The sequence below is a fragment of the Neopsephotus bourkii genome, unplaced genomic scaffold (assembly GCF_033783945.1).
Source record: "Neopsephotus bourkii isolate Nb327-2 ecotype Australia unplaced genomic scaffold, CSIRO-AGI_Nbou_v1 NB_54, whole genome shotgun sequence".
In the NCBI taxonomy this organism is placed as follows: Eukaryota; Metazoa; Chordata; class Aves; order Psittaciformes; family Psittacidae; genus Neopsephotus; species Neopsephotus bourkii.
Genome location: NW_026900571.1, coordinates 1192297 through 1405375, shown reverse-complemented (window position 1 = coordinate 1405375; position 213079 = coordinate 1192297). Strand labels below are relative to the sequence as shown.

The 213079-nt window shown below is 39.1% G+C and overlaps 3 protein-coding genes across 5 annotated transcripts; all 3 read right to left on the bottom strand.

Moving 5' to 3' along the window:
• Positions 1-5858: 5858 nt before the first annotated feature.
• On the bottom strand, positions 5859-144503 carry CORIN (corin, serine peptidase). 2 transcript variants are annotated; one of them, XM_061352867.1, is made up of 22 exons: positions 144079-144503; positions 126184-126328; positions 113791-114243; positions 94719-94929; positions 77474-77655; positions 69149-69262; positions 60010-60117; positions 58275-58385; positions 57316-57432; positions 55102-55200; positions 49558-49789; positions 41574-41719; positions 38008-38115; positions 33589-33702; positions 31308-31418; positions 29394-29442; positions 18018-18140; positions 14536-14585; positions 11462-11636; positions 8455-8726; positions 7151-7284; positions 5859-6577 (listed from the first exon to the last, which is right to left on the bottom strand). In XM_061352867.1, the coding sequence occupies exons 1-22, from the start codon at positions 144151-144153 to the stop codon at positions 6395-6397; spliced, it is 3312 nt and encodes a 1103-aa protein (XP_061208851.1). In that variant the 5' UTR covers positions 144154-144503; the 3' UTR covers positions 5859-6394. The 2 variants fall into 2 exon arrangements, with proteins under 2 accessions (XP_061208851.1, XP_061208840.1); XM_061352856.1 differs by having other exon boundaries at positions 29313-29442; positions 144079-144502.
• Positions 144504-147170: 2667 nt separating this feature from the next.
• Positions 147171-195363, bottom strand: NFXL1 (nuclear transcription factor, X-box binding like 1). 2 transcript variants are annotated; one of them, XM_061352881.1, is made up of 22 exons: positions 195130-195363; positions 193599-193769; positions 193133-193242; positions 190681-190811; positions 188919-189097; positions 188589-188750; positions 188382-188482; positions 187079-187193; positions 186522-186646; positions 185418-185540; positions 183387-183477; positions 180528-180648; positions 179752-179908; positions 178959-179050; positions 177823-177844; positions 171638-171778; positions 169063-169229; positions 168284-168353; positions 159775-159879; positions 158459-158545; positions 155616-155669; positions 147171-150156 (listed from the first exon to the last, which is right to left on the bottom strand). In XM_061352881.1, the coding sequence occupies exons 1-22, from the start codon at positions 195287-195289 to the stop codon at positions 149983-149985; spliced, it is 2658 nt and encodes an 885-aa protein (XP_061208865.1). In that variant the 5' UTR covers positions 195290-195363; the 3' UTR covers positions 147171-149982. The 2 variants fall into 2 exon arrangements, with proteins under 2 accessions (XP_061208865.1, XP_061208872.1); XM_061352888.1 differs by lacking the exons at positions 147171-150156; positions 155616-155669; positions 158459-158545; positions 159775-159879 and adding an exon at positions 161563-162862.
• A 3006-nt stretch (positions 195364-198369) lies between these two features.
• CNGA1 (cyclic nucleotide gated channel subunit alpha 1) lies at positions 198370-203141 on the bottom strand. Its single transcript, XM_061353135.1, has 6 exons — positions 203035-203141; positions 202671-202733; positions 202065-202166; positions 201056-201163; positions 200802-200908; positions 198370-200006 (listed from the first exon to the last, which is right to left on the bottom strand). Exons 1-6 carry the CDS (start codon positions 203139-203141, stop codon positions 198583-198585), a joined length of 1911 nt encoding a protein of 636 aa, XP_061209119.1. The 3' UTR covers positions 198370-198582.
• Positions 203142-213079: the final 9938 nt, after the last annotated feature.

Here is a 213079-nt window from a genome sequence, read left to right as displayed (position 1 = left end):
CACCTCATCCAGCTCAGATGCTGGTTGCCTGACTTTTCTCTAAACTCTACCTCATGCCTACACTGTAAAATCGTCTGCCAGCAGAAGTGGGTAGCTCCAGTCTGCCTTCATGTCTTTAGAAATAGCAGCTTCTACCTGATGACATTACCCTCTTCACTCTCAGGTGTTTTTACATTCCTCGAGGCTTTTATAATGCACAGCAGAAGTATCTTTAGAGGCTGTTAGGAGGAAGGTATAACCCATTACACGTCCCAAATTCGAGCTCTGTTGCTCATCTCTCTTGCAGATGTCCTGCCCCTACGGGTTCCCACTGCTCTGCACACTGCACAAGAGCTGGCTGAAGTGCATGTGGGGTCTGGGTTCCAGACCAGCATATTGCCCCCTTATTACTCCTTCCCCAAAAAGTTACATGGCCAATTTATGGAGGAACTTAGGAAATTGTTTAGATCTGCTAGCACCTGTTGAAATAAACAGTTTCTTCTAACTATAGCTGCTAATGAATTCTTACTATTGAGCCCATATTTTGGTTCTGTTTCATTCTAAAGCTTTCTGCTTTCAAACTGCCGAGATCTGTGTGTTTAGGCACCGTGCTTGGGGCAAGGGCACTGCTTTTTAATTGAACCATGAGCTTTCCATGTCAATGATCAATGTTACATATTCCACATCTTTTAAGATCTTGGAAAGAATTTAAACAAATGCTGTGAGGTCTGAGACAGCTGCTGCTATGCAGGGCAGATACTGGAGGCATGCTAAGTTCATTCAAATGAAGGTCACCACATGTTGCCAAAAGTTGAAAATGTTTCTGTTTTCAAAAGGTAGAGTGTAATTAGGGCTGACTCCATCCCTAGTATTAGTGAACAGAAAAATACCCTTTTGTTTAGCCTATAGAAGGAAAACAGTGAAAGGAGCCAGTGATGACAGCCCTTTCTGCAAATACATAGATATATATTTATTCTTTTTTTTTTGGTTCAACATATGACAAAATATTTTTCGTAACACGTAGCAGATGGTTAGTGGGGACCTTTGAAGTGATGGCAGGCATTCAAATTCTAAGATCATGTGGAGCTTGTTGGTTTGCAGTTATGATTTTCAGATGTTTGTCTGTAGCCTCCTTCTTGCTGTGGGGGCAGTGTGCCCAGAGTGGGCTCCAGGTGTCCCAAGTGAAACATCTTGGCTTGCTCTGCAAGCCATGGGGACTTGTGAGGTGTCCAAGAGGAAGATGCAAAATGGTCAGCAGGTTGTGCAGGGAGATGGTACAAGGGCAGAATCGCACAAGAACAGACTTTGTGAAGTCATCTGCTCTGCTCCACAGTCCCACACAGGCTCAGCTTTGCCCTTACTGTTCCCAGCAGATGTTCTTCTGTTGTAAAGAGCTCCAGAGAAGCAGGCCAGGCCAGTGCTCTCCTGCCCTCAAAATCAAATACTGGTTTTGTTTCTGTTGCCTCACCTGCATGTTTTTATTGTGCCTTAAATCTATGGGCTTTCTTCACCTGTGGCCACAGAGAACAGGTTATTCTGTTCTGTGGTTTTACAGGTCTATGACTGAGGCGTGCTGAGCTCTCAAGGAGTAGCTCAGGGACTTGCAGTGAGCTGAGGGAGCATAGGGCTCCACTCCTCCTCCACCTGCCACTGTAAAAAGGAGTGTGGGAGACAACACTGGCTTGTGACTGCCTCTGCTGCAGGAACAGAACCTGCCAGTGGATTTGGCAGGTATCTGATCGTGTAGCCTCAGGAGGTTGCATGTGTGTCACACAAAAGCTGTAAGCATTGCAAGTATCGTCTTCCAGAGTCTTCTGTGAGTGTAAGCCATGGCATTAAAATACCTGCCTAAGAAACATGACAGTCACCTGTTGGACATGAGGCTGGCTGCATGATGTCTCTGGGACACTTGGATTGCTATTCTGTGGCTTCTACAAGCCTAATCGCTCCCTGCTCACTGCTTGGTGTTGTGGAGCATTTGCTATGGGTTCTGGAATTGGATGAAGGATCATTCTATCTGGATGTTGAACATGCCAGACCCTGAAAGTGGCCTTGAAACTTCAAGTCCAACCTGTGCTGAGGTTTTAAGTGAGTACTGTGGTACCACTTGAAGTGGTCCAAAATAACATGCACACATTCCATTTTTTCTGGTGGTTGTTTCACTGATGGTGTGTGTTGCTTAAACTTGTCTGCTATAGGCTGTGTTCCTTTAGAGGACTTTGACAAGCAGCCTAAGTGCTAACATTATCTGTTGTGTAAAACCCAGTCTTTCTTTTTTTCCTTTTTTGTTTCTGTGTGGACAAACAGCAGAAATCTCTAACGCAGAATCTCTGCCGTGGTCTCTTGCTGTTTTTCACTGAAAGGGAGATGAGGGTTGTGAGTCTTCAGTGAAAGCTTCACAATGTTAACTGACCATATCCAAAGGGCCAAATGAAGGGTGCAGGCAGATCACTCTCCCTTTGCTTCTCAGCAGCTGAATGTTGTTTCCTTTATTTCTTTTTAGCACTGGAGACATCAGGCTCCCCTGCTGGCTTCTGCACTTTGGCACAGCATGACCTGACTTTTGAAAACAGGCTTTTTAAGATCCTCTCACAGGTGCCTTCCAGATGTGAAAGAAAGTACAGCATTTACACTTTTGTCAGCTTAAAATAAACCAAAGAATCATGTTCAGCTCTGCCAAACCTTGTAGCTACACCTAGAGCAGCTTTAACTAATTTTTTGATGTGCAATACTTGATTTACAGAATGATTTTTTTTTTTTACTATTTTTTTTTTCACAGCAGCCACGCCATTTGCAGGTGGCAGGAAGCCACCACCTTTATAGAGCAAGTGTCTGCAGCACAGTGAGCTTTGGTCTTACCTGGGGCGTAGAGGGAGCTGAATGTTTAACCCAAACTGTGTCTTTCCCCTCAGCCCCAAGGGCCAAGCACAGGGCTGAGGACCAGCCAGTGTGGAGCAGCCACTCTTCCTGCTGGACCTGGCTCTGACACTGGCCAGCCCGCCCTCCTCTCTGTAGAGGCCAGCAGCCAAGTTCTGAATGTGATGGTGTTAAGAATGTTCTCATAGCTGAATTTCAGTATGGGTTTTGTATTGTCTGTTCCTGGCTGATTCTGGTTATGTTACTCTTACCCTCTTCGTCCTGGATGCCTTACTGTTGACAGCAGTAAAAGGGCAAATTTTAATTACTTTAAGTTTCTGCATGCTTAGTATTTTGATTTCAGCATGTGCCCTTAAAATGCTGGATCCCAGTTAAAACGAGATGGTTATTTCAAACTAATTGTATTCCTGAGGAAAGCCATAGAACAAAATGTGTTCAGAGAAATTGGACTGCATTTTCAGTTTTATTTTAGATTTTTCAATCCAGAGTAGTTGTTGGCAGTGGTATTACTGATAATGCGCTGTATTAGAACCACACATGCAGAAGAAACTAGAAATTGTATAGTGGTGGTAGTGCCAGAATCTCCACAAGTCTTGTAGTGCCAATAGGGCTGTAAGGGCTGCTTAAAAAAAGCTAGATAAGGGCATGCAAGTAACTTTTAAAGACTATTTTTAGGCACTATTGCTAAAGTTGTAACTTCACACCTCCATATGGGTGTTGAGTCTCCCTCTTGAGACTGAAACACACTTTCAACAGGGAAGGTTTTTGGAAAATTGCTGTAAATTTTTATTAGTACAGCTAGGAAAAAAAAACCAACACATTTGCTTGGCTGTGACATTGCATGTTAGAAGTAAAGCCAACAATTGTTACCTTACGGTGAGGCTACACTTACTTAAAAGAGAAACAGCATAGTTGTGATGATAGCCGTCAAGTCAGCACACAGGGAAGGACTTGGTACAGCGGAAGGAGGGCTATGTTTGCCTATTTCGTGTGCACACATAAAAAAAGCAGTATAAAAATACATTTATAAAATTACAAATTTCTTCTTTACATGGAATGTTGTGTCAGAGACAGTTGTGGGGAAGGACAAGACCCAACTGCTCCCTCCTAAAGCCATATGCGATGAGTCTTCAGAATGATCCCTTACCAGGAGGGGGCTGGACATAGGTGGAAGCAGTCTCATTTCCTGGGAGGGACTGCTTGGAAAGTGGTGGCAGGCCAAACCCAGTCAATAAAAATGTGTAATTACATACTATCAATTGGTAGCACTTATGTCTACATGAAATGATGAGATGGATTCAGTGCTTTGCTTCACAGAATTCGAAGCTGCTAATAACTATGTCAGCTGGTGGAGAGCTGTCGGGCTGGGCTGTCCATTCCGCAGAAGCACGTCTTTTTTTTTCTGGAAATCATCTTGCTGAAACCTGTCACCAGACACATCAGACGGACAGATGGACAGGCGGGCTCTGACAGCCTCTGGGCAACCTCTCCTGGTACGTCTCCGTAACTGTCTGTGGGACTTTGATCTGTGCTGCCCTACAGCTGTAGAGGTCCTGCCCCAGAGAAAAGCTAAAGTGGGGAGTGAGAGCTCCAGCTTCCATGGCCTTGAGGAAAGGGGTCAATAACCTGTTTCATCTGTAATCTACTTGCATTGGAAAAACATGGTCATAGCTTCCCTCTCATTTACAGCTAGGGAAAAAGATCATTTATATATTATAGTAAAAACAAAGTCTTTAATATATAATAAAAAAGACCCTAACCTAGCAATGCCTGGAAGGGTTTTCTTTCTGAGCATGAAACAGTGATACAATAGTAACTTAAAAAGAGGTTCAGAATCCATAGCATAGTTATTGAATATTAATGTTGTCTAGTCTGTCTAACGTTAAGCATGTTAAAGGAGAAGATAGATCTATCTGTTAGTTGTAACGTTATTAATAGTACCTGAAAGGTCTGTTACTGAGCTCTTTTAATGCATGTTTCCACATACAACAGTCATGGTATTGGTGTTCCCATCATGTTTTCATGGGGGTGTGCCAGAGGTGGCAGAGCGAGCGGTTACATGCCTTAATTGGGATTCAGAGCAGGCTGGGCACAGCACTGAAAACACAGATTTTAAACATGTTAGTCCTGGTGGAATTTACCCTGTAATTCTGGGTCCTGACTCCTCCTGCTCTGGTTTCTCAAAAGCTGAGTGCTGTGCAGGCCAGCATCTACAGCAGATGGTAAGACACCCTTCCCCACTAGCACCATGAAGAGGTGCCAAGCTCCGTTTAAACATTTTTGAACCAGACTCTCTTGGAGTCAAGGCACAGCCTCTTACCTGCCACAGAGTGCTCCACTATCTGGCTGCCAAGCATGTGAGCTGACGTACTTTGCTTAGTGTCTAATACTCATTTGACTAGAAGCTGCAGTCCAGGTCTTCTGTCATTCAGATTTTTCTGCCCTTTTCTTCCAATTGTTTAGTCTTGCTAAGCAAAATGAAACTTTCAATGCAAGATACTATAAGAGACCTATCAAAAAATACCCAGTTTCCCAGTACTGGTCACACTGCATCTTTTGCTGTACTGAAAGCTGCATTTCCTGTATTGCACCAGGTGTTCAAACTAGGTTACTGTTGGAGGGGAAACCATTGCAGTGTCATTGACAACTCTGTTATGTTTTTAGAGGGCTGGAGATGGTCAATGCATGCTTTATACACTGAACCCATGATACAAAATAAAGGAAAAAAAAAGTGAGGCACAGGTCTGACAAAGGTGTTGTGCTGTCAAGACATGAATGGTTCTTGGACATACCAAGACATTGGAAGCATCAGAAAATGAAATGGTAGAAACTCTCCAAAGAGTCTCAAGAGCTGAGCTGTGGTCTGGGGTGCCTCAAATGATAGTTACAGGTCTGTTGTACTGGTCCCTCTGTCTCCCTGAAGATGCCCAGGCTGGCTCTGGGAACAGAAGATGGTGCAGGGACAGAATGCTTTAACTCAGACACACCAGGAACACATGGCTGCACATCTGTGGAGATTGGCAAGTGCACCTTGATGTGTCTGTGCCACATGGATGCACAAACTTGTCGACCTCTTCCACACCCTACCGCAGGTGGCATGGCTATGCCCAGTGTGGCCCTTGTGAATAAGTGTCCCATCTGAATGCACAGAGTTCATTCATCATGACGAGTGAAAATGCATACGCTACTTGAATAGTATTAAAATAGGTTATTTAAAACGGTTTTTCTAGTCTGTGCTACTGCTTAGTTTGAATAGCTGAAAGGCAGAAAGTGGCTGATTCTTTTAAGCCTTTTGCTGTGTTTGGAATAGCACCACAACACAGTTAAAAGAGAAGTCAAAAGAATTATAAATTCTACCCCAGAGTATATTCACCAGCAGAGGGTTTACCATTAACATACATTGTGTATTCCATACCTCCACAACAAGAATAGATAGAGCTTGAAACTTTCATGAGTTTCTGGGCTGCAAAATCTTCAGTGTTGAAGTGCTGATTCCTGTTTTTCTTTTGTCTGTCAGCACAATTCTTACCATCTGGAGTTAGTTTAACAGAAAGGTGTGGATGTATATTTGTCTTTCAATCCACTCAATAAAATGTGACACATTACTGTAAACTCCAGGTCCCAAAACTTTGGAAAAGCAGACAGAGCCCCATGATGTTAAACCAAACAAAGTCCAGCGCCCTGCAGGTTGCTCACACACAAGTGGTCCTCCACTGTCACCCTGCAACGTGAAAGAAAAATAAAGTCTACAGAGGCTACACGTGGCCAGCAGTCATGGTTAAAGCTCTCTTGGTTCCCACAGGAATTTGCCTTTCGTAAGTACCTCAGCTGAAAAAACTGGCTGCTCTGCTGGACAAAGTCTTGGGCAATACTGTCTAGTGAAGCATCCCTGCCTGTGGCAGGGGAGTTGGAACTAGATGATCTTAAGGTCCTTTCCAACTGTAACTGTTCTATGATTCTATGATTTTATGTGATACCAGCAGCACACAGTGATACCAGTATTTATTCCCTGTTCTGTTTATACAAAAAAATGACCTGCAGAAGGCTCATTAACATAAAATAAATTTAAAATAAAAAATTAATATAATAGTTAAGGAATACAGATAAACCTTGTCAAGCAGCATTTCATTATCATAAACTGGAGCTGACTACTGCATCAGTGATAATGAAAGTTGGGTAAAAATCTGTAAATAGGTAGCTGTGATTCCTGTAGTAGCTAAAGCATGCTATACCTAGTAAACATCACAGTACTTTGATTTCTAAAAGCAATTTTTTGGCTGTTAGTTTCTCCTACCATGCAAGAGTCCACAGTGCCAGACTCGTAGCCAGCACACAGCATCCTGCTGGTGATGGTTTTCATGTCGAAGTATGACTGGCACTGTTCTAAGGAAATGATCCGAACCTCTCCTTCTTGAAGCTTGAAAGGCACTGGAAAACAGAATTAAGCATTAAACTATTCCCACATAAACACATAAATACTTAGTTACGATGGCTCTTTGAGATATCTGAGTTATGTTTGTGTAAATTTGACTTAGTACATCAGGGAATCAGAATTCAAAGGTTATTGATATGATTTTAGTGCATTCAGGAGACAGTAAATTGACTTCTTCGTGGTGTAAACAGCTGACAGAGCACAAATTCTAAGGAAAGTTGTTCTACTTACTGCATGAAATACTAAATGCTGTGTAGCCATCCACTTTTAGATGGGTGGAACTGCTAGTAAATGGCCTATCCCTCACACATGCAATTTAATTTTTGCCATATGTCTGGCCTGGGCACTTGAGGTGAAGTCCCACCTGAAGCAATTCTGAAAGGAAAATTTCCTTCTCCAGTGTACAGAACAACAACCTTCCCTCGTAGTTACTATAATGGTGAAGGAAGAAACAATGGCTAAAGCATTAATAAGGCTGCAGCCAGGATGATTTACACGATTCATTCAGAAACATTTTGTCTAAATGAGCAACTGGTCTAATGGAAGGTCCCCCTACCCATGGCAAGGGGGTTGGAACTGGATGAGCTTTAAAGTCCCTTCCAACCCAAACCAGTCAGTAATCTGTGATAGCAACATCTATTCTTGTCACGGGACCCAAGGATTGCAGTGGGCACAGAACAAGAAAACATGCTAATGTTCTTTTTGGATAGACAAAACCAGCACTTGTGATTATGCCTTCTGATTCAAGAAGACGTTCATTCAGCCTGCTTGCCAGTGTTTCCAGTGCATTCCACTTTCACTGAACTAAGAATGTCCTCCCCCCTCCAGAATATCTGATACCTTCTCAGTACAGTTCTGAATACAACCTAAACCAGTAAAACAGCCAATTCAGGTGACTTTCTTGATAAGAGTTTCCAGAGCCTCAGTGTTTTTTTAAATCAATCCAGTTGTCTAAGTAAGGATTAAAGAGCATAAATTCAAGCTGCTGATTTGAAAAAGCTAGGCTCTAGTCACAGCTAGATCCCTTCATGAGTACAGTTCCCTAGTATTTAATAAGGCCCAGTAATAATATACATGGATAAAGCTTTGTAATAGGATCGCTTATTTGATTAACTCAGTAGAAGGTTAACATATTTTTCCAAGGGTCCCAGAAATACTCAACTTACTTTTGTTACCCATGTGTCCCCAGCCTGTGATGTAGCAGTAGGTATCTGGCCGAACCAGCTGGTCTTTGCTGGGCAAACAGACAGGTCTTACATAGCTTGTCTCGTTGACATCCTCATCTAGTTCCACAACGCTGATATCATAGTCTACCACTGCTCGGTTGTAGCGTGGATGAAGGATAATGGTTTTCACTAGTCGGGTCTGCATGAAGACTGATGGGTGATCAAGATTGCTAATCCCAAACACTACTTTCCAAACAGCTGCATTTTCTCTCCTTTGAAAAAAAAAAGAAATCTTGGGGAATTGCAATCAAACAAGAACATTCTTTTAAACTAAAATAACCAAGAATTTTTTCTTCCTGACATTTTGCAGATTACACTTTGTAAACAATTATACATAAAATGCTACAAGAAAAACAAATCCTTAGGCATCATTACTTACAGCTAAAATCTGAGCAACAAAATGCAATGCTTTCCATTTCCTTCCTGCCTGTTACCAAACAAATCAAAGCTCATACCTTCAGAAGACATGTGACCACTAATTAGTTGGTGTATTACATGCCAAAGGCTCTCAAAATCATTTCCTGGGAGCCTGCCCAGGTCTTTGGTGCTCCCATGCTCACTGGTGGGCATGTACAAGTTTCACTGGGGTGACAGCACTGTTCAGTAGTGAGCTGCTGACAGCCACGAGGCTCGCTGGAATCCTGAAGAGTCTCAAGGAAGCAATGCTATTACAAAAATTACCTCTTTTACAATAGCCATGGGAAAAGTCCCTTATTTATTAGCCATTCAGTCTGTGCCAAGCATACTTCCTATGCCTTACATCAAAGGTTGCTTTGACTCCTACAACTCTTAAGACTTTTTCGCTAAACATACAAGATCACAAAAAAATGATGCACATGATACAAGTGGGAACTCTGAGCGAGTGTCTGTTGAGATATACAAGAAAAACATAGACTATGAAAGGCTTTGGGGTGTAATCTCTTGATCATAACTGGTCACAGGATAAGTTACGGGTTCCTAATTAATCTGTGATTCTAAAACCCCTCCAAAGTCAGCATTTTTCACACCTGATGAAATACAGTTCCATGTAACTAAGCTCCTTTGACAAGGTCGATGCTTCCTCAAAGCAGTGTAAATCTAAGCATGCAAAATTTCAGCTTTTCACAGTGCTCAGCAGGACTGCAATTTCTATAATTTGTGAAGAGATTTGGCTGCTAAAAAGGGTATTTTTGCATTATCTTAAGAGTTGCATGAAAATTCTGATATTTCAGACTAAAACGATCATTTCACCATCATGATCAGTTTGTGGGTTTTTCTCTGAACTTCCAAGATTAAGTGCTAAGAATATTCACTTACTGCTGTGGTTATGAACACTGTAAAAAAATCGTTGCTCAGAGCAATGAGCAGTCACAGCTACAAGGTACTGTCCTACTGGATGCTTTGGTGTAATGCATTTCAAGCCAATCTTGACAAAACTCTGGGGACTGTACTAATAAACTAGCAAAGGACATGATGTTTCATGTAGCTCTTTCCATTCATGCCCTCTACAAGTATTCATAGGTATTTGCATTGACACTTTCTGCTGCATTATAGTTATATGCTTCTCATACTTTGTATCCCAAACCTCACATGAACTTCATAAAATATTTCACAAAGTGAAACATTTTGTCTGAAGTACTGGAGCACTTTAAAATCTGCTTTAATTGTTGGCTTACCTGGTTGATTTGGTAACTATTTAAATACTTTATATCAAGAAAGCTTCATGACATCAAGAATGATCTTGCTGTTGCTGTATCAAGCTATTCAAATGCGGGACTTACTTAAAGATTTCAGGCCACTGGGACTGTAGCCTCAAATTTATTTGGAGAGGCAGAAGAGAAAAAAGTTCATAGAACTCCTAATGAATTATTAAAGTAAAACATTGTCCTGGGCTCCTGGTACTTTAAGGCATTTGGAACACAAATGTGAAAGACCTTTAACATGCCACAGTCTGAGCTCACATAGATATTGTATAGCCCTAAATGAGGGGTAACAAATAGCAAAGAGCTCAGTGCTACAGAAATAAAAAGATGAAACTGAAATTATTTCTGAAAAGGGGGATGATTAATGTTTTAAAGAAATACCAGTCATGAGACACTTGCTTACCACAGAATTTCTTCTGGCTTGAACAGGAAGAAAGGTGTTTAGTGTAGTCTAACATAATTTCCAATGAGCAAGTACCAGTTTAAAGCAGGATTAAGCACTAATGACAACCACCTAGCAGAGAACTACTTGATAACTACATCAGAAAACACACATTTCGGCTATCTTTAGAAACCCAACTGAGTATAAGACAAAAGAAAGTAGGTAATAAACTCAACTCCATAATCTGTAGTTCATTAAAATTAAATGTTTGTTAGCACTGAAAAGGTCTCAATGACCAAGACAATTCCTAAGACATGGAAACTTCCTCTGCATTCCAAACTGTCCATCCACCAGAGGACCTCAGATACCAGGAGGTACTGAATAGTTAATACTGACTTTTTAATGACAGCACCCCTGATAAAGGAGTGGAGTCTTTATAATTAGAAAAGGCAGTGACTTCAATGTCTGTTGCCCTGTAAGTAAATACCCAGTTTCTAACTACTGGCCATAGCATTTTTCCAGGGTTATTTCTATGCTGGTGTCCAGAATTACTTCCTTAATCTATAGCAGTTGTATGAGAGATATAGGATTAATGTTTTGTTCTTCGTTTTCCTGTTTCCTGATGAAAGTCAGGGCATCTTCATTTAGCTTTCATTAGTAGAGATGCCAGCAATGAATAATAAAGAACGTGAAAACTTAAGCTGATGCTGGTTTATAGCATTCACTTTGTGTTAGTCTCCTAAAACCAGGCCTCTGTGATTTGCCTGACTGCCATTCTACAAAGGTCAATACCTACCCCAGTGTGTTTGGTAGAGGGGGGAGGACTTGGTTAATTCATATGTGCAAATGTATATGAACAGTAAAACTCTCTGAGCCCTCTCACCCTTCAAAGCAGTGTGCTACTGTCAAGACCCATCTCTTCGCAATCAAAACACAGCCACATATGTGTCCGCTTGGCTCACTCTGCAGGGAGCATTGCCATGGCCATCGGCCTGGGCGACTGGTCCTACCACCAAGGATCCTCTTGTTCATCCGAGCAGCTGGACGACGGCCACAGTCTAGTGAGGAACAGACGCAGAAGCGAATTACCATAATGTTACTATTGCTACCATGAAGGCAGCATGTACAAGACCTTCTACAAGGAAAATGTGGACACAATTATATTAACAGTCATGAAATTACACTGAATAACAGAGAACATTAAATACTGAACAACCACACAATAATATCACAGAATTATAATATGGTTTGTGTTGCATCTACAGAATTTTCCCACAGCATCCTTGCGGCTAAATTGAGGAAGTGTGGTCTGGATGATCGGGTAGTGAGGTGGACTGTGAACTGGCTGAAGGAGAGAAGCCAGAGAGTTGTAGTCTATGGGGCGGAGTCTAGTTGGAGGCCTGTATCTAGTGGAGTGCCTCAAGGGTCGGTACTGGGACCAGTATTATTTAATATATTCATCAACGATTTAGATGAGGGAATTGAGTGTACTATCAGCAAGTTTGCTGATGACACTAAGCTGGGAGGGGTGGCCGACACGCCAGAAGGCTGTGCTGCCATCCAGCGAGACCTGGACAGGCTGGAGGGTTGGGCGGGGAATAACTTGATGAAATATAACAAGGGAAAGTGTAGAGTCCTGCATCTGGGCAGGAACAACCCCAGGTTCCAGTATAGGTTGGGGAACGACCTGTTAGAGAGCAGTGTAGGGGAGAGGGACCTGGGGGTCCTAGTGGACGACAGGGTGACCATGAGCCGACACTGTGCCCTTGTGGCCAAGAAGGCCAATGGCATCCTGGGGTGTATTAGAAGGGGGGTGGTTAGTAGGTCGAGAGAGGTTCTCCTTCCCCTCTACTCAGCCCTGGTGAGACCTCATCTGGAATATTGTGTCCAGTTCTGGGCCCCTCAGTTTAAGAAGGACAGGGACCTGCTGGAGAGAGTCCAGCGCAGGGCAACTAAGATGATTAAGGGAGTGGAGCATCTCCCTTATGAGGAGAGGCTGAGGGAGCTGGGTCTCTATAGTTTGGAGAAGAGGAGATTGAGGGGTGACCTTATTAGTGTATATAAATATATAAAGGGGGAGTGTCACGAGGATGGAGCCAGGCTCTTCTCAGTGGCAAACAATGAAAGGACAAGGGGAAATGGGTACAAATTGGAACACAAGAGGTTCCACTTAAACCTGAGAAGAAACTTCTTCTCAGTGAGGGTGACGGAACACTGGAACAGGCTGCCCAGGGAGGTTGTGGAATCTCCTTCTTTGGAGACATTCAAAGCCCACCTGGACACGTTCCTGTGTAACCTTATCTAGGTGTTCCTGCTCTGGCAGGGGGATTGGACTAGATGATCTTTTGAGGTCCCTTCCAATCTCTAACATACTGTGTTGGAAGAGACCTTCAAGATCATCCAGTTCCAACCACCTGCCATGAGCAGGGACACCTTCCACTAGACCAGGTTGCTCAAAGCCCCATCCATCCAACCTGGCCTTGGGGCAGCCACAGCTTCTTTGGGCAACCCGTGCCAGTGCCTCACCACCCTCACAGGGAAGAATTTCTTTGTAATATCTAACTTAAACCTACCTTCTTTCAGTTTAAATCCATTCCCCCTTGTCCTAACCCTACATACCCTTGCGTGAAGTCCTTCTCTCGCTTTCTAACAAACACACTGAACCATTTTTATCCTTCCTTTATATCAAAAGATTTTCTCTCCTGATACTAATTTAACCAGTTCAGCCTGAAATATTAACCAAGCTAAGCTTGGGATCCTGACTTCCTTTCTGTCAGGGATTACCAGGCTGCCCTTAGAAAGGTGTCCTGGGTTTATGTCCTTGTCATTCTGTCAGCTAGCAACATGTCTGGGCTACTTTGTACTATCCAGAAGAAATGATTCTGGAAAATCTGCTCAGCAATAATAAGGCTTTTCTTAAGCCAGGTGTCAGGTGAATGTCACACTGTTTACTCAGCTACATGGCAGCAATCTTGCTTGGCCTATGGAAATTACTAAGGGAAGAGATCTGAAAATTTGAAGACATTCCAGTATGGTGTTCATTCTACGCCATAAGCCACTTCCAGTGGAAATTACACCAGATTACCATCTGCCAGACAGTTACTTTTCTGAAATAGTTAGCCCTCCACTTTTGTTTCACTTTACATTCTGGATTTGTAAGATAGCAGACATTATTTATCCTGTTTATACTAGGTCTGATTTACAGATCAAAAGAACACCACCCGTTTCTGCAATCAGCCTCCCAAGGGAGGAGCAACGGTTATTTGTAACCTGTAATTCTTACTGTGTTCACTTAACTTCAGAGGGCAGTGGGTTTTAAATGTACTTAAAGCAACATATGTCAGAAGCAAACACCTTTGACAGGCTCATATAAGGGTTGGGACTTTTTCTGATCAAAGTAGTAAATATTTTGATTAGTTTTCCATATTTAGGTCATGCTTTGTGATTAATTTTCCCTGTGTCAAGCTAATTCATAATTTAAGTGTTCTTCAACAAAGCTCTCCCTGTCTGTAGGACAGGATTTCACTGACGATGAAGAATTTCTGCACTTACAAACCACTTAAACTTGCACAGTCTGCTGCATTACAGACTTGGTCTGCAGGTTTCTGCTTCAGATTCTCCTGTCCCCTTGAGCTTCACACTAAATGGCTTCAGCTCCCAGGCAGATAGCCCGCTAACCACTCAGCATGAAGTTTTATCAAAGTAATTTTTGGAGCCTGACTGCTGACAAAGTCCGTTCTGTGGGAGCAGGACTGCAGCACATAGCCTTCTAGCCAAAGAAGAAGGAAAGCTGATGAAACAGAATAGCACAGAGGGGGGAAAAAGAACTGCAAAACTGGATCTTGCAGAAGTCTAGTCAAATTTCAGAATGAATCCACACTAAACATTTGCATTTGTTGATGTAATTTAGTACATCTCGGAAAAAACATCTTTGTATTATACATGCTTCTCTCTTACCTGCTTTAGTGCAGAAGAGAGCCACTTTGCTTCTGCTCCGACACATCTGTCTAAATATTAAAACAAAAACATGGTGGAAATTTCAATTAATAGGTGTAATTTTTGTCAATTTGAACATCAGCACAGGTACTTGGTACTCATTGTTGTGAGCCAGCTGTGAAAAAACACACAAACTGGAAAAAGAAACACAAAGAGCTTCTTACAGCAGATCATCTGTGATTCCCAGTGTCTTCCTGGAGGTAATGCAAAGTATTAGTTCAGCTTTACGATGCATTCTGTGGGTGGGTGCTACACGTTCTTCAGACTGCCTCACTCTCTGGGCACTGACCCAGCTCTGAGCTTAGCTGGGTTGTATAGTCTGCCAAGTCTTAACTTATGGCACCTGAAAGCACAGGAATTGCCCTTGTCCTCTTCTTTACAGCTGAAGGATAGAATTGTCTTTGAAATACCTTTGATAAAAGATGAACTTTCATACCCTAAACATTTGGGCAGTTTGAAAAAACAGGAAGTTTGCGAAAGTATTACAACAACAAATAAGGTCATTGCTGTTAGACTTTTTTTCATATGAGAGAGGAAAGAAGGGATTCTTTGTCAAAATGGAGATCCTTGTAAAACAGTGAGCATTGCTGCCCAAACAGCTGACTGCCTTTTAATTTCCACCACTTTCACTCCTACTTGTATATGTGCTTTTCTGAGGCAGACGCACAGCTAATTAGACAGGATACCCACGTTACCTGCTCCCCAGGTAATTCACTGAAATCTGTAATCTCAGTAGGTAGGCAGCATCTTTAAAATTTCAACCACCTATAAAGGGCTTCATTTAAGTCATAGATACTAATGTGGGCACAAGAAGAGTGCCAGAAGCTCACCAGATGAGCTTGAATCTGTGATTTGACCAGACTTCTGTCCCTTACATTGAACACGCCCCATTCATACACTGTGCAAATCAGTCTACTTCCTGTTCCTGAAAACATAGAATATAAAATTCTGCTTCTAGAGGTAGAAAACCAATTTCAGGGAAGAAAATTCTGTGCGGTTTTGAGAAGCATTTGCACCCCATAAAAAAATTTACAGAATATAACATAGACTCATGTTTCATACTCATTTTTTTGACTTACCAAGTAGCCAGCTCTAAAAGAGAAACCTTCAATACTTCAATCTCATATGTATGCATAACCTTCACTGTGCCATTCCCTCTTACCAAAATGTTATGAAACTAGCCCAAGTTCCCAGTAGTCCAGAAGCCTGACAGCTCCTGTAAACATACAACATACTCCGCAGCACAAATATTTTACATGCTGAAGTTGACCCAAATGAATACACCTGAACTGCAGGTCCTGGTCCTGTCTTGGATTCATGTTGGGAAGACACTTAACACATATTGTCCCCTGTGCAACTTGCTTTATACCAGAAAGGAAACCAGGGACATAAGTGAAGCAGGCCTGCAGGTCCTCCAGTGGAATGATGGGGAGATCAGTATGGGGTGCACCTGACCTGCAGCACATGCACAGCCAGTGAGAGACATCTAGGCAGGATGCCTGATGCAGTCAAACCAAAACCAGCTTCACTCTTCTCTTAGCTTCTCACTTTGTGTTACCCATTTTTTGGATTCAAGGAGACCGGAACATACTACATTCCTACATACTACTTTAATCTGTCTTAATAGCTTTATCAATAATCCTCATTACTGATGGTTTTCATTCCTTTAACTTCTACTTTGGGTGAAACTACATCTTCTGCTACTAGATATCGTAACTTGGAGGCTCCAAATCCATCCCTTCACACACACTTCTTAGCAGACCACTCTCAAATACAGCAAAGCACCTTGAAATTTCAGCTTTGTACTTTGGTGACTGAACAGACTATGACTGTGGATCTGCCTTTGCATTTGCAAATATTTATTCTTGTATTATCCTGGAGAAAAGCATTTAGATACCATTAGGCTAGTGGAAAGAGTGAGAAAGGAAGGGAGTTAAAAAGATTTTCAGGTATCAGGCACCACCCTGTAATTACCTTCTTCTAGATGAAGAAATAAAAATGAATTTAAATGAATCATAGAATCACAGAATCATAGAATAGTTAGGGTTGGAAAGGACCTTAAGATCATCAAGTTCCAACCCCCCTGCCATGGGCGAGGACACCTCACACTAAACCATGTCAGCCAAGGCTCTGTCCATCCTGGCCTTGAACACTGCCAGGGATGGAGAATTCACAACTTCCTTGGGCAACGCATTCCAGTGCCTCACCACCCTTACAGTAAATAACTTATTTCTTATATCCAATCTAAACTTCCCCTATTTAAGTTTTAACCTGTTACCCCTTGTCCTATCACTACAGTCCGCAATCAATAGTCCCTCCCCAGCATCCCTATAGACCCCCTTCACATGCTGGAAGGCTGCTATGAGGTCTCCACACAGCCTTCTCTTCTCCAGGATGAACAGTCCCAACTTTCTCAGCCTATCTTTATACAGGAGGTGCTCCAGTCCCCTGATCATCCCCATGGCCCTCCTCTGGACTTGTTCCAACAGTTCCATGTCCTTTTTATGTTGAGGACACCAGAACTGTATACAATATTCCAGGTGAGGTCTCACGAGAGCAGAGTAGAGGGGCAGGATCACCTCCTTCGACCTGCTGGTCACGCTCCTTTTGATGCAGCCCAGGATGCAGTTGGCTTTCTGGGCTGTAAGTGCACACTGCTGGCTCATGTTCATTTTCTCATTGACCAACACCCCCAAGTCCTTCTCCACAGGGCTGCTCTGAATCTCTTCTCTGCCCAGTCTGTAGCTGTGCCTGGGATTGCTCCAACCCAGGTGTAGAACCTTGCACTTGGCACGGTTAAACTCCATAAGGTTGGCATCAGCCCACCTCACAAGCATGTCAAGGTCCCTCTGGATGGCATTCCTTCCCTCCAGCATATCAACCGAACCACACATCTTGGTGTCATCGGCAAACTTGCTGAGGGCGCACTCAATCCCACTGTCCATGTCACCAACAAAGATGTTGAACAAGACCAGTCCCAACACCGATCCCTGAGGGACACCACTCGTTACTGGTCTCCAGCCAGACATTGAGCCACTGACCACAATTCTTTGTGTGCAGCCATCCAGCCAGTTCTTTATCCACCGAGTGGTCCATTCATCAAATTGATGTCTCTCCAATTTAGAGACAAGGGGACAGTGGGGGACAGTGTCGAACGCTTTACACAAGTCCAGGTAGATGACATCAACTGCTTTACCGCTGTCCATCAGTTCTGTAGCCCCATCATAGAAGGCCACCAAATTGTTCAGGCAGGACTTCCCCTTAGTGAAGCCATGCTGGCTGTCACCAAGCACCTTGTTTCTATGATTCTATGATTCTATGTGCTGGGATTTATACATGGATACCTTGGGGAAAAAAAGAGCTTGTCAAAGGGAGTTTATCTTCCTCCACTGATAACTGATTACCCACAGCAGTGAAACCAATCTCATTTACCTATTACTTACCCATTCACTAGAAGAGCATGTAAAGTTGATGCATTTTTATTCTTCCAGTCTGAGTGTAGATTCAGCCATTTTTGATGCTGCATTTCCTCATGCTCTATTACAATTTCTGTTTTGGATGGTCCCCTGAAACAAATGAAAGACACTCATAAATCTTCCAGTAGGTTTCTATGTTACACTAATGAAGGTGAAGAGGCCTTAATACCTCCTGTTTTCTCTAAAGATATACAGCTGAATGTTATGTCAAAGCCACTTGTGGCAGAGTCATAATTAGGAGAAGGAAATCACCCCAAGAAGCCAGGCCAGCTAACATATCACTGTCAGTTATGCTGTATTTTTTGACGAGAACCAGAACTGGAATCAGAAACACTAAGAGCCTTTACTGTAACGCACACATTGTCATACTGTTTCTACAGCTTCTTGCCTCCAAACAGACAAAAAAAACCCCAAACATTTTTATATGCATATTCATATTTTCTTACATTCCTATCTTTGCAAATCCATTAAAATTTAACAGTATAGAGCAGTCTGGGTCTTGTTAATAATACTTGACAGTATCTCTACGTCCAAGCTGTCTGCTTTGCGAAATAGAACAAATCATGGATGACAATGTCAAACCTATCCTTCTGCAACAAATTAACAGGAATATGAAAGTAAGTTAGAATGCTTCACCAGGAAATGTTTTCATATATCCACTTCCCCAGTTTAGTTATTGCCTGATAAACTCAAGCCACTGAAGAAGAAATTCTTGTTTTAGTAAATCTCAAATGCTAAATGGGAAAAGGAGTATTTTTTTAAATGGCTTTACAAGTCATGCAGTTTTCCAGCACAGAACCATCCATGATTAGCCATCAATCTCTGTTGATGATAAGGACTTTCAAGGACTTCTTTTCTAAACCCTGGTCAAAGGCCAAATTCTAAATCCTAGTTCATCAAAAAGAGAACAAGAAAGTTTTGGAAAAACTGAGATGTGTCCCAACACTTGCCTCTGAACCCTATCTCTCACAGCAGTAGCTACAAATGCCAGCCAGGTTATGAGCTTGCTTTCAACTCCAATTTCAGTCTTAACTGTATTTCTTTTTAAATATTTACAGAAGTGCAGCAACCTTTACTCGATTACATAAATTAACAAAGATCAAAGAATTCTCTTTTATGCTGAAGTTGTCAGTGCAACCACATGGAAACATGTTCAGCAGGGCTGGCAGAACTGACTCGGCTCTGAGATCACAGCCCAGGATCCTGCCTGCAACACGACTTATTTTTCAGAACCTTCTCTGGGCATATTAAACAAAACTTGTTCCATGATCTACTACTGAGAATGTGCAGGCAGATACAACAAGCACTTTTAAAGACTGCAATTTTTCCTCATTCAGAGAAAGCTGTTTGCTGCAAAAAAAAGAGCAGCACTTTCTTCCTCAGTGCCTGCTTATAGCAGACACATAAAATGATCCTTTTTTCTTTTCTATCATTTGCTTATTTCCCACTCTCTCCCCACCAAACATACACAAACCTTTTCTTCTCAAGATGACATTCTGCCGTATGATCATCTGGGAGCAATTATGTTCACCATTTCATAATTGTGTGCAGTCATATTTCATGTAGCTGTAAACAGTGCCTGATCTACAAAACGTGTAACTCAAAAATGTGCTAAAAGTTGCAAATGTTATGCCATCTGATGGATCCAAATTCTACATTATCCCACATACCCAATTATTTTGCTGAAACCTGCAGTTCTGGATTACAGTGTGTGATGCTATAATCATCGTTAAGCAGACATCTACTTCCAAACCAGGGCAACAATCTACAAGACACTTAACCCTGTATGAGATTTTATAATTATTAATACAAGCTATTGTACTCAGTAAAATTATAGCTATGCCTTTTTGCCTTGGTGGTCACCGCTTGATGTAATACACTTAAAATCTGTAGCTAATTTATGTTTTAAGAAAGCTCTCTGTAAACATTTGTACAGCATTCCCCCCTTGATGATTTTTGTTTATGGTTTTCTTTCAAATAGGCAAGGACCACCACTTTTAATTAGCAACAGGCAGATTAAAAGGGACCTAAGAATCTCATTTCTAGCTGAAGAAAGCTGAAGTAGATAGCTAACATCTGTAGAGACACCAGAGCATTTTGTCAGTTGCCAGAGAGTGAGAGAACACAAGTTAAGTATGTTAGAGGAGAAGGACTTGGGTTGGTATGAGCTTCTGAGTCTAAGACTTACAGCGATCCAGCAAGAGGCTGCTATGCCAAGTGCATATGTTACACCAGGGACTGTAAAGCACTCACAGAAAAGGAGGTATATAGAGTACTAGGGACTCATTTTAGATAGACCCTGTGCTCCAGAAATGCAGCAGGTTCTACTCGGCCCCTCCTGGAGCTGTAGCACACAATTTCTTCTGTGGACACACTCTAAAGAAAGGGAAGAAGGATCTTTCAATGGGCAGAGCCACATCAATTTCTTCATGAGAGTATCTTGCTTTACTGAGTTTCTTACAGACTGCAATAGGCTATAGCTGCCAATCGAGGTATCAATCTACTGTTTGAGTTCAAATTTAGCTCTCACCAATTTTTTTTCTTTTGTAGTGGCCTGACAAGGTTGACCTGAATGAAGCCATTCTGCATAAAAGTCTTGTGTTTGGCCATATGTAATATCTTTCACAATTTCAGGCAAGCAAAATAAAGAACCTTTTTTATTAAACACTTTCAGAAAGCTCTGCAGCTACTTGAAGAGGAGTTAAAAGGTGGTGGAATCAAGCTTCTCTCAGTAGTGCTGCATGGTAAAACAAGGGGAAATGGTCTAGAGCTGCAGCTCTGGAGATTCTTAGCAGATGAAAAATAAACACTTTTTCACTAGGAAGGTGGAGTAGCCCTGGACAGAGAGACTGTGGAATCTCAATCCACCAAGGTTTTCAAGACTTGGCTAAACACAGAAGTGGTTGAGCCTATCTCGTTTTGCCAATAATCCTGCTTCAAGTGGGAGATGGCCCGGGTGTTCTCCAGATGTCTGTTACAATGGGGACTTTATGATTCTATTCCTCAATACAAATACACTATACTGACCATTACCTATGCTGAAGAGCTTAATCTTAAAAAAACCTAACAGTTACTTCAAGAGGTTTCTTGTACATAAGAGCATCTTTTAACACTACAATACAGTCACTGAAATATCTACCACTTCAGTACGTTTGATAGTTATACCTGCAAATATAAGACATCCATGCCATGGTAACAACAATGCATGCCTTATGAGTGATCATCTTTAGATGAGGTCTTCCACCATGCTTTTAAGATAAATTACAAATCCTACCTGAATCCACATGACTTTGTAACATTTCGTGGTGCTATTTGGATGGAACCATTTGAGTACTGAAATACTATTTTAAAACCAATGGGATTATAAGAATCAATTATTGAATAGACCACATAAATTTAACTGTCTCATATGTGTTACATTATATATGCGCAGTAAATCTTTATATCCACAAGAATGATAGAGCTCCCGAGTTCAAACCAATCAAACATAATACTCAACGAGTATTTAGGGTGCCTGTAATCTCAGTGTATGGACCTCTCCAAGATCTTATCAAAAGCGCCAAAGTTCAGGAAGTTTACAATAGGCATGCAACCAACAGCAATGTTTTATCATTCCACACAGACGCACAGTTGATGTGACAGAAATATCAGCTTTAGAAGTAAAAGACAAGTTTGTCTTTCACCTAGGTTTTCACTAGATCCTCTGCACTGTTTTCAGGAATAAAAGGGGACTAGGACCTATGAAAGAAAATCCTTCCACAAGGCTTTCTTTCACTCAGCAGTTAACCAAAACAGTTAACTATCAGAAAACTCAGATGAAAGAGCTCTTATGAGGCCATCTGATCCATTCCCCTAATCCAAAATGAGATCAACTGTACCTAAATTCTTCCTGACAAATATCTGTTTGCCCTATTTGTAAAAATCTCTATTGATGGAGAGAATTCTTAGCATTTCCAGCCAAGATATATTCCAGGATTTAAAGTTAGCAAATTTTTTTCCTGGTGTTTATTCTGAATCTTCCTAACTATCATTTTAAGCTCATTATTTTGTTTTCATTTCCTTCAGAAATGGAGAACAGTTTATTCCTTACATCTCTGCATCAATATTTTACACGTTTGAAGGTTCCTATACCTCCTGACCCCTGACCACACAGACTTTTCAACTTTTCTTCATGGACCGTGCTTTCTAGGCCTCTGGTCATTCCTGCTGACTCATTCTGAACTCTCCCCATCTAATCAAAATCTAACACAAGCTGAATATGCCAGAGGGATAACACATAAACACTCCTGGTTAACTCAGGCCATTTCTCCCGTCTGTCAAAAAACCTGTTAATTTCTAATCCTGTCCTCCAAAATGCTTTCAGATCCTCCCAGCTTGATGCTGAATGGGGAATTATTGAACGTGCTCTCCACTCTACCATCTGAATGACTCATGACAACACTGAATATCATCCTAAATCCACTGGGATGTGTCGAGCCCTCTACCAATACGTCTTTATGGTTTGAAAATGAATCAGCAGTCTTGTATCATTTAATCTCTGTTCATGCCTCCTTACTTATGTTAAAAGTCATTTCACATAGTGAGAAAGTGAAAAATATATCACATTTACTGTTTCTTCCCTACCCACAATGTCTCTGTCTTTTCAAGGAATGAATTAAGGGAATCTGACATGACTTGTTATTGATAAATATATTCTGCCTGTCATTAAGATCCTATACTTCTGTAATTATTAGTTAATAGTTGAAATTAGGTAACTAGCTTGTAAATCTCTGCATCTTGTTTTCCCCTTTTTAGTGAAACATGGCATACCTAACAGTTCTCAGTTCTCAGCCTTAGGTAGCCAGTCACCACAACTTCTCAAAACTATTGGCTATCATTATTGGCAGCCATAATGGAGATCTGCCATAGCCACAGATCTTAAAAGCTCTTGGACAGATTTCAGAAAAAAAAACTACTTTGAAGAGCAGTGTTCAACCTATTATTTTCTTACTTTAGCCCTAATTCTTAAATCTTTGCCATCTTAGAAACTGTAACTTTGAACTACATCTCCACTCTCTCTGGAGCACTGCTTCCAGTTTCAGGTCGCCGTATAGCTTCTGCCTTAGCCAGGTTTTGCTGCTAAATCTAGCATGTCTACTAGACCTGATGAAAATCAAAGGGCACGTATAACTTTAACATTTCTAATTTCTTTAAGTTCCCTTTAGTCTAAGGCAATTTCAAAAGAAGTACTCAATGATTCTACAAAATCAGTCACATAAAATCAGAAAGGCAGGACATTTTCATTTGCTGCAGCACTTATGTCTACCCAAATGGGAAATTCTAACTTATATTTTTGCTAACTGCAAATTTCAACTTTAAAATTAGAATATTCCTTTAATACATTGAATTTCAAGCTATGGATTTGCTTCTGTGTGTTTAAGAAGGGTTCTTTTAGAATTAAAAAACAAAACCAAACCCAGTTTGTCTTCTACATTACAAATGTGCTCACAATAGGGCAAAGTAACATTTAGGGCGATTTCATTACACAAGTTGTGCAGTGGAAATATAAAAGAAATAGTTTTCAAAGCATTCTAGCCTGCTATCTGCTGATCGCTGTGCGCAATATTTGAAGTTTATGGTATAGTTTTATAGTGGAACACAAGCAGCATTATGACTTCCATACTCAACCATAATGAAAAAAAACCACCCACCAAAACCAAAAAGACCAAAATAGAAGGAAGGGACTAATTTTAGGTTATGAAGTTAATATTCTGTTTATCACTAAAACTAACATAATTTGAGATACTTATGTACAGCAATGCTTTTTTTAATACCTCATTCTCCCTGTTCCATTGTGGAAAATGTTTACATGTATTAAATTGCAAGTTCAGAATAAAATATAATTCATAAACTGGATACCTTCTCCCTTCATGGTAACAGTAATATTCCTTTGTGCAGCTTCTGTAATTTGATTGTTTTAAGCCTCATCTGACAGGAGGCTTGGAAAAGGAAGCCTTGTGTTCTGCCAGAAAGTAATGAATAATGTGTGTATGGGCACCAATATAAAACAAATCAGGCCTATTTCAGAGTTGGAACAGCATCTGTTTCCTGCCTGTACTTACTGTTTGAGATGTTTCTTGGTCTTGAGTAGAATTCTATGAAGCAATGGCTGTGCCATAGAGTATGGAGCAAAACATCAAACTGATTGAAATCAGAGAAGTCTGAAATCTTAATATGAAGACATATGAAAATGGAGATTAAAAAAATTCAGAGCATCGACACAAAATTAAAATGTGTATGATTCAATAGTTCTTTAAATATTTGGTGGAAAGCAGGTAATCTGTGTGATATTTCCATGTTTCAAAATGTCTACTGTCTTATGTCCTAACTGATAGACTACTTGATGCTATCAAGAATGAGTTAATATGTTATTATGCTGAAAAAAAATATTTGCTTGCTTTTTCACTGTGTGCTGGTTTTGGCTGGGTTAATTTCCTTTGTAGTAGCTGGTATGGGGTTATGTTTGGAATTTGTGCTGGAAACTTGATAACGCAGGGATGTTTTAGTTACTGCTGAGCAGTACTTACACAGCCTGAAGGCTATTTCAGCTCCTCACCCCACTCCACAGCGCACAGGCTAGGGGTGCACAAGTTGCTGGGACAGTTGGTCCCAACTGACCAAAGAGATACTTAATACTATATGGCATCATGCTCATTGCATAAAGCTGGGAGAAGAAGGAGGAGGTGGGAGGATGTTTAGAGTAATGGTGTTTGTCTTCCCAAGTGACCATTACACATGATGGAGCCCTGCTGTCCTGGAGATGGCTGAACACCTGTGTGCAATGGGAAGTAGAGAATTTCTTGTTTTGCTCTGCTTGCACATAGAGATTTTGCTTTCCTTATTAAACTGTCTTATCTCAACCCAGGAGTTTTCTCACTTTTACTCTTCTGATTCTGTCCCCCATCCCACTGTGGGGGTAGTGAGTGAGTGGCTGCTCACTTACTTGGGATTAGCTGCTGACTGGGGTTAAACCACAACACTGTCATTTGAGTCTCTGTAAGTTATAAGATCCAAGTGGCTAAACTTATAAAAAGAGTATTTTGGGCCACCTAAATTGAAAACTTCAAATAAAATGCAGATTTTATTAGTGGGAAGTCTTAATTCAACTTCAAATGAAATGCAAAGTGTAAAAAGTTAATTAGCTGCTTATTTTAAAAACATGGGCACATTTGGGTTTTAACTAAAAAGTGAAGTGTTTCTTTTTAAAATGTTCAGAACAAAATAAGTTGATTTCTCAGACTTCTTCCCCTGCTGAAACTGTTCACTGAATTTGCATAAAATCTGCTTCCACTTTTGTTCAACATTTTCCTTTAGAGAATTATTATTCACTAAGAAATGTTCCCATAGTTGTTCTGGTCATAACACATTAGTCTGAAAAAAAAACAATTCAGCTTGCAAATTCCAGAATGAACTTTCAGGACTGACAGATGTAATATCTGTTTAGAGTGGCACTGAGTAAATTTGACTTGCAAGCCCCTTTTGGAAAAATAAAAAAAAAAGGGGGGTTCATAATGCCATTTGTACAAGCTGTGATGTAAAACAGTTTGAAAAAGGACTTGTGATCAATCACTACAATAAGAACATTTCTTTGGCTGGCAGTATTCATGTATCTTTCTATTTCTTTTAGTCAATAACAGAACGATTGAGGTTGAAAGGGACCTCTGGAGGTCATCTGGTCTAACCCCTCTTGGTCAAGCAGGGCAACCTACACCCTGTTGCCTAGGAGCACATTCAGACAGGTCCAAGGTTGCTGGAGATGTTAAATCACTAATAATAATTATCTTTTTACTTAAAGAAATAAAAACTATCCAGTCATGGAGCTAGAAAGTGTTACATGAGCTGAGTGACCATACACTTAATGACTATTTGAAGAAATTGCTACAATTTGTAAGGAATTACTAGGATGAAAATTCTTTGAAAAAAAGCCTTATCCAAATAATTAGATTTGAAATTACATATGTACATGAAAGATGAGACATACTCTATCAGATTTAAGCTAATACAACTCTCATACACTGATTAAAGTATATGTAATTTAATACAGGTATACGGTTGCTCAGAATTACTAACAGTCTTCCACAGCTTGTAATGTCGTTTTCATTATATTTCATTTGATAATTTGCTGTTGTTCTCAAAAACCCCCCAACATTTTACCTAAAGAATTTGCTATTTTACTGAATCCTCTAAAGATTTAATAGAACACACTGTAGCCATGGACAATGTGATGTGTATGTATTCAAGGTAAGTCAAACACATTTTACATTTGGTTGAATGGGTCTCAACCGAATGTAAAATCCAGATTGCATTGATGAGTTCAAATACTTCATCTTGGCATGGAATTTGATTTACTAAATGTCATTTTTATTCGTGGAGGAAATAAAGTAGGTTAAATTCAGAAGTTCAAATTTCTATTGTGGATCGGACAGAAGTATTCCATTTTTCGTTTCTGTGATGTTTTTAAACAAATAAGACATTAAACAATTTCCATTATTTCTATTGTAGAATTAGAAAGTAATTAGCATAATAATTCATGTGAGAACAAAAGGTTATTGGCCTAGCAGCTTGACTGCTTAGTTGGTAAATATTATTAAAGAACTCTGCCAAAGAAAAAGTGCAGAATATATTAGGAAAGACGAAAGGCCAGGCAGCAAAAAGAGATAAGCCTTTCCCATCCACAAATGCACACACAATAGGTGCTCTGGCACAGGATACAAGGAAAAGGAGCTATCTGTTTCAGCGGATCACCAGTGGCGCAGCCTACAAGAAAGGGAGCAGCAACTGCAGAACATAGCAGAGCTACCAAGTTACAGTAAGTAACTTGGTGAACAGCTGTGATTTTGTGCTAGACCAGAACAAGATCACTTCAAGTTCCTCTGTACTGTGCTGAGTACAAGCTGATAAAGCTTATCACTATTACATTTGTTACCTCATTGTATGCAGGAAAGAAAGAAACTATTATACTAACAGAACAACTCTGCTGGTTTTGTCAAATTTCAGATCTTAGTAGACCCTGGTTTTATTATGACCATTCCATTAATAAAAAATAGGGACTTCAGAGTATATGAAAGTGGTTTTCCTCAACTAAACATCAAGACAAATCTACAGTCTTCTAACATAGTGTTTTGAACCTGCATAGTATGCCCATCCTCAACAGCATAACCTCTGCAGCACACAGCAGGATATATCTATTCCTCATCTGAGACACTGATGGTGATTGCTGTTCAGTTCTCTACCTGTGTTAGCAGGAAGCCTAATTGCCAGATACTTTATTGTATTTAGATTTGGGACTCAATTAGAGGTCTTTGAACTAAATTTTCTGTCCTGAGATGAACAGGCACTCATATCAAGTGATCCGATTGCCTCCTCTGGCAGTAAACTAAGAAAGCTAAGAATTGAACAAAGAGCTTCCATTAGGCTCTCAGCATTATAAACAAAAGTTTACTTCATTTCTAACATTCTTTTTGCACTAGAGGAAAACATAAGAACTGCTAAGAACACACACTGCATAACTTGACCAACAGCTCCCATTAGGCCAAAGCCTTTCAGACAATACTTGGAACTCGCATATTTTTGTGTGAGGCTGCATCACACAAAACATTGCGTATGTTATGCTGTGAAACACTGGAGAAATACATCATCTGTGGAATTAGAGTTGAACAACAGCCAGGAAAATAGTTTGAATTTCATGAAATAGGCAGAGCAGAATTACCTTCGATGTTGCTTCAGGCACAATGCTTATATCTCCCAAATAAACAGACTGATACTCTGTAAAATGTTTTACTACTGTCAGCTGAACTAACCCAGCTTTAACCACTGTTAATTAATTATCTTCATTTTTTTCTAGATTAATTTAGGCTGAAGAATTAAAAAAATATCTACAAGCTGTTAGAAACACACTGCTTTCATATTCTAAACATTTCCACATTATTGGGTGTTATCATTTGAGAAAATACCAGACACGGTTATGAAAAATGGTCTTTTACAGAAAATAAACATATCATATGCTACCATTCCCTGTAATCTGAAAAAAGGAAGCAATCAGAGGTCTTGTTATAATTTAATACTTTTTTCACTTTCCTAGCAGCAAGCACTATAGGAAAGTTAAGCAAATTTTATGCTAGGACTATGAGACTGAAATATTAAGAAGAAACTATTTTTAATGTTAAGACTATCCGTTTGTTCTTAGGCAACAAAGTAGCTGTTAAGGCAATAGATATTTTTGAAGGTATCAAAGGAGTTTAAGCTTATTAGGATGTTACAGAAGTTAAAGCATAAAGATAATGTCAACATTACTTAGATATACTAAACCAGCTAAAGGAGTGCAGAATTGTTGGGTGTTAGAATGGCAGGCAGTGCACTCAGTACAGCTGGTCTTGGATTCAGGGGATGTGTTAGAACTGATGTCAAGCATCCATGCAGTGCAAGGCAATACAGGGGAGGTTAATGCAGACGCTGTAACCCAGGGTCATTATCCTTCTGTGGTTTTGACATAGGTACAAACAACAAGACCGCATGTCAGTATATGTAGTGGTAAAAGGCAGACAGTTTGGGGATCATACATAGACAAAAGATACCTTCTATGCCATCTGGCTGTCTTCCCTAGTAAAAGAGAGCTTTGGATATCAGAGCACTTGGGGTTTATCCTACAGTTACATTTTGCATCAACTATTCCATAAAACAGCTATTAGGTTAGTGTGCATGCAACAAGAAAGATGCATAGAAGCTTTTTCTTTTTTTTTTTTTAACCGGTTCCACACAGAGAGCTTTAACAATTTGTTTTGCAAAGATGCCCAAATTAAACGTATCTGCTGGCCTAGCTCACAGTACTTGTTGCAGATTTAAAAAGGACGCAGAGGAATTCTCCTGTGCTTCCTAAGACAAGTCCACTTTCATTCTTTAGGAAGACACAGACTATCACATTGCCAAACAATTCTGAGCTTCAGCAATAGCAGCAAGTTCAGATATCAAGGTCTGGCAAGATCTCAGTATCTTTTCAACATACACTTTTAATATCAATCATGTAATGATTATAAACTGGTGAAAGACCCTAGATTTTAGTGAGCTTTTGTTCCTGACATAGTTCACAAAATTTAATTACTTCTTTTCTCTATGAAGATTTCCACACTAGGTATAGCACTGCAGCAATCAACAATCATTCACATTCAAATCCAGCACTCTGATTGTCCTAAGAAATTCATCAATGCTACAAACTACTGACCTTACCCTAAACCCATCTGATTGCAGGCCAGTTGGCTTAAATTTTCTTGCCACTCATCAGCACAAACATGGTTAGCAGCAGCTGACCTGTGAATGGTCAGGAACATCAAGGAATTCATGTTTTTAGACAGGGTAACTGCAAAGAAAAAGAAGAACTTCACTATTATTTCACATAGTTTTATAAATGGCATACTGAAAACATACATTTTAAAGAGTTTTCCAAGATGCTGGCGCTTTTGCTGATTTTTTATGTTCAACAGCTATGTAATTTAAAACCAAGACAACCATGGCTATTAGAACCTTGCTAACACTGAACAGCATGAGGCACTAGGCAACAAAAGCATCTTGAGGATAAGAATAAACCAGAATACTCTTGACTCACCAGCACAGGTTTACATGGGTTTCTGATAGCCTTAATCTCATTAAATGATGTTTTACCCCACAAATAGTCCAACTAAAATCACTAAAGTAATTTGTGAGGTGAATGCTGTTTGATATATGGGTGATGCCTTCATTTGACTCTCAGTAATGTGTACTATTCCCGCTGTAACAATAAGTGGGTGTAATGAGAGAAAGAAAAAAACAACTATTGTTTACAAGAAAGATCATGACCATTGCTTCTCTGTTAATTTGTTTATAAAAGTGTGTGAACTCATTTATTACATACATAAAGCTTCTTAACATGGTCCAAAACTGAAGTTTACATCCCTCCCTTTCTAGGATCCCTTAAAAGAGGCTGGGTTGTGCATTTCTTCCCCTCATATATACTGGTTTTAGTTAAACTGTTCCTGACTTTTGCTTTGGTAGTAACAATATTAACACTGTTGTTACACATTTTTCTGATATGCTGAAGGTGCTCTGCTGCTCTCCACATGAAAAGGGTACATATTAATCTTAGATTACTCATTTTCAAATATACATCTCTAGAATAGTTCTTCCTTGTTGCATAGGTTTTATTAATTCTGTTGTTGTTTAACATTCATAGAATCATAGACTAGTTAGGGTTGGAAAGGACCTGAAGATCATCTTGTTCCAACCCCCCTGCCATGGGCAGGGACACCTCACACCCAAGACCCCATCCAACCTGGCCTTGAACACTGCCAGGGACGGAGCATTCACAGCTTCCTTGAGAAACCCATTCTGGTGCCTTTCCACCCTAATAGTAAAGAACTTCTTCCTTATATCCAATCTAAACTCCCCCTGTTCATACAATGTTAAGTGTTTTAAAATATTTATAAAATCTACTTCAATATGAATACAAAATATTTGCTTCTGTAAGCCACAGTACACCTTTTCCCTGTATTTAAAATTACACACAAAGCATCTCAAAACTCAGTAATATAAACCACTGTCATGTACACATTAGCTCAGTGAAATCTCAAGAGGACATACCACCACTTTCTAAACTGCTTCTTTTCAGTGCAATTTTTTTGAAGTCCACCTTTATTATTTAAAGATTTAATTAATACTTCAAGAGTATTATTTTAACAACAAATAAACTCATGAGGCCTGATCTGACTCTATATAGCAATACCAGATTACATCATTCTGCAGGTCTTTAGCCAGTGCAATGGGGACCTAGTGGGACTATCTTCTTCTCATAAGCTCTGAACCTGCACCATTTGAGTCAGTGGGAATTTCACAGTTTTCACAAGTACAGAATCAGAGCTTAGAAGTTTTGCCTGAATGAATTCTACACCTGAACATCCTCCTACCCTCCCTTCTATCCACAACACTTCAGATTTTACACACCATCTACAGATTCTACAACTTCCCTGCCAAGCCATTTTTCTCGTATCTTTGCACTGTGACACTTTACACTGAGGCTTTTCTTTCTCTTTTGCCCGCTTTGTTGCATGCTTTCCCAACCTCAACCCAGACTCCCTTTGATAATGGAGGCTCTCTCCACTACTGCAACTGTATTCTAAACGAAATCACCAGTAAGCACTACCATCACCCAAACACCGCTTCCAGGCAGAGAGCACCATAGTGGAAACTCACCGCAGTCCCATTCATCTGAGCTGTCACTGCAGTCTGCTTGCCCATCACACCAGAGCTCACGTGGCACACATTCATGGTTGGCACATTCAAGTTCGCTGTCTTCACAAAATGCTGCAAGGACATGTTTCATACTGAGACAGAAATCGTCCATGTGAAGTTTACACTCAGACTGAAAGAACGAGGAGGAGGGCAAAGGTACGCACGGATCAGATTTATGGAGCAAGACAGTGAGACAGATTTGCAACAAAATTCAGGACAGACATCACTGAGACAGAAGGTGGTTGCTGCCACACAGTGGCAGTGGACACCACAACGCAAAGGGAAGGAAGGGTGCCTGGAAATTGCAAGATCTGAGATTACTTTGTATCACTTGCGGTTTTGTCATATGAAACCTGTCCAAGCCTCTCAGAAGCTTTAAGTGAAAACGCTGTGTTAAATGCTTTTGAGCAGAATTCGTGTTCCTGTAAAAGTGTTTTACTGCAATGCATACGTACTTCCTTTCGTCCACAGCAAATCTATATTCACTTTTGGATCCCCCTTCGCTATATAAAATAATAATTTTTATCTCCACCTTAGAGATGGGAAACTGCTGTACAGATAGACATGTTCCAGTTCACAGCTGGTTGCCAGTTGGCAGCATTAGACAGGGATTTCCTGAGTCTCGTTCCAATGCAGGAACCACAAGAGCGTCTACAGCATCTATACTGCCATACTGACCAAGGATTTATTTGCAGCACTAGCGCAAAAAAGGTACTCCACAGTGAAAACCATAGAGAGAGAGCAGGCAGCGCTGCCTACTCTGACATCGGTGACCCGCCTGGCTTTGGAACAAAGTGCGTAAAACTAGAGAAAGCTCTCTAACTGTGCCTCCCAGAGAAAGCGTACTTCAAAACCTGGAAGCCTTTAGCTGGGAAAACTTCTGCCATTCTGGAATATTCAAAGCCTGGCACAAAATCAGAGAGGAAATCCAGGCTGATAATTATAGACTAGCTTAACATAAGCTCTCATCGAATCGTTTCTCTGACGTGATCTTAGTGTGTGATCATGAGCAGATCACTTTAATACCACCTGCACTTGTTTAGATTACAGTACACAGACTGCTAGGAAATCAAATGGCATAACCTTCACAATAAAGCAGATTAAGAAATGTTCTGTTTTGACAAATATATTCGTATGCTCCACATAGCACATAAAATGTGCCTACCGTCTTGTCCCTGCCAACAGAACTCCAGAGGCTTGGAATATTTTATTAATTTTTTTTTAATTGTAAAATTATATCCTACTGTCCCAGCAAAACCGCAGAAGTATGGGGATTGCCCAGAGAACTGAAATTTTAGCTTTCAAGCACATTTACCAAGCATCTCTTCTCTCTTGTGCCTGCTGAGTGTTACCCCATACGTCTCTGTTAGTTCCTTGTCCTGGGAACATGCCCATGTGCCAGGTTTCCTCAAAAGAGAAGAATTCAGTGTATCGCTAATATATTAATGAAAGTGAAGATAACATCTCATAGCATCAGCTCCCAGCTTCAGAGGCAGGGTAGGAGCCTGCAAAGCAGCTGCTGTTTGCAGCTCCTTCCACATCCTCTCAACCCACTGGTCAGCTGCAGAAACACTGGTCAGAAACAGAACACAGAGCAGCTCCCACAGTGGACCAGCGGGCCCACCGCACACTGTCAGCACTTTGAGCCAACTCACACAGTGCACATGGACAGCATGTTCACACCACTGGTGTACCATAATAAATTTTATATCTCTGATATTTATCGTGGTTTGGGTTGCGGAAACCAAGATTCTGTCCTGTGGAGCCAAGTGGGGAGACAGAATCTAAGAAACATCAAGCAGAAGAGAAACCAAATAAAGCAGGGAGACATAAAATTTACTGAAGAACAGATTAGAGCAAAAATCAACTGTAAATAAAGGAAAAAAGCAGTGAGCAGTCATACCTACATGAAACAAAGCTGAAAAAAATGGGAAAAGGAGTCAAGTTACAAGGAATAAAGAAAAGAATCACAAAGACACAAGAAAGAGAAAGGAGAGGGAGAAAAAGGAGAAAGGACCAAAGTGATTAAGGAGACAGAAAGGATCCAAGGATGTGAAAAACAGATGATGCAAAATGAGGAAAGAGATACATTGGTTCTGTAGAAAAACTGAAAAGGAAACTGAGGGAATGACTAAGCCTTTCTGTTGGTAGAAAACCTTTTTACTTTCATTTATTTTGCACCCAAATATCCCCAGAATGTGATCAGTGCTTTATGGGACTAACAAACTGTATAAGCCCTTACAGCAGTTCTTTTCATCCATCATGTCAGGGCAGTCTGGGAAACCATCACAGATCATGGAGTGCTTGATGCACAGCTTCTTCAAAGGACACTCCCAAAGACCCCTTTCTATACAACCTAGAGGCAGAGAAGCACAGCTTTGAAACACTTGCATGGAATATCAAATACACTGCTTTCTTCTTTCTTAATAATCCTGAAACACCAAAAATATTTTCACTTCCCGTATAAACTTTAAAAGGTACCAAGAATAGCTATTAATAAAGAAACTGAAATAATATTGTCACAATGTGAGCTTGATAAATGGGTATAAATTGTATAACTCTTCATTATCCTTCAGTGCTTTTAAACTATTATGCTACACATGTCTATAAGTAACGGTTTAGGCATTAGCTCAATTAGCTCAAAACCTGTACACCACTACTCTTGAAATAGATTTACTAGTAATATATAAACTTTTGTAATCCTTGTCTGTAGAGTTTTCTTTAAGCTATTGACCATAAAAGATTTTCTGGTTCCATTATCTGAGACCAAACCAGTTTGAAAAGATTAGAGACTTAATGGCTGTATGAATCTTCAGAAGGGTTCATTATTACACAGGGAACACACTACGTTATTGTCTCTACAAAATCCTGCTAACCAGCCTGATTTCAAGTGGCTTCTCATGTTTTATTTCGCTATTTATTGCCATCAACTAAGAAAGCACTTCATTGTGATGTCAGTTTCAATACTTTGATGTCCTAATACTAATATACTAATGTCCTGCACATCTGACATTCTGGTTTTATAGGAAGCCATAAAAACAATGTGCCCTCCTGACTAACACAGATGGCTTGACTTCCTTCTTTGGCTTGTTCTACAGATGATTATACCAGTTTTCTTTTTAATCCAAGCTCTAATTCAGGTGACAACCCTGATGTCTCCACATGCAAATAGTTAAGGTATAAACTCACAAGACTGCATTTGAAGCAGCACTTCTGTTTGCGTGGACTTAGAATTACAGCAGCACATAAGCAGTTCAATTACTAAGCAGAGTATGTTATTTCCAAGAAGTGTTATTTTACAAGTGAGTACTTTAAAAACATGAACCAGAGAATAACTACTACCTCATATGATTACTGGGAAAATCTACTCACGTTTTAGCTGGACCTGGATGTGTGGAGTTGTTGATTTTGCTTAGATTCAAAAAGCCATGTAAATAAATGTTACAGCCCAGAGAAATAAATAGCCTTGATATCTAACAAGTTTAATTTTTTTAATAAATTAAACCCACTTGATCAAGAACTTTCTTGGGTATCACTGTTTCCAGGTCTCCTTACTGACAAAATTTGTGATAACTATTAATGGAAAATTAATTGAAACCAAACAAAACCTTTACCCCAATAAAGAATAAAGCATGTCAGTCGTGTTAAGAACTTCATATGAAAATATAATAAAAAACCTCAAAAATATAAAATTTATGAACTTAGCAAATTTTTAGCAGTGTTTACAATTAATTAAATACCTGTTTACTTTTCATCACACATTACAGTGGTACACTGTGGAGTGTACCATGGCTCTCCAAAATTTATCTTTGAGACCAATATAAGCAAATACAGAGACAATTCCTTAGGAAAAGATCCCTTTTACTGAGTCAGTGTTCAAATACACTGGGGTTTTGGTAGAAGCTATCTACTCTTTTGTGTATTTGTATTTCTTCTCTTAATATTTGTGTGACATATATTTTTAATTTAATGACAATTAAATTGAAGTGAAAATTGAGGTAGGAAAACTTATGTCCATATTTACATTACCCCAATCTGAAACATATGTTCTGGAAAGAGACAGAGATTCACATATGATCTTACCTTCATTCTTCTTCAAAATATGAAGCAAGTTACCACTTGTTATTCATATACATATTCCCCATGCAATTATTATTGTTATTAAGACCACCAGATTTTTCTCTTAACTAAAATACCATAGTCAGTACTCAGACTGCAGAAAATAGTAAAGGACAATATTGGTTTTGAATGTTACGTCCTTAATTTCTTCAGTACTCCTCCAGACCCCTATTCTGCTCTCCACCAGAGGCATTGTTCAGCAGCCAGTAAATTAATAAGGTCAACTACAATCAAGCATATTTAATATCACAAACTCGTTTGACATCTATCAGTTTTCAGAAATTATCTTCCTCAGACTTTACCGAAATGTACTTAGAAGTCTCACATTCAGAAACATGGGTCAAATTTTCTCCCCAGATCCTAGTTTAAAAGACACTGAAGTCTTAGGAGTTTGCTGCAATTGCATGGGTGAGATTTCCCTCACAAAGTGAAAGTATGACAGGGATTCTTAACAGGAAGAGACAGTGGGTGCTGAATACAGCCTTATGCTGCATGGGGAGAATGCACCTTAGATTTTTTGGGCTGTTTTACCTCACATTTTTGGCCAGAGTACCTTGAGCCTCCAAGAGCTGTAGTTAAGTCTTTTCCAGCCTGTTCAGACCAGCACTGTGAAGTTTTTTCCATGCCTGTGATTTAAAGCACTTCAAATACATGGGTTTCAGTTTAAATACGGGCTGACATTTAACGGTATGAAATCGATTTCAAAGGATAAATATAATAAAATGTAAGCTAGCCATGTACACATGGAAAGATCATCAGGTTTTGATTTTGTCCTGCACACATGGAATATGAATGAGTCTGAGACAGTTACATCTGGATCTCTACAAGGACGTTCTGTTCTTCAGTAAGTGTTACCCCTGGTCAATGTAATGTCATTCTGACAGCGGTAATTGCCTACCAGATACAGTCCTCTATATTTATAGAACTGATAAGAATTCTGCTGATTGCTAGTGACATTCTGTCTAGACTGTAGAGACAGGGAGAGATCCACTCAAGAAATTAATGTTATATATTTGAAGAATATTTCATATGTTAACATCTAGGAGAATAAAATTATCCTAAAAGACACACAGCAATTACTGTTCTAAGGAGTTAAGAACAGGTAGCAATGAAGAATATTTGGCAGGGAGGACAACTGAGACAATTGATTCAAAGCTAAAGAGATGACAGAATGATCGCTGTGATCATCAGCTCTGTCTTTCCTTTACAACCTAAGCAAGGGAACGACCTAATATCAGATCTTCCTTCAGTGAGCATACTTTTTGGTTTTTCCTTTTGCTTTCTTTTTGCAGGGGGATGGGAATGGGGCAGAAAGAGCACACAGAATACAAGTGTGATTTGAAAACTCCCAAATATTGAGAATACATTGTACCTTAGTGATAAGGAACCCCTTGGTTACTCCAATCATAGAAACAAGACGCTTTTTTAAAAACTAAGCATTTCATAGAGCTGCCAAGCTTGAATTTTAGCCTTGCTTCAGCTTTCAGGTGTTGCATCTCATTTTATTTTTGTGCAGCTGACTCAAAAGTCTTCTATTGCCATGGTTTTGCTGCTCACAAGCTGCTTTCATCATAGCCTGCTCTCTGTTTAAAAATAAACAACAAGTTGTGCACTCTGCTGGAATGTTTTCCAGTTGTTTACTCACATTCACACCTCTTGTCTAAATCCTTAGTGATTTATAAGTATTCTCTTGGTCCCTAGGAATACCAGGCCATCATGCAGAACTGTAAAGAGGCTACACCTTAGTCACCTAAAAGACAGTATAAACTTCCTTCTCAAAACAATCCTGCCAGCATATACAAGGATAAATAGTGACCAGAAGATTCGTTTGTTATTCTCAAGTGCAATACATCTCCTTGAGTTAAAAGTCAAAAGCATCTCCACCATAAGTAAATTCAGAAATATCCTGGAAAATAAACCTTGTGGTTGGCACTTTATCCTTGTACCTACAGCTTGAGCTTGACCAATCTGAAAAAAAACCACGTAATTCTTGACTTTTTCAGTACAGAATCCACTTCAGCAACATAGGCATTTTGTTAACACATAATAATGAGAACATTAGTGTGTAGAAATTTAAAATCATATTAAAATTATAATTAAAACTATATTTATGATTTAAAAATGTAAACTGCCAGGAAGCAACCCCTTAGTTCAGTAGAACCTCCAACAATATCAAAAGAATTAAATCTGCGGCACTTTTTATCTTGCTTACTAAAGGAATACTCAAACATTCTGGAATACAGTTGGCAGAATCTATATGTGAGGATCAAATATCATAAATTGTGTTGGCATTAAGCAAGAAGGATGCATGCTGAAGTATTTGTACTGCCACCAATCTTAAAAAAAACAAGCAAACAAAAAAAAAACACAAAAAGAAACAAAACCAAAACCCCAACCACCCTGCACTTTCAAAACCAATTTTTCTTACAGAGAAAAGGGCTTATCCTCTGAACTGTCAAATAACTGAAGGGAAAATAAAACTCATCTTCCAATGCTGCAAGTACTCTTCATTTTAAAGATCCAACTCATCAAATTTATTTACCACAGCTATCCTCATCACTATCATCCTCACAGTCAGCTTGACCATCACACCTTCTGGATGCCAGGACACACCTCCCGGAACGGCACTTAAAGTGACTGGGTGAGCATTCTGTCAATGACAAAGAACAGGGAGAAACAAGAGTTCATAAACTCCAAGCTAAATCATCACATGGGTACTTACTTATCACCCTGTTTCAGAAGGGTAAAAGACAGGAATAGAAAGTTTGTGCAACACTAAACTAGAACCATACACCAGGCAAGACTCAACACTTGTGCTCTCTACTGGGTGAAGCAATATTTTGCAGAGCTCTCCCTCACACGTTACCCTCTGTTGAATTTCAAAGCTTTGCCAAATAACTGGCATACGATGTTTCAGTTGTGGGCATGGACCTTGTAACTACTTTTCTCACAATCCTGGTCTTGTCTGAAGCAGAAATAGAAACAGATAATGTGGTGTGTTGAAATGTGTATAAGAGATCTCCAGGACAAATATATATATATGTATATGTATATGTATATATGTATATATATACTGGCTATTTGAATTAATAAAACCGCCTGTAAATGTCCACTAAATTAATTAACCATTGCTTCTGCCTCACCTTACGAGGTACCATTTTGAGAAAGCTTTATTTAGATGGTTTTGAAAAACCCATTCTTTTTTTTCACAATATGTATGTGTCCTGGGTTCAGCAGTAGCAGTCATTTTTTCTCCTTCTTAGTAGCTGGTGCAGTGCTGTGGTTTTGACTTTCAGCCTGGGAACAGTGCTGATAACACCAATATTTTTAGTTGCTGCTCAGTAATGTTTACTCCGACCAAGGACTTTCTGAGTCTCATGCTCTGCCAGGGAGGAGGGGAAGCTGGGAGGAAGCAGAGACAGAACACCTGACCCAAACTGACCAAAGAGTTATTCCATACCACAGCACATCATGCCCAGGATGTAGAACTGGGGGCAGTTACCCAGAAGGGCTAGAGCACTTCTCGGGTGGGGCTGGGTATCGGTTGGTGGGTGGTGAGCGGTTTTATTCTCTTCCCTTGTTGTTTCCCTTATCATTATTATTATTGGTGGCAGCAGCAGTGGTTTGTGTTATACGTTAGTTACTGGACTGCTCTTATCTCAACCCGTGTGAGCTACATTCTTTCGATTCTACTCCCCATCCCTCTGGGAGCAGGGAGGGGGAAGGGGGGGGGGGGCAGTGAGCGAGCGGCTGCATGGCTGAGTTGCCGGCTGGGCTTAAACCACGACAACATGTCACTGACTTTGATGTACAACCTCACAGTATCACAGTATCACAGTATCACAGTATGTTAGAGATTGGAAGGGACCTCAAAAGCTGTCTGGCATTGGTTAAACCACAACAATCATCTAGTCCAATCCCCCTGCCGGAGCAGGAACCCCTAGATAAGGTTACACAGGAACGTGTCCAGGCGGGTTTTGAATGTCTCCAGAGAAGGAGACTCCACAACCTCCCTGGGCAGCCTGTTCCAGTGTTCTGTCACCCTCACTGAGAAGAAGTTTCTTCTCCATCTTTTTTTTTTTTTTCCTTACTGCAGAATCTCTCAGATATTTCATACCATGTGGTTCCTTGGGTAAATTTTACCATTCAATAAAGAATTGTACCAAAAATATCAATGAACTGAGAAGCCTTGGAAGAAAAACAATCTAATAATAAAAGGCACGTGAACTATTCTGCTAACATTTAAATTCATTATGAAAACATAAATTCATTATGAAAATAACTAAGTTGGCAATTCATACAGTCTTGGCCAGCAGTGTTCTTAGATTCAGCATGGATTGGAAGTGATTCAGCATGGATTGGAAGTAATTCAGCACATTGTAAAAACTCTGGTGATTAAAGTTTAAGTTGCAAAATCACTTATAGTTTGTAATCATAAACATTTTTTGCTCTTATGAGTTGATTTCTTTTATTACCTCTGTTTTGGTTTGGTTTGGGGTTTTTTGTTTGTTTTTTTTCCCAGCAATGTTTAGTTAAGATTCTAAACTTTCCGGGTAAGGATTTCTAGGCAACACTGGTAGTCAGTGGGAATCTGAATGAATCAAACTTAAGTTCTAGCAGTAAGTAAAATCAAAAAACCTCTCGTAAGACCCCTTAATGAGTTACACTGTTTCTAAAAGAATATCACCCACCTTCTTTTATTTCTATTTATTTATTTTCCAGAAATATCTATTTCAGTACTAAAATAACGACTGAGCAGTGGATCAGCCAACCAGGCAGAGTCCCTCTAATTAAAGTGAGATTTTTGTAAGTGGCCAGTAATTGTCTCAAGAAATGGAACACACTTGTCCCATATGCAGTAGTATATTTAAAATATAACCATTCTGTGCTGTATTTCAAAGCCAAATGATCTAATAACACAGACAGGAAGGTTAAAAGACATTCAATGCCTGAGAAAGTTAAATCACATCATTTTTCTTTAATTCATCTTGTTGTGCCACAATCTTACTTTTCCTTGCCTACACAGTACTGTGTAATAATGGATGACTCCTTTCAGTCAGCTCTCTGCTGTGGAGGGAAGTTATCTCCTTGTCTCTCAAAAGTGCCACAACAGAGGATTTCATTACTATGGTGTTACACCTCTTTATAAAATCCTCACAGTGATATCTGCGCAAATGGACTTTGCTTGAAGAAAGAGTAGTGACTGCTATATATGCTTCCCTGTTTTTTCACAATTCCTTCACTATATCCACAGCACTACACCTTAACTAAAAGAAGTGTAGACTAAGAAGCTTTTACCCATTGCTTTCTCTGAGGAAGATCAAGGCTGTTGAAAGACCATCATCACCATGTGGGTGAGGAGAAGAGTGAGAACCGAATAATATCAGCATATTGCAGGCACTGTAGCACACCCCATCTCACTACTTACCCAGCTATTTTACTGTCATTTTGGAAATAAATAGAAAAGGCATGTAAGTACCATCACAGATCCCACATCTGATGAAAAATGCAGAAGGAAAAGCTGCACAAATTCTCTCTTCATACATACAAACAATATCTAGAAGCACTTAAGGCAATTTCATTCTTTTGTTCCATGTTTGCATCCACCCACAATGATATTACGGTTGAACACAAACCCCATAATTTGTCAGTTGCTACTGAAGCTGCGTTAGAACGATTTAAAAGAATTTCCCCTAAAGAAGAAACAAGGGCGAAGAGTAGCTGGCACAGATACTAACATTACAATAACTTTCTCAAAGCTGTCATGGGGCTCAGCTTTTTAAGATTGCCAAGAGTCTGCCTCCTGTTAAAAAAAGCATTATTATAACATCTAAATAGGTAAAAAAGTGAAGTATAAACACAAGCAAGCACTAGGTGTGGTGCTAGTAACAAATCTCAAGCACTGACTTTCACAGATTGAGGGTAATTGAGCCCTGCTTCAAACTTCTTATGAGAACTTCCTCTTGTCTGCAAACTGCAAGTACCCAAATTCCCTGAAACCCAGTTTGGAATAATTCCCACAGTTTAACTACTATAATAAAAAAATCAGTTGCTTGGGGAACCTAATTAAATGTTTAATTTTCTGCTCTATGTATTTATAGAAGTTACCTTCTACACCTTCATCTGGTGTTAGACACGTTTCGTTGCCTGAGTTCTCATCCGGAAACTGAGTGCAGTCAGTATCTTCTGGCCACTGCAGACCTACAATCCCAAGCACAGACTCACAGCGTTCCTTAGACTGTACACATAAAGTCCTGAGGAGACAAAGCAGAACAGCACTAAGTAACTGAGTGAAAGTCTTATAAATTTCCAGCTATTGGAAGTTAATAATCCTAGCCAAAGTTAAAGATGAAGAACAAGGAAAAAACAGTATATTGCATTTCTTAAGAAAAAAAATCAAAAGATATGTTAGAATCATAGAATAGTTAGGATTGGAAAGGACCTTAAGATCATCAAGTTCCAACCCCCCTGCCACGGGCAAGGACACCTCACACTAAACCATGTCACCTAAGGCTCTGTCCAGCCTGGCCTTGGACACCGCCAGGGATGGAGCATTCACAGCTTCCTTGGGCAATCCATTCCACTGCCTCACCACCCTCACAGTAAAGAATTTTTTCCTTATATCCAATCTAAACTTCCCCTGTTTAAGTTTTAACCTGTTACCCCTTGTCCTATTACTACAGTCCCTAATGAAGAGTCCCTCCCCAGCATCCCTATAGGCCCCCTTCACATACTGGAAGGCTGCTATGAGGTCTCCATGCAGCCTTCTCTTCTCCAGGCTGAACAGCCCCAACTTTCTCAGTCTATTTTCATACAGGATGTGCTCCTGTCCCCTGATCATCTTCATGGCCCTCCTCTGGACTTGTTCCAACAGTTCCATGTCCTTTTTATGTTGAGGACACCAGAACTGCACACAATACTCCAAGTGAGGTCTCACAAGAGCAGAATAAAGGGGCAGGATCACCTCCTTCGACCTGCTGGTCACACTCCTTTTGGTGCAGCCCAGGATACGTTTGGCTTTCTGGGCTGCAAAATGTTGCTACTGTTGAAACATTATTAAAGTTACTGTACGCAGACTATTACCTGAGTTATAATAGCCAAATACAAATACTTACAAACATCCTGTCCTCTGTAAGGGAAGGCAGATAACCTGTTTTTAAGAAGCATTAACTGTTCTCCTTTGAGAAAAAAGCCAAATACATTTCGTACCAATGAAATGGTACCTCTTCTGATGATGCTACCTCAGGAAACAAGTGGCTTCAGAAGGACAAAATATTTAAACCTGCAAACTATAGAGCAAGGAACTCCCCAAGGAATTCAATAAAATTAAAAGCCTAGGGAAAATCAAAGCACAGGTCAACTAGTCTTAGGTTGCTGTCAGAGCAACAGAAGGTTGTACCATACCTGGAGAAAGGTGGAGAAAGGCATGAATATAGAACTCCTGCTGCTGGCCATACAAAATTAGTTCAGTTTATCTAAATAAATATCCTGTCTCTCAAAAGAGCCAATGTCAAATATTTCAAAAGTACAAAGAGTATTTTGCATAATAATCCCCTATTATTTTAAACATTATTTAAAATATTTAGCAAGTACTTTTCCCTGGAATCATAGCTGATGTGCTGTTTAATACAGTAGTCTTTTATCTGTGGTATTTTTAATCCACGTTTGTTTCAACTTCCTTTTTTTTTATTTTTGTTGTATATTAAGTAGGCAGTATGGGATTAGGAACCTCAACATCTTTTTCATCTTTTCATATCTACCTCATCATTCATTCTCATACACAGGTATCTTAATTTCCTCCTCTCTGACCTATGGCTCTCCTAATGTATTTTAAGTCCACTGCTTCCTGGTTAACCTCAGTGAATATGGTGAACAGTTTCTTTCCTCAAGGAAACTCACCTTCACCTATCTGAAGGCTAAGATGCCTCCCCAAGCTGTCTCCTGTATCTAGACTCAGCAACTCATTTAGTTGCACATTTTAGATCATATTTTCTAAATCAATAATAAGTTGGACTTTCTCCTACCATTTCAAAGAATATTCTCTTTTCTTCTTATGCACTAAAAACAATTCAAGAATAGGATCCCAACCATTTCTATCTATATGTAGGGTTTTTTTTCAGTTTCCCTCATGTCGTTTTAAATTTGCCTTTTCTTTAGTTTGATTAATTTTTTCAGATCTTTCTTTTGGAAACAGAAACTCCTTTCGTGGAAGGCATTTTATTCCACCCATTTTCCTTTGATCTTTTGACCAATGGACCATTTTCTTTTCCCTGCAATAAGGTTGGAGAAATACAGTGACCAAAACCAGGCAAAAAGATCCATTTAGTATCAGTTATTTTATGCTCTTTTGAGAAAACAATACATTATTAATCTTCTCAAATTTAATTTTGCTTTAGGGGACTTCATGAAAAACAGTCAGTGGTTTTCTTTGCACCAAACAATTTGTCATTGAGTTGAGTGCTGGAAGGAATGGATGACTAGACTGCTATTGGTTAACCATGCTATAGTTACAGATTCTTTCCTTTTAGACCTTTCTGAATATCAAAAAGTTTTACTCACACCAGTTTGCAACCTCAGCATTCTGAATGATAGAAATTTTTATTTACCTATGGCAAAAACTCAACAATATTATTCTATGATTCTATTGTAAGACAGCTAGGAAATTGGAAGAGCAATTGGCACTTCCCCTCCCCTCCCCCCCCCAGTCTTTTCCCCATTAACATAGTGGGTCTCAGCTGGGCTTTCAGAATACCTTGGTAACAGCCTTCCTTATTTACTTGTCAGTCAAATCTCATGTATGGTACTGTCTATAAATTAACCTAACAAGTTAACAGTTAACAAGAGTACACATCATATTTTATGATTCTATGACATCACAAAGCAGAGAAATCTCTCCCTTCCTGGTATGGGAAAGAAATTAAGGTTAGCAAAAAAATCTAGCATAGAAATGTGTAATTTTCTGCAACAGAATTCAATCTAGCACTTTTCTAGAGAACATTAAGCATACTTAGCAGATACTTTTGACTCTCCCAGTTCAATAATGGGATGCCTAAATTGATGCCAACATATAAGGGACATGAGATTTGACCAAGATTATTCTTCATACGCATCTGTCACAGTTTTGAAACAACATCAAAGTCAGCTGGAGACTCCTTAAATATGCAGATATCATCATCTCCATGACATTGTAGGTGAACATGACTAAGAAGGCATTTACTGCTCCCAAAATAAGGGACACTGGTAAGCTTTCATTTATATTGATACATTAAATGTATTTAAATTTTTTCTACAGATCTGTTTTATATTTATCGATTAACTCAAGTTTACTGGCATAAGGCTATACACGTTTTCATTTCTAGAACATTTTTACGTTTTTACATTATATCTGTGTCTGAAATCCTTCCCAAAATACTATTTTAAAGCAAACACTATAGATCTCAGTGGAACCCTCCAAGGTTTCCCTTATTGATAAAAACACTCTCTACTTGGAATCTAACATAAAAGCAAAACCTGAAAACAATTACAGAAGTAGAGCTTTGAATCCTGGGATGCAAAATTTTATATTGCATATTCAATCTGATCTAAATATGATGTTATCTTGTTTTGACAAGGAAGTTGATCAGATGACTTTCAGAGGTTCACTTCAAACTAAATAATTCTAAGGTTACTACAAGTTTCTCTTTGTTTAATACCTTAAATTTGAAAACTATGCAACTATATTCTGATACTTCTTAAAATCTGTTAGCTAGGTATGCAGTTGATGAAGCAAAGAACCTTTATCGTTTATCCCTGTACATTAGAATAAGTTAGCCAAATTTTCATAGAATCATAGAATGATTTGGATTGGAAGAGATCTTACAGCTCATCTACTTGTTCTTATAAAAAAGTCCCTCACCAGCTTTCTTGTAAGTACACTTTAGGTACTACAAGGCTGCTATAAAGGCTCCCTGGAGCCTTCTCTTCTCCAGGTTGAAGAAGCCCAACCCTCTCAGCCTGTCTTCATAGCACAGGTGCCCCAGTCTCTGATCATTTTGTGGCCCTTCTCTGGATTCACTCTAACAGATCCATGTTCTTCTCATGTTGAGGGGCCCAGAGCTAAGCGCAGTACTCCAAGTGGGGTCCCATAAGAGTAAAGTAGAGGGGCAGGATCACCTCCTTCAACCTGCTGGTCATGCTCCTTTTGATGCAGCCCAGGATACGGTTGGCTTTTTGGGCTGTGAGCACACACTGAAGCTGGCTCATGTCCAGTTTCTCATCAACCAACAGCCTCAAGTCTTTCTCCTCAGGACTGCTCTGAATCCATTCTCCGCTCAACCTGCAGTCGTGCTTGGGATTGCCCTGACCCAGGCAAGTCGACCAGGTCCTCGCAGTTGGCCTTGTTGAACTTCAAGAGGTTTGCACCTGTAAAAGTTCCTCTGGATGGCATCCCTTCCTTCCAGTTTGTTGACCACACCACACAGCTTGATGTCATTGGCAAACGTGCTGAGGGTGCACTCAATCCCACCATCCATGTTGCGTACAAAGATGCAGAATAGTGCCAGTCCTAATACCTATCCCTGAGGATCACCATTCATCACTGGTCTCCATGTGGACATTGAGACAATGACCATAAGTCTTTAAGTATGACCATCCAGACAATTCCTTATCCACTGGGTAGTCCACCTGTCAAATCTATGCCTCTCGAGTCTAGAGACAAAGATGATGTGCAGGACAGTGCCTTGAAGAAGTTCAGGTAGATGATATCAACAGCTCTTCCCTTATCCACCAACGCCACACCCCATTGTAGGAGTCCACCAAATTTGTCAGGCACAATTTGCACTTCGTGGAGCCATACTGGCTGTCACCGATAATCACTAATGTATCTTAGAATAATTTCCAGAAGGAAACTGCTCTGTCATCTTGCTGGGCTCTGAGGTGAGACTCACTGGCCTGTAGTTCCCCACATCTTCACTTTTCCCCTATTTAAAAATGGGGGTTATTTCTCCCCTTTTCCAGTCAGTGGGAACTTCACCAGACAGCTTCTCAAATATGGTGGATGATGTCTTGGCAAATTTATCTGCCAGTTCCTACAGGACCTGTGGATGCATCTCATCAGGTCCCATGGACTTGTGTACCTTCAAGTTCCTGAGATGATCTCAAACCTGATCTCCTACAGTGGGTGGTTGTTTATTCTTCAAGTGCCTGTCTTTGCCTTCTGTGACTTGGGCTGTGTAGCTGGAGCACTTGTCAGTGAAAACCAAACACAGAAAAGCCACTGACTACCTTGGTCCTTTCCACGTCCCAGGTCTCTTGTTTCCTTACAGAGGGGGTCCACATTTTTCCTTGTCTTCCTTTTATCCCCAGTGTACCTACAGAAGTTTTTCTTGTTGCCCTTAATATCCCTAGCCAGATTTAGTTCTATTGATTATACTGCTTTCTTAAAGAAAAAGAAAGAAAAGAAATTAAACAAGCAAGCCTGAAAGAACTTACATAAACCTCTCTGTAACTTCGCATATATAAAATATTCTAACCTTCCTGTTAGGTCCCTATGCAAGAATTAAACAATATCTGGGTAAATTTCCCTGTGACTTACTCTTAACTTACATTAAGAACCACATAGCTAGATAAAGTAATTGTCCTGGGTTCAGCAGTGGCAGTCATTTTTCTCCTTCTTAGTAGCTGGTGCAGTGCTGTGGTTTTGACTTTCAGCCTGGGAACAGTGCTGATAACACCGATATTTTTAGTTGTTGATCAGTAATGTTTACTCCGACCAAGGACTTTCTGAGTCTCATGCTCTGCCAGGGAGGAGGGGAAGTCGGGAGGAAGCAGAGACAGGATACCTGACCCAAACTGACCAAAGAGGTATTCCATACCACAGCACATCATGCCCAGGATGTAAAACTGGGGGCAGTTACCCGGAAGGGCTAGATCACTGCTCAGGTCGGGCTGGGTATCGGTCGGTGGGTAGTGAGTGGTTGTATTCTCTTCCCTTGTTATTTCCCTTATCATTATTATTATTGGTGGCAGCAGCAGTGGTTTGTGTTATACCTTAGTTACTGGAGTGTTCTTATCTCAACCTGTGGGAGTTACATTCTTTTAATTTTCCTCCCCATCCATCCGGGAATGGGAGAAGGAAGAAGCTGGGGAGTGAGTGAGTGGCTGCGTGGTTCTGAGTTACCACCTGGGCTTAAACCACAACAGTAATGTTATCTATTTGTCAACAATGTCACAGGGTAGGAAACCTTAGGACATGTATTGCAAATTGCAATGCACTTTTCTTTCAAGGTAGTAGATGTTAAGTAATCCATATTATCAAGGTAGGCCCATTAAAAGATACAGAAATACAGTACAAGAAGGCTTTAGCAGCCAGTTTCTCAAAGAGCTCCACCTGCTGATCAGGTTTATTAGCTCTCCTAATCTGCAACAACTGCTGCTACCAAAATGACAAGATTTACAGAACATAGTTTCTTTTGAACATAACCCTGAAAAGTACAATCATGTTAATTGATGAGGATGGTAGAAAAGTTACTCTGACAAACAGAAAGACTAAATTAGTCTGTAATTCAGAATGATGCAGTACTCCTCTAATTTAGAAAGGTAAGTATGCATTAAAATTTCAAGTTTTGTTAATGGTATTTGAATAGGGCTTTGCATAGTTGAAGTGATATATAAATGCAAGAAACTATTACAAATGCTGATGTTGCAAATTAAATTAGTTGATTCTATGTTTAAATACCCTTTATAGCAGCACAACTCCAATCAAACTCAGAAATGGACAGTACTTTGTACAAACCTCACAGCAACCTTCTGGACATGTTGTCCAAATGTGAGGTGGGTGGGCTGAACAACTGGTTGAAGGGCAGAACTTAAACAGTCGTAGTGAATGGGGCTACATCTAGCTGCTGGCTGGTCACCAGCAGTGTTCCTCATGGCTCAGTTTCAGGGCCAGTTCATTGTATTTATCAATCATCTGGATGCAGGAGTTGAATGCAGCAAGTCTGCTGGGAGGTGCTGTTGACACTCTTGAGGGACAAGAGGTCTTGCAGACGGCTCTGGATAGATTGCAGTATCAGGCAATGATTAACGAGATGAAATTTAACAAGCTCAAACGCCATATTCTGCACTTAGGACAGAGTAACGTCAGGCACAAGTATAAATTGTACAAGTAGTGGGTGGAGAGCAGCCCTGGGGAAAAGATCTGGTGGTGCTGGTCAACAGCAGGCTTGATACAATTCAGCAGCGTTCCCTGTCAGCTAAGACAGCAAACTGCACCCTGGGGTGCATCAAACACAGTATAACCAGCTGGTCAAAAGAGGTCATTATCCCACTGTATTCAGCATTGTAGGGCCTCAACTTGAGTGATGTCTGAAGTTCTGGAACCCACAATTTAAGAAGGATGTGAAGGTCTTTGAATGAGTCCAAAGGAGGGCAGCAAAGATGGTGAAAGGGCTGGAAGGAATGTCCTATGAGGAGCAGCTAAGGACTCTGGGCTTGTCTAGTTTGGAGAAAAGAAGGCTGAAGAGCAACCTCATTGCTCTCTATAGTTTCCTGAGGAGAGGAAGCAGAGAGGGAGGTGCTTACCTCTTCTCCCTAGTATCCAGTGACAGAACACGTGGCAATGGTTCAAAGCTGAACCAGGGGAGGTTTACACTGGAGATTAGGAAGCATTTCTTGACAGAGAGGGCTGAAAACACTGGAACAGGCTTCCTAGAGAGGCAGTTGATGCCCAAGGCCTGTCAGTATTTAAGAGGCTTTTGGAAAATGCCCTTAATAACATGCTTTAACTTGGTGAGCCCTGAATTGGTCAGGGAATTGGACTAGATGATTACTGTAGGTCCCTTCAAAATGAAAGTCTGTTTTATTCAATATATATATATTGAAAATTATTGAACTGCTCTTCCTCTCCTTGTTTTGAGTACTTCAGAAACTAGTCAAATCACTAATACACATGTATAATGAACTGAATTTAATGACCTTTTAAAATATCATTTTCTACTTTTTGCTATGGAATTGCAAACCAAAATTTCTGCATTCTGAATGGTAACAGAAAATTGGGAAAGACTAACATGACGGACAATGTCAGTCAAAAATTAAATGAAGTATAGTATAGTACCTGCAGGGTGGGATCCGCTGATTTGTATGGGGGTCACATTTTGGTACTAAGATTGTACAGGCAAAAAACATAAGGTACTTGTAGCAGTTGGTCTGAACCAAGGCTGGGAAAAGAGAAGACTCCCAGCTGATAGAAGCTTCCTTCTGCGTCCTGTGTCCCAGGTAGTTTGGGTAATAAGTATAGTTGTAAGGCAAGTTCATACAGAGCTCCAGAGTAATTGATTCACACTGACCTTTCACAGAAAGAAAACAAAACAAAACAAACAAAACAAAAAAAAAAAAGAAACACAAATGGTGTGAGATGAAATGAAATACAGAAGAAATAATTTAACAAATTTATCAGTCAGGGGATTTCCTCAAAGGCTTGAGAAACTACAAAGTTTCAAAGCTCAAGACCCCATATAAGAAAGGTGGGTTTGACCTCTGACTACCTAACAACCTATTCAGAGACTTACGTCCCCTTACCGATATGCATTAACTTCCTGAGTAACATCTTAACTTTAACATGGTACAATAAACCATTCTTTAAAAACAGGTTTATTCTTTTCAAAATAAGTTTCTGATAATTTTCAGGAGTTCCTATACCGTAAAGCAATGCTCCCATAACACAACTCACACTGGCAGGGCAACTGTCAAAATTAAGAAGACTGGGATTATATGATACTTTGGGTTGCAAAAGATCTCAGATCATCTCTAGTCCAATGTCCCGCTCAAAGCTTTGTCAGCTCTGAGGGCTGATCAGGTTTCTCAAAGCTTTGTTTAGTTGGGTCTTGAAAAATCTCTAATGACAGAAATTCCACAATTTCTCTGTACAGAAAGCAGAAGGCAAGTTTTTTTATTTTATTTTTTGCATCCCAAGATCTGGAGGAAGAATGAGGACACTTGTGTTTTGTATTGCACAAACACTGAGTATGAGACAGCCTACATGCTAATAATTAAATTCAGATAAGGCATAATTGATAATAAAGTGAATGATAAGCAAGAACAAACTAAATGCAACAGCTACAAGTCCATATGATCACACTGACTATAGCTATATAGGAAAGTCATTCAGCTTTTAGGGAGTTCATCACAACACATATTAAACTGACCAAGTATTTTAGATTTAAAATATTGTATAGCTCTTGTATTTCTTCTCAAGCTGGTAATCAGAAATAGTTACTTTTTAATTTTCCACCACAACAGAAAAGTTTCGATGAAAAAGTGTACTGAAAAAGTATACTAAAAAATTACGACAATAAAGTAATTTGTTACCAAAAGACTGCAAATATATTTGCCTGTTCTGAAAGCAAACGTATCTTAACATGATTAATATTGTCTACCAGCCAGTTGTGGCAACTGTGTGATTCTATAGCTACACCTTTGACAGGAAGAAGGCCCAAGAGTCAGTCAATCAGCTGATCGGCTGAACTGTCATTCTTGGACTGGTGTTCCCTGTTATAACCTCTTTTAGTATTTACCTGTAATCTGAAGAATATGAAGTTCATTTTATATACAACTTTACCTCTCTGCTAAATCCTTGCATACTGCACATATTTCTGTCATCTCAAACCACTTAGTTACAGCTTTGGGGTATACGAGGTTCAAAGACTACAAAAATCCTCATCACACTACTGTGATTTCCTGTTCCTTTTGAACTCTTTCTTGTCCTCCCACACTTCAGTTGCCCAGATCAGTTTGGTTTTGTCTTTTGATTTTTCCCCTGTAAGCATCTTTTCTTGATGTGTACAGAATATTACATGCTCATCAGTATTTCATGATGTAACCTGAGTAAATGGACCCAAAAGCACATGCAGTGTTTTAAGTGTTGTATGACATTACTTTGAAACTAAACAGCAGAAATGCTCACATTTCAGTCTCTCATTTGTTATGACTCATATTTATAGGCATTTAGGTGAATTCCAGGAGAAAATCTAGCCCACTGAAATGCCTTTGCAAGATACAATTTTTCACTTTACATGTTTTCAATATTATTACAATTCCTTTTTTCACTGCGTTTAGAATGCTTCTACTGCATTATATGCAAAGATGTCACTGTAGGTTTGAAAATAGTAACTTTTTACTCTTACACCCAATTCCGTACAATCCACAGGCAGAGTAACAAACAGAATATACATTCCAGGGGAACACCTGACTGAATTCAAGTAACCCAAATGTTAATCTTTCCTTCTGATATCTGTCCTACAGTTTTTCTTGCTGCTCCCTTATTTATAGCACATATAAGAACAAGCTAGTGAGTAGGAAACAAGGAATAAAATTCATTGCATCTTATCCTAAAGAAAAAAAAAAGCAAAAAAACAGAAAACAAACATCACACTAAAAACAACAAAGGAAGAAAGAAAAAGAAACCAACCGAAACCCCAAACCCAAGAAACCAAACAAACCCACATGAAAAAACTCAAAACAAAACCCCACAACCAAGAAACCAAACTCATAAACCATCAGATTATGCCTGTGTTTAATATCTTCATGTATTAACTTGCTCTATCTACCATGCAGAAGTTAGTTCCAAACATAGTAACATATGTCAATGGGGTATTTCACAGAACTGTAGAAGGGTTGAAGTTCTAAGAGACCTCTGGAGATCATCTGGTCCAATCCCGCTGCTTAGGCACGACCACCTAGAGCAGGTTTTGCAGAACCATGCCCAGACAGCTTCTAACTGTCTAGGGAGTCTCTACAACCTCTTCCAGACAACTTGTGTTCAAAGACCCTGCCAGTAAAACAAGTGTTTCATTATATTCAGTTATTCTTATGTTCCCATGTTTCAGTTTGTGCCCATTGCCTTCAGTTCTGTCACAGAGCACCAAAAAACCAAAATAGCCTCCCTCTGTTGTCTTTACACTCTCCATTCAGATATTTGTTCTGTTATACTAAATATATTATTACTGCTAAACTGATCAGACGTTATCACTCATGCAGAATATCCACTTTAACCAACACTGAGAAATGTGGCCTATGCTTTGGAATTTTCCAACTAAAGTGTTATTTGAGTGAGAAAATACTTCTTTGTCAACACTGACTTTTTTCATGGGAATTCTCATGTCTCACCAAAGATGAAATATCTCTGGTCAAAATATGAACAGCAAAAATAACACGAAAAAAGACAACATTACTTCCAGATGTTATGCAAGAAAAACCTCTCCCAAATTCTCTTGCTGTTCCATTGTGTATAAACAATTAAATATTCACTGGACCAGAATGGGAGAGAGATGATCTGCAAATCTAATTCAGATTATGTATTACTCCTGTTGAGAACTTAGGACTGTTGCCCATAATACGCTAAGGAAGTATCTTCACTAAAACGCTCTTGGGCTTCTTATGACATGGAATAGGAACATTGTTTTAGAACTCAAATATCACACATCAAGAAAAGTTTTTCACTGTCTTGTAACATAGTGCCAGGCACTCAAACATTTTCCAAAATTACTTTCCAATACATACAATGGGATACAAAAATTTGCATTTTTCAGAGAAGATTTTGGGCAAACTGTTCTGTACCACAGTCATTCTCATACTGATTTATCCACAAGAAAGATGAGTCCAAGAAAGAAAATACACTTTCAGCTCTCTCTTTTTGTGAAAGCAACTGAATTGTGTCACACTGCTGGAAAGACTGTTGCCTTTTAGAGGGCTGTAGCTGCTTGTTATGAAAGGTAATTTGCTTAAGAGGGAACTGCTCTCTGAGTAGGTAAGAGGAAGAGGCTGATGTGGGTATTTATACATTTTTGTACTTGTTGGGTAAGGCTGCTGCTGGTGCCTTTTGCCACCCAGAAGACCTGTCCTATGGACAGCTGGTGATTACACAGCCATCAGCTGTGACTCCAATGCTGTTTCTGTCACAATATGTCAGATACATTTTACATGGTCTTTACTAATCAGTTTAAGCTCTATGTATTTAAAAATAAATACAATTACAAAATACTGTCTTTTCTTGACCTGAGTAAATGTAAAGTTACTACAATTTTAAACATATAAACCAGGGTTTAGTGTAATGCCTGTTAACTTTTGGAAGCATTATGAGTAAAACTTTGAAACAATAAATAGAAGTATGGAAGCCCATTCCTGGGCAAACCACAGCTTTGTGGCAATGTCAGTAACGCTCAAATAAAAAAAGCTGATCTTCACATGGAGAAACTGAGAAGCAACACCTGTTCTTAAAGGCTCAGGATGATAAAGCTGATGCTTCTCCTCAGACAGAGAGATCTGAGACTAAATATCCTTCACTCCCATGAGCATTCAGCCCAAAGAGGATCAATCTTATTATACCCATTTAAATTTGTGACTAGCTAAAGTGGAGTTATTCAAGTCAGCAATTATATCTTAATCAATACTTGTGTATTCTGACCTTAAAAGATCAGGAAAATATGACATTCAAGTCTCAGCAAAGACAAGGAAAGATTACTTGAAGAACTGTTTTCTGTGGAGATGCCAGACACCTACAGTTTCGAGGGGTTTCAGCAGGAACTGCAGATGTGGTCAACAACCAAAGTAATTTGATCTGTTGTGATACCTTATGGTTTACTTCTCATTTTTTTAGTGTACCTAGCCCAGGTATATTGCTTCCTTTTCACCAGGAGAGGGATAACCTCTCACAGGACATAATATTGCAAGACACAGATGAGAAAATGACTGAGATAATTCAATGAAGATACCTGAGATTTCAACAATGAAAAAGAAATATTATTTTAAAAATTAAGATTTTAATACAAGTTTTTAAAAAATAAAGTGTATTTTTGTTAGCTTTGTGTTATTTGGATGTTTTCCTTCCCATTTTTTAACCCTTTCTAAATATTTCTTGGGGTTTGGTATTTCTGTTTGGTTCACAACAGGCAAGTAAAAAACCCCAACACCTACCACTCCAATCACCTTAGAAGGCTCCTTCTCACCTGAATAGTATGATTATGCATTAAAGGCCAGATTTACACAGGTGATGTACATGATAGGCATCTGCTGCAGACCACCTTTAACAAAACGAGGATGTAGATGAACCCTTCTTGAGAGCAGAGGATGCCTCCTGATTGCAGGCCTGGTACTTATGAGAATTTTATTCATGTTGATATCTGCTTGAAGGACAGCAAGATGGTCTTAATACAGAGCCTCCTTGGAGCACAGGAGTCCATTCCAACGCAAAGCAAGTCAAGATGATTCTATGATTCTGTGATAAACTGCGCCATAAGACCACCTAGTCTGAATGTGATTCTCCTGACCAAGCTCCAACACAAAAATATACACAGAAGACATAAGAGGGGATACAGCACTGAAGTGGAACATAGAGAAATTACCCAAGCAAGAATGGAGTTAGAAAAGCCAAAGGAAAGGGAAAATATCTCAATGTCAAATGTTATGAGCATCTGTAAGTACATCAATAATAAAAAGTTATGATGGAACTTCTGTTTCAACTTTGCCCTTTTCAATACTTAATCATTACACGTGTGCATTAGATAGTAAATTAAAGTATTATTTACCGTGTCCTAGCCTGCATCCTCATTATACTCTAAACCATTCTAAAACAGTGACAGTGCGAAGCATGTCACCTACTTACTGCAGTTTGTCTGGCTGTTTCTCATCTCACAGAGAGAAGTTCCACAGGGATCAGGACAGGAAGTACATCTCTGGTCTCCTTCCTGACAGAGGGTTTGACCTGAGGAAAATAGAAATTTACTATTCTAGTTATTTACCAGACTAATAAAAATTACTGGAGTGTAGCAATGAGAAAATGCAGAGTTTACATTACAATTAAGTATTTACTTTACATAATTAAGCACCCTACAGCATTTCAAGTGCAGCAAGAAAATGTTGTAAGAAAGGAAAGCGTGCGGGAGTGTCCAGATGTCACTTTCCTTTACCTGTATACTTAAAATAAGAATTTATATCCCATTTCCCAATTGAGAGGTATGGATCTCTGAAAACCATTTACCACCATTCTGCGGCAAAGTATGAAAAGTCATATAAATCAGATTTCGGAGGGAACAATAGGTTCTAGTTGAAAGAGAATATTTTCTGGGAATCATTCCTCAGTGCCATTCAGTTGATCTGCTTCTCATTTTATGATTATTTTAGTGGACAATAAAAATCTTCCTGAAGAAAGGTCATCAAAGCTGAAGTGCCATTGTCCTTTTCTGGCCGGTTAAAGCACAAACAACAACAAGAAACCCCAAAAGGCTATGGTCCTAAAAATGGAATTCAGAGCAACTAAAACCAGCATTTCATCAAAACATTTCTGAACGTACCACCTGGGTAGTTAGTTTCGCTGACAAATCGCTGGACTTCTCTCTGTGTCACAGTGGTGATAGCTCCTTTCCAAACCATTAAATTCTCTCTTCAATGTGACTTTTGCAAAAGCATTCATTTAATTTAATACTCTGTACACAGAGACTGAACAGTTTGGATTTCATCATCTCATCCTCTTTAAAATGGGTTATTGCAACTACTACTTAGTGTTTGTATCGCACTATGCAATTGATTATTATTGAACATTAATCAGTCATGGTGTCCTTATAGTGGAGTACAGAAGATGCTTAAGAAACATCTTGTTTCAATGATCTTGACAACAGCCACATCCCGAAGAACTGACAGTGTAGTAATATGGATTTACTTTCTTTCATACATGTTATATATTGAAGCAATAGAGGTACTTTCTTTAGCTGTAGCAACTGACTCTTATTTTACAGGTGCAGCTGATTGCAAAATTGAACTTTAAAAGTAGGGAAAACTTCTTAAATTCTAAACCTATTAGAAATAATTACATTAAAATTAATTTTTTAAGTTTGCTCCAACCCATTCTTATCCCACAGGGAAGAATTTTTCAACTCTTTAAAATTCATTTTGGTGCAACGTAGAGTCTTTTGATGCAAGCACAGTCAATGCTGAATTTCTATAAACACACTCTACTCTCTCTTTTGAAGGGATCACAGAACCAGCTGTGTATTTATCTTATGATAACAGGTGTGTTCTACTCTAGTAACTTTTGAATAGGTTTTCTTATTACCACTACATCTGACAACAGTAGGGTTTTCTACAGAAAGTTAACTAATTTCTTTAAAAATTAAATTCAAAAGAGTATGTCATTAATAATTCTCACATTGAAGGAAAGGCTGTTATCTGAACCTACCTTACCATAAACAAGAGAATTACATGTGAGAAATATCCTCAAATATTGTGAAACCTTCACAACATTACAACATTTCTTTCTGAGTGTCAGAATGTACCACAGGACACAAGTCTTTGGGGAAACATATTCTGGGGCTGAAGAAACTGCCTGGTTTCTTTTTCTTTCATATAAACCATAATGAGCCAACTACTAAGTAGCTGTGAAAGCTTACATTTTCATACATTTTTCCTTAGTCACACTAAATCATTAATTTATTTAGGAAAACATCCTTTCTCTGATTCCCAAGTACTGAAGAAAAAATAATTTTCATGGGAAAATTCCTTCTCAAATGGCACCAATTCCTGTGATAGTAGCTTCTAATTGCTGCAGACAATGTGAATATATATCAATTTAAGTAATAGCTCATCATGTCAGATAACCAAAACCTATACTAAATGTCACCTCCATTTCCTTAACTTTTTATATTTTTAAGGGCTACTAAAGCTCTGCTTACAAATTCCTGTGTGAAAGCAGACACCAGAGAACATTAGCAAGTGTTATCTGAAAGGGAATGAAAGTAAATGTCAGACAGCTTTAGCTAAAGACACTTCAGAACAAAGCAGTCAGTGGCAGGTTCAGTAACAGTAAAATGGGGGATACCCTTACTTTCATGGCAGTTTTCTTCATCACTTCCATCTTTACAGTCATTATCTCCATCACACTGGAATGCACTAGGAATGCACTGCCCATTTCTGCACTCTACCAGACCCTGACTGTGACACGCTAGAGAGAAAAAAATGATGATACACTGGTTAACTTAGATTAATGAAGGTCTTAATTATTTTTGAACGTTATCCTGAAGTTATTTCAGGATAAGCTAGTAACACTGCTTAGCACTGAAAGTCACTAGAAGGCATTTTCATTGTATGTAGGCTATGCTTTCAACACCTTACAGCTACAACAAACCAACAAAAGCATCATTTTTACTCAACTGAATATTGTCATGTTTTCTTTGCCCACTTACATTCTTTAATTCAGAATAGATTCTTAGGTTTCAGGGAAAATTCTGGGATAGTGGTTGTGAGGTCAAGCACTGAATGGCAGCAAGAATCAAAGCCATGTATGTATATCTCTTATGACAACTTTAATCACATTAAAACATATGCTAGTTCCCTAAGGCTTGATTTTGCAACCTTGGCAATATACTAGGGTAGCTGTTTTGCAGATATACATCATTATCATTGGAGAATAGAGAAGTCCAAACTCTGACAAGCTTTGACAGGTTGCATACAGACACATGAGAAAGCTGTCACAAACTCAGAATGCCTAAAGTTTAAAGAGATTATATACATTTGTTCATTATTCTTTAAGGGGGACATCACAATTAACAAAAAAGTAATTCTGTAATTAAGCTGAAACACAAGGCAATGCTGGGAGTTCTCAACAATGGCAACAAATATTTAATCTGCTGCATCGTCTTTGAGTAGGGACGATTATAAAGTGCAAACTTTGCAAAACAAACTTGCAGTTTTGCCTTACAAGTAGTAAGTAAATATACTACTTATCTTACATTATTTTCATTTTTAAAGAAATAAAAAACTGATTTAGAAATTAAAGGAACTTACAGCAATTGATTTCATCTGATTTGTCTATACAATCATGGTCACCATCACATACCCAATCAGCAGTTATACACCTCCCATCTCCACATTGATGATGTGTCACCGGATTACAATCTAATTAAAATTCAAACGGGGGGGGGGGGGGAAGAAATAAAAAAAGGATAAGGTACAATTTGTGTATTTTGTGATTTTGATCAATTGTCCTATGCCTATATGATAATCATTCTTAAAATTGAGCCATTTTGAAGTTGTAAAATACAGTAAGAGATTTTTCTGTTCCTGGAGATATTTTTGGCAGATTAGTTACATATGTTCTGAATTCTATTGCCTATATAGATAGTGATGCACTTACTCCTTCTCTCAGGTGCACAGTTGTTTCAATTTGCAAATAATCACATTTCTAACATTTGTTGAGCAGATTAAAAGATCTTCTTTATTCCCATAATGAAGTGCCTTTCAGTTAGCCAACATTTCCAGTAGCCATCAGGGAAAATCATTCCCTACATTTATCTTTTTGCTATGAAGTAAAAAAAAAATATTTCATTTGCCATTTTTGGCACTTAATCAGAACCTTTTTTTGCATACACTCAGAATTTTTCATAAGAATGATCTACAAGGAAACTATTCCAATCTTCATCTTACTTTTCCTACCCAAGTGCTTCCACAAATAAATAAAAGCATTCTTTTGAGCAGTCTGATTTTACACCAAAATAAATAGGGAGTGTAGACAGTCTGATATGAGACCCACTTATAAACTGTACAAAAAGTTAGATCTTAAATTTTCTATATAAAAAGAAAACTATCTCAAGATAACGATGGTAGGAGTTAGATAAACATTCAGAAAAGTCTTGAATCAAAGGTGGTTTATGAAAAACAAGCAAACAAAAACCAACCAACCAACCAACCAACCAACCAACCAACCAACCAAAAAGGACCAACCAGAATTGACAAAAAGTAGTGAAAGATCTTGGAGTCTTACAAGTATGTTTAATTTGGAGAAGACACATAAAAACACCTATCAGAAAAAATGTGCATTGATTTTTAGTTTTGAAATTTCCTGTGATTTTCCTTAGAAAAACAAAAAAGTGAGATATAATATTTTAAATTTTAAACAGCCATTTTAGAGCACTTAATTTGTTTTAGGTGTAACACCAGGAGCAAAAGTTAAAAAAAATAAGGCTTTCAAAGTTTTGTAATATTTACATGTGCTAATTATTCTTTTTTATAGCAAAACTTCATCTTTTCCCTATGCAATTCAAGTGGAGGTAGAAAGACAAATATAAGAAGGCAGGGCATACAAAGCTGACTGAAAGCAGAATTTGAAAGAAACATAATTTGACCATCAAAATATGCCAGTTCACTCTGAAGCTTATGTAAAAACAGTTCAGCTACAAAACAGTTGCCATAATCAGAGTGTAAGCTCTTATGGTTTCCTTTAATCTCAGTTAAATTCAGCCATGTTAGCAAGGAAGCAAACATAACATCTTGAATTAGTTTAAAACAAATTATAAATCACAGTGTTCCTTCAAAATACCACTACCTTCAAAATTTTGATGGACCCAGAGCGCTCCTTTAAATCTTTACAAATGGCACATAAAATTTGTGAGCTGTTTTTACTTTGCCCAAAGAGAATAACAGCAGGGTATATTACTCTTTCAATAGTTTAAGGAAAAAGATTGCTGATTTAGGTGATACTGGTATCTTAAAGACTTTAGAAAAGCATAAAACTTTCACTTACCACAGTTCTGTTCATCGCTAAGGTCTCCACAGTCATCATACCCATCACAAACAAACGTATAATTTAGGCATTTTCCTGTGTCACAGCGAAATACATCATCACTGCAGTCTACAAAACAAATTTTTGTAAAATGTTAACATGACTTTGGAACATTCATATAAGCTATGAATGTATTAACTAAATGTAAATTAGCTAAAGATACACCCCAATTTACAGGTATGCATTAATACCCAATGTGTTTCAGTTTATTAGAATCTAATATGGAAGAACAAGAAAGATGAAAAGCAATTTTTTGATCAATGCCATGAGGAGAAAGCTCTCTGTTTACACATACGGACCAAAATGTTTAATGATATTTATACATGTACAGCTCTTGAGTAAGGTTGTGGGTTTCATCAGTTAGATTACTAGGACAGACTTGAGAACCTGATGTAGGTATTAGGTAAAGCTGAAGCTCCTATCAGCAAAATCAAGATTCCCAGACCATGCTTTTTAGCCTATCTTTGATCTTGCAATGGTTTTGAATGAGTTTTATGCCTTATGCAGAATTTGGCCTAATGCTGTCTGATCAAATAATTATTCAGACTGTCAGCCCTAGGTGGGTTTAGCCTTTCTTTCCATGGCTGAGTCCTTCAGTAAAACCCGGAAAGATATTCCCTGAGAATATCCAGAATGTTTGATAGAAACATGGAATCTAACTTGTAGCAGTTAAGAAAGGGGCAAGAAGAGAAAACAGGGTTGGCAGTGTCTGGTCCCATTAGTAATAACTTTTTAACTCTAGGCTTTTTCTTCACATCTGGTTTTTCCAGGGAGAATACCAGGATACAGAACAAGTATCTGGAACACCCCTTCTTCCTTTTGAAGCTATGCCAGTGGAACCAAGGAAGTTCTTTGTGCCCTTTCTTACTGGGATAAGTGGGCATGTTAAATGAGCTCTTTCCTGGAAAATATACAAAGATCGCTCCAAGAGCAGGCAGTGAAACAAGGCGCAAGTCTTTCCTCTCAGTTGAGATGCTTTATCACTAAGCAACAGAATCATGATACCATTTGTTTTTCTCCTCTTGGCATGTGACTCCTGTGTTCAAGATTGCAGAGTGGTCACACTTTGAAAGATGGGTGTCCTTCTAAGTATATTACACATTGTAAGGTGCAGCATTCTCTCAGAAGATGCAGTGGGGTTTCTATCCCTCCAGATCAATGTCAGCCAAGTGTTCCACCTCCTAGGTGAGTGCTCTAAGTTTTGCAAGGTTTTACCACCCTCAGTTCTGTAACTTGAACGTGAATCACTTCATCCACTCCCCCACAGAAGCATTTGTGCTTTCTACGAGTTTCACATCATCTTAGAAAGTACAAATAAAATTTACAGCACAATGCAAAGGACAATGTTTCAGGGCATAATGTAAAATAATATGGCTAAACCGTGAGCTTTGTAGTCAATAGTTAATTTAACTTTACAAGAACAAAAGGCATAGATCAGTAAATACCAAAAAACCCAAACTAAATGAAAATATTTAAGTTCTAGTTTCAGAACAGAACACTTTCAGCAGAATAACAGCCTGCTGAAAGCAAAATTCTAAGCATTACTTGGTTTGAGTTTGCAATGGCATGAAGTACTCTGGCAGTCTTTATCCTTACCATTCAGTTTGTAACTGACAATTTCTGTGTTCGTATTGCTCCTCAATCAAATGAAACAAAGCTGTCTTTTCCTATGTTGTTTCCTCTGGGTAAGTTTACTGTTTAATTTCCATCCATACCCTCATTCCTGTTTACATTCATTCCTATGTAGCTGCACACTGTCCTTTAGGGTATGGCAGCTCTCCTGCCCACACTGACAGGGTAACCAAAAAGAATACAAACTTCCTTGCAAGGAAATAAGATTCACTTGATGAAAATCTAACAGTCTTAGCATACATTTTCTTCAAGATAATGGCAATAATATATTGTATGGGGTAGCTAGTTACTTCCATCAGAATAAGATGGGCACGTTGCAGCTACCACATGTAAAAGACAATGATGGTACGAGCTCAGTTTTCATGCAATTAAATACTAATTCCTATTGTATACTCCACAAAACACAAATAAACCCTGGTCAAACCTTTGCATTCTGCAACCGTTCGATCTCTACTCACACATACCCTGTTTTCACCACTTCACTATTGCATCATGTTGTCCTTCTGACCATGAATCACCTCAGCCAAACACTCATGATTTTACATTAAAAGATGTGGGGATTTTAAACTTTGAAGCTGTATGTTTAAAGACATATGTGCAGATTCAATGTACCACTCAATTGTGCCTTCAAGGAGTAAATAAGACCTTAATTCAACAAGACGTTCTACCCCGGGGTATGGCATGCAGTGGCCCATGTGTGCAGTTTCATTTGTATTTCATTACCAAAATGGTCTTCATCTTGTTCATCCTTGGTGAAAGAGAACTATGATTGAGAAAGTCACAAAAGAAGGAAGAGGAAGCAAATGTATGTATTAAGAAAGTGTGCATCTAAGTGCAGCCAGAAGGATGTAAGAGAGCCTGTTGCATTTGGTACATTACATGTAAAACTTGTTCATCAGGATCCTTCTGATAGACACAAGTTTTGGCACTGATAATTTGTGCATTTGTAGACCTTTGTTACAGCTTCTTTCCTGTTCAGATTTCTATGTGATAGCTGGCTGAGCTGAATTCCGATTCCTCAGCTGGCAACCTACATTGCACAAAGTCACAAACTAAATGGTAAAGGAAACATGGTGAAATCCTAAATACCAGTTTTCGGCTGCAGCTGTGAAAGTAGTGACACAGCTGATTAAACTGTACATTCAAAAAGGGGCATGGATTTTTCTAAAGCTTAACTATTGCCTGCGTACTTATTATGGCCCATCAAAGGGAAGAAGAGAAAAATGCAAGTCAAGAGCCAGGAAAAGAAAAGACTGCATCATGTGATCAGTTTCTTGATGCAGAATCCTGAAAGGAGATTCTAGCAAGAATTATTAATAAATATTAAAAAGATTAAAAACAGAGACTTCTACATTTCATAACGCATATGATTTTCAACATTAAAACTAAGGAGGCACAACTGTAAGATTCGCTTATGTAACCTTAGACATCTACATCATTTGGTTTATAAAGCACATAGGCCATCTAAATTATCTGCTTCAAATCAGACAAATCATGCATCAGAAGTGTCTGTTTCCCTTGGCTGACTTTCCATACAGCTAGTTTAGACATTTAGCTTGGATAAAGTCACCTGTACAGGGACAGACAACTCTGTCCCTAATGTATGTCATAACTAAAAACCAAAGACATCTCTCCAATGTAGTAATATCTAAAACAAATATAATAAGTCCTGTATTTTGGGACTGCAGATGCAGGAAGCTTCGACAGGAACCCGGACATCCCAGCAGGGTGCCTCTGGATACATTTACTTTTTTTTTAATCTCAAATTATGAACCAAACCTGATTGAGTAGTGCCTTCAAGACCAATGATACTGAGGTGAATGGGCTTCATCTCTTGTCACCTCATCCTCTTGTCTTAGGAGATAAGCACAGCATTGCAGCTACCAGGTTATGGAATTGACACTGAAGCAGCAGACAAAGCAAGCTCCTCTGCTATTACTTCAGATGTCTTTTCATAACAAAAACGGGGGAAGAAACTTAGAGATGGATAAAAAAATATTAACCTTAGTATTAAATAAATAGGAAAGGAAATATATGTGTGCATGAAGGTGTCAGAAGCAAGAGCAGAACAGGATTTAAAGGAATGCTATATGTTACTTACTACAGAACACTGTAAGTGCGATTTCATTTAAATAATCATGCAGCAAGAAGATGAATAACAACCTGAAACAAGATAAAGCAACAAGAATCCAAATAGAATTATTTAGGTTGGAAAAGACCCTTAAAATCATCGAGTACAACCGTTAACCCAGCACTGCTAAGTGCACCACTAAATCACATCCCTAAGCACCACATTCAGATGTCTTATAAATACCCCCAGGTATGGTGACACAATCACTTCCTTGGGCAGCCTGTTCCAATTCTTGACAACCCTTCTGGTGAAGAAATCTTTCCTAATATCCAATCTAAACCTCCCCTGGCACAACTTGAGGCTGTTTCCTCTTGTCTTGGATCGCTACTTGGGAGAAGAGACCGAACCCCACCTCACTACAACCTCCTGTCAGGTAGTTGTAGAGAGCAGTGAGGTCCCCCTGAGCTTTCTCTCCTCCAGACTAAACATCCCCAGTTCCCTCAGCCATTCATTATCAGACTTGTGCTCCAGAGCCTTCACCAGCGCCATTGCCCTTTTCTGGATCCACTCCAGCATCTCAATGTCTCTCTTGTAGTGAGGAGTCCAGAACTGAACACAGGATTTGAGGTGCAGCCTCACCTGTGCCAAGTACAGGGGGATGATCACTGCCCTGGCCCTGCTGGCTACGCTATTGCTGATACAGGCCGATGCTGTTGCCCTTCTTGGCTACCTAGGCACAAGCTGGCTCATGTTCAGCAGCTGTTGACCAACACCGCTAGGTCCTTTTCTGTCGGCAGTTTTCCTCAGCCTGTAGCACTGCATGGGGTTGTTGTAACCCAAGTGCAGGACCCAGCATGTAGCCTTGGGGAATTTTACACAATTGGCCTCAACCCATCAATCCAGCCCATCAGTCCCGATCCCTCCATGAAGCCTTCCTACTCTCAAGCAGATTAACACTCCCACTCAATTTGGCATCATCTGCAAATCGACCAAGGCCGCAGTCAACCCAAAGATCAGCAACAACCCAGGTGATACAGGGTTGTTAAGACTGTAAAATGTTTGTCATAAGAGTAAACCGTTGCTGCCAAACAAAATAGTACGAGGACATAAAAGCCTAGTGGGTTTTGCTGTCAGACAAGAGATTTGGCCAGACCACTTGTGTACATACTAGGGGTGAGACAATTAAACCAATGAGATTGAGTGCAAATGAGTAAAATAAGTTTTTTAGGATACATATGGCCTTTTCCTCTCACTGAGGTTACCCATTCAGTTTTGTTACATTTATTTCCTACAGAAACAACGATTAATTTGAATTGTTTGATTTCAAGCAAAGCATAAAGCTAAATAATTTATATCAGACTGTTGTACATATTATATTGCAATTCTGATTGCTACCCTCCGGGCCTAACCATTCATCTAGTTTTCAATCTGCCTCAGTTTTCAACCCCTCTCATTAACATCTATCAGAGTGCATTATTTTAACTCAAATATAGTGTGCAGCTGAGAGAAATCTATTTCTGCCCCCAAATTATCAGCACCATTATTGTCATCCCTGAGAAACTTACCTGTTTGCATGCAATTCTATATTATGTTACAGCATTTACAGAGTAGAGGAGGCAGAGCGAGAGTTCAACAGGTAAACCTAAAGCACATCAAAGACGTTCTGAAACATAGCTGAAAAGAACAGGAAATAAACACATGGACAGGGCTCCACTGTGCTAAAGAAATTTACCAAGGGAAAAAAAAAACAACAGGACCAAATACACTGAGGAAAAGAAAGGTCCTGAGTTGACTGAAACCAAGCCCAAAGAGCCAACTTTCAAGGCCACAGTCAGCAAAGGCAGTTTTGTCTGCAAATCCATTTCTATTCTGCCTTACCAAGATTCTTTCAGTTTTCTTTTGTAAAGGTTTTCTTTTTTTTCCTTTTAGAGGGTTATTTTTTTCTTTTACATTCTAATAAAGCCTGGCCTTTTAATCTCATTGGGAAGTAACTGTAACAAGAAGATTCTCCTCACCATACTGGCCAACATGAAGAGTCTCATGTGGTCTCTTCACATGAATCAAGCAGCAGAAATACTTGTCTTTCTGTGTAATTTTTGGTCTTAAACTGCCTATTGCTACATAAGTTTGTTTGCTAGAACACAGAGTCCAAATATTCCCCCCCCCCCCCATATTACCCACAGTCTTTGTTTCATGCAGACAAAACAGCTCCCAGCAACAAAGGGAGCAGAAATTAGTCTAGAAGTGAGCCGTATGTTTACACCTAGTTATCCTCTTCAATGTATTCATGTTGCTTCCTCTAAGCTAAATCTGCTGCTTTTGTTTCATATGTTCAATATTACCCCCATCCTCATGGCTAACAACAAAATCTGAAAAAAATAATTCATTCCATGCTAGGTAAAACTTTCCTATAAGCAAATACAGTTTGGACTTCATAAGAAAGGAACAACTTTTCTGTGTGTTGCTCTGAATCCCACTAAACACTGGCAAGCTGTGTGTAAGCACTAACAGTCACAATTCAGCTTATACAAAATAGAGCAAAGCCTGAATATTCAAAATTCTGTTTTCTTTCTCAGATATTGCCAACTGTTTAATAATTAAATGGTGAATAGCAACTACATTCCTTGGAGAACTGAATGTTCTCATTATTATGGAAATGCCAGTCACTGCTAAAGTTATTGAACTATCTTCAAACTGAACTGAAATACCTTATGAATAAACCCAGGATAAGAATTAAATTTGATGGCCTATACTTTGATAGAAGGACATTTTAAAAATTAAAATATTAATAATTTAATAAAATTAATTATGAATTCATTATAGCCTTCAGTTATTTATAATGATTCCTATAGGAATTATAGAATGATTAGGGTTGGAAAGGATCTAGTTCCAACCCCCCATTCACAGGCAAGGATACCTTCCACTAGACCAGGTGTTTAACGAGCTGTCCAACCTGGCCTTGAACACTGCCAAAGATGACAAACTCCTCTAACTACTCATACACTTACAACTTGCATATACTGCCTGGACCTGAAGAAAATGTATTTTTTTGGTTAACAGTAGTTTTTCCCATTTATTTTTCATTAATGGAAGTTTAGTAATTGTGCTGTTTTTTTAACTCAGTGGAAGAAGAAACCTCTTAATTCCAATGAGACCAAGAATATAGCTGCCTTCCCACGTGGCTGTGCCCTTTGTCATAAAAGGGGATACGAACTGCCAGGGTGCTCAAAAGTCTCTTCTTGGAATATTTGGAAGCAAATATTCCAAATAATGCAACTTTAAAAAGTGTGTTTAATTTAAACCAGGAATAAAACACTGCTGTGCCAGAAACATTTTAGGATTATTACTTGCCAACAAAAACAAACAGTACACCATAACAGCAAAGATGTTGTTCTGAGCATCTTAATGGTGTATTTTCATGCCTTAATAAGTTTCGGTACAAATGTTCCTCTAACTGTGGCCAGTCACTGAGATGAGCTGCTCCAGAGCTGGCCTGATCTACAGTGAAGTGGTAGATCTTGGCACACAGGGAGGTTTCCTGAGGCAGAGAAACACCAGGGGATCAGAGATCTGTCAGGAGCCAGCAGCTCTCGCAGGAGATGCTGACTGATGCCTGAGCTTTGCCAGAGAAAGCACAGCCAATCCCACACCTATAAAAAGCAGCCTAAAGAGCACAAGTGACCAAGAGTGCAGCAACCAGAGCATAGAATCATACAATAGTTAGGGCTGGAATAGATCTTCAAAGGTCATCTAGTCCAATCCCCTAGTTTTCTACAGTGAGGGCTGTAAAATACTGGAACAGGTTGCCCAGAGAGGTGGTAGATATGCCATCCCTGAAGACACCCAAGGCTAGGCTGGATGTTGTTCTGCACAACCTGATCTAGATGAAGACACTCCTGCTTATTGCAGGGGATGGATTAGAGGATCTCTAAAGGTCACTTCCAACCCAAACTATTCTGTGGAGTAACTCAAGAATTTAAGAGGTGCAAGGTCTGCTGGAAACACAGCATCTTTTATCAGACAAGATTTCAGGCAAATAAGTCATCCTTCAGTTTTGCTATTTCTGCCGTGTAATTCAAGAAGGTCTTATTTGACCTCCACCCCCTCTCACCAACTGCTAATAAAAGACATCCTCTGCCTATAAACCCTGTATCATTTAACACACAGGCTTTCTTTTAGAGGTAATCTTAACTTATGAAATTTATAATGCTTGTAATACTTTTATTGTTATATTACCAATTTCTTCTTTTCCCATTTCTAATGGAACTCAAGAGACATAGTCTCATAAGCATTTTTTACTCTTTTAGCTTACATTAAAAACTTGACAGGAAAAATTCAGATAAAAACATACCCTATTTTTTATCATAATCAATGATAATCATAATCAAAATTATATCAACCTCCATTAAATAAATTGTAGGCTATTAAAGATAAAGCAAGCTCTAGACTTACTCATACTGAGACCAGGAGGAAATTGCAGCCATCATTTATTCCTTGGAGTATTCCAGATAAAATCTATCAGCAACTTCCTCAAAAGCAGATTTGTGAGTCTTGGAATGCCCAGGCTCTTAAATCACCAATATGAACAAATCTTTTGGGAACAGTCCAAACTGCAGAGCCTGGAACTCACCCCAAGGTCTGACATTTTCCAAAGTCTGAATGCACAGTGCTGTTTTGTGCCATCATGTCCTACTATAGTCCCTATTCAGTCATTGTGCCACGTTTTCCTTTTTTGTTTTCTTTTCTTTTTTTTCCCTTTTCATTGTTTTCCTACCGTACATTTGCTGAGCTTTTCCAAAGGTAGTAGTCCAAGGATGTTTTTGTCAACACAGAAAAACACATGGGAAATCTAAAGATACACAGTACCATAGAGAAATAAATAAGAAATTGAGGTACTAAGCATGTATTTTCCATTTTTCTTTTCTACTGCACCATATACAAGGATTTATTTAAATAAACCACATCCAGGGTTGAGACCAAGACAACTTTCTAAACAGATGATTTTGCATCTGCTCCAAAATCAATGCCAAGGACTGGGAAAAAGATACAATTGACAGTCTTCAGTTTATTATCAGAAGTGCTTTTCTGATACACATTTTTGATCCATTAAAAAAATAAAAATAAATAAAAAGACCCAAATACTCCGTAATTTTCTTATGGCTTTTTGCAGAAATCTTAGAATCTCCTACCAGGCATAAAATTTGCTAGATTAAAAAAATGCATGCTGTGACTAGAGTGAGCAAAGGTAAACACATTCAATGGCAGCTGAGAGTCTAAATACCAATTGTGCTCAAATACTATGCAAAGCTCCCATTCTGTACCAAGAGAAACAGCTTTTAGGTATCCCTGAAGGAATTCAGTGCTTCAGTGGAATAGTTCAAGGTTTAACAAACTTACTGCAATGGACCTCATCACTCCAATCATCACAGTCATTGTAGCCATTACACTGCAGTTTCCCTGGGATGCAGATTCCGCTGGCACATAAGAAACTCTCCTCTCCTCCACACAGTGCTGCAAAAGAGAAGAAAATAAAGAATGTGTTTAAACTTCTCAGAGTAAGCAGAAATAAGCAGAAAAGAAAGATGGCTAGAACAGTGAGTCTTAATCAAGGCTCTTAATAAACAAACCCCAAATTAATCAAATTCAATCAAGTGCAAACTGGCATTTTCATCTAATTCATGATATTTCAAAAATAGCTATCTAGGCTGAGTTAATCAGTGAGGTTTAATCTATCATTACCTCTAAAAAGCTGCTGTACAGAGTAACTGTTAAAAAGTGGCCGTAGAATGAGATTAAAGAAGCTTTGGGGTTTGGGGTTTTTTTTGGTGTTTTTGTGTTTTTTTTAATTAAATAGATGTACCAGATTAAATATCCAACTACAGTTACAATAGGTGGATCTTCCCAGCCTAAATGTTTGGCAAAAGATTACCACGTCAAGACCTAACAGTGTCACAGACATCTTTCTAGAGGTAAAGGATTCCTCATTCTTATAATTCTCTGAACACCAGAAAACAGTCATTATTGCTATTAGATATATGGGGAATTAAGATGCCTAAAGAGAAAACTTTCCCTAGAGCTTTAGGTATCCCACTGGAAATGCCTTGCAGGGGCATTATGTTCAGAGGGAGGGAACTGATAAATGCCTTCCCATTAAGTCCTTCAAAGCACTTAAAACACAGAGATGCAGACCACCATTAATTTGTTTACACCTTAGTCCATGCAATACAGACCAAATTTCTAAGCCTTTGCCTTAAAAACGGAAAAAAAAACAAACAACCACTGGCTGAGAAAAGTCCCTGTAAAGCATACAGACATACATGGGGATGCAAAGTAAAGATGTCAAGTACAAAAGCAAATATTCAGTGCAAAACCGGTTTGGGTTTGGTTTGGTTTGGTTTTTTCCAAAAGCCAGAGTTAACTGTCAGGCTACTCAACAAAGCTGAAGAAAACAGAGTTTCACCTCTTGTAAAAGGTCAGTAAAAAAAACCCAAATCCAATAATTTTACTCTAAGAATACATAACTGAAATGAGTAATAGCTTTTAGAGATGGAGGAAAAAAATCCCATCACTCTGCCAATATAAAGTTAGTAAATACATCCATGTGTGAGAACAGCAAGTTCAAACAACAAAATCTCATGGAAGTTCAAAATTCTACTCATAGAAGTTTCATTGTAATTCAAACTTTGTATCTAAGTATTCCAAGGACAATCAAAATTTCTAATTGTAGCTTTCAAACCTGACCACAATGCAAATCACAGGTATGAAAAACCATCATTTTCAGCAGCCACTATAGAATCACTTCCTCCATTAAAGTAATTTTGCACCTGACCACAATATAACTCAAATTTTCCCATTTTAAAATGTCTAAATTTGTATTTTCCTATTCCTAGAGAAGAATTTGGTTCATATTTTTCCTCCCTTTATTCTCTGAACCTGAGACTTAACAAAGTCTGCAAAGTATAATCTACATGTCAAAACTAAAAAATGGATATTGAGTATTCTCATCATAATTGTGTATTCTTCATAAGATGTCTACCAACATGCATATTTATGCAGAATACAGTTTAAAATTAAGAAAAAATAACCAAATATGCAATTACAGAATTTTTAGTAGCATTAGCTTTTATGACCTCAATTTGGCACTGCAGTAAATGATAGCACAAAGGTAACACACTCCATAAATTTCAGATTAAGCCATTAATAAATCAATGACTATGATGATATTTGTGTGAACATTTTACTTGGTTCTGTACTCAGTAGGATTCATAGTATAAGGACTTATTCTTTACAGTGAAGTATTATTCACAATAATGTGTTGATTAAGCACATTCTTGGGCAAACAAAAACAGAGCTTAAGTTAAAGTTCAGTCCTAAACTAACACACTGCTAACATTCCATTTAAACTCCCTTTTCTGGAGGCACTTTCAGTTACAAAAGGAGAACAAAGGTAAAAAATAAGAAAGGTATTTTTTTATCTGTCCATTTTTCCTATAGATCAGAAAAGCAAAGATTCCAGAGTCCCATATTCATTTCTGGGCTGTGAACAAAAGTATGTTCAAGCACTTATAAACCATTCTGACTCTACTTTCCTAATACATCTCTATCCTATTCTGCTCCTATCCATTCTGACTCCAACCCAATCTACTTCTCTATTTCTTCTTACTTAAAGTGAGCATCCTTCTAATTATCTTTGTTTTATATGCAAACAAAAGGAAGAATTAAATCAATTTTTCCTTCTCTCAGTTTTCATACCCAGCAGAAATCAGAAGGAATTTTAAGAAAAACTAAAAATTGAAATTGAGCAGCCAGGGATCAGGTTAGGGAAGCTAAAGCCCCGACAGTATTAAATCTGGCTGGGGATGTCAAGGGCAACAACAAAAACTTCTGCAGGTACATTGCGGATAAAAGGAAGACAAGGGAAAATGTGGGCTCACTCCATAAGGAAATGGAAGACCTGGTCACCCAGGACATGGAGAAGACTGAGGCATTCAGTGGCTTCTCTGTGTTTGGTCTTCACTGTCAGGAGCTCTAGCCACACTGCCCAAGGCAGGCACTTGGAGAATGAACAACCACCCACAGTAGGAAATCAGGTTTGAGATCATCTCAGGAACCTGAAGGTACACACGTCCATGGGATCCGATGAGAAGCAACCACAGATCCTGTAGGAACTGGAAGATGAATTTGCCAAGCCATCATATCTGAGAAGCTGTGGCATCTAGTGAAGTTCCCACTGACTGAAAAGGGCGAAAAATAAGTCCCATTTTTAGATAGGGGAAAAGTGAAGACATGGGGAGCTACAGGCCAGTGAGTCTCACCTCAGAGCCCAGCAAGATGATGGAGCAGTTTCCTCCTGGAAACTATGCTGAGATACATGGAAAATAAGGAGGTTACTGGTGACAGCCAACATGGCTTCACTAAGGGCAAATTGTGCCTGGAAAATTTGGTGGCCTTCTATGGCAGGGTTACAGCACTGGTGGATAAGGGAAGAGCCACCGATGTATCTACATAGACTTGTGCAAGGCATTTGACACTGTCCTGCACAGCATCCTAGACTGAAGGGGCATGGATTTCACAGGTGGACCACTCAGGTGGCTAATGAATTTGCTGGATGGTTACACTTGAAAAATTGTGGTCAATGTGCCCTGCATTCCACTTAATGCAGTGGAAGGAAGAGAGAACTTACCTGTGTATGTGAACATTGATACCGATCAAAGATTCAAAAACAGAAATAGTGAAGTAATTTTTTGCAGGAGACAAAATCTTTTTCAGGATTGTGGTTGTGGTCCATATGAGAAAACAGTCAAGTTGAAAAAACTATTTCCCCCAAGCACTCATTCTTAACTAATAACTCCACATTATATTTTATAATGTCCCTTAATTTTATGTTTTGTCCCATTCTGCTTCCCCCATCCATTATCTCTGCCTGCTTTCTGATTCTTTGCCCGTTTCTTTTCTAGCTTGGAGTTTCCCATGTGTCCTTTTCAGGACCCTTAACTTCAATGGAAGTGAAAGGTCTTTTGTGTTCTTTCTCCCACAGGGTATTGCATTATAAGGAAATAGAGAAATGGAAAGCTTCCTGGGGGGAAGGAGTTGCCAACTTTCCTAATTCTCTGATTGTGATCCTAGTATAAAAACTTTTCAGAATTGACAGCTTACAAGATGCATATATTGTGCCACAGAGTACATAGGGTATAGGGAGCAGGTGATGAAAATTTGCAGGCAAAAGAATACAGGAATTCCTCCATGTCCCACTGTGCTATTGTGGCTGTGTTGAATCACATGAAAAGTCCTATTTATCTCCTAATGCTGCCTCCAGAAACTTCTAAAATCAGATGCCAAGTGAAGAATAGAACAGGGCAAGGCTATGTCACAATACTTTTTACTTTTTCAAAATACTCCTGTTTTTTCCATCTGAGAGTCAAAGACTTGCTGTAGTTTTTGACCAACCATAGATCTTTTTCTGTTAATGTGTCCTTTTGTTTCATGGATCTATGTACATTTTAGCATGTTACGAAGTGTTACACCTTACCTATGCACTGTATGAAGAGTACTATGGTTTGGTTGTTCTGAAGACAATTTTATTCGATACCTCCTAGTTCTTTCATAGTGTGAGACAGAGACTGTCTTCACTTAAAAAAAATTAGTAGCACTTTTCATGATCATTTTCAGAGATATACAGTGTTTTATCCATTGCTATATCTTGAAATGCAACTGGAAGTCAATCTTGAGGAAGGTAGAATATGTTTATTTCAGCCTGCAGTATCTGAGGCTTTCCAGGGACCTGGCTGCATAGTCTTCTGTAGATGGCATTCCAGTAATCTACCTGGGGAGTACAGCACATGGATATGGACAGCAGCCCCCAGGAAGGTTTCTGAGATTTATCCCCCTAAAATGCATTATTGGATACATGTAGAATGAATGACTGATGTTTTTTCCTCACTCCCTTACATGCTCACAACTAATTGGAACTGTGAAACCAGTTCAACCATCTATCAAATCTCAACAGATGGATTCCTAAAACTATGTTCAGAGTAGCTGATTTTCTCACCTCCTGGGTATTCACTTGTCATGTGTGAAAGGATATCAACCTGACTCATGCAGCCCTGTTTACAAAACTGTACCTGTTTCTCTGTGACTCGTTTTGTACACTCAGATGGTTTTACTATAATGCACATGTCTTAGATTTTCCAGTACATTCAGTACATCTGTGGTCACATCAGGAATGCATGCCATTATAGTTTCTCCATAGTGGTAGTGCACATTTGATTTGCAGTGCCTTTGGAGGAAAGATCTAGACAAAGAGATAAATACCACCAGTGACACATGAACAAGCACATATCCACTAGATAATCCCAATTCTAACTAATGCTAACATTTTTCAGGAAAGCTGGTAATTGTCTCCAGGATAAATGCTCTGGAATCATCACTCAAGCACACATTACAAGGAGTCACATGGAAAAGATTAGCTACCCCTGTGGACATTCCAACTGGACACAAGAGGAAAATTTTTCAAAATGAGAACAATCAGCCATTAGAATAATGTCTTCAGATGGTGGATTCCTAAACATTGGAGACTTTTAAGATTCATCTGGACAGGGTGCTGGGACATCTAGTCTAAGTCATGCCTTGCCTAGAAAGGTTGGACCAGATGATCTGTGAGGTCCCTTCCAATCTGTTATTCTATGATTCTCCAACAGAGCTTGGAAAGGCATGTGAAGTTCAAGGATTTTTTTGAGGAGTGATAATTTTCTATTCAGAAAATGTGGAAGATAGAGAGTATTTAGTTACAATTGGACAAAAATAATCGAGAGAAAAAATTCTTTTTGATTCAGTGACACTGTGCTAAAACAAAGAGGTACAGCAGCAAGACCTTATTTTCAATAAATACAAGAAATAACTACAGCCCTTGTCCAACTGAAGCCCAACTAAAACCATCAGTGTGTTATCAGCATTGTTCTGAGACTAAAGTAAAAAATACAGCACTGCACCAGCTAAGAAGGAGAAAAATAACTGTTACAGCTGAACCCAGGACAGCCCTAAAAAGATAAACACATCATCAAACAAAACAAATTATATGTCAGGCACATGTGGTCAGGGAGAACTTCACTGCATGTAATCTGGAAGCATTATCCCCAAAAGAAATCACGAAGTTGAGACGTAAGCAGCCATATGCCAAGGACATACCCTTGAAATTTCCAAGAAGTAAACCCTGAGAAGAGTGCGAAGAGCGCTTTGGGCTGAGCACTAGGTAAAAAGGGATTGGAACAGTGAACCGACCCCTACTGTTTGGTTCTACTGTGTTCAGAGAAGTAATTTTTTTCAAAAATACAAGCTGCAGAGAAATATTCAACCACAACATAATTTATTTCTGTAAGAGAAACAGCCTCTCAAATCTGGACTCTCACATTTTTCTGTCATAAAGGAGCCATTCTTTTAAACCATTCTTTTAAATAAAAAAGCAGACATATTATCTACAGCTTATGGTTCCACATGAAAACTATTCACATCCAAGCATCATGCACAATAGTTCATGAAAAAAATGAATTGAAAATGCCTTTGGCTTTATATAACAGGATGTCAAAACTGCAAATAAAGGGTCTGGGTCTCCAGGGTCTGCCAAGTAGGAGCAGTGAATGTCACAAGTGGCATTAGATTATTTTCCCCTAGTGAGAAATAGCAAGCTTCTACTGTGTACTTTTCTGTAATTTATGCAGTTCACTACCAGACAGAAACACATCCTACCATACAGATTATGGAAGAATCATCAACCACGCACTAATCTAACACACTTCTTCTCTAGGAATATTAAATACACAATTTTAGCTAGAAGATATTCTGAAACTTGAAAGTTTCAGAAGTCAGCAGTCTCTTCTGGCGTGACCCTAGAGTTCAGCTCTCTAGATCTCGTGGGGCTTTTGAACACTTTGGCCAGCTGTAATCTGTCAGAATTTAACATGCACATTTATATCATACCTTGAATTCAGCCAGTGTATCACACATTTGTGAAACTCAGGTTTCTAATGTGCTGTTGCTCTTTCAGAATAATTCTGCACCCAGTATCAGCACACTCAGTGCTAGTCACTCTCATTGTCCAATGTACAACCCCTTACCACACTTACATATTTGTGCTACAGCCTCTTTATTTGTCATTTGAACCTGCCAAGAAGACAAAATTATTGTAGTCCTAATTCCTATAATGTTCATCCTGTGCCTAGGGAGCCAAGAAGGCAACAGCATCCTGGCCTGTATCAGCAATAGCACAGCCAGCAGAGCCAGGATAGTGATCATCCCCCTGTACTTGGCACAGGTGAGGCTGCACCTAAAATCCTGTGTTCAGTTTCGGGCTCCTCACTACAAGAGAGACATTGAGATGCTGGAGTGGATCCAGAAAAGGGCAATGGCACTGGTGAAGGCTCTGGAGCACAAGTCTGATGAGGAATGGTTGAGCGAACTGGAGTTATTTAGCCTGGAGAAAAGGAAGCTTAGCAGGGAACTCACTGCTCTCTACAGCTACTTGACAGGAGGTTGTAGCAAGGTGGGGTTCGGTCTCTTCTCCCAAGTAACAAGCAATAGGATAAGAGGAAACAGCCTCAAGTTGTGCCAGGGGAGGTTTATATTGGGTATTAGGAAAGATTTCTTCACCAAAAGGGTTGGCAAGAGTTGGAATAGGCTGACCAAGGACGTGGTTAAGTCTCCATTCGTAGAGGTATTTAAAAAACATGTAGATGTGCTTAGGGACATGGTTTAATGGTGGACTTGGCAGTGCTGGGTTAATGGCTGGACTCGTTCTTAAAGGTACTTTCAACCTTAATTATTCCATGAGTGGATGCATACAAACCACGATTTTTAAAAGTTTACATCTCAAACAGCTCTGGGCTCATTTTCATAGCAAGAGAAAAGGAATACACTTGAAATTTGGGCTGTGTATAAGGTTTCTGCTCCAAATAACAAACCTGTATTTACTACAGCTTAGCAAAGAAAAAGTCAGCAGAGTGTTTTTAAAGGGCATGTTACTCTTCTCCTACATTTTTTCTTTGAAACAGTTCAGAATTTTTGATGCAAAGCAAAAAAAGCCTCAAATCAATACAAATCTGAAAAAAAAAAAAAATCATAGAATCATAGAATAGTTAGGGTTGGAAAGGACCTTAAGATCATCAAGTTCCAACCCCCCTGCCACGGGCGAGGACACCTCACACTAAACCATATCACCCAAGGCTCTGTCCAGCCTGGCCTTGAACACCTCCAGGGATGGAGCATTCACAACCACCCTGGGCAACCTATTCCAGTGCCTCACCACCCTAACATGAAAGAATTTCCTCCTTATATCCAATCTAAACTTCCCCTGTTTAAGTTTTAATCCATTACCCCTTGTCCTATCACTACAGTCCCTAGTGAAGAGTCCCTCCCCAGCATCCCTATAGGCCCCCTTCAGATACTGGAAGGCTGCTATGAGGTCTCCACGCAGCCTTCTCTTTTCCAGGCTGAACACCCCCAACTTTCTCGGCGTGTCAAAAACAAAAACCAAAAAAACAAGCCTAAAAAAATTAAAGGACAGCAAAGCTATAACCAGCTGACAACCTGACATTATCACAGTAATGGGAAGGAGCATAGCAACAGAACTAGAAATAATAATTTCATCCCAGAGATTTTCCTACACAATAAAAATACATTATTAAATAGAAAGTAATGAACATGATGTAATCATTACTAAGGGAAACATACACTGCTTTCCTTTTTCTTGGTGTGGTGAGAAGCATACCCTTGTAGTTGTGTCATTTTCAGTTTTGTTTTGGAATTGAGAGCACTTCAGGAACTCTGGCCAAGAAGCATTTACCATACCAAGGACTGGTTCACAGCCTTCTTTTGCTTCCTCACAAAATGTCCTGCAGGGCAAGAGACCTTGACTGGAGAAAAGAGACAGAGAACAAAAATAAGAAGATTACTACTCTTGCAGATTGTGAAAACTTTTTTTAAAAGTAAAAAGTAATAATAATAATTCCTGAGTAATTTTATGTTCTACAAAACTACAGAAAACAGTGTTGAATCTTCATTATTCATTGAAACCTCTGGCTTTCAGGTTAAATTTAAGCCCAAATAAAGCTCAGAACACTTTCTGAGTTCAACTGTGCACAAGCTGAAGCCGAGATTTCATCAACAGTTGTACAAATACAATAGTGTAGTGACACCACACAGGAGAACACTTGCTTCTTCACCCTTTCCTTCTTCCCCACACTTGTGCAGACCTTCTCTCTCTGACTGGCAAACACTTTCATGAGCTTATTAAAAAATCATTAACTTGGAAAAAAACTTTTTGTGTTTTTGCCTGGGTAAGCCTTCTGACCCGGAGCGGGTTTGCTGGCAGGACTTGTGACCCTGCGGGAGGGACCGCGCTAGAGCAGATTGTGAAGAACTGCAGCCTGTGGCAGGGACTTAGGCTGGAGAAGCTCATGAAGAACTGTCTCCCATGTAAGGGATCCCATGCTGAAGCAGGGGAAGAGTGTGAGGAATCCTTCCCCTGAGGAAGACGGAGCAGCAGATATGACCACAACCCCGTTCCCCATCACCCTGCGCTGCTCACAGGGTAGGAGACAGCAAATATGGGGAGTAAAGTTAAGCCCTGGAAGAAGGGAGTGGTGGGGGAAGGTGTTTTAAGACTTGGCTTTTATTTTCTCATGATCCTGCTCTGATTTGATTGCTAATAAATCAATTTTCCTCAAGTCGAGTTTGTTTTGTGCATGATGGTAATTGGTGTGCGATCTCTCCCTGCCCCTATCTCAGCTTCCAAGCTTTTTGTTATATTTTGTGTCCCCTACCCAGCTGAGGAGGGGAGTGACACAGCGGCTTTGGTGGGCACCTGGCCTCCAGCCAGAGCCAACCCACCACAGATATATACATATAACAGTAGTAATTTAGAAATTACTAGACTTCTAAAGAGCAACTGCATAGTGATTAAATAAACCAAGCAGACCTTGCAGTCTCTAAAGAAGCTCTGACAAACCAGAAAACATAAGGTTATCCAGCAAGTACTACAATATTTGGCCCAGTTTCAATGTTCAGTCATGTGTGCTACATAAATTATTTCTGGATAATGAACAAGTTTAGTATGGACATATTGCTTAATCTACTGAAGGATGAAAGGTGATTAAAAATCTCCATCTTGATTAGTCTTATTTACAGCTACTTAGAGACCAACCATTTTAAAAATAAACTGGCAGGTCTATGGCAACTTTACCATAATTTATTTGGCACCAGTGGCAGGCACAGAAACAGGTTATTACATATTAGGGTGCAATTCTGGTCTTCAGGATATGATGTTTGATGAAAGAACAGATTTGTGACATATTTTTAACTCTGTGGTTGCTTTCCCACATTTAGAAGTTCATACTTCAGTTATTTCAGCTTGGGCACAGCTCTTGATACCAGCAGCATAAGCAGCTCTTGCTTCCAAACGTCTAGATCTGTTTCTGTGCTGCTCTGTTTTGCAGTAGTTGTTAGTAGGCCATACAGTAAGACAGGTCAAGTAGCTGATCCAGCTGAACAGTAATGTGACCAAAAAAAAGTATTCTTTTTTCTCATCTGACAACTGAATTGTCGCCTCCAAATGGATACAGGCAAAGCAGGAATAAGATGTCAAGAGACGGAAAGGTAGAAATCACTGAAGCTAACAAAAGCATTAAATAATATATACAACTAACCATTCTGCAGAGACCTCCCCATGCTACCTATTCTATTATATAATTCTATAATATATCTAGTGCTCATTATTTATTGTGTCATTTCATTGCATCCTGACAGTAGCATTCTCCATTAGTAAAAGCAATGCCATAGCCATGTCCTCTTGAGAAATTAATTATTGCAGTTTTACAGATTAAAAGGACAGAGTGTAAATGACTTGCAGAAGGTTATAAACAAAGCCGGTATGCCAGAGCTGAGAATACAGCATGAAGATCACCCTAAGAACACACAACTGTTGACTGCACTGCTCTGGCTAAGGGTCACAGTTGCAGTTCAGTAGACAACCTGACTGAAGGCAGACTGATGAACATTTTCAGCTACTGCTGGTCCTCATTACGGTTCTTTCCTCAGGTCCATCCCTTCAGTTGTTCCAGGATAACTGTTCCTGTGGCCACACAGTAAGCTGTATTCACATATGAGCCAAGCTAACCCTAGGGTATTTGGCTGGATTATTTTCTCAGCCAAATCTGTTTAAGGAAAGGTTTAAACTGGCATGGCTACAAGAGGAAATATGAATCATACTACAGCCATGCTATAAAGCACTGTGGGGTAATTCACTTATCATTTATAGGCACACAGGCTAAGAATGCTGATAGATCCAAGGTCTGAGGCAGAATAAAGGATCAGTAAAACAGTTGTGAGAGAGTGCTGGGCAGAGGGGTGAATTAACAGACAATTCAGGGGCAGAACACACATGATAAACTGAAAACATGGGAAACATGAAAAAATTATGTGAAGAAGAAAACTGAGTTTCTACATTCTTTTCCGTTTCTACAATCCTGAAATAAAACAAGTTGAAGTGACAAGCTGACACGGCTACCAGGTAGTTCTAACTGTCATTAATATTTTTCAGGATTTCTAACAATAAGGACTTCCACAGAATATACATGTCACAGAAGTTTCTACAATAGAGCAAACACCCACACCCAAGATTACAGCTTTTTAGAGTGATTGTTCTTGTGAAAAATTCCTCTGTACCCTAACATAGCATGCTAACATGTAGAGCAGCATATACAGAGTCACTGAACAGGGAGCTGTATGAGGCAAGCTCATAAAAATCTCAACATTACTTTTTGATTCGTGGATTTGTAAATAAGTGGGCTTTTTGAGGTTTCATTTTCACATAATCAAGAAAATAATGTACTTCCATCTTCCATTGTTTAGTTTTGATCCTTCCTTATCTTGCAAGTTATTTGTAAATAATGCAATTTTTTCCTATTTTGTCTCCAGATATAGGTTTAAACCTGAAATTTGCTGCTTTACATAGTAATAAAATCTGAAAAGAAAGCAGATTATTTTAGATTCTTGTGGTTATTTCACTTGACAAAATTATATTGCATCCATATAGCAACATCCAAGGAAGAAGCCTCAACTCCATGCAACGCTTTGTAATACTGGATGCAGAGCTAGCTGCACATATGTTTTGACTTTGTTCTTAGCTCATATATATGTACTGTTTTCTTGAAGCAGGTTCCTGTGTAAGTACAAAGATGCATAATTAACACCTAAAAGGACAATATAGGACCCAAAGGCTGAAAAACATTTTACATCTTAAAGGAGAAAAAAAGGCCTGAGAGGTGATCCTGGCAGAAGGTAGCAGCAGCAGCAGCAGCTCAGTTCCCCAGAGGTAAGGACTACTATTAATTGGCTGAATTGCTGGGCACTTGCAAAAGCCTTAGAACAGATCACTGATATCCAAGAGAACCATACTTAACAAAGAGCTCACACAGAACTCTGAGGGCTTTTCAGAGAGAGGAAGGCTATATAAACTCCTGATTCCAGTGACAGTGGAACTGGGAACAAATCCAAAAAGTACTATTAAAAAGATTACTCTTACCCATCCAGAAATGAGGTAAGGGGGCAGCAGCTGCTGCTGAATTGCACATCTTCTACACCTCCTGCTACTGAATTTAGCATTTCCTACATCAGCTGCTGTTGAATTTAACATCTCTTTCAGGCCTAGCAATGCCCTTGGGACAATGTGGCCAAACTCAGCTGGTATCTGTAAGGATTGAAACATACAGTCTCTACAATGCAGGTTAGAATTTGTAATCAGTTTAATCAATTATTTTGCAGGCAAAACCTAGAGAAATTAACCAAAATAAGGATTCATTTCTATTTGGAATCGGCAACCACTAGAAGTTCAGAAATCCACTCTGATTCTGCTGTCACTTTCTGAACATGACAGCACTGTAAGTAACAGCTGACTGAATACCATGACGATCAAAACCACCTAATGTATAGGTTATAATGTATAGCAGAAGCACTTTATCTGTTCTACCACACTTAGAAAAGTGCTCCATAAATTTTGCCTTATAGCACTGAAATTATTACCACAAAAAAAAGCTAGCAAAATGATTTAATGTGCTTTGTATGACAGCCATATCCAGCAAAGAGGCTCTTCCAGATCTCTCTTACTGATCCCATCACTTGATTCAAACATGCCAGTGAAAATGTGAAAGATATAGTAAATGAATTCATGAGAGCTATATTTCAGACAGGAAACCATCTAAATAAATGTTATTTAAAATATTGCTACAATTATGAGCCATTTTAACAATCTTGCACCATCTGCCTAAACTTCTCCTAAATGAAGTTTCTGAAAATTTTCACCTGATGTTCATCATGCAAGTGCTGAAAACACTGTTGATTTAATTTACTCTATAGAAATATCTCTTGCAAAAAAGAAGCTTCTAATATGTCTGAGAATCCAGGCTACAAGGTCTTTAGATGTTGGCAAACAAAATTTGCACTTGGCAAAGACAAGCTGTCACAGTGAAATGGAAGTCCTCTGAATCAGCCAAAGTTATTCCAACAGAATATTTTTGCTACAGAAATTCTGGAATAACAGTAAATCATACACAGCACATAACCATAGCACGATCAGCATAATAAAGGCACCCAAAACAACATTGTGCCTAAAGGACAGCCTCCAATTTCTGGAGATCACTGTGATCGGTACCTTTAATTTCACACAGCTTTCCAGAACTCATGCTTCCCTGTGCACTTCAAAGCACCATTAAAAGGAACACTTCAAGAATCAGCCTAAATTAAAACTTTCTGTACCACATCAGGAATCCTAAGGAATCAGACTCCTACAACTCATTTACACTCTAGGGTCCTCCTTGTCAAGTGGAAATTCATTGCCATCCATTATCATGCTGCTTCCTCACAAAGTTGTTTTATAAACACTTCATGCTGGCAGGAACAGATGTCATCAAAAGAAAGAAGCTGTCCTACCCCCTCCTCAGCCTGGCTTCTAAACCTCTCCCCACCTCTCTTTGTGCCAGCATGATGCATCACGCGTTACACAATGAATCAGATCAGTCACTCCCAGTTTAATTCAGATCAGTTTCCTGATCCAATATGTCATGGAGCTAAACAAATACTCCTGCCAGGACATGGAAAGGGCATTGATGAGCTGGGGAATAACAAGCAGGGAAACAGGATAAGACTGATTCTTTCAGCAGCACTACAAAATTACACAAACTTAAAATTTAACATGAAACAGTTATCTGGAACATGTTCTCCAGAGAGGCTGTGGAATGTCCACCATTAGTGATACTCAAAATTCAATTCGAAATGGCTGTGAGCAGTCTCATCCATCTTTAAAGCTGGCCCTGACCTGACCAAGGGGGTGGACTAGAAGAGCTCCAGAGACCACCTTCCCACCTGCACAATGCAGTGACACCAGCTTGCCTATCTTGCTCAGGATGATATTTACTGCTATAGTCTCCAGTGGGGCAACAGAAACTTCTCACTGGAGAGACAAACATATAAAACACTAGTATGTCTCACTAGCTGAACTCTGACTCATTTTTAACTGCAGGGGCTTTAAAAGTTATTTTTTAATAAGCTGAGTATTAAAAGTGGCAAAAATGAGCTGAAAAGTGTATGAATTAGTGGTGAATCCTTTAACCACTATTCAAAAACCTTTGTTTATTAAACTCTGCACAAGACAGTGTACTCGTATCTAGTAGAGGAGTTTTGCTCTAGTAAGATAAAATGTTCCCTCATCTACATGTTTCAGGTTTTGAGTCCAGGTGCACAAGTCTGATAGTTTTCTATCCGTTAATGCTCCCTGTCTGTGAAAATGCAAACATTTACTGGCAGCTCCTGTCCTATCATTATTGCAATTTATTAAATTAAATAAATCCCTTTTTGTGAAAACAAAATGTGTATTTTCTACCAGAAATATTAAGTTTCCAAGCATTAACAAAAAGCCATGTCTGGTTTATGATTTGTTGCAAACAATTATTTCAATTACTCAAGTGGTCAGTATTTGTTTATAAAGCAGTACACTGCATGTGTAGGAGGATGACCTGTGATCCCTAGGTAACATAGCAACCTAGAAACCAGAAACCAGAGCTTATAATAGATAACACACATAACAAACCATTACAACAACAGGGCTGGAGACAATCAACCAGTAAAACACACATTTATAAAATAACCAGTCCTCCTGATTTTCTTTTATGCCTCCTTCCCTTAACTCCTCTGAGCAGCATTGTGAAATATGTTTTCAAAGGAACATTCCCATACCCAGATTGTTCTCAAACATATTTCTCTGCTTGATAACCTTTTAACTCTGGTCTATCCATAATTCCTCCCAACACGCAGACTTTCAAAGAAGATTCTATTGTGGCTTGGAAAAGTTTTTGTGGTTAATACATTAGATCACTGGAGAGGGAGAAACAATGAATGCAAGTTTGATGTTGCCTGCTACGGTAAGCAGAGATTTCACACCCACTGGACCACAGACATTATTCTGGCTAATGCAGGATGCCAATGCCTATATTTCTATACCACTTTTCTAGCTTTATTTTTAAATTATTATTAATTTCTTAAGCAATTACTTCCTTCTGTACACTGACTTCTTTACATATTATAAATACCAGTAATTGTAAACACCTTCTATTTGTCAGTGGAGAATGGACAGTTCTCTGATGGGGAAAACACATTCTCTCCAGCATCTAATCTCTTTGCCCTGTTTTCTCTGTATTTTGTCCCTCGTCTGCCCTTCCCCTACGCTGCATCTGCCATCTACTGGCACATTACTGTAAAAGAGTTTGGCATCAGAGACTTAATTTCAGGCCTTTTTATGTAAGGGCCTGCCCCTAGCTCCAGTGCCAGCCCCAGCTGTTGGGAGAGTCTTTCTTAGGCCAACTTGCACCAGCAGAGCCATAACATCGACAGAGAAGCTTTCACAAACCTTGATTTCTTAGAGATACGTAAGCCAAAGTCTGGGGGTTAATTTCTGTAGGCATAGCCATAGGTAAATATTTTTATGAACACAAGTTCCCCTAAAGTAAACACATTTTCTCATCATTTTCACTTACCTTCCTAGCTTCCAACAGCCACTATAAAGAGCTTACCACTTACTAGAGCAGCCTGCTTGACAAATTTCAAGTTCCATTGCTCAAATACATGGAAACATGAGGAACTATTGGTGATTACAGTAACACCTTTTCACAAGCAACCCATTTTTTTATTTCTGTTTTTGCCCAGGCATAAAAAAAATTAAATTGTGCTTCCTTCCCCACCCCCTAAAAAAAATTAATTATATACATCTGAAGAAAGGGTCCTATAAGAAAACATGATAATCAACTTTAAACACAGGCATTTTGGACAATGCCATAACCTTGCGTATACTTTCCTTAGCATTCCTTGGAAAAAACAAACTTTGTTATCTTTATACTGTCTCAGTTTGGAACCAAGTAGTAATGACTCCTAAGGTGATAACTTCTATCCTAAGGTGATAACTTCCTTTTAATGGTGCTCTGAAGTGCACAGGGAAGCATGAGTTCCGAAAAGCTATGTGAAATTAAGGGTACTGATCACAGTGATCTCTGTAAATGGGTGGCTGTCCTTTAGGCACAGTAACTTCTGACTAAGTTGGGTAATGGCTTCTAAGGTAATAACATGCTGAATTCAAGGTCTGAGTTCTGAGGGACAGTGCAAAGTACAATCTCGTTAGAAACTTTTTTCTGCCTTTTAAGTAATAGTTACACAATACTAACAGAATAACTCCTGAAGTATGAAATTATTTATAATACAGCCTGCACTGAGGAAAAAAGAGAGATCTTCAGAAATGCTACTTCCCAAATGCTGTTTCTTCAAGTTTCTTCCTTTGTTGCTTGGCAAGATGGTCAGTGCCAATGTTTCAGAAATATGTGAACATTCCTTTCTTTGAAGTCAGATGTAAACCAGCTGTTTCTTAACATTTCACTTGTATCTCATCAAGAACACGTTCTAGTCTTAGAACAGCAGAAATAAAGCTTTGTTTCTTGAACAATTAGTTTTCCTCAGAGCCAGAGCTGGCATCAGAGGACTTGTTTTCCTCTAATTCCTTTCTCTGTGCAAAAATTCCATCACTTTCTGAATCTGCTATTGTAGGTTTTCTTTGTTTGATACATACCTGTTTGTTATTTATTCAGTTTTCTGATTGAACTAGCTCTGATTTGATTCCCTGTCCCTTTAATTGGAAAACGAACTCAGGTATGTTCAGCACCTTCACTGAAATATGGTTTCAATCATGACCTTCCCTACGACACCTGTGATTATACATAAATATTTCCAAAAGTACACAGGAACTTTTTAGTGCTATTTTACAGATATCGCAAGCTGACAGGTATTTTTTTGCTACTTTGAATCTCTACCCTGTGCATTACAATCAATTCACTTTCTCATTGTTGTAAATCAGTTCTATTTCATCTTGAATTAGCACATTAGCAATTTGAGGGTAGACTGGAGCTGAAAATTATCATTTACATTGTGCAGAAAACACTTTACTAAATGTTTCTCGTGGTACATTGAATGCCATTAGTAATTCTATCCTCAACATTTTATTTCTGAAAAAATTAGACTATGTAACTACTACTATTACAAACAGTGGTGAAATTACAGGTGTGGGAAGGCATACTGACTGTGACAAAGGGCGCGATGAAAGAAAAAATGTTAATTTGCTCTGCTGATCTGGGCTTTCTCCAGTTACACATACCCTGTGTGTTCCTCATTGTCTGCTAAACAATAACAATGATATAAATTTCCTTTGTCGAATGCTTTAAGTCAACAACAAAAGACACAAAAATGAGGAACAGTAGCAGAGCACACTATTTGTGTCAGCAAGTATTCACAACTTCATCACACTATCTTCCTCTCAAATTTGTGTTCACTTTTGACAGCATTTGACTATACATGTTTTTCATTAGCTGGATGTCTGACATTGTGTGGTTCAAGTCACAATTGTGCTCACAGGAACTACAACTAGGCTTAAAAGCTGAAGGCTGTATTATGACTCTATTACATATTCACAGATAGCTTTTACAACAGTGTATTTTCTGTACATTATCAGTCTAATGGATTCCTAATGGCCTGAAGCCAAGATATGGCAACATTTAAAACAAAACACATGTGATTTCAAACATTCTAGATATAAAGCACTTCATCCACAGAATATCACCTATGCTTTATTCACGATGAAAAAGTTGAAGTTTATGACTTTCTGTTTCAAGGCTGATGAATAAAATAAATGGATCATCTTGACAGACAACCATTGCCAAAATTCCAGCAGGAATAGCCTGTTTGAATCACGTTAACTTGATTGGGAAAAGAGGCACCACCAAAAAGAAAGCATATTAAAGGATGAAGCAACTCCCACAGGGTGCGAAAAGGCAGACTGCAAAGTCAGGAAACAACTGAAAGCCACTATGCAAGCATCTGAAAACAGCCTACACTCGATGTGCTTGGGTCATGGCAAGAAATACACTGGATGGAACCATAAGAACAACCTAGAAGGACAAGGTGACGGTGGGGGGTGTTGGGTGTCTGGGAGAAAATCACCCCAGCTTTCCTCAGAAGACAGTTGAGTGATCATCACCAATGCTGTAGCTTAACTTTTTTAATCAGGTAGTGACATTTCTTACTGAAGCCACCACAGATAGGATACTATGACAGGGGATCTTAAATGTCCTTCCAGGCAGGCTTCTCAATACAGTTATTTTAAAAATTACTCTGAAACTGTAACTTCACATGTGTGTAAAACTTAAACATTTCTTAAAAGTTGCAGAATGGCAAAGTTCTCTGTAAAACTGTAATTCAACATCTCCACGCAGGTGCATTATAAAAGGATAGTGTAGCAGCCGTACCACTGACTCTTCACCAAGAGTTCTTAGCAGCTGCTATGTTGTCCTGGCATATTTACCTGCTTTTGACACCAAAATTAGGTAGATTAAAACAAGACTAAAACATGCCACTGGAGGACTGCCTATCCAAACTCATACATATTTGTACATCATTCATGTCCAATTAAAGCCATTATGGAGATTGCATAATGGATACTGATTTAAATGTATGCTAACAGCTCCCTGTTCAAAATCTTAGAATGAAAATTCTTGTTAGCTGTGTAAAAAAATCTATGTGACTCAATCAATTTTTCTCCTAAGCATTTCAAAACCTTCAATTAACTCTAAAAAACAGTTTTTTATAGAACGTCTTATTGTTTAAAAAAATCTAAATGTGCACTGTGGCAAAAGAAAAATAAATAAAAATTCATTTCTACTTTACTGTAAAAAACACTCTAAGCAGGAGGAATAAAGAACATGGATAAGCTTAGAGGGCAGAACACAAAAGCAGGAAAAGGGAACCAGCAATAGCCACATCACTGATCTCATTCATGGGTCATACTAAACATGACAGATACCCCTTAGTCTATAAAGAGTGACTCTTTTCCACATCCTCAGAGGACCCGAAAGAAATTTTCTTCCTTCCACCTCACCCCAAATTTGTTTAAAACTATTGTTAGTTTACAATAAAAGACACATATGTATTTCTGGATTTAGTTTTGGACCTAATGTTTCATTCTAATTTCTGTCCGTAATGAAAATGAAACATTTTCTTTTCTTCCTTTTTATAAAATTACAGAAAATAAATTAAGAGAACGGAAAAAACCCAAACCAAAACAGAACACAGAATTAAATTTGCCATTATGAGTCGTAACAGAGCTATTTGAGTCATAACAAATATCAAAGGATATCTGACTGCATACAAACTATTCACAACTGCTTAGAATCTTTTTTCTATTAACCTAATTTCCAGTAGTTAATTTGCCATACCTCCAACATACCATGTAGCCCTAATTCTGACACTTTTGGCTTTCTACAAGTCTTTATCTGGCTACTGGCATGTGTGGCATAGGTATTACAACACAGCAAAAATATTTGCTACACATAGACATTAACACGACAAACTCCTTTGTAAGAAAGAGCCTGAAAATCAAAGAAAGCATTTCCCCTCCATTATAATATTTCATCCTTTAGAATAAATCTGAGAGGGGAAAAAAAGAAAAAAAAAAGGACAAAAAAGCAAACCGTCTAATTATAGCAGAGTTTTTTCCTCTTACACTAAGTGTGAGATCACAAGTAAAATGAATGAATGTTAACGAGTAAAATGAATTTGCAGACTTTAATCAAGAGGAAAAATAACGTTGCATGTCAAAATACAGGATATGAGAGTTACAGGCTCAGTTCTCTGCTCTGCTGCAAATATTACTGTGGGGATCTGTTACAGAGTGCCTGATCAAGAGGACTCCGTGGATGAAGTGCTCTATAGACAGATAGGAACACCCTCACGTTTGCAGGCCCTTGTTTTCATGGGGGACTTCAACCACTCTGGTATCTGCTGGAGGGACAGTACAGCCCAGCACAAGCAATCCAGGAGGTTTCTTGATTGTGTAGAAGACAACTTCCTTCTGCAAGTAATAGAGGAGCCAACAAAGAGAGGTGCCATGCTTGACCTCATGATCACCAACAGGGAAGGGCTCGTTGGAAATGTGACGCTCCAGGCCAGCCTTGGATGTAGTGATCATGAGACGGTCGAATTCTAGATCCTCAGGACAGTGAGAAGAGCATGCAGCAAGCTCACTGCCCTGGACTTCAAGAGACCAGACTTTGGCTTCTTCAGGAGCCTGCCTAGTAAGGTTCCATGAGATACAGCCCGAGAGGGCAGGGGGTGGCCAAGACTCTTGGTTGATATTCAAGGATCACCTGCTACAAGCTCAGGAGTGTTGCACCCCAACTAGAAGGAAGTGCAGCAGGAGGGCCAGGAGACCTCCTTGGATGGATAAGGAGCTGCTGAGGAAAATTCAAATGAAAAAAGAGGCTTATAAAAGGTGGACGCAAGGACAGGCGGCCTGGGAAGAATACAGGGATGTTGTTCGGGAAGCTAGGGACCAGGTTAGGAAAGCTAAGGCCCAGTTAGAATTGAACTTGCCTAGGGATGCGATGCGAAAGGTAACAGGAAGGGACTCTATAGGTACAAATAAAAGACAGACTAGGGACAATGTGGGCCCTCTTCAGAAGCTATCAGAAGAACTGGATACCCTGGATTTGGAGAAGACTGAGGTCCTTAATGACTTCTTTGACTCAGTCTTCACTGGCAAAGACCGCACCACCCAAGTCTTGGAAGGCAGACACAGGGACTGTGAGAATGAAGACTTTGGGCCCTCTGTAGGGGAGGATCTGGTTCAAGACCATCTTAAAAACCTGAACGTGCACAAGTCCATGGGTCCTGATGAAATCTATCTGCGGGTCCTGAAGGAGCTGGTAAATGAAGCTGCTAAGCCACTGGCCATCATATTTGAAAAATCATGGCAGTCAGGTGAAGTTCCCAACTGGAAAAAGGGAAATATAACCCCCATTTTCAAGAAGGGGAAAATGGATGACCCAGGGAATTACGGACCAGTCAGTCTCACGTCTGTGCCTGGCAAAATCTTGGAGCAGATTCTCCTGGAAGGCATGCTAAGGCACATGAAAAACAACAAGATGCTTGGTGACAGCCAGCATGGCTTCACTAAGGAGAAACCCTGCCTGAACAATTTGGTGGTCTTCTATGATGGGGCTACGGAACTGATGGACAGGGGTAGAGCAGTTGATGCCATCTACCTGGATTTCTGTAAAGCGTTCGACACTGTCCCACACGACATTCTTGTCGCTAAATTGGAGAGACATTGATTTGACAGGTGGACCACTTGGTGGATAAAGAACTGGCTGGATGATCGCATGCAAAGAGTTGTGGTCAATGGCTCAATGTCCGGCTGGAGACCAGTAACAAGTGGTGTCCCTCAGGGATCAGTGTTGGGACCGGTCTTGTTCAACATCTTTGTTGGTGACATGGACAGTGGCATTGAGTGTGCCCTCAGCAAGTTTGCCAATGACACCAAGCTGTGTGGTTCAGTTGATACGCTGGAGGGAAGGAATGCCATCCAGAGGGACCTTGACACACTTGTAAGGTGGGCTGATGCCAGCCTTATGGAGTTTAACCGTGCCAAGTGCAAGGTTCTACACCTGGGTCGGAGCAATCCCAGGCACAGCTACAGGCTGGGCAGAGAAGAGATTCAGAGCAGCCCTGCAGAGAAGGACTTGGGGGCTGTTGATCGATGAGAAAATGAACATGAGCCATCTTCAGTGTGCACTCGCAGCACAGAATCCAACCGTATCCTGGGCTGCATCAAAAGGAGTGTGACCAGCAGGTCGAAGGAGGTGATCCTGCCCCTCTACTCTGCTCTCGTGAGATCTCACTTGGAGTATTGTGTGCAGTTCTGGTGTCCTCAGCATAAAAAGGACATGGAACTGTTGGAACAAGTCCAGAGGAGGGCCACGAGAATGATCAGGGGACTGGAGCACCTCCTGTATGAAAGCAGTCTGAGAAAGTTGGGGCTGTTCAGCCTGGAGAAGAGAAGGCTGCGTGGAGACCTCATAGCAGCCTTCCAGTATCTGAAGGGGGGCTATAAGGATGTTGGGGGGTGGGGGCTTTTCATTATGGACTGTAGTGATAGGACAGGGGGTAATGGGTTAAAACGTAAACAGGGGAAGTTTAGATTGGATATAAGGAAGAAGTTATTTACTGTGAGGGTGGTGAGGCACTGGAATGGGCTGCCCAGGGAAGTTGTGAATGCTCCATCCCTGTCAGTATTCAAGGCCAGGTTGAACAGAGCCTTAGGTTTAGTGTGAGGTGTCCCTGCCCATGGCAGGGGGGTTGGAACTTGATGATCTTAAGGTCCTTTCCCACCCTGACTATTCTATGATTCTATTAGATGATTCTATGATCTTGCTTGGTCTTGGCTTCCCTAACTATTAATGTGACAGTATTCACCCAAGAAGGAAGAAGTTTCATAATGCCTTAAAAAAAAAGTCTCTTACTATCCAAATTATGAGCAAGTAATAAGCAAGCAAAGGGTCTCACTGTACTTTAACTTTCCACATTCCATTCTCACAGAGGTTTTAGCTGTATTTTCAAACTTCACATTTATTGAAAATTGTATTTTAAAGGTACTGTTGCATAATTTCTTAAAAGAGCAGGGCTGCATGAGTGTACATCCAGTTGCCGGAATGAAATATAAGTTTTAATATTAATGTATTTTTACCATCACACATGATTTCCACTGCAGTAGGATACAGAAGAACAATTTTTAAGAGCAACAGTATTGTGGCAGCCTTTAGAAATCCCAGTACCTTACTACACTTGGTGTTACACAAACACTGAAGATGTTCTGCTTGGAAACGTAATCTCTTTCAAGTGTTAATGAAGACAATGTTTATAAGCATATAAAAGATAAATGTGAAACAGACACAAGTTTAAACATCAGAGCAAAGATATTTAATAACAACACACTGGATGCCAAGGATTAGTGTTTGTAACTTTCCTTCTTGCAACGTATAATTGCTGCTCATACGGCTGCAGCTGTCAACACAGTTGCCCTTGACAATACTTAAAACAAGGTAATATCAATAGATGAAAAATTATGATCAAAGATGCACTGACAATTAGAATGAAACAGCTGTAATTGACTGGAGGAACTAGTGACAATGTCAGTAACAGCTGTTGTCCATACTGGTGTACATTTTGTAACACTGTATGTTAAAAACAAATACAGTCCCCAAAAAAGGCCTACAGCATATGGTCATACCCCTATCCATTAACATCAGAGTGTTTCCACACTGGCTTTTCTTCTTCAGTATGTTTCTACCTCCCAGATTCAGATTCCCCTACTCTCTATAACAGGACTGTCTCTTCCACTTCCACATCTGCACTCAACTCATACAAAGTAACCAAGAGCCTTTCATACCAACAAAGAGTTTTCTCCAGATCTCACTCATCTGGGTAAGGGGAAGGACTGGAGAGGAGGAAGGTGTTAAACAACTACTTTTTGCAGATATGACACTTCTGAAAAATCATTATTCTTGGCTTTGAGATACATCTCTTTGCCTGCAATAATTGGATGCTACAAGAAAAACAGTAATCATGAAAATCACTCAGTTGCCTACGGGAAAGTGTGTTCTCTTTAAAGAAGAAAGCAGAAATTAAACTAGGACAACTCAGGTTTAGCAAACTCAATTTAACAAACCAGCACTTCATCAATCCACCCTTATGGTCCATCCAGTGATTGCTACTCAGTCTACATTTTCAGCATCCCCCATGACACACTCTGGAGACAGAGGGTTACTCAAAGTGAAATCAGATTTTAACATAATCGTGCATCATTCAGTCTCACTTTGGACTTTCTTCCCAATTGGCCTGAAGAGGACAGAACAGTTTCCACAAAAATACCCCACAACATTGTAAAGTAAGAACTAAGGGACTCATTGTGACCTCCAGAACATTAAACCAGATAGGAATTCAGTTCCAGCTTTGGCATTAAAAACTAATGGGACAAGGTTACTGTTGGTGAGATGGTGGTGATAAAAAAAAAAATCCCTGACTCCTGAATCTCAAATTATTTTGATTGCCACTCAAAACCAGACAAAACCTGTATGTTCCAAACATTAGTTTAACTTCTGTCGTTTTTAAGTTAGCAAAGTAGTTGTCATAATGTAAGCCCTGCAAGAAAATTTCTTCAGGAAAGAAATGCAAAAGGAAAGGTAAAAATCTTATCCTTTCACAACTTTGATTGATTTATGAGCTTTGCACATTTGACACACACCACTCACTCTCAAGAAGTTTGTGAAAGTCAAATTCCAAACACGACCAAGTAAGTGAAGCAAACAAGAAATGGTCTCTTCTGTTGCTGAACACTAAAATGCATCAGTTTATTACCTGAACCCACTTTTCTTGTTTTGTTCTGTAATTTCAAGAAACAGCAGGTAGCTTACGGCTGTATGTTACCAGATTCTTTAACTGGAAAAATTTTAATACTGAATTAGAGCAGGGGGCTATAATTAATCATGCACTGAATTAAACAGAGTTAATTGAAAATAGGTTTTGGTAGTCTAGCAAAGATACACACACAGGTGCATTTGGATTAAACAGCCCAGCCAATCTAATGGTCAGACTCATTCCACGTTACCCTCTAGTGGAGAATGGCAGGCATATGTTGCCTGGAGTGGGACTGTCATTGGCAACTATATTTTAGACCTCATAGAACATTTTTCATAAGCATCATGTCCCTTCTAAACTGCACAGCTTCCAGCATCTTGGTTCTTGCTATATTAATTGAATCACTTATTCAATTGCCTTATTCTCGTCCACTGAATTTCACAGTGAGAAATTGGAAATAAGGAGAAAGAAATCTACCATCACTATTTTCCCCTCCAGAAACATCAGATCATGTACATATAAAAAACCTCCCTGTTTTCCTTTTTGTGCCATATTTTGACTTTAGCACTGTTAAACTGTCTGATCCTTTTCCCAAATCAAGCTCAATGAAAAAAGTGCATGCATATGATAGTAATGCTGTGTAATTACATCAATGGAGAAATAGAGACATGCTTAAGCTTCCAAAACAGTTTATGTCACCCTGAATACATCCTGCTAATCTAGTATCATAGAACATATTTTTAGTATTAACTTTTCTGAGGAAAAGACTAAAAAAACTTGAAGTTAATTAACTGCCGCCACACTTTATGCCAATGTTATAAAAATATAATATTACAAAGCATTCCACTTCGAATCATACAGACTGGAGCAATGAGGTACAAGGATTCTGGATAGCCTTTATTAAGAAAATAGGTCTGACTGCCCTAATACTGCTGTTTTATTCTGTACAGTGGCATTATTTTTTCTAAGAGAACTCTATTACAGTTGGCTTATCATGGCAGAAATGTTGTGACATGTCTGACAGACAGGAGTTTTGCAATGAGAAGGTCATAGGCTTAGTTTGGATCTTCCCTTGTCTGATTAGACAGAGTATTTTACCACACTTGGCTCTAGTCACTGACTGATTTTCATTCCCAAATACCTGTCATCACCGTCACTGATGCATTCAGGAAGAGCAAGACTACAGCCAAACAGCATGATGTGTTGATAGCAGCTGAGACGACCAAGATAACTGAAGAACTTCAGGAACTTTTCCATTTCAATACTTTTGACAATGGAAAGAACTGAACTTACAGTGGTGTAGTTATATGGCAGCATTTGGCACTGACTGTTGGTGATATTTATGCAGGCACCTGTGAAATCAAAACAATATATTTAGAACAAAAGTATTACCAATTAAAAGGTGGTTCAAAGCACATATTGAATTGACTAGTCATTACATACATACTGTATAACCAATGCATACATACCGTATAACCAATAACTATACATTACGTACATACTGTATAACCAATGCCTGTACCTCACAGATAACATTACATTCCATAATTATGATATAATACTGTCCAAAGATAAGTATCTAAGAAAAAAAAAATCTGGAGAAGTTTGGTAGATATTTTCACAATCCTCTGACTATCTACAAAAATGCACTAGAAATAACACAAAACTAATTTCTTTGACGCAAATTGGACAAACACACCATAAGAATAGCATGGATGCAGCCAACTTTGTCTGAAACTAAGAATGGAAGTCATACAAAAAAATTAAGGCTAATCAGCTGCTCCGATTTCAGTGCTCTCATAGTTTCTCTTTTTGCTACCATTCTACTTTACAGCTGGCTTTCCTGCCAAAATCATCAGCTTGCTTACCTGTTTTTCCACCAAGGTGATGGTTTTACCTCCACAGTCTTTCTTGTCTATCCTTCCAACATAAACTTATCTGATTTTACAGGTTGAACACCAACATCTGTCCTAAACTGTTGTCCCACTCTTGACCTCCCAGAGAAGCCTTTCTCTGCTAGTGCCCATGAGCAGTAGGTCTCTAAGCTCTGTGTGATCAGCAGGTTAACTTACTGCACGAAGTTCTTGAGTGAGTTTCACAAGCCATAAATCAAATTCAGGGTTGTCATCAAGAATAAACTATTAAAATCTAATATTTATGACAGCTCCCTACTTTATGAAGGCTTTTCCAGGCTCTCTAGTCAGGCTCCAGCAGACTTTTTTTTGAGCATATCCACAATCTACAATAAGCAGGGACGTCAGCTCATTTACAAGACCAGACTTTGCCACTAATCATACTGTAAAACTCATGCTAAATGACCATCCCAACTCTAGCCTTCTGAAGGCTGAATACTCTTAAGCATATTCAAGCTTTAACATTCCTATTACTATCTGAGCAAACCAGACACAGGTAGCACCAAACAGGGTAGATTTTTTCCATCATCAGACATTTGGGACTGGCTTCTTCCAAGAATTGTGTGGGTCATTTACAAGGGTTCAGCAGGTCTGCCTTTTCCTCACCTTTCAGTCTAGCCAGAGTCATCACTGCCTAAATACACTAGTGGCAAATGCTGATATCTATGGACTAATACAACCTCACATAAGGGTAGGGAAAGTAAAGCATAATTAAGAAAAATTTCATTAGAGCTTTTCCAAGATGCAAGATCCTTGAAGGGATAGACAATAAAAAGTGGTTTTCAAATTTTGTCTAGACATGGTAAAAAATAATCCCTATTTTTTTCAGTGCCTGATGAGTACATTCGAAGTTCCTCCCTGTCTTCTCCTTTTCCCAAAATCTCAACAGAATCTGGGGAATTTAATCTTGCACTACTAAAATAATAGCAAATCGCTTCTCTCATTCTAATCAAGCTCAGACTATGCCCACAAGTCTCCTTGTTAAGATTCCCCTGTTTGCCACCACTGCCAACAAGAAACCTTAACAGTAGCACCTATTTTCTGCTACAATCTCTTCTCACTCCTACACCACAGTGATAACGGATCTTCTCATCCAGGAATCACATTCTTCCATACAATTCAGGGACAAATTCTTCATTTAGAATTAAAAGTAAATGCCAGCAGATCAGCATAAGAGTGGTGAGGAATTAAGAGAGCTTTCAAACCCACAGGGTGCAGTTTTCAGAAGTGATTATGAGCTAGTACCTCATGCCTACGATTTTCAATGCAAATTCTGCTGTGAAGAGAAATACCACCAGGATGATCACCAGATCTACCTGTTAGGCTGTAAGACTGGTGATACTAGAATAGATTTTCAGGGGAAAGAAATAAAAAAAAAAAAAGATGGAAGGAAGGGAAGAAAGGAAATTCACTTCAGAATCACAAAGCTTTCTTTTAAAAGATGCCATCTCTTTAGCATTGACTTTCTCACAGCATCTTGACGTGCTATTAAAAAGTGAAGTCTCCCTCCATTTTTTTGCATTACATTTTGTACTTGAACAAATTTGTTGCCATTTATTTGTACTGCAAAGATTTTATCTTTTTTTTTTTTTTTAACAGCACCTTTATTGCTGGGGAAAGTTTAACAAGAAAATACAAAAGTCCTGATTTAGATTAAAAATGTTGAGGCTTTTAAAGCAGAAATTCTTTAAACTGCTAATCTCTCCATAGTTATCTCTTGCCTACATTATTTTGCTGATGCAGGGGCTACATATTCGTAAACCATTGTGATGAGGGAATATGATGCCCAAACAAAATTCTGGGTCTCCCACATGCAAAAAAATCCCCAAACAAACTCCACACTAAAATTATTTAAATAAATCAAATTATCCGAAATTGGTGGATGGAGAGGAAAGGGGGACACACAGGGCTTACACAAGCAGAATTTCAACGAAATGATTCACAAAATCGTCTCATATCTCCTGAGGCACAATTGCAAAATAGTCCCTGCCATAGCACATGTGTGGGCTCCTTTAGACCTTTCAAAATCCACACAATCCTGACAAAGAAGGGCTACAGTTCTCCAGAACTAACTGATCTTTTAGGAGTACCACACCTCTCTGAAGATGCCGACGGACCTCTAACCCAGCAGCAGGCAGATATATCCTTCCTGCTTTGCCCAGGACCTCTTAAGTTCCATACAGCCACAAAAGTCGGTCATGCTTTGAGTGACACATTATTTCAGAGCAAAGTTGTTTTACCTAAACCAAGATAAGGAGAAAACTCAAAGGTTCCCTATTCCAATCATTTGCACAAAATTAAGTCCCTCCATTAATTCTTGCATAAGCCAAATAGCGAGGGACAGACAGAACATACCTTTCAGACAAGCAAGTCTCTCAGTGCCAAATGGATCTTTATATAGGCAAAGAGGGATACAGACACAGCACTCAGCACAAGGCAAGTAGGAGAAAAATAAGGAAAAGGAACTGCTTATTTAATGAGCAGTAGTTAATAAAAAAAAAAAAAAGAGAGAGAGAGATTAGGTAAAAATATATTTCAGTATGAATAAGGGTATTTTTTACCCCAAAATAAACAGAAAAACTGAGTAATTACACCCAAAACCTGCCACAGATATAATAAAAGAATGCAGTAAACCTCAAAATGCATAACTGTTCTACCAGATTACTAAATTCTGCTCTATATGTACAGGTTGAATGCATTTTAGGAACTATGTGGCCCTTCAGTGCCAGAATACTAATCTGACTGATGGTATAACGTACTAGTACTAAACATTTTTCAAGCCAAGCAGGAAACAGCCCTGTGAAGATGGTAAATGCCAAGTACACATAGAAAAGCCTCAACTTACTTTTCTCTAGTAACAGTTCATTAAATATAAACTAATCTTGGCAATACCTGGAGGGTGGGAGCAGCAAATGGGAATAATGTGAAAAAAGCTGTTACTCAGAACAGCATGACTCCTAATTATATGGGTTTTTTTCTGACATTCATGTAAATTGAGAGATTTGTGTTTCTCACACTCTACCAACATCTTTAATCCTAAAATGTCTTAAAAATTTCTAAGAATCCCATTAAAAAGAGCAAAACCAAACCAGACTCACCCATTCTAACTTAGAAAGTTGTCTAACTGCTGCCTAAAACAGCAATTTGCAGACTTCTTAATGTGGAAATAACCTTCAGCAAATGAATTTTGTCCCACTCCCAAGTTGCCATGTTCTCCTGACCTTAAAAGAATCTTGTGATTCTGCTTGGTTTCACAATCTCGTATGTGAGTCATATGAAGGTACAGAGCGCCTTTTTTATTTCCTCTGTCCTGTTGCCATTGAATATCTGGATTATCATGGACTTCAGCTCCAGATCAAAGAAGCATGGCATTCCACTTAGTATCTAGTCTTTTCAGCAAAAGGTCTTTCTAAAACTCATTATTGTCTTCAAAAATGTTAATACCTCTTTTCATTTGCTATGACATGTTGGTACATTTTTTATTTTAATTAAAGCAGAAGATGGACAGATTTCCTTGGCCTCCCTCTAGCTACTAAGTTCTCATGTACAGTCCACCTGGGACTAAACATTTGAAATTGCATGTCAGATGTTTTCTCCATAACTTTGGGAAAGTGCCCCTCTAAGCGATTTTCTTCTGACACACTTCCAATAAACGCCAGGAACTAGGCTCTATCCTTCAGAATCCACCCAGCAGGCAACTCTGCGAACTCTTTCCTCAGTTCAAGTATGAGGAGTTAAAATCAGCTATTTCACAGCAGAAGTGTAGTCTGCAATTTTTTCACATTGATGGTAGCTTCAAAACATGATTTCCACAACTCCGTGTCCTGACGTGAGAGACAGCTTGGCTGCTGAGCGTGTACGCTGTGTGACTGTTCCCTTCTAAACACATTCTCAGCCCCTTCCACTCATTATTTCCACACTTTACTTCTAGAAAAGTCACCCTAACAGGGACTTAACACTGAGGCTGGGGAAAGTGTGAAGAGGAGGAAACGGCAGAGAGGAACTTACATACTGACCACTAATTCCCCTATTCCCCATCCTCCTGGCTACTCACAGCAGGGAAGAGGTAGAGAAGTGGGGAATGAAGGAGTGAAGTTGAGCTTGAGAAGGCTAGGGTGAGGGGAAGATATTTTACTTCTTGCATTTGTTTTGTTACCATCCAACTCTACTTTTAATTGGCAATATATACAATCAATTTTCCCCAAGTCAAATCTGTCTTGTACCTGATGGCAACTGGTAAATGATCTCCCCATCCTTCACTCAACCGAAGAGATTTCTGATCTTGTTTTCTTCCCCCCCCCTGTCCTGTTGACATTAGGAAGTAGCTGGGTGGGTAGCTGGCAGCCTGCTAAGGGCAACACACCATAGTCTAATAAAAAATATTCTTTTGTTGCAAACTCAAGTAAAATGAAAGAATAACTGAAAGCACTGAAACAATTCTACAAAGGAAATTTAGCTTTGTCTCATGTTTTGTTGCTCTGTCTTTTTAAATCATTCCTTTATCTAGCCCAGGTTCCACTTAGCCATGTCATATTTGGATAATTTTTATGTGCTTCTCACTGCATAAAGGTGCCTGTGCCAGTGAAGATAAAACCCATGCCAACCAAGCAGAACTTAAATAGAGACAAGACTCAAGAGTCACGTGGAAAAAATTCAGTGGAGTTGTGAGAGGTAGCCCAAGAGAAGAGGAAACTGTAGATCATCTTTCTGCATGGAAGGCTACATAGAAGCAAAGAAGAGGCTGGGACACATAAAAGATGCAGTAACAAAATCAGGTCCTTTGGATAGTTCCTCCTACAGGATAAAATCGTGATGAGTGCCTGTGTCAGGCTACACTGAAGAGTATAAACTGGAGGAAGATGTAACACAGACAGAAAATTAAAATCAAGCTGAGGAAGAAAAAAAGCTTTAAGAAACCTTGAAATTTTCAATTCAAGTCTGATCAACATTTCTGGATCATTTGTATTATTTCCTTCAGTATAAAATTCTCTGTTTTTCTAAATAGTACTCTGTTGGCCACTCTGCAGCTGTTTGTTTCAAGACAGATTTTGAATCATAGCTTGGAATTAATAAAGAAACTTCACAGACAGTTTGGCCATAGTGCTCAAAATACACTAGTCAAACTAACTCAGTTTTCTTCATACTCCCAGGTTGGATCCACTTCACTTGGCTTTGGTTTTAAATCAGCCAGTTAAAGATTCTTTTTTATATTTTTAATTTATTTTTCTGCTTCCCCCTTCAAGACTCCTGAAAATGCTTGCCTTTTAGACATCTGTCCTAAATTTGCTATTGTAAATAGCAAGACAATGCATTTAATTTCTCCAACTATTTCAAGCTCTTCAGCATTTGAATGATTATTGCCATCTGTTGGAGACCCCTGCTGTCCTCTCCCCAGAATCTCTCTTATTCTGGATGCAGTGGAAAGTACTTTTTATATGACTTAACCTCCCAAGTAATTACATTTTCTTTCATTTTCCATCTTTACCTCCCCTTCACCTTCTGCATTACAATGTCAGCTTCATCTCTAATTTCTATGATCTTGTGTTTTCAGATAAAGCTTGTATGTCCCTGTTCATATACTTTTCTCCTCATCCAAGACATAACAGTCATTACTTTTGAGTGCATACTGTGTTTCAATAATGAGTGCAATTATAAGCGCAATTTTCCTTTCAACACATCCCACCTTGCTGGTGTTTCTTTGTTATTTTCTTCCACTTGGATTTCAACCAACTTTTCTGCACTTAAAGGCTTATGGTTGAGACAAGATTTGTAAGCAATTTTTTACACAAGAATTTTAAAAGTACTTATGAAGGTGTAAGCTATTGAGAAAGAAATCATTTGTGCCTATTTTAAAATTTATTGTAACTGGTGTGTGTGCATGTTAAACTATTACCTTAGGCCTAAAGAACCATTACACTTTTATGTCTCTTCTCAGTTCCAAATTTTCGCTCTTGGAATGCTGAAACACTTAGAATACAAATACTGCATATGCATTTTTATCTAAATAACATGCTAAACAATTGATGTAACCAGGGTACGCAGGCATCCTTCCAAAACTACACCTATCTAAATGAGAGGGTAGCATTTGCTTTATAAGAGGTTCAAAATCATGTATGTTAATGAAAACATTACAAATAAAAAGAGGGTTCCTAAATTTATTTGCCTATATATTGCAAGCATTAAACTGAATATTTGAGCCTGCCATATAAAAATTTAACCTTTCTCACTGAATATCCAAAATGAGACATGCAGTTCTGAAAGGCGCTGAACAGGAGGACGAAGAAGCAGTAAAGAGGAGCTTTTATGAACTGACCACAGTCCCGTCCCCCCTGTGCTGCTCACAGCAGGGACGAGGTAGAGGAATGAGGAATACAGTGAAGTTGAGCCTTCAGTGTCTGAGGGAAGGAGGACAGGGGGGAGGGAAGGGGTTTTAGTTTTTGTCTTTGTTGCTCACCATCCAACTCTATTTTTAATTGTTGATACAACATGCAATTAATTTTCCCCAAGCTGAGTCTGTTTTGTTTGTGATGGTAATTGGTAACTGATCTCCCTGTCTTCACCTCAGCCCATGAGCTTTTCCATCCCATTTTCTCCCTCTGTCCTGTCGAGGAAGGGCGGTGAGAAAGTGTCTGGGTGGGCATCTACAGCCAGCCAAGGTCAATCCACAGCAATATTGCTCAGTTAGCTTAAGTATCTACTTTGAGAATAAAAGGGTTTGAATTTTCTATGTTAAATAGAATGAATATGTAAAACCAGTAATGACCCAGAAATTACGTAGTACAAAGTGCTAAATAACTTAGTTTTAAAGATTTTTTTTTGCCACTGGGAGGTAAGTAAATCCTCCATATCTGTGCTGAAATGTACCAGAGCTTTAATGTGTATGATACAACAGCACAGAAAAATGCAGAACAAGATGGCTCATCCTATTTATATTTAGAAAGCATGTATATCAAGTCAAGGGCTGGGGCAGCGCAAGGTATCTTTAAAGCTACTAGATTCATAAGATATTTTGCTCAAAATGAGAAGACTCCTTTTTAAACAGATGAAAGAAGACTTACTTGCATTTAAGTCTGTGCTTCTAAATAATTGTGTTGGACTGGACTCCATTAAAAAAATGCTAAATATGCCACAATCAAGATTGGTAACATACACTTTAAATTCCTGATGCCTCTGAAAATCAAAATCAAAGTCAAGCTAAACAAGCTTGTTCAGCATGTCTTTTGTTTTATGAGAACTTGCTTTTAAAATAACTAACCAATGGTTAATTCCAGTTTGGCATTCAAAGCTTTGAGTCATCTAAAGCATTTTGAAAACCAAATTTCACATAATAGAAAATCCCACAAATTTGGTAACATCACCACTGACTCGATCTAAAAAGAAGATTTTGCCTTTCTAGAACTGCCAAAACCAAAACAGATTAATTCCCAACTAGCATAGGAACAAGTCCATCAGTGATAGAATCATCACTTCCGTGACACTTTGCATTTCCTTTGCAGCTGACAAACTACTTAGTTGCACCATGGAAATAGAAAGCTCACACCTACAAGTATCCATTAAGCAGTCAGGAGGTGAAGGAGAAGACAACAGGAATACTCAATTCCTCACTGTTGTAAAAGTGCAATATTACAAACTGTTGACAGCAGCACCCCCGTTTCTAACACAGTCTCTCTTGACAAGACCAAAATGTCCTTGAGGAGCTGACAAATATTTCTCTCAAGACTGCTACCACAGTCAATAAATTTTTGGTAAACACTGCATCTGTAGCCAGTGTAAAAGAAAGTGTTTGCAGGCAGCAATACCTCTAGTACCAAAATGCAAAAATTATTATAAGATGGAAAAGCAATGTGAAAAGAAGCTTCCCTTCAATTTATGAAAACTAAATCTTTTCCTTTGCTAGAACTACGCTACACTGCAAAATTGAAACAAGAATTAAGATGCATTTGAGTAAAAGCACTTATTGCTTTTATTTTAGGTGATTATGGACATAAATGATCCTGCTGATTTTCAGAAATCCCGTTTATCAGAAGCACTTTACCCATGAAATATAATGTCTTGATCCCTAAAGAAAGGCTTAATAGGAGCATCTTTATACAGCTTCAATACAGCACAAAGACAGAACCTCAAGAGGAATAGTACTAAGTTTGTTACATTTACACTTGGGTAGACATTTGACACACTCATGCCTACTGTGGGGTCTCATGCTTTAGTAACAGCCATGGTAGCCTCAAGATACAAATAAGTTATTGTCAGAGTAAGCTTCTAACAGAAGGTCATGACTTTTCTTGGGTCAACCAACAGTCAGAAAAACATTTCACAAGACAACTGAACTGATGCAATGGCAAAATACTGCTTCCTCTCAACCATGTATGCTTGCCATTTCCTTTAAAACAACTTTGGTGCCAAACCAGCCAAGAGCTAACTTTGGCAGTGTTAGAGATGAGTTTGCTCATCAAGGAGACAGCAAAAACCAGTGCATAAAAAGAAGCATACAGAACTGTTGGGCTCTGAGCAAAGGGAATGTGGATACCTTCTTAACACCACTATGCAGGAAAGAGGAAAACAAGCTTTTGTACAGCAAACCCCATGTGCATCTGAAATAGAAGTCAGGCTCCAAGACTAGCTAAGAACAATTGTTCTGCATTTAACTTTGTTCAGCTAATGAATTGTACAATTTAAAAGGAATGAATGATTCTCAGCTCCCCCTGTGCTCCACAGGCACCAAAAGGAGGGGTGATAAGGCTACTGACCACCTGCAGTAGAGAGAAAAACAATTCATTATCTCTCAGGTCACAGACTGGGGATTAGCCATGAGGGAAATATAACTCTTATTTTAGAGCAGAGTTGAAGTGTTATCATATTTTTTTTAATGCAATCTGTACCAGCTGTTGTACAGTGGAGCACCACATCCAGTCTGCACCAGACATTTCTTGCTCAGAGCTTAATGCAGTCATAAATTCTACCTCAGTTATTCTCCTGACCAAAGGCAAGACTCTTCGTTAAGCCACCTCATTTTTCGGAGCCCCACTTCCTTCACCAAGGTGCTTCTTTAATCCTTAGGCAGGCACAGCTGAGAGCAGGTAAGCTCATTAGCTGAAGCTGAGTCTGAGCACCTACTCCCCATGAGGTGTGAGTTGGCCTGTATTCCACATCTGGTATTTTGATTAGTCGTTTCCTAATTACAGGATTCTTTAGTGAAATTGGAGACATATTTCTAAGAACCTACCATTAAAAAAGCAAAAGGTACAAAATGAAATAAATTTTAGGATTACAGTTATCCTTGGAGACTACTTTCCATAGCTTATGAGGTTGGACAGGATTTTGATATTGTTGTAAACATATGCGTGACTTTTGTCCTCTTGATAGGCTTTGTAAAACAGACAACCCAAAATCCACAATGCAATAGAAAAATGGTAGCTTCCACAGGAGCTAGGCAGGCAACCAGGTGGTTTGGGTTGGTTGTTATTGTGTTGGAGGGGTTAACAAATGTGTTTTCAATAAATGAAAAGGACTGATAGCTTGATTGATAACAGTTAAATATGCACCAATACTGTTATGTTGAAAACAAAACAAAAAACCAAACACAGTGCTCTGTGAAAGACAATAGCTGAGATACTCAACATAGCACAGATATAAGCTGTAACCGTATGTCTGTTCAGTTTGCATTTAAGTCTTAAGAGTGATACTTGCAAGCTGTTTATGCAAACTGAGAATTTTTAAATCCTCATACTTCAATTGCTCTTCCCCAAATTGAAAGCTCATTTATTTCTTTCACATAATTTCATTAATGAATACAGAAAGGTTCCTTTGGTGATCTCCTATAGCTTACTGTTAAATTGCCAATGTTAGAGAAAAACAACAAGTTTCCTCATGAAACTTAGGACAAAATTATCTCAAATACTGTTAGACAAAGTAAAGCGTTAATTTTTTTTCAACCATGCAAAATGCTCATTGCTTACTTCCTAAGCACAAATATTTTTTTTATACCTTATAATCATAGAAATACTGGATGAAGGAGTCCTCTGGAGGTCTCTAGCCAACTTGCTGTTCCAAGTGAATTGCCACCAGCAGTGTCATTCATTACTTTGGCCAAGCCTTAGAAACACCCAAGGATAGGGATCCCAGAGCCACTGTGGGCAACAGGTTCTACTGCTGCATCACCCATTCAGTGAAAAAGCTTCTCCTCATTTCTATTCTGAATTTCTGCTATTTTATTTTATTATAGAGTATCATTAGGATTATTTTTTTTAATTACCACTAATAATAAAGGTGAGAAAGACAGATTTTATGCATGGATTAGTAGCTAAAGTAACCTTTAACTGTTTGGGGCTATTTATTACTTTCTCAAATTCCCATCCCTGTAATGATTTTAAATTATGGTACTCATTATCTTGTTCTTGAATTTTATATGAACACAAAAAATGACAGTGACTGTAAATCCCTTTCTGTTGTACCAATTCTTTGACCTTCCATTTTTTTGACAAAAGTTTCTATCTTACCATTTTATATTAATGATGGCTCTATACCCACACCTGGCTGCACTCTATTATAATCCATTACAGATGATGCAGAAGCATAAAGCAGATCAACCTAAATAAAACATAAAAATCACATGTTGCTACCAGATGCAAGATGTACCTTTGGAAACAAAGTGATCCATCACAACATAGAATAAAACATGTATTAACATCATCTTTTTGTTGACATAATCACATGAATAATTTAATAGTTTCGGACAAGCTGATGGGTCTGGAAAGGAAGTCAGTGGCTGTAATTCTCAGCCAGTTATCTTAAGACATGCCTTGCTTCATTGTTCCTGTCCTTGAAAGCTTCATGTGAGGCTAAACATATGACATCTTGCTTAGCTTTTTGGTCAGTTCGTGGTTCAGTTTTGACAATAAACACCTGTTTAAACTACAAGCAACAAGATGTAAGAAACCATAATGGATGCATAAAAGGCATAAAGCTGAAAATCCTTCTGCTCTTTGAAGTTTTGAAGGTACACACATGTATAACCCCAGAAGCACACACACATCATTTAAAGACTAAAACAAAGCTGAATCTGTAGTTATTTCCAAGGAGGGAATCATAGAATCACAGAATCATAGAATAGTTAGCGTTGGAAAGGACCTTAAGATCATTAAGTTTCAACCCCCCTGCCATGGGCAGGGACACCTCACACTAAACCATGTCACCCAAGGCTCTGTCCAACCTGGCCTTGAACACCACCAGGGATGGAGCATTCACAACCTCCCTGGACAACCCATTCCAGTGCCTCACCACCCTTACAGTAAAGAATTTCTTCCTTATATTGAATCTAAACTTCCCCTGTTTAAGTTTTAACCCATTACCCCTCATCTTATCACTACAGTCCCTAATGAAGAGTGGAATCTCCCATTCTAAAGTAAACCACACTGCTGAAAGGCCAAAGAGTAAAGATAGATGGATGTGCAAGGGCACTATGATAGTTACTCACAGTACTCATTACGGTATAAATCCCAACAGATACCTGAGGTCTGTTAAATACCCTATACAGATGGGATTTGGGCAGACGATAATCTACACACAGAATAGCTGCAATATTTCTTCATGACTCCTTCATTAATTTATTAAAGGGAATTGAAATCGCAAGTTTAGCAAGAGGTAAATCTATGCAAGTGTTAGCAACCTCATTACAATTCTCACACAAGCGTTTGAAGTTTTTTGCAAACTTAGTTACCTAAGAACAGCAATGCACCAGGTGATAAAAGCTAGCAAGCTTTTTCTTCCTTATATATTTCAGTTATAGTGAAAATCTCTCTATATTCTTGTCCTGAGTATAGAGCCATTGTTACTCTCTATAAACCATGACAATTCTACATAGAGAGTAATCACTTTTAAGAATCTTTTGTATTTTAGATAATACATTTTATATGTCAGAAACTTAATGATTTCCTTACCAAGTTATGCCCATGCACCCATATGAAACAGCAATGGTAGAACAAGCAAACTGATGAAAGCCAGGCTCTTTATTGGATTTAGTGAAAATTCACCACATGTTTCTCTTCTAAGTCACTAATTTTGCCATGTCAACTGCAAATTCAATTTTAAATTTCTGCTAGACAAGAAAGCCTGAATGGCTCTAGTGATTTTTTTTTTCATGAGGACTGCATTGCCAGAATTTTAGGAGACACTCTTTCCTTTTGTTTATTTAATTTTGAGAGAAAATGTAGGCATAGACAAGGTAAAGAAACCAAAGCTATTGCTAGAAAACACTCTCAAGCATGAACTCAAGCACTAACAAATTTAATAGCTACCATATTGGTGTACTCATGCTTGCATTTGCATGGAAAACCACAGCTGAGTAGCTAAATTCCTAGCCTGGGACTTAGGAGACCATTGTTTATGTTCTTCTATGTTAATATGAAAAACCAAAACCATTTTCCCCTTCAGAAGAAAATCATGTTCTAACATTGTGAATTATTTTTTTTTTAGAACAAGAATACTCATAAAGATCTACCATGGGTCTACCGCTACTATTACTTCACATATACTTGAGTCTATTCCAACTTGTATGAATAATTAAACATAAACTGAGCTAGAAGACAAAGTGATTTATTAGGTCACTGCTTGAAATACTGGGGACTAGGGAGATGCAAGCCTATGGTTTGACTTGGGATGCAGTTACTGGATACCTTAGCTTCTGCAGGAAAAAAAAAAAAAAGTCTTTACTAGGAGCAGCACTAGCCAGGGAATTTCTTGCTTCCATGCCACATGGACATATCCCATCCAGCTATCCCCCCAGTGGTTCTCATACTGCTCTTTTCTACTAAACAGAAAACTGGGCCAGACTACTTCTTTGCAGATTATAGTAGTGGCAGAACACCAAATACAAAGTAAGAAATGCTGGGTAGAGACAAAGAGATTATTTCATGTTTGAATTAAACATAGCTAGATGACAGAGAGGTCTGGGATAACCTCTAGGCAGAGCAAGGGATTGCAAATAAATTCAACTGCTCTGTTTCAAAGGTGCATATGAAATGTGAACAGACTCAAGGGTTCTCCACATAATATTTACTATTTATGAAAAAAGTAAAAGACAAAACAAGCAAACATAAATCCTATGCTTTCTGAAACATCTAGTAAGTCCTCTGATGCAGGCAGGAACTGAACAGGAGCCAGACCCATGTTCATTCAGGACATGTGCCTTTCTAGCACTCTGTCAAGTACATTCAGAATAACCCGCAACTGGATAAAACACGTGCCTTACCTCTATCTACCTTGCTCCTTACTCAGCTTTTTCCCAGTGAAAGGTCTATAGGCCCAGTGCTGTCCCCGCACTCCCCCAGATGATGCCAAATGCAGAAAGGTACTGCAGAAGATGATCAAGCTTGCTCGTGTTCCTTTTCATATTAAGTTTGGAGCACTGTGACAGATCTCCACTGAAACTTTATTTGTGAAATTGCAAGGGGCTTGGAGAAAAGTACGAGAGACTTGGCACAAAAGAAAAGGGATATTAAATATACATATTCATACACAGCAGTGAGTGAAAGAAACAAAATCGGATGCCAATACCTCTCGTCCCAGTGCATATTGCGTTAGTTTACAGGATGTTTTTCTAGGAAGAATGTCAGCCCTCACTCTGTCTCCTTCTTCCTGTCTCCCCAAATCAGCAGTATTACAAAACAGGGAGTCTGCTTCATTTGAAATGAAAACATCCCACTCAGTCTCATACGCTCCCCTGGTCAGTCTCCCACTTTACTGCTTAACTGCAGACTACTTTGTTTTGAAAGATCAGAAGAGTATCAATAAAACTGTACTGATATTTATCTTGACAAAACATCCTCTGTTCTTTAGCGTAATTATTATTTAGTGTATGTCACTTTCCTGTTAAGCACTGATTGACAGATGAACAGAATATTACTGCACATTACTTAATTCTGTGAATATACACTACTGAACTTATTGGCTCACCTAAGACTCCCTTCCTGATGTTTTTGCTATCAGAAAACTCTCCCATGAATGATCCTAGTGACATAGGACCATGGCCTATGCCTTCAGAAAACATTTTAACATGAAGTCATGCAAACTCAAATCCCTCAATAGGAAAAAAATATTCCTTCACTTGCTTTCTATCAGGGAGGATACATTTATCTCTGAAGCTGGCTCTTGGTAGGGGCCAGCATTAGAATTTAGGGCAAGTATGAGGAACAACCACCTAGGAATATAACAACAACTTCTGGCAACCTAAAAGGTTGAGTTTTCACAAGTCACTGGACTATTGTGTTTAAAAGGCCCCAATAGACCAAACCCTCATCAAGTTCTCCAAGCATTTTCATACTTTCTGGTTTTCTCATCATCCCATGGCAATGAGTTCCACATTGTCTCTTTTTTGTGTTAACATACTGTCCAATAACCAGTAACAAAAAAACCCCCAAAAAACACCAAAAAAAACAACCAAATGAAAAGCACCTACTGATACAATTCAATCCAGTGACTAATTGTTCCTGTTCCATTTCACCAGGACACTCAAAATGGTATGGGTAATTGCCACAATGCTCACTCTTTAGCCAGCTGTTTTCCAGGAGGAAAACATTGTCTTCCTCCTGTTAGTGTCTCCTCACTAAGAAACTCCATGCCTTCACAGGTCTGGTTGCCTACTATGTGCCTTTCACAATTCTGCTATTATCTTTCTGACCTTAGACACCGATGTAAAGAAATTTTCTGGATTATTCTTCACAGAGTTCAGGACAATACCCAACCCTCTCTTTGCCTTCTTGACAGCCATAGGGCCAGACTGCTGTCACAGCAAACCATCAGGTCTTCTTTTATTTGGTGGCAAAGCTAGCTGTGAGTCCAGCATTGTGCTGCATAGAGTTAGGGTTGCTCCCACCCTTCAGCATTCTTTTGTGACTGTTGGCACCATCATCTAAATATTTTATCAGTCACTTCCTCTACTATGAGACTTTAATGTGATTCCCAACTATCCATTATAAGACAGCTAATTTTTATTAGCAGATAGGTTGTTGAGCATTCACCATTTTTCCAGTTCAGAAAACCCTGTAAGACTCCATCAGTAATCTTCTTGACTGGGAAGCCTAACCATTCATTCTTAATTTTCCTTTTGTCTTTTAATAAGCAATTGGCCTGTGAGAAGAATGGCTTTCAGCCTTCTCAGTGAAGACCCTTGTTAACAGCATTTTGAAAAGCCAAGTTATGTTGTATTAACCAGCATTTTCAATGACTCCTTCAAAGAACTCTCTTAACAGAGTTGCAAGACATCACTTCCCTTGCAAAATGAAAATAAACTTCTTCGTCTCTTCCATACTGTATCATTTCCATTTACCCATTAATCTATTCTGTACTAGAATTTCTGCCAAAGAGCTTCCTTCTGCTTCAAGGACTTTTTAAATAATTGATGTCATATGTGCCAAATGTCATTCCTCTCCAGCTAGTAACTCAGCAATCTCTTACTTGTATTATTTTAAAGTCTAGAGTGAATACCATATGGTCAGAATGTTTATAATTTCTCTTGTTAATGTGTTCTGATGTCTTTTATTGAAGCTGTGGTTCACCTGTAAAGCAAATTTAGTACTAGGGATACTAACACCAGACCAAAAACATTACAGCTACATGAATGTCATTTGAAACACGTTGAGAGAATTTCGTCTGGTTTGTTTTGCACTGGCAGTCTCTATGTTGTATGACATATCATTTGTCTTTTAACACCCTGCACAAAACCAGCATAAAGTCCAAGTTATGCATGCTCACTAAATCAACAGAAATGCATTCACCTCCCCATACTTGAACCAGATGAAACTTGTACTGATGGATGATCTGCTAGTATGCATTGATGATGGAACATCAGCCTCACACTTCATTCAGAGATTAATTTCCTTCTAAGATACACCTTAAAAGCTCAAACAATTTTACATGGGTTCAAAAGTGATTACATAGTTCATGGGAAAATGCTCATCAGGACTCACTTCAATTAACTGGAATCTGCTACTATATAATGCTGAAGTGTCTCTGTATGCTAGCCCTTATTTACTTTAAGTATATGCTAATCATTGAAGTTGGATCCAGACACTAAGCAAGAGACTTAATTTGATCTACTACCACCATTCTCACTTGGTCATTAGGCTTTACTTGTCCCCAAAAAATCCCTCATATTCTAAAAAGCTATTCCAATCTCACTATTCCAAAGTTTATTTTGATTTCATCTCCCAGTTATTCCCCATCTCCCTCCACATCAGAACACCTAAGTGTGGAAGTTTGTGTGGACACCAGACCATGTTCTCTGTTTCCTCAAAGTTCTCTCCAAGTAGCAAAGCTTAGTGGGAAAGATCAAAGAGACTGGCAGTGAGCATTGGTTTGCAAAGGCCAAGACAAACAACATAGTGAGGAGCCTTATGTACTAGTCAAATACCCCTGCTTTCTAGTCCTCTATGCCTTGCACAGCCATGGGAACACATAGCTATTCTGAGATCAAATTCTTCTGATCCCCAAAATATATTTATTTTCAGGATTGTATCCGTACACAGAATTAAGGCGTGGTCTACATGAATATAGAGAAGCAAAACACTTGAATCTTACACAGTATCTGTATCTACCCAGTTACTAAGACTGCAATGCAAAGACACAGTCTTCTAGAATAGGAGCAGCCAGACACCACAACACATCAAATATGACCTAGTTAAGAAAAACAGGCAGAATATTGCCCTACAATTTTGCTCAACATTAATCATCATGCCACTAACTTTGAGGTGTCCTTTGCAACAGTAATTATGGAAAACCCTATGGATTGGAAGTATCTGTACTGTAGCAGCACGCTACAGTTGTACTCTGTTCCTTGGCATGGTGATAATAAACCAAGTTACTAAAAGAGGTAAATAAATGAATCACTAATAGGATATATGTGTGCATTTATATACACTCATTCCGAGTCTGGGGTGCAGGGGGGAAAATAAGAGAAATCTGTATATGAAAAAATATTTAGCAAACAGAACCTTCAGAAAGCCTGTGGAGCCACTATGGTCTACAGGACAGAGAAAATACTGACAAGTCACTGATTCATAGTAAGTTATTATTTCTGAAAGTGAATTTTTGAGTAAAAATATTATCACTAAAATGTTCTCAAAGGGAAATCTCTTCTGTATACCAGGATTTTGTTTTGTTTTTTTTTTCCAATAAGGTCTTATCCAAAGATTTTCCCTACTTTTACTTCAGTCCAGGAAGAACAAGAAAAAGATCTAACAGCTGTTTACCAACTTTTATCTGCCTGTTTAATGATGGGATGGATGGAACACAGAATCCAACAGAGGAAAGACACACAGACCTGCTCCTCAAAGTAACACGTAATTCAGGGGCCTTGCAGAAGTGATCACCACTGTCAGATACCATCTCTTCATTGTCATTTTATAGAAAATGAAAAGATACATTTACTAGAGTGTGCCACTTCTAGGCCAGTGGCTACCTCATCTATTTCTGATCTATGACCTGGAATAAATTTTCCTTTGTGCTCTGCTGGGATCAAGAGCAAAAAGGATGCTCTTGATATGCAGTTCATATGCAGTATGCTGAAACTGCAAAATGATAACGCAGTTTAAGAGAAACAAATTAATTTCAGTATGGAACCCCAACATTTCAGTTGTTTGCAAAACAATACCAGGGAATCTTTCACTATCTGATAAACCAATAGAATTACCACACTAATGAAATGCACCTACTTTAATACTCAAACAAATAAAAAACAACCCTAAACAAAACAAAACCAAAAAAAATTCCCAAGCAAAACAAAAACACTAGACTGATCGCATTTAATTATTATTCTCTTATTCTCTCTACACATTTTGATTATAATCCTCAGAAACATCTCTGGAACTTCTTTGCTACGTAAAGAAACTGCTTCAAATTCAAGAAGAATTTAGCCATTAACATTGAAAAAGTTATAACTGCAATTACATCTCAAGTTCAGGCAGGTACTTGTCACATACCTAATTTAAAAAAAACATAGCAAATTCAGTCCACAAACTGAAAGCTATCTACCGTAACTCATTTCAGCCTTGGCACGTGTGCACAACTACACCAATTGAAGAACATAATATTCGTCCCTCAAAGAATTTACTGTATCTTCCTCAACAGGGGCAATCAAATGTTCTGATAAGAAACCAGTTGCTTGCAACATAGAATGTGCACAACAAAATAAATTATCAGAATGGACACATTCCTTAAAACTCATGGGAACACATTAGGAAGCATGCCAATGCTATGTTCTGTATTTTTTAAGTCAGAATTATAGAGCCAAATAAAACATAAACTTACTTTTTTTCTGATCCATTTTTTGTGACACAGATGGATGGGTAGGATTGAATACTGGGAGACCGGTCATCCCCTCAGTGTTGTTAAAGGGTGCATCTGTAGACCACAAACTCGCCTCCTCCACAGTGGCAAAGAGCTGGGTGCTGTCTTCAGAACCCCCTGCCAAAGCAGCATCATATGTAGGTTGAGGACTGAGCACTGTGGCTTGAGTTGCAAGAGCAAAAGTATTTTCCTGGAAAGTCTCTCTAAATATATTTGAGTTCTTGTTCATTTGGTCAACATGGGATAAAGGCATGGTGGTCCAGGAAGAAGGCTGTGTGCTGAGATCTGTTGTGGGATCAGTCTTGGAACTGTTTTCAGCCATGTTCGTCAAAAGATCACCAGATGTTTCAATGTCACCACTAACTGTGAGGACCTCACTTCCATTTGAATAAAAGCATGTTTTTTCTAACACACCTGGAAGAAAGGAAAAAAAGCACCATAATTACCATCACCTGGAAAGACACGTGTTACCAATGTGTTTTGGAAAGATAATAATAAATATAATGGCACAGGTTTAAAAAGCAATATTTATTTCAAGAGAACTGAAGGTTTTCATGTAGCAACAAAATAACAATAGCACATCAACACAAAAGCTGCAGCTTCTGTTGGATAAACAAAGAAACATATAGAGAAACAAATACTTCATGAACTAAAAACTACTTATTTGTAGTAGGTCACTGAACTCCTACATGTTTACAGTTATAGAGTGTAAATTTCTTTTGCTTTCATAGTACCATCATCTTTGGAAAGCTAATTCTGAAGCTTCAAGGGAACCAATGAATTTTTAATATATTTTACGTTCACTAACTTTTAAAAGGAAAGAGATATTGTACTCTCTACACAGCATTAAAAAAGATGTGGAACTGTTGGAACAAGTCCAGAGGAGGGCCACGAGGATGATCAGGGGACTGGAGCACCTCCTGTATGAAAGCAGTCTGAGAAAGTTGAGGCTGTTCAGCTTGGAGAAGAGAAGGCTGTGTGGAGACCTCATAGCAACCTCCCAGTATCTGAAGGGGGCCTATAAAGATGTTGGAGGGGACGACTCTTCATTAAGGACTGTAGTGATAGGACAAGGGGTAACGGTTTAAAACTTGAACAGGGGAAGTTTAGATTGGATATAAGGAAGAGGTTCTTTCCTGTTAGGGTGGTGAGGCACTGGAATGGGTTGCCCAGGGAAGTTGTGAATGCTCCATCCCTGGTGGTGTTCAAGGCCAGGTTGGACAGAGCCTTGGGTGATATGGTTTAGTGTGAGGTGTCCCTGACCATGGCAGGGGGGGCTGGAACTTGATGATCTTAAGGTCCTTTCCAACCCTAACTGTTCTATGATTCTATGATTATGTAATTTAACTAGCACTGCTAAATATAGGTCCATGACTTCTTTGTCATTTTTCTCTGTTAGCAGATTTTAAATATATAGTTGTATCCAAAATTTTAGGCATGTGCTGTATTTTTTTACTGTTGTTCATTTATTTTATCACAGACAAAAACTTTGCTTAATTGTATGTATTGAACAGTTGCAAGTAATCATGGTTCACAAATCAAAACAGCTGTGTAACACTACGGGTATTGCATCAGGGCATTCAAACTAAATAGAAAGAGAATGTACTTTTAACCTCTATTACTGAAATAATTAGTCCAAATAAAAAAGAAGGCATCTCAAAGGTATATGACATACAACTTAGTTACCTATAACAAAAACTAAATGTATTAACCCATTTTTTTAACCAAATATATAAAAGTCATATTTAATGTTGGAAAAAAAGCACCACTTTGTATCACAATGAGAAATTTTTGTTAAATACCAGAAATTATTTTTGCCAATAGCTAGTCATGTGAAAGAGTTTAGCAACCATAATAAAGACAGTTCACTTAGACATGACCACAGACAATTGAAAGGAAACCCTCAAAAACACAAAATCTCCCAATTGTTCCTACATACCCTGGCAACAATTGATTATTTTAACAGCTTTTCTTTTCCTGATATTTAAGCATTCATCTCACATTGTTTTAAGACAATACAGTAAAAACAAGGGACTGAAGATTTGTCCTTTCAAAAATGGGAGACTCATAGAGCAGCTTTTCCTTACCCAAATTCCAAAGCAAAGGCCTAAAAAAACTACTTCCTCCAGCTGGGCTCTGTGTGGAAAATTTTCTACTTATTCTTTCAACTCCTTTTCTTGTCTCTCACCCCTACTACTAGCTACAGCCCCTCAAGCCAAAAAGGTAGTCACACCTGAAACCCATTAGCAAGAATTCACCTCCTGTTGCTCTCTCTACAAACCATCTGAACTTAAGGCAAATGGCACAGATTTTTCTTTCCACTCTTATATGTAAAATCCTTCATTAGCTGCTTGTACAGATGAGTCTTGAGTCCACTCAACACCCATGACCCTCTCTCCTGAATTTCATTAGGAGAACTCATTACTGAGTTTACCAAAACAGCATGATCACCTCTCAGTCAGATATCATTCACTCACCACCATTCTAGACCCACTGCTCTGCCAGCTCCAGGCACCATACGCAATCCATATCCACTCAGATATTCTGAGTCCCATTCCACTTCTCACCCCTTCATGTGCTCTGCAACTAGACTAAATCAGCTAAACTGGCCTGAAATTCAAGGACTGGGCAGGAGGAAATCTTTGTTAATCACAGATACAAATAACCAAAAATGCCAGAAGAGTCCAACCTCCATTTACAATCTGACATGACTTTGCATTGCAAAGCTTTATAAGTAAGAATAAAAGAATTAGAATGGGCAATTCTTAGCATTTCCTTTTTCATTGAGTAACTTTTATTACAGTAACTGGAACCAGGAAAAAAAAAAAAAAAAAACAAACCAAAGAACTCAGAAGATTCCTAAAACATAACGGGATTCAATGAAAGAGTTACCATTTGAGATTTACTATATCCTCGTTTATCCAGCCTGGGTTATTTTGGCTCCAGTGTCACTAACTGTAAGTAAAATAAATCTTTATGTCTAACTTCTACTGGAAGAACCCACAGGAACTTTATATATATACATATTAAGGTTTCTGCTTTTCCACCAGCAAATGTTCATAATTCATTGGGATTTTGAGGAATTTACTGCATGTGTTTTACTGAAGCAATTAAAAATCTCCCACCTGCAAACTATTTCAGCAGCAATTTCTTTTTCTTTGAGTCCTCTGGTTAGGCCACATGGGAAGAATGAATATGCTATTTTTTCACAAATGAGGACCAGTAGTAATATGACTGTGACTGATGATGCTCAGATATTGTGCTCACTTATAGCTTCACTTTGATGCTTTTATTCCAAATATAGCTTTGAATCTGAATAATTTGTAATGATTCAGAAGACTACTTTGTTTCAAGTTTCAAACTTCAGTAGATTTTTTTCTGTAGTTTTCAAAAAGTTAAAATGAACTTTTTTTTTCTTTTTTCCTTTCCCTTAGAAAAGTGAGTAATTTTCTTCCATAACTCAAGAATAACTGAGGGATTGTTTTCACATTCTATCTCCTACTCCCTAGGCTCGTCTCTTCTCCACCACTCAACACAGAAATAGAAAAAGCCTGGAAAATATTGGTCCCAAAGAGCCATGAATAAAGATTTTAAATTTAGGTAGAAATTATTAGCTATTTATGTATCACTCAGCAGAATATCAAGCAATACATTACAAGACAGGTAAACTCTTGAAATAAGTTTTAAAAAAACCTTTTGGTTCAATAGAGTGGACCAATAAATACTGTTTTGGAAAATACTGAAATTACCCACTAGATTCTAACCCCTGCCCACTCAGCCTTATTTCATTCTTTTTCTGGAACTACAAATAATAGCTATGGCTGTCACTGTGCATAAGGTCATTGACTTCTTTCACTGACATCCCCAAATGCTTGTTTGCTTCTTCAACACATCTTTCCTACAATATCATTTTTTGTTCTATTTTCCCAGTTTCCTAGTGCTAACAACTCCCCTTCTCTTCTGGACAGGTGTACCACACAACAAACCTCTTCTACACAAAAGGCTTCTCAATTGTATCATCTCAGATAGCAATGAATAGTATTAAAATTCTTCTAACAGGTTTTTTTTGCCCACAAAATAACATAAGCCTGGGCTCTGGTGCATTTGCCCTTGAGCAAGGCAGGCGTAGATCTCTGGCTAGCTCTAGATAACAACTCCGTCTCCACTTAGTATGTGAGGGTTTGGGACAACATTTCTGAGTCACCTTCTTCTCCCCCACCTCTCACCTTCCTCTCATCTCCTCTTCCTCTCACCTTCCCAAGGCATGGTAAGGAATTCAAGCACTTAATTCCAGCTACAGATTCCACTCTCTGAGTTAGGGTCCCATATATTCGATTCTTATCCTTTTCCCTCCTAAAAATATTACTGTAAATCTTCAATCTTAAATTAAGCTTCCTGGAGATTTTTCATCATACAAGAGTCCTAAAGGAACTATTTAAATTATCAGATACCTAAGAAAACACTATGATGCTTTAAAACAGTCAATTATTTTTTTAATCTCTTGAGTAATGAGGACTGAATTACTCTCTACCAATGTTTGCTAACAGCCATACAACACACACAGAACATGCATTTTATTCATGTATACATGCACACTATATCCAACTATTCTTCAGATTTGAGTTCATACAGAGCTGTCGACAGTAGACAACAGGCCAGGTAGCTAATTTGTTGAGAAATAGTTGCAACTATTTTGGATTTGTATCCAGCTACAGCTGGACATGTCCGAATGTCAGAAACATAGAGCATGCTGGCCTTCACTGTGTTTGGTACAAAACCAAGGGATTGGCACCAGGCCCGTTCGGTTAGAAGCAATGCTTTGCCAAGAGTTTTAATGATCATTTTCCAGTTGCTGTTCACTACTGGGGAATTAATGCTTTACTTAAAGATCTGAAATGGACAGTTATGAGATCTAAGAAATAGTCCCACTGTTCACGCTATTAAAATGAGATTTTGGCAGTCTATGCTGTGGGTGGTTTCTAGCAGTTCACAGCAGGAAATCTCCCAAAGACCAAGTTTATTTAAGAAGCTAATGAAACAGAGCAAAGCAGCCTACCAAGCATGTGTAATGAATGAGGTGGTTACACAGGTAATAAAACACAGTTTCACTACTATTCAGCACACACCCACTGTGATTTCTTCTGCAGAGTCTGTTCCTATGACCATGCACTCTGAAAAATGGGAATATGACTGATAATATGAAGGTCCCATAGCATACCAAACCACTGCACATCAGTACAGCTGCAATCATAAACTATATCCTGCTCCTCCTGTCAAGTAAAGACATTACCTTAAACTGCTTACCAGCTGCCCAAAGGGCCAAAATGAGGTCATTTGTAATTATTTTTTTCCAACTTTACAGGTGACTTACACAAAGAATGAATCAGTTTCCAGATCAAACAGAACTCAAAGCAGACTTGGTGGAAGGCGTCTTTTACAGAAGCTGCAGAACAAACCCAGGCTCCTAAGGTGATGCACAGAAAGGAGAGATTTTGCCTTTCATAAGCTTCTGGCTTCAAGGTAACGAAGTTGCAGCAGCAAAAATATCTGGATCATACTAAAGTGCTGGAGGGGAAAACAGCAGCTACCTTTCTTTTTAACAGCTGTTGCTGCCTGAAAGTTCCCAGTCATAACACTGCAGTGTAACACAAAATCTTATCCGGTGTCTTTCTTTACTCTCCTGTCTCTTGAGCACGATGTAACTAGAAATTTTTATTTAGAGTTTTTCTTAATCTAAGAAATGAAATGTAACGTACACATAATGGCTCTATTGCAATTCAGAAACCAATCCTGAACTCCATGCCTGTGTTAATCATTTTGCACTGGCTAATGAAGGAAGATCCATGTGCTCCTTGGTAATCAGCTATGCCCTGCCAAAATCCATGCTTCAGTCATGGTGACTGACATACAGGCTGCCCTGGGATACAGTCCTTTGGAGATTCTCCATAATACACCCGTGTTGGCAAGGTTAAATTAAAGAATTGGCAGATTATTTAGCTGATGATTACCATCTTCCATCAGAAAAATGCTCAGGACCGAGTGGCTTATAAATATGTTAGTGTTAAACTCCTAAACTTAGACACCTGTCTTACAGCAAATATCGCCATTGATTGACAGTGGAATTGTTTATATTTCATGTTGCTTTCACAGTTACAACTTTTGGATCTCCATGCCATTAGTCACTTTAGATCTTCAGGACGTGTCACATGCCTCAAGGCTTGGTGTGACTTGGAGAACTACCAGCAACTCCAAATGATTCAGGGATCAAGATCCTTTTACTCTAGAGTATAACTCCCTGCAACTTTACCTTTCTTTTTGTGGTGAAAAATTCCTCATGGGAGAGTACAGTTGGGTTCCCAAATTGATGCAGGAATCTTGATACATGCATATTACTTCATGAATGTCCAATAGTCATAAAGCTAAGCCTAATAACTTTACTATGATGTACTTTTCTTGATGTTTATTCTGTGTTCTCAGGAAGGGAAGGGAAAGGAGAATACAGGTCACATATAATTTAACAGTAATGATCATTGTTCAACCAGTGACATGCAAAAACACTGACAGCATCATTCAGGTGGACAGAATCTTGCTACAGATTTCCCAAACAACAGAATGTTTTCAGAACTGCCCAGGTCGGTTCATACTTACATGAGGATAACAGACATTCAGCTATTGGAGTGAGCTTTGTTTGTAAGGAGAGCAACATGAAAATGCTAAACACACCACATCACACGTAACATGTGTAATAATTCTCTCTGAGAACCAAAATTAATCTCAAGATACACACCAGAGTCAAAATACAAACACTGCATGCTGATAATGTAAGGACGGTGAGAGAACCAAACCCTCAATTATTTTCATATCCATAGTCAACAGAGCATCTTGAAGACTTTAGTTGTAACCCTCATTCCCACCAGTGTTGACAGACTAACAGATTTTTTAAATTTATTTTGCAAAATGCATGAATGTCTATAAGAGGATATGCTGCTTGCCTGAAAAACAAAAGTATTGATGTGGTCCTGCAGAGTGATCATATGCCCAAAAATTACATCTGGATTGCAAAAGTCTGACACACATTAAACCATTCCTTATGTATGTCACAAGGCTTGCTCTGAATTCTACAGAAAACAATAGACAAAGCATCAGCTGGGGATGGCTGTTAACAGGAGGTGGTGGAAAACCACGAGTTGAGGATAATGATGTGAAGGAATGGGAGGAATGGGACACCTACCATGGAGGGCATTTATCACTATTAAATTAATAGAATTGATTTTCTTTCATTGAACTGTAAGTACAAAACATTTTGTCTTCCCAGATAAATAACTGCAATGGTGAGCAATTAGGGTGCACTAAAAAAAAAAAAAATTATATAATGCTTACCAGCCATGAAGGACTTTTTAAGAACAATGTTTCAAGTGGTTTATAACAATTAGAATCATAGAATCATAGAATAGTTAGGGTTGGACAGGACTTTTAGATCATCAAGTTCCAACCCCCCTGCCATGGGCAGGGACACCTCGCTCTAAACCATATCACCCAAGGCTCTGTCCAACCTGGCCTTGAGCACTGCCAGGGATGGAGCATTCACAACCTCCTTGGGCAACCTATCCCAGTGCCTTATCACCCTAACAGGAAGGAATTTCCTCCTTATATCCAATCTAAACTTCCCTGTTTAAGTTTTAACCCATTACCCCTTGTCCTACCACTACAGTCCCTAATGAAGAGTCCCTCCCCAGTGTCCCTATAGGCCCTCTTCAGATACTTCCTCTCTGCAAGGAAAAGAATGAACATGCCCAGGGTTTTTCATTCTTACAAACATGCTGGTTTTCACTGTTGTAATATTTGCACACTATTCATTACTTCAGGATTTTTTTCAGTGTAAGCAAACTGGGACATAGAGTACAGACTCTAAGACAAGTTGAAGGTGATCTTAGATGTTTCCATTTTAAAGAAAGATTTAGCTATTCATAGAATCACAGAATAGTTTAGATTGGAAGGGACCTTGAAGATCATCTCATTCCAACACCCCTGCCAAGGACTTGAAAAATCATTTCAAATTGTGTCATGCACACTTGATTGTTAACATTTCTCAAGAGGGAAATCACTTGACATTTGGTATTCAAACCATGGATTCAGTTATTGTTTGTTTACCTGGAAAGTGGTGAAAACTTACCGTACTAACAATAATCGCCAGGGAAAAAAAATAAAATATCATCAGTCTTATTTGAAGGTTCTTGATGTCCATAGGGGCCAGATGAAATTGTAAGGCATCAGTAATTTCAGTCATGCATAATCTAGCCTTCCCCCTTCCTTCAAATTCATAGTGCTAAATTAGATCTTCGTAGCTAAGGTCTCGCATGTTAGGTCTTTGGCAGTCCAGAGCAAGCACCATTCATAAGCCTTCCTGTTCTCTGATGTAACACAGGCAATCAACAAATTAGTATGGTCATACTCATGCTCTAAAGGCTAGACTTCCTTCATAGCAACTGGTACTGCCTCTACTTCAATGGGTGAAACAACATTCATTCATTAGTTTTCTTCTGCAGGTTGACAAACATGCTATACTGCTGTTGAGAGACAGAAGAGTATGCAGAGCCAGAGTGTAAGCACTTAAAAGAAATCAAAGCTAAACAACTCACCTTGATATTTTCTTCTATGAACCATAAGTCTCTTTTATCTTTAGTCAAAATAATGTGTACCTCTAATGATAATTTGCTTTGTCCTTTCTAACTTCCAACAGTTCTAACAAAATAACTTTTTTCAATGGCATCTTGAATCCTTTGATGGTAAATATTTTTTTAAAGGTTGATTAATGACACATTCTGAAAGCAGGCCCCCATGACACACCTTGTGTAGGATATTCTCCATTACTACAATGTAACTCTACTGCTCTATCTGTCTCCTTCCACTCATACCAAGTTCTCAGTTTCTTCAACATTAGAACTTGCAATGATGTGCAGGCAACAAGACAGATGTAAGGAAAGTGAATAGGAAAGTTCTAAGCTGCAAGCACACTTTTTTTGTGTGTATATCACAGAATCCCAGAATCCCAAGGGTCGGAAGGGACCTCAAGAGATCATCTAGTCCAACCCCCCTGCAAGAGCAGGGTAAACTAGATTACATCACACAGGAACTTGTCCAGGCGGGCCTTGAATATCTCCAATGTGGGAGACTCCACAACCCCCCTGGGCAACCCATTCCAGTGCTCTGTCACTCTCACAGTAAAGAAGTTCTTCCTGATGTTAACGTGGAACCTTCTATGCTCCAGTTTACACCCATTGCCCCTTGTCCTATCACTGGATATCACTGAAAAAAGCCTAGCTCCATCATCCTGACACCCACCCATTACATATTTGTAAACACTGATGAGGTCACCCCTCAGTCTCCTCTTCTCCAAGCTGAAGAGACCCAGCTCCTTCAGCCTCTCCTCATAAGGGAGGTGTTCCACTCCCTTAATCATCTTTGTGGCTCTGCGCTGGACTCTTTCAAGCAGTTCCCTGTCCTTCTTGAACTGAGGGGCCCAGAACTGGACACAATATTCCAGATGCGGCCTAACCAAGGCAGAATAGAGGGGGAGGAGAACCTCTCTTGACCTACTAACCACACCCTTTCTAATGCACCCCAGGATGCCATTTGCCTTCTTGGCCACAAGGGCACATTGCTGGCTCATGGTCATCCTCCTGTCCACCAGGACCCCCAGGTCCCTTTCCCCTTCGCTACTTTCCAGCAGGTCAGTCCCCAACCTGTACTGGTACATGGGGTTGTTCTTCCCCAAATGCAAGACTCTACACTTGCCCTTGTTGAATTTCATCAAATTTCTCCCCGCCCAACTATCCAGCCTGTCCAGGTCTCGCTGAATGGCAACACAGCCTTCTGGTGTGTCAGCCATTCCTCCCAGTTTAGTGTCATCAGCGAACTTGCTGAGAGTACACTCGGTTCCCTCATCCAGGTCGTTGATGAAAATATTAAACAGCACTGGTCCCAACACCGACCCCTGAGGCACTCCACTAGTCACAGACCTCCAGCTAGATTCTGCACCATTGGCCACAATTCTCTGCCTTCTTTCTTCCAACCAGTTCTTGATCCACCTCACTACCTGATCATCAAGCCCACACTTCCTTAGTATATGCCTCATTTAATTAAAAAAACATTACAGAAGGAAAATAATAATTACCTACGTATTTACCATGGGAAACAAAATACTTTCATGTAAAATAGAAAAGGCCTAATTTTCTGATGAGTTTGTTACCAAAGTAACAAAACAAATAAAAAAGGTCATAAGGTTCTAAATGATATACTGAAGCTATCCGTTTATGTTCTAAGCACCACTGAAAGATACTAGAATGACAACCACAGAATTTAACTCCTCTATTTCATGATAAGAACAGAATTTCCTATATATAGAATAAGCTGCATTAGCTAGTCACGGAATTGTTGGTGTTGGAAGGGACCTCTAGAGATCATGTAGTCCTGTAGTCCAAACACCAGATAATCTAGTCCAGCCCCCAGGACTGTCAACTCATTTCCTACATTATAATTCATGAAAATAGACTGTAACAGAGTTCAGTTAGTGATCTGAAATGAAATGAGTATCAACTGCTATATTCTCGATAAATAGAAAAGACTATATTATATTGCCCACAGAATTTGTTCATTTAATTCCAGTCATCAATACATTTTTTTCTAGACTATCAATGCACATAAAATTAAAGCTGCTGAGAAGAATGCTAAACTATAACTGTGCTAATTTGAAAGATGCTGAAGGGAGCTTTGCCAGTTTTAGACTTGGGTAATACCATCATGTCTTCACCCTACAGGAATAACCTTGACTTAGAGGATACAGTCCTGGCTTTTGCTGTGTAAGTAGGATTAGAACAGGTCCCATTTCTCCAGAGGATTTCATACATTTTAATGAGTGCTATGTCAATACATGCCTCAGGAGGAGACTTAGTAGAGCTGACGTAAACACACCTGCTTTTTTATCTGCTTTCTCACCAAAAAATGAAAATCTAGGGCAGAAGATATGAAGGATACAAATGGGATGCTGAACATAAGGAAAGTAAATTGAATGGCGTCATATTTCCTAATTGCCAGATTTATTTGATCTTAATTCACTTCAGGCTGTTCTTAGTTTAAAGATACATCCCAAGATTTACTTGTCAATCATGACATTGACTAGCTTTCGGGTTTTTTCTTACTTCCCTAATTGAAGCTAAATGAGAAGAACAGGCCTACAATGTTTTGTTGCAAATCCTTTACAGACTGAATTGAGAAAACAGATTTAAGTTGTCTTGATTTTGACAGTGCTGAAGGTGATACTGAGACATGTTTCATTTCTTCCTGTGCTTGGTAACTGACTGTATGACGTGTACTGTTGGGGGTTTAAAATTGGAAAATAGATTTATATCTATATAGCTCATATATTACATCACTTTTTACAGATGTGCTTCTGACTTACTTAAAGAAGCTTAAATAGAAAATATTCTCATTAACAAAAAAATAAAACAAGGAAAAATCCCAGCAGCCCTCAGCATTGAAAGTAGATGATTGCTTTATTATTATTATTTTTTTGGCTGAAGAATTAACTCTTTAACCTAGCATTACTCTCTTGCTCATGTTGTAGTCAAAGCAATGTAATAACAAGATATGTCAGCTTCTTTACAGGCAACAAAGGGAAGGCTTTTTTAAAAAAAATTCTAATAAATGATTACCTGTCACTTCTGTAACAGACACAAAGTTAGTTAACAGACTAAGCCATTATGGAAGCTAATATCCCCGGAACAAGTTTCCACAAAATATACTTGGGGTTCTGCATTGATACATATTTCATATTCAGAAGAAATTAATGTTTTTCCTTCAAACAGTAATATTTTTTAGGCTGTTCAGAAAGATTTTTATAGTTAAGATGTTCAGAAAGGCTATTTATACTTTAACTTTCACCTGAAAATAAAAATCAGATTTGCACATCAGTGTGTAACATAATGTGATAAATATTCAATTCCACTGACAGTGATCTAAAGTTCTAACATAAATATCTTTCTGTACTTGTAAAATGACTGCTGAAAACCACCTACATACTACATGCTCAAGGTAGCATACGCTTCAAAAATCTGCTTTAGGAAATTCAGAAAAGGTTCCTTCTTCAGCACCTTGAATACATTTTTAATATATAAATCTGAATAGCACATTTATTTCTCTACAGAAACATTATTAGGTCACTAAGTAGATTCGTTAGGTAGGTAGATGTGCTAAGATATATCTTTAATGTCCACAATTACATTAGCACTTGAGAATGGAGTCTCAGTTTTAGTTTTCCTGATTACAAATGTGTCAATTTACTCAATTAGGACTCACCTACAAAGGTAAGCAGGATCACCAACAGAAGGATAAGGGCACAAATGCACGGAATCAGTATTAGGAGCAAAAGTCGAAGGAACTTGGCAGAAGCCAGTTTCTGAGAGCAACCATCCCCCATATTATCTTCATCTGCTCCTAAGACCTGAAAAACAAATGAGCACAGCTCTATCATTCTGGTGTCAGTCAGTAACTCAAAAGCATGATTGCACAGAACGGCTATATGATTTAAATATATGCTATAAATAGCTTTTAGAGTCTTCATTAAAAGTTGTATGTAAACTGTCCTTTCCATGGACAACCCAGTGTAATCCATAGAATTTAGTTTAGTTCACCCAATACCCACAGACTTACAGCTTCATTGAAATTTGGGAACATTTCTGATGAACTAGAAGTTGGATAGATGTTTCATTGGAAAAAAAATAAAAATAAATTCAAACAACAAGGCTAAACACAGCTTATTTCATAATTAAAAATAAACCACTGACAATTATTCAGAGCTCCATGTTTTTATGGGGGTTTTTTTGAGGAACCAAGGAACTATTATAATCTTTGTTTTAAGTGACAATAGAAGTGATAAGGACTGTTCCACTTACGCATAATAATGCTATCTCATTTTTTAAGTACTTTCCAAATTATAACTTATCACAGTATTCTGTAGAGTTTACAACTAATATTTTCTGTTCTATAAGTGAAATCTAAATAATGGAGAAAAATTCTTTTTTGAATTCAGTTGAGCTGCACAAAGTACAAAAATTCAAACCTTTGCAAAAGCCTAAACATGTATTTAACACACACAGACGCTATGGTTATGTAAAATGGATCTCCGTTTTAGGAGTGGTAGCTATGATCTCATATACTGGAAAAATGTCATACTTATTAAACAGAAACAAAAACAACATTCCAAATGAATATTTAATGGCAAGATTGAAACTTGTGTTATGAAGTTAATACACCTTTATTCAAAATTGACTAAAAATATTTTTCGCTACAATAGGTGAAATTGGATGATAAGATTATTAATTGCAGACAGTGTCTTCCCAAAGGATGACTAACAGTTTATCCTTGTCGTCTGGAAGGTCAATCACACTGAAGGTTGTTGCGACAGGACACAAGAGTGTAAATGCATTCTTTCTCCGAAGAACCTCAAGAGACTGATATATATATACATATAATTAGTTTGTAAATGCCAGTCTCTGTGGGTTATCCCTTTAACTGGCTCTGCTGGAAGTGCCTTTCTGTGAAGAACAGGTTACCAGACCAACAGGCACAAATGGAAGTTGAATTATTTCTTAAGGAATTGCTGCACAAAGACTAGATTTACACCCCACACATACCCTCACTGACTTCACTGAGAAGCCTGCAGGCATAATGGGATTTTCCATATTTTCCATCATTCCACAATGTCTCTTGTTCCAACATGGCAAAAAGACTATTTGTAAGGAAAACTTCCTTGCTCATAGTATTAGAATTATCATCTATTTCTGAAAACCCTGATTACTAGACATTGCAGGCACTGTACAGACAAGTTAAGGAAATTGCATTTGTGCAGTTCTATGTACCTTTTCTAATACTGCTAAGCATCACATGTTATCTGACCTCCTTGGGACACATCTACTGCAGTGTCCCATATGACTTTTTTTGCTACTTTTACTGTTCAAAGTAAAGCCCAGATTATATTGCAAATGCATATGGTACCAGCATGGTGTGAGGTGCTAGCAGTATCTCACTTGATAAACTTCTTCCCATTCCAATGATTCAGTCCCAACACCATCCTGCTATTGGGCTTATCTAGCAAGAAGGATGTAAGTTGATGGTCAGCTTCAAGATGATGGAGTTATCTGAACATCTGAAACAGCCTGCTCGGGGTCAGAGCAGTAAGAGCGGCAGCTCCATACATTGAAAAGGTACAGCTTGGGTGACTTGAAAACATCTGTAACATGATCATTACCATTTCCCACCACAAGAGAAAAATAAAGAATGTTGGAGAGAGTTATTTGGTTGTCAGAAGTGTTTATCTTAATCAATGGCTTATTCAGAAGTTGCAAAAACCCCAAGATTTAGGGATATTTCAGCTAAATTACTGTCTTTACCAGCAATTAATAGCTCAAATATCTAGGCATAGATAATAAGGATTTAGGTCCTAAAAGTCACCTAAAGCAACATTTGAGTATGTAACTTCCTGCAGTCCATATTTGCCTACATTCTCATGTTAAAATCTTCAAAGTCTGTCTGAAGTTTTGCTTATGGCCATGCTGGAACACAGCAACTTAGCAGCTATTCATGGCAGGCTTCCTGAATTCCATGACCTTGGTTTGAACAGTCTGTATTAGGTCCCCTTGGGAGGGCTGAGTGCAGGTAACAGAAGAATAACACAGATCTGTTATGAATACAGATCTCTCAAACACAGCTGCCATAGCTGCTTTTGAAAGCGTAGCCGAAAAGGAGAACAAAAAAGGCATAAAATTGCTCTTTCTAACAGTGCAGTGGTTACAGTGCTCCCACAGGAAACGGGGCTGTTGAGTTCAACTCCCTCTTCAGCCTAAAGCAATTAAAAATTAGATCTACAACTCAGCACAGTACCACAACCACCTGAACATAAACTCCTGAATCAGTGCACACTATCCCTTGAGGTCATGATATTCTGTAAAAAAATACAGTTCTGCTGGGCCTGGTAATAGTGAGCAGGAGCATCGCTACACAGCCCACTGATGAGGGCACTCGGGAGCTGACTCTTAGTTTCTTCACAACAAACAAACATAAGATCCAGCTCCTTTTTCTAAAGGAAGGATTCCAAATCAAGATACACTTCTTGAAAACCCCAGGCAAAAGTGCCCAGCTCTACCCAGTGCAATACAAGGTAAATGCTGACCCATGACTCCACCTAGAGTGCTTAATCTAGAAAAAAACAACTTATCAATAAACAACAAAATTATATTCTCAAAGAACTGATAAAACACACAGAAACAGTATTCATTATCAATGGTTTTGACTCTTCTTGTGAGGAGGCGATATTGGATGTTTTGGAGGCACGCGAGATTTATTCATCCCAAGCACAAGCGTCTAACTGAGAGCAGAGTTACCACCACTGTTGTACAGATGCCTCAGAGTTAACCTAGGAGAAACATTACACGTGTGCCAATGCAAACACCAAGCTTCTCAAGTTCCAGTTTCTGTAAGAATTTATTTCTTAAGCCTATTGGCACTGTAGATACTACTTTTTATTCATACTAAAGGAGAATTACAAACACTTTCCTTCGTGTCAACTCCTGAAAGCAACAATAACACTAAACTTTTGCACTGACAACTTACCAGCACAGATTTTAAAAGGGACTGTTGTATCCAAATTCGCTTCCAGTGACTGCTCAAGAAAAGAATGTTGGATTGGGAAAGACATGCTTCTCTAAACACCACGAACTGCTAGTTTCGTATAATAACAAAGTAAATATTTATAGGCAACTAAACGGCACATTTTATTTTTCCCTTCTACAGGAAAGGACCTCATGCAATGCACTAAACCTTTTTAAAATCACCACCACCTACTCAGCAAACATAAGTTTTGCCAGTTTTGCCAGTTTTCCATCAGTAGAACACCTACATGACCTTTTTTTCCATCAGTTTATGGGGTGAATATGAAATAAAACTAGAGGTAGTGCTAGTGGTTCCTATATCATTAATGACAATTTAATAAAACCTCCTATAGATAAAAATAAATGCATTATATATACTTATATATTTCCTGATGCTGATATTGCTCTTGCCACCAAATATTGTAATACACTAAGAATAAATGCTCCAGTTTTAAATGCTCTAGTATGCCAGTGATATCTGCATAAACTTCATACATGCTCTGTCCTCTCAATTATAATAAATAATGAAATTGAGGCATAAATAATAGAATCTTCAGGAAAAAAAATGGACCTGTAGAAGGAGATAGGGGTGCTACATGCTTATTCATTGGCTCACTTCAACAGGTTAGTGGCCAAGATAAGAAACAACTTCGTTCAACTCTCTCCGTAGTCAAGAGTTCCTCAGAATCATTCTCCAAGTCTGTAAGACTGAGGTGCCTTGTAGATACACGCTTATCTCCCTTTCCAAGAGAAGGGCAAGAATACAGAAGCAGAATCCTTGAGGGCAGACTGAAGGAAACCAAGCTTAACTGCTGGAGATTTTGGCATAAACCAGACTTAGTACAGCACTGGACCAAATCATATTCTCAGTACTTGAAGAATACTGGTGTAAGTTCCCTTCCTACAACTGTTGTTAGAAAAGTCAATTCAAAAAGGACTTTTTCTAATTAAGTAATGTGTGCACCATACTTAGAAAATCTCAGTGTTCGGTTTTTAAGTCATTTACAGTCACATTTTGTATTGAACAAGAATATAGTCAGAGTGCAGGATGCTAAAAAACATCTGCTAATTTCTCCTAACAGCTGAAATATTCTGTCCCTAATAAAATGCCTAAACTCACTGCTTACCTGAGCGCCGTTCTTTCAGCAACGACTGCAATAAAGGACATACACCATGAAGTAACTCTGAGCTAATTTCAGGGAAGATTTTATAAAAATCCTAGCCTTATCCGGGACTGCTGGATTCAACTGCTCATAGCTGTTTATCTGAAACCACAGAGGCAGAAAAAAGATGGGGTGGGGTGTGTGTGTGTGTGTGTGGAATACAGTCCCATCTGACTACAGAAAGACTAAGAATTCATTAGACCAAAATTCATAGCTTATCTTGTGCAAGATGGGGGGAGAATGTGATCTCATGGGTGTAATATTAATAACATGTCTGTCATATTAAAGCACAGAAATGACAGATTAAGTTAAGATTTATAGGTGAAAAGCCTATGGTAGCATACAATTTTCCTTTTAGACACAAAAAGTATCTAAGTTTCTAGTCTACAAAACAGCCTGAACCACGTACAAGCACTTGACAGAAGTATCTCCTGCTGTTGTCAGCACAAGGCTAACAGATTTTCTCCCAGTAAAGAAATACCTTAGGGCTAGCAGCCTGCTGTCAGTATCTTTTATGCATGATGGGTTTCTACAAAGAAAAGTAGAAGACAACTAATGGATCAGAAGCATCAAAACATCTTGAACAAGCCATACACCAAAGTACTATGTAGTGAGTATGTTGGAAAGTGGAAAGAAAAGAAACTACTACCATGAAATGGCAGGAAGAATGGCATTAGAGGGCAGTAAACAGGTGGCTTTGTAGAAGTTCTCACACTGCCATTAAAGAATCTGCCACCAAGCCAAGCAATAGCTTGTGTATAGAAAGTATGTTAAATTATGAAAACTATCTGCAGTTTCCATATCCTTTGATGTTGTTCCTCCTCTCATGCTGAAGCAGTGCTCTGTTGTCAGCTCCTGTGATTTTATCTGCTTTCATAATGTTGGTCTTAAAGGTATAGATATTGCATTCACAATGACCATGCTAGGCATTACAGCTTTCTTTTCCCAGTAAGGGAAGATGGTTCCCAGTTACCCAATATTAAAATGCCTGAGAGTAACAGAAGCTACAGATGCTCTACATTTTTTATCAGCTCTGTCCTGTTCAGATGAAAATTTGGAAGTCAGCAATACGCTTCTATTTGACTACTTTATCATCCAAAAAATATAACACCATGCTTTCACAATCACTATAACAAGTAGAAAGTGTAAGATGAATCCTCCAAAGGTACAGGCAAAATCACAGCCTGAAAACGGGAACAGGCAAAAAGTCACTGACAACAAGGTTTTGCACAGTCTTTCATTTTCAGTTACAGGAATCAGCGAGTCAAACTGAAATGGAACAACTGATGACTGAATGTTAAAGCAGCATAAGAAATTGGATACTAAACAACTTTTGTCTGTAAACACAAGTAATATTCAAATTCCAGTGTACATGAATTGAAGAACAAAAGTGCTGCAGTTATTCTGAAAGAAAATATTGCAATTTAGGGATTAAAAAAAACCTCAAGCAAACAAACAAAACCCAAACCACAACCCTTTCATACAGTAACGCAGCAAACATGAGAAGCATCACATGAATTGTTAGCTGCACAATGAAATGCACTAGTTTTTCTGATAGTTCAAGTTCACTCTAATCCTGTAACTTCCCCCAGGAAATGACATTTCCTCAGACAAATTACAAATTGTTGACACAATTCATTCAAAGTTCATTTTGTTGACCAGACCTCATTTCCCATTCATGACATAAAATACTCCAATTTAGCCCTATTTTAACCGCTGAAAGATAAATATACTGAGCCATCATACCAATCTGAAATACACAGTGGTCCAGTAAGGGAGATGTCATATAAAGGTGGGCATGCCTCTCCAAAAGAAATACTTGGTGCTAGATGCCATTTCAGCCAGATTCTTTTGGCTGAAGCAGAAACCTGAAACACATTTCTAACCTAACAATTTCACTTAAAGTAAGCAAGCTGTAACTGTGTTGGTGATGTTTCTTCTGTGTACAGAAGACACGATGTGTGATGTAAGGTGATTTTGTTGTCTTTCAGACTACCATAGAAACCCACTGGCCACTTTCTGTTCAGGTGACCTTTCAAGCATTAATCCAGCATGAGATGCAGTGTGGTAAAAATCCAAACCAGGTCTCACCAGAAGTCACCAATTCAGACTAATGAATGTAGATGTGGTATTCTTCAATTATTTCATACAAATTTAGGGATCTTAACTCCTGACAATTAATTTCAGCAGTTTTGTGAGCCACTGTGGAACTGAGAAATTGTGGAGATACGCTTGAGAAGCTCAGAAGGGACAAGGTGAGAGTCAGGTACGTCTCACTCAGATATGTGACAATGCAGTTCTGATGCTGCTCCAGCTTCAGTCTGAGACAGAGGCAGCGCTAAGTTTGCTGAAACAAAATCCAGACACAACCATGGTGTTCCAGTTACCTGTGTGTTTGAGACGCTGCACTGCTGCCTGCCAAGCTGGATCTCCATCGCAGTATGCCTACAGTGCTGTCCAAACAGCATGACTGCAGACCTCTCAGACATAACCCACTCTTGCTTTCCGCTTTTTAGCTGAGCTATGACAAACTATCCAAGCCACTGACACACGGAGTTACAAGATGAATGTCATGTTGCCACTGGTGTTATCATTAAGAAATAGTTCAGTTGGTGGTAAACTTACTGCAATTCTGAGCTCTCCTTTATTATTAGCAGCTGGTAGCAAGGATGCATGATGCTGCCTTTCCTCATAAGCTGCCATGGTTTAAGCACAGCTGGTAACTCAGCACCACGCAGCCACTCTCTCACTCTCCCCTTCCCCCCGGCTGCCAGCAGAATGGGGAGGAGAATCGAAAGAATGTTACTCCCACGAGTTGAGATAAGAGCAGTCCAGTAACTGATGTATAACACAAACCACTGCTGCTACCACCAATAATAATAATGATAAGGGAAACAACAAGGGAAGAGAATACAACCGCTCACCACTCACCAACTGATACTCAGCCCAACCCGAGCAGTGTTCTAGCCCTTCCAGATAACTGCCTTCACTTTATATACTGGCATGACATGATGTGGTATGGAATACCTCTTTGGTCAGTTTGGGTCAGGTGTCCTGTCTCTGCTTCCTTCTGGCTTTCCCTCCTCCATAGCAGAGCATGAGACTGAAAAGTCGTTGATCAGAGTAAGCATTACTGAGCAGCAACTAAAAACACTGGTGTGTTTATCAGCATTGTTCCCAGACTAAAGCCTAGAACACAGCACTGCACCAGCTATTAGGAAGGAGGAAAACAACTGTTACAGCTGAGCCCAGGACAGCATCCACCCCTTATTCCATAGCATTCACGTCATGCTCAGATCTCACATTTTTCAATATACCATTGCTTTTCATCTCATATACATATATACACATACACACACACACAAACACAAAGAGACAGCTATCATTTCTTAGTCCATTGACCACCCCTATAAAGTTCACTGAGTTCATTCAGTCCACTGTCAGGCTCCATCAGTCTTTCAGAGCAGGAGAGACAGTGTGCAGTGTTGGATCATTGCCTGCTGACAATACCACTGAATTTGCCTGGTCACTGTTGAGCTCATCTGGTTTTGTCAAAGTTCACTCTTTGTTGGAATGATGGTAGGAGGGAAGTCAGGGCTGTAGTTTTGACTTTCGGCCTGGGAACAGCACTGATAACACTGATAATTTTAGTTGGTGGTCAGTAATGCTTACTCCGACCAAGGATTTTTCAGTCTCATGCTCTTCCAGGGAGGAGGGGAAGCCAGAAGGAAGCAGAGACAGGACACCTGACCCAAACTAGCCAAAGAGGTATTCCATACCACAGCACGTCATGCCCAGTATATAGACTGGGGGCAGTTACCCGGAAGGGCTGGATCACTGCTCAGGTTGGGCTGGGTATCAGTTGGCGGATGGTGAGTGGTTGTATCTCTTCCCTTGTTATTTCCCTTATCATTATTATGATTGGTGGTAGCAGCAGTGGTTTGTGTTATACCTCAGTTACTGGACTGTTCTTGCCTCAATCCGTGGGAGTTACATTCGTTCGATTCTCCTCCCAATCCCTCTGGGAGCGAGGTGGGGGGAGGAAAGGGGAGGAGTGAGAGAGCGGGCTGTGTGGGTCTGAGTTACTGACTGCACTTAAAACAGAGCAGATGGGCATCTAGCTTATGGGCTATAGGAGTGTTATATAGCAGCAACAGCATCTAATTGAGTTCACTGGCTGTTTTCACCCAAAATTAACTCCACTTGAGGTACACATTCGCCTTACCCATCTTCCCGCATTACTCACCAAATACACCAAGGTCCCCAAGTGAACATAATCCCACAAGTGGGTTTGCCTTTACTTGAAGCAGGAATAACCCAGACTGTCTTCCCCATCAGATTCTTTATGTGCACCACAAGAACTTTCTCCTCCTCTACAGTATGTAAAAGTTCTGATTGGGGTGGGCCAGCCCAGCTGGCAGATCCTCTGGTGTTGACCAACCAGGTATTTTGCAGAATGAGTGTCTCCGAACGTTTGAAATCTTTGTGGTTAATTAATTTTCTTTAAGTTTCTAGGGCTTGTAAGAACTACTAATAAAAGTTTCAACAGTGCCATGCTGCTTTTTTGAAAACACCCAGAGACCACTCTAATGCCATCCTGACTACACAGATGTTCACTGCATTGAGGCTTACTAAGCAAGTAGAGCAGCAATGGCAAGTCTCTGTCCATACACTGATGAGATCCACAACTCAATAGGCAGTGGAGTAACACAATACTTGCTTCAGGTTCCTGCTTTGCTGGGAATTCAATAAGCAGATGCCTGCACAAGACCTATTAGCACCAGAAAGCAAAATTGAAAACCCCAAAAAGACATAGTTTAGGGAAAAATAAAAAAATCTTATGGGCATAATTTGTAACAATACAAAGATTTTGAAAAAAAAAAAAAAAAACCCACCAAAACGTTTTGAGGGCATGGAGGCAGACAGTCAGAGGAAAACCTCCTTGTAGAAACAGCCTCAACCCTGGAAAACTAGAATGGAGAAAAATAAATCCTGTCTGCCCTGTGGCTCCCATTCAGTGTGGTAATTATCGCCTCTGTAGAAACCCCATTAGAAGGCACATCCTGCACAGGGCAACCAAACCTCATAATTTGGCAAACTTATTTTTTTTCTCTATTCATGCCAGATCAGCAGATTTAGCCTTCTGAATTTGAAGGTGACCAGTACATCATATGTGCCATGCACATTACTGATTATACGATTACTTAACCTATTTAAAACCAGAGACTTTCAGTGACATGAACTGAATGACAACTGGAACTCAACCTAAACATTGGCAAGAATCTTCTCGGAACCATTTGTCTCCTTATGTTTCATGCATTTCTTCTTTTCTTTTTTTTTTTAATGTATAGATTATTCTTACACTACCCATGTCTTCCTAGAAGAAAGTAAAACTTTGAATTTGAATGTGTACTGTTAACTTTACTAACATTTTTATGAATTGTGAACAAAATGATACTAACCCTTGGACCCAAGATAAGAGTAGCAGCAATATTTATCAAAAGAAAGGACATGATTTAGAGTCAAAGCAAAGCTTCATCTGTTCAGCATAGCTGGATATTTATTTGTCTTCTTCCCAAAGATGAAAATCGACTTACACAATGTCTCACAGATCTATAACCTACTACCTATAAAATGTAGAGCTGACTCATTCATTTTTCAGTAGGGTATCTCTTTGTTCAGAAATATGTCATCTTTGAACATTTGATTCAGTGGGAGAAAATAAAGAAAGAGAAGGCTATTTTTTGAAACTACCAGGATATTTTGACAGAAATAACTGAAGAGGTGACTGGAGATTAAACCTATTCATTATTTTCAAAGTTACGAAAGAAGCCAATACAGAAAACTCAATATTAAATGAGTTAACATGGCACTGACACTGGTGTACATATTTGACTATGATGAAAGGTTTATGGATCACATAAGGATTTGTAGGATAAAAACTTGCAACTAAGTCACTGAAACAATAAGAATTTGGCAAATTATTTTGTAAAAGAAGAAAAATCCAACTGTATTTATAGCTAGGATTACTTGATACAGTTGTCCTCCCTAGAAAAGATGCCAGTTTTCCTCCCATTCACGTTTCCTTTGGAAATATCCAAAAGTCACATAATTATCCTATCTATCATGAGGAAAAAGAAAATGGAAACCATCTGGGTTCTTAGCCCTTCCAGGGCACTAATAACACTATTGCATGTACTCTGACTTCACAGGGAGAACTGTTAATAACTTCTAAGCAGATTGAATAATTTCAGACTTCTTATCCAGCCTTGTCCACATGCACAACAAGTTATTTAAATAGCTACTGACTCTACAGTTCCTGATCCTCTTTCAGATATACTATCCACTTGGACAATATTTATACATGCACAGAACTAGCATTTTCAAACATAAAGCTGTCTCTCAGCAATGCCTGTCCCTGAACACTGTGAAGGCAAAAATGTACAGGCTGTTTAAAGCAAGGTGGGCTCAGCCATATATGTTTCTTCCTGAAGATGCAAAAATGCAGGAGGTTAGGGAAAGCCTGATGACTATAGCACGTTCTGCTCCTATAATCTGCAGATCCCATTCATTCTGGGAAAACTCTAACATACAGAATAATCCTCCCAGCACATCTGAGACTGGAAGCAGGAGCAATGGAAGAAATCTCCATGTCATATCACTGGTCCATGGAAGTCCAGAGCAGACATAAGTGTATTACAGATATATGCTATATTATTGAATGCAAAGCTGTAGGTCTGACAGACCTGGGATGGAAAGCTCTTCAATGCTACCAGGGGGTTTATTTACAAGGGAACGCACTGACTACTTTCTGAGATCTAATGACATGAACAGTGCAAGGAGCATGTAAGTAATTTCTTACTGCTTCATTCAGAAGCAGCAAGGGTAAAAAATGCTCTCTTTTCCCGGGAAATGCTCCCTGAGTTTGAGACATTCTCAAGTAACTTTCAGAAACATGGATGTGACAGTATAGGCTATTTGGAAACTAAGAGCTCTTGAGGTGACAAGCAATGGCAATTGCTCTGGGCAATTACTATTACTGTTAAATCACTGTTAAGTTAAATCTCCCTGGTATCAAGCACAGCAGACATGGAAAATTCTAGCAAACTTGTTTTTAAAACACTAAGTTCATTGTATGGCAGAACTGAGTGTTACAGGTTTGAGGAAGAGAAGGGAAAGACAGACTTTGACAATCACTGACCAGCTGGACCCAAATCACAAGCACCATCCACTGAGCATTGATCTTGAACTCTCTCTGAACTACAACACATGTCTTGGAATAGATGCAGTCTGAGGCAGTCCCAAAGAAGAAAACTCATGTCTACCTTCACTTTCTTTCCCGTAAGGACTGGGTGCAGATGACTTCAACATTCAATACAGAAAGTGCTTATTCTGTAAGAAAAGTGAGCTCTGGACTACAGCAAAAGCAGTAGCCCACAGGAGCACATGCAATAAGCCACCTGGCAGTCTTCTTTCCCATAGATTTAGAGGACCTGTCCCCCATGGGCTATTCTACAAGAAAAAGGTTTTAAAACTGCCTCAATTTCACTGACAGCATCTGATTTTCAGCTTCTTTTCACTTTCTACTGGGCAATGCACTAAGAATTACCTTATGCTGGCAACAACACCAAAAACCAGATAAAGTGTGTGCCACTCAAAGAAGTAGATGCTGTAGGAGTTCCATCCTAATGGCAGAGATGATGAAAAGGAACTGAAGGATGGCTGGATTCATTTCATCCCTTCAGGATGTGGGGATCAGGGAAGATGGACAAGAGAGCAGGCAACCACAGAAGTCAGCTATGAGCAAGCATACTTTCCCAAGCTGATGCTATAATAAGATGGCTACCACTTCCCTGATTACATGGACATCTATACTGGGTGTAGGTGACAAATTGCTGGCAATGGGGGGACTGCAGGCATGGCCTCCATGAGAAGAGACATGGGGTTCTCCATGGCCAGTTCCAGCTGGCTCTGCAGCACAAGACACAGCTGAGCCTATCAGCAAAGCCGGCGCTGCCTCTGTAAAAAACTATTTAAGAAAGGGCAAAAAACAGCACATGGGCAGCGAAGTGGGAAAATAGTGAGAAACAGCAGTGAAAACACCAGCGTCAGAGGAGAAACAGGTGGTCCATGGTGAAGCAGATATTCCCAAAAGGACTGAAGCCCATGGAGGATCCACAGTAGAGGAAGACTGAGAAGGAAGGAGCAGCAGAGAACCACAGTCCTCCCCTGTGCAACTCATTGCCTCACTGAAGCACCACAGTGCTTCCTGCAGCAGTAACAAGATGGAAGAAGAGGAAAGCTAAAACTGGGAATAGCAGATGAGACGTGTTTCCCACAAGTGTTTTAATGCTTGCTTCTTTTGTTTTTGTTTCAGAATCTTTAAATCAGTAATCAAGTATTTATATTAACCATCAATAACCTCATTTCCTCCACAACATTAACTGGTCAGCAATCTCCCAACCTTTACCTTGACCCAGGAGCTTTCTTTCCCTGGCTCTCCTTACTTTCTCCTAGGTCCCAGAGGACACAGTGGGGTGAGTGAGCAGCTGTGCAGGTGCTTGGCCATGAGCTGAGGCTACCTCACCACCACACCAGAGCAGGCCCTGAGGGCCAGGAACCACATACTTCAGCAGAAGAAGGCATAGTAGCAGGCAAACAACACTTTCTGCTACCTATGCTGCCTTTAACCACCAGATATTCAGATTTCACAGGTAAAACAACCAAAAGTAGCAGCATATGCATAATTAAACAATTATGAGCATTGTTTTAAATTATAGCGGCTTGAAACCACAGTTGAGGAGAATCTATCTCTTCAGGGGAGCCGTCTTCCACACAAGGTAGGCACAGGATGGAATCTAATTCAGATTTCAGGGGCAGCAAGATTCTCATCTCTATTTGAAACGGCAAGCTCCGGCTTGACTGTTGTTATTGTTTTTACATTTAGGATATTAAACCATTATCCCTCTTTCGTGTTTGCTGATTAGAAAGACAGGCGGAAATTAAAATCCCTACTTGGAAGGGAACTATCTATTCCTTAGCGAAACAGCAGAAATGAATTATGCTTCCATCCAACAGTTACGAAAGGAGGAAAGGGTTCACCATTAGGGTATTAAAGAGCACGTCGATCTGGATGCGGCCGGGCGGGAGCCGTTCGAGTGAGGGGAGCGGTAGGCGCCGGGGCGGTGCAGCACCGAGAGACACCGGGCCTGGCGCTAGGACCCGCCGGAGGGGCTCCCCGGAAGCTCTATTTTTACTACGGTATTTTCTGCATTCAGACTTTCCACTGCAGGCGGCCCGGGTCAGGGGATCCGCTCTGCCGGGGGAATCTGACGGGTCAGCCCAGCAGCAGTTATTTATAGAGGGGCGGGGGGAGGAGGGAAGGGATGCGAGCGGCATCATATTCTCCTGTCGCGGGGCTGCGCACCGGCAGAGGCACCCACGGACAAGCCCCACCGCGCCCGTCCCTCAGCACAGCCGGGCAGAGGGAGAGCCCCAAGCGCCGCGCCCCGGCCGCTGGAAGGACTGGGGAGAGGGGACAGCCCGTGCCGGCCGGAGGACACGGCGGCGGCGAGCCAAGGAGGAAGCCACGAGGCAAAGCCCAGGAGCTCTTCCTTCCCTCTTCTTCCCCATTTCTCCTCATGCAGCCTCTTGGGGAGCGAGGACTCACCTCACGCACGTATTAACTACCCCAATACAGATCCCTGCAAGTGGATGGGGACTTTCATGCCCTCTCACCCTGGCTGAAGCTCATGACAGTTCCAGATGAAAATGCACACCCTCAGATGACAAAAATTGACCCTGGAGGCTTAACTAGAATTAAAAGTACAGAGGCAGTGAGGTCAAGCTGGAGCCTATCTGGCCATGTCTTCAAAGGTTGTTCTGCGTGTGAAGTCCTTTCTATGGAGGATTTAACCTTTTCTTGTCCTTCTGTGACATCTGCCACTTCATGAGGAGTTACCATCCGCCTTTCTCCCCTAGCACTGAAGAACTGTACATACGCAACCTGCCATTTATGAGGTCTATTTCTTTTTGTAGGGAAGAAACTAAGAGAACAGAAACATCAGCCTTTTAAACTGTAACCAGACTGCCCCCTCCAGTGCTGGTGCTTAGCTGCTTCACCCTGAAGGTGTTTTAAACTCAGGAGGGTCAGGCTACCACATTCTGACAGGCCTAGGCTGCTTCTGCAAGTCTAGAACTGCCCTGTTGCAAGCAGCCTGACATCTGCCCCTGCCAAACCCTTGCTGGCACTTGGAAACAGGACATTCATCTGGCCTTATCGGCTCTGGCCAAGGATACCTGACACGCTGACAGGATTCGATTCTTCCCACACAGTGTAGCAATAGCCAACATCTTTAAAAACCTTATCGCAGCAGGAGATTGTGCCGTTGTGTTTAACTGCCTCATGGCACATGCTGCTCAGCCTGGAAGCAGGTGACTTGGTATCCATGGCCTCCTGGTGCAGGTGGGGCTCTCATCTCTTAAGGAAGTGCCTGTAGTACTCCTATTGTGCCTACTGTATTGGGGTGGCATCAGTGTGGCAAAGACTGACAGAGCCCAAACAGCCACTAGGCCACAATGATGGAAGCATCATATTCTCATTCCTGTACAGGAGCTTACTTGGAGTTCAGAGTCTGTTGGTTAGAACAGTTGAGTCGCAATAAGAGCAGGAGACACTGGGTTTCCTTGCCAGGTGCAAACATCCCAACATTCCCTTGCCTTTTCCGCCTTCTCTTGGATGGTTCCCCTGTTCCACTTCTAGTAAATTAGATTTCTGTCTGGGTGCTTACTCACCTCACTCTCTGCCCACGCTCATCTGGCCATGCAAATAATGACAAGAAATTATGTCTCTGGCAATACATGGGCTTTGTGTGACGGCAGGACAGTGATGTTCCTCAAGGGAGCAGAGTGCTAAGACCTAAACATGTATATTGGCTTAGCAAAAAAAAAAAACCAACAAAACAACAAAACCAACCCCTCCAAAAAGCAGCTCCTACATTCAAGTAAGCCTTTTTAAATAATTACTGGCACTGCTAACAGTCCTGGCTTTCATTTGGATCTGCAGGCATCATCTAATACATAATTAAGAGCTAAACGATAATACAGGTACATTAAATTGCCTTGTGTGCATTGCACATTTTACAGAACACCTCCAATTATGACACATTTCAAAGCATCTTATACTCTTGATTCATTGTATACTCAAGTTATCTACCACAGGCACACGGTCAAGTGCCAGCAAAAATATCTGGAGAGGAAGCAAACACTTTCTTCGGTGTTTTATAGTCCCAACTCCAAAAGATGGAGGAAAAAACTTGTTTTGCCCTGACAGTCCCATCAGACACCAATGGGACACCATCAGATCACAAGCTGTGATGCAGGCAAGTGAGCTGTGCTGCATGGCTCACCACCCTGAAAGCCCCCTTAAGTATAACAAGTGCCGGTGTCTTCCTTTAAAACACATGCTGAGAGTCAATTCCACATGAGGCTGAAGGGCCCAGCTGGCCCACTGGCCGAAAAACCTGGCTGTCGGGCACTCTAAAACCAGCTGATGGGGAACAGAAAGGAAGTCGGGAGCATTTCCTTTCTAAAGGAGGTTTGGACATTGCTGGGGATTCTCCTGCCCCACCCCCCAAGGAGCCCCCAGCTTCCTATGGAACCTCAGTGTCCAAGACACTTGGGAAATGCCACTAGGTTTTACAGAGACACTAATCCTAGAGTGGTTCTAGAATTCCTTGTGTTATTCCTGTATTGTTGTTTGGATCACCTCAGTGATGCACCAATCCAGCACTGTGTCACAGTGTCCGAGGACTTTAGAACAGGGATCTTCAGCTAAGGCATCTGTTACAGAAACAAGACTGAAGAATTACATTTTAGTTCTGCTGATGGGTCCATCTTTTAGGAGCACAGAAAGGGTGTAAGCGGCCATATGGAAAAATCCATTCCCGCATTTTTACCGCTGAAAGCTAAGCCTTCCCAAGAGATGCCGGGAATGCATTAAAAGCTCTTGATTTCGCTTAAGAGTTTCACCATTTCAGCCAGACTGCTAACAATTTAAATAACGGTTAATTAATTAATCGTCTGCCATGAAACGCGTCCAAGGAGGCTGCATTTTAAATCTAAGTGGAACAACGGTACTGCTGGAGTGTGCTGCCGTATTTGCAAACTTGTGAAACCCGCTGCTGTGACATCCCGGACCGGTGTGACGGCTCGGGAAGCTTCGCCACCCTCTCCCCCGGAGCCACGCACTGAGCTCAGCAGCATCCCTGCGCGCCCACCGCCGCTCCGGCTCTGCTCGCAGGCGGAGGGGGACAGGCAGCCCGGGGCTGAGGGGCTCCGCGCCGGCACCGCCGCAAGGAGCACCTGCGGCCCCGCCGTGCTTCCCCTCCGACAGCGGGGACACCGGGCAGGCACCTGCTCCCCGGGCAGACGAAGTTAGGGCAGACAGGGTGTGTGCTGGGACAGTGGGAACACCCGCGCTGTCTCCTGCAAGGGTTAACCACCCGCTCTGTGACCTCCCGTGAGTGGCGGCCAGCGGTAGCACCCGCCGGACAGCCGTGGGAAGGCGTCCCTCCGCCCGCCCGCAGCGTGCATCCTAGGAGAAGATAAAGCCAAGATCTCGCTGCTGCCGGGGGCAGCCACCTCGCCGCGGACGAGATCACGGCGCTTCGGCCCCCGGTGGGGCTGCCATAGCCGTCCTGCCGGAGGTCGAGCTCAGACTTTGCTCTTGCAAATCGTGGCCGGACCTGTTGCCGGCGGGCTCGGCGCAACTACTCTCCGCTCCTTTCAGCGCCCGAGCATTAACAGGCACACCAGACCCACTGATCTTTGCTGACTTCGTGAGAAAACTGGAGCGACGGCGCTGATAAACTCTTCACGAAACACTGACAGCGACCGGTTGTTAACCGCGGCTTACCTACATCCCGTGTCTCTGAGCTCGACCGTCCGCGGCGCTCCGCCCGCACAGCCGCGCAGGTTTCCACACGGGAGCGCCCCGGGACGCCTCCACCGCGGCTCGTTGGGCGCGGACAGTAACTTGCCCGCCAGGCCGTGCCGCCCGGGATCCCGGCATCGTCCGCCCCTGCGAGCCGCGGGCCCGCGCTCGCTACAGCGGAGCTCAGGGCTCGCCGCTTCCCTCCTGCCCGATCAACCTGCCGCTCAGCCCCGCGGTGGCAGCGCAGGCTCTGCGCAGCGCGCAGGGGTTGCCAGCCCGACCGCCGGCAGCGCTCCCCGCCTCCCGTCCGCCACCCCGGCACCCAGCGGGGCTGCCCCCTGGGCACGCTGCCCCACACACACACCGCGAGGTCGCCCTCGGCAGTCGCCGGACCCACAGCCCCGCGGCGGCCCCACTCGCGGAGGGAGCACCCGCGGGCTCTCCTTACCCGGTTGGCGGCGAGGACCTGCCGGTAGCGCTCCTCCTCCGCAGGCAGGGCAGGGAACTGTTGCATGGAGAGCATGCCCCGGCTGCCGCTGAGCCCTCTCCACTGTGGCCGCCCCCCAACCCGTCTCTACCTCTGCCTTTGAGGAGCCGCGGCCGCCCGCTTCCCGCACAGGCACACTTGCGGGGCGGAGGGGCTCCGCATTTTGTGTGCTCGGCAGACTCCCCCTCCCCCCTCCTCCACCCAATAATAATAAACCTCCGCGAGAAAGCAGCCACATCCCCACCCCTTTTGCACACAAGGCTCTACCCCTTGGGGACAAGCTGAGAGACAGCCCACTTGCTAATTTCGCCCTTTTAGCCATCCCCAAGGGAGGGCGGATGAAGGGGCACAGCCTTTCACCCTCCTCCCTGATAAAGGGCGTCCAATCACCCTGTGAAGGGCTTCAGGTACCAAGACCAGCCTCAGCCAGGGATGACGCGCGGGGCAGAGACCCGCTCGGCTCTCCTCTCGCACCCTCCCTTTGGACCGCCGGAGCTGGGCCGGGGCTGTCCCCGCCGCGCTGCCGGCGAGCAGCACCCGGATGCGCGCTTTCGGCTGCTGCGACCCGAGGCCAGCCCAGCGTACGGACCTGGCGCGTTCCGGGCCCACCGAGCCGAAGCGCGAGTTAGAGCGGGGACGGCGAGTCCACCCGTCCGCGGTTCCGGGCGCAGGGCTTCTCCCTCTGGATGCGCTAAAGCGTTACGGTCACGCAAAGGCTTTCGTTGCACCCCAGCGATGGAAAGTTTCACGGGTACAGGGATCCAACGCTTTCCTGCGTAGCACAGCGCTTGCCTTGCCCCAGCCGATCCTCCTCACCTGCACAGAGGGCTGAAAGCGGCTCCAAGGGCTGCCTCCAGCACGGCAGGAGAGGAGGGGAAAAGGCTCCGGTTCGCCCCCCCACCCCCGGGCCAAGCCCGTAGCGCCCCATCCCTCCGTTGCGAGGAAACACCTGCCCCTCCCCCCATCGTCGGTCCTGGCCGCGACCGAGCCAACACCGGAGAGGGGAAAGGTGTTGCAAAGCAAAGCTCGTACGCCAAGCGACAAATGCCGCTTGGAGCCAAGAATGACAGCGCAAATCCCTCACCCCACGAACCACCGGCTTTTAAAAGCCCATTTAGCTGCATTTGCTCCCTCTTCCTTGTATCTGCACCCAAAGACGTCCGGTCTGACTACATCCCGGTGTGTGCACATCACTAAGCACGATCCAGTCAGCACAATAAGCATGGTTGGTAGGTGGAACACACGCAGTTTAGGACCCTTCCAGGAGCCACAGAGAGCTGCCACCGGCACCACAACTGGGTTCTGCAGTGACATTTGTAAAACAGGCTTGTGGTTTTTGCTGTGCATGGTTTAATGCTTCTGAAAGGATAAAATGTGAGTCAGAAAATACCCCAAAAATGTGAACCACCACCTTAACATGAATATGGCTCTTGGTCACCACTCACAGCTATCAGTGGGGATGATAGCCCTTGTCTACAGTTTATGTATGTCTATGACAAACACTTAAAGATAGTTTTTTTCCAGCTATCTTTATTTCCATACCTTCAGATTTAGGTCATTACGTTCTGCTTGTGTGCAGACTTTTAAGAGGCAGGGGCTGGGTGCTCTGTGCTCCTGTAGTGCCACTGTACATAAGTAACTCATGCTCCTGGTAATTCAACCCTGCCTTTTTTACTCAATCCAGCAAAGTCCCCTCTGGAGGAAAGCAGTGGTTTTGTTCTAAAAAGAACTGCACAAACAATAGGAAAAGCATGGGAAGAGGCAGAAGCAAGAGCATTTATGCAAATCTTCAAATTGCTTAATGTAAACCAACACATACTGTGCTGTAACGCTGCTAACAAGAGGGATCAAACTATAATGCCTCAGTTATTAAGGCATTTTACAGAGATTAGTTAATCCTGTTAAAAATTACAGCAAGAACAACTGAAAACTGAAAGCCAAAAGGGCAGCACATGGCTCAGACGGCAAGGCCAGCTTGGCCTTGCATGGAGGATGTCTCCTCTTCAGCAGTGGAACCATCAATTCCAACCGCCAAGCTAATCTTGACTTCTAAACTCACACAGATTTCCTCATGGCAGGAGCCATTCAAATTGCAGTTTCCCCAACTACGAGAGTCAGCCTCAGCATACAGCACACACAGCCTCAGTTGAGCTCTGGTACTGTTGGTAATTTTATGGAAATCTCTGCATAAGAAACATTTCTTTAGATTAACTAATACTTGGTTGAATTGAGCCCTCAGAGTATTACTGATTTCCGCACAGCTGCCATTTAGCCTACCTTGTGACTGACTTTAATACATCCGGAGCTCATATGCTGTACTGTCCATACCAAAAATTTGTTCTCTGGTAGCATGGTATATAAACTTTTTAGTGCAGAGTCCAAAACTCCATTAACATGTAACCATTAGTGGAAAGAAGCAAGCATGTCTCACTATCTTACAATTAGTTTGATTTCATTTGATTTTTCTCTTTTACCTTTCATTTCCCTTCCTAGTTAATACAGACTGCTACAGTATCTTTGTTTTGTGATTTTCTAGAGCGATTGATTTAATTGAAAGATAAGGGCAGACACAAATACAAATTTACATTCATGAAGCAACAAAAAGGAGTGACTTAAGTGCCCACAGGTAACAACTGCAATCAAAGCAGAAGAGGGATATCTGAACTGAATGAAAATGAGGACAGCTCCCCCCCCATGGGCTGTCCACACTCCACCCTAAAGCACACACCAGAGAGCAGCTACCACACATCAAGCTTCCACTGCCTGTCTAATAAATCAGCTATATTTCCCCATTTGAGGCAAAAAAAATTAATCTACTAAATCCACTCCTATTTGTTTCATCTTAATCTACTTCCCAAACCCATTCTTGCAATTTTGTAAGAGCAATAACGTAAAGGTACATGATCACCTAATTCCAGCATTAACCTGAGCATTAAGAATTGTCACTGACAAAGAAACATGCCTGAAACTTACGCTGCAGTTATGTCGGTTACTATTACCCAGAAGTCTGCTGCTTTACTACACCAGCCTTCAAGAACAAATGGATTTCCAGCTTGGTTTTGATGCCTTTATTGTCTGACTTGGTTTTTACATTAACATAAGCAATGGCTTTGTCATTGTTACAGGGAACAAAATTGTCCAAGGAGGTTCCATTCCAAAATTTACTGACTCCTTGTAAGCACCCCATTCCAGCAGAAACATGAATGCTCACCAGAATGCGTTTAGGATCAGGAAAAGCATCCCCAGTTTTTTTCATTTTACACATAGCTGAATATTATTCACATTAAGTATCCTCATCACAGAATCATTAGGTTGGAAAGTACCTTTAAGGTCATCGAGTCCAACAATTAATCCATCAGGTTTCCCTCTCAATAGTTCCCCTACCACAGCAGGTCAGATTATATCATTTGTTTTGCTTATCAAGACGCATTGTTTGTATAAAATGTTAACATTCAAAATATTTGCTCAATACTGAATAACAGGTGATTCTGTCTGTACCTTTTACTTCCAAAGGTTGTCATGCTTGCAACATGCAGCTCCAACCAAAAAAGGCAAAATATTAATTGTAATTTAGAAAACCGAATAGGAATCAGTGATTTATTAAGCTGCAGATTGCTTGAACCCCCACACTTTTTTTATGCCAAGAAAAAAATAACTGGTTCAGCAGGCAGGCCAACAGAGTGCAGATGACTCAGATGGCTGGAGAAGACATACAGAACTGTTTTGAATAACATTTCAAAAATAGGTATGTCTCACATGTACGAGGTTCAGGTGATACAAATCCTTTAAGGGAACATGCCTACTCATACACACATTCATGTGAATGGGATGAATTCATAAAGACTGGTGTGCTTTCTTACTACAACAAAGATTATCCATGAGAAGCAAGTCTTCTCTCCAATATTTCAAAGAAATACTGCAAAATATGCAGAAAAGAACACTAAGAGCTAATTCAAATGTATAACTCAAGTGAAGTTCAGTTTTATAGCTCTGTAGAGAGGGGTTTCTTCTCTTTGCTGTAGAGGCAACTTTCCATTGTACTGCTTTTAAAGAAAAAGCTAGCAGTAAATAGAAAAAGGATTTACACATGGAATTATCTTCCAGGCATTAATATTACAGAAAAGAATTAAAGTAATAGTAAGGAAAACAGTTTATTCTTTATCCTAGAACATAACAGAATTCAACAGAGATGCAACTGTGATTGTAATCTCAATTAATTCTACAACTTTACATACTAATGGCCTGACACATCATGACAGAAATAATATCCATTTCTAAAGTCAATTAAAAAAACCCCATGAAGCTATCAGATAGCACTAATCCATGCTACATATTGTCAGCTTTTCCTCACCTCTTTCACCAAACTTGGGTGAAAAATTGAAAAGAAACTGATTTCCCCCCCTTTTTGTCAATCTAAAAGCTACTGCCTTCTACAGCTTTCCTTTTTTTTTTTTCTTGCTGCTGCTGAACCACAATTACAATTGGATATCAGCTCAAATTAATAGCAGGTCCCTTTTCAAGTTGGCCCGAATCAACCAAGCAAGGTTTTGAACAAGCTGCAATCTTCGCTACTCATTCCCACAAACAGTCCCACTGCTTTTGCAGGATTTACAATGAAATTATATGTCTGAATTACAAGGGCAGCCTAATGCCCTTTGGCTTTCACAGGATCTGGTAAGCAGTTTCCAGTTAACCACAATGCTCAATTCTCAGCACACAATTTCCATCAGAGGTTTAAATATTCTTTTTTATGATCTCTCCCCTCTTTCCTCCCACCTGAATTTAACTTGCAGTCCCTCAGCTGAGGCAATATAGCTTCTCTAACAGTCTTGAAGCTGCATAAACCTTTCAGTTCTACCAACCAACACTGATAGCCCAAAGCGAGGTATTCTAAACTGTCAGTAAGAAAATACTTGAACACTGAAAAGATTAGCCATATAGTTTATACATTAGCAAGCACCATCCAGATGGCTTCAGAATGACACAATCATATTGTTACACTAGTCGATTACAGTTTTGAACACCTATGCAAACATCCAAATGTGATATTTATCTATACAACTAGTCAAGTGATACTCTTAAGTTCAGATTGTTTCTTTGCTGTTGGTGATGGGGGTAGCGATGAGAATGCACCCCTGTACCTGAAACTACATCATATCCATGTTCAGCATATGCATCTCTCCACTAAATCAAGTCTTCTATTTCTTTTTGTTATTTGATTTTAAGGAAATGAGGACAGTGGTGGGGGGTGGACATGACACAACCATAAAACAAACCCCACAATACATAAGGGAGCCCATTTTATTGTTTGTGATACAGTTGACTTTAAAGACAGTTCCCATTCCTTTCTCTGAACAAAGTTCTGTCATGAGGCCCCAGAATATTCAAGCCTAAGTGATATAAAGTTCCCCATTAGTTGTTATAATTAAAACTGACCTAAAGCACAAAAATTATTGTGTGATACAACATAAACACTAGCATAAGAATACTAATCTTCAATAAACCACTACAACAATTTTTACAGAAAACAGATGTTCCATAAAGCATTTTATACTAACCTATTTTTAATATTATGGAGACAAGGAAAAGTAACCCAATTATAAATAGAAGAGATCTTAAAGTATACCAGTCAGACAAACTACATCAGCACTTCAGTGTAGACTAAAATCTACTATTACTTTCAGTGTCTAATTTCAGTTTTGTGCTGTGAATATAACACAAAAGGTGACATTTCCTCCCTCCTCTGCACTTGGCAAATAGTGTACATACATAATCTATGCATATTAAGTTTTGTTACACATAGACTAACATTCTAGGATTAATAGCTACCCTAAAGCCCAACCAAGATATATTGAGTTGGTTGTTTCAGTCATTGTAGACCATGAGCCATGCAACCATCACAACAGCAACTCCAAACATCGGCAGCATAATGAGGTTCTTGTATTTCTGCCATGATGACTGTTCAACTTCTACTTCATCCTTTCTTCTCTTATTCTTTCTTCGCCCTTTTAATCTGTTTTCAAAAGCTTCCAGTTCAGCCTAGATGAAGAAAACCAGAAGCAGTTAACATTTTTGTCATAATTAAAAAGTGAAGAATATGCGGATTTTAAATACCATTCCCTAAAGCCACTTTATGATAGTAAGTGCCAATGGAAGTTACAAAACTTACACATCTCTTACAGACAAGATGCTAGCACTAATCCCATGGTTGCAAAGCATTTCACTTCCAAGTATTAAGCCACTGTTTATTTTCCCATAAAAAACACTGCCAAAATACAGCCAACTGAAGTTTTACATTAGATCCTTAACTCAAACTGAATGTTAAGCCAAAAAGAGACGATTTCCATTAAATGTGTTAGCAATACATTATTTTAAATTAAAAAGCACTCATATTTAAGCTATTACAATTATGTATCTGAAAGCATAGGCTGCAATCTTCAAAGACCTCCCCTGCACAATAAGGATACACTGCAAAAATAAATTAAAAATAAATAAATTAAAATCTCTCCTCTTTCTTCCACTTATATTTTGTATGCTCAGCTGAATTTTAGATTAATAGGTACAATCTTAGACATGCACAAACATATGCCATTTGTTAAGTGTTATAACAACACCTAGTCACTCATATATGACAGTAGTAGGTATATAGTGTCCTTCAAAAGAAAGCTCATTCCCTTAGGCCCAAAAATGAAGCAAAGTCACTGGAAAAATCAGAAGAATGCCAAGCTTCCACCCAGAACAGCAGTTTCAGGGTGATGCCTGGAATGAACAATAAGATCCTCTGATCCCTGTTCCTCACCCCCTTGCACACTCCTTATTGTGACTTAAGCCCAGCTCGCAATCAAGTACTGGGCTTGGTGGGATGGGGGGGCAGAATCAGGAAAAGGTAAAACCTGTGGGTTAAGATAAGAACAGTTTAACAATTGAAATAAAGTCAAATATACACTGCTACAAATAACAATAGTAATGAAAAGAGAGACAACAAAGAGAAAGAGAAAGAGAGAGTGAAGAATAAAACCCAAGAAAACCAAGTGATGCACAATACAATTGTTCACCAACAACCGACTGACAGCCAGCCTGACCAGAGCAGCCATCTGCCCTTCTGGGTTTATATACTGGGCATGACGTGCTGTGGTATGGAATACCCCTTTGGCCAGTTTGAATCAGGTGCCCTGTCTCTGCTTCCTCCCTGCTTCTTGTGCTCCTCATTGACAGAGCACAAGAGACGGAAGACTCATTGATCAGGGTAAGCATTACTTAGCAACAACTAAAACATCATTGTGTTATCATCAGCATTGTTCTCAGACTGAAGCTGAAACACAGCACTGCACCAGCTGCTAGGAAGAAAATTAACTCTAACCCAGCTGAAACCAAGATTGTATCCACCCTTTATTCCATACTATTCACATCATGCCAGGTCTTACACTTTCCAAAACATACCAGTTAACGACCATCACCTTTCCTGTCCTTTGATACATATACACACAGGTAGCATTCCCTCAGTCTATGCACCATCCCTATAAATGTCCACTGAGTTCATTTAGTCCATGACTTTGGGCTCCATCTGTCACAACAGTCTTTCAGAACAGAAAAGATGTGTGTGGTTCTGGACTGTTGCATGCTGAAGGCAATTTTGGTTCCATCACCACTACACTTGTCTGGCTTCACCAAAGCTCTTTTTTCATTAAAGTGGATGATTTTTACTGTAATACCTTTGATATGGCATATAGACACCACAGAAGGGATAACAGACAGTGCTATATAGCAATTAACATCATACAATTCAAATCATTGGTTATTCTTACTTACAAACAAATCCTCTTGAGGTACACATCAGACAACCCCATCCTCCACATCAAGTGCACCCAGGTCACTGAGCAAAAGCAATCCCACGAGTGGGTTTGCCTTTACCTGAAGCAGGAATAATTCAGACTGCCTTCCCCAGCAAAATCTTTATGTGCACCACAGGAACTTTATCCTCTTTTACAGTATGTAAAGGTTCTGATTGGGGTGGGCCAGCATTATTGGCAGATCCTCTGGTGTTGACCAACCAGGTGGCTTTTGGTAAATGTGTATCCCAATGTTTGAAAGTCCCACCACCCATTGCTCTCAGTGTAGTTTTTAACAGCCCATTGCATCGTTTGATTTTCCCAGAGGCTGGTGCATGGTAGGGGATGTGATATACCCACTCAGTGCCATGCTCTTTGGCCCAAGTGTCTATAAGGTTGTTCCAGAAATGAGTCTCATTGTCTAACTCCATTCTCTCTGGGCTGCTGTGTCGCCACAAAATCTGTTTCTCAAGTCCCAGGATAGTGCTCTGGGCAATGGCATGGGGCTCCAGGTTGGACCATTTCCCCCGGCTGGGGTGTAAAGCACATTTTTCACATCTCACCCAGTCCGGACTGACCCAAGAACTACTGCATGAACGACTGCTTTTTGTTGCTCAGAGCCCCATTTGGGGGAGGCTACTAGGAAGAAAATTAACTCTATCCCAGCCAAAACCAAGACACCTTTTTAAAGGGTATCAAGACAACACAGACAAAACTCATTTTAGGGCACTATGCTGGAATAAGGCAGCCTGGAACAAAGACTGTAAGACTGGGATGAGACTCCCGTGAAAAGACACCTAATTACTATGAAAATCAGAAAATATACTCTCAGAAAGACTAAAACCAGAAAACATCTGATGATTGTCTAGATTTTAGGTAAAGTTCTCAGCAGAAAATACAGGCCAAGGAGCTATGGAGCAGAAAAACTAGAACTGGAAGAGAGAAGGGAGACAGGAGCAGCAGAGTGCAGCAAGCCAGGACTGGCTGGGCAAAAGGCACAAGATTAGGCTGAAGCAGAGGAAACGTGGACAGTGAACAGAGACCAAATCTGGCCATGAGAGGAGATAAATCTACATGACTACTACTGCAGTGCTGACAGGAAGAGAGGGACTAAGACAATAAGGTGGGTGCATTAAAGAAACAAGAATAAGCCTGTTTTGGGAAATGGACAGAGAAGTAGTCCAGTAAATATAATTTTCCTTTGGAATTCAAGATTGCCTGATGTCTGGTCTTCCTCCACTGACAGCAAATAGTTGTCAGATTTTCACAAAGCAGATCTTACTTTCCTTCTTGTGCTAGATACCACTGTTAGCAGGAGAAAGGGACCCATTTTGAGTCTATTCCTTTGTACCTAATAAAGGCAGAAATTGTTGGCAGTTTTGTGACGATATGGGGGAAAAGTTCAAACAAAGTTCCACACCCTGCTATCTGAACCAAGATTGATTTCAACTGGCTAATCCTCTTTTAGAAAAGAAAAGTATTTTAATGGAACAGTATGGCAGTATTTCATCTTACATAGATGCTAAATAAAACTGTGGGCTTCTATAGTTACCATATACTTGTGAGCTCTGAGTTTTAAAAGCAGAATGCTTCATGAATTGCAGTAATCTGAATTAAAATACAGGCCTCGAACAATTATATAACAAGTACTGAATTGCTTTCCTAGCCATCTTTATAAAACCCCAGCTAAAAATAGATACATCATAAAAAACAAAACACAGAATGAGAAAAGGTTCGTGGGCACAGAATACGAGAAAAAAAAAAAATAAGACATCACTATCCTTGAAAAGCTACCTACAGGTTTTATGTAACTGTCATCATCCCCCAAGTGTCTCTTCAATGATCTCTGAACAATAAAGTAATGGTTGTGCCCAGTCTTCAAGCTACTTTAATTTTTCAAGCTAAGCAAGCTCTAGGCAGGGGACATGCTTGACTTCTGTAACCTCTAAGGAGCTGTTTGGTTTTGTTTTTCTTTCTAAGAAAAAAAGGAAACAAAAATCTTTCTTACAACTCATTAAATCAGATTTCAGGTTTGAGACTGACTTTCAGTACTGAAACTAGACTATTACCAGCTAGCTCAAAAATTTAACCAAATCTTTTGCACTAGAGTGGGATACAGAGACAAATTAGTCTGAATTGTTAAATAACAAAGCACTGATCTTTTTTCCACCTCTACCAATTGTGAAAACCCTGGCCTCACAGGGTGCCTCTGAATTAGAAACAGAAAGTTTGGCTGCTAGGGCCATGACGAAAAGCCTAACTAAGCCATCTCCTTTCCACTAGGAAACAAATTACTCCTATTAGCAGAAGCAGCTATCAAATACAGCAAATACCAATATATAAATGTGCTAGATATTTAAATGTGCTATACAATTAGTTTGTATAGCAATTACAATTAGTTTGTATATAGAAGAGTTAATAAAGTATTAATCAATATAGGTCTAAAGAACCTGTAACTAACAGATAAACTTTGTATATAAAAATGTGCTAATGAGATCAGGAAGGTGGTACAAGATGCAAACTCTTGTCAGAAGGGATTATACTCAATAAGTCCACACTCTTAATGTGACCCAACAGCCTATGATAGTGATGTCCTACAATTCACATCACCAGATGGCAGATTAAGAGATCAAACTGGAAGGGAATCAATTTTAGATAAAAGGCTGCAGTAGCTGAGGTTAGTACTTGTGTACAGTTTTGGAGCCTATTTACTAGTTACTGTTGTCCTACTTCATTATATTTTTTTTAGCAGGTTTGTCCTATTTTTTACTGTTGTGGTCCTACTATTTGCTGTTGTGCTATATCACTCTATCAACCTTTTAACAGACTCCTATCCTTGAGGCTTCATCCATCACAAGACATATGCAAAAGCAGTTCCACATACTGCAGTTCCATATACTGCATAAGGGTACTGCTGGACTGTAACTGTGGGACTTCAGTGAACGTACAAGCAGAAAGCAACTACAGAGAGAAATAATCACAGCTGAAGAATCAACACAAAAATAATGTTGCACACTGTAGTGGTGCAGTGAACCCTACAACAGTTACAGAGAAGCCACATTACTGAGACTTTACTAGAGGGGCTGTAAATTAAGTGAATGCATGAGAACACAATCAGAGCAATACAACATCAGCAACTTTGCATTTCTAGTTCACAGAAGTTTCCTGGATTACAAGGCTGACAATATGCTCACCAACAACAGTAACTACAGTAAATACACCTTCTCCTCCCCTTCACACCCCCTCAGAGACCATGAAGGATGAAGACTCATTTAGGCTTCCTCATTCTTTCATGATTAAAGAAAGGGGGGAAGCTTCACCTGACATTTACATCTCTATGGATGCTATTCAGCAATTCTGTGGGCTTTATGCATTTTAAAGTGTTTAATTAAAATCAGCAGTACTTAGTATTTAAAAAATAAACTATACACAGTTACAGTAATGCAAGATTAAACCAATTCATACAAAATTATGAAAATTGTTTGGGAAAACACGTGGGCTCTTAACCACTGTAATTCACAGCGCACATCCTGGAGCAAGGTAACAGCTGACAGGAATAACTGTCACATTAAAAACTACACCTTTAGCTGCATGTCAATGAAATGATTTACTAACAAGAACAAAGTGGGAACGAAGTGGGTGAAGAAGAAGAAGAAGAAAGGTTGATACCTGTTGTCTTCGTTTCTCTTCTTCAATAGCAGCTTTGGCTTCTGCCTCTTTTATCTGTCCAGGCATATAAAATGGTAAGCATCTGTTGTAAACAGCAGCTAAAACTATTTTCTTACATAGTCATAATTACTCCTATGGAATTTTCTCAGCAAAAATGCTCAAAACCTCCATCAAGTGAGCTCTTAACTTACTGAGATTACAAAAAATTCTTAGAAAAAGCTGCTGGGTCTCACATTTGGAAAATATGAAACATACAACAGATGGTACAAGGTTATAAATTGAACTTCTGACTTCAACTTGACAAGCTGAACTGACAAATATAAACCCTAAAAAGAATAATATCTTCACTAACAAGCAGAAAAATTCCCAAAGACAGTTATTCTAAGTTTTCAACAACTTTATCCTGATTCAGTACTTTATCCATACAGGTAATTCCTATATATGTATAAATGTATATAATTTACACACACGTATTTCATTCCAAGTACTTTAAATGTTCCCTGACTACTAGAGCAAAAGGAAACCTCAATATTTGTACCTAATACAACATGTATTGGAAAATACATAACCAAACTGCTTTAAAGCTCTTGGTGTAATTCAAGCCAAATGTGATTAAAAATATTCCACCACTACCAATTTATAATTCTATAGAAATGTTTTGCAGTGTTCAAGAAAGCAGGTTAAATGCTAGAAATCATGAAGAACAGTACAGGAAAAAAAAGTCAGTATGTAAATACATGATGCACTTAGCTCCTCCATTCAGTTGTGGTCCTGCAACAACAAAAGAATGTAAAGCCTGAACACATGCAAAAGACAATAGGATAGAGTAGCTTCCATCTAAATTGATGCATAGCTAGGGTTCATCAGGTGACTAACAAGGCACACATTCCTGAAGAGCAGGAAGATACCAAAGAGGGATAAACCATCAATTATTTTTCATAATACAAAAGCAAAGGCATAAAATGACATTACCAGAAGGCTGGTTCAAAACAGAGGGAAGTATTCTACTCCCACGGAGTATTTGGCTAAATCTAGAAATTCAGTGCTACAGGACATTTGTAGATGCCAAAAGTTTATGTCAACTGAAAAAACAACTAGGTGTGCCAACAGGATATAAATCCAGAAGCCATTAAACAGAAAGACATCAGCTCAATCTCTAAAACTGCTATAGTCACAGTAACAGTAACAAAAGGAAGAGTATACTGGGGAAGTATATCTAACTTATAAAAGTTAAATGTAAAAATATCATAAAATCTATCATTTCCACCCTTCCTTGAGGTGGTGAACCCCCTGCATGTGTAAGATGCTGTGTGTGCATGCTGGAGGGCTGGGTTTTCTGGGCAAGAAGTAGCCTTTGAAGGTTTGATGCTCATACCCTGCAGTAGCAGGACTTTTCATAATGAAGGCTGCCTGCAGCCAGGAGTAATTCCTCAGTGTCTGCCCAGAAGAAATTTTCACAAAGCAAAACATGATAGATAAATAAATAAATAAATAAATAAATAGATAAAATTAATACAATAAATAAAACATGATAAGCAAAATATGGTTAATAACTTGGAAAGAAACACAGTCTTGATTCTCATAACTGTACGATTTGCATACTAACAATGACAGTAACTTAATAAATATAGTTTGTGCAGGTGGAATTTGTTCCAATCAAACTGCAATTCAGGAGCTTTTGATGACTAAGGAGAAAGCACACTAGCCCATGCTTTAGCACACTGTACCTCAAACAGTGTGCACTGAGGACAGAGTCAATAGAACGATCCTATTCATAGGTTTTCAAACATGTTTTTTAATTGCTAAACAATGTATCAAATAAAAGCATTATTGAGAATTTCATGAATCTAGAGACAATGACAGTCTCTCTTTAGAAAAGTGCTTTTCAGCTGTGCACATCTGAAACGGGAAAGTCTGGTGTAAAAAAGACTGCACAACCAGCTTCCTGGCATTTCACTGCCATCTAATGGCAGAACTTCAGCTCCAAATGAAAAAGTGACCTACAAATGTGGGGAAAAAAGGAACAAAATTGTTACTTTTTACATTGGTGTGACCATATTTGTATAAGATACACAGGTATAATATACATAGGTAGAGGGAAGTTTAACTATTATAACACATTTTGGAAAAACATTTCTAGAACTATTTATTTAATAAAAAGTACAGTAAAAGATGCACTCAGTTCTTCAGAAGTGCATACTCTCTAGGTGCTATACATGCAGAGTTTTATTAACAGTTAACACACAAAGGTTTTAGAAACTGATGGTTATTTTGCAACTATCAAAACTAAACTATTTTTGTAAATGTCTGCAGTTTTTAACAGACTTCTTCCAGTCTTGATATTCTGTGTCTCTGGGTGACAGCATGAGCAAATTCCCCATTCTTCTGGCCCAGGGTAACTAATACAGTGTGACAGGATTACAGTCTGCATGCTAGACAAGTTGAGCACTCAAGCGCTGTAAAAATCTGCCCTGGAAAGAGCAGATCTAACAATGACATGTGAAGTGGCCTGGCCCAAATCCTATAGCAATCATCTTCAACAGTAATGATTTTATCACTGATCATCACTTGTTCTCAATGGAAGAGGAAAAAAAACGAGTTCTAACAAATTAAATAACAATACTGTTTTCAGATAGTATTTCACCAAGTTAACACTGTCTACAGACACTGTAATTCTCCCCACTAAGCCGAACACAGTTCTGAAAAAGTAGCTGCTATTGAACTGCACATCTACTTCTGTTGTATTTTCTGCTGGTACTGCCTTGAAAAATAATTCTGTATTCTTTTTCCCCTACTTTTCTTGAAACACTGAGAGGAAATGACAGCTGCAACGGATACATTACCTCAGATGCTTTCCGTTTCATTTCCCTGCATAATGCATCGCATTCCAGTGGAACTCTGCCTTCTTGTATCTTGCTGCACTGTATTTCCTGTTATGTATAATTTGAGTATTTTATAATCATTTCCCTATACAAAGTTTATAATTATAATGTTCATTTCTTTATGAAAATAATTATAAAACATTCTAATTTAATAAAACAGTGGTTACACAGAAAATAAAGCTAACGATGAAAATGTTATTTGAACCTCTAATTCTGTATTAAATTTTTGCTCCTTCTGGTAAAATAAGCTGAAAGTAAGAATAAATCAAATATTCAGTTTCATTTATCCTCTCTTCTCTTTTCTCACTTGTTTTGCCCAAGACAAAGTAAGATAACCTTCTGAACTCTGGCAGAAAGAGCTAGCATTCAGAGCCTCAGTAATTTCACTTACATGCTCTTAACTGGCTGAGATTACAGGGCAAGGTGTGGTCATGGGAGGAAGAGGGAAATAATTCTCACACTTCCTCCCCCTAATAGTGAAGGGAAAACAAGTGGTTATCTGTAAGCAGAGACTGTAAAATCTATACAATCTGAAGCACTTGTTCTGTACATATCATCCTTTCTCCTGCTGAACACCCCACCTGCAAGACTCCTGGTTGCACAAAACACTTCTCAGAGAAGCTGAGAACTCTGGGGAACCACAGCCTGTTTGAGAGGCTCAGAAGTTAACAGGGTCCCAATAAATAATTTAAGCATCTTGCAGTGAAGCCAGATAATTGTTTTTCACTAAGTCATTTTTATTTGCCAAGACTTCACAGCAATTTCTGTTCTTCCCCTTACAATACTATATAGTTATAATACACTTGTTACATTACTTTGTCCCTTATCTTTGTTAGAAGCTAGGGATTGCTGATGTCTGTACTTGCTTCTAGGTTTGCAAAGAACCTTAATGAATTACTTTAGTTAGGGATTCATATCATCTGTGCTTTTTCCAATTCATATAATCATAAATTTCCCCAATACAGTCAGAAAAACATATTTTTTCTTCTCAAATCACTCCAGGTCATCTGACTGTTCTCTCATTGAAGCTACAGAAATGTAAGTGTGCTTGAAGACAAAGTTATTTTGTTATGCAGCGAACATGGTTTAGAACCAGAAGGATTTTATATTCTTCAATGAATCTTTTGATATTGCAACCCAGATCTTCAGCTGATGTGAACTGCTCTACTAGAATAACTGGACCTACTCTAACCTGCACCAGAGCCAATCCATCCACACACGTTCAGGAACGTGCAAAGAAAATGCATCATTTTTAAAACTGTAACTTAGAAATGTACCTTTTTTAGTCTCTTGCACGGACATCGGAGTTTAACCTTCTGGCTGCAGTTCAGAGGACAGCTACCTGAATGGCAAACCTCTTTACACCGGTGACCACAGGGCAACTATAAAGAACAAAACACAGAAACAAAAACCCCACACCAGTAAAAGATCGTAAAATTACAAAGAATCTATGAATCCATGAACGTGGCAGCTTAACAGAAAACTCATTCCGTTCATCAGGTTTTCCACTTGTGAATTACTCTTGTTGCTGTTGTAGCTTTTGACAAATGTTTGGTTGTTAATTTATTTCAGTCCCTGCAGAATGATTCATCTTATATTGGCACAGCTTGATTAAAAACCAATTCGTCCTTTAGAATGTTTCAGGTACAGTCATCTCCACAGTAATTCATTCAACAATTACCCTAGTTACCTGTACATTGGCGAAATGTGAATAGATAAGGTAAAAAGAAACTGAAAACTGAAATTAAGTGTACTATAGCAACTTGCAGATCAGACAGAGTCAACAAGAGGGAAGAATCAGAAGCGAAAAATACCACAAAAGCAAATTTTGCATGCAAGAATCTTCAATCTTGCATGCAAGAAATATACAAAAGTCAAACACAGGTCACCAATATTCTTACGTCCAAAACAATTTCACAAACCCCCAAATTTCTGCATTTGTCAGAATTCTGCCATCTCAGGGATACTCTTTTACTGTGAGTGCAATCTTTAACATTTTAACATTTATAATGAAATATTATAATTCAATTACTGTGTTAACAATTGAGATACAAATTTAAATATGCTGTTAGGAATGTAGCAGTGCTCCCAACATTGTAAAGATACAAGAAAGAAAACAGGTATTTTCAGTTACTGTTAGAACTTGACTGAAAACATCCCTTGCTCATACACACGCCTGTAAGAGACCTTAGCAATAATGATTTCCCACTTTCAATGACATAACCCAGTACTGTTAATAACTGAAGGTGGCATCTCACATAAGACATCTAATCAATTTAGCGGCAGCTTTAAATCCCCAAACTATTTAAAATGGCACTAGATGGTGATCTTTATTAAAAGTGAAATTTCACCCCTTCACTGTCATCAAGAGATTAACACAACTTGGAAAACGCTGCAAGAAATATCTTTTTATAGTTACTAAGAATTGAAAATGCATACATACTACATGACTTCATCCACAAGAATGAGGATACTTAAGATAATTATAAACCCCAGGTGTATACTCTTCCTGTTGATTAATAAATTGGGATTCGCAGTTCACTCACTGAAGCTGGCTCAGCATCTAAGCAAGTATGAAACACATACCCAAACAGAACACAGAGTTTTCTAACTAAAAATTACATAACAGGCATACAGATTTTCATGTCCATGCCAGTCATGAAGCATGGACAGATACTTTGCAGTTTAGGCTTGGGTTTTTTTAGTCACTCAGAACATTTAACACTGGACTAGAATGAACTTTTAAGTCACATTTAGTCCTGAAGTCTAGTCCTCCTAAAGGCAGGAGGACTTCACTTCCTATGGTCCCTCTAGGACTAGATGAAGTCTTATCAGGAAGACAATCCCCCATTCTTTCTCCTTTCTATTGTTTCACTAAGGAGACTGTCCCAGGAGCATACTACAATATGCAAGAGCTTTTTTTGAATTTCCTACATTTACTCTAGCTAGTTTAAACCCCTTAGTTCTTATCCTCATACTGAAATATTCCTCTACTGTCCTCCATAAAAGGCTCTTTATTCCCATAATATTCCCACAGTTTCAACCAGCTTAATACTATGTGCCACAACTGCATGTAATATTCTAAATGACATCTCAGCAGGAAGGACTTTGTACAATGCCTTAACTGCACCTCGTTCTTAATAGAATACCTTCCCCAATACATCTTCAGCTTTCATTTGCATTTCTCTGCAGCTAATCATGTTGTAACAATAAGCATTTCTGCTGCTTCCCACGAGCTTATTCACATGCATGGCCTTAATATTCTTTTCTGTATCTAACAACACGCCCCAAATGTATGTGTTATGGAGATGCATTTCTCAGTACATTACACGCAATTGTCATGGCTTGCCAACAGTCTACAGATTTTTATTAGAAAATTCCAATGTGTTTTGGAGCCATGGTCGTTACTGAAAACAACGTAAGGTCAGGCACCAATACAGTCTTTGGGAAAATTTCATCATTGCTAACATCTCTTGTTCCAACTTTTCATTTAGTTTTGTTGCTGCTGTTTTGGGTTCTTTTGGGTGGTGGGTTTTGTTGTGGTTTTTTTTTTAATAATAATAAATACAAGCATTTATTTCCTTTAGCCCACCTTCATCCTTGTATTAACCCTCTTTTGTATCAGAACTAGATATTCAGTAAGTAGCACTGATTCAATTGGCTCTGCTAAAGCCTTATATGGTAGATCTGATCTCCTGGCTTTATCTAGAGGGGAAAAATATAAACTGGTCAAAGAAACAATTTTGGTTTCTTCAGGCACAAATAACCATTAGCAAATCTATCCTGCATTTTGAGAAGATGAGGGGAGAAACTTGTCTTTAAGCCTTGCATGCTACTGAGGTCAGGCTACCAGGCATAACATGGAGCCTAATGGCTAAGTCTGCTCGTTAGTGACAACAACCTTTGCAAAACCAATTTGCTACTGCATAACCTCTGCGCAGTAAGATAGCCCTTCTCCTGGCTCCCTATGCAAAAGTATCATACACAATAACACAACCTAGACTCACCTCCGAGTCACCACATGCTGGCCAGAACAATCCACAGCTAGAACTGTTACTTCCAGTTTACTCTTCCATACTAATTAAACACATTTCAATTTATAGCATCAAAGACAAAACAAACAGTCTTATAACAGACATGTCAGAGCTGCAAATTCAAGACTGTAACCCTCACCTCAACCTTCACGTGCAGCTGCAGTGGAATTCTTACCAGTGCAGCAGAATTTGCACAGCACAGAGATACGCTTAATCCAATACTGAACCCCAAATTTACACATTTAATTCTCTGCACAGAGCTATACAGTTCATGTCCACAGGCATGCAGGACAAGAATGAAGCAGGCAGTGTGACTTTCTTTTTACTCCCTCTGATGCAAAACCAACATTACAAAAAAAAAAAAAATCAAGAGGAGCAGTGAAATGAGTTTTCTGATCTCAGAAAACAAAAACAACACTGCTGCTGCTTCTGCTCGATTCATGATGTAGTGGGAAAGGATTTTTTTGTTTAAGTGTCCATGATGAGGTCCTTGGCACTAAACCAGAAACCCCTTTAGATCGTTTTCACCATATAAGATCTCTTGTCTTTGGACTAAAGACCAAAATGAGTAGGCTTTATGTTTGGCATGGCAAGGACTTTAAAAGAAAGGGATTTAATCTACAGCTCTGAAAACAAACAAAAAAATCCTACAAGTATTTTCCCCATAGGCAATGCATTTACATCTTGACATTATGTGTGATGATGATAAAACTCATCAACATTTATGGGGGTTTAACTAATCCCCACCAAAAGGTAATAGACAACCTCTTAATACACATCTGATAATAAAGAAAATAACCTGTTAATAAAAAAAAAAACTTTTGAGCACTTTTGAGCAACAGTCCTGTCATGGCTCAAGCCCAGCTGGTAATTCAGTACCATGCAGTCTCTCTCTCATTCACTCCCCTTCCTCCCCCCCAGCTCTCAGAGGGATGGGGAGGAGAACCGAAAGAATGCAACTCCCACAGGCTGAGATAAGAGCAGTCCAGTGACTAAGGTATAACACAAACCACTGCTGCTGCCACCAATAATAAAAATGATAAGGGAAATAATAAGGGAAGAGAATACAACCACTCACCACTCACTGACTGACACCCAGCCCGACCCAAGCAGTGATCTAGCCCTTCCGGGTAACTGCCCCCAGTTCTACATCCTGGGCATGACGTGCTGTGGTATGGAATACCTCTTTGGTCAGTTTGGGTCAGGTGTCCTGTCTCTGCTTTCTTCTGGCTTCCCCTCCTCCCTGACAGAGCATGAGACTCAGAAAGTCCTTGGTCAGAGTAAACATTACTGGGCAGCAACTAAAAAAACATCAGTGTTATCAGTGCTGTTCCCAGGCCGAAAGTCAAAACCACAGCACAGCACCAGCTGCGGAGAAGGAGAAAAATGACTGCTACTGCTGAACCCAGGAGAAGTCCTAAAAAGTAAGTACAAAGATAAATTTATCCCTTCTAAACAAAGGGGCAGACACTTCTGTTTAAAGGGTGGCCCTGCTTTCAGATGTCTTAAGAAAATCATCGTTGCTTAAGCCAGACACTGAGGAAAACCCTCTCTTTATGGACCAAAGTTGTGCATTTGCCTTTCAAAATTAAATTTTTGCAACCCACATTAATATTTAAGGTATGTTTACAGAATTCCATTATATTTCCAGAATGGGTAATTAATTTCACTTCTTAAAAAGATATGCTTAAAAAGATATTGCCTCCACTGCATTATCATGTTAAAATGCATTTATCACAATCATGTCCCTTATTTCACATCAAGATAGTAGAAGAGTGCACAGTAAAAGTACACTGCATGGTTATTTTGTCCAAAAAAAAAACTAGTTACACAGAATAAAGTTTTAAACATAACCACAAATACTGATACGAATACATAAAAATGAAAACTGACAGACTGTAAAAGCTTCTATGGAAGAACTGCCTCATAACATCTGCAAAGATGATCATACGAATTTAATCACCCCTGATTAAAAAAAAAAAAGTTAGATTTCCTTCAACAGGATATTTTGGTTTTGCTACCAAGCAAGAGAAAGAGCTTTTTAATGAAAGCATCTCATCCAACAGCTGTGACAATATAAAGACTTTGCTTCCCCTGAAGCAGAAAGGAGATCTGAGCTGTACTGTATAATACTAGAAGTATTTTTTGGTGTTTTATACTCTAGCCAAAACAAAAGCATGAAACCTTTCAAGCCTTTCAAGCTCCTGTTATATTTTTTTTAAGGCATAAGACAATGTAATTGATTTTCATAATCCCCAAATGTTCCATGCTACCTGAAATTCAAACACAGTAATACAGTGTCTACCACAAGCCATTAACCAAAAGAAAAAACATCTCAAACCTAAGACTTCAGTAAAATACTGTATTGCACTGAACCCAAGTCACACTATGCTAAGTTTGGTGGAGTCACATTGTATACTCATTTTTAGCGAACAACTTCACTAAACTCTGCTAACCACCACTCACAGTCAGCTTCTAAAACTCCCACAGAACACTGATTTGAAACTTACTTCATGCAATCAGGACTACACACAAAGCATTTCAAATTCAGTTTTGGGGACACATATTTGCAAACTTATCCATCTTTTGGCCAAGTTGCCTGCAAGTCGATGAGAAAATGAACATGAGCCAGCAGTGTGCACTTGCAGCCCAGAAAGCCAAACGTATCCTGGGCTGTATCAAAAACAGTGTGACCAGCAGGTCGAAGGAGGTGATCCTGCCCCTTTATTCTGCTGTCGTGAGACCTCACTTGGAGCATTGTGTACAGTTCTGGTGTCCTCAACATAAAAAGGACATGGATCTGTTGGAACAAGTCCAGAGGAGGGCCACGAGAATGACCAGGGGACTGGAGCACCTCCCATATGAAGACAGGCTGAGAAAGTTGGGGCTGTTCAGCCTGGAGAAGAGAAGGCTGCGTGGAGACCTCATAGCAGCCTTCCAGTATCTGAAGGGGGCATATACGGATGCTGGGGAGGGACTCTTCATTAGGGACTGTAGTGGTAGGACAAGGAGTAATGGATTAAAACTTAAACAGGGGAAGTTTAGATTGGATATAAGGAGGAAATTCTTTCCTGTTAGAGTGGTGAGGCACTGGACTAGGTTGTCCAGGGAGATTGTGAATGCTCCAACCCTGGCAGTGTTCAAGGCCAGGTTGGACAAGACCTTGGGTAATATGGTTTAGGGCGAGGTGTCCCTGCCCATGGCAGGGGGGTTGGAACTTTATGATCTTAAGATCCTTTCCAACCCTAACCATTCTATGATTCTATGATTCTAAGTTCTTGTCACAAGTCCCCTCAATGGACTTGATTTATATTTGCTGAGGAGAGACGGTGGTGATAGTGGCAGGGTGATGTCTGATAAGGCTGCTCCTTCAAATTGTGTTTATCAATGATTCCTTTAGAAGAGAACTATCAGTACAACTCCTGTGATGATACAGCTAGTGGATTTTCCCAAAGTCACACTGTATTTTTAAAAGAGATAAAATATTCCCAGCACTGGTCGGTATTCACAGAAATGGGAACAAAATTTTTCTGAACAAAACAAAAAACAAAACAACCAAAGAAACCTGAAGCAGGACTGTACTAATACTTTTATGTTTCATAAAAAACAGTAAGAGCTAGAATCATAAGAAGGGAAGAGCATATATTTTTACATCATTAATTATACTACAAAGATTCTCTGAATAGCAGAAGCTTCATAAAACCTCAAGGTTTTCAAGGCATCTTTAAGAATGAGAATTTTAGAGTTAAATAAAAGCTTTATAAAACTGAAGCAGCCTCTGTTGTCTTAAGCTTTTTTCACATTCCACTGAATTCAGTAAAACGACATCTGTGGAACAGGGCAGTTCTGAACTGCAAGCTGGAATTCAAGAGCACTACTAGATGGATTTTGAATCCCAGGCTGAGTCTTATGAATATGTCCAGAAAAATCACAACAGTTCATTAATCAAAAACAAAGATGAGATATGGGAGGGAGGGGGAAATCTTTGAAGAGAAGCTGAAGTACAGGAACACATAGTTCATGTTAAGAGATTATAACAGCTCTTGAAAATAAAGAGGAAGAAGTCTCAGAGCAAATAAACCCAAAGTAACGAAGAGGGAAATGAAAGGACAAAATTAAGAGGTAAATGGACAACGAAATAATATCTGAAAGTATTCCCCTGCCAGAAGACACCTTTCAGACATCCAGATGAGAAAATGGTGACGGGCATATTTATTTACAGAAAAAAAGTCATCAGAAAGGCAACTACAAGGGCAAACCCCAGAGGATACAAGTAGGCCCAGCCTTCCTGTTGGGGTTAACACAATCTTGTCTCAAAAACAAAGAACAGAGACAGAAACAAGCAGGAATCCTGTGAACTTTTGCATTTGCCCAAAACAAAGTTTTCTAATAAAGGCAAGGATTCAAATTCAATGCTTCTGACACTGGAAAATAATGAACCAAAAGAAAAGCTTTGAGACTACATTTATTAGGTTAAGGCAGAATTCAGAACAAGTCATGAATGATGTAAGAAGACAGAAATCTCAGACTAGAGGACATCACAGGTAAACCTGTATAAGGGAACTGAGTAGAATCAGGGAAGGAGAATGGGTTGAATCAAAATTCTGAGTGCCAGCTAAATACTGCATGAGACAGAGACTCAGCTACACAGTAAAAGGCCAAACCAGAACAACAAAACAGTAAGTGATTATGGGATGTTTTTCTTCAGTGCAAACATCTTTATTTGTCAGAAATCCTGAGAAGTCTAGCAATGGAAACATTTTTCAGAAATATTCCAGACTATTGCTTGTTTTCTACTTCATAGATTTTCGAACCCTGCAGTGTGAAATGGAGAAACAGATACCACTCTGGCCATGACTAAAGAACAAACATACAATAATGACTGACACCTGGATTTCTGAAAGCATAAAAGCAGCATATGACAATATTACTGGGAGGGATTAGAAAGCAGTCATTTCACCCATCCTTCATATCCAGTCATGGATAATACTGCTGTAAGACAAATCCTGAAACATGTCTAAGCTCTTACTGATGAAAATTTGGTAGCTTTTCCAACCAGCTCCTCTCCAATTCAAAAAGCTTTATTACTCAGAAGCTATTTTTAACATGAATCTTCCTTACTGATGCCTATATACACTGGTCCATCATCTAAGCATCATGCAGTAAGGATAATTCTTCTCTTTACAGCAACCCTTTAGATATACCCAGACATAACAGAAAAATTACCTGGCTTATCTATCTCATGCTACTTAACATAGATTTCATTAACACAGCAGGGCATTATTAAATCATCTCACTCATTAATTATAAAGTTTGCCCTCCCCAAACTGTTGCACAGACAGGGATTACAAGACCTGCACTCAGACATGAAAAATTGCAAGCAAAAATATCAGTATTTTTCATAATCAAACAGCATCCCATTATTTTGAAGATATAAATTCAAGACCAGTTTTTAACCACATTACAGGACACACTCTTCCACATTCAACCTCATCTGCGTGCTTAAAGCATTCAAGCCATTAATGCCTTGGAGACAAACCTCTGATCATTCAACATAGCCTTCTAATTTGACAGCAAGACATAATAACTGTCCTCTTGAGTACAGTTCCCCAACCACCTTCGCATCTATCATGTAACATATTCATTTAGACTAAGCTTCTCTAGCTTGTTTGGCCTACAAAACTGTATCAAAAGCCTTACAAAATTCCACACACCCATCAAATCAAGTTATTTCTTTGTTAATACAGCTTACCTCTTTTGGACACTGATTTTTGCAGGAAATAAGAAGTTCCTTTTCTATTAAATCAGCACTTGTTAGCTTTCTGTAAAAAGGAAAGACGTATTTGTGATAAATTCCAAATTAAAACCAACAAAAGTCAGTATGATTAGGGGCATTTTTAAAGTGTATCTCACTGTAAAGGAAAGTGCTTTCATCTGTCCATAGTCTGTGGGACCAATATAAACTACATCATTTCACAGACAAAATCACATGAATTTAGAGGATTTGAGGTACCTTAAAGAAAATGCACAAAGAAGAACATACATGCATGGAATGAATGTTTTCAGAGCCATAGACAAAGGATAACGCTGAAATCCACAAGCCTTGTACTTAGTAAAGCCTAGCTTACGTTCTAGACACACATGTGATTAAAAAGGAATATAAATAATTACTAACACATTTTCCAATTAAAATAAGTACAGTTTGAAGTGCACCAGTTGTAAAGACTCTGTACACTGCCTAAAGAACCACACATACCTCAAACATTATGTAGATTACTATATATTTGCATAATTTAAAATATTGTAAAAATTGTTCTGTTCATGAGGCTCTATACATTTGTAATTTTAGCAGTAACACCAAATAAAACACTGACAAATTTTAAAGAGAAAAAGACCCATCAAATTACAAATTATAACTTTAAGGAGAAATTTTATAACTTGCTGTAAGAGTATCCCCCATCCCCCGACATTTCATATGGTTTCCAGTTAGTATAATTCAAGTGAAAAGTTAGATGCAGTTCTGACACTTACAAGCATTCAATATACAGTATTGACAGTTTGCAGTGGCACTTTATTTTAAGCATCTGGAGACACGACGGGCAATCCCCAGGGTGACAAGGCAAAACACATCGGTGAGGGCAGCCAGGTGGCCGGGGCTTGGTACACTCCTCTTCACACTGCAAACATTCTGGACCTGCCTAACAAAATTAAACGAAAAAAATAATCCCTAAAGTAAGTGCCAAACATCTGTTTGTTAGCTGCCATCTACAAGCTTTTACAAAGAAGAAAGAGTTGGGGTGGTTTTGCTAAGGGAACACAGCTATTCAGTAAGATATTCCTCAAGCAAAAATAATTATTAAAATATGCTTTTAAAAGAAAAGCAGAAATGCCAGTGTTTGTCAGTCAGAGAAAAGAGTTCCATTCTGCTTCCTGGGCATAAAAGGACCTTTTAATATTAGTGCTTTGGAAAATTTCCATTAAGCCTGTTCATTCTCTATGGTAAATTGTTAGAAGTAATTTCATGTTCAGAACTAACTTTTCCCACCTACCATGTCATTGTAATACTTTAGTCATGGCACACTGCTCTGTAATACAGGGGAGGGGAGATTTGTTTGCTTGCTTTTAAGAGGCAAGCTTTCAGTCATTCTATTTCCATACGGGTACAATATTTTATATAATCTTGCATACAGCATTAGCTTAGGTATATGCTCGGAGCTTCTGCTCCATACACTAAGTCTGCAAGAGCTGAGGTGCCATCCGTATTCTAGGTATATGCAGTCAACATCAGCACAGTAAATCAAGCTCAATTTCTATTTGTGTTCTTATCTTAATAACTTTTCCAGAACCCCAGTCTGCAAATACACACAGACAGATTGATCATTCTGATTTACCAACTGAACCTACTACATAGCACAGCATTTAAGGACCACCACCACATTTAAAAGCTCAATTTTACGTAAGACAATTTATCCAAGAATGAAGCTACGCCAGGCTTCCCCAAAAAGGGCTAATTCGATGCCAACATTTCACTTTATGCTGTTCAAAATAAGCGTGTAAGTATATAAGCTTTTAATAGTTTCCCCTCATTTTCTTCCAGTTGCCTTTTCTTCTGCTTCCACAGTTGAATAATTTTTGCTGAAGTTTAAAAATGAACTTTTGTACAATGAGCATTTACAAAACCTAACCCCTGAAAATTCACATCTAAGACAATAGCAACTGAAAGCAACTACAGAAGCGTGATATAAAATTTAACAGTACATAAAAGCAAACAGCTGGCCTTTCTGCAACATTTTCTAACAACATGCAGAGCAAACCAAAACTCCAGACAGATAATCACTATGCAGATGTAGAAGCAAGGAATTTAATCAGCCCTTTTCTGACTACAACTGCAATTTAGTCTACCAAAACAACAGAACAAAAGCTCTAAAGGTCAAAACCAACTTGAGTTTATAAAAAAGTCAAAGAACATTGAGGCATTAGGTTTACCCATACTTCAGATGTACACAGATTCCAGGCTTTTGAGAGCATACTGTCTCTTTCAAATGGAGCTAGGAATAATCCTGGCCCATTCACATTTTAATTGGTTTAACTGAAGCAGTAGGCAAACAGCCTTTTATAACTGGAGATGCTTAAACAACTGTCACTCTCAGAATTTACTGATGTCACCCTATTGCCGCAAGTTATTGTTCCACAGTTGCACTAACAGCTCATACTCCTCAGACAAAAGTTCCACAATCATATAGCTACAATATATACAATTATTAGATGACAATACTACATCTATGATTGGATTCCACAACAGGGATACCATCCTATTTAAGTTAAAAATGTAACAGTAAGTTAAAATATATGTGTTTTGTACCCAACTGAATGCTTGCTCAGTTTTCTAAGTGCCCAGAGACTTGTAATATTTTCTTCAAGTAATGCTTTAAAAACTTAAAAAACTCTTTTCCTCCAAACCATGATTCTCTCAAACCACAAGCTATGTGCTTTTTGCCTACTCAAAACTAAAACAATTTTCAGCTTTGTAGTTACATTTTTTTTGTTTCATATTATCTTCAGCAACTTACCCCTACATCACCTTAATTGCATAAATGACACTTTCTAATAGACACTGATAAACATGAGTATCTTTAAGAAGTCTTCACCTATTCTGAAACATTTTCAAACTGCTCCTCTAAAGATTTGCTGGCCTCCTCAATCCATTTAAAGCTCTCCTCAGTAAAGAGTTTCCCCAGTAGACTGCAAGTGCTTTTGTCTATAGGCATTATCAGTAGTTCAGTTAATCTTGACAGTTAAAAAAACAACTTCAGAAAGACTTGTCAAGGGTGTTAAATCAGTTTTTGGTGAAAACAAAGTAATGCATGTCAATATAAACCAAAAAAGGGTGTAGTATTTGCAAAATATATAATATTGTCTCAGTTTTATAGTCTAAAGAAGTACAGGTTATCTATCTATCACAGCATCAATGGGAACAGAACACAGGCAAGTCTCCCATTGGAATGTGGAATAGATCCTGTGCTTTCCAGCTTATTTATTTTCCAGTTAAAACTGAAAACAATTTATAAAATACATAAAAACAAAAGCAAAAAGGAAATCAACCTACCTTCTTTCCATCTGCATTACTGTTCAATTTAGTAACATGATGACATTCTTTCATACAGGTATGATTCTGACAAGATAGAAGCCGCCCACAAAATCTTTTACATGAGTAGGGATTTGCAGAGTGACACGGGAATGGACTAACCTAAAGGTTAAAAATATATAAAAAAATACATTTATATAGATAGTGCATATATACACACATGCTACACGTGCACTGTGTGTGATACATGTATCTACACACACAGGGCTTTTAAAGGGCTAACTGTGTTATGGTCATCATAAATCCAAATCATTTTACAATTCTACAAACAGAAAACAACCTGGAAGCGAGGAATTCTATAAGCCAAATACCAACTATACCAAATATGACTCCCAGGAGTGGGAAAGAGAAGAATAAATAGTTCTATGACAGGACTAGGATTTATGTCTTATGATATATTTGTACTTTTTAATTTGATGTTAATGCTCCAGTTAACAGAGCTTTGCAGTACTATTTAGAGTAACTATTTAGAAGCCTTTAATCTTCATTGGTACTCAAACAGAGTGAAAACTCCTAACTTGGTTAATTAAGTTACTTCCCTAAAGTTGAACAAGTCCCTCCATATTGCAAGTATGAGAGGAAACTGGCTGTTCCCATTTTCCAGCAATTATGTAATATTCACATGAAAAGAATTAGTTTCTGTGATGCTGTCAAAAAAAAAAAAAATTCTATCATGATAATTTCACAGACAAAACCAGAAATTATTTGTGATGTTATTACACAATAGGCTAACGTGACATAACTCACTGTGACTAGACTAAGGGTGTGATTTTGTGTTACAGCTTAAGATGACAGAACAGATTTGCACTGTACCCCTCCCTTTTCTCTCTTCCAAATCTACAGACTTAACTGCACACTCCTACCACTTACTTTGAACAAGTCCTACCACACATCTGTCTTTAGAGCATGACAACTCAATCAAAATGGAATAAATTAATAGGAAAAGCTTCCTTGTGTTTTGCTAGGTTTGCAAGTGGATTGGTCATACAATCAGGTGAGCAGTGGAACTGAAATGAGAGAAGAGAGAATGGTCCCCCACAGGACAGAGTGAGGGACATTCTCCTTTCAGCACTGTCCATGTTGATTTCCCTCAATCCTAAAGCAAAAATATACAAAGTTGGATTTTAATCCACTTGCCTATAAAAATGCATTCTAGCCTTCACCCAGAAAAAAGACTTGTATTCCAAATCAAATCACTGCAAAATCCGATTAGTTTCACAAGACTTCTGAACTCCTCATCCTGAGTCACCAAGATTCCATGAACAGGAGTCTGCATGCCATGCTGAAGACCAAGCATGGAATACACAGGAGAAAACCTTGAAGCTATCAGGTCCAAATACTCTCACATGCCTATGTCAGAGCTGAAGCTCATTATGCTGGCTAAAGCACCAATACAGCCATAGCAAGTAATCTGAGTGTTCAGTTCATACAACCCCCTGCAAACATCCTACAACTCAGTCTCTGATGGCTTATACCATCCTGGTGACCAAGGAGCAAAAGGCAGTAACAGACCTAAAGAAAGGGTCTGAAGCAGAGAATATACTATACCCAGTGAACACACATTAATTACCAAGTCTTTTATTGCTCCTAATATCCTACCGTTTCTCCTCCTATCTCCTTCTCCTTCCTATGCCTTCCTCAGAGTCACAACTTTCTTTCAGTAGCAACAGAAGTAGCCAAAGGATGATGGGAGTTAAGAGAATGAAAGAAAAGTTGTACTAAACATGAAGATCTGCCACTGTCCGCTTACTTAGCTTTCCCTGCTTCCCCACTACCATTCCATTTTCTTATGACTACTGCTTTTGGTGTGGCTCAGGCAGTAACAGCAGATAAGGGGAATAATAGTAGATTAGATCTATGGTTGCACAGTTCAGCCACAGTGATGAGATCTTTTACCAGTCTTCTATCAGATATGGACACAACCACTAGTGCCAGTTAAAGTGAATTAGCAGAAGCAGATAATGCCTTCTAGTGGTATCCTTCAAGTACAGTGGATGCAATGCAATGTTAAGCAAAGCCAGGGTCAGTGGAGCATGCAAGCCAGCAAGGCAACAGTGGCAGCTTTCAGATAGCCAACTCAACCCTCTAGCTATGCAGCATAGCTTCAGCTTGCCCTTCTTAATTGACTTTCCTAAGTCTTGATACCAATAAATGGTAAGAGTCTTCTGGAACCAACTGACATTGTAGCAACAAATAAAGGAATTTCAATTAATCTTAACCTACATTATGTTTTCAAATTTTGTTTTAACTCCTTAGCAAGTCAATCTGTTGTGGATATCAGTTACTAATCCAAAGGACAAAGTAGAAAAAAAGTTTTGGAATGCATTTCTGAAATGGCTAAATGGAGGTCGCTACTCTTCCTACAAAGACAAATATCACAGAAGCCACAAACTCCAGGAGGCTGAGGAGCTGAAGCATAACAAAAATGCAGATGACAAGTAGAAGTATTTTATAAAATCTGACTGGAAAAAGAAAGAAAATAAGGAGGCATCATCATAAGAACACAGGTCTTGCACAGGATAAGGAAAGGCAGACAAGAAAGAAGGACAAGAAAATGTTCAGAGGCTTTCCAGCACATCCCTCAGATGCTTAAAAGCAACTAACAGATACATCAACCAGAGTACGAAAATAAAAATCAAGTACAATCGGGCAGGGTAATTTTGGAAACATCTGTAAGCTACTTAGCCATAAAGATGAATCTCATCAAGTTTTACATAGTGTTTAACCTAAAGACAGAGTATAATTGCCCACTAAAACACTAAAAAAAAGGAAAAAAAGCTTTTCAAAAACCTAGAATAATAAAATAATAAAACAGCATTTAATGCTCCTACCAAAAACCCCCCAGAGTTCTATCTGCCAGGGTACAGCAAGACTGATATTACAGGATATTCAAAACAGTCATCAAGGAAACAAAACCAGAACATTTTCCTTTCCCTACAATATTAATGAAATGAAGCAACTTCAAGATAATTAAATACAGTAGACGAACTAATACTATCTCCAGTTAAGATTTCCCTGTTTGTCCTAGTTTACCTTGTGTGGGATTTAATTAATATTTTCAAAAAAAAAATATTTTGAACATAAACATTAACTCTTATAATCTAAAAGACTACATGCATGCTACTGCTATAAAATGCCAATGCTTAGAGCAGTTCAAAGTAAACCATGAAGTTTTCATTTTGGGATGGCAGCAACTGTTGATGATAGGTGATTTTTCTGACCCACAACCTGAAACAAAATTGAGAGCTACATTTAAGTACCTACGAATCCAAGAACAAATAGTTTTTAATTTTTCTAAATATCTATAAAAACATCCAAAACTTACACAGAAAGAAATATTTAAAAGAAGGCTGTACACTGTAGCTAAAAGAAATCCTATTTTTAGTTTAACATCATACCTCTACTGAACACAGATTTTATTCAATTACAATACTGAAAAGTATTTTTAAGTCTTTTGTTTCAAGTGATAAATTGCTTGTTCTAAATACTCAAAAACATGTAAGAGCTCAAATGAAATCAATCTCCTAAAAATAAACTAAATGCCAAACTGAAATAAAAAAAAAACAAAACCAAAAACCCATACCACCACACAGATTCCCAACAAAACAGCCAACTCCAATACCTACACAAATCAAAATTATTGCTCAAGTAAAAATATAAACACAGTAAATTTGCTTATTATACAAGTTCTGAATTATTTGCTTTTATTCTCTCTTCTACTCATCATCTGCAGACATCCTGGTAAAACACAAGATGACTATAACTAGTTTCAGTCCCAGGTCTTATTTTTATACCTCCTTCATTATAGAATATACCACAACGGTCCAATATAAGCAGCAACATAGCACAACTATCAGCCCCTCTTCACAGCAAAACCTTGCTTGAGAAAATTGCTACTTTCATCACTTGTGAAAAGTCCACATTTCCCAGTGAAAACCACCTCAGGGGCTGAAACCTACTATAGGAAGGAAGTGTTCAGAAATACACACAACCGTTTTCTCTTGTTATCAAAAGTAAATTAACTTAAAAAGGGGAAGTTTAGATTGGATATAAGGAGGAAGTTCTTTACTGTAAGGGTGGTGAGGCACTGGAATGGGTTGCCCAGGGAGGTTGTGAATGCTCCATCCCTGGCGGTGTTCAAGGCCAGGTTGGACAGAGCCTTGGGTGACATGGTTTAGTGTGAGGTGTCCCTGCACATGGCAGGGGGGGGTTGGAACTATGTGATATTAAGGTCCTTTCCAACCCTAACTACTCTATGGTTAGTTTGAGGCAAGATCACTTGTAAAAGCCAATGTAGCTGTAAAACACTGAACAGACTAAGATTTTTTTTCTTTCCGGTGATCTCAGTATAACATAAAAAGGTACAAGGCACATAAAATACACTGTAAACACTCCCTCACACATACATTAACAAATCATTCTTTTTGTTGACTGATGTCAAAATCTCAAATATTAGCACATTTAATTCTATGCCAGAAACTGCTAACCTTCAGCAGGAAGGAAGCACTGCGCTCTTGTGGCCAAGAGAAGGAACATTTAATCTAGAATATCATTTAGCATCAATAATTTAAATAATTACAGTCAGGCATAGACTAAGGGACTTTTCCTTATTTTCTATACTAAGCCATAAAGAAAACATGACCCAAAGCCATTGATTGCTTCTGCCAAGACTAACATGCAACAGAGAAGGGGTTTTATTAATTCTGAAATAAGTACTTATAAATATGTAGTAATTGAAACCATTTTATCTAATAAGAACCGCCATACTGTCCTCTGTTATGGAGAAGGACACAATCTTCAGAACAATGTACATCTGAATAGTACGAAATCAGTAACATTGTCTAGAGTAATTTATATATTGGGTCAATTGACCACAGGCTATATTTTATTTATACATAAATTCATGAGAGGATGAGATTCGATTATGTCCTGTCACAAAACATGTCACTGACTCAATAAAAACACTGGCTGGTACACCTTCAAGTTTTACTGTGGAAAACAAAACCAAAACCCAGTTGTTTCAAGAACAAATAGGCACACTTGCTCTCTTCATCCATTTTGAGTACACATTCTTCTTTAGCAACCAACAAGGTGTCAAAATAGCTCTATGGAAGCTGTACTCATGGCTTTGCTGAATTAATAAATGCCCTGTACAGACTGTGGACACGTAAACTTTGTTAATAGCATTTGTAGATGTTGCCACCACATAATTGAGCCACCATTGCAACACATACAAAAAGATTATTAAATAAAAAAGGGAAGGGTGTCTTTAAATATTTTTAAATGTTTATTGTTCTCTAGAATTTTTACTAGCTTAAAATGCAATTAGGTTTGTTACGGTATTATTAGTTATGCTTTGATAGTCTATTTTATTCACTTTGATAGTAGATTTTATGCCAGACTTAATAGTAGACAAAGCCATAATAGCAATGGGGATTTTTTAAAGATTAGTTTACCAAAACAAGAGAAAAATGAGCTGACATTAGATTTCATAACTTTTAGAAATTACTGTGAATAATGATGATGGTTACTTAGCTTCAAGTGTCACTTAGATTTTCTTCTCGTGTAAGCCAAAACAGACAATGACTTAATCCAAAACTGGAGAAGGCTGCACACCAACAAGACCAGCTAACAAGTAACACTAAAAAAGTTTCCACAACATTGTCTGATTTCATCCAGGCATGCTTAGATCCAAGTCACATGAGAATTTTCATTTCCCACACTATGTTCCTTATCCTTTTATAATAAACATAGCAGTTTCTAGGACTGAGGAAAGTGTGTTACAGGAACAGAATAATAACTATAGAAGGGAGAAAAAAAAAACAGTAGTATACACTGAAAAGAGCTCTCAAAAAAATTTAAACACTATTTAAACTATTTTAAAACTGCAAGAATACACAAATAGCTTCACAAATCTTGAGTTTAAATTTCTGTCCAAGAGTTCAAAAAAGTCAAGTAGTTATATATCCTCCAAAAAGGAACTAAAGTACTTTCCCATATGTAAGTCCTTGTGATAAGGTACTTTATTGTTTTTAAAATACTAAAAAGCATGTATTTCTCTTTAACACTTTTTTTTTTTTTTTTGCAAACTGACAAAGTGAGATGTCCTTCATATTCCATTTTAAAAGGCAGTTTCCATGACTCACCTCATGCTGCCCAAGACACTCCCTGTTGAAAAGAGAAAAATCGGAGATTTAGAAAACACATATCTTTGATAAGGGACCTAAAACAGTGACAGTGCTTTTCACACAAAAATAATGCAAGCTATATTCAAAAAGTGCAAACTAAGAGAAAAGCATCTATCTATGCAAATCAATGCCTTTTCATTTTCAACAGGTGTCTGGATTACTGTATGATGGCAATCCCCAAACAGTGTCTCACATGCAGATTAATTATAGCTGTATATAAAATTAATAATTTTTATTTTAGAAAATTACCAGAATTGCTTCCAAATATCTTCTCCTTTGTGTCAGAACTAGAACAATCTAGTATTCTTATGTTTATCCTTTTAGAATGGTCTACTATTCCTTAAAAGAAGTGCACATTGATCAGAATCGTGAAGGTATTAAAAGCTGACTCATTCAAACACTGATCTCCTAATACTTAAATCAATATTTTGCTCAATTCATTTTGAAAAATCAATATTTTCTTTTTACCTCTGGTTTCACATCTGTCATCTCCTTCCCAAGTATTATTCCTGACAACTTCTCTAACATAAAGCTACAGATGGACTTTAGGACAGCAGGATATTAACAACAGCTATCAGTCTTCCACCTAGTATGAAAAGCAGATGCAGCACAGGACCCTGTTTTTCACTCTACACAGCCTAATTAGCTTTCCAGCATAATCCTCCCATATCCAAGCTAATTTGGCTTTTAGGACCTCTGCATTCCACTGTAGAATGTTTCTGCTCCACTACAACAGAAAACTGCTCACTTAGCCTGATTGCCTTCTGCCATGTAACTACTAAACCTATGGATGACAGATTTCCCACAGCAACTCTGCATTCAAGTTGGGTAGTAATGGTGTCAGATGAACTACTAGATGCATGAAAAACTGGCTGAACACTATCAGTCATTTCATACTGTGAGCACACACTACAAAATAGCCTATTAAACAACCACTAGTGCTCCCAGTTTTATGAGAATGGCATTCAGATAGGCTTTCTGCATCTGAAGAGGAAAATAGTTATTTTCATGTCCACCTCTACAAGAAGGTAAAATGTGAAAAATATCTTTCCATACCAAAACTTTCTTTTATTTGTCTTCTTTTTGATACTTACACTGGTATAGGAACCTCACAGGGAGGGCATGGTAATGCAGTTTGAATAAAAGCTGGCTCAGATGGCTGTTCCCAAGGACCTACAGACTGATGCTGAGAGCAAAAGACAACAGTAGTTGAATACAAAACACAAATCGAACTATCTGCTTGACCATAAATAAACCTGTCATCTGAAGAAATACCAGTTCTAACAAATCCACATACACAACATTATAATTTCATCCTTAGCATGGTTAAGGATAGAAAACCAAAGGCCTGTGGTCCTGCCGCTAAAAATCAAACACAAAGCGACACAACAAAAAAACCCAGCAAAACAATTCTAAGCATTTAATAGAGGTAAAAAAATATATATATACTCAATTACTAAACAAGTTCAGTTATCATCATGCAGTGCATACGTCATGTTTATTGATGCCAAACAATGTCTTATTTGTAACTCGTGCAAATTTTGATAATTTAGTAAAAAGAAGTTAAAACTGATTTTTTTCTTATGTTAAAAGTAACTGCTTACATTTGAAATTAAACATTTGCAACACAACTCTGACAAAAATCAGTTCCTGAGTAACTATAACTGCTGCAAACTGCACATTTAATTATATATATTACAAAATTAATTAGACTACAGCAAAGGAGCTAGAATCACTTAGTTTCTCAGTTAACCAGTATGCATACTTCTGTGCTTAATAATTTATTTACTCTGCACTCCAAAAGCCGCCAACATACAGTTAAGGTCAAACAACTGTTGCTTATGCTTCAGAGCACAAATAACACACCATTTTTCACTGTTTACTTACTGAACCTGTCTGCTTCACAAGTGCTTCATCATGACAAGAAACAGGGCACAAATGGCCACACGTTAATGTTTTCTGGCAGGACTGACGACATGGAGGACACCGACCAAAGTGACAGTAGTGTTTCTCCTGGGTAGGGTGGTGACAGGTAGGTGGTCGACTGAAGCAAAATCAAAGAATGAATCAATGTGACAGCAAGAAATATTACAGCAAGCAAGTTACAGTCACTGGACAATTATGCTCAAAATAAAAAGAATTGAGATGAACAGGTTATTGTTTTTAAAATTAGTTTACTTATCACCTTCATCTGTGGTTAACAGTAAAATTATACAGCAGATCTAAATTCAATTAAAATCAACATTGGGTTTGCCTATTCAAACAGCCATTTCAATCCTACTTCTAGTCTGTGCTAAGTAATCTGGCTTCACCCCAACAGAAAATATTCTTTTTCCTTTTGCTAGCCAAGTTTTCTAGGCAAACTGCCCAATAGAGGTACTTCAGAACGTACCAGAGATGACTTGAAGAAGCAAGTGGGACTACAGAATAGGAAGTGCTAGGTGGGACAGAACCTCCCCCTTGACAGCTGCTCATGAAACCACAGCATCAAAGACGTATCTGACAGCAAGGATTATTGCTAACCTGCATCTGTGCAGTCAGAAATACAGAACACTGAGAAGTACTCTCTGTAACCAACTAAAGGAATACTTTTTGCCATTTAATGTTACTATTTTCTTTAAGGACACTGAAGAACTAGAAACACACACACTTTCTATACTGACCTGCACAGCTGTTTGCATTTGGGAGGTTTGATGGTACGCTCTCTACCACAGGGCACTTTAATGACAGTTTTTCCACAATTGCATTTCACATCTACAGTCTCTGGACATGGATTACAGCTACCTAAAAATAAATATATTAACAATATGATAACCTGAATAACCTACTGACTGTAAAAAAAATGGTAATTATCTCTGAATATGCACATTGTATAATTGTCCTATAATAGATGGCTGTTATTTTTTTATTTCTGCTTGGTTTCAACTCCCTCCTGGGAAAGAGAATTTCACCATTCTTACAGAACAGTTATAATAACAATAATCTAGGTTATTCTACAGATGTTGACTGGTATGAAGTTATAAATAATCCATCTCTCACATTCTAAAAAGAAAGCCCAGCCATTTGGATTACACAACATTTAAGATTTGTTAATTATATTTCATCTTTACAAACATATGAAGACATGTCATCCTTCATCTATATTCAAAAGGTAGAAGAGAGACATTGAAAAACTGGTACAGTAAGGTTTTGCAGATTTTGTACAATATTAAAGAAATACTTAGCCTGTGTATAATTAATGCTTTTTGAAAAGATCCTGCCCTCCTATGTAGTTACTCATGCTACTAACCTGATACTTTTTTAAAGAGATCTGTAAAATCTGTGAAATGTTTTTATTTATAGCTCTCCCACACTATCTCTTCATAAAGTGCTAACTGCTAAGTTTTCTTATTGTGTAATTGACAGTAAGAATATATATCTTCTAAAAAAGCAAATTTAGACATGGGATTTGGGCTTATTAATCACATTGCATTCTGAAACATTAAAGAAAGCAATGTTTTGAAAGCGTTAACAGCAGCACAACTTTTTAAGCAATTCTGACTTGTTAGCAGGATCTGGGAAGCAGATCTCTTGATGACAAAAGCTGCTGAAGAAAAAAGGATGGAAGGATACAGTCCATATTGCAAAGTAAATTAAATTATAATGCATTATCAGCACAGCTACTTTTAAAAAGTAAACTAAAGCCGTACTGCCAGAGAAGCCAATATGTGTACAATTTATTTAAACATTTTATTAATGAAGGCAACTGCCTATATTCTCAAAAAGATGGAAGGGCAGAGATCACAGGTAAGCCTGAAGTTAAAGCCAGACAACAGTTCTCAGATCAGGTGTTTGTTACAATATATTACAGTAGGAAACAAAATGTTTCTATTCCCTGGCAACACATTGTAAATTTCAGCAAGAATGATTACTTAATTTAAAAGGTAAATATCAGATCATAAACAGAATAGATTAAGTTACCTTTTGTCCTGGGTTTAGCTACGCCTTTTTACAGGGACCCCTGCTAAAGCCCAAGTGCTTATTATCAGGAACCTCTAATAATAACGAGATCAGCTAACTTTTAAAGGACCTGATCAGGCTAGTTCTTCTCTAGGAGGAATACTATTTCCTTTAAAATCAGTGGTCACAGAGACCTGGCAGGTCATTGCAAAATTAACCTGACCTAGTATAACATACTAAAGATAAAATCATCAATCAATCAAACCACAGCTCTTAGAATACTGGAGTATAAGGAAATATGCAGGAATAGACGTCTTCTGAAATGAAAATCATTGGTTTCATTAGGAATATTTTCAAACATTCTGACAAGATATTACAGACTGTACTAATTATAATTTGTTAAAACACACAGAGGTTATTTTCTAAATTTATCGTCTGATACTGTATTTACTAGATTCATTAGATTCAACTTTTGGCACCTAAATATTCACAATTTTAGTGTTTTGATATATTACATACACTTTAAAGTATATTCTATGATTTTGTTATCAACTGAGCTAATGCAGAAAAACAATGTTACTAGTTTTCTTCTAACAGTACAAGAAACCCCAACATGTATTTCAGGATTTGAGGGGGGGTATGGGGAAGGCAGAAGAAAGGAAGGGGGAGAAGAGGCCCAGTTAACAGAGGAAAAACCAAAACACTAGTTTGTGGTGATGAATTTACTAGCAGGCTGACTGGGACAACTATCACATTTACCTGCCCTGTCCTCTTAAGAATCACTGCCTCAAAAGTAAGATTAGCTGAACAAGTTCTGAATTACTTCCTCAGTTGTTGCAACTTACATAGTTGAGAATACCAAGGGAAATCGCACAGGCTACTCAGCTGCTGTTTCAGCAGGGCAGCAGCTTCTGTGGAGAAAATTGCTGAGAGGGCAGCCACTTTTTCACTCAGTCCAATTTAATCCCCTACCAAGTGAATGTCAAAGCAATTGGTCAGGATAAAAACTGCCAGGTAATTTTGACCATTTTCAGCATCTTTTTAACTGAGGTCACTGGACACAAAAGTAAACTTTTTTGTTATCTTCATATAGTCAGTAACAAGTTCTTTTCTCTTTTACCAGTAGGATACTGATAGACATTCAAATTCCATCAACTTTTTTATTATTATTATTATTTTATTTTAAGCCCACTTGTATTACATGTTCTACGATTTTTAAAAAGCATGCAGACTCAACCATTTCTACACATAGCTGGACTTTGTTATGCATATTCAGTGAATGGATTTATTTGGGAAAAAGTCATTTGGGAAAAAGGATTTTGAATTAAGCAGCTGGAAAGGGGACAGCACATTTTCAGAGGAACAATGCTAAACAAAATTACCAGGCAAAATCTTAGGTTGCATTATGTAAGTCCTTAAGCTCTAACCAGCACTAAAAACCTTACAAACACACTGCCCCCACAAAAAGTCCACATGAAACAAGGGAAAGAATTCATTAAGCACCACATGGAGTCATGCAAAGATGAGGTTTGGCAAAAATAAACAATATTCCATCACTATGGGGATCCTTCACTTATTCTTACCTCTGTGGCAGCCTGAAGGACATTTGTGATTTCTGCAGCCTAGAGTCCGCCCACAGACTTGATCACAAGGTGGACAGTTTCCAGAACAGCACTATTCAAGAAAATGAGTATACTTTATATAACTTGAAAACTTGTATTATTTCTGGTATAAATTTGCTGCCTTCTACTATCTCATTTTTTCAATACTTAAAAATATTTCATGCAATTTAATCAAGTCTCCTCACATTCTTGGCAGGTATAGAATAGAGGTCACCTGCATAGTTGTTTTAAATAATTCAAATTATAAAATACAAGAAAACAGACATTTGAAAACATCATTTCAACACACTAACAAGGCAAAGGGCTTCTGAAAAGCATAAAAACATTTTAAAAGTTGAAATTCTTATAATATTTTAATCCAAAATAATTTCAGGAAATTACATGTAGGATATCCAACAGCTTGCCCCATTACTCTTTGATTTCTTTCACTTTATACTGTATCATCCCTGGCACAAAAGTATTGCTTAACATCTTTTAACTTTGTAACAAAGGTCAAATAACATCAGGATCAGTTGTCTACTTTCTGTTCTTACAGAAAATAGTGACATGGAAGAACATATCACAACACCATCACATTTGGTGGATGTCAGTAGAGAGTCCCATCTTTTCTATTAACTTGAAAAGTACCCATCTTCCAAATTCTATAAGAATGTCAACTAGGAAAAGAAACCTGGATCTTTTAGTATAAATTGAAGATGTCAAGACTGCATTTACTTCTTCTGTTACATATTCACATAAAGGAAATTCACTGTAGTAATAATAATACTCAAAAAAATTGAAGAATAAACCTGTACTTTTTCATGCCTCTTTGTGGTAAGAAGCAACTTCTGTAATATCTTAATTAACACCCAGCAGGCAACTTTCAGGTCTTCTTGAATCACTAAACTGAAAAGATAGGTCTGAGCTATCAATCATTCCTATGATTTCAAATAAGAAGGGAAACAAAATTCGAATTCCAAATTGTCAGACCACTGCTGCTTGCAGCAATGCATATTACAAGCAGCTGTGGAATACTGGGTTGTCAGAAATTAGAGTACGCCCCTTACAAAGTTACAAGAGATTCACAGCTCTTCCCACAAATTAAATAAATTGATTTAACTACTCCAGAATGCATAAAGCATCAGTAACTACTTAAGTATTATAAGCTTAAATTGTAGGTTTAAACTAACAAGTGTGTGTGTGTGTGTCTATAAACTAACATAGTAGAATACAACAAACTGTTCTAGCTTTCTAACATGTAGAGAGAAAGGAATGTTTGGCTGATGGGGGAAGGAATATCATGAGACTGATAACAACTAAGGAGACAGTAAATAAGACCAAGGATGCCAGCCTTTAAGATAGCAGAGGCGCCCAACATGGAGCGAGACTGGAACAGAGCAAAAGCAAGGACATACCAACTGCTAACTCAGCGCTAGGACCTTGCAAGCATGTGCAAGCACTGAGATCATTCAGTAAACACAGTGAGGAAGAGCCAGACACATCCCCCACTCAGCAAGAAAGCCCATGTGTAATTAGAATGCAAATATTATAATTAGTTCCTTGTAACATTATGAATATGCATGAGTATGATAAATACATATACTCACTGTCAGCAAGTATCGGGCGTGCTCACCTTAGAGAAACTATTCATGTGTGTGCTCAGTGCTGCAATAAAGAATGCCTGCTTTCTAAAACTCCAAATTGAGTCTTAGAGAGTTTCTCTGACTTTTATGGTATCTGAAAGTAGAATTACCTTCTGAAATAGAGAAGTTGTCAAAACCCTCTTTCAGTTTTTGAGGCCAAAGAGCTTTCCTTGGTGACATGCTGTTCAGAGAATTCTGGTACACTGCAAACTAATTTGAATAATGTTGAAGAAAACTCTTCTCTCTTTACAATAATATGAGATGGAACAACAGATTGATGTGATTTCTACATAATATAAAACACTGTATCTAAAGAAAAATGAAGTTACCTAAACAATATGTTTGAGAAAGATCATCTCTGGACGCTTACCTTTCTCTTACATTGGTGCTTTTGGCAATCACGAATTTTAGTACACTTTGTTTCACACAGATATGGCTTATGACACGGCATGCGTTTAGTGTGCTTCCCACAGCGGCACTGTTTTTCAACTTCCTGGGCAGCAAGACAGGGGAAAAAGCAAGGTATTTTTAACACAACAAAAAAAAAAAAGAGTGGAAAATAAAATGTTTTTCTACCAGCTGTAAAGAAAATTTCATGGGAACAAAACATTACAGTGCTTTATCACAACAGGAAGCATACCAAATGCCCTGAGCAGATAACCTCTCTGTGAAATAACTACTTGGGGACCTTGTGTTGGTATTGCAAACACTGTGCTCTGGACAGCACTTTACTGTGACTTTGGTCTCACTGAGGGGAAAGCCATTTCAAGAGAACTACTCAAGTGTGTAGTGCAAGATTACAAGCACAAATGCAGAAAAAAAAAATCATACAAAGAAGTACCCTTCCTGCATAGTAAAAGAGATTCATCCATTGTGTATACAGATAACTCAAGAAGTAGGTGACCAGATTTATGTGACCATTACCCCAGCTATCATGTGCTAACTACATTCACCATAGACTCTGTAGCAAAGCTGGCTCAGGAAGAGATAACTGAGAGCAGAGAGAGCAACAGCTTTAGAGGCCAGATCACAGAAGCTCCATAGATCCAGACCAGAGTAAAGTATTATTTTCTTATTAGTAACAAAATAATGCTTTGTTATAGCATCTTCCACTTCACCAATGCAGAAATAGCAAAAAACAAAAGCATTAAGGAAGCTAAAAGAGCTGAGGAAAAAAAGTGTCTTTTAGACCATGATTAATAAAAAAAACCACCCCAAACGTCAAAAAAACCCAAGCCAAAACAATAAAAAACTTACCTATGTATTATTTCAGATACATAAAACTTAACTATTAATTCAGAATTGTGTTGGAGCAGGAGAGGAATAGGGAAAAAAAAACATGTTGCTTTTAATGAACAGAAGGTCATAGACTTCGTGATAGATACGATTTCATTTTCCCTAGGAGACTTGCACTGTTCCAGGTAGAGTGTTTAAAAGCCCTAACACAACGTGAACCTGCTAGGGTAAGACTAACCTGTCTGCATATTTCACAGGGACCTCGATGACAGCGTTGTGAACACTTATGGATGCCACATTCCAGAACTTTGTCACAACTATCACCACAGGTGGGCACATCTTCTGTACAAGGCAATGTAAACTCTAGAAGAAGAGAGAGAGAAGTATGACCAAATATTTAGTGGAAAGAAGGCAAAAATATTTAGAAAAAGAAAAATGCACTGTGTAGTAGGAGTTTGAATGCCAATTCTCTCACTTTTTTTTGAAAGCTTCTCTAGAATTACTCAATTATTCACATCATCAATTAAACCCCTGGTACTAAATAAAGCTTTGAAAGCATTAAGCAAAACAGTTAATAAAAGCTGTCAGAGTTCACTGTTTGTAAAAACTTTTTATGGCTCATGCCCTGCACAATTAATCTGAACTACTCACTGTCAAAGACTGGATAACTTTTGTTTTCTTATTTTAGCTTTTAAAGGAGAAGGAAAACAAACATATATTTAAAAACAAAACAAAACAAAAAAAAAAAAAAAACTAACAAACAAAAAAGCACCACAAAACCCAAGAGCCGCTTACTTGATTTTCCACAAGGACATGACCTTTTCCCAGAACGAGGACAGTCTCCACAGGGACCAGCATGACAAACTCGTTCACATGTGTGATTACCACAAGGCAAATGTTTCCCACACACCTGGAAAACTCAAGAGAAATCAAGTGAATGGAATGTAACAGAATTATGTATCAAGACAATGCAACCCAAAGGGACAGACTAGGGGTGAGAGATGCCTTTTTCTTAATTTTGTTAACAAATCTTGTATTCACTGAGTTCATCAAATAACTGATCCTGACCAGAAGCCCCCTGCATATTGAGGAGTTAGCAATTCACATAACAGTTAACCTGAGTTAACTGTCCTGTGCTGCACACACAGCTTGTCCTTCAGGCCCATGTTGTGCAGCACATTTTCCTTAGCCACAGGATAAACTTATTATGGCAAAGGGAGATAGGAGGCAGCTCCCTCTTGGTAGCTGTGATTATATCATCTGCACGTCCTTGCCCTTATCTAAAAAGTGCAGCAAGAAGTTCTCATCTGAACATCCTGTATGAGTGTAGAAATAATAAACAGAGTTGCCTTCTTGTAACAAAATCCTTCAACAGCTTCAATGACCAAAATGGGGTAACCCTCTCTACAGATGGGGTCTGCATTGCACCCTGCACCTGGATCAAGTGCCCATTCAATGCTAAACAGCTTGGGACTCCTAGCATCTAAAGGGCTATGCTTTTATATTATGCTCCCTTTTTCTATAGTGTTAGCTGAGATAAACTGCATTTTAATTGATACTTTACTGAGGCTGAGTGCCTTTCTTACTGGGATCGTAATGACCAAGTATCTCCTGCTGCTATCTCACCCCTGCCACTCAATTTTGTTTTTAAACTATTTTTTAGTCTGTCAGTCCATTGCCTTGGTTCTAAGAATGAGCTGTAAATACACTTCAGAGAATGAATCAAAGCTTTCATTCTGTTACAGTAACTAGAAGGAAGCATGAAACTCTACAAGGCCATGGTTTCATGCTAATTTTTCAAGACAGCAACTTAAATTTCACCCTCAAGTACGAGAGAACAGAATATTCAAGATCAAATTCAATGCTACCAGCAGCACAATTCTAGAACAGTGGCATTTTGACTATTGTCAGAAATTAACCTGGCCACCAAATAGATCCATTCTCAAACAATGTTGCTACTTTTCTGACTGTACTTTCAAAACCTAAAGAAATTAATTTTATTTTCTTACTGAATGAGTTTTTCCAAACCTCAATACACTGAGTAATAAAATTTTTACATAATATGGGAAATAAGCTTAAAAGGACAGCTTCAACACACCTGGCCACACTGCCACTGAGGACTTGCACAAAGTCTCTCTCCTGTCTGTCTTCCGCAGATGCACCGTTGTTTACTGACTCGTGGGCAAGGCTGACAATCTCCTGTGTGTAATTGCAAAGTGACATGGAATTGCAGGAATTGCAAAAGAAAGACGTATCTTCACAATTCAAACAGTGACTCCTCTGAAATTTAAGAGGGCAGGTCTACCTGCATGACAGAGATTCTCACAGGTGTGCTGTCCACACAGCAGTGTTCGTCCACACAGCAGGCGACATGACCATTCTTTGGCACTGCACCTTCGGGGCACTGGTTTAGCTTTCTTACAGTGACAGGTTGTTGTGACCATCTTCGGGCAAGGTGGACAGGGTCCTAAGTACAGGAAAAAGAACATCTCACTAACGGCTATTTAAGTGAACGTAGCTTTGAACACATATGGTTTACTCTAAGAATTTTAAATATAGTTAGCAGATTTTACACCAAACGGCGTAATAGCTGCACAAATGCAGGTCCTACAACCAAAAGACTCAAAGGATTTACCTGGATGACAAAGCAGCAAACATTTATGGCCACAAGGAGGTTTGAATTCCCTCTCACATATCTGACCACAGGAGTGAGGTACCAGCCATGGGTCCAGTGTTGGATTCTCCACTTTTCCACAGTAACAGTAATACCTACTGGGAGTTTCAGACCGTTTGTATTCAAACCTGCACTTTGGACTACAACAAAGGGAAAAAGGAGTGAATAGAAAAGCAATTTTATTAAGATTTTTTTAAAAAGAAACGCAGTTTTTATCTTTTCAGTTTCCCAAGACTGTCACCAGGCTACCAATTAACATTTTTACAACAAGTGTAACAAATAACAACATAACTAAATTTATAATATACAATAACAGTCTTGCTATAGGTCAGATTTTACAATACATTCATTAGAATGTCTCAGGAATTGTCCTGTCATGCAGTCCTCTTTCTCAGTGTAGGAAGCATACAGAACAATTTTTATGTCAAGTAATACCAAAGGAATGTATGCAACAAAGTTAACCTACTTAAACAGAACCAATCAAAAGAGGTAAAAACCAGGGGTTTACCAGTGGCAATTTATAAGCTATGTAAAACAAGAGTTAGTGGTGCTAACTGAACTATGTATAATATTTAAAATTTCACCTGAGAGATTTTAGATTGTATCAGGTCAGCATCTTAGCAATTATAATAAGATGCACATCTTTATTTGTTATCCTTGAAGGTGTCATACAGTAAAAAACACATTATTCCTAAGCATAGACAGCCTCCAACTTGTTAGTGCCACAGCTTTTAAAGGATCTCTGGTGCAAGCCATGGATAAGGAATGCAATACAAGGAAGAAGAAACAAAGCACCTCCCATTTCTGGCTACAATAGGAGAAGACAACAGACAAGGAGCTCCTCCTCAGAGAAGAATACAAGCTTTGAAAGATCTATGTACTCATTTTTATCAAACAGAATGTCAGTTTGCCCCTATATAATACATTACAGGCCATACACCACTCATCCATAGTGACTGCGCAGTTTCATCATGTGCTTAAAAGTTAAATAAAATACCATTTCCTTGAAGCTGTTTTCATTATATTTCATTATATTTGCTTAAACACAAAGCTAGTAATAGAACCGTAGTTAAATAGGCATTATCAACCTGGACACTGCCAGCCATAAAGCTTAATCTTATTTCCTGTTCTCAGAGATCCCACATTAACAGAGCTTTTGAATCCACCAGGCCCTTGCAGCCAAATCTGACAGAGGACTCTGTTTCACAGATATTACTATAAGTTTCCACATGAAAGTAAGTGGGCAAATAAAGCATAGAACAAACATGCACAAAGAAACTTTGAATGAACTTTCAGACACAAAACTACTGAGAAAGCAAACTTCATTATTTATACTGCAACAATACTACCTTCTTTATACAATCCCACACAAAACTGCAAGACTGGCTTTAGTGCCCGAGGTATACAGAGACTAAAAAAATAATAAATCTCTAAATCTTGCTATTGTAGAACCGTTGGGTTTTTTTTGTTTAATTTATTTATTTATTTCACAGTGCCAACTTTAAAAGTAACAGACAAATATGGAAAGCAATTCAGAAACAAGTATCAGAAGCTGAGATATATGCAAAATAAGTTACCTTCTCAGAAACAACTTTGACGTAGGTTTTTAATATCTCTTTAAATACTCCTGAATCAATGAAAACTTAAAAATAATTAAAAAAAAAAAAAAAAGCAATGTCAGTCTAAGCAAAATATCTTTTTAAGTGTACCATGAAAAGCTCACCATGGCCAAGGATAATCCTTCTTCCCGAAATCATCATCTGTCACAGAAGACACAAGAAAAAGGCTGTCCTTGGCCCACTTCTGGATACACACCAGGTGAAATATGCAAAAGCATCCACAACAGCTCCAGACCTAAAGAGCAGATATAAGTGGCAACTGCTTTATATTGTATTTATTTTTGTTTCTGTTGATGAACATCTGCAGTATCTAAAGAAATACAAGATTGCTATTTTTCCATTTAAAAAAATGGGTTTCCAAAGATAGATTATACCTATTGTTAGATTAATACAGGCAGTGTTACTGTTCCTGATTCATACCTATAATCTATTTTCTTGTTCCTCTGGGAAATTTTTGCCACAGTGTAGAGAGCCCGAAATACTCACAATCATAGAAATATTGATTTAAACACACTGTTGGTGATCATGTAGCACAACCTCGGGCTCAAAGTGAGGCTGTTGCCAGCTTAACTCAGCTCACTCACAGCTTTGCCTAGGAAAGTTGGAAAATCCTGACGGATGGGGATTCCACAACCAAACATCCTGGGCAACTTATTCCAAGTGTCACGCTCCCTTCCTAGCACCCAGTCTACACCTCCCAAACCTGTTTGTGCCATTGTCCCTTATTACACTCCTGTCACCACGAAGATGACTTTGGCTTTAGCCACCTTCACAACTCCAACCGAACAGAGACTGCAATTCTGTCATAGAATAGTTAGGGTTGGAAAGGACATTAAGATCATGTAATTCCAACCCCCCTGCCATGGGCAAGGACACCTCGCACTAAACCATGTCACCCAAGACTCTGTCCAACCTGGCCTTGAACACCGCCAGAGATGGAGCAATCACAACATCCTTGGACAGTATACCTTTGCCTCCTCTCTGCCAGACTAAACAAGCTCAGCTCTCTGCATCCCATACACTAAGTCTCTAAACATCTTGGCAGAAGAAGTACTAGTAAGATTTTATCCCCCTTTCAAACTTCAGGATTTACATACAATGCTGGTAAGAATAAGTTCTGATTGGAAGTATGCTTTCAGCCTAATGTCTTTAGTTCAAAGAGCAAGAGAGGTATAAAATGGAACAGAATTAAAAGCAAATCTGCTCAAGAGAGTTGATTTTGCCAGTATCTTGCATCCATCACTAAGCATTTATGATGCTGTTCCCAGTGTACCTCTCTGTCAGTTCTGGAGTGAAATCACCGTACTTCTCTAAGAGCATGCTGCTGAAAAGCTATATAAATAACAAAAATGCAGTTTTATGACTTGGAAACTTTACACATATTGATATTTGGTAAGAGAAAAGCAGCAGAAAAACATCAGTTCTCATTTCTTTATTTTTTAATAACTTGTGACATTGCTATGTATATTTCACAGTATAAATCACTGTGAAAACAAGGAGAATTTCCCCATAACTTATAGAGGGCAAATTGCGACGATGTAAGTTTGTAAAAGTACGGTAAATAACTCCCCAAAACTAAAGCTAAACGGGAGACATTAAGAAAATAAACACACTTGACTGAAATGTTATAGATTCAAGATAACTAACAAACCACTTAATTATAAAATCAGCTCACTTCTGCTGAGGTAAGACTAACTCTCAAGAGACACAGAACTTAAAAATAAAGTTAAACATATACATTAAAATAAAGTTAAACATATACATTAAGGTCTGAAGAAATACGGATTAAGTATGCTAAAATTCATACTGTATTCCTTTTCTATTGTATTTCTTTCTTAAAAAAAAAGTTAATTACTACATTTTCATTGGATACTTGTAGTCCATGTACATCTAGCATAATAAGTTCAAGATTTTCTGCACTTTTTTTTTTTTCCTTTTAATGTCAAACATACAGCTGCAAACATAACTGATTCAAGTAACCAACAGGAACAGGGTTGGGCCTTTGAACATCGAAGGGACATTGATACATAACAATGAAAGTGAAAACGATTTGTCCTGAAATCTCTCCCACGAAAAATGTAGCTATATTAAGTAAGTCAGCCTTCTCAGATAGGCCACCTTTCTCTTTCACCTGATTAGCATTTGGAGCAGCAAAGTTTATCTTGGGTCCCCTGCTATAAATTCAGCAATAATATCTCCTAGCTTCCTATTTCTTGCCTTCGTATTTGCTACAACATAGCTTTACTGAATATACCATTGCAAGCACTGGCCTTCAAGTACTTCACTTTTTCATTGCTACTCTCTGTAATTTATAAATAACTATTTTACATTAGGATAGCAAACATATGTCAAAAATTCCACATTCTGATTACAAGCTCTATATATTTAAGCACTTATTTCTTCACACATTTGAAAAATCTAAAGGTGCTGAATGCTGCATTCAGTACTCTACCAATTTAAAAACATCAATAACAAGAATCACTTTAGTAATATAATTAAACACAAGTTACTCAGTTATATCTGCTTTATTCTAAAAGACTACTGAAAAATACTTACAGCTTGGTTCCTTTTAACTGAGGCAATGCAGATCAGACACGTCATAGCCCCTGACTGAAAAGCTTCATTCATGTACTGTCTTGTACGCTCCAGTTCACTTGCATCTCCATCTTTAATGCATAAAGATTTTTAAAGCAATCAGTAATGTTTGATCTGCTATTCTATACATGTTAAGACTGCTGTAAAAATGTATGTTTTTCCTCTGAACAGAAGCCAGTCATATATTATTACAAAACTACATTATTAGAAGTACTTAAGACAGTTTCAAAACTATACCATTGATTCTGCATAAGAAGGCAAGAAGTACTGCCAGCATGCCTTGCTGGGAACAAGTATTTTTAATACAAGACATAAGAATAAAGTGCTTTCCCTCCAATTATGGAAAAATTTTAATACACAGCTAATAATATAGTATTGTTTAAGCTTTCATGCTGAAAGAAAAGTCAATAAATGAAAAAAAAATTACCAGTTTGACTGGTGTAAATGGTAAATGTTTTGGCCAAAATCTTTCCTTGTTTTACTTCAGCATCTTCATCATCCTCTTCAGATGAGGAGCTAAGCTGGTCTTCAACTAGCTTTTTTGCTGCAGCCTGATTAGCCTTCTTAATTTCATCAAATTTCTTCTGTGAAGATAATTCTATTAAGAGAACAGATTAATACCATTACAGTTACTCATAATACCACATTCAGGTCTACATACTTTCAACTGTCCTTTTCTAAAGAAGTTTGAAAATTCTAAAGAAGTTTCTAAAGGAGTTTGATAATTGTATGCTTTTAAGGGCACTATGTTGCCCTTATTGTATTTTCTTCTTTAATGTGCATTATCCATAAAACTCACAGGAGGAATTATTATCTGTCAGTTACTGCTGACAAATCCAACCAGACTAGAACATATGCACCTATAATGCTGCTTTATGAAAGGGATACTTTAAAAAACACACAACACACGCCTCACACAGACACAACTTTCATAGCATGAGGAATTAAAAAAAACAGATAAAAACAAAACCCCACAAACAAACACACACACACAAAAAAAAAGACCCCAGGCAATTCTTGACGAATGCAATTGTTATAATTTGCCTACAGGTGTCTCTCACAGCATTTGGGATTTTTTAAAGTATTACTTTTATTGATCTCCCTCCACCCAACAACTCTAATGTAATACTGGGTTCACAGTACTTCACAGATGGAAACACTGAACAAGACAGGGTATTACCAGCTTTTGTTGAAGGTACTGCATGTGAAATAGAGAAAGATTCTCACATGAAAAAAATTAATTTAGCAGAGCTCATAATAAAACTAAGTGCTTTTAAGATAACATATCACAGAGATATAAGGGTCTTCAGCACACCACAGGACTCCTAGTTTTCCTTATTAGACTACTGCACCCAGTATATTTACTGGAGTTACATAAAGCCTAGTTTTAGGGCTTTCCTTAAGAACCTATGAAGCCACTTAAAAGAGTTCACTATTTGGCATTTCTCCACCTGCAAAATACTAACTTGCACCCGCAGCACGCCCACGCACAGGGGCAGCCCGCATCGTGCCACTCGGACCAGAGTACCTCACGCTTGTCCCTAGTGGGCAGCACTCTTTCGAGTATTTTCCAACCGCACTGAATAACAGCTGGTCCATTACTTTTGACTTCTTCAGCTTGGACGGCTCTAACCCTGCACCCAGGGAGGACACAGCCCCGCGTCCCCGCCGCTGCCCTGGCCCCGCGTTTCCCCCAGTGGTGCCCACAGGCAGTGGCTGCACATGGCGAACACCATGGCTCGCTGCCACCGAGCGGCAAGGAGACGCGCCGGGCCCTCCGGCCACACAAGCGTCCCCCGCCCGCCTTCCCTCCACACGACGCCGGGGAGAGCACCGACCTGGGCATTCGCGGGGGGGTCCCCGAGGCCCGGCTGCGCTACGGACCACAGCCGGCTCCCCAGCCCGGCGCCCTGCAGCCCCCGGACAGACACGGGTAAGGGGGAGAACATGACACTCACCGCTGGCCGCCTCACCGCTACTCCCCGCGGCCCTAGCGCAGGCACCGCCGCGGGCCCTGGCAGCCGGGGGCCGGGCAGCTGTCCCTGCACGGGCAGCGAGCCCTTCCCCGGGCCTGGCACGGCCGCGGCCCCGGCCGCCCTGACGCCAGGGCGCCTCCATCTCTCCCCCGCCAGTAAGCGAGGAACGGCGGAGAGAGGCCGAGCCCTCCTCACACCCCCAGCTGGAGCCGGCCCAACGCGGGCTTTGCACGCCAGCCCCTCTGACAGGGTGTGGCAACCGAGGCGGCACAGCCCCCGTGAGCTCCGCGACTACAGCTCCCAGCGTGCACCGCGCGGGCGGGGCGGGGGGACTCCAACACCCAGTGTGCAGCGGGGCGCCACGCGACCCCAGTCCTTACTGGGCGGGAGCTCAAAGTCACCTGAGGAGCTGGTTGTACCGGTGTGCCTGGTGACCGGTACGTGTCTGCTAGCGCACGGGCTGCGGGCTCCTGTTACCTGATGCTTGGGTTTCTTTTTGCGTGCTTCTCTGGCCACAGAAGTAATGGGTTCAGATGTCTGTCACTGAATTGTTAGATTGGAAAAGACCTTTAAGATCATCGAGTCCAACCAATAACCCAACATTGCCAAGTCCACCACTGAGACATGTCCTTAAGCACATCTGTGTAATCTTTTAAACATCTCCAGGGATGGTGACTCCACCACCTCCGTGGGCAGCATGTTCCAATGCCTAACAACCCTTCCAGTGAAGAATTTATCCCGATATTCTGTATAAGCTTCCCCTGGCATGATTTCAGCCAATTTCATAGAATCATAGAGTAGGGCTGGAAAGGACCCTAAGATCATCTAGTTCCAACCCCCCTGCCATGGGCAGGGACACTAAACCATGTCACCCAAGGCTCTGTCCAACCTGGCCTTGAACACCGCCAGGATGGAGCATTTCCTCTTGTCCTACCCCTTGTTGCCTGGGAGAAGACTCTGGCACACAACCCACTACAACCTCCTTCCAGGTAGTTGTAGAGAGCAGAAACCTGTCCCCTGAGCCTCCTTGTATCCAAAGTAAATTTCTGGCAGCTATGTCTGTAGGGTGCAGCTCTTGCACATGTTTTCTTCATAGCCCTTCTTCTGAGGATGTGAGTTAAAAATCAGCTGCAAAGCGTGTTTAGAAACCTCAGTGAAGCATATCCAGGTTTTACTACACAAAAATACATGTTGAGGTACCTGTGTTCCTCCTGAAGAGATCTGACAAGTAGGGGCCAGTTGAAATATTTTAAATGTTATAAAACATAAATATTTATAACACTTATATAGCATTTACAGCACTTCTGTTCTGCCTTGTGCCAGAAGGAACTGCATTTAACAGGGTCTGGGGGGGAGGAGAGAGAGTTGGTGGTGTGCGGGGCTTTTTTTCAGCAAATATGTGATTATACAAGTGAAATAATAACAGATTTCCAATCATAAAGAGTCTGAAAATAGTAAGTAAACTACCGGAGCTCAATTCTGGTTTTCTCTTTTATTTTGTAGTGTTTAGACTTGTTTTTATTCCCAAGAAAGGGGCAGCTAGTAACTGCAACTCATGTTAGACTGAAGTATCAATAAAAGAAAAAAATATGAACAGTAGATCTCTGCCTTTATTAGTTAAAACTTATCACACATTTCTCTAATACAAAATCTTAAACTTCAACAAAGGAGAAAAGTGCTTCCTAAGTTCATAGTGAAATATGACACAGCCCTACTGGATGCTGCTGCCATAGAGATTGTAAATGATATTCAAGACCTGAATTAGAAGAATGCTTATTGCAAACTCCAACATTCACAATATAGTTAAATGCCAGCATAACAGTTGTTCTTGTGTGCAAAGGTAGAGTCTTTAATGAAACAATGGCAAAGAATTCATTGTACAAAAGATCCAATTTATAATATCTCCATCTTATTAAGGAGAAGAATGAAAGTATAACAATATTATCAAGAACAGTGTACTTATATATAACAGTAACATTTACATATATATTTATAAAGAGTGGAAATACAATTGCCCAGGATAATTAAATTGCCCTAAACACGAATTATCCCTTGAAATCCCTTTCTTCACTCCCTGTCATCAAAATTCTCCAACATTAAGTGGCTATGATCAAAGTCTACTGAAAATGCCCAGCTGAAAATGCCCAGCTGAGACCACAACTAGTAAAGGCAATTTTTGCCAATGAAAAAATACATAAATTAGGGAAAAAAGTCCAAGGAGATAATGCTTTTAAAGCAGTTGAAAATCTATCTGACAAATGAAACAATATATTTTACTATGTTAGTATAGTTATGAAGAAAGAAATACCCTATCAAGCAATGAAAAAAATAACCTTTTTAGTCATGTTCTTTCCCCCACAACAGCTACAGAAGATGCCATAGGTAGAGTTTGGCCTCTTTCTGTCATGTCTGCTCCTTGCACTCTGCCAGTGTCCACAACTGCTACACTAGGGACATAAACATTTTTAAGCACAGAACTTGATAGTCCATGTTCAGCAGCCATATGACTACGTGAATGCTCCATCCCTGGCAGTGTTCAAGGCCAGGTTGGACGAGGCCTTGGGTGATATGGTTTAGAGCGAGGTGTCCCTGCCCATGGCAGGGGGGTTGGAACTTGATGATCTTAAGGTCCTTCCGAACCCTAACCATTCTATGATTCCATGATTCTATGGAGCAGAACAGTCTTCAAGACTACGGATTTGTTATTATTGTGGAAAGAACAGCTAGATTTTGAGCCATCCATATTTTTCAGAATGATGCTTGCAAGAAGTTGTATTTTCTCCATTCTCTGTTCCAGCCTTTGCTGGAACAAATTGCTGAAACAATTGCTTTTTTATCCCGAAAAGGGTTAATTTAAAACTGCCCACTTACATTTCAAGAAATCACCCAAGGTGGACCCAGTGAAATAATAATATTTTCCAAATCTTACAGCCTTCAGTACTCATATATCCCATACTTAATTCATCTTATGTTAATCAATACATATTAAAATGTATTTGTTTATACACAAATTTAATATCATGGTTCATGCCTATATTGACTTCAAACAATATAATTGTAAGCAAACTTCCTTCTTTCCATAAGTAGACATAAAGAAATTATTTTAAAATAGTCAGCAAAACTTTTAATATTGACAGGATATTACTGTACATAGACTGAATGCATTTGCTATAGGGCAGTTACATAAAGAGTACATGCCACATTAGCAAATACCACCTGTTTCTGCAACACCAAAGTGTTACCTTACATTCTCGTTCTCAGTCCTTCTTTTTCTTCTCAAAACCTGCCAAATATGTGCTGTTTGTAGGAAATTAGTGACATTACCTCAAAAAATGTTTTTCCTAATTAACAGTCAGATCCTATAAAGATTAGAAATGAATGTATTCAGCCCCATGCAGGACTTGACCCTAAGTCTTATTGGCAACTTTCAGTGGTTTATTCTACTTTTGACAATCCAGGCATCTCTGTGGATGCATCTGCTTCTTGCAGATCCAAGTCTGCAAATTCTTGCTCTATAACTGGCTTCAATATTTTCTCGACTTGTGTAAGTCTTTTTTTCAGTTTTTGTTGTGAAGCGTCATACTCAGCCAACAACCTGGCAAACTTTGTTTGTAATCTATCCATTGCTCCTTCCATGTAGGTGACTTTCTCTTCCAGATCTTTAGGATCACTTCCTAAGTTTGCAGCTTCAATGTCCAGCAACCCATCTTTCATTAGGATTTGCTTTCCTTTTTCTTCCAGCATAGCCTTTGCATCTGGGTACTCTGTTAAAGCCTCCATGAGATCGTCTTTAGACAGACAAAACAAGTCAGAGTATCCAATACTTTTAATATTGGCTGTTCTTCGATTGCCAGCTTTGCTACCTTTGATATTAAGAATGCTGATTTCTCCAAAATAGCTGCCATCACTTAGGACCACAAATTGGGTAATTCCATCATCAGCAACTACTGCCAGCTTGCCTTCTTTGATAATGTACATCTCTCGTCCAATATCTCCTTTTCTGCAAATATAATCTCCAGGACTGTACACCTGTGGCTGGAGTTTCAAAACCAGTTCAACCAACAGACCAGCTTCACAGTCTGCAAAAATCCGAACTTTTTTTAGTGTTTCCAGGTGAACATTGATTGCAATCTCTGCTCTTAATTTATCTGGCAGATACTTCAAGACTTCCCTTTCATCCACAGCCTTCTTGTTTGTCCACAGGTAGTCAAACCACTTTATAACTCTTTTTTCCATGTCTTTACTCACATTCCGAAAGTGCATATACTGCTTGATAGCATCAATCCTTGCTTGAAACTCTGCTCTAGCAGCATTCATGTTGGAGATCATGGAGCCCACATTACCAACAATCGTAGCAAAAATCAATACTCCAACCAAAAAGTCAATGACCACAAAGAAATACTCAGAATCTCTTACAGGAGGGGGTGTTTCACCGATAGTAGTCAGGGTCAGTGTTGACCAGTAGAGACTGTAGACATACTTTCTGATGAGACGGGCAAATTCAGGATCAGAGGTGTTGGGGTAGACCCATGTGTCAGCCCCAAATCCAATGGCTTTTGAGATCGAGTAGTACACACAGGCATTCCAGTGAATAATAATCACAATGTACATTACAAGGTTAGAGATCCTGAAGATATTTGGGTAGTTTGTCCTTGTTTCTGTTCGCTGGAAGAATTCAAACATCCGAGCTACTCTGAGTAGCCTGTTTATTCTCAATTCTGGGTAATTCAGTCCTAACTTAAAGTATAAGATATCAGTTGGTATGATTGACAGAAAATCTAATTTGAATTGAAAAGATGCCTTATATTTCTCTCGAAGCTTTTGTTCTTCTTTCACCAGAAGACCTTGCTCCAGGTAACCTAAGATCAAATTGTAAATAATAAAAAACATTACAACTTCAACTGTATTGTGTTTAATGTGAATCCAAATATACTTCAAAAAATATTTTAAGTGCAAATTCCAGATGGTACACAACTTCTCTGACTTTTTAATAAACAATTTCTTATTTCAAAATATCCAACTTTGTTCTATATGGTTTGACTTAAGCTAAATTATAGTTTTGAAAATTAAACATTTCTAGCACTGATTTTTTTCCCTTCACTTTTCCATTATGGTGAACATCTGAAAAAGAAAAAAACAACCCTCAAAAAAACTCCACAGGGAAAGAATTTGAACATGGGAATTCCAGTTCCATATTATCTACTCAGTAGCTCTGGAGGTAGAATCAGATTTAGAAGAAACAATTGCATCTGAAGCAACTTGGATGTCTTGTTTGCACAGTGGTTTTGAAAATCAAGAAAACATTTGAATCTCCTTAAATACAGAATCCAGATATAGGTGCTAGTTCTTCAGAGCCCTTGATTTTCACTTAGCCACATCAAATGTTAATTTTGTCTTGCTGAGGCAGCTGCAGGTGGAACAGTTTGTATCTAGCTTACCTAATGTCTAGCCTACCTCAGGCTTTATGTATACACCAGTTTCTCCTATTTTTACAGGTCACAGATTACAGTCTTTCACAGACCTCTCTCAGTATCTTTTTTACTATCACACCTCCTCAAAGATACCCAGGTAATAAGGGTAGTAGTATTCTAAATATTTGAACCCACTTGGCATAAATATGTGAAGAGGAATAATTAATCATTGAGTATACTTACCTGTTCTTGTCCGTACGAACATGTCAGCAATATAGATGACATCAGAAACATAGTCAATAATAAACCATACCGCTAAGTAGTCGTGCTGAAGCTCATCAAAACAGGCTCTGAATAGGAAAAGACAAAATTAAATTACCATGAAATGAAAATTAAATATTTGCATGAAGTCATTAATAAGTAAAATATTTTTTAATCTATTTAGGGACAATACAATTTGCCAGAAGTTTTATGCAATCATTAAAACAGTACATCACCTAGCAATAATCATGGTCCAGTTGTACATGACAGGCATTGTGATGCAAAACAACCAATTGTAATACATATTTCCTGCTGGATCAATAATGAAAATCTCTTTCTTCTCCCTAAGTAATAGTCAGGGAAAAAAAAAAAAAAAGAAAAAAAAAGAAAAGGAGATATAATGAGAGACGTAAAATACATGTAACAATTTTTGAGGAATGAAGTATTCCAGAAATTGCTATTGTAAAATAATCAGTCTTTATTAAAGTTAAGCTTCCTTGCCCAAATACACAGAGAACATGAAGCTGCTTGTTAGGTGTGACTTAAGATACAAGTTTTAGAATCTAAATTTTGCTGAGCAAAATTATCTTGGCAATGCCATTTCAGTTTACAGTGGCACATGTAATTTCAGTCTTTTAAAGTTACTTGTAATGGTTTCCTACCCAGTTAACTATCTTATCTGATAATTGACTTAATCATATTTCAAAAAAATAAAAGGATTATGTGACTACTACTCATGTTTAAAGAAGTGAGAAAAATCATGGCTTTCTCATTGGGAAAAAGTCTAGCTCTGAGAGAGATGAAACATTGGCATAGTTTACATAAAGAAACCAAAGAACATGAAATCATACAACAAAAGTTCCTACTGCATTGTTTCTCTTCCTTGGCCAGAAAATTTTGAATTCACCAAAGAAAAGATAAGGCAAGAGTTTACTTGATGTAGGTACCCTTATGTGTGGAAGAGATTGCTTTACACTGGCACATCTTTTGCTTCAGGGTGTTATCCAAAAAATATTTGATAATCACAATACAAAGGAGAATTTTCTTGATTTTTTTTTTTTTTCAGACCAATTCCACACACTCATATTTCTGTTGTCCACATATGAGGTTAAATCAAAACAGATCTGCTCTAGGGAGGAGTATGAACGCTCATTCACAAGCACAGGATGTCCATGAATGGATTTGCTTTTACATAAAAAGCGATTTTGTTAGACTAACAGGAGGACTTGAATGAAAAATACTTACTCTTCTTTATTTTCTTTGTTCTTGGATTTATCTTTATTTTTATTTTTCTCCTTTTTGTCCTTGTTCTTTTTTGTTTCTCCATCCTTTTTTCTTTCTGACTTGCTAAGAAATAGATTTACATTTTCAGTTGTTACAGACTAAGTTAAAACATATTTGGAAAGAGATTAAATATCTTAGTAGCAGTATTAGTCTTTGTCTTACCTCTTCTTTTCTTTTTTCTTTTTCTTCTCCTCCCTAAGGAAAAGAAAAGTATGATAGGGTGATGGGATGCACATACCTCTTGCTTCCATATTTGTTTGAGTGGTCTGCGTTCAGTAAGGATAACATTATACTTGGGTTTTTGGCCTTCAGAACTGTTTTGCTTACTGTATTCACATAGTATTACTTCTATTTTAAATTAGTAGATGTAATACCAATAGCTTTAGTATTGAGAATGATCATCATAATTTATGTGCATGAAGTTAAAATGTACATGCAATCTCTTTTGGGATTAGTTGAACATCATAACTTTACAAAGACCTTATTAAATATATATCAATCTCCCTCATTGCTGCTTAAACAAACAATATTGCAGTACTCTCATTTTATGAAATGGCAGATACTTACTCGCCTTTATTACTATTGTTGTTAATATTGTACTGTGCAAATACACTGGGTAGATACCATTGCCTGGGGAATAGCAAAACAACAGAGTTACATGATATCTGCTGAAATACAAAAATAAACAAAAATGTTTAATCAATATTGTCACAGATTGTTTCTCAACAGTTTAATCATGGGCTAAGGTATCTAAGGAAATTGCAAGAGCCCAGATTTTAATCTCCTAAATATTTACAGTAAATAATATAATCTTAAAAAATTAGAGGGTGAAACAAATTAGATGATGGCAAGTGCCTGTGCTTAGTTAATCCTATTCAAATTATCACAGAATAAAACCCAAACAGACACAAAAATATTACATTTAACATACCTGTTTTCCCTTTTGTCTATCGGTTTAGGATCCTCACTGGTGTCTTGCACTACCACACTGGGAACAACTGAATGGGAGTAATGGGTCTCAATCACTCCTACCCTCATGGTGAAGGTTGTCTTACCTTGGGTAATTGAAGAAGACTGATTTTAAAAAAAAATAATCAAGTCATTTCAGAACTAGCACAAGTAACAAGCATTTTTTTTCCTATAGATGAATCCTTTATATCCTTTCTTCCCCTAAACCCAGTGACAGTATTTTCAGTTTCCTTTCTCCCATAACATTCCCAAAAGACAAGAAAGGGCACTGTGTGCTTCAGTGTGTTGAAGCACAGGCAACTACTGCTAAAGAGAATGTAAAACACATCTTTCTCTTAGAGGAACCATTCATTTAAGTCTTTCTCTTTAGTCTGAACATATAGTTTGAAAATATTTAGACAACTGTGTTTGAAACATCTACTGCCATTTCATTTGGTTTTGAACCAAAACTTGAACACCATATCAAGATGGATAAACAGATTAATGCAGAGGTGACATCCTGAAAACCAGACTAGGAATCATCCACTGGTTTTATGTCCAAAGAAACATCAGGATATCTGATACCTGACATTTGTACTCTGTTGAGAGCAGAGAGTACTTTCTGTAACTAGAAAGTTGACTTGTGTAGTAGAGTCTTCTTACTCATAAAACACATAGTATATAAATACATAAATAGAAATGCTAGTGGCTGTTCATGTCTGTTTTTTTCATCTCAGTATTCAAAAATTGAAAATATTATGGAGTACATAACTAATGTAGTACATTCTAATGCAGTCTTTCTGTCAGTGGAGTAATTAACTTCTGCTCTCCCTTTTGGTACTACTCTTACAATTTTGTCAATTACATCTTCTCATCAATGAGACTGTCAACTCTGCAGGCATGAATCGTGTCAACAAGTGTGATCTGCTTTTGACAGGGCAATTTAGATGGAATTAGGAAACAGATGCTATCCGTGGTAGTAACAATATCCCTGTGCATGTGAAATCAGAGTATAGGGATGTATGTAAGCCACAAACTGTCAAATGAGTGGCTGTACCACTGATAAGTGAAATCAAATGCCATAGAATGAATCAGCCTTAAAGAAGGTACTTACATTCTGTGGTTAAGCATACTGCAAAAGAGAAGCAGAATGATACAGATGCCATATTACTGCCAGACTTACCTGACTTTTCCTTATTAGTCAATGAAATAAAAAATATTCCTCTACAGGAATAGGAGAGGAAAACCCATGTTCCCAGGAGTCATCCAGCAGCCATCGGTTATGAATGATGGATGCCCCCCACCCTGGAAGTGTTCAAGCTGGATGGGGCTTTAAACAACCTGGTCTAGTGGAAGGGAGGGAACTCCATGGCAGAGAGTTGGAACTAGATGATCTTTAAGGTCCCTTTCAACCCAAACCATTCTGTGGTTCTATGATAATATACAACGTTCTACAAAACAGAAAGATAAAGATTGAAGATTAAGATGTGTTTTTCCACAGACAGCTCTAGATGTACTCCAGAATTGCTGGTCAGTCTTTAAATGCTTAAGAGCAAGGAGCAGGTTTAAGATGTTGCATAAAAAGATTCTAAGTTTCTAAGACATAGTGAACATTAGGCTAGATTCACCAGGAGCCTAAAAGCTGTAACAGGGTTTCTACAGACTTACACCAAGGATAAATTGTGTTTGAAAGTGTGGAGACTTAAACTATGCCAGGTTGAATTAAGCAGCTTTAAATCTGCTTACAGGTGTTCTGAAAGCTTTGCTAATGCTGGCACACAAAATTCCATCCTGCTTTAAGCTATATCCTCCACAGAGCCACACTGAAGTCTGCGGAGCTCACAAATAAGGGTGCAAAATAAAGCTGTGTCCAGCCACTTCCAATCAATCAGCACCAGACAGATGTAAACGTATTCATCTCAAGGGAAATTCCTCCAGCAGAGTAGGGTCTAAACTGGTCAGCTCACATTAGGGCTCCCAGTACCATAATTTCCATATAGGCACTCATTTTTCATGTTTATCTTTGCTCTTTGAATCTTCTTTAGTTCCAAGAGCAAAAAGAAGAAAAAAAAAAAAGTCTTTGACTTTGTACTATCCAGACACAGTGAGCTGCAGATGTACCAGAGGTTAAAGATGACGAGAAGTATGGTAAAACAGTACATGTCCACAAACCCACACCCATCCAGAGTATGTAGCCGGGAGGCTGAGGAAAACTCTTTATCCTCTACATTTTCCTTTTCTTCAGGCAAAGAGGATTTTTTTGTGCATTTTTGCAAATAAACAGATTCCCCCGCCTCCATTAGTGTCTGTTCTAAGTGGAAGCACAGTGAGGTGCTTTGTGTTCTGCTGATGGAGCTGTGGCAGCCATCTTTGTAGATGTCCTTGTAGGACTTGCTGGGAAAGAGGAGATGCCATCTGGGGCAAGACTGGAAACTTCATCTTACTGAGGCACTGGAAGCATCAAGTGAAACTGGAAGTATTTACTACCCTGTGGGTCTCAAAATACTAAATTTTAATGTCAGGCTCAGGTGACTGCTGCACTGGGCTGTTTCCCTCGTCAGTGAGTCAGGATATGCAGCACAAGAATATCTTCAAATTCCATTAGTCTCAAAGCAAATTGTGGAGGGTTTAGAAATTCTTGAGTCTAAGACACAAAAATGTTAATGATGCAACATACGCAGTATTTGCTGCTGGTTTGGAGACTCCGGTTACCTTGTTACAGCCTTTATGTGACAAAACCCTGACACTGAGAACAGTACAAAATGTCCTGTTAAACTCAGTGGGTCCAGAACTCACCTTAATGCATTTTTAAATTGTATTATAGAGGGTTTTCAAACAGTATTCACATGTTTTTTACTGAATTAGATCACTACCATCTTTCCTATTCTGCAGTCACACATATTTTTCTTAAACTGATACATTACAACAAATTGTTGTACAGATTTTATTGTAGTAGTCCAATGTTTATTTTCACATTATCAAATTTAGGTAGTAAATTTGAAAGGTAATAAAAATAAATGCCTGCTTTAGAGGTATTTTAGATTTTTACCATATTGTTTTTACTTTATCATCACAGTAAAAACTTCCTTTTACCATCTTGGATTTGTGACTGTTATGATAAACAACTGAGTTTTCCAACATTATGACCTAAACCCTAACTATATTCATTACTACACATTAAAATTGTTAGGGGTGCAAGAAAATGAAAGCAGTATTAACCTTTTACAGTATTGTAGTGAATGGAAGATTGGTTTCCATCTCTTCCTCTCTTTTATTTTAGCTATTTCTCACATTCTTACTGTCCCACCATATTTACTTCTCTGGTCATTATTTCTGGAGAGAAAATGCTTTAAATAAGGATACCCAAGAACATAATTTTGCACCATATAGAAAACTATGGTTTTCTTCACAAAAAGCAGCAAAAAATCTTCATTAACATTAAAATCTGCAGTGTGTTACAGCAAAATCTATCTTCCTAACATGCAAAGAGTCCTTAGCAGTTCTACAATAAGCAGTTCCATCAGTGTGCATGCTTACCTTGGGAATGTAATCTGTTGCTTCTAACAACAATTTCAGTCCTTTAGATCAAACAGGTTTCCTTACTACGTAAGCAGAGCCACCACGAAAAGCTAAATATAATCAACATTTCATAAATAAATCCCTTATTGATGGATTTCTCAAACAGCCAGTCCCATGTGCAGTTCTCTCAATTATTCCAAGGAAGGGCATGGCTGTTAGAGGAAGATTTCCTCGACCTAGTGATGGATTTTGAGATTTAGAGAGAGATGAAAGTGACAGTGGCAGTCAGTATTATCCCTCACTGGAGCAGAAGATTACTAGCCCTATCAGCAGGCACAAAAAGTGACAAATAACAAAACATACTCTGTGCTAGACTGTCTTAAACAGTATTAAATAATACTGCTATATTGTAATAACAGTATTAAAAAATAATAAAAAATAGTGTTGTAAATTACTGTATATTAAGTATTGCCTGCTGGCCCATTTTCTTAATATTGCGGATGCTTTTTTACAGTAGTAACAGGTCGTTACTAGAATTGATAAAACAGCATAAATGGGAATTTTATGTTTATTTTAATGTATTTATCATATTAATGAATAATAGGAAATACCCTTTTAAGCTACTGGAAGTTCTTACGTAATTTAACATAACTTTTACATTACCATTTTTGCTGTTTTAAAAAGGCCATGAATTGTGAATATGTATTTAGTGGAAAATGCCATGATGATGAAGTTTTAAGACACTGAACTAGTCTTCGAGTTTGGTATGGATTATGACTTTTCAAAATGGTTTGCAAAGTAGCTGCAGTTCTCCTGCATTAGAAATGTGCAAGGGTTCATCTGTCTGGCCAGACAGTCAAGAAAGCCGCCAAGAGAATCCCAATGTACTGAGAAAGGAATTTTCATACCTCAGCATTCGCTTCTGGATACGTAAGAATAAGGAAAATTGATCTCTCAGGAGCTTGAGTGACTGATTTTTTAATCTGACATATTTTACATGGCCCATTTGGGGAAATTGGTGGAAAAAACCCAAAGAAACAACAATAACCACATTGCTGAGGATGAAATCCAGTAACTAAGAATTTAAGCATCAAAAGGAGTGAATGTTCAAATTTGAAATTGTATTTTTGTCACAACTGAGACACAGCTAAAATTACTGAAGTAGTTTTTTAACTTTGCTTCACAACAGGCAGAATCCAGGAAAGCAGTCCAGTCCCTGGAATCCAAGGATCAAGACATGTTTGTTTCGGTAACCAAAAGCAATGCCATTAGCATTCATATGAACCAACTTCAGTCTTGCAGCCCAGGTGCCTGGGCGATCATTCATAAGTGGATTGACACATGGATTTAATCAAAAACCCAAAGTGATGTTCAGTATTACAAGTCAGCCTTCTAACTATAGAAACAAAGTAGATACATCTGCTGCCATGACTTTCCAACCATGAAGACAGTTCATTTTCTACACATTTGAATACACATTTGAAACATAAAAAATAAAAAATATTTTTAAAACACCAATAATGGGCAATGAGGAAATGCATTACATTATGCCCAGTGGAAGCCAAGTATACAAATGTACACTAAGGTATCCAACGTAACAAATAGACAAAGTGAACAAACTAAATCCTGGCATATGGTTTCACTATTGTCTTTGAACGGCTGAAATACAGCTTCCCTCCTAGAATCATAGATATAAAAGGAATCTTGGAAGACCACTGCATCCAACTTATATTGAATCAGAATCAGTTTTACTTCTGTCACTCTCACGGATTTTTGCCTGGTTTGCAGTCTTAAACTCCTGGATTTGGTGGATACCTTTGTCTGAAAGCTTTAGATAACCAATCAAGCCAGGCAAGTTTATGTTGTATCTCTCAACCCAGTACAAACTACAATGGAGATGATACATCTCTTGACTCTGGTGGAGAACAGTTAAGTTTTCTTTTAAAATAAGTCAACCTGTAAAGCAACTCTAACTTATTTTTTATTATTTGATTTACTGGGGAATTTTTCAAAGAAGTTCTCAAACGGAGGAGGATGACTCCTACTGCGCCAGAACCAGTTCCTTGTCTGACAGGGGCCAGGATATCACTTAACTTGCAAGAAGTTTGCAGGACAAATTCTGGGTGAGCTCAACACAGTGGTCTTAATTCTGCCCCCCTTTAAAAGACAATTACATAGTTGTCATTGACTTCACTGATAATTACATTAGTTTAGCATCAATATCTTTTTCACAGATATTTTTCCTGTCGTTCCATATTCCAGTGAAGTAACCTTGACTGATGGGAGAATGACCACCCTAGTGGATTACTGTTTACTAGGCCAGCTTTAATCTTATTTCTGTATCTTGCTTTGTCATCATCTGTAAATCTTCTCAATCCTATTAAAGCTACCTTTAGTTTCAGACACCAATAACAAAACCACTAGATACATTATGCATATGTTTATTTATAAATAATCAGGTTTTAATGTATAACATTGCCTTTCAGCTTACTGTGTTGTAGCTGCGTGCACAGATGAGTGTTTAGATTAGGACCACAGTTTTGGCAGGCTTATATTCTGCAAATGCTATTCTGTGTTTTCTAGTGCTGATGCGATTTCTGCAGTGAATGCCATGTCGGAAGTGCCATAGTTGAAAAGGCTTCAGGGCTTGTGGCCTATTTAATACTCTTTTGGGTAGATTGGTGTTACAGGGAATTTAGCGTCATGAAGCACAATTGGCCCCGATGAGGCCTGGTGACTGGAAAACCGGCAGTGCGAACAGTATCTCCGCCAGTAGGTGGTACTGTATTTTCACTTTATTGTAAAATGGATCTGGCCTGGGAAAGCACATTGAAGCATTTCTTAGCTCACCAACAATCCTCATGGACGTTTTACTTCAATCTGGACTTTTCCCTCCATGTGTATTTAGTCAAACGTAATTTTTCAGAAGTCCAATTCACAAAGTAGTAAAGAGATTGATGAAAATGTCAGTCAAAGTCAAAATATTCTTCATGTCACATCCAGATAACATGCTCTTTCAGTACCTCCTAGGACTAGATGGAAATGTGAAGCTGTCAAAAAGAAAAAAAAATCACACTATACATGAATATGTATTTAACTTTTGGGGAGAAACTCAGGTAATGAGCATATTAATTTTAAAAGCTTAGATTCACATAAGTACTGAACTAGGGGGAACACTATGTCTTTATCTCAAAATGGGTTCTTGATGGAGAGGGAAGAAGTAGACGCAACTCAAGATGTGTGCTGGTGTGTTAGATTCCCATATGCAGACAAGACTGGAACTGGAAAGTACTGGATAGGCTTCAAACCTTCTCTGGTCATGAGTGCTATCTGGCACACAGTACAGCGCCACACAGCGTGCTAAAAGACTATGCCAAAGCCTTTTAACAGCATCTTCCAGTTTTTGCATGACTACTCTGAAAAGGCATTAGTACTCCTGAAATGTCTGTGGACAGGACAAGTGCTGTGTCTGGCTACGCCCGACAGTTACTTGTGTGCCCTGAGTTGAACACGCAATGAGGCTAGCCTTGTGCTATCCAGATTGGGGTAGCTTCAGATGTCTCTTCTCCTCCTAATCTGGAATCTGCAAGGAACAGGGGGACTGGCCCACCAGAAAACTCCACTCCATGGAAAAAAATGGAACTTTGTTCAATAATACAATTGGGATAAATAATAATTGTGGTGTCCCTGCTGGAGTGCCAGTAGTTCTGAGCTAGTTAGGATTTCTGTTTAGCAGAATTTTATTTCAAGGTAAAATAACATAAGAAATCTGACTTGGTTGCACACAACAATGGTGCTGAAATGTTTACACTTACAAAAGGTGATACAACTGAGATTAGTTCTACTAAAAAGAAAATTGTCAATATATGATATTGTCACTGATAACAGTGGTAGAAAATGCTCTGTAGTTAAAATAGGTTTGATATAGCTAGCCTTGATTGTCTTTCATTCATTGAAGTAGGAGTTAAGGTGGCACGATCTGGGCATTTTTAAGGCAAAAAGTGTAGGACTAATCTCTTCACAGAGAGCACAGCATCTAATCATAACTGCAATGCAGAGGCACCCCTTTTTGCCTCGGTTGCTCCTGCAGGTCTATACTAAATCACCAGCATTTGGGGCAGGTGCTGTTCGTATGGACAGAGCTGCACTCTCAAATCTAGCTCAGTAATTTTCATGTGGCTGCGTGCCAGCATAGGTAATAAACTCATCTGTAGCTGCGCTATTGAATGGAGCTCATGTTTGGACCCTGTCGGGTAGCAGCGACTGCAGGCAGAGAAGAGTAATGCAGAACAGGGAAGCTGAGCAATGGTCACAGGACTTCAGAATGTTGTAAGCAGCTTTTGTAACTAATAAATAGATCTCTTTTCATGTCTGCACGTGGACTAGCTGCATGGTGAACAGTTTTTCTCACTGTGGTGAAACCTGTTAGCATCATCTTCAGTATTTAAAATTACATTATTAGATACTGCATAATAAGATATAAGGAACTCAATGTATAAATGTATGAGAAAAAAAATCCCCCTCCCCCAAATTAAAGAATTTATTACAAAGCCAAGAAGTCACACAAACTTTAAGTAAGTCATTCATGGCTAAAGCAGAGAGAAGATGGGTTTTATTAAGGTATAAAAATGTGTTTCATAACATCCTTATTTCTCTTTTGGAGAAATGGGAACTGCCACAAAATCACTTTGACTGTTAGTACTTGCATATTGTTACTTCATACACTAAAGGCTGATCTGTACTTAGACGTAGCTGGCATGGCTCTCCTGAAATAAATGGAGCTGTGCTGATTTGCATTAACTGATGATTCAGGCGTTACATGAAATCAGTCAGAGCTGCTACTTTGAATGGTAAACTAGCACCTTTTTTATGTCAGATGGTAAGATTGTATATCAAGACTTTATTTTCTTTCCCATTTGTCCTTTATATATCATCCAAATTAAAGAAAAATATATCAATGTTGATAAATTACTTTCATGTAGTTTTATTCTTCCTGACATTGTCTCAAAGTACTTTAAAACGAGTATGAAAAGTACTAATCATCAATAAAGTATACATATGAAGTATACCCACTCCCTTCTGTAATTATAACTTGCACGTCCTTTGGTCGTTGATTGACTTGGATTGTTAGCTACAAGTTTTTTGTGATTTCATATTTTTTTCTCAGAAAAAGAGATTTTCATAATGTTTTCACAGTTTATTGCAGATTTTAAAACACCAAGTACAAGATATATAAAGATTTTCAACCAAGAAACAAGTAAGTGTATAAAATAATTTGTGTTGGAAAAGACCCTTAAGATCATTGAGTCCAACCATTAACCTAGCATTGGCCAGTCCAACACTAAACCACACACCTAAGCACCCCATGTACATGTCTTTTAAACACCTCCAGGGATGGTGACTCCACCACTTCCCTGGGCAGCCTGTTCCAGTGCTCGTATTCAGCCAGCTGTCTATCAACCTGTATCTTTCATTAAATATTTTATTCATTAATAAAAAATACTTTGATATCCATGGTCTGCTAAAGGACTTAGCCTTACAGTGGCAGACCTGCAGAAGTGTTAACTGTGTTGTCTCTCTGTTCTGTTGTTCTGGTACCACACGGCAATGAAGCCCTGACCAGAATGTCAGCAAGAGCTCTTGGTTTATCCCCAGGACTGCAAAGTCAAGGATGCCTAAGGCAGGGAAACCCAAGTTATTTTGCTGACGCTGTCAGCGTATTTCACCAGTCTGCACCAGAGCTAAAACTCTTCTGAAACAAAGGTGATTAATTTAGGTGCTGCACTGCAAAGCATGGTTACAGCTCTGCTGGTCTCAAGATGGCTTGGCCTTGTGGTGCACTGTGCAGGTGTTTTAAATCTGCAGCTTGGTTTGGCTTCAGTTTGGGAAACTCTTGTGCATGTCTACTATCTGTCCTGGGTTTAGCTGTCGCAGTCGTTTTTTCTCTTTCTTGGTAGCTGGTGCAGTGCTGTGTTTTGACTTTCAGCTGGGAACAGAGCTGATAAAAATGATGTTTTGGTTTGGCCAAGGACTTTGTGAGCCTCATTCTCTGCCAGGCAGGAGGGAAGCCGGGAGGAAGCAGAGACAGGACACCTGACCCAAACTGACCAAAGGGGTATTCCATACCACAGCACGTCATGCCCAGGATGAACTGGGAGTTAGCCGGAAGGGCTGGGTGGACTGCAGGGTTGGAGGAGGTATGGGTCGGTGCTTAGTCAGGCTGGCGGGGCGAGTTATTGGTCGCCTGGTGATGAGGTGTTGTATTCTCTTCCCTTGTTATTTCCTTTATCATTACTATTATTGGTGGTAGCAGTAGTGATTTGTGTTATATCTTAGTTACTAAACTGTTCTTATCTCAACCCGTGGGAGTTGCATTCATTTTGATTCTCCTCTCCATCCCTCCGGGAGTAAGGGGAGGGCAAGAAGGGGGGGAGTGGGTTAACAAGCTGTCTGGCTGGGTTTAAACCACGACACTATCCCAGGAAGTTTGCTGGGCAACCCTAGGTTAG

What these genes read in the sequence shown, in the direction of transcription:
- CNGA1 (XM_061353135.1), bottom strand. Translation starts at nt 203,141, where the DNA reads ATGAGGGTAGGAGTGATTGAGACCCATTACTCCCATTCAGTTGTTCCC. An exon ending in ATAGACAAAAGGGAAAACAG is followed by an intron (nt 202,734 to 203,034) that starts GTATGTTAAATG and finishes GCTATTCCCCAG; the next exon opens with GCAATGGTATCTACCCAGTG. An exon ending in AACAAAGAAAATAAAGAAGA is followed by an intron (nt 201,164 to 202,064) that starts GTAAGTATTTTT and finishes ACTATTACTTAG; the next exon opens with GGAGAAGAAAGAGATTTTCA.
- NFXL1 (XM_061352881.1), bottom strand. Translation starts at nt 195,289, where the DNA reads ATGGAGGCGCCCTGGCGTCAGGGCGGCCGGGGCCGCGGCCGTGCCAGG. An exon ending in TGAGAATCTCTGTCATGCAG is followed by an intron (nt 188,483 to 188,588) that starts GTAGACCTGCCC and finishes AATTACACACAG; the next exon opens with GAGATTGTCAGCCTTGCCCA. An exon ending in ATGTCCTTGTGGAAAATCAA is followed by an intron (nt 186,647 to 187,078) that starts GTAAGCGGCTCT and finishes CTCTTCTTCTAG; the next exon opens with AGTTTACATTGCCTTGTACA.
- CORIN (XM_061352856.1), bottom strand. Translation starts at nt 144,153, where the DNA reads ATGCTCTCCATGCAACAGTTCCCTGCCCTGCCTGCGGAGGAGGAGCGC. An exon ending in GATCCTGCTTACCTTTGTAG is followed by an intron (nt 114,244 to 126,183) that starts GTGAGTCCTAAT and finishes CCTTTCTTCCAG; the next exon opens with GTGTGTTAGAAAAAACATGC. An exon ending in CAGCGGATCCCACCCTGCAG is followed by an intron (nt 41,720 to 49,557) that starts GTACTATACTAT and finishes TTGTCTCCTCAG; the next exon opens with GACTTTATGTGTACAGTCTA.